This window comes from Triplophysa dalaica, chromosome 21, assembly GCF_015846415.1.
Source record: "Triplophysa dalaica isolate WHDGS20190420 chromosome 21, ASM1584641v1, whole genome shotgun sequence".
Classification (NCBI taxonomy): Eukaryota; Metazoa; Chordata; class Actinopteri; order Cypriniformes; family Nemacheilidae; genus Triplophysa; species Triplophysa dalaica.
In genome coordinates this window covers 17,172,913-17,461,270 of record NC_079562.1, presented here as the reverse complement: position 1 = coordinate 17,461,270, position 288,358 = coordinate 17,172,913, and the positions used below count along the sequence as shown (strand labels likewise).

Genomic DNA, 288,358 nt, shown 5'->3' with positions numbered 1-288,358 from the left:
GTTTGTTAGGTTGGAGGCCAAAGTTGTCTTTGACTTCAGAAGAGATTGAAGTTCAGTCCTCTCATATGCAGGTTTTTTGCAGCCATGTATTCAGACTGAGCAGCTGAGAAAACAACATATGTTCCTCAAGCTTGGAGAGGTCCACTGATGAATGACTGAACTTTCAGCTATTCAAATGTTTCAAAGAGTTCATTAAAATCCCTTTTAAGGAGTTCTGAATGCTCTTTTTCGAAAATATTTTTTCCCCAGATGTATGACAATCAGATTTTCAGAATCATGTTGTGTCAGGAAGTTGGCGAGTTCTATTGTTTACATAGGCCATCATTGCTTGAGGAAAACAGTATGTAAGTGTTGCCCTGCTACTAATGTTTCTGATAATAGAGTCCCACTATGTGTTTCTGCTTTCTGAGCGGAGCGCCATAGTCTGTTTGACACAGACTATTTTTGTGTACACATTTAACTTTTTAGAAAGATTGTGTTCTTATCAGATAAATTATAACGTATTCATTATTTATTCATTGCTTTTGTTCCCATACAATACAATACCAAGTTGATGGGGACCAACGATTTATGGTGGTAACCAACATTCTTCTAAATATCTTCTTTTGTGTACTGCAAAAAGACATACAGATCTACACTGTCAAGAGGGTGAGTAAATGATGACAGAATTTTAGTTTTTGGGTGACCGATCCCTCACCTCATATTAATTCATGTCGGATAAGCTGCACTGCAAAAAAATATTTGTTTTGTCAGCTGCAGCGAATGAAATATACCGTAACATATTGTTCACAGTTAAAATACTGGATAAATGGTTATATTTATTAAAGCGTTTTACATATTTTTCTTGTCAATTTGCTGTATTTTTATCTGTAATTTCTCAGTTTTGGACCCTATTTCCATATTTCCCCCTGTAAAATAATTTGTTCCCCCTGTTTTTATTGTAAATTTGCCCTCTTTTCTGTAATTAAATTTTTCTTCACTTTTCTTCAATCTTCAAAAATACAAAAACAATTTGTAAAAGAAACACTACAATTCTTTTATGTGTAAATATAACGGAAAAATTCTGTGAAATTATAGTTTTTTAACAGTGAGGTTCAATTTGTTGAGAAATAAAGTAACTGACTATTCTCATTGAAGGCACTGTGGTATAAATTCACTGCACACACCTGACTTAAAATACTGTGTCCCACACACCCACACCAGTGTCCCAGACAAACATGATTCTAACTTTCCTGGTATATTCCCATATAATTAATGTTAATATAGTTAAACAAAGAATGAAAAATGCACCAACATGTCATAAATTACAGATTGTTTTATACTTCACAACACATGGCAATGTACATAAATGTATTCTAGTATTTTATCTTTTAATAATCAGGACTAATTCATCAACACACAAGAATGTGGGAGGAGTTTATTTGTAGGAGGAGCAGATCTCTGCCTAAGAGATTTGAACTATAAAATGCATCTCATTCCATCGAGAAAAGTAGAAATTCTAACAGCCTGTAAATCAGACCTAATCCTTAGAAAGTATCATTTGACTTCTGCTGTACATGATGGGCGTCCAACTGTTGGGTGTTGTGCTGATCTTCTTGTCTGTAGGGCTGAATATACAGACAGCAGAGAGTTGCAGTTGTCTCCAACAACACCCTCAACATCAATTCTGTTCTTCTAAAATAGGTAAGTCAAATCTTATATGTTTTCCAATATATTTTTTGTATTAAATTTTGTAAACAGCAGAACACATTAAGATGAAGGAAACGCTGTATTTCAGTTGATTTGTCATTTTTGTATAAAACCATGAGTCATTTTTGAAAACATTTTTTTCATTTAAAATAAAGCAAGTGTAAAAGTACTATTTACAGTATGTGCTGGAAATGTTTATATTAACAATATATTAGTGAGTGTGTGAATAGTCGTATAGTCATGTTCAGGATGTTTATACAAAACAGCATTTCTAACATTTATGCCACTTATTTCTATCAGTGATCTTAGCTGGCGTAACCGGAAAGAGGCTTCCTGTTAAAAATCAAAACCACTTGTTTCGAAATAGAATGACAATAATCCAGGTGAGCTAATCTACTTGCACTTTCAAGCATCCACATTTCTCAACGAATCAAAATCAATTCAATTCAATTTAATGCAAAATAGTGTTAGTCTTTCATCTACAGAATTTTTATCTAGAAAAGGTATCAGAAATTTCAAGTTTGCAGAATACTTACAATAAAATGCTGCAAATGCAAAATATAATGAAAATTCCTTTTCAGGTATTGAAGGGTTCTATAAATGCAAAGCGAATTAGATACATCTACACAGATTCATCATCGTGTGGCATCACACTGGATCCGGGGCGATACATGCTTGCAGGTACACCGCTGCTTCTCAAATTTAATCTAATCTTACCATAAAAAAACTGACAATTTTTATTACCTAATTGTTTATAACTCACCCCACACTGTTTGTTGTAGAGTCGTGAATGCCGTGTCAAATCCACTGGCCTATTAAGGAGAGGCATACTGTTTTAAATAATGTTCATTGGGCTGTTGAAGAAACTTGTTGGTGGTCACATTTGAATTAGCTAGCCGGCAATAAATAGTGATATTCGAATGTGCTACCCACACCCTAGCAATCAGTTACAGGACCCTAGCAACCAGTCCATAGATTTCCATTGACAAGCATGAGGGAATATCACTGAACCAGGCAATAAGTCTTTACATATCACCCTGGTAACTGTCTAGCCATTCCCTAGCAACCATTAAGAGCACCATAGCAACAGTGTAAATATATGAATTAACTTGAATTACAATTATGGCCAGTCCTTGCCGCACCATAGTCTTTCAACAAATTAGAGCATATTAGCAACCACACAAACACATTAATAAGATAAGGCTCTTTTAATTTGGTTGACAAACTAGTTTGTATGTATCACAATTGGTAACCGTTTAAACACGTCCTAGAGCAATATGAAGAAGCCATATCCCAAGTCCACAGCATCTTGAGCACTTTTGAAACTGCACAGTGCACACTAGTTGAAAATCACAGTGTTCATTATGAATTATTTATCTATGTGGGTCATTCTTTTTAATTCATGTGCACAAAAATCTTAAATCAAAATCTGAAAATGCACTTCTGCCCCCAGCTGCTATTCTTCTCTGACATCATTGGCAAAACATCCTCTTTACCTATCAGTCTGCTGCAAGTTCTATTTCAAAATGAAACGACTGCTTTTTTTAGATCCACATTTACATTGGAAAACACAATCCAAGCCCTCTAATGTTCTCATTTGTTGTCCCATTCACTCACTGTGCATAATTTATGTTGTCAAAAGTTGTCAAATGCTGAATTTGTCAAACAGATTTATGATATCAAACATTATAACAAATTTCCCATTTCCACTTTCTTTTTCTTTTCTTAGTAAACCAGTTTAAATATGGGATCGAGGCGATGAAGTGTGGTCTTCTCATTCGATGGGATCGTATCCCCTTAACGGAACAAGAAAACTTCTCAAAAACGTATCTGATGGGCTGTAACTGCACGGTAATGATATATAGCATACAAAACCTTGCAAAATTTTACTTTGATATTCACAATTGTCTACCAAAATGTCATAGTTTCAAGAATCAGCTTTCAGTCTCTTAACTGTACTTTTCACCTCATGGAGCAACATGAGGCTGAAGAAAACATAACTGTGTATATATAGTCTTGGCAAACTATTCCTTAAACAACAATAAACTCACTGTATGTCACCTCAAACTCATGTCAAACTGTCCTCTCCACAGATCTCTACGTGTTCTGGCAGTCCATGTTGTCCCCAATCTGAGAATGAATGTAAGTGGGATGCCAAATCTCCTCATTCTCGGGAGTACGCCTGTCTTAGGGACAATGACGGCTACTGTAGCTGGTACTGGCCAGCTTCAAGAGTTGAAGAAGATGAAATGTGCATGGAATAAAAGACCAGCAGTTTCTTATTCTTAAAGAAGATATTTGGTTGATGTTGAGAATCGTTGTTCTTTCTAATACTGATCAGCTTCAGAGTCCATATTTTAATCAATATAATACTGCCGTTTTAACTCTGAGAGAGTAAAGATCCCATCGTTACCCCTCTGACTTTTTCCATCTGCAAATTAAACACCTTTGTATGCAAAAAAAAAACGTGTTTCCATTTTATTGTAATATGAAAAGTAAACATGATTTGTAAAAACAGGATATTTTCATTACTTTTGACTATAATAAAAATGCATATTGAGCAACATGTCTAAATGCATAATATGAGAAATGACAACATTAAAAAAACATCACAATGTTTAATAAGCTGCTAAGGTATATCATCTACATCTCTTATATTATCATCTACATTTATGAATTCTATGGATGATTTTCCTGCTTTTAACATGCATTTAAGTAACACATTCTTCATCATACTGTTCACTTTGAGAATCATTTAAGCCTTTAGCTCAGGTATCTGTTGATGGCAGAGGAACATTTCTTGAATTTTCGGAAATTGTAACTCACAGTCACTGTTACTTGAGAAAGTGACGTGTTGGGCTAAAAGATACATAATTTTTTTAGAATCAACTTATTTCATAGAGGTTGTACTGCCATGTCGGATCATGACTACAATAAAGGCAACATATTAACAGACCCTGTAACAACTTCAAGGAATGGGAAGGAGGCTTTTTATAAATGTGACCGGCGGGCAGTTTCTTTTAGTGGTTAAAGTAGCCAACTACGCCACCTAGGGACCTTCCCCCAGGACATCAGCACCCAGACCACTAAGGGCGCACAAGTTCACAATGACCCGGAAGGATAAAGATGAGGATGAACGATGAAGTTACTCGCACTCAGTTGTAAGGTGATCAGTATGTAGAGAGCAGAAGAAGCTTGCTCATAGAGGTTAAGGTTAAACCACACTCTCTACAGTGCCTCACCCAACCAAACTAATAATCAGTTTTGCAATAAAATTGAAATAATTAGTAACCAGCTGGTCACTTACAGGCCTCGGCCTTAGACCTACCACATCCTGCTACATAAAGAGTAAGTTCTACTGACACCACAGAATAAACAAAAATCTTTTTGTGATTATCATTTTAAAAAAGAATGAACTGCAGAGTAGGATTGTGTTTTGCATCAAACTAATTTAAATTGACAGTGTACAGATCATTTTTATAAGGTTTACACTACGTTTATTTATTTTATTAAAAGGCTACTGCCGCGGAAAAAAAATAGAAGACCATTTCAAAGGCCATTTTCAGTTTTTCAGATTTTAGGAAGAGTAAACGCACCTATTAAGCTCATGTACCCATTAAGCAAACTTCCATCTTCGTTCATGTGTTCAAACTGTCTGGTGCCCGTTCTGAAAGCTGTGTAAAAACTTTGACCAAATGTTTAGCGCCTTACATGTGCAGTTTTTAGATGTTTCGACTTTTATCTAGAATCACTGTTATGTAGAATCACTGCTTACTGCCAAATTAAAGATTCATGTTTAAACTTTTGCATATTATGATTCTAAATCGTTTTTTTTAAATAGAGAAGATGCTACAAAACTGTCAAGGCTTTCCTTCATTTTTGTGTTTTGTCTTTTGTATTCATAATCCTGTGTCATTAATTGTTATTTATCTCATCACCTGTTTCTGTTTCCCTTGATTACGTATTTAAGCCCTGTTTGTTCCTGTGTTTATCGTCCTGTTAAGTTGTTGCGACTTTTGTTGGATTTTTTTTCTTTCTGATTTAATATAAAAGCTCTTTTGGATATACTCCTCGCTGTTCTATTGTGCACACCATTCACACTAAAACTGGACCTCCATTCATTATGGATTACAACTCTCCAGAGAGAGGTACGTGGAGGACTTTCTGAACATCTGCCATAGAGTGAGTTGGAAAGACCGTTCTATCATTACTTGCTTTATGATTGGATTGGATGTTGTCTCCCAGCGGTTTCTGTCCCAAAAATTCCAGGACAGACCACTGGTTGAGTTTCAGTCTCATCCTGGAAATGAATGGCTCTCGGTACTGTATGAGCAAGGCCCTTGCGGAAGAGACCGCATCTTTGGATCCTATCAGGAAGCATGTTGTGTGCCCAAAATTCACCTCAACACCACGGAGAAGTCCCCCACAATGCCCCACCACCTTAAAAAATGGCTTGGACGCCGGGGCTCACCCAAGCCAGCGCCATGATCCCCCTGCTCAGACAGTTGCTGCGGGAGTTCGATCCTCTGTTTGTTAAAGGAGACCTTTCATGGACTTTTTTTAAGTCGCCAGAGCCTGCTTCCAAGTTTCCAATTGAAACGTTCTTCCTTTCGAGGAAAGTAAATTGTCTATAAATGCTGTATATGTAAATGCTGTTTGAGTCGACAGCTGAGTGTGTTTTGAGTAGTGGTGGGCCGTTAACGGCGTTAACGCCGTTAACGCAGTGAGACTATTAACGCGCGTTAAAAAAAATGTCGCCGTTAATCTATTCTCAAAGTTGGGTTGGGAGCTGGGTCTATACTACGCAAGCTATGATGACTTTCACCTTCATATTTTAGCGCGGATGTATACCAGCTTAACTGCACTGTACGGGGCGAGAACGAGATTTTTCAACTCATTCGCGGAAGCAGAAGCCGCCTCATCATCTCATAAACAGGGGTTCATTCGCGCGATTCGCGCAGCAAGTAGGTCTATTGGCTCTTTGCATTAACACATAAATCACTCGCGCTTGACACGCCATTCGCGTTTGGTCTGAACACAACATAACGTTACTGTGAAATTACTGCATCAAACGTGACGTGCTAACATGGATGCAGCTATGAAGCCGCCGGGTTTGCTTCAGGGAATATTAATTTTTAAGAAGCTTCCCAATAGAAACATCGACAAGACTAAGGTTGTTTGCACCTTGTGCAATGCGGAATTGGTTTAAAAAAAACACTTTCTCTCAACAGGTACTGGTCTAGCTTTAGTTGAAACCAGTAACTTTGTATTGAGATCTAATGTATTATGTCTCCTGTATGACATATCGCTTGTTGCTCCCTCACTCTTTGTAAGTCGCTTTGGATAAAAGCGTCTGCTAAATGACTAAATGTAAATGTACTGTAGGAGCTCTTCCAGTCTCAAGTACCACCTAAACGGAAATCATCCCTTAGCTAATGCGGAAGTAAACACAAGTTCATCTTATTGAACATAATTTAATTTTCATCACCAATTATCATAGTAGAACAGCTTTCTCAAGCAGTTTGTGATGCATTTTGGAAACAGGAGCTGAGCCCCTGGTCTAATGCGCCACCTGGCTTGAGAAACCCGTTCTCAAAGACTTACTTTTAGTCATTATTTGGGGAGCACACATATTCTGAATGCCTTCGGCAGAATTCAAATGAGCCATTTTAATCTAGATTAATCTAGATTAATTTTGGAATTAATCTAGATTAATCTAGATTAAAAAAATTAATCTATGACCACCACTAGTTTTGAGACACAGACACTCCCTCTCTCCTCCCATCTGGATCACCTTTGGAGCACATGGACTAATATCTTGCTGAAGTGTCAATACAATTAATTGCAAGACATTACGAAACTCCTCACCAGAGATCTTTTAATAGATTCAGAGTATCTGTATCTTTGTTTCTTACCCGGTTTAATGTCAAGAAATTAAGCATCACATGCATGTGAAGATCATATGAGTGTCATTGTTTTGATATAGGAAATGGTCAAAAGTTTAAATATAATGTAACCGAGATGTGAAGAGTACAGACTGTGTTTGACACCCAGTCATGATCATTTGTAAACATACATTTATCTATTTGGCAGACTTTGGGATTCTTTTCATTTGTTTCTGACTATGTGAAATCACCATTGAAACCGTGACCGTGGCATTTTCCAGCGCCATGCTCTAAACATTGAGCCACATGTAAGTGTAAAGACTCATCATCAGTCATGTGACCAATTAGAGAAATGTGATGTCATTCCTCTGATAGAGTCTGGAAATGGGTCTTGTGCGTGCATAGTGTTCTGATCAATATTATGCATACATGCCAATAACAAAGTTTGGTAAAATTCACTAAAATAAATCATTGTAATTGTTTTAGGTTAAACTTCATATTTTATTAACATACCCAGTTATTTGATCAGTCAGTGTAGTTTGCTCTTTTCTATATGTACTGCATTACTTGTCATCAAGTGCCATCTGCTGGACTCATGTTGGCTTTACTTTTATGAATGAAGTTTTACATGAGAGGAATGACCTCACTGAGAGGTTAACTTTGATTTTTCACAAAGTACACAAAATATGTCTCTTTTTTTATATATGTGTGTGGGTCATGTTTGTACAATATTTGTTGACTCCCTCAGATTAACCCCTCAAAATATGAGGTGTGGTACAAACATGACAAAGCAAGAAACTCAATTGACAAAATTATTTGGAAGTTGTGTTTTGCTCTTGACTTAACTCATGTGTTATGTGTCGATTCAATTCGTTCTACATTTTCCCAAAGCTGAGATTCACTTACACTCCAAGCAATTATACAAGATAAATACAAAGTTTTTAATTTGTGTTTCACAATATATTTGAATAAAAAGTGAAGATGTGTTTTGTGACGTTAGACATCACTCAGGGCCAGGGTTGTATAGGCCTATAAAACATAACTGTATCCCAGTGCCCAACATTCCTTTTCCTTGAAAACCCACAGCCAGGACAGTGGCCTTTATACTTAATGAACTTGTTGAGGATCAACAAACACAAATGGGTAAAAAAGTTACAAATACATGCATAACAGTATGTGTTGCCACTCAATGTTTCAGCAGGATATACAGATAATGTGCAGTTTGAAAATGAACACAGGACAGATCGTGCTGGCATCAGTGGAATGGTGCGCCACATGTTTATTGACACTTGTACAGAGAAAACAGTTTTCACCGGATCATGCAAAGCAATCTCACTGCACAAAGAAAACACAACATGAACAGTGTGATTCCAGAAATAAACATATATTCAAATGAAACTCCTGAGATGTAAGACACACAATACAATATGATATGTAGAGATACTCCAAACATGGCACTCATGAATATCTTGACATGTCAATAAGTCCTGGACGAAGCTATGAAGCTAAAATACCAGTCATCCCACCACTACATTATAACTGACAAGTCCAAGCAATGATATTATTGGAAACTTGAATAGGAAAGTAGTTTTATAAAGATCCGGTGGTATTGTTGAACTAATGTCTAATTGGCTAATGATTACAACACACCGACTAGATACACACTGACTAGATACACACTACGGGGGTAAACAAGGGAAACTAGTCACAAGTCTCTGGGAAATGAAAACACACAACCATGATACGACTACAACATCGAAGGGTTATGGACAACTTCAGCATACACCGGCCTCCTGTAACTGACCGCTTTAAAACATTCCCCCTTCTCAAATAGATTGCACTGTTTAGGGCAAAGTAACACACCAACGATCACTGTACATCCAGTCTCCACTTGTTAACACTCGGAAAAGAACGGCGAAGTTGTGAGGAGGGGTTAACAGTTTATACAGCTACATGGAATTAACCTCAGACCAGGATGCATAAGGGCTGATCGCGTCCCTGGACACCCATCGTACTGCAGGGGTTTTCACTAGTCAGAGAACAGGCTGGCAAAAGATTTTCGCAAACTCTGGATGGTCTCGGCCTTGGCTTCGTCTTCATTGATGGAACGGAAGGTCTCACCAAGGCATTAAAAGCGTTGGTCAAGGACTGAGATTTACTGCAAAAAATAAGAAAAACTTTCGGTATATCATTTAAATCAAGTTAATGCAATTGTGTTAAGTAACTGTGTAAAGCCACCTTGATCTCACAGAAATTCATAACTATTTTACGAGATGGCTAATTCATATGAATTCATACAATATGAATTGTACAAAAACGTATGATTATTAGCAAAAAGGAATGCAAGAACAAGGTTATGAACCATGAATAATTTTAAAGTTGTTTGGAAGGTTTGAAAGAAATTGGTGACGACTTGTAAGATTTTTTAAAAGGGGAAAAATGATCAAAGTAATTGGGAGGTTGGGGTTTTGGGGGCAGTTCCGTTGGCTTGCCTGGAGTGGTTTCAGGTTCCGCTTGAGCTTGGGGTTTGGGCTGCTGCGTGGTTGGTGGAAGAGTTGGGGTAGGGCCTGCTTTAGGAACTGGTTCCTGGTCAGTGACTGGCTCGGGTGGAGGTTCTTGACCTTTAGGTTGTGGTTCTTGGGGTGGAAAAATGATCAAAGTAATTGGGAGGTTGGGGTTTTGGGGGCAGTTCCGTTGGCTTGCCTGGAGTGGTTTCAGGTTCCGCTTGAGCTTGGGGTTTGGGCTGCTGCGTGGTTGGTGGAAGAGTTGGGGTAGGGCCTGCTTTAGGAACTGGTTCCTGGGCAGGGTCTGGCTCGGGTGGAGGTTCTTGACCTTTAGGTTGTGGTTCTTGGGGTTTCACTGCCCCGCCTAGGTTTAGTACAGAAGAGTTTCATCATAAACATTTTGAAAAGGTGAAAGCTAAGAAGGGTTTTAAATCCAGCACCGGAAACTGATCGATTGTAAAAAATGAGGATGCCCCCCAAGACTGGCCAAAGTAACAGTACAAATCAAAGATAAATCCACAAGACTGTGATCTCTACAAAGCAAAAAAATGTGTTCAATCCGAACAAGGGGAACATTGAGTCAAGGGTAGGATCACAGGTATAAAGATTCATAGTTGTAGGTTCACAACAGAATTGTGCAAACAAAAGAATTAAGACGCAGAGGCTGCATCTCATGGGCTTGATTTTGACATCTTGCCTTGTGTTATTTCCTGTTATACTGTACATTTTTGTTAGTTTTATGCAAATAATAAATTATTAAATAGCAAAGAAAAATACACAAAACTTGTGTGCTTACCAAAACCACAAAGGAACTCTGGGGAACATGCAAGAAAAAGTGTGACATTATGCTCTTTCTTTTGTTTATGTAAGATAATGACCTTCTTAAATAATTGTAAGTGGGACGTCTTTCATTTAACTTTTTGATTTAACTATACTGAAATATATCTATATATGAATAAATACACTGGGTATTGACTCTTAAGAAAGTTTATACACTTGTATACCTTTTGTAAATGGTAGTTCATTCCATTTGTAATGAGAATAATGAAATACCATTCAGTGACACAAAACATATCCAAAAGGTCTGAAAATGGGAGCTTTATTACTTTGGACATGAGGGGGAAAGACTATAGATCATGGATCTATATCAGATAACAATCACAGGTGTCATTAATAACCCAAGTACTGGATTTAAAGAGGCAGTGACATCAGAAAAACCACTTATAGGAGATTTCAATAAAGTTTGGTCATATCAAAGGCAATTTTGTGAGACACACGGATTGTTAATCAAATTAATGATTATTAAGTCACAGAACCACAACACATGTCTGGCTCACTATACTGCTAAAGATCTGACATTATTTTTGATCTTTGATAATTACATTCGGAACTCCTCATATTTTTCAGGCACATACTGTATATATTTTCCATTCTTTGGTAAAGCATGCAGTTTTAACCTTAAGGTTACAGTTCCCATGCAATATAAAGACATATTTCACACTGTGAACATTGATACCTCTTATTACAGATACCATCTTGCAGGTTATCAATAAAATATTTAAAACATCAACATGTACAGACACTACACTGATAAAGCTTCTGTCCTATGTATATTCAGTCTCAGAACCAAAGTGTTTATAACTGGAAAAGCTAGTTGAAACTAATTTAAAGGAATTGCCCACATCAAAAGGAAAAATATATATACTTTTCACCTATTTCTTTAGGATGGGTTGTCAAACAAATATTGCATCATGTAATGTCAATTTCGTATCTCCAGATTAGCATATTTTGTTTATGGAAATCTTTATCTTTATTTATCTTTACATGAAAAAACTGTGTTTTCAGTGTATGGCTAAGGCATGGCACTTCTCAAGCTAATATAAGATGACAGTCGAGGAGTCATGGGAGGATGGAGTCACAGGTGAAAACAAGCTTGCTATTCTGAAATCTCAGATTTGTTTTAGCCATTCGGTTTGATGGCAATCGCTAAAATGTCTTTGGTGAGACCCATTAGCCAGATATCCACTGGATATGTGTTAACAGTTCATCAGGAATAAAGTAAATCATCTTCAAACAATTGTTTTAAAATAATCTAATTCCAACACCTCAACATTCAATCTGCCCTCAGGAATCATGCTGGAAATACTCATAACACACTTCTTATTTATAAAAAATACACATTGTGTTTTTAAAATGTAAACAGGTGGACTTTCTCATCACCACTCATGCAAATCCACAAACTTCACGTTTAAATAAGAACAAAACAACATGACACATAACACACAATGTTCACACATGAAGACCACACGACTGACAAAATCAAACAATGAGAGAAACATGATCGGTACAGACAAACACCACAACACACTCAAGGCAGATTCTGAGGCTCCAGACTACCACATCTTTAACAATCAACCTCGACCAGCCCTAGTTCACTGAGCTTTCTCTTTACTGACGCTTGAACCGTTTATCTGGATTTGTGGTGGTTGAAATCATTTTGCCTGGACTTGTTTGGGTCCAACTACAACTCCATTACAGTCAAGAATGTTCTGTAAACAATCTTGAGGCGGTGGACGCTGACCGGGGGTCTTGTTGAAGTTAGACAGGCTTTCCTTTAAGGCAGTGCTCTGTAGATACATGTAAACATATTTACACACATTTATTCAATCATTCAAATATCAATTCTGAGTGTGTGTCAAATGCTACAGTGCATACACCAGAAGGCGCTTTGTACAAAGACAACAAGATCATAGTATCTTTGTGCATGCTTTTTAGTATTCATATAGTGAATCTCCCTTTTAAATTATTATATATTGTATAATGTTATGTATTTTGTGACAACTCACTGTCACTGATATTGGAGTTCTAAGATTAGTGTTGCCTAGTCAGAACATGATGACATGTCCTTCAATGTCATCTGAGCTTGATGGTCATATATCTGTGCAGGTTGAAGAGTGGGTGGAGGTCTTTGTGGGAAACTGGTTGTTGTCCGGCTTCCTTCTCGATTCATCCAGGCCAGGACTATCGCAGCTATCACCTGTTTGTCCTCGACCTGATGTTCTCCAATGAGTGGCATTTAGGAGCCACAACCTTACACAAAATATCAAATGACACTTACATGTGTTATGCATCACTTTTGAAAAAGTCATAATTTGCTTTTAAAACTCAAAATTTTACAAACTATATTTACACACAAAGAAAGTTAATCTGGTCAAACGGTTAATATTATAAGAACTATTCTATTCTATATTATAAGAACTATTCCAGCTTCCCAGAGTTCTCCGAGCTAACACGGCAGCCTCGACCCTGGAAGGGAGTCTGTCCGCCCCGATCCTGAAAGGGAGCCCGGCAGACTCAACCCAGGAAGGGAGCCCTTTGGCCCCTCCCGCAACGATCCCTCTGTCTGATGGTCCTATTGTGCCTGGTTCATTCTATCATGAACGTGGGTGGTGAGGACAAAGACAGAGGATAACAAGACATTTATTAAAATATAAAACAAACACCCACAAGGGGGTAGCATTACAATACATGGCAAATAACAGGACAAAGGACAAACTAACCTAGACTAGACAATTACACTATCCGTTAACTGCAAAATAACTAAACTAACTGACATTACACAGGAAATCACCACAATGACACAAACAATGAACCAGCACAGGACAGATAACACAAGGGCATTATAAAGGTAACTAATTCAGGAGGGGACAGGTGTGGGACATGGACTCATAACGAGCACTAACAAGGAAACAAGAGGGCAGGAACAATGAAGAGACCAGAGAGAGAGTATGCCTACCCATAAGTGCCAAAATTGTTTCTCTCCAACATAAAACTAGGTATCCTGCTCTGATTCTGCCTCAAGATCAAGAAATACCTGACATGGTGTGGCGGAATCATGACAATATCACAATCAATCTGTGGAATGATTTGGCTAAACCTCATTACAATACATCTGTGGTTTGATATTATACAACAGAAAGAAATACTTGAATCACTTAGGCACAGTCGATAAGACAAGAATTTGTGTCTATGTTTCTAACAACGGATTATGATGTTATAACTGAATTTATCCAACCATCGAGTAACTAATATAAAGACTATACACTTCAATCAAATGTATGGTATCAATGCTACAATTGGTTGTTTTAAGAAAAGTTACTACACTTTAAAAAAACGTGCTTGTTCAAACAAGTTACATGGTTGCCTTAAAATTTTGCTGTAGGTGTGAGTGTACTTACATGTAAGCTTTGTAATCAGATCCAATCTTCTGAACCCTGATGTCATATTTAGCATCAACGAATGGCTCTGTGGTTGTGTACGTCTGAGTAATAGCCACAACACTTGCAATGTCTTGGAAGTCGCTATGATTGTCAACTTTAAACTATCAGGGGAACGAGCATAGTTTCCAAATAAACATCTAAAAGTCAATGGTCCTTCAGTCACTGCCATTGATCAGAAAACAGGAAGACTTGCCCCAACTTCAAAATCAGGGTACGAACCAAGCCGACAAACTACCAAAGATGAAAAGTGGGCTGTAAGGGTTGGCTCAGGTTGACTGCGTATGGGTATAAAGTTGCCCCAAAACATCAAGCCAACTGTCGAAACCCGACAGCCAAGTAGCATGTTCGTTCGGCCCCTGAGGGTGAGGAATTGATTCTCCATACCAGCAGGTGTTGGTAGTCTGTATCTTATACTAAAACAGGGAAACCTAATGAAGGTTGTCATGGCGAACCCTCAGGGACATCAAGGCCCTCTGTGGTCACTTAAACTATTGTGAAAAATAATATAAAAAACTTACAAATATTATATTCAATAAAAGTTGGCCAATATTCCCTATTAGATATGTATATTTGACTTCCTGGATCGGTGTGGACTCTATCCATGTGAGATTTCCAAGTCTCTCAAGATTAATTCAAGATCACAGAGCAGTCACAGTTCTGTAATGTAATACGGTGTCTGCGCAGCCTGCGTGTGCTGCAAGAAGACGAACGCATGCTTCGTTGGGGGGGCCTTCGATGAAGCTACAGCTTGACAGAACAAAAGTAAATCATTGAAAGAGATTAGTTTTGCCAACTGCCATAAACTTCAAAAGAAGAAGAAGAAGAAATGCGTGAATCGTCATTCAAAACAGCATACGGATGAACTTTGTTATAAAGTCTATAAAAAAAGCTGATAAACATCGTTCAATCAAAAAAAAAACAGGAGGAAGACTTTGTTATCAAGTAATTTAATAATCGAAATGTGAGTTATTTATAATTTATTTGGCCTCAATTCATTCTGGTTGCCGATGTGCACAGCTGTTTATGTTGCTTAGCTTAGGCCGTTTCTCAATATGCCCTCTTCAGCGGTCTTGTGTCCTTGTGTTCTCGCTCTACGTCATCAATAACCGCCAAAATCCAGTTCCAATACTCAAGCACACAAGAACAGAGAACGCATGAAAGTACCCAAATGTGTTCTCGGTCTCCACAAGAAGTCTTTTTGGTGATCTTGGAAAAATGTATGCGACACTGGACGGGAAGAGATGGACATTCTGGACATTGCAGAAGCTTATCGAAAAGATGCCACAGCGTATGTGTGCCGTAATCAAAGCTTAATGCGGTCCAACAAAATATAAAAGTTTTTGACTTTTTTTTGAAGGGCAGTGTATTAAGATTTATAGTGTATTGGCTTGTGAATCTTTGATTAATGTCTGCTAGTGTAGTCACCGGTTTTCTGTGCTGAGAGTGCTCCCATGAGATGTTGCTTGTTAAACTGGTATTAGTATTATAGCTTTCCTGTGGCTCAGTGGTAAGAGCATGGCTCAACTCAACTTTATTTATATAGCGCTTTTTACAATTTTCATTGTTACAAAGCAGCTGTACATGAGACACATTGAATACAAGAAAAACAACTAAAAGGCATATACCTGTAAAAACAAGAAAAAGGTGAAAACAACAAAAGACAGACATACAAATGCTCCACTCACACATTATGCATACATACTTACACACATTGACATAGACGCACAAACCCAAACACACTCGCACACACGCACAGTGAAAGCACACATTTGAGATAAAGGAGAGAGAACCACAGGTCAAATATTAAACAGACTATAAATTCTTATATGCAATATTAATTATGTCTAAATTCTAAAGCAGCCCCCCCGGCCAGGCAAATAGTGCAAAACAATATGCAAATGGTGGCGGGGAACCCAAAACTCCCAGGCCCAACCAGGGGATTCCAGTTCCCCTCTGGCAAAAGCTGCTGCCTCTGCACAAGCTCAACAGTGCTTGCACAACAAGGCTAAATAAAAATAAAAACTTACGAATAAGGTAAATTATAGATTTAAGATTTTCATTAACAATCTAATAGCATTTGAAGTGTTGTAGAAAAATCGTGTCAAGTTGCCGCGTGATTTATCCAGCTTTATCATCTCAGCTCTTGTCAGGTCACCGCTTCACATTCTCAGCTCTGCCATCAGGTCTGGGCATGAACTGCATCCTGCGATAACCTTGGAACAAAAAGACAAGACTGGCTGAGAGAGAGTACTGTTCTGCACTCTTTGATGCAACAAGTACATCATTCGTTGTTGGATGTGTTCCTGGTTCCTCTTGATCTAAATACATTTACATTTACATTTAGTCATTTGGCAGATGCTTTTATCCAAAGCGACTTACTTATTACAGGGACAATCCCCCTGGAGCAACATGGAGTAAATGGTATTTATACAAAGAGTAAGATCATTCTAATAAATAATATCTAATTTCTAATTAAATAAATAAATGAATGAATGCAGTCTCCCGGTGAGCAGGCCAACACTGCCCTGCTGTGGTGAGGAACCCAAACTCCAATGATTGATTAATGGAGAAAAAAACCTCGGGAGAAACCAGGCTCAACCGGGAGGGCCAGATCCCCTCTGACGTGTCATAGCTGCACTCAAACTGCTGACATGTGATTTAAGTTTTAGCATATAATACCAAATATTGTAACTTCAGCATTAATAAGACAAATAGTTCGTCTTTTGCTCTTGGTTGGGGATGTAGTGGTCTGAGCTGGGATGGTCCAATGGTCATATTTCTCTTGGCTGGTGGTGGAATAGCCTTAGATGGAGCTGGGATGGTCAGTCAGTCTGCAGCTGTAGCTGGCGTAATCTCAAATTGGGTATGGGCATCTGTCGGACGTCTGGACATGGTGGAACTTCCCGAGGCAGAGGCCGAAAGAGAATAAAGAGAATAATTGGCATAGCTGCTGTTCAATGGGATCGTGAAAGGACTATGAGACAGGAATTGAACTCAGGTCGCCTGATGCTGATCGGATCACTGACCGCAAGTGGTATTTTAGGCACTTTACCAAAAGTAATGGGACAGAATAATAATCATAAATCAAAATTTCACTTTTTAACACTTGGTTGCAGATCCTTTGCAGTCAATTACAGTCTGAAGTCTGGAACGCATAGACATCTGCCAGGCCTCTACTGCAACCGTCTTCAGTTCCTGCTTGTTCTTGGGGCATTTTCCCTTCAGTTTTGTCTTTAGCAAGTGAAATGCATGCTCATTCGGATTCAGGTCAGGTGATTGACTTGGCCATTGCATAACAGTCCACTTCTTTCCCTTCAAAAACTCTTTGGTTGCTTTTGCAGTATGCTTTGGGTCATTGTCCATCTGCACTGTGAAGCGCTGTCCAATGAGTTCTGAAGCATTTGGCTGAATATGAGTGTAACAAATCTCAATAAAATGGAAGGAAGGAGGCGGGAACCGGCAGACATTAAACATTTATTAACAGAAATAAAAACAGCCGGCGGCCCCTCACGGACGACCGCCGGCGAAATAACATAAACATAAATACAAACACAAGTTCGGGCCCGGTCCTCTCTCTTCGACGGTCCGGTCGCTCGTTCCTTTTATGCTCCCATCTCCTACGTGATTCGAGCCCGGTGTGCGCACAGCTGGCGCTAATTCACAATTACTCACCGGACTCGAACCACGGTCTCGCCCCGCCTACTCTACTACAATGAGCAGATAATATTGCCCGAAATACTTTAGAATTTATCCTGCTACTTTTGTCAGCAGTCACATCATCAATAAATACAAGAGAACCAATTCCACTGGCAGCCATACATGCCCACGCCATGACACTACCACCACCATGCTTCACTGATGAGGTGGTATGCTTAGGATCATGAGCAGTTCCTTTCCTTCTCCTTACTCTTCTCTTCTCATCACTCGGGTACAAGTTGATATTGGCCTCATCTGTCCATAGGATGTTGTTCCAGAACTGTGAAGGCTTTTTTAGATGTCGTTTGGCAAACTCTAATCTGGCCTTCCTGTTTTTGAGGCCCCCCAATGGTTTACATCTTGCGGTGAACCCTCTGTATTCACTCTGGTGAAGTCTTCTCTTGATTGTTGACCTTGACACAGATACACCTACCTCCTGGAGATTGTTCTTGATCTGACCAACTGTTGTGAAGGGTGTTTTCTTCACCAGGGAAAGAATTCTTCGGTCATCCACCACAGTTGTTTTCCGTGGTCTTCCGGGTCTTTTGGTGTTGCTGAGCTCACCGGTGCGTTCCTTCTTTTTAAGAATGTTCCAAACAGTTGTTTTGGCCACGCCTAATGTTTTTGCTATCTCTGGTGAGTTTGTTTTGAATTTTCAGCCTAATGATGGCTTGCTTCACTGATAGTGACAGCTCTTTGGATCTCATCTTGATAGTTGACAGCAACAGATTGCAAATGCAAATATCACACTTGAAATGAACTCTGGACCTTTTATCTGCTCAATGTAATTGGGATAGTGAGGGAATAACAAACACCTGGCCATGAAACAGCTGAGAAGCCAATTGTCCCATTACCTTTGGTCCCTTAACAAGTGGGAGGCACATATGCAAACTGTTGTAATTCCTACACCGTTCACCTGATTTGGATGTAAATACCCTCAAATTAAAGCTGACAGTCTGCAGTAAAAGCACATCTTGTTTGTTTCATTTGAAATCCATTGTGGTGGTGTATAGAGCCAACATTTTTAGAATTGTGTCGATGTCCTAATATTTATGGACCTGAGTGTTTATGTATACATATAATCAACCATCACTGAAATGGCGTGAACAAATACACCTCCACTTCTCTCAGTATCGCTAGAGTAACAAGCGGTAGGCCAACAAGCGCAGACAATATTGATGGTAGGCAGGTCTCCCCATCTCATCTGCTAATGCATGGAAGGGCTATTTGATTCACATTTCATGGGAGAATTGCCCATTAACTCTTTCACCGCCAAAGAAAAAACGCTTCCCCACCAAAGACGAGTTATAGCGGCAATCAATGTTTGTATTGTTGGACAGCAGGTGGCGCTATTACATACCTTTGGGAAAAGTACAGAAGCCCAGAACCTAGAACGTATATGATATAGTGGTTTTTAATGATTGTTCTGAGTGTAATCTGGGCGGAATCTTTGACAAAAAACGTTAATTATCTCGCCTGTTTAATCAAAATGATCCCTCTTTAAGAAATCTACCCACATCTACGTAGTGATAAAAAAAGAAGAAATTAAGATAGAATACGGTTTCTTTTGTTTAAAAGCTGAGACTCTGTTCTTTCATTCGACATATTGTTTGTCCATAAATACTTGACCCATTAAAGTTGGGTGAAAATGTTAAAAAAACGCTGGCGTAGGCTGGCAACTTTTTTTTAAAAAGGCTGGCGGCGAATGAGTTAAGGGACATATGAAAAGTTGTTACAAATAGATTTTCATGTTGGAAAAAACTTTATGTAACCTATACAAACACTGGGGGAATAAATCTACTTCATACATCAAACTCGTTTTTTGACAAGTTTACCGTCTCGAAAGACATAAGACAACACGTTAAACATTGTAAGTGAGTCAGAATGTATGGAAAACCATAAAAAAATGACAAAAAGTTTTAATGATTGGGTGTTCAATGTTAGTCAGGCAAGTGAAAAATTGTGGAAAATATCCCATAGGCTTCAATGTTGAATGAAATTTTTGCAGGGATGGACTGGCCATCTATCAATGGGACTTTCACCACACTCTAGCAACCGTACAAACATATGAATAAGCCACCCCCTGGAACCAACTACTTCCAAACTATATAGTAGCCAGAATTCAGAATGATGGTATATTCACATTCGGGTTGGCTCTTTTATTTGGGTTGACAAACCAGTTTGTAAGTATCGCAATGATAACGGTCTTGCAACACCCGAGCATCCATATAGCAATATGAACAAGCCATATCCCAAATTCACAACATCGCGCAGACTTTGTATTCATCTTGAGCACTTCAGCAGCTGCCCAGTGCCGAATTTTGCATTGCAAGCAAACACTCGCATATAAATATACATAAAGAAGAATGTATCATTCTGCTTTTATTTCGTTATAAAGGATATTGGTATAAAATTTGTGTAACCTTATCAAGCGATGGGAGGGTTTCCCCTGAAGGTTGTGTCACAACACAAAGCAATCTGTGAAACACTCCCCCCCAAAAAGAAAGAAACTAGCCTTCCCTGCCTGTCACTGGCTCCTGGAGAAAGAAATAAAATCAAATAACCAATGTAACAGAATGAATCAATTCAAATATAATCAAAACAAACAAAGAAAACAGTTGTGCGGAGGCACAATGTTGAAGCTATCAGCCTCCACGACCCCAAAAACAACGACCCGTAAGCATTACATGCAAAGGTTCATAGGAGAGGGAGTAAAGCTGTCGCAGGCAAAACAGCAGCGGCGTCAGATGCAGAGTCTTCAGCATAAGATCAGTCCAGAGCTAGAGTAGCATTTAGTTTTCACTTTACATTTAACAAAGAAAAAACATATTCAGCTAAATTTACTAACCTTATTAATCAAAAGAAAAAGTACCTTAATCTACCAACCAGTAGTCACACACCTGCTTTTGTTGCCATTACTGAAAGCCATACATAATAAATACAACCACTACAAACAAATAAAAAAGGATGCAAGTGAGCTCCGCCATAATCTTGTCACAATGCCGATGCCGATGCCCACAGCACCACTCAAACTCTAAATAGCCCAAATTAACCTCAAGTCATTCATGGCAACATGTCAAAGATAACCTCTCATCCCACCGTAATATCAAAAGGTACGAAAAGGCAATGCCAGGGATAGACCTCGGGGTCAACTAGACATCACCACGCCTATCCAAATAACTGTGCCTAAATAGTGTGCTGCTTGTCCCTCATTTTTCTGCCAATCTGTATGCTGCTTACACCTCATTGGTCTGCCAATCATAGTGTGCTGATTACACCTCATTGGTCTATCAATCACACCAAACCTTGGACCAGCAGCTGAAAGGTTGTTCAACCAGCCACGCTTTGGTATTCACTCTTATTTTCTACCAAAACTAGCCAACCTTGCCATGCAATTTTTCATTAAAAAGGATGCATATTAATTTGTTAAGACGGATAGTTTTCCCCAAATAACAATTCTGTCATGATTTGGTTTCAAGCTCTTCTAAAACTGTGATGCAGGCTTTGTTATTTGAAACACAAAAGTCAGAATATGACTGTAAAACTATTTATTTATAACATAGGCGAGTCAAACACCTCACACTCATGTCAATGTCAAACCGTACATCAGCCCAAACTCATGTCAAACTGTCCTCTCCACAGATCTCTACGTGTTTTGGTAGTCAATGTTGTCCCCAATCTGAGAAAGAATGTATGTGGAATGACTCTCCTCAGTCTCTGAAGTATGCCTGTCTGGAGGACAGTGACATCTGTAGCTGGTACAGGGCAGGTCCAAAAGCTGATGTAGATGCAATGTGCAAACCCAAATAGTGTAGCATTTTCTCATTCTAAAAGAAGATATTTGGTTGATGCTGAGACTCACTGTTCTTTAAAAGTGCTTATTCAGCTTGAGTCCATTTTTAACTTTTAAATAGGAAATAACCCATTCTTTCCCTAAATGACTTCGAAGTTTCCATAACCAAATTAAACATCTTTGTATTTAAAAATAAACATGTTTGTCTTTTACTTTTATTGGGATACGTAAGCATGCATTCAGCCACCACAAAACGTTGCAAAACGGTATTTTTTACGGAAACTATGAATTTGAACACCCTTTGATGTCGCAAGTGTCGAACTATGGCAGCTGGGAAGGCCATTCTTTGTGTTCTTTTTGAAGAATTTTCGGAGCCTGATTAAATCGGTATAAATACGTGTTGATAATGCAGAAAACATGTCTTCTTATATCTTCAATTGTTGCATATACACATTTGTTCATTACTTTACTTGGACCAGTTGTGCGAGCTGTCTCTTTAATACCGCGTGGGTTATATACATGTTCCTGATGATTGGATTAACATTCTTGATGCTCCACCAAACAAGAGAAAACGTATCTCAAACCCGGTTGAACACACTTGGACACCGTTTCCAGGAAACATGTTGTTCATCCCGGAAACCGTAGCAAAACGTTCTGTTAACTAATGTTTTGCAACGTTTAGTCGGGGCTGAATGCAGCCCAGCACATGACCAGCTAAGGACCAGAACATGAGCAGCTTTAACCAGCATCAAGACATAGCATATGCTGTTTTTTTCAACATGGTGTAGAGATAATGAGAGACATTTTACCTCATTTAAAAGTTCAAGTATCTAGCCAAAAATTAACTTAAGTGAAAGTAAAAAAGTACTACATTAAATTGTACTTTAGTATCAAAACCGTAAAATCAACAGCAAGAATGAAACGATTCTTGTTCAAGCATGTATTCTTCCAATATTAAGTGAAAAAACATTGACTGTGAGACAAAGAATAAAACATTTCATCTTGTAGGAATCCTTACTAACGCAACTAAAGGAAAATAACTCAATAGACTGGTCAACCCTGCTCCTAAGGACCCACTGTCCAGCCAAGGGTACATTTCACTTCAGACTCGCCCTTGCAAACTAACCTTTATTATATTAATCATGTTGAGATAAGGGGGGGGGGCACGGTGGCTTAGTGGTTAGCACGTTCGCCTCACACCTCCAGGATTGGGGGTTCGATTCCCGCTTCCGACTTGTGGAGTTTGCATGTTCTCCCCATGCCTCGGGGGTTTCGGGGGATGCATGGTAGGTTCGTGGGATGAATGGTAGGTTGATTTTCATCTCTGGTAAAAATTGTCCGTAGGGTGTGAGTGCGTGCGTGCGTGCGTGCGTGCGTGCGTGCGTGCGTGCGTGCGTGCGTGCGTGCGTGCGTGCGTGCGTGAGTGTGTGTGTGCCCTGCGATGGGTTGGCACTCCATCCAGGGTGTATCCTGCCTTGATGCCCGATGACTCCTGAGATAGGTGCAGGTTCCAAGTGACCCGAGGTAGTTCGGATAAGCGGTAGAAAATGGAATGGAATGTTGAGATAAAAGCCTCACACCTCCAGGGTTGGGGGTTCGATTCCCGCTTGCGACTTGTGTTTGTGTGGAGTTTGCATCTTCTCCCCGTGCCTCCGGGGTTTATACTAGTTTATACTAAAGTTTATACTATTGAGGTTTTGATTCTGAAATTTTTCTCCAATAGATAATACATATATTTTTTTCCATATTTTCTAAAACAACTGATATGTTTATAGAATGGTGCATAAAACAAATTCATAATTGAATGTGGGTTTATTTAATAATTCAGCTTCAAATTGAATACCAAGTGGTCAAGGGCTTAGTGTGTTCCATTTAAACCTTATTCACAAGTTCAACCAGTAGTGGGCACTCGTGCAATGTTATCAATGATGCACTCACTGAAACAATGTGATTTTCCGGGGATGGGAGTAAACACACCTCTGTGTTTGGTGGGAGAAAGGCAGCAGCAGCACTCACTGTGTTAGCTATCGGTGGAGTTTGTGTGAAAAAGAAGACACTTTTGGTAGTTTGGCCAAATTATTTTTTCCTGTCTTATTTTTTTGGTACCGCTGGGTTTCTTTATATGTTTTTCTTTATATACTTATTCTGCCGCTGGCAATATTTCACTCGCTCTTCTATGTTCTTACCGTTTCTGCCTCCCCTCCGGTCTGCCCTAATTTTTTTCTAACCCTGGGCACTGAGCTGCTGACGTAGGTTAATAACTAATGAATTGTTCCACTGATCCATGACTCCGGGGAGGTAAATTCATGCAGATGTAATAATAACATTACATTTTAATGATTGTAACCCCCTGACCCTACAAAATATGATAGAAAACCAGTATGTTATGCATGCTTTATATAATCGTCTGGGTAATTGTTTGGGACCCTCTGTTATCTGGGGCCCTAAGCGGTCACTTATTGTTTAAGTCCGAAATTTTTGACTCTGTCTAACCCAAATCTGTTCTGAAACCAATTTTCACGTCACAGAAAAATAAGTTAACAGTGTCCAACTGTGTAATGAAAAGTATATTTGAATTTTTTGTATAGGCATTGGAAGTTTATTTACATTCAAAGTGCTTTACATGAAATTATAGAAAAAGGAAAAATATAATACATAATCTTTAAGACATCTTTAAAAAGCAGACAATAAAAACAATAAGTTAGAATTTAAAAGACAATAAAAGTGAAACAAATTTTTGTTTAAAGGTGAATATATATTAAAGAATTAAATCAAAAGAAAATAGAAATATAATTGCAGATGATGTAAACCAGCACAGTGCTCAGGTTGTGAATGCACAGCTAAACAAGTGTGTTTTTAATCTGGACTTAAAAATGGCTACTGTTAGTGAACATCTGATGTCTTCTGGAAGCAGATTCCAGCTGCGGGTGGCGTAATGGCTAAACGCTGACTAAACTTTTGAGTGAATCCTTGTTATTTCTAACTGACTTGATCCTTATGATCTGAGAAGTCTGTTAGGTTTGTATTCAATAAGCATATCTGAAATGTATTTAGGTCCTAAGCCATTGAGTGATTTATAGTCAATCAATAATACTTTAAAATTGATTCTACATGTAACTGGTTACCAGTGTAGAGACCTGAGGATTGGGGGGATATGCTCAGATTTCGGGGTTCTGGTCAGAATCCTGCCAGCAGTGTTCTGTATGAGCTGCAGCTGTCTGATGGTCTTTTTGGGAAGACCTGTAAGGAGTCCATTACAGTAATCCACCCTGCTGGTGATGAACTAGTTCATGCAACTAGTTTATCTAAATCTTGGCTGGAGACAAAACATCTGATTCAGACTATGTTTTTGAGATGGTAGAACGCTGATTTGCTTGGTGCTTTGACTTGACTGCTGAAACAAAGGTCAGACTATAAAATGACACCAAGATTTCTTTCTGTTGATTTCAGCAATGCACTGGTAAAGGGAGTTCATAGGCCTGAAATCATTGGCTGAGAGTAGATCTGAGGTGATCTGTGTCACCTGCATTGCTGTGATAAGCAATTTGATTCTTTTTCTTTATTTGGCCAAGTGGGAGCATGTACAAATTGAACAGGAGCGGCGGGAGAAATTATCTCTTTGGAACACCACATGTCATCGATGTCGACCAGATTCATAGATGCCTATGTTCACATAGTAACCTTCCCTTTAAGGCATGACCTGAATTAAGGAATTAAGAATTTAACCATTTAAGGACCAACTCAGAAAAAACCTTCCCAGTTTTCCAGCCTATGTAGGAGTAAAGTGTGACCTACTGTGTCAAAGAAAGCATTGAGATCTTGTTATACCAGCACTGATATCTTGCCTGAATCAGAATTTAATCGAATATCATTTGATGCTGACGGAAACCAGACTGATAATTGTCCAGGTAGCCATTTGAGTTTAAGAAGTTTGTCAGCTGATTGAAGACAACCTTTCAATGATCTTGCCTATAAAAGAAAGATTAGAAATTAGTCTGTAGTTAGACAGTAAGGGATGGTCTAGATAATTTTTTTTATCAGAGGCTTGACAGCTGCAGTTTTTAGGGACTCTTTAGTTCCTGAGAGCAGTGAGGTTTTTACTATTTTAAGAGATCTGCTTCTAAACAGTTAAACACTCTTTTCAAAAAGGATGTAGGGGTGGTGTCAAGGCTGCATGTTGAGACTTCAAGATGCTGTATTATTTCCTCCAAGGTTTTATTATCAAATTCGGATAAAGCATTCCATGAGAACTTAGAACTTGTAAAGCTGTTTTGGAACAGTGCACATTGTGAAAAGCGCTATGAAAATAAAATGTATTGAACTTGACATCGGGCAGTTGTTATTCGCTCTACAGTAGCAAAAAGAGTGCAGGTGTTGTTTATGTTGCAGGTAAATAATGTGCGAGAACAAAGTCTGTCTAGCTTTGCCTAATTCGACATTGAAGGTATGCAGGCTGTCTTTATAGATGTAATAGTGAACTTCAAGATGTGTTTTGCGCCACATATGCTCAGCTTTTCTGCATGTTCTTTTCATGCTTTGTACTGCTGGTGTGTTTCTCCAGGATGCTTTATGTCTGCCGATAATCGACTTGACCTTTTTGGAGCAATGAGAGTCTGCAGATATACTTGGTGACCAAAACATAGCATTCATAAATAGCTCACTGGTGTTCTCATTTATGAACCTCCTTTTCACAGAGACAAGTCTATCTTCAGTGGCAGGACAGAAATCTTTAGATCTTTGCTAATAATCAGATCCAGAGTGTGTCCACGATTGTGTGTGTGACCGTGCACATGAATCAAATTGTTCAAATTGTTCACATGAGTTCACTTGTAAGTGCTGCTTTTTTGTCTTGTCTACATGAATATTAAAATCTCCGGTAACAACAAAGCAATCAAATTCAGAAGAAATCAGTTGATAGCAGTTCTGAAAGTCATCAACAAACACTGAGGTGTATTTGGGAGGTCTATAAATAATTGTAAAGAGACTGCGTGGGGCGTTAAGACAATACTCAAGAATTCAAAAGATGGGTAATCTCCAAGTTACGATTGCTTGCATTGAAAGGGATCTTTGAATAGAGCAGCTATTCCTCCACCTCTCCTAATAGTGCTGCAGACTTCTATAAAAATTAAGTTTGGGGGCTGATTCACTGAGGATTTTAGCACTACAGCTGTCATCCATCCAAGTTTCATTTAGAAACATGAAGTCCAGGTTGTTACTGAGGATGAGGTCATTAACCAAAGAGGATTTTTCTTTTGTGAACGGATGTTTAAAAGTGCTAATTTAACAGTAACAGTTTCACCCCTTTCATTCTCAGAGTGAAGTATAATAGGCAGTAGATTAGATAGGTTTGCCAGACGACTGGAAAGGGCCTTAGTTTATTCTTTTACATATCAGGACAGATAAAGGGAAAGCTAAAGGAACATTGAGTTACCAGTTGTTCTGTAAACATTTTTGATTGTTGTTGCTATCAAAGCAGGGACCCAATGCATATCAGTTACCAGTCATGTGTTGTTTTCCTCCAGCTGTTGGGGGTTGGTGTGGTCCCTGGTGGTGCATCAGAGGCCGGAGAGCTCTATCAGATAGAGGGGATGGACGAGCGGGACCCAGAGGGTTTGGTTGTTGTGGGGCCCGCCGTTTTTCAGTTGAAACTTGTGGACTCACTACAATAGAGGGAGAGAATGTTGTTCCAGCAAACACTACTTTACGGGCCCATTTAGGGCTAGCCTAAGTGCCCCAAGCAAGACTCCTGAGAATTTGGCAAAACATTGGCCCCTTACTGCTGGTCCTCAGTAAGGGGACCAGCCCTCACCTAGCCCCCACTCTTGATTTGTTGAAATGTTGATCACTTTTTTACCACAAAATCACCTTTATTGTGATTAGTGTTTGCTTTAGTTGAGCTCTTGAATCTTGAATTTTAACATTAAGTTTCTTTTAGTGTTTGAAAATGCATTGGTTATGGCGAAATATGATAAGATTTAATGCGATAAGAGCTTATTGCAATGCTAGTCAAATACTTTTGATTGTGTTGTGGTCTTACTGTGGGTGATGTTGTGTGGCACTGCACTGTGTGATTACAGCAGTTTTATATCTGTTGTATTATTAGAAATTAAATCAATCTATTTAAAAATGCTTCAATGTTAAAGCAATTATAAACGAGGAATCAGTGTACAATGCTGACAATCAACAATAGCTTTCATTAGCTTTCCTGTAGCTCAGTGGTAAGAGCATTGCGTCAACAACGCAAGGCTGTGGGTTTGATCCCAGGGAATTGCAAATACCTATGTAAAATGTATAGGATAAAGCAATGTAAGTCACTTTGGATAAAAGCGTCTGCCAAATGCCTAAATGCAAACAAATGAAAGCTTCATTCTGCAATGCATGCTGGGTAACAACAAAGTACAATACTCCCAGCATCCATTGAAGTTTATCTGAATTAATTTTATGATTGTCACAATTGTTGAGGTCCTCACAATTTTCACCCGTCACAAAAAGCTAAACCTCCACTTTATTTGAAGCAGATTGTTTATTTGATCATAGCCAGCAACCAGCACATATCTTGCGTCAGACTTTATCAATGTAGAAGTGTTTTTATTTTACACCATTACAAGCATGGAATGACAATGAACTTAACCAGAGTCAAGAGCTCAATTAAAGCAAACACTGATCACATTAATGATGGATTGTTGAAACAAAAAAATATATAATAATTAATAACAGATACAAAATTGATAAACATTTCAACAAATCAACAAGAGGGGATGTATGGCCCATGTAGGGCCACCGCTAAGGGACCAACGTTTTGTCAGCAAATTCTTTAGGCCCTGTGTGGACAGCCTGAGGGGGGCCCGTTGAGTGACTGCAAAAGCTTGCTTGCAGGTGTGTTCCTCCATTTTCTCAGAGAAGCTCAGAAGAGGTGATGTTGGAGAGAGGGAGAGAGTGGGTAGAGAGAGGAACTATGATTCTGGTGTTTCTGAAGGCTGAAGTATGTTATCTTGACTGTCCCGGTTGTTATCACATAAACATCCTTGGGTGTTGAGTCTTCATCACAGTCCAACTGATGTAAGGTCACTGTGTAGGGTACAGCTTGAGTGGTGACCGTGAGCAGTGGTTGTTGTGGCTGAGGGGTGTTATCCAAGTGTCGATCCGACTGCTGATGTGAACTACTGTGGTCACTGAGGGCAGGTGTATGTGTGTCATTCAGGAGTGGACTGGCACACTCTACTAATGGTTGATGGATGGAGAAGAGAATATCATCCTTTAGCACTCTTGCACCAAGTTTGTTTGACTTCAGAAGTTCTTTGACTTCAGAAGAGATTGAAGTTCAGTCTTCTCATGTTGCAGGTTTTCTGCAGCCATGTATTCAGACTGAGTAGCAATGAAAACAAGAGCTGTGAGATCTCTTTTTCGAAAATCATTTATCCCCACATGTATGACAAACAGATTTTCAGACTTATGTTGTGTCAGGATGTTGGAGAGTTCAATTGTTTACATAGGTCATCATTGCTTGAGGAAAACAGTATGTAAGTGTTGCCCTGCTACTAATGTTTCTGATAATAGAGTCCAGACTATGTGTTTGGCTCTGCTGCTTTCTGAGCGGAGCGCCATAGTCTGTTTAACACAGAGCATCTGCAGTGTCCCCTTTTGTATACACATTTAACTTTTTTAGAAAGCTTGTGTACTTATCAGATAAATTAAAACGTATTCATAACTTAAATAATTTAAATGGATAGTTCACCCAAAAACAAACATTCTCTCATAATTTTCTCACCCTCTTAACAGTTTAAACCTGTAAGTCTTTCTCTCTTCTGCAGAACACAAAAGAAGATATTTTGAAGAATGTTAACTGCTGGTGCCCAGTGACTTGCACTGGTTTTGTTCCTATACAATATAAGTGGATTGGGACAACAGTTTTTGGTAACCAACATTCTTCAAATTTCTTCTTTTTTGTACTGCAGAAGATAGACATACAGGTTTAAACTGTCAAGAGGGTGAGTAAATCATGACAGAATTTTAGTTTTTGGGTGACCGATCCTTCATATATCAATTTGTCAGAAAAGCTGCACTGTTAAAAAAAATATTTTTGTCAGCTGCAGCGACAGAGATATACAGTTATTATAAAACCTTGTTTAAAAAGTATTTTTGGGGGAATTCAGAAATAAACTGTAATTTAACGATTTCGCCCTGTGAAATTATCTTTTCCCACTGTAATTAAATTTGTGTTAATTAAAACACTGTAATGTAATTTAAACTTGTTAGGTCATCTTCGAATGTCATATAGCTTAGTGGTGGTCACATTTGAATTGGTCGAGCATGCAGGAAATAGTGACATTCGAATGTGCTAGCCTCACCCTAGCAACCATTTAGAGCACCCAAGCAACAGTGTAAATATATGAATTATCTCTGCTTTAGAATAATATTGGCAAGTCCTAGCCGCACCATAGTCTATCAACAGTTTAGAGCACCTTAGCAACCATAAAAACACAAGATATGGTTCTTATAATTTGGTTGACAAACTATTTTGTACGTATCACAATTGGTAACCGCTTAGTTTTAACACGCCCTAGCAACTATTTACAGCACCCTAGCAACCGTATAGCAATGCGAAGAAGCCATATCCCAAGTCCACAACATCTTGAGCACTTTTGCACAGTGCACAGTGCCGACTAGTTGAACATCGCAGTGTTCATTATGAATGATTTATCTATGTGGGTCATTTCTTTTAATTTGTGTGCACAAAACCTTAAATCAAAATCGGAAAATCATTGACATCATTGGCAAAACATCCTCTTTACCTGTCAGTCTGCTGCAAGTTCTATTTCAAAATGAAACGACTGCTTTTTTAGATCCACATTTACATTGGAAAACACAATCCAAGCCCTCTAATGTTCTTATTTGTTGTCCCATTTACTCACTGTGCATAATTTATTTTGTCAAAAGTTGTCAAATGCTGAATTTGTCAAACAGATTTATGAAATCAAACATTATAATGAATTTCCCATTTCCACTTTTTCTTTTTTAGCCATCCAGTTAAATTATGGGATCAAGACGATGAAGTGTGACATTGTCAAGCAATGGGAACATCTCTCCTTAACAGAAAGAGAAAACTACTCACAAACGTATAAACTGGGCGGTAACTGCACGGTAATGATATACAGCATACAAAACCTTGCAAATTTTACTTTGATATTCACAATTTTCTACCAAAATGTCATAGTTTCAAGAATCAGCTTTCAGTCTCTAAACTGTACTTTTCATCACGTGGAGCAACATGAGGATGAATAAAATATAACTGTATATATATAGTCTTGGCAAACTATTCCTTAAACAACACAAAATTCATGTCATTGTCAAACTGTATGTCACCTCAAACTCATGTCAAACTGTCCTCTCCACAGATCTCTACCTGTTCTGACAGTCCATGTTGTCCCCAATCTGAGAATGAATGTAAGTGGGATGCCAATTCTCCTGACGCTCTGGAATACGTCTGTCTGAGGGACAGTGACAACTACTGTAGCTGGTACTGGCCAGCTTCAAGAGTTGAAGAAGATGAAGCGTGCCTGGAATAAAAGACCAGCACTTTCTTAAAGATATTTGGTTGATGTTGAGAATCGTTGTTCTTTCGATTACTAATTCAGATTCTGAGTCAATTTTTTAATCAATATAATACTGCTGTTTTAACTCTGAGAGAGTAAAGATCCCATTGTTACCCCTCTGACTTTTTCCATCTGCAAATTAAACACCTTTGTACGCAAAAAAAACGTGTTTCTATTTTATTGTAATATGAAAAGTAAACATGATTTGTAAAAACAGGATATTTTCAGTACTTTTGACAATAATAAAAATGCATATTGAGCAACATGTCGAAATGCATAATATGAAAAATGACAACATTAAACAACATCACAATGTTTAATAAGCTGCTAAGGTTAATCTCTTATATTATCATCTACAATTATGAATTCTACGGATGATTTTACTGCTTTCTACATGCATTTCAGGTACACATTCTTCATCATACTCTTCACTTTGAGAATCATTTCAGCCTTTAGCTCAGGTATCTGTTGATGGCAGAGGAACATTTCTTGAATTTTCGGAAATTGTAACTCACACTCACAATTCATTTAGAAAGTGACGTGTTGGGCTAAAAGATACATAGCATTTAATAATGCCAAAATGGAATCTTATTTCTATTTAGAATCAACTTATTTCATAGAGGTTGTACTGCCATGTCGGATCATGACTACAATAAAGGCAACATATTAACAGACCCTGTAACAACTTCAAGGAATGGGAAGGAGGCTTTTTATAAATGTGACCGGCGGGCAGTTTCTTTTAGTGGTTAAAGTAGCCAAATATGCCACCTAGGGACCTTCCCCCAGGACATCAGCACCCAGACCACTAAGGGAGCACAAGTTCACAGTGACCCGGAAGGATGAAGACAAATGTATAAGTAAAGTTTAATTTATTCTTCTAAAAGAATTGCCAAAACGGCATAATCATGTAAAAACAACAGATCATATATGTATAATCACGACACACCGAGAGCCAGTTATATCACAGATACCTTTTAGTTACTCACAATCAATTATAAAGCATAATCAGGTCATAGAACACTCAAAGAATTCAATTAGTTACAGGTACCCTTTAGTTACCCCCCTCTCAGATCATATACATATAGTCACGAAACACTCCATTAATTACAGATACCTTTCAGTTACTTGCTGTAATAAATCTCAAGACATGTACAAAATGTTCTGTTACCCGTGATATTTTGTGACCGCAGTAGGCGCTGTTGTCACTGTCGACAATTCTCTACGCAAAGAGCGTAAATTCAGGCGAGGATGCGCTTTGTGCTCGTGCGCAGCTTTTTAATCTTGTGCAATAACGAGCTGTTCTCGTGCACGTTACTGTGAGCGGGCTTTTCGGAAAGTGTGTTATGAGTGCTGACGTGACGTGAGTGTCTGAACACGCAGATTGAACTGTACAAAGCAGGATCATTTAATTCCTCTACTGATTGCGTTTGGCATTATTATGATTGCCATGGTAATTGTTTTATAGCCAACATGTAAGTGTGTGTGTGTGTGTTTGTGTGTATGTATATATGTATATATATATATATATATATGTATATATATATATATATATATATATATATATATATAAAGTGAATACACACACACACACACATATATATATAAAAAGATATGTGTGTGTGAGTGTGTATTCACTTTAAACACAAATAATAGAACAGCCATCATGATAATTCTAAACGTTGTCCATTTAAGAAACATGAACATAAATGAGCTTTGTGTTATACATGCATTATAGGCTATAAAATTTACATAAGAACATAATATTATAAAATATTTTGTTTATAATGTACAGAGTAACCTTGTAGTCCTACAGAAGGTCACCATATTTCACGATGCACAGTAAAGGCCTAAAAAAATCTGTTACCTTCCCTGTTATACACAGAATAACCTTATTGTTCTTCATATTCACTCTTTTGACATCTAATGCCTTCTTTGTCTTATCCTGAAAAGCATTTAGCTGTGATGAGAACAGTGACTGTGGTACAGCAGGTCACCATATCTCACGATGCAGGTAATTTGGACTTTGATTTTAAGTATATTTAAGTGCATTTTCGGGTTTTATTAAACTTAATAAACTTTATTTTTCAAAACAGCAAATGAATATAGAAAAACTATCATGATATACCCAATACAATTTTTACCCTAGCAGGTTTTTTTTTGGCTGTTGTCCTTCCTTGCCCTGCATCCTTCTCCCTACAATAGTGGCAAAGCTCACTGAGGTCATCTGGTCACCAATAAAACAATACAACTTAGTAATGGGCTTCATCTGTTAATCATTGAAATAGTATATGATATTGTGAAAATGACAGAAGTACACCAATAATACCCGTCTCGTTTAGAAGTGTCTTCACCAACTAGCTTCTGTACTCTTCAACTGCAGAATGGTGATTCAAAAATTGAAAAGGCACTTAAGCAAGTATTTTAAGAAAATTGACTATGCTTTATTGTAGTAAAAGTGTAATAGCGATCGATGCTTTTGCTGTCACAGTTGTTTTATGTTTTGTTTGTTTTTTCCTCTCATTATTAGTTAAGTTTTCACTTGTGTTTTGTTATTAGTAAATTGTTCCCTTGCCTGTTTTCACTTGTCTCATAATTAGTTTATCCCCAGCACCTGTTGATCCCTCGTTATATGTTGTATTTAAGTTCTCCCCTAAAGTGTATTCGTTGTCTGCTATTGTTTAATGTCAATGTCTGTTCTTGTTCCTAGTTTCCTGTTAGTTGTAGTTTTTGTTATTAAATCACCTTTTGGATTATACCCGTTATCGTACGCTCTTGTCTGTCTGCAACACCTGTGACATTGGCAGATTTAAAACAACTTAAACACAAATACCATGGTTAACAGTTACTGTAGTACGAATATATTTATAGTGGGGATAATGAATATTTGAAATGCCTAGAGCCATACCCACTAGTGTACTTTTCTCTCAGGTGCTTATTATTACCTACCAATTATACAAAAGTTGTTAGCTATTCTTTTTAAAGTGTAATGCTGCTGTTTATCAGCATCTTTGAGATATTCCCCTTTCAAAAGAAAGTTCTTCTGCTCCAGCTCCATGTTACCATCCATTTTGCACAGATATAACATCAGGTGCTGATCACGTTGATCTGCTTTCCAGTGGGTGCAAACTAGCTACCGGAGCCCCCATGTGATTGGTATGTGCGATATGGGGAGATGGGAAGAATATGAAAAATAAAATAAGACGTGATTAAATCATCACAAAATGAATACTTTATACCTTCAAATGTGAGATTACTAAAAATAAAATTCTGTAATAATTTAGTAATGTAGCATTTGAACGTATAAAGTATTAATTTTGTGATGATTTAATCACATGTCTCAGCCAATAACGTTATGCAAAGCAAAGAGGTAAGAGAGGTCCAGATAGTTTTTTAATGCTCATAAAAAAATACAAAACATACATTAAACTGTTTTCAAGTGTATATACAACATACTGTCATACACTAAATCGAAAACATCTTTAACAATAAATTATTATCAATTACAATGAAGTTAACAAAAGCAAACACAGAACGTTCCCCATATGTTGGTTCCCATTTGGTTATTTTTGGGGAGCAAAAAAAGAATGTTCTAAAAATCTGAAATTGGATACAGGTAAAGCTAAAAAAATTGAATATCATGAAAAAGGTCAATATTTTCTGTCACTCATTTCAGAAAGTGAAACCCATATATAGATTTCAAAAATCAGAAAATTACCTCAAAACACCTGCAAGGTTTTCCAGAGCCTTTAAATGGTCTCTCAGTCTAAATGGTGCTTTTCAGGATAAGACACAGAAGGCATAAGATGTCAAAAGAGTGAATATGAAGAACAATAAGGTTATTCTGTGTATAACAGGGGAAGGTAACAGATTATTTTAGGCCTTTACTGTGCATCGTGAAATATGGTGACCTTCTGTAGGACTACAAGGTTACTCTGTACATTATAAACAAATAATTTTATAATATTCTGTTCTAATGTACATTTTATAGCCTATAATGCATGTATAACACAAAGCTCATTTATGTTCATGTTTCTTAAATGGACAACGTTTAGAATTATCATGATTATTTGTGTTTAAAGTGAATACGCACTCACACACACACACTTACATGTTGGCTATAAAACAATTACCATGGCAATCATAATAATGCCAAACGCAATCAGTAGAGGAATTAAATGATCCTGCTTTGTACAGTTCAATCTGCGTGTTCAGGCACTCACGTCACGTCAGCACTCATAACAGACTTTCCGAAAAGCCCGCTCACAGTAACGTGCACGAGAACAAAGCGCGTTATTGCACAAGATTAAAAAGCTGCGCACGAGCACAAAGCGCATCCGCGCCTGAATTTACGCTCTTTGCGTAGAGAATTGTCGACAGTGACAACAGCGCCTACTGCGGTCACAAAATATCACGGGTAACAGAAAATGTTGTAACACCGGCAAACATTTAAACAAACATTTAATAAAGTAATAATAGCCGGCCCTCACGGCCGACCGCCGGCGAACATAATACAAATACAAATACAAATACAAATACAAATACAAATACAAATACAAATACAAATACAAATACAAATACAAATACAAATACGTTCGGGCCAGGTCCTCCCTCTCCGTACCTTCTGTCAGCTCGTTCTTTTATGCTCGTTCTTAAATGCGGAGCCGGTGTGCGCACAGCTTATAGCCATTATCACTCACGCCACCGGCCCCGCCCCTTTGTCTGACGTCTCTCGCCACGCCTTCCTCGCTACACTTGCACTCAGTTGTAAGGTGATCAATGTTCTCATAGCAAGCACAGTATGTAGAGAGCAGAAGACAACAGCCGAAGAAGGTTGCTCATATAGTTAAGGTAAAACCACACGCTCCACAGCGCCTCACCTAACCAAACTAATAATCACCACGCTGATTGCAATAATTAATAACCAGCTGGTCGCTTACGGGCCTCGGCCTTAGACCACCCATTCGTGCCTCCTAGCGGGAAGTCTCCATAAATGACCAACCACATCCTGCTACAAAAAAAGAATGAACTGCAGAGTAGGATTAAGTGTTTTGCATCAAACTAATTTAAATTGACAGTGTACAGATTATTTTTATAAGGTTTATACTGAATTTATTTATTTTATTAAAAGGCTACAGCCGCGGAAAAAAAAATAGAAGACCATTTCAAAAGGCATTTTCAGTTTTTCAGACTTTAGGAAGAGTAAACGCACCTATTAAGCTCATGTACCCATAAAGCAAACTTCCATCTTCGTTCATGTGTTCAAACTGTCTGGTGCCCGTTCTGAAAGCTGTGTAAAAACTTTGACCAAAAGTTTAGCGCCTTACATGTGCAGTTTTTAGACATTTAGACTTTTATCTAGAATCACTGTTATGTAGAATCACTGCTTACTGCCAAATTAAAGATTCATGTTTAAACTTTTGCATATTATGATTTTAAATCATTTTTTTTTAAATAGAGAAGATGCTACAAAACTGTCAAGGCTTTCCTTCATTTTTGTGTTTTGTCTTTTGTATTCATAATCCTGTGTCATTAATTGTTAATTATCGTCCTTTTAAATTGTTGCGACTTTTGTTGGATTTTTTTTCTTTCTGATTTAATATAAAAGCTCTTTTGGAAATACTCCTAAGCTGTTCTCTTGTACACACCATTCACACTAAAACCGGACCTCCATCCATTCATTATGGATTACAACTCTCCAGAGAGAGGTACGTGGAGGACTTTCTGAACATCTGCCATAGAGTGAGTTGGAAGACCGTTCTATCATTACATGCTTTATGATTGGATTGGATGTTGTCTCCCAGCAGTGTCTGTCCCCAGAATTCCAGGACAGACCACTGGTTGAGTTTCAGTCTCATCCTGGAAATGAATGGCTCTCGGTACTGTATGAGCAAGGCCCTTGCGGAATAGACCGCATCTTTGGATCCTATCAGGAAGCATGTTGTGTGCCCCAAATTAACCAAAACACCACGGGATTTTGGACTGTGAATGACATTCCACCTGGTGTCAACTCCTGAGGAACCACACAAACTTGATTCTGCTAATTTAGTCGGAAAAAACACTTGAAAATTTCAAATGCAGGTAGATATTCAGCATTTTTGCCAACTCCTCCATTAGACATTTTCCTCATTTTCAGGTTCATCACTGATAACTTTATTAAACTTCTTCTCTTCTTTAGTATTTGAATCTTATAATTGGAAATGGTCTTTTACAGTTTTTCAGTTTACTATAGAGTTGAGTTTACTAGCATAAATGCTATGGTATACATCATTTATAATGTTGAAAGAAACCATTTCTAATGGCGTTTTGTTTATACTTAAATGTGTTAAAAATATCCTCACCAGAGATCTTTTAATAGATTCAGAGTATCTGTATCTTTGTTTCTTACCCGGTTTAATGTCAAGAAATGAAGAATCACATGCATGTGAAGATCATATGAGTGTCATTGTTTTTATATAGGAAATGGTCAAAAGTTTAAATATAATGTAACAGAGATGTGAAGAGAACAGCCGGTGTTTGACTTCCAGTCATGATCATTTGTAAACATACATTTATCTATTTGGCAGACTTTGGGACTCTTTTCATTTGTTTCTGACTATGTGAAATCCCCATTGAAACCGTGACCTTGGCATTTTCCAGCGCCATGCTCTAAACATTGAGCCACATGTAAGTGTAAAGACTCATCATCAGTCATGTGACCAATTAGAGAAATGTGATGTCATCCCTCTGACAGAGTCTGGAAATGGGTCTTGTGCGTGCATTAGTGTTCTGAGCAATATTATGTATACATCCCAACAAACTTTGCTAAAATTCACTAAAATAAATCATTGTAATTGTTTTAGGTTAAACTTCATATTTTATTAACATACCATAACATAACCATCTTGCAGGTTATCAATGAAATATTTTAAACATCAACATGTACAGACACTACACTGATAAAACTTCTGTCCTATGTATATTCAGTCTCAGAACCAAAGTCTTTATAACTGGAAAAGCTAGTTTAAACTAATTTAAATGAATTGCTCACCCCAAAAGGAAAAATATATATACTTTTCACCTATTTCTTTAGGATGGGCTTGTCAAACAAATATTGCATCATGTAATGTCAATCTCGTATATCCAGATTAGCATATTTTGTTTATGGAAATCTTTATCTTTATTTATCTTTACATGAAAAAACAGTGTTTTCACTGTATGGCTAAGACATGGCACTTCTCAAGCTAATATAAGGTGACAGTCGAGGAGTCATGGGAGGATGGAGTCACAGGTGAAAACAAGCTTGCTATTCTGAAATCTCAGATTTGTTTTAGCCATTCGGTTTGATGGCAATCGCTAAAATGTCTTTGGTGAGACCCATTAGCCAGATATCCACTGGTTATGTGTTTACAGTTCGTCAGGAATAAAGTAAATCATCTTCAAACAATTGTTTTAAAATAATCTAATTCAAATGCCTCAACATTCAATCTGCCCTCAGGAATCATGCTGGAAATACTCATAACACACATCTTATTTAGAAGAAATACACATTGTGTTTTTAAAATGTAAACACATGGACTTTCTCATTATCACTCATGCAGAACCACAAACTTCATGTTTAAATAAGAACAAAACAACATGACACATAACACACAATGTTCACACATGAAGACCACACGACTGACAAAATCAAACAATGAGAGAAACATGATCGGTACAGACAAACACCACAACACACTCAAGGCAGATTCTGAAGCTCCAGACTACCACATCTTTAACTATATTAACCTCAACCAGCACCAGTTCACTGAGCTTTCTCTTTACTGACGCTTGAACCGTTTATCTGGATTTGTGGTCGTTGAAATCAATTTGCCTGGACTTGTTTGGGTCCAACTGCAACTCCATTACAGTCAAGAATGTACTGTAAACAACCTTGAGGCGGGTGCCGCTGGCCGGGGGTCTTGATGGAGTCAGCTGGGCTTTCCTTTAAGGCAGTGCTCTGTGGATACATGTAAGCATATTTACACACATTTATTCAATCATTCAAATGTTAATTCTGAGTGTGTGTCTTATGCTATATAGGCCGTATAGGGGGGGAAAGTGAGGACAATTCCAAGGGCCCATGACTGACAGGGGACCAAAAAAGGTCAAAACTAATATAAAATTATTAAACCATCATCATTCAGTATATATGTTTATATAATAATAAAATGAATGATCTCTTTGTTTTTGGAGGAAAAAGTTTAAAAAAATCCCCATTGACCAAAAAGTAAACATCCATATTGATCGACCACCTGCATAAAATGGTTTGGTCCTGCCTTAGCGTAAATCGGATGAAATCTCTGTCTATACAACTTAAAGTGAGCTGCTCGAACACGTTGGATTCGCCGTGTTAGGATGCCAATCTAGGTTCGCAAAACCAAGATCAATAGCAACGCAACGTTCGCCATTGCTCATGCCATTGTGCTGGTATGTTTGCCACTTTCAGGTTAGTGTTGCTGGGAAAAATTAGATGTATGTGGTGACGTTACACCCGGCTCTGTATTGGCTCTCTATAGCCTGTAGAAATGCAACCGGTTCTTAAAGGGCTCGCAGGTTGAACCAACTTAGAACTGGCAAAAGCACTCGCTCTGAACTAGCACCTGGTTCCTGCTGGTGGAAAGGGAGTATCAGTGACGGTGTTTAATTTAGATGCGGCAGAACTACACTGATCACAATGTTGCCTAGTAACGTTAAATCAAAAACTGGTTTTCGAAAAGGGAAAGAGAGAAAAGAGAGAGAGGAAAGACAAAGGAAAGGGTGACTTATAATATTGACTTATCACATATGGAGATACTCAGAACCCTGGAGGGAAATTTATTAACAAACGTGTTCCAAGTCAAGGTGCAGATTCCGGGGGTGTCAAAGTGTCATGCTTCCTTGTCTGTGCTCGTGTGATACTTCGGAAATAAGTACTTTAGCCGCTTGACTCTGTTGAATCATAGAGAACGAAACATCAGTCAGGGATAAGTAGCTTGTTGAGCCGGGCTGGTTTCAAAGGCGGCGCTGACTCTGGATCAGTAATCCCGCCACACCCCACCCCAGCATCGTCCTGGTATTCCGATCGCTCCTGTGGGGACATAGGGGAGAAAACGGGTAGGGGGGAGTGTTGCCTGACAGACCTGCCCAACCAGACCACATCCGGGATAACCCGTTGGCAGCTCCGGCGTGATCTTGAAATTGAAATCCTAGAGTGCCAGAAAACTTGTCACCCGCACGTTGGTGTCCTTGGTCTTTGTCATCCATTGCAGCGGCATATGATCGGTGATGCGGGTGCAACTACGGCAGAGCAGGTAATAGTGCAACTCCAGGATTGCCCATTTCACCACCAGATCCTCCTTCTCAACAGCGGCGTACCGGGTTTACGCTGGCATGTGCTTCCAGTTGATGTAGGTTATCAGATGCTCTTTTTCTTCTTGGATTTGGGAGAGGATGGCTCCCAACCGGTCACCTTAGGCATCCGTCTGCAGGACGAAGGGGCAGCTGAAGTTGAAGGCTTGTAGGGCCGGGGACGTAACCCGGGCTTGTTTCAGGGCCTGGAACGGCGCTTCCACCTCGCCATCCAACACACCTTTTCCAGCTGCCCCTTCCTGGTAAGGTCTGTTAGGGGGCTAGCTATTGAGGAGAAATGGGAAATGAAACATTGATAGTTGCCCGCCAGCCCCAGGAATGCTCTTACCTGCTACTTGGCGGTAGGTCAGCCTGGACAGCTTCCATTTTCTTTGGCTGCGGCTTGATTTCAAGGCGAAGCTGACTCTGTACCCCTGCCACACCCCCAATAATCTATAATCAGTCTCTTTCAGTTCCCTGTGTGGCATCGTCCCCATCAGCTTGTTTAGTGTTACAGAATACCTAACCACTAACAACGATTTACAAACTGCAACCGGACCCGAACATCTTTGGGGTGCCAAATGGTGTTGCCTGCATTGGGGAGAATGCATTGGGGAGGTAAGGCGCCTATTGGGGGCTTGACTTCTATGGAAGAGGAAGGTTACTCTTTTTCTGAAAATGTTTGTGTTTTATTAAAGTGCCCGGTATAACAGCGGTGGGTTGTGCGGGTTGTGTTAGAACAGATCCGGTATTCACTTGGTGGAACAAAAACACATTTTTGCCGGCACCCGGAACAGAACGGGGTGCTTGGGCACACACAAGAGCTTTCTTTGAGGGAGAACCCAGCCAAAGCAAAACACGATCCCTTCCTCTTCCTCGCTTCAATCTCAGGATGGTGCCTCAGGAGCCGGGTCCAGCGTGATCTTTGGCCGGGGTCCCTGGCGCTGAGGGTGTGGGAAACGTCTCCCAGAGCGAGAGCGTTGACACGTCTTAGCACCTGTTGCCTTATGCATAGCGGGGGTAGTGGACCTCACTGGCTGCTGAGTCGGCACTGGCTGCTGAGTCAGCGCTGGCTTGGGGTGAGCTGATCTTGGTCTGGATCTGGGTCTCCTTGGTAGGAAGTGCTTCATGGCCTGCAAAGTTTTCTGCGCTGGCGTGAAACATTCTGCAAAGCCTTCGACTGCTGGTCCGAAGAGGCCGCTGGCTGAAATCGGAGCGTCGAGGAAGGGGACCTTGTCCGCCTCTTTAATCACCGGGAGCGTCAGCCATAGATGGTGCTCGAGAACCACAAGACTGCCCATCGACGTGGTGGGGTTTGGCCTGGTCTACCTGGAGTACTGCCATGGAATGCAGAGCGGAACTGAGCCCGATAGCTCCTCCCCGTCTGAAGCCGCTAATGACATGCGATCGTCTTCCTCGAATTTGTGTCCGCCAAACAAGACCACGTAACTGGCGGATGCAGCTCCGCCTGAGAGAAACGAACCAGTGAAATTACTCTTTGTGGAGAAGGCGAGGCACGCCGAGGGGACGTGAGTCCGCACTTCACCGAGCGCTTAGTTCCTCTACCCCGCTGCTTCGTCCCCGCAGGGTGAAGCGGGAGGGATCGAGGAGCGGAATCGCTCTCTGAAAAGAAAGCTATCATGCTCTCACAGTGAGGGCATTCCGTCTCTCTGAGTGCATCTTGAGCGTGGGAAACTCCCAAGCATGAGACGCACTCGCTGTGACCGTCAACGGCGTGGAGGTGGACCCCACACGAGTGACAGGGACGTCGTGGCATTTGGAACAACGCCGCAGGAAATTTGCTCAGAAAATTTGCCATTTAGAGCTCTTTGCCAGATAGCGGCAGGGAAAAGGATACATTACTGCTGAAACAAGAGGAATCGCTGATCAGAAAGGTCCAGTCAGCTGCAAGGCTCTTTCGACGGCGAAGCTATCAGTCTGGGTAACGAGGTAGAAGTCGTCGCTGAAGGAGAAGAGATCTGAGGACCCTACAGCGATGTGTCTGCTTATATAGCCATTAGCCCCGCCCCTTTTTGCGGGCGCCATCGCCATAGGTCCGTGCAGCTTCGCTGCCATTGTCGTAAAGTTTTACTTTACATGCAGCAATGGCCGTGCAGTTTTCACTGCGTTATTGTAAAGCTTCAGTCATCGGAGAAAAAGGAGTTTTCCCCATAGCGTCCTGCTACGCAGTATGAGTGAAGTATCGATAGGGAATCAAAGTTTTATTCGCTAGTAGATCTCTGATTACTGTCTGCTAGTGTAGTCACCGGTTTCCTTTGCTGAGAGTGCTCTCAGGAGGTGTTGCTTATTAAACTGGTATTGTGTATGTAAGTCTGTGTTGGTCTTATGATCAGACTGGGAGTCAGTGTCTGTTATGTGGTCCATTATTCAGTTGAAGAGCACTGTAGAAAAGTTCATTAAAAGGAAGGAAGGAGGCGGGAACCGGCAGACATTTAACAAAGATTTAATATGAATAATAACAGCCGGCGGCCCCTCACGGACGACCACCGGCGAAATAACAAACACATATATAAATATAAATACAAACATATACAGCTACACCTCCTCTGTATTGGACTACATCAATACCACCTTTGATAGTGTCACAACTCAAAAGCAGATCACCATATACCCGAATCAGAAGCCATGGATGAACAAGGAAGTGCGCCTTCTGTTGAAAGCACGCAACACCGCCTTCAGATCAGGTGATGGACAGGCCTATAGTTCTTCCAGGGCAAATCTGAAGAGGGGCATCAAAAAGGCCAAGCACTGCTACAAGTTAAAGCTAGAGGAGCATTTTACCAATTCTGACCCTCGACGCATGTGGCAGGGCATCCAGGCCATTAGTGACTATAAACCCAACCACTCCATCCCCATAAACACAGATGCTGCCTTTCTGAACGAGCTTAATGACTTTTATGCACGCTTTGAGAGAGACAATAAGGAACCCGCCACCAGGCTCACACCTTCCACCGACCACCCAATCATCACACTAAATTCCACAGATGTTTTCACTGCACTAAGCCGGATAAACGTGCGCATGGCTGCTTGTCCTTATGGCATCCCTGGTCGCGTACTCAGGGCATGTGCGGAGCAGCTCGCTGGGGTCTTCACCGACATCTTCAACCTGTCCCTCGCCCAAGCAGTGGTTCCAGCATGTTTCAAATCCACCTCCATTGTGCCCATTCCAAAACATTCCAGCCCGACATGCCTGAACGACTACCGCCCTGTAGCACTCACACCTATTGTTATGAAGTGCTTCGAGCGGCTGGTCCTGTCACACCTAAAAGACTCTCTACCATCCACACTGGACCCATACCAATTTGCCTACCGTAGCAATAGGAGCACAGATGATGCAGTGTCCATGGCGCTGCACTCCGTGCTCACACATCTGGACAATAAGGACACTTATGCACGCATGCTGTTTTTTAGACTTCAGCTCTGCATTCAATACCGTCATCCCTTCCAAGCTAATCATCAAACTTGGAAACCTAGGCATTAACAATTCAACCTGCAACTGGATTATGGATTTCCTGACGAACAGGCCTCAGCTTGTTAGGTTAGGCAACATCTGCTCCACCACAACCACCCTCAACACTGGTGTACCACAGGGCTGCGTACTGAGCCCCTTTCTCTACTCCCTTTTCACACTCGACTGCAGGCCTGTGAATGGAACTAACTCCTTCATCAAGTTTGCAGACGATACAACAGTGATTGGTCTCATCAGCAACAACGATGAGACTGCTTACAGGGAGGAGGTACGGCACCTGGCCACATGGTGCTCAAACAACAACCTGCTCCTTAACACCTCCAAGACAAAGGAGATCATCGTGGACTTCAGGAAAGCGAAAGGAGGCACACACGACCCCATCCACATTAACGGGACGGCTGTTGAACGTGTTTCCAGTTTTAAGTTCCTGGGGACCCACATTTCGGAGGACCTGTCCTGGACCACCAACACCTCATGCCTGGTCAAGAAGGCTCACCAGCATTTCTCTTCTTTCTGAGGACACTGAAGAAGAACCAACTGTCTTCAACTATCCTGGTGAACTTCTATCGCTGCACGATAGAGAGCATCCTGACCAACTGCGTCACAGTCTGGTACGGGAACTGTTCTGTTGCTGAGCGCAAGGCACTGCAGCGGGTGGTGAAAACAGCCCAGCGCATCACAGGAACTACACTCCCTTCCATTGAGGACATCCAGAAGAGACGCTGTCTGCGTCGAGCTCGCAGCATTCTCAAGGACTCCTCTCACCCCGCTCATAGACTGTTTACTCTCCTGCCTTCCGGTAGGCGCTTCAGGTGCCTCCGGACAAGAACCAGCAGACTAGGAAACAGCTTTTTTCCCAGAACTGTTTCATTACTGAACTCTGCTCCCCACTGATTTCACTACCTCTCATAACCTCTAACTTTAATGCTACTATTACAATGTTTACATTGCACTACAGGGCTGCCATGCATGACTGAACTGTACACACCAGTACTTCATGTATCTGCTCTACCGGACTGTTTACACACAATCAGCATCATTTGCACTCTATTCTGCTCACTTGCACACCAGGAATATTACACTGAATGCTCATTTGCACTAATGGACTACTCTCATAACTGCATTAACTCATCTACTGCACTGTAACTTTAATAACGGCATTAACTCATCTACTGCACTGTAACTTTAATAACGGCATTAACTCATCTACTGCACTGTAACTTTAATAACGGCATTAACTCATCTACTGCACTGTAACTTTCATAACTGCATTAACTCATCTACTTCATTGTAACCTTAATGACTGCATTAACTCATCTACTGCACTGTAACTTCAATAACTGCACTAACTCAGCTACTGCACTCTAACTCATCTATTGCATTGCATCTATCGCATTACTAACTGCATCTACTCATCTATTGCACTATAGCTTCAATATCTGCACTAACTCATCTACTGCACTGTAACTGTATATCTGCATCTACTCATGTATTGCACCGTACCTTTAATAACCACATTAACTCATCTACTGCACTGTAACTTTAATAGCTAATGTCTGTAATTAATGCACACTCAAGTCACTTGCACTATTGTACAGTCTATATTGTTATCTGTTCATAACCTCCTGTACACTAATGTTCACAGTATATAGCCTTCTGTATATATTGTTCATAGTACATACCGATTGTCATATTTTTATAGTACATGCCCATCGTAAATTATTTTCCTAATATTGTATTCTGTATTTATTCACACTGTATATCTGCACTTGCTAATTGCACTTCTGGTTAGACCTAAACTACATTTCGTTACACTGTACTTGTAAATGTGTTATGACAATAAAGTTGAATCTAATCTAATCTAATCTAATCTAAAATGTAAAACATGTTCGGGCCCGGTCCTTTCTCTTCGACGGTCCGGTCGCTCGTTCCTTTTATACGCTACCTATCTCCTACGTGATTTTAGCCCGGTGTGTGCACAGCTGGCGCTGATTCACAATTACTCATCGACCCAAACCACGGTCTCGCCCCGCCTACTCTACTACAAGCACATAGACACGGTACTCGGATCATAATACATGCGTGTAATAATGATTTGAATTTGTATTGTGAGTTATTTTGGTGATAACCACTGACCGCAAGCTTGGCAAAAAAAAGTGACCCTATCCTTCTTTAAAACAACAACCAATAGATAGTTTTGACTGTCACTTCTATTGAAAGTATGAGTTTGCTGCTGACAGCCTCACGCAGGGGTGTAGCAAGCATTTCAAAAGCAGTGGAAGCATGTGGTTTGTTTTCTCTGGTGGTATAAATAATGTAACAATTAACTGTTTTTAAACATTAAAATAATATACAACTTTTTGTTCATAGTTCTTCAACAGGTACAATGAAACACAACAGGTGAGTATCCACAGAAGTTTTCAGCGTATCAAAAAAACAATGCTCAAAATATCAATAAACCCACAATTACACTGCTTAACAATGACAATGTGTCCCTTCTCCTCGTCAATTCCCTGCCTTATTCATCACAGTTACTTTATTCATTGCATGCCACAAACATAACCGAATTAGTTGCTGCTGAACAATATCCCAATAAGCATTAATGTAAAACACGAAATATAATACAGAAAACACTGGACATGTCAACAAAACATAAACAGAACATCTTCCCAAACACATTTCAAGCCTATTTAAAAACTTTGGAGGCATAAACACTCATTCAAAGTACCTGGAAATGGGAGATGTTAATAACCATAACCATAAGTTCCGCCTCTTCAGCACGAGCTGACTGATAAATCTAACACTGTAAGGCCTTTGTGCAAAACTTCCGAAAAAGTGCGGGTGTTAAAACACACACACATCCCCCCGAATGTGACGGCCCTGGCCCTCACGGGCAGTGATCCGACATGTAGCACAGTTGCACATCGGGTGACCAGAGTTCGATTCCTGTCTCCTGGTCCTTTCACAATCCCACCCCCTTCTCTTTCCCACTTCACTTCCTGTCCTCTTTCTAACCAAACTGTACAAATAAATGCAAAAATTCCCTAAATTAATCTTAATAAAAGTGTTTGTTTACACTTCGCAGTCGACGGAATCCGTGCATCTCCAAAACCATTATTTTTCAGGAAATAAAAAAAACTGCATATTTTTTTATTTATTAAACATTGCATTGTTGAAGTTGATATTATACTTTATATTGCTATCTTATACTGTTGTCAACCAACATTAACACAACATTTCCCCAAAACCATGTTTAATCAGAGATAAAAGGTTTATGACTTTATAAAAAGGGAGATACGAGATTTCGCTGTCATTGATAAGAATGGTACGGACACAAACGTCGGTGCTGCCAGCAGTGTTCATCAAAGTCTGCGGTCGCGTTGAGCCTTTTGACAAGAGATGAGGATGATTGTGGTTACATACATCTTCCTAAACTCTGCTTTAATCGTTAGAGCTATGAGTGATGCAATACCAGAATGAAGCGATAAACTGACTAAACTGTCTAATATAGTCAGAAATTAATCTGCACACATATAAAGTCGGCGGTCACCACTTTCAATCAGGAGACGTAATGCGGAGTGAAGAAGAGGTGGAGTTACGAGACTACTCAGACAGTTGAATTGTCCAATGGAGTTAAGAGATTTGCTCTCAATCTATTTTCAACACTTTAGATTACAACACATTAGACATGGTTAATAATTTGTAAAAATAGCAGACCCACATGGGGACTGACCATAAGCATCGATTTGTGATAAAAACATGAAATTGACCAAATTTGGACATATAAGGTTTCCGCCCGACAGCGACGATATGTTACGTGTAAACTTTTTACACGCTGCATTACCACCTGCTTTTAAAATATTCAATCTGCAAGATTTCCACAAAAAAAATTGCAATCAACAAAAACACTGTTATACAATTATTGTTATGGAATGACAATATTCACTTTGAGTATTAATGTTAAATACCTTACCCATTCCGGAGTGAACGTGTCCGATCTTCACCACAACTGGATGTGTCATTGAAATCTGGATAGCAGAATAAACAGAACATACAGTTAGTCTTCTTTTATCAGTGTACATGCATATATATGCAATTTGCATACTCTTTTATCCCAAGCGAATACTTTTATCCCTAATTAGGGAATATTAATTAGGCTAATACAGTTAACAGTTTCTATATAGAGAAGTATTACACTTTTACAAAGAAAAAGTGTATTAACATAACAGATAGTATCTCCAGTGTATGATCAATCATCAAATATAATCTACAGCAGCGCTTTACAACCACGGGTTCAGTGCTAGGGTGACCATCGGTCATGTTTTGCTTTGTACCTCAAAGCAATTTTACTCGCTGTCCCGCACGTCGCATATGGAGATAATGTCCAGCAATTTCATCAGTCTGTTGGTATTTAGTTGTCACACAAAGAGACACGCTCGTTGACCAGAAAAGCACGTGAGACTCTTGTTTTTGCCATTGTTTATTTAACTATTTAACAGCGCTGTGTCGAAAGCGGCAACCCGGTACATTCCAGTGTCCAACGAGCTCATACAAACGCAACTATTTTTTAAAGCCTGACTTTTACCCAATGTATGAGAAGGCAGTGATTTCAGTTACCAAGAGGCTGCGACGCCTGTCAGTTGATCGAGTCACGATGCTCTCATGTCAACTTGCCGAATAAAAACCCACCAAAACATTGTTAACTTTGTAACTCTGAACATGTGTTTAGCCTAAAGGTTGTGGTAAGCCTATTCAAATCAAAAATATTTGCATTTCATTAAATGTTTTATTTAACAATTATAAATTTTAAAAGAGAAACTCTTTTTCATTGTTTGTTTGTTCAATATTCCTTTAGTTTTCTCTTTTTGCAATTAAGCATATCTGAGATGTATTTAGGTCCTGAGCCATTGAGTGATTTATAGTCAATCAATAATACTTTAAAATTGATTCTACATGTAACTGGTTACCAGTGTAGAGACCTGAGGATTGGGGTGATATGCTCCGATTTTGGGGTTCTGGTCAGAATCCTGCCAACAGTGTTCTGTATGAGCTGCAGCTGTATGATGGTCTTTCTTGGAAAGACCTGTAAGGAGTCCATTACAGTAATCCACCCTGCTGGTGATGAAAGCATGAACAGGTTTCTCTAAATCTTGGCTGGAGACAAAACATCTGATTCAGACTATGTTTTTGAGATGGTAGTACGCTGGTTTGCTTGTTGCTTTGACTTGACTGCTGAAACTAAGGTCAGACTCTAAAATGACGCCAAGATTTCTTTCTGTTGATTCCAGCAATGCACTGGCAAAGGGAGTTCATAGGCCTGAAATCATTGGCTGAGAGTAGATCTGAGGTGATCTCTGTCACCTGCATTGCTGTGATAAGCAATTTGATTCTTTTTCTTTATTTGGCCAAGTGGGAGCATGTACAAATTGAACAGGAGCGGCGGGAGAAATGAGCTCTTTGGAACACCACGGATGTCCACCAGATTCATAGATGCCTATGTTCACATAGTAACCTTCCCTTTAAGGTATAACCTGAACCTTTTAAGGACCAACTCAGAAAAACCTTCCCAGTTTTCCAGCCTATGTAGGAGTAAAGTGTGACCTACTGTGTCAAAGAAAGCATTGAGATCTTGTTATACCAGCACTGATATCTTGCCTGAATCAGAATTTAATCGAATATCATTTGATGCTGATGGAAACCAGACTGATAATTGTCCAGGTAGCCATTTGAGTTTAAGAAGTTGGTCAGCTGATTGAAGACAACCTTTCAATGATCTTGCCTATAAAAGAAAGATTTGAAATTGGCCTGTAGTTAGACAGTAAGGGATGGTCTAGATTGTTCTTTTTATAGTAGAGATTTGACAGCTGCAGTTTTTATGGACTCTGTAGTTCCTGAGAGCAGTGAGGTTTTTACTATTTTTAAAAGATCTGCTTCTAAACAGTTAAACAATCTTTTGAAAAAGGATGGGGGGGTGGTGTCAAGGCTGCATGTTGAGACTTCAAGATGCTGTATTATTTCCTCCAAGGTTTTGTTATCAATTGTCTGAAATTCAGATAAAGTTGTTACTTTATGAGGTTGTTGTAATGAAGTCAGACTGACCTGAGTGCCAGATGGGGATTTGCTGATTTCCATTCTTATATTATTGATCTTCTCAAGGAGAAAAGATGCAAACTCATTACATTTGCCATCAGACAGCCTTTCCATGGGAACTTAGAACTTGTAAGGCTGTTTTGGAACAGTGCACACTGTGAAAAGCGCTATGAAAATAAAATGTTATTGAACTTGACATCGGGCAGTTGTTATTCCCTCTACAGTAGCAAAAAGAGTGCTGGTGTTGTTTATGTTGCAGGTAAATAATGTGTTAGAAAAATGTCTGTCTAGCTTTGCCTAATTCGACATTGAAGGTATGCAGGCTGTCATTATAGATGTTATAGTGAACTTCAAGATGTGTTTTTGCCACATATGTTCAGCTTTTCTGCATGTTCTTTTCATGCTTTGTACTGCTGGTGTGTTTCTCCAGGGTGCTTTATGTTTGCAGATAATCGTCTTGACCTTTACTGGAGCGATAGCATCGATGGCATTTTTTAATTTTGCATGAAAGCTATCGAGGAGAACATCAATAGAGTCTGCAGATGTACTTGGTGACCAAAACATAGCATCCATAAATAGCTCACTGGTGTTCTCATTTATGAACCTCCTTTTTACAGAGACAAGTCTATCTTCAGTGGCAGGACAGAAATCTTTAGATCTTTGCTAATAATCAGATCCAGAGTGTGTCCACGATTGTGTGTGTGACCGTGCACATGCTGAGTCAAATCTTAAGTATCGAAAACAGTTAAGAGTTCACTTGTCGTGTTGCTTTTTTGTCTTGTCTTCATGAATTTTAAAACCTCCGGTAACAACAACGCAATCAAATTCAGATGAAATAGTTGATACCAGTTCTGAAAGTCATCAACAAAGACTGAGGTGTATAATAGGAAGAAGATTGGATAGGTTTGCCAGACGAATGGAAAGGGCCTTAGTTTTTTCTTTTACATATCAGGACAGATACAGGGACAGCTAAAGGAACATTGAGTTACAAGTTGTTCTGTAAACATTTTTGATTGTTGTTGCTATCAAAGCAGGGACCCAATGCATATCAGTTACCAGTCTTGTGTTGTTCTCCTCCAGCTGATGGGGGTTGGTGTGTTCCCTGGGGGTGCGGCAGAGGCCGGAGAGCTATTTCAGAATGAGGGGGTGGACTGTTTTTTTGTTGAAACTTGTGGACTCACTACAATAGAGTGGGATACTTTTTTCCAGCAAACACTACCCAGCAAGCAAGCTTGTGCTGGAACTTTACGGACCCATTTAGGGCTAGCCTAAGTGCCCCCAGCAGGACCCCTTAGAATTTGCTCAATGGAAAAACGTTGGCCCCTTAGCACTGGTCCTGCACGGGCTGCCCTCACTTAGCACCCACTCTTGATTTGTTGAAATGTTGATCACTTTTGCACCACAAAATCACCTTTATTGTGGGGAAGGTATGGCCCATGTAGGGCCACTGCTAAGGGACCAACATTTTGCCAGCAAATTCTCTAGGCCCTGTGCTGACAGCCTGATTGGGGCCTGTAGAGTGCCTGTGCAAGCTTGCTTGCAGGTTTGTTCCTCCATTTTCTCAGAGAAGCTCAGAAGAGGTGATGTTGGAGAGAGGGAGAGAGTGGGTAGAGAGAGGAACTATGAGTCTGGTGTTCTGAAGGCTGAAGTATGTTATCTTGCCTGTCCCGGTTGTTATTCACAGAAACGTCCTTGGGTGTTGAGTCTTCATCACAGTCCAACTGATGTAAGGTCACTGGGTAGGGTACAGCTTGAGTGGTGACCGTGAGCAGTGGTTGTTGTGGCTGAGGGGTGTTATCCAAGTGTCCATCCGACTGCTGATGTGAACTCCTGTGGTCACTGAGGCCAGGTGTATGTGTGTCATTCAGGAGTGGACTGGCACACTCTACTAATGGTTGATGGATGGAGAAGAGAATATCATCCTTTAGCACTCTTGCACCAAGTTTGTCTGGGTGGAGGCACATCTGTTGTAAAATGTTGTCTTTGACTTCAGAAGAGATTGAAGTTCAGTCCTCTCATGTTGCAGTTTTTTTGCAGCCATGTATTCAGACTGAGTAGCCATGAAAACAAGAGTTTTGAGATCTCTTTTTCGAAATTCATTTATCCCCACATGTATGACAATCAGATTTACAGACTCATGTTGTGTCAGGATGTTGGAGAGTTCAATTGTTTACAAAGGCCATCATTGCTTAAGGAAAACAGTATGTAAGTGTTGCCCTGCTACTAATGTTTCTGATAATAGAGTCCAGACTATGTGTTTGGCTCTACTGCTTTCTGAGCGGAGCACCATAGCCTGTTTAACACAGAGCATCTGCAGTGTCCCCTTTTGTATACACATTTAACTTTTTTAGAAAGCTTGTGTACTTATCAGATAAATTATAACGTATCCATAACTTAAATAATTTAAATGGATAGTTCACCCAAAAACAAACATTCTCTCATAATTTTCTCACCCTCTTAACAGTTTAAACCTGTAAGTCTTTCTCTCTTCTGCAGAACACAAAAGAAGATATTTTGAAGAAAGTTAACTGTTGGTACCCAGTGACTTGCACTGGTTTTGTTCCCATACAATATAAGTGGATTGGGACAACGGTTTTTGGTCACCAACATTCTTCAAAATTTCATTTTTTTTGTACTGCAGAAGATAGACATACAGGTTTAAACTGTCAAGAGGGTGAGTAAATCATGACTGAATTTTAGTTTTTGGGTGACCGATCCTTCATATATCAATTTGTCAGAAAAGCTACACTGTTAAAAAAAATATTTTTGTCAGCTGCAGCGACAGAGATATACAGTTATTATAAAACAATAATGTTTTGGGGACGTCAGAAATAAAATGTAATTTAACGATCTCGACCTGTAAATTTGCGCTCTTCTGTAATTTAATTTTATTGAACAGTTCTTAAAAAATGAACAATTTGTAAAAAAAGCAGTACATTTCTTTTATGCAGAAAATCTGTAAATATAACAGAAAAATTCTGTAAAATTACTGTTTTTTTACAGTGAAGTTCAATTTGATGTGAAATAAAGTAACAGACTATTCTCACTGAGGGCACTGTGGTAGAAATTCACTCCACACACCTGACTTAAAATACTGTGTCCCACACACCCACACCAGTGTCCAAGACAAACATGATTCTAACTTTCTAAAATGTTAATGTTGTTAAACAAAAAATGAAAAATGCAGCAAACTCGTCATTAATTACAGATTGTTTTATCCCTCACAACACATGGCACTATTCATAATTGTATTCTAGTATTTTATCTTTTAATAATCAGGACTAATTCATCAACACACAAGAATGTGGGAGGAGTTTATTTGTAGGAGGAGCAGATCTCTGCCTAAGACATTTGAACTATAAAATACATCTCATTCCATCGAGAAAAGTAGAAATTCTATCACAGCCTGTAAATCAGACCAAATCCTTAGAAAGTATCATTTGACTTCTGCTGTACATGATGGGCGTCCAACTGTTGGGTGTTGTGCTGATCTTCTTGTCTGTTGGGCTGACTCTGCAGACAGGAAAGCACTGCAACTGTGTCAAACGTCACCCTCAAGATGAATACTCCTCTTCTAAAATAGGTAAGTCAAATCTAATATCTTTTCCAATATAATTTTGAATGAAATTTTGTAAATAGCAGAAAACATTTAGTTGAAGGAAACGCTGTGTTTCAGTTGATTTGTCATTTATATATAAAACCATGAGCAAATTTTTTACAATTATTTAATTTCCAATCAAGCAAGTGTAAAAGTACTATTTTGTGCTGGAAATGTTTATGATTTAGAAACAAACAACAATGTCCACAGTTGAATGTTGACAATAATAATGAAATATTTTATACTAACAATATATTAGTGAGTGTGTGAAAACAGTTGTATGTTGTCATTGTATGGTCATGTTCAGGATGTTTATACAAAACAGCATTTCTAACATTTATGCCACTTTATTTCCCATCAGTGATTTTAGCTGACGTAACTGGAAAGAGGCTTCCTGTTAAGAATCAGCACAACTTGGTTCGGTATAAAATCAAAATAATCAAGGTGAGATAATCTTCTTGCACTTCAAGTATCAACATTTCTCAAATGAATCAGAATCAATTCAATTTAATGCAAAATAATGTTAGTCATCTACAGATTATTTATCTTGAAAAAGAAAAAAGAAAGAGTGTCTCAAATTTCCAGTTTGCAGAATATTCACAATAAAATACTACAAACACAAAATATAATGAACATTCCTTTTTCAGGTGTTGAAGGGTTCTATCAACGCACACAAAACTCAATACGTCTTCACAGATTCATCATCTTGTGGCATCAAACTGGCTCATGGGCGATACGTGCTTTCAGGTAAACCTCTGCTTCTCAAATTGAATCTAACCTTCACAATTTTTTTATGAGGAGATACTTGTGAGACAAAGCATATCACTATGAATAATTCTTTGGTGTGTAATTCACCCCACACTGTTTGTCGTAGAGTCGTGAATGCTGTGTCAAATCCACTGGCCTATTTAGGAGAGGCATACTGTTTTAAATAATGTTCATCGGGCGCGTGAAGAAACTTGTTAGGTCATCTCCGAATGTCATAGAGCTTAGTGGTGGTCACATTTGAATTGGTCGAGCATGCAGGAAATAGTGACATTCGAATGTGCTAGCCTCACCCTAGCAACTATTTAGAGCACCCAAGCAACAGTGTAAATATATGAATTATCTCTGCTTTAGAATAATATTGGCAAGTCCTAGCCGCACCATAGTCTATCAACAAATTAGAGCACCTTAGCAACCATAAAAACACAAGATATGGTTCTTTTAATTTGGTTGACAAACTATTTTGTACGTATCACAATTAACACGCCCTAGCAACTATTTACAGCACCCTAGCAACCGTACAGCAATGCGAAGAAGCCATATCCCAAGTCCACAACATCTTGAGCACTTTTGCACAGTGCACAGTGCCGACTAGTTGAACATCGCAGTGTTCATTATGAATGATTTATCTATGTGGGTCATTCTTTTTAATTCATGTGCACAAAAATCTTAAATCAAAATCGGAAAATCATTGACATCATTGGCAAAACATCCTCTTTACCTGTCAGTCTGCTGCAAGTTCTATTTCAAAATGAAACGACTGCTTTTTTAGATCCACATTTACATTGGAAAACACAATCCAAGCCCTCTAATGTTCTTATTTGTTGTCCCATTTACTCACTGTGCATAATTTATTTTGTCAAAAGTTGTCAAATGCTGAATTTGTCAAACAGATTTATGATATCAAACATTATAATGAATTTCCCATTTCCACTTTTTCTTTTTTAGCCATCCAGTTAAATTATGGGATCAAGACGATGAAGTGTGACATTGTCAAGCAATGGGAACATCTCTCCTTAACAGAAAGAGAAAACTACTCACAAACGTATAAGCTGGGCGGTAACTGCACGGTAATGATATATAGCATACAAAACCTTGCAAATTTTACTTTGCTATTCACAATTTTCTACCAAAATGTCATAGTTTCAAGAATCAGCTTTCAGTCTCTAAACTGTACTTTTCATCACGTGGAGCAACATGAGGATGAATAAAACATAACTGTATATATATAGTCTTGGCAAACTATTCCTTAAACAACACAAAAGTCATGTCAATGTCAAACTGTATGTCACCTCAAACTCATGTCAAACTGTCCTCTCCACAGATCTCTACGTGTTCTGACAGTCCATGTTGTCCCCAATCTGAGAATGAATGTAAGTGGGATGCCAATTCTCCTGACGCTCTGGAATACGTCTGTCTGAGGGACAGTGACAACTACTGTAGCTGGTACTGGCCAGCTTCAAGAGTTGAAGAAGATGAAGCGTGCCTGGAATAAAAGACCAGCACTTTCTCATTCTTAAAGATATTTGGTTGATGTTGAGAATCGTTGTTCTTTCGATTACTAATTCAGATTCTGAGTCAATTTTTTAATCAATATAATACTGCTGTTTTAACTCTGAGAGAGTAAAGATCCCATCGTTACCCCTCTGACTTTTTCCATCTGCAAATTAAACACCTTTGTACGCAAAAAAAAAAACGAGTTTCTATTTTATTGTAATATGAAAAGTAAACATGATTTGTAAAAACAGGTTATTTTCAGTACTTTTGACTATAATAAAAATGCATATTGAGCAACATGTCGAAATGCATAATATGAAAAATGACAACATTAAAAAACATCACAATGTTTAATAAGCTGCTAAGGTTAATCTCTTATATTATCATCTACATTTATGAATTCTATGGATGATTTTACTGCTTTCTACATGCATTTCAGGTACACATTCTTCATCATACTCTTCACTTTGAGAATCATTTCAGCCTTTAGCTCAGGTATCTGTTGATGGCAGAGGAACATTTCTTGAATTTTCGGAAATTGTAACTCACACTCACAATTAGTTTAGAAAGTGACGTGTTGGGCTAAAAGATACATAGCATTTAATAATGCCAAAATGGAATCTTATTTCTATTTAGAATCAACTTATTTCATAGAGGTTGTACTGCCATGTCGGATCATGACTACAATAAAGGCAACATATTAACAGACCCTGTAACAACTTCAAGGAATGGGAAGGAGGCTTTTTATAATTGTGACCGGCGGGCAGTTTCTTTTAGTGGTTAAAGTAGCCAAATATGCCACCTAGGGACCTTCCCCCAGGACATCAGCACCCAGACCACTAAGGGAGCACAAGTTCACAATGACCCGGAAGGATGAAGACACATGTAAGTAAAGTTTAATTTATTCTTCTAAAAGAATTGCCAAAACGGCACAATCATGTAAAAACAACAGATCATATATGTATAATCACGCACACCGAGAGCCAGTTATATCACAGATACCTTTTAGTTACTCACAATCAATTATAAAGCATAATCAGGTCATAGAACACTCAAACAATTCAATTAGTTACAGGTACCCTTTAGTTACCCCCCTCTCAGATCATATACATATAGTCACGAAAGACTCTATTAATTACAGATACCTTTCAGTTACTTGCACTCAGTTGTAAGGTGATCAATGTTCTCATAGCAAGCACAGTATGTAGAGAGCAGAAGACAACAGCCGAAGAAGGTTGCTCATATAGTTAAGGTTAAACCACACGCTCCACAGCGCCTCACCTAACCAAACTAATAATCACCACGCTGATTGCAATAATTAAAAACCAGCTGGTCGCTTACGGGCCTCGGCCTTAGACCACCCATTCGTGCCTCCTAGCGGGAAGTCTCCATAAATGACCAACCACATCCTGCTACAAAAAAAGAATGAACTGCAGAGTAGGATTTAGTGTTTTGCATCAAACCAATGTTTGACCAAAAAAACAAAAAAACTTTGACCAAAAGTTTAGCGCCTTACATGTGCAGTTTTTAGACATTTAGACTTTTATCTAGAATCACTGTTATGTAGAATCACTGCTTACTGCCAAATTAAAGATTCATGTTTAAACTTTTGCATATTATGATTTGAAATCATTTTTTTTAAATAGAGAAGATGCTACAGAACTATCACAGCTTTCATCCATTTAAATTTTTTGTGATTTGTCTTTTGTATTCATAATCCTGTGTCATTAATTGTTAATTATCGTCCTTTTAAATTGTTGCGACTTTTGTTGGATTTTTTTTCTTTCTGATTTAATATAAAAGCTCTTTTGGACATACTCCTAACTGTTCTCTTGTACACACCATTCACACTAAAACCGGACCTCCATCCATTCATTATGGATTACAACTCTCCAGAGAGAGGTACGTGGAGGACTTTCTGAACATCTGCCATCGAGTGAGTTGGGATGACCGTTCTATCATTACATGCTTTATGATTGGATTGGATGTTGTCTCCCAGCGGTGTCTGTCCCCAGAATTCCAGGACAGACCACTGGTTGAGTTTCAGTCTCATCCTGGAAATGAATGGCTCTCGGTACTGTATGAGCAAGGCCCTTGCGGATGAGACCGCATCTTTGGATCCTATCAGGAAGCATGTTGTGTGCCCCAAATTAACCTAAACACTACGGAAAAGTCCCCCACAATGCCCCACCACCTTAAAAAATGGCGTGGATGCCGGAGCTCATCCGAGCCAGCGTCATGATCCCCCTGCTCAGACAGTTGCTGCGGGAGTTCGATGCTCTGTGTGGACTTTCATGGACTTTTACAAGCTTCCAAGTTTCCAATTGAAACGTTCATCCTTTCGAGGAAAGTAAATTGTCTATAAATGCTGTATATGTAAATGCTGTTTGAGTAGACAGCTGAGAGTGTTTTGAGACACAGCCGCTCCCTCTCTCCTCCCAACAGGATCACTTTTGGAGCACATGGACTAATATCTTGCTGAAGGGTCAATGCAATGAATGGCAAAACATTAAAAAACTAGTTTACACTATGCATTTTGGACTGTGAATGACACTCCATCGGTTGTCAACTCCTGAGGAACCACACAAACTTGATTCTGCTAATTTAGTCAGAACAACACTTGAAAATTTCAAATGCAGGTAGATATTCAGCATGTATGCCAACTCCTCCTTTAGATGTTTTCCTCATATTAAGGTTCATCACTGATAACTTTATTAAACTTCTTCTCTTCTTTAGTATTTGAATCTTATAATTGGAAATGGTCTTTTACAGTTTTTCAGTTTACTATAGAGTTGAGTTTACTAGCTTAAATGCTATGGTATACATCATTTATAATGTTGAAAGAAACCATTTCTAATGGCGTTTTGTTTATACTAAATGTGTTAAAAATATCCTCACCAGAGATCTTTTAATAGATTCAGAGTATCTGTATCTTTGTTTCTTACCCGGTTTAATGTCAAGAAATGAAGAATCCCATGCATGTGAAGATCAAATGAGTGGCATTGTTTTGATATAGGAAATGGTCAAAAGTTTAAATATAATGTAACAGAGATGTGAAGAGAACAGCCGGTGTTTGACTTCCAGTCATGATCATTTGTAAACATACATTTATCCATTTGGCAGACTTTAGGATTCTTTTCATTTGTTTCTGACTATGTGAAATCACCATTGAAACCGTGACCGTGGCATTTTCCAGCGCCATGCTCTAAACATTGAGCCACATGTAAGTGTAAAGACTCATCATCAGTCATGTGACCAATTAGAGAAATGTGATGTCATTCCTCTGATAGAGTCTGGAAATGGGTCTTGTGCGTGCATAGTGTTCTGATCAATATTATGTATACATCCCAACAAACTTTGCTAAAATTCACTAAAATAAATCATTGTAATTGTTTTAGGTTAAACTTCATATTTTATTAACATACCCAGTTATTTGATCAGTCAGTGTACTTTGCTGTTTTCTATATTTCTGCATTACTTGTCATCAAGTGCCATCTGCTGGACTCATGTTGGCTTTACTTTTTATGAATGAAGTTTTACATGATAGGAATGACCTCACTGAGAGGTTAACTTAGATTTTTCACAAAGTACACAAATATGTCTCTTTTTATATGTGTGTGGGTCATGTTTGTACAATATTTGTTGACTCCCTCAGATTAAACCCTCAAAATATGAGGTGTGGTACAAACATGACAAAGCAAGAAACTCGATTGACAAAATTATTTGGCACAAACTGCAGGAGTTCTACAAGTTGTGTTTTCCTCTTGACTTGACTCGTGTTGTGTGTCGATTCAGTTCGTTCTACATTTTCCCAAAGCTGAGATTCACTTACACTCCAAGCAATTATACAAGATGCATACAAAGGTTTAATATGTGTTTCACAATATATTTGAATAAAAAGTGAAGATGTGTTTTGTGAAGTTAGACATCACTCATGGCCAGGGTTGTATAGTCCTATAAAACATAACTGTATCCCAGTGCCCATCATTTCTTTTCATTGAAAACCCACAGCCAGGACAGTGGCCTTTATACTTAATGAACTTGTTGAGGATCAACAAACACAAATGGGTAAAAAAGTTACAACTACATGCATAACAGTATGTGTTGCCACTCAATGTTTCAGCAGGATATAAAGATAATGTCCAGTCTGAAAATGAACACAGGACAGATCGTGCTGGCATCAGTGGAATGGTGCGCCACATGTTTATTGACACTTGTAGAGAGAAAACAGTTTTCACCGGATCATGCAAAGCAATATTACTGCACAAAGAAAACACAACATGAACAGTGTTATTCCAGAAATAAACATATATTCAAATGAAACTCCTGAGATGTAAGACACACAATACAATATGATATGTAGAGATACTCCAAACATGACACTCATGAATATCTTGACATGTCAATAAGTCCCGGACGAAGCTATGCAGATAAAATACCAGTCATCCCACCACTGCATTATAACTGACCAGTCCAAGCAATGATATTATTGGAAACTTGAATAGGAAAGTGCTTTTCTAAAGATCCGGTGGTTTTATTAAACTAAGGTCTAATTGGCTGATGATTACAACACACCGACTAGATACACACTACGGGGCTAAACAAGGGAAACTAGTCACAAATCTCTAGGTAATGAAAACAAACTACCATGATACGATTACAACATCGAAGGGTTATAGACAACTTCAGCATACACCAGCCTGATGTAACTGCCTTAATAACATTCCCCCTTCTCACATTGATCCCACTGTTTGGACTCTGGATCAGTACACCTGCCACACCTGCATTAATCTATAATCTATAAATATAGTCTCTTTCAGTTCGCTGTGTGGCATCGTCCCCATCAGCTTGTTTAGTGTTACAGAATACCTGACCACTAACAACAGTTTACAAACTGCAACCGGACCCGAACATCTTTGGGGTGCCAAATGGTGTTGCCTGCATTGGGGAGATTGCATTGGGTAGGTAAGGCGCCTATTGGGGGCTTGACTTCCATGGAAAGTGGAAGGTTACTCTTTTTCTGAAAATATTTGTGTTTTATTAAAGTGCCCGCTATAACTGCGGTGGGTTGTGCGGGTTGTGTTAGAACAGATCCGGTTTTCACTTTGTGGAACAAAAACACGTTTTTGCCGGCACCCGGAACAGAACGGGGCGCTTGGGCACACACAAGAGCTTTCTTTGAGGGAGGCCCAGCCAAAGCAAAACACGATCCCTTCCTCTTCCTCGCTTCGGTCTCAGGATGGTGCCTCAGGAGCCGGGTCCAGCGTGATCTTTGACCGGGGTCCCTGGTGCTGAGGGTGTGGGAAACGTCTCCCAGAGCGAGAGCGTTGACACGTCTTAGCACCTGAACCACAAGACTGGCCATCAACCTGGTGGGGTTTGGCCTGGTCTACCTGGAGTACTGCGATGGAATGCAGAGCGGAACTGAGCCCGATAGCTCCTCCCTGTCTGAAGCCGCTAATGACATGCGATCCACTTCCTCGAATTTGTGTCCGCCAAACAAGACCACGTAACTGGCGGATGCCGGTGGAGGCAGCTCCGCCTGAGAGAAACGAACCAGTGAAATTTCTCTTTGTGGAGAAGGCGAGGCACGCCCCTCACCGAGCGCTTAGTTCCTCTACCCCACTGCTTCGTCCCCGCAGGGTGAAGCGGGAGGGATCGAGGAGCGGAATCGCTCTCTGAAAAGAAAGCTATCATGCTCTCAGAGTGAGGGCATTCCGTCTCTCTGAGTGCGTCTTGAGTGAGGGAAACTCCCAAGCATGAGATGCACTCGCCGTGACCGTCAACGGCGTGGTGGTGGACCCCACACGATTGACAGTCGTGGCATTTGCAACAACGCCGCTCAGAAAATTTGCCATTTAGAGCTCTTTGCCGGCAGGGAAAAGGATACAGAACTGCTGAAACAAGAGGAATCGCTGATCAGAAAGGTCCAGTCAGCTGCAAGGCTCTTTCGACTGCGAAGCTATCAGTCTGGGTAACGAGGTAGAAGTCGTCGCTGAAGGAGAAGAGATCTGAGGACCCTACGGCGATGCGTCTGCTTATATAGCCATTAGCCCGCCCCTTTTGGCGGGCGCCATCGCCATAGGTCCGTGCAGCTTTGCTGTCATTGGCGTAAAGTTTTACTTTACATGCAGCAATGGCCGTGCAGTTTTCAATGCGTTATTGTAAAGCTTCAGTCATCGGAGAAAAATGAGTTTTCCCCATAGCGTCCTGCTACGCAGTATGAGTGAAGTATCGATAGGGAATCAAAGTTTTATTCGCTAGTAGATCTCTGATTACTGTCTGCTAGTGTAGTCACCAGTTTCCTTTGCTGAGAGTGCTCTCAGGAGGTGTTGCTTATTAAACTGGTATTGTGTATGTAAGTCTGTGTTGGTCTTATGATCAGACTGTGAGTCAGTGTCTGTTATGTGGTCCATTATTCAGTTGAAGAGCACTGTAGAAAAGTTCATTAAAAGGAAGGAAGGAGGCGGGACCCGGCAGACATTTAACAAAGATTTAATATGAATAATAACAGCCGGCGGCCCCTCACGGACGACCGCCGGCGAAATAACGAACACAAATATAAATATAAATACAAACGTAAAACTTGTTCGGGCCCGGTCCTCTCTCTTCGACGGTCCGGTCGCTGGTTCCTTTTATATGCTCCCTATCTCCTACGTGATTTGAGCCCGGTGTGCGCACAGCTGGCGCTAATTCACAAATACTCACCGGACTCGAACCACGGTCTCGCTCCGCCTACTCTACTACAAGCACATACACACGGTACTCTGATCATAATACATGCGTGTAATAATGATTTGAATTTGTATTGTGAGTTATTTTGGTGATAACCACTGACCGCAAGCTTGGCAAAAAAAAGTGACCCTATCCTTCTTTAAAACAACAACCAATAGATAGTTTTGACTGTCACTTCTATTGAAAGTATGAGTTTGCTGCTGACAGCCTCACGCAGGGGTGTAGCAAGCATTTCAAAAGCGGTGGATGCATGTGGTTTGTTTTCTCTGGTGGTATAAATAATGTAACAATTAACTGTTTTTAAACATTAAAATAATATACAACTTTTTGTTCATAGTTCTTCAACAGGTACAATCAAACACAACAGGTAAATATCCACAGAAGTTTTCAGCTAATCAAAAAAACAATGCTCAAAATATCAATAAACCCACAATTACACTGCTTAACAATGACAATGTGTCCCTTCTCCTCGTCAATTCCCTGCCTTATTCATCACAGTTACTTTATACATTGCATGCCACAAACATAACCGAATTAGTTGCTGCTGAACAATATATCAACTAGCATTAATGTAAAGCACAAAATATAATACAGAAAACACTATACATGTCAACAAAACATAAACAGAACATCTTCCCAAACACATTTCAAGGCTATTTAAAAACTTCGAAGGCATAAACACTCATTCAAAGTACCTGGAAATGGGAGATGTTAATAGCCATAACCATAAGTTCCGCCTCTTCAGCACGAGCTGACTGATAAATCTAACGCACCAAGAGAGGCAGAACAGCCAATCATCACATGGGGACTGACCAAAAGCATAGATTTGTGAAAAAACATGAAATTGACCAAATTTGGACATATAAGGTTTCCCCCCGACAGCGACGATGTGTTATGTGTGAACTTTTTACACGCTGCCTTACCACCTGCTTTTAAAATAAATATGCAAAATTTCCACAAAAAATATTGCAATCTACAAAAACATTGTTATACAATTATTGTTATGGAATGACAATATTCACTTTGAGTATTAATGTTACATACCTTACCCATTCCGGAGTGAACGTGTCCGATCTTCACCACAACTGGAAATGTCGGCATTGAAATCTGGATAGCAGAATAAAAATACATACAGTTAGTCTTCTTTTATCAGTGTACATGTATATATATGCAATTTGCCTACTCTTTTATCCCAAGGGAATACTTTTATCCCTAATTAGGGAATATTAATTAGGCTAATACAGTTAACAGTTTCTATATAGAGAAGTATTACACTTTTACAAAGAAAAAGTGTATTAACATAACAGATAGTATCTCCAGTGTATGATCAATCATCAAATATTATCTACAGCAGCGCTTTACAACCATGGGTTCAGTGCTAGGGTGACCATCGGTCATGTTTTACTTTGTACCTCAAAGCAATTTTACTCGCTGTCCCGCACGTTGCATATGGAGATAATGTCCAGCAATTTCATCAGTCTGTTGGTATTTAGTTGTCACACAAAGAGACACGCTCGTTGACCAGAAAAGCACATGAGACTCTTGTTTTTGCCATTGTTTATTTAACTATTTAACAGCGCTGTGTCGAAAGCAGCAACCCGGTGCATTCCAGTGTCCAACGAGCTCATACAAACGCAACAATTTTTTAAAGCCTGACTTTTACCCAATGTATGAGAAGGCAGTGATTTCAGTTATTAAGAGGCTGCGACGTCTGTCAGTAGATCGAGTGACGATGCTCTCATGTCAACTTGCCGAATAAAAACCCACCAAACTTTGTTAACTTTGTGACTCTGAACATGTGTTTAGCCTAAAGGTTGTGGTAAGCCTATTCAAACCAAAAATATTTGCATTTCATTAAATGTATTATTTAACAATTATAAATTTTAAAAGAGAAACTCTTTTTCATTGTTTGTTTGTTCAATATTACTTTAGTTTTCTCTTTTTGCATTTAAGCATATCTGAGATGTATTTAGGTCCTAAGCCATTGAGTGATTTATAGTCAATAAATAATACTTTAAAATTGATTCTACGTGTAACTGGTTACCAGTGTAGAGACCTGAGGATTGAAGCTATATGCTCAGACTTTTGGGTTCTGGTCAGAATCCTGCCAACAGTGTTCTGTATGAGCTGCAGCTGTCTGATGGTCTTTTTTGGAAAGACCCTTAGAGGAGTCCATTACAGTAATCCACCCTATTGGTGATGAAAGCATGAACATGTTTCTCTAAATCTTTGCTCGAGACAAAACATCTGATTCAGACTATGTTTTTGAGATGGTAGTACGATGATTTGCTTATTGCTTTGACTTGACTGCTGAAACTAAGGTCAGACTATAAAATGACACCAAGATTTCTTTCTGTTGATTTCAGCAATGCACTGGCAAAGGGAGTTCATAGGCCTGAAATCATTGGCTGAGGGTAGATTTGAGTGTCACCTGCATTGATGTGATAAGCAATTTAATTCTTTTGCATTATTTGGGCCAAGTGGGAGTGTAACCGGAACGAACCACACCTGCACCAGGCTGGCTTTGAACCGGGTCGGCTCGGCATGGGAGTCGGGCGCTCTAGCGAGGAGGCTAAAGACCGCAGTCCCTAGTGTCTTTCGCTAGAGAGTACTTGAGGCAGAGGAGTGAGGTTTACTTACTGCACAGCTCTACACTAGCTTGCCTGCGTTACATTCACCCCCCTAAACCTCACTCCCAATCCAGGTCACGGCACCACTGTAACCGGAATGAACCACACCTGCACTTGCACCAGGCGGGCTTTGAACCGGAACGGCTCGGCACGGGAGTCCGGTTCTCTAGCAAGGAGGCTAAAGACCGCAGTCCCTAGCGTCTGTCGCTAGAGTGTCCTTGAGGCAGAGGAGTGAGATTTACTTACTGCACAGCTCTTCACTAGCTTGCCTCCGTTACAGGAGCATGTACAAATTGAACAGGAGCGGTGGAAGAAATGAGCTCTTTGGAACACCACATGTCATGGATGTCCACCAGATTCATAGATGCCTATGTTCACATAGTAACCTTCCCTTTAAGGCATGACCTGAACCCTTTAAGGACCAACTCAGAAAAACCTTCCCAGTTTTCCAGCCTATGTAGGAGTAAATTGTGACTTACTGTGTCAAAGAAAGCATTGAGATCATGTTATACCAGCACTGATATCTTGCCTGAATCAGAATTTAATCAAATATCATTTGATGCTGACGGAAACCAGACTGATAATTGTCCAGGTAGCCATTTGAGTTTAAGAAGTTGGTCATCTGATTGAAGACAACCTTTCAATGATCTTGCCTATAAAAGAAAGATTTGAAATTGGCCTGTAGTTAGACAGTAAGGGATGGTCTAGATTGTTCTTTTTATAGTAGAGATTTGACAGCTGCAGTTTTTAGGGACTACTTAGTTCCTGAGAGCAGTGAGGTTCTTACTATTTTTAGGAGATCTGCTTCTAAACAGTTAAACTCTTTTTTCAAAAAGGATGGGGGGGTGGTGTCAAGGCTGCATGTTGAGACTTCAAGATGCTGTATTATTTCCTCCAAGGTTTTGTTATCAATTGTCTGAAATTCAGATAAAGTTGTTACTTTATGAGGTTGTTGTAATGAAGTCAGACTGACCTGAGTGCCAGATGGGGATTTGCTGATTTCCATTCTTATATTATTGATCTTCTCAAGGAGAAAAGATGCAAACTCATTACATTTGCCATCAGACAGCCTTTCCATGGTTTGGACCTTTGGAACAGTGCACACTGTGAAAAGCGCTATGAAAATAAAACTTAATTGAACTTGACTTCGGTGATTTGTTATTCCCTCTACAGTAGCAAAAAGAGTGCAGGTGTTGTTTATGTTGCAGGTAAATAATGTGTGAGAAAAATGTCTGTCTAGCTTTGCCAAATTCGATATTGAAGGTATGCAGGCTGTCATTATAGATGTAAGAGTGAACTTCAAGAAGTGTTTTTGCCACATGTGCTCAGCTTTTCTGCATGTTCTTTTCATGCTTTGTACTGCTGGTGTGTTTCTCCAGGATGCTTTATGTTTGCAGATAATCGTCTTGACCTTTACTGGAGCAATAGCATCGATAGCATTTTTTACTTTTGCATTAAAGCTATCGAGGAGAACATCAATAGAGTCTGCAGATATACTTGGTGACCAAAACATAGCATCCATAAATAGCTCACTGGTGTTCTCATTTATGAACCTCCTTTTCACAGAGACAAGTCTATCTTCACTGGCAGGAAAGAAATGTTTAGATCTTTGCTAATAATCAGATCCAGAGTGTGTCCACGATTGTAGCTCAGTGGTAGGAGCATTGCGTTAACAACGCAAGGTTGTGGGTTCGATCCCAGGGGATTGCAAATACCTATGTAAAATGTATAGGATAAAGCAATGAAAGTCGCTTTGGATAAAAGCGTCTGCCAAATGCATAAATGTAAATGTAAATGTGTGTGACTGTGCACATGCTGAGTCAAATCGTAAATGTTTAAAACAGTTAGGAGTTCACTTGTAGTGTTGCTTTTTGCCTTGTCTACATGAATTTTAAAACCTCCGGTAACAGCAACGCAATCAAATTCAGATGAAATAGTTGATACCAGTTCTGAAAGTCATCAACAAACACTGAGGTGTATTTGAGAGGTCTATAAATAATTGTAAAGAGAATGCGTGGTGCGTTAAGACAATACTCAAAGGATGGGTAATCTCCAAGTAATTATTGCTTGCATTGAAAGAATTCTTTGAATAGAGCAGCTATTCCTCCACCTCTCCTAATAGTGCCACAGACTTCTATAAAAATTAAGTTTGGGGGATTTTAGCACAACAGCTCTTATCTAACCAAGTTTAATTTAGAAACATGAAGTCCAGGTTGTTACTGGGGATGCGGTCATTAACCAAAGAGGATTTGTTTTTTTTGTGAACTGATGTTTAAAAGTGCATATTTAACAGTAAAAGTTTCACCCCTTTCATTCTCAGACTCTCTACAATAGAGTGGGATACTTTTTTTCCAGCAAACACTACCCAGCAAGCAAGCTTGTGCTGGCACTCTACAGACTGATTTAGGGCTAGCCTAAGTGCCCCGAGCAGGACCCCTGAGAATTTGCTCACTGGCAAAACGTTGGCCCCTTAGCGCTGGTCCTGCACAGGCTGCCCTCAGTTAAACCCCACTCTTGATTTGTTGAAATGTTGATCACTTTTAAAGGAGTCCATTACAGTAATCCACCCAAAAGTTGATCACTTTTGCACCACAAAATCACCTTTATTGTGGGGAGGTATGGCCCATGTAGGGCCACCGCTAAGGGGCCAACATTTTGCCAGCAAATTCTCTAGGCCCTGTGCTGACAGCCTGATTGGGGCCCGTAGAGTGCCTGTGCAAGCTTGCTTTCAGGTTTGTTCCTCCATTTTCTCAGAGAAGCTCAGAAGAGGTGATGTTGGAGAGAGGGAGAGAGTGGGTAGAGAGAGGAACTATGAGTCTGGTGTTTCTGAAGGCTGAAGTATGTTATCTTGCCTGTACCGGTTGTTATTCACAGAAACGTCCTTGGGTGTTGAGTCTTCGTCACAGTCCAACTGATGTAAGGTCACTGGGCAGGGTACAGCTTGAGTGGTGACCGTGAGCAGTGGTTGTTGTGGCTGAGGGGTCTTATCCAAGTGTCCATCCGACTGCTGATGTGAACTCCTGTGGTCACTGAGGCCAGGTGTATGTGTGTCATTCAGGAGTGGACCGGCACACTCTACTAATGGTTGATGGATGGAGAAGAGAATATCGTCCTGCACCAACTTTGTTTGGGTGGAGGCACATCTGTTGTAAAAAGTTGTCTTTGACTTCAGAAGAGATTGAAGTTCAGTCTTCTCATATTGCAGGTTTTTTGCAGCCATGTATTCAGACTGAGTAGCCATGAAAACAAGAGCTGTGAGATCCCTTTTTCGAAATTCATTTATCCCCACATGTATGACAATCAGATTTATAGACTCATGTCGTGTCAGGATGTTGGAGAGTTCAATTGTTTACATCAGCCATCATTGCTTGAGGAAAACAGTATGTAAGTGTTGCCCTGCTACTAATGTTTCTGATAATAGAGTCCAGACTATGTGTTTGGCTCTGCTGCTTTCTGAGCGGAGCGCCATAGTCTGTTTAACACAGAGCATCTGCAGTGTCCCCTTTTGTATACACATTTAACTTTTTTAGAAAGCTTGTGTACTTATCAGATAAATTATAACGTATCATAACTTAAATAATTTAAATGGATAGTTCACCCAAAAACAAACATTCTTTCATAATTTACTCACCCTCTTAACAGTTTAAACCTGTAAGTCTTTCTCTCTTCTGCAGAACACAAAAGAAGATATTTTGAAGAATGTTAACTGTTGGTACCCATTGACTTGCACTGGTTTTGTTCCCATACAATATAAGTGGATTGGGACAACAGTTTTTGGACACCAACATTCTTCAAAATATCTCCTTTTTTGTACTGCAGAAGATAGACATACAGGTTTAAACTGTCAAGAGGCTGAGTAAATCATGACAGAATTTTAGTTTTTGGGTGACCGATCCTTCATATATCAATTTGTCAGAAAAGCTGCACTGTTAAAAAAAATATTTTTGTCAGCTGCAGCGACAGAGATATACAGTTATTATAAAACAATAATGTTTTGGGGACGTCAGAAATAAAATGTAATTTAACGATCTCGCCCTGTAAACTTATTTTTTCCCCTTTTTTATTGTAAATTTACGCTCTTCTGTAATTTAATTTTATTGAACAGTTCTTAAAAAATGAACAATTTGTAAAAAAAGCAGTACATTTCTTTTATGCGGAAAATCTGTAAATATAACAGAAAAATTCTGTAAAATTACTGTTGTTTTACAGTGAAGTTCAATTTGATGTGAAATAAAGTAACAGACTATTCTCATTGAGGGCACTGTGGTAGAAATTCACTCCACAAACCTGACTTAAAATACTGTGTCCCACACACCCACACCAGTGTCCAAGACAAACATGATTCTAACTTTCTAAAATGTTAATGTTGTTAAACAAAGAATGAAAAATGCACCAAACTCTTCATAAGTTACAGATTGTTTTATACTTCACAACACATGGCACTATTCATAATTGTATTCTAGTATTTTAGCTTTTAATAATCAGGACTAATTCATCAACACACAAGAATGTGGGAGGAGTTTATTTGTAGGAGGGGCAGATCCCTGCCTAAGACATTTGAACTATAAAATGCATCTCATTCCATCGAGAAAAGTAGAAATTCTATCACAGCCTGTAAATCAGACCTAATCCTTAGAAAGTATCATTTGACTTCTGCTGTACATGATGGGCGTCCAACTGTTGGGTGTTGTGCTGATCTTCTTGTCTGTAGGTCTGACTCTGCAGACAGGAAAGCACTGCAACTGTATCAAACGTCACCCTCAAGATGAATACTCCTCTTCTAAAATAGGTAAGTCAAATCTAATATCTTTTCCAATATAATTTGAATGAAATTTTGTAAATAGCAGAAAACATTTAGTTGAAGGAAACGCTGTGTTTCAGTTGATTTGTCATTTATATATAAAACCATGAGCAATTTTTTTACAATTATTTAATTTCCAATCAAGCAAGTGTAAAAGTACTATTTACATCATGCGCTGGAAATGTTTTTGATTCAGAAACAAACAACAATGTTCACAGTTGAATGTTGACAATAATTATGAAATATTTTATATTAACAATATTTAAGTGAGTGTTAAAACTCCACAGAGTTGTATAGTCATGTTCAGGATGTTTATACAAACAGCATTTCTAACATTTATGCCACTTTATTTTCCATCAGTGATTTTAGCTGACGTAACTGGAAAGAGGCTTCCTGTTAAGAATCAACACAACTTGGTTCGGTACAAAATCAAAATAATCAAGGTGAGATAATCTACTTGCACTTCAAGTATCAACATTTCTCAAATGAATCAGAATCAAATCAATTTAATGCAAAATAATGTTACTCTTTCATCTACAGAATATTTATCTTAAAAAGAAAGAGTATCAGAAATTTCATGTTTGCAGAATATTCACAATAAAATACTACAAATACAAAATATAATGAAAATTCCTTTTTCAGGTGTTGAAGGGTTCTATCAACGCACACAAAACTCAATACGTCTTCACAGATTCATCATCTTGTGGCATCAAACTGGCTCATGGGCGATACGTGCTTTCAGGTAAACCTCTGCTTCTCAAATTGAATCTAACCTTCACAATTTTTTTATTAGTGATACTTGTGAGACAAAGCATATCACTATGAATAATTCTTTGGTGTGTAATTCACCCCACACTGTTTGTCGTAGAGTAGTGAATGCTATGTGAAATCCACTGACCTATTTAGGAGAGGCATACTGTTTTAAATAATGTTCATCGGGCGGGTGAAGAAACTTGTTAGGTCATCTCCGAATGTCATAGAGCTTAGTGGTGGTCACATTTGAATTGGTCGAGCATGCAGGAAAAAGTGACATTCGAATGTGCTAGCCTCACCCTAGCAACCATTTAGAGCACCCAAGCAACAGTGTAAATATATGAATTATCTCTGCTCTAGAGTAATATTGGCAAGTCCTAGCCGCACCATAGTCTATCAACAGTTTAGAGCACCTTAGCAACCATGAAAACACAATAAGATAAGGCTCTTTTAATTTGGTTTACAAACTATTTTGTACATATCACAATTGGTGAATTGTCATTAATTCACTAAAATCACTAATTTTCTCATTTGATATCCCATTTACTCACTGTGCATAATTTATGTTATCAAAAGTTGTCAAATACTGAATTTGTCAAACAGATTTATGAAATCAAACATTATAATGAATTTCCCATTTCCACTTTTTCTTTTTTAGCCATCCAGTTAAATTATGGGATCAAGACGATGAAGTGTGACATTGTCAAGCAATGGGAACATCTCTCCTTAACAGAAAGAGAAAACTACTCACAAACGTATAATCTGGGCGGTAACTGCACGGTAATGATATACAGCATACAAAACCTTGCAAATTTTACTTTGCTATTCAAATTTTTCTACCAAAATGTCATAGTTTCAAGAATCAGCTTTCAGTCTCTAAACTGTACTTTTCATCACTTGGAGCAACATGAGGATGAATAAAACATAACTGAATATATATAGTCTTGGCAAACTATTCCTTAAACAACACAAAACTCATGTCAATGTCAAACTGTATGTCATCTCAAACTCATGTCAAACTGTCCTCTCCACAGATCTCTACCTGTTCTGACAGTCCATGTTGTCCCCAATCTGTGAATGAATGTAAGTGGGATGCCAATTCTCCTGACGCTCTGGAGTACGTCTGTCTGAGGGACAGTGACAACTACTGTAGCTGGTACTGGCCAGCTTCAAGAGTTGAAGAAGATGAAGCGTGCCTGGAATAAAAGACCAGCATTTTCTCTTTCTTAAAGATATTTGGTTGATGCTTAAAATCGTTGTTCTTTCGATTACTAATTCAGATTCTGAAATTGTTAATCAATATAACACTGCTGTTTTAACTCTGAGAGAGTAAAGATCCCATCGTTACCCCTCTGACTTTTCCCATCTGCAAATTAAACACCTTTGTATGCAAAAAAAAACGTGTTTCTATTTGATTGTAATATGAAAAGTAAACATGATTTGTAAAAACAGGATATTTTCAGTACTTTTGACTATAATAAAAATGCATATTGAGCAACATGTCTAAATGCATAATATGAGAAATGACAACATTAAAAAAACATCACAATGTTTAATAAGCTGCTAAGGTATATCATCTACATCTCTTATATTATCATCTAAATTTATGAATTCTATGGATGATTTTACTGCTTTTAACATGCATTTAAGTAACACATTGTTCATCATACTGTTCACTTTGAGAATCATTTCAGCCTTTAGCTCAGGTATCTGTTGATGGCAGAGGAACATTTCTTGAATTTTCGGAAATTGTAAGTCACACTCACTGTTACTTGAGAAAGTGACGTGTTGGGCTAAAAGATACATCATTTTTTTAGAATCAACTTATTTCATAGAGGTTTTACTGCCATGTCGGATCATGACTACAATAAAGGCAACATATTAACAGACCCTGTAACAACTTCAAGGAATGGGAAGGAGGCTTTTTATAAATGTGACCGGCGGGCAGTTTCTTTTAGTGGTTAAAGTAGCCAACTACGCCACCTAGGGACCTTCCCCCAGGACATCAGCACCCAGACCACTAAGGGCGCACAAGTTCACAATGACCCGGAAGGATAAAGATGAGGATGAACGATGAAGTTACTCGCACTCAGTTGTAAGGTGATCAGTATGTAGAGAGCGGAAGAAGCTTGCTCATAGAGGTTAAGGTTAAACAACACGCTCTACAGTGCCTCACCCAACCAAACTAATAATCAGTTTTGCAATAAAATTGCAATAATTAGTAACCAGCTGGTCACTTACAGGCCTCGGCCTTAGACCAACCACATCCTGCTACATAAAGAGTAAGTTCTACTGACACCACAGAATAAACAAAAATCTTTTTGTGATTATCATTTTAAAAAAGAATGAACTGCAGAGTAGGATTAAGTGTTTTGCATCAAACTACATTTAAATTGACAGTGTACAGATTATTTTTATAAGGTTTATACTACATTTATTTGTTTTATGAAAAGGCTACAGCCGCGGAAAGAAAAAAAAAAGAAGACCATTTCAAAAGGCATTTTCAGTTTTTCTGATTTTAGGAAGAGTAAACGCACCTATTAAGCTCATGTACCCATAAAGCAAACTTCCATCTTCGTTCATGTGTTCAAACTGTCTGGTGCCCGTTCTGAAAGCTGTGTAAAAACTTTGACCAAAAGTTTAGCGCCTTACATGTGCAGTTTTTAGACATTTAGACTTTTATCTAGAATCACTGTTATGTAGAATCACTGCTTACTGCCAAATTAAAGATTCATGTTTAAACTTTTGCATATTATGATTCTAAATCATTTTTTTTAAATAGAGAAGATGCTACAAAACTGTCAAGGCTTTCCTTCCTTTTTGTGTTTTGTCTTTTGTATTCATATCCTTTGTCATTAATTGTTATTTATCTCATCACCTGTTTCTGTTTCCCTTGATTACGTATTTAAGCCCTGTTTGTTCCTGTGTTTATCGTCCTGTTAAGTTGTTGTGACTTTTGTTGGATTTTTTTTCTTTCTGATTTAATATAAAAGCTCTTTTGGACATACTCAAAGCTGTTCTCTTGTACACACCATTCACACTAAAACCGGACCTCCATTCATTATGGATTACAACTCTCCAGAGAGAGGTACGTGGAGGACTTTCTGAACATCTGCCATCGAGTGAGTTGGAAAGACCGTTCTATCATTACTTGCTTTATGATTGGATTGGATATTGTCTCCCAGCGGTGTCTGTCCCCAGAATTCCAGGACAGACCACTGGTTGAGTTTCAGTCTCATCCTGGAAATGAATGGCTCTCGGTACTGTATGAGCAAGGCCCTTGCGGAAGAGACCGCATCTTTGGATCCTATCAGGAAGCATGTTGTGTGCCCCAAATTAACCAAAACACCACGGAGAAGTCCCCCACAATGCCCCACCACCTTAAAAAATGGCATGGACGCCGGGGCTCACCCGAGCCAGCGCCATGATCCCCCTGCTCAGACAGTTGCTGCGGGAGTTCGATCCTCTGTTTGTTAAAGGAGACCTTTCATGGACTTTTTTTAAGTCGCCAGAACCTGCTTCCAAGTTTCCAATTGAAACGTCTTCCTTTCGAGGAAAGTAAATTGTCTATAAATGCTGTATATGTAAATGTTGTTTGAGTAGACAGCTGAGTGTGTTTTGAGACACAGACGCTCCCTCTCTCCTCCCATCTGGATCACCTTTGGAGCACATGGACTAATATCTTGCTGAAGTGTCAATACAATTAATTGTAAGACATTACGAAACTCCTCACCAGAGATCTTTTAATAGATTCAGAGTATCTGTATCTTTGTTTCTTACCCGGTTTAATGTCAAGAAATTAAGCATCACATGCATGTGAAGATCATATGAGTGTCATTGTTTTTATATAGGAAATGGTCAAAAGTTTAATATAATGTAACAGAGATGTGAAGAGAACAGCCGGTGTTTGACTTCCAGTCATGATCATTTGTAAACATACATTTATCTATTTGGCAAACTTTGGGATTCTTTTCATTTGTTTCTGACTATGTGAAATCCCCATTGAAACCGTGACCGTGGCATTTTCCAGCGCCATGCTCTAAACATTGAGCCACATGTAAGTGTAAAGACTCATCATCAGTCATGTGACCAATTAGAGAAATGTGATGTCATTCCTCTGATAGAGTCTGGAAATGGGTCTTGTGCGTGCATTAGTGTTCTGAGCAATATTATGTATACATACCGATAACAAACTTTGGTAAAATTCACTAAAATAAATAATTGTAATTGTTTTAGGTTAAACTTCATATTTTATTAACATACCCAGTTATTTGATCAGTCAGTGTACTTTGCTGTTTTCTATATGTACTGCATTACTTGTCATCAAGTGCCATCTGCTGGACTCATGTTGGCTTTACTTTTTATGAATGAAGTTTTACATGATAGGAATGACCTCACTGAGAGGTTAACTTAGATTTTTCACAAAGTACACAAATATGTCTTTTTTATATGTGTGTGGGTCATGTTTGTACAATATTTGTTGACTCCCTCACATTAAACCCTCAAAATATGAGGTGTGGTACAAACATGACAAAGCAAGAAACTCAATTGACAAAATTATTTGGAAGTTGTGTTTTGCTCTTGACTTAACTCATGTGTTATGTATCGATTCAATTCGTTCTACATTTTCCCAAAGCTGAGATTCACTTACACTCCAAGCAATTATACAAGATAAATACAAAGTTTTTAATGTGTGTTTCACAATATATTTGAATAGAAAGTGAAGATGTGTTTTGTGAAGTTAGACATCAATCATAGCCAGGGTTGTATAGTCCTATAAAACATAACTGTATCCCAGTGCCCATCATTTCTTTTCATTGAAAACCCACAGCCAGGACAGTGGCCTTTATACATAATGAACTTGTTGAGGATCAACAAACACAAATGGGTAAAAAAGTTACAAATACATTCATAACAGTATGTGTTGCCACTCCATGTTTCAGCAGGATATACAGATAATGTCCAGTCTGAAAATGAACACAGGACAGAGCGCGCTGGCATCAGTGGAATGGTGCGCCACATGTTTATTGACACTTGTACAGAGAAAACAGTTTTCACCGGATCATGCAAAGCAATATTACTGCACAAAGAAAACACAACATGAACAGTGTGATTCCAGAAATAAACATATATTCAAATGAATCTTCTGAGATGTAAGACACACAATACAATATGATATGTAGAGATACTCCAAACATGGGACTCATGAATATCTTGACATGTCAATAAGTCCTGGACGAAGCTATGCAGCTAAAATATCAGTCATCCCACCACTGCATTATAACTGACCAGTCCAAGCAATGATATTATTGGAAACTTGAATAGGAAAGTGCTTTTATAAAGATCCGGTGGTTTTGTTGAACTAATGTCTAATTGGCTAATGATTACAACACACCGACTAGATACACACTGACTAGATACACACTACGGGGGTAAACAAGGGAAACTAGTCACAAGTCTTTTGGAAATGAAAACACACTACCATGATACGACTACAACATCGAAGGGTTATGGACAACTTCAGCATACACCAGTCTCCTGTAACTGCCTTAAAAACATTCCCCCTTCTCACATTGATCCCACTGTTTAGGGCAAAGTAACACACCAACGATCACTGTACATCCAGTCTCCACTTGTTAACACTCGGAATAGAACAGCGAAGTTGGGAGGAGGGGTTAACAGTTTATACAGCTACATGGAATTAACCTCAGATCAGGATGCATAAGGGTTGATCGCGTCCCTGGACACCCGTCGTGCTGCAGGGGTTTTCACTAGTCAGAGAACAGGCTGGCAAAAGATTTTCGCAAATTCCGGATGGTCTCAGCCTTGGCTTCGTCTTCATTGCTGGAACGGAAGGTCTCACCAAAGGCATTAAAAGCGTTGGTCAAGGACTGAGATTTACTGCAAAAAATAAGAAAAACTTTGGGTCAATCATTTCAATTTATGAAATGCAATAATGTAAAGTAACTGTGTAAAGCCACCTTGATCTCACAGAAATTCATAACTATTTTACGAGGTGGCTAATTCGTATGAATTCATACAATATGAATTGTACAAAAACGTATGATTATTAGCAAAAAGGAATGCAAGAACAAGGGTATGAACCATGAATAATTTTAAAGTTGTTTGGAAGGTTTGAAAGAAATTGGTGACGACTTGTAAGATTTCTAAAGGGGAAACATGATCAAAGTAATTGTCAAAGTATGTACTATTCCAGTTATTACAGAAATTTGATTCAGCTGACTTCTCCAAAAGTATGATTGGGCATTTATGGTGTAATGAACTGCGGAATTGTTTCCTGCTTCAAAGGACATGTTTTACAGTAGATCTTAATGTCCTCAAGCCAAAGAATCTTACTTTAGGATAGGATGAGTTGACTTCTGCTGAGGTGCAGGCTGGTCCTCCACAGGAGGCTGGGATGGGGTGGGTTTCACCGGGGACGGTTGGGCTTGGGCTGGGCAGGCAACAGGGGAAGGAGCTGCTCTAGTAGGGAGTGAGGATCCTTCAGATGGGTCTTCAGATTTGGGTTGCTCTTTGAGCACAGGTTTCGGCTGGAGCTGAGGTTTGGCTGGTGATTGAGGCTTCAAAGGAACCTTGGCTGGGGACTGGTCTTGTGCAGGGACTGGAACTGCCTGGGTTTGACCAGGATTTCTATCTGTGTCATCAAATTGGGATTTTGGACGGGCCTTGGTAGGAGGTGGGGTTTGGGGCTTTTGTTGGATATGAGGCTTGGAGTTTCTTCGTACCGGAGGCACTGGTTTTGGGGGAAGTGGTTTGGGAGGTTGGGGTTTTTGGGGCAGTTCCGTTGGCTTGCCTGGAGTGGTTTCAGGTTCCGCTTGAGCTTGGGATTTGGGCTGCTGCGTGGTTGGTGGAAGAGTTGGGGTAGGGCCTGCTTTAGGAACTGGTTCCTGGGCAGGGACTGGCTCGGATGGAGGTTCTTGACCTTTAGGTTGTGGTTCTTGGGGTTTCACTGCCCCCCCTAGGTTTAGTACAGAAGAGATTCATCATAAACATTTTGAAAAGGTGAAAGCTAACAAGGGTTTTAAATCCAGCACCGGAAACTGATCGATTGTAAAAAATGAGGATGCCCCCAAGACTGGCCAAAGTAACCGTAAAAAATCAAAGATAAATCCACAAGACTGTGATCTCTACAAAGCAAAAGAAATGTGTTCAATCCAAACAAGCCAAATAAAACAAGGGGAACATTTAGTATGGGGTAGGATCACAGGTGTAAAGATTCATAGTTGTAGGGTCACAACAGAATCGTGCAAACAAAAGAATTAAGACTTGTCTTGTGTTTGTTCCTGTTATACTGTACATTTTTGTTAGTTTTATGCAAATAGTAAATTATTAAATAGCAAAGAAAAATACACAAAACTTGTGTTCTTACCAAAACCACAAAGAACTCTGGGGAACATGCAAGAAAAAGTGTGACATTATGCTCTTTCTTTTGTTTATGTAAGATAATGACCTTCTTAAATAATTGTGAGTGGGACGTCTTTCGTTTAACTTCTTGATTTTACTATACTGAAATATATCTATATATGAATAAATACACTGGGTATTGACTCTTAAGAAAGTTTAGACACTTGTATACCTTTTGTAAATGGTAGTTCATTCCATTTGTAATGAGAATAATGAAATACCATTCAGTGACACAAAACTTATCCAAAAGGTCTGAAAATGGGAGCTTTATTACTTTGGACATGAGGGGGAAAGACTATAGATCATGGATCTATATCAGATAATAATCACATGTGTCATTAATAACCAAAGTACTGGATTTAAAGAGGCAGTGACATCAGCAAAACCACTTATAGGAGATTTCAATAAAGTTTGGTCATATCAAAGGCAATTTTGTGAGACATACAGATTGTTAATCAAATTAATGATTATTAAGTCACAGAACCACCAGAAATTTCCTGGTCACTATACTGCTTAAGATCTGACATTATTTTTGATCTTTGATAATTACATTCATTGATAGATCTCCTCATATTTTTCAGGCACATACTGTATATATTTTCCATCCTTTGGTAAAGCATGCAGTTTTAATCTTAAGGTTACAGTTCCCATGCAATATAAACACATATTTCACACTGTGAACATTGATACCTCTTATTACAGATACCATCTTGCAGGTTATCAATGAAATATTTAAAACATCAACATGTTGTACAGTACAGACGCTACACTGATAATACTTCTGTCCTATGTATATTCAGTCTGAGAACTAAAGTCTTTATAACTGGAAAAGCTAGTTGAAACTAATTTAAAGGAATTGCTCCCCGAAAAGGAAAGTATAAAAATATATACCTATTTCTTTAGGATGGGTTGTCAAACAAATATTGCTTCATGTAATGTCAATTTTGTATCTCCATATTAGCATATTTTGTTTATTGAAATCTTTATCTTTATTTATCTTTACATGAAAAAACAGTGTTTTCACTGTTTGGCTAAGACATGGCACTTCTCAAGCTAATATAAGCTGACAGTCGAGGAGTCATGGGAGGATGGAGTCACAGGTGAAAACAAGCTTGCTATTCTGAAATCTCAGATTTGTTTTAGCCATTCGGTTTGATGGCAATCGCTAAAATGTCTTTGGTGAGACCCATTAGCCAGATATCCACTGGATATGTGTTAACAGTTCATCAGGAATAAAGTAAATCGTCGTCAAACAATTGTTTTAAAATAATCTAATTCCAACACCTCAACATTCAATCTGCCCTCAGGAATCATGCTGGAAATACTCATAACACACTTCTTATTTATAAAAAATACACATTGTGTTTTTAAAATGTAAACACATGGACTTTCTCATCATCACTCATGCAGAACCACAAACTCCACGTTTAAATTAGAACAAAACAACATGACACATTACGCACAATGTTCACACATCCGCAAAAAACAGAGAACATCAATCTGATAAACGATTACGAACTACCCAAACCAGAATAGAAGTTGTCAAAAACACTTTTCATAGTACACATTGACCACACGGGACACTACTGCACAGAAGTTTGCTTATAGGCATAATAAGAATTGTTCTAATAGCCAAGTCCTGAAGACCACACGACTGACAAAATCAAACAATGAGAGAAACATGATCGGTACAGACAAGCACCACAACACACTCAAGGCAGATTCTGAAGCTCCAGACTACTACATCTTTAACTATCTTAACCTCAACCAGCACCAGTTCACTGAGCTTTCTCTTTACTGACGCTTGAACCGTTTATCTGGATTTGTGGTGGTTGAAATCATTTTGCCTGGACTTGTTTGGGTCCAACTGCAACTCCGTTACAGTCAAGAATGTACTGTAAACAACCTTGAGGCGGGTGCCGCTGGCCGGGGGTCTTGTTGGAGTCAGCTGGGCCTTCCTTTAAGGCAGTGCTCTGTAGATACATGTAAACATATTTACACACATTTATTCAATCATTCAAATGTCAATTCTCAGTGTGTGTCTTATGCTCTATACGCCGTATAGGGGGGAAAGTGAGGACAATTCCAAGGGCCCATGACTGACAGGGGACCAAAAAAAGGTCAAAACTAATATAAATTATTAAACCATCATCATTCAGTATATATGTTTATATAATAATAAAATGAATGATCTCTTTGTTTTTGGAGGAAAAAGTTAAAAAAAATCCCCATTGACCAAAAAGTAAACACCTATTTAGTCCGACCACCTGCATAAAATGGTTTGGTCCTGCCTTAGCGTAAATCGGTTGAAATCTCTGTCTATACAACTTAAAGCGAGCTGCTCGAACACGTTGGATTCGCTGTGTTAGGATGCCAATCTAGGTTCGCAAAACCAAGATCAATAGCAAAGCAACGTTCGCCATTGCTCATGCCATTGTGCGGGTATGTTTGCCACTTTCAGGCTAGGTTTGCTGGGAAAAATTTGATGTATTTGGTGAAGTAACACCCGGCTCTGTATTGGCTCTCTAGCCTGTAGAAATGCAACCGGTTCTTAAAGGGCTCGCCAGTCGAACCAACTTAGAACTGGCAAAAGCACTGGCTTTTTTATTTTACAATAAAAATACATTGAGACTGTAAAAGATAGCTTTCACCACATTTGTTATGGTTGCTTTTAATATTGCATCAAATAGTGAACTGTATACTAGACTTGCATGCATGTACAAATCACCAGCAGTACATATTGTGCTAGTATAAATATTGAAATACAAGAAGCAAGACAGTTGCAAGCCTTTAATTAGAGTTATGTAAAGCTTTTGATGGTTCACGGGGCTCAATTAGACTTTTTGTCATGGGCCCAGAATTCCTGGCAGTGCCCCTGCATCCACCATCAGTCTACATCATAGTAACTTTGTGCATGCTTTGTGCAAGTATTCATATAGTGCATGTCCTTTTAAATTCTATTATATTCTATAATGTTATGTTTTTTATTTGTTTTTTTTCTGTCACTGATATTGAAGTTTTTGGATAAGTGTTGCCTAGTCAGAACATGATAACATGTCCTTAAATGTCATCTGAGTTTGATGATCATACCTGAGCAGGTTGAAGAGTGGTTGGAGGTCTTTGGGGGGAACGGGCTGTTGACCGGGTTCCTTCTTGATTCATCCTGGCCAGGACTATAGCAGCTATCAGCTGTTTGTCCTCGACCTGATGTTCCCCAATGAGTGGCATTGAGGAACCCACAACCTTCAACAAAAAGTCAAATGACACTTTTGAAGAAGTCATAATTTGCTTTTCAAACTCAAAATTCACAAACTATATTTACAAACAAAGAAAGTAAATCTGGTCAAACGGTTTATATTATAAGAACTATTCAAATGATATTTTGATTACTAGACCATCTTACATCTTGGATTGTGTGTTTTTTGGGTTTGTTTGCTTGCCGAGTTAGGGAGTTCCAGGATTGTCTTCTCAGTGTTTGACATACTGTTTATTTCATATTGTCGCCGACATTTAAAAAAAATCTCTCCAAATTTGTTGTTTTTCGGAAATGAGACAATCTTATACTTTTAAAAATTTTCAATCCAGTGTTTTCAAAAATCACTTTTTAATACTTTTTATTGATCAGATATTTGCAAATCCTAGTGACAAACATAAAGGGTGACTTATAATAATGATTTATCACATATGGAGATACTTGTAATGGTCATGTCTGTCCCCTTGTGTTCCCCTGCCAGCTTTCCCTCTGTTTTCACCCCATGGACTCACATTCACCAGACCTTTAACACTCCCCATAATCGTGGATGTTACCAGTTGTTTGTGGAAATACTTACCTGTGAATGTTACCAGTTGTTGTTTTTGTATTTACTCACCTGTTTGTATTTACTCACCATGTCTCCGTGTGTTGCATGGTAAGATAGGACACAGACACAAGACAGCTGAAACTCAGAACCCTGGAGGGAAATTTATTAACAAACGTGTTCCAAGTCAAGGTGCAGATTCCCGGGGTGCCGAAGTGTTGTGCTTCCTTGTCTGTGCTTGTGTGATACTTGGGAAATAAGTCCTTTAGCCGCTTGACTCTGTTGAATCAGAGAGAACATAACATCAGTCAGGGATAACAAGCTTGTTGAGCCGCGCCGGTTTCAAAGACTGCGCTGACTCTGGATCAGTACCCCCACCACACCCCCCCAGCATCGTCCTGGTATTCCGATCGCTCCTGTGGGGACATAGGGGAGAAAACGGGTGGGAGGGAAGTGTTGCCTGACAGACCTGCCCTGCCAGACCACATCCGGGATTACCCGTTGGCAGCTCCGGCGTGATCTTGAAAGTGAAATCCTGGAGTGCCAGAAACCATCTCGTCACCCGCGCCTTGGTGTCCTTGGTCTTGGTCATCCATTGCAGCGGCACATGAACGGTGATGAGGGTGAAACTACGGTCAAGCAGGTAATGGCGCAACTCCGGGATTGCCCATTTCACCACCAGATCCTCCTTCTCAACAGCGGCGTACCGGGTTTACGCTGGCATTTGCTTCCGGTTGATGTAGGTTACAGGATGCTCTTCTCCTTCTTGGATTTGGGAGAGGATGGCTCCCAACCCATCACCGCAAGCATCCGTCTGCAGGACGAAGGGGCAGCTGAAGTCTGAGGCGTGTAGGACCGGGGACGTAACCCGGGCTTGTTTCAGGGCCTGGAACAACGCTTCCACTTCAGCCGTCCAACACACCTTTTCCGGCTGCCCCTCCCTGGTAAGGTCTGTTAGGGGAAGCTATTGAGGAGAAATGTGGAATGAAATATTGATAGTAGCCCGCAAGCCCCAGGAATGCTCGTACTTGCGACTTGGCGGTCGGTCAGGCTGGACAGCTTCCATTTTCTTTGGCTGCGGCTTGAATAAACCCCGGCCAATCTGGTAGCCTACGTACTTGGCCTCGGAAAGTCCTAAGTGGCACTTCCTGGGGTTGGCTGTAAGTCCAGCCCTGTGTAACTCGTCCAGCACCCTCCGTAGTCGCACCAGATGGTCCTCCCAACTCTCTGTGTGTATGACGAGATGGTCTAGATAGGCTGCAGCGTAACTTTGATGGGTCCGCAACAGGATATCCATCATCCGTTGGTATGTCACAGGGGCCCATGTAGCCCAAACGGGAGCCGCTTGACTCTAATTCACTGTGTGCTGACAGAGACGACAGTTTCCATAGCAACAAAGCCACGTCATATTTACCTTCTCGTGACAAAGTGGCACAGAGGGAAAACAACGCTTTTAAGCATGGCAGTCTATCATGTGACATATCTGCAAATACACATTTAGCACAACAGTATGGTGTCAGGATATCTTGTAAACAATAAGCACTTGTATAATTTAACCGTTCTGTCACTGTGGCACACCAGTGGGGAGGGACAACAACTGCCACATCTTCCATGCTGTAATTTAAACTCAATTTAAAATCTTTTTTTATCACATTCAGTGGCCACGGCTCCTGTCGCAATCCTTGAAAATCATCTGTCAAAAACATCACTTTTGCTGAAAACTGTGGGATGGTCTGCTTATTAGAAGTGTGAGTCTAATGTGAGGTCAAGAAATATATTTTGATGTATCTCATGTTTACTCTTTTCTGTGAGGTAACCCAGCGGAAAGAAGTCATTCAACTTGTGTGATCTATTCATTCATTCAAACCTGTTTGTCGAAGACGACACTGTGAACATTAGAAATCATGTACATTAAAATACTCTTCACATTTATACTTTTCATCATTATTTCTAAAGTCATTTTTATTATGTCATCGTATTAGTTTTTTTGTGAAGCATCACTAAACTGCTCCCTTTGAGTTTTCAGCCGTATCAGCCATTTAACAATCATTCGTATTTTCACCTGAAATGTTCGACCATACAGGTTTCTTTAAGAATACATGTAATGAGATAATGATATTTTTTATCCCCTCAGCCAACATTAACCCTCAGAAAACTGATTCCATGACAAAGCGGTTGTGTAACTGATAATGTTTAGGCAGCAAAAGACAGAAACACCTAGAAAACCAGAGGAGTGACATTCAGCAATGAATCAGTGTTAATGTGAATCATGTCTGCTGCAGAAAACTTTAATGTGACTTTGTATGTGTAGTCCTACAGTGAGATAAATGTTTTAGAGAAATTTAACTCCACTTGTACATTTACTTAAATTAATTAAATAATTATGTATATACTGTATAATGAAGTAAGTTATGGCAATTTCAAATGCTTTATATGATGAAAGTCTTGAAAGAACTATGCTCATGTCTATCATCAAACAGGTTGACCTCAGTTTGGGTTGAGATAAAAAAGGAAAAAAAGGAAATTTCAGCAGCTTTTTGCAGTTGCTAAATGAATAGCTGAACAGAAAGTCATTTTTGTTAGCACCTCAAGAAGACATCTGTTAAAAAACAAGACAATATCATCTGCTCTCACCTCAGTGATGTAATCCTTTTCATCCTTTCCATGTATGGCTTTAATGGCACAGATGTCCAGACCTCCAAAGACCTCTGCACATGTGTCCACCCACAGCTTATATCTGTGGACACAAGAACACATGCCACGTTCTTTCACATCAGATACTGTCATACTGTATTCACACAATCAGATTTAACTCGTTCTGTCGCTGTCCTTCCCAAATCTTGGGTCTCCAGATTCCCTCTTTTTCAATTAAATACTGTTTTGTCAAAGTTGACAAGCACGTTTTGATACTTTTTAATGGTTAGATATTGGCAAACCCAGTGACTGTCACAGTTATAGTCTGTTTTGGTTTTGTCTTGTGTTCTTTTGCCTGTGTTCATCATGAGTTCATTTGTCTTCATCTCTTTCAGTTTCCCCTGGTTACATTCCTCTCTGTTTTTAAGGCCGATCTGTTCCTTACTTCATCTTCTGCTGTTATTGAATGTTACGTTTGGTTGTGAAGACTCCTGTGTTTACCTGTTCATTCATTAAAGAACTCTATTGGATTACTGTTCTTCATCGTGCGATTGCTTATGTACTTATGTACCCATATCATGTATTTACATGTATATTTACATCATTTCCGTGTGTAGGGATAGCCAGAGCGAGGCTTCGTGAAACAAGGAATCAGTTTAATCAAATGTGCCGTATCGTGTCGATGCTTCGAAACATTCTGACACATTCTGTTGCTCTAAGACACTTATATGACAATGGCTTAGACAATCGCTGACGCATTACAATCTGTATGTTCATGAGAAAGCTTGATTGAGTGTGTGGGGGAGTGTTTAATGTTTCCGACTTGTGTGCTGATGTTGAAAGTACGAATCTTGGTTACAACGTTGTCACATCATTCAAACTAGTGTTTCTTTATTTTTAATATTTTTATTTTGAGTTTTTAATAACAGCAGATGTTCTGGCTACACATATGCCCATCCAATAAATGAAGGTGGTAGGAGTGCATGTGTTTCAACATTGATAAGTTTTATGATTAACCATCGCACCTCCAAGGCTGTTTTCAAAATGGTCCCATAGGCTACAATTCACCTTTGACTTTTTCCTGTACTCATCTTTTATGTTGGATAATTTCGCATTCGACATCACATATAAATAACACAACATTTGACTCTGTTTGTTAGGTAAAATTTGGTTAGATTTCACAATAAGTGATTCTTATCCCGGAGGATAAGTCTATAGATCACTACAAACATGGTTATGTTTTATTTCTTGATTTAAAGAACATCAGTTATAGGCAGACACTGGTTTATGAGTTTACTTTCAGATCAACACACCCTAGTGGCGATATGTTGTCGAGTTTTGAAACATTTCGAAACAGTAATGATGTAACAAAGCCTCTTTGCTAAAAATCACGTGACTTAGCCAGTTTGAAACGCGCTTCGAAGCACTGATTCGATACAAAAGATTCGATATGGGTTTCGACGCTTCATGAAGCCTGTTTCAAAAGTGCCCGTCACTAAGGGGAGTATATGTGATCTGTGTTCAACTGGACATCTCTGTTTGATTTCTTCTGGTCTGTAGAAGTTTAAACTCTGACTGAGTGATTAAAGACTTAAAACCTTGACAATTAATGAGATGTAATGAAGGTTTTTAGAGTACAAACATCCTGGTATTTGGCTCCTGTAGATGTTTGATAAAACAAAAGTCCCCGTGCCTGGGAACTAAACTCAAGACCTTTGAGTTGGTAGAACGAAAAAAATACAATTATATATATTTAATGATTAACAATAACAAACTCTAATAGTGTATAACACAAAATTACTTAGGAAAGTGTACACTGTAAAAATGTTGGCAAACACCTTAAATATTCTGGCCTATATCTTATTATTATAAATTCTTTTTCATTTTCCTATACAAGCCCATGATAAGTTTTGACAAACATTGTTTGTTGAAATATTTTCTGTGAGTACAAGAGGATTTTGTATTTTTTTAATCGCCAGTAGGTTTTATCAAAGATATTCTAAGTTGTGATTGTGATGTGTTATTGCTAGTAAAGTCAGGAGGTGTTTGAAATGGAAACATTCTACAGAGCATTTAATGGACTAAACTTAGATACGCCCCTGTGAACAAGACAGGACTTCAAGTAGGCCTATTTTAATTCCATCTATAATTTGTTAATCTTACGTTTAGTGGGAATAGAAAGGGTGCACATTTTAAAAGGCTAATAAAGTAATTTAGCAATGTTTTTTGCCGTGACTTGCAAACTAAAAGCCATAAATATTATTATACTTTAAACGCTTCTTTATAAAACTCACTTGTCAGTCATAGCCACTTGCTCCAGCATAGCAGAGCCTGTGTTTGACTTCCAGTTGCCAGAGATGGATGTTCTCCTGTGGATTAAAATAATTTCTTATGTCACACACAATATATCGCAATCAATCTGTGGAATGATTTGGCTAAACCTCATTACAATGCATCTGTAGTTTGATATTATACAACACAAAGGAATACTTGAATCACCAAGGCACAGGCGATAAGACAGAATTTGTATCTATATTTATTACAATTAAATGTATCATATCAATGCTAAAATTGGCTTTATTAAGAAAAGTTACTACAGTTTTGTTGGTTCAAACAAGTAACATGTTCGTCTTTAAATTGTGTGTTAATTCAACTTAAAAAAAATATCAACAAGGCAAGTTAACTAATAATTTAAAGTTAAATAACTAAAGTTAAAGTTAAATTACAGTGTAAACATGTGAATGGGTTTTAGCTGTTTTTCTCCTATTCAACCAGCATGCTTCTGTAGGTTTGAGTGTACTTACATGTAAGCTTTGTAATCAGATCCAATCTTCTGGACCCTGATGTCATATTTAGCATCAATGAATGGCTCTGTGGTTGTGTACGTCTGAGTAATAGCCACAACACTTGCAATGTCTTGGAAGTCGCTATGATTGTCAACCTTCACCTATCAGGGGAACAAGCATAGTTTCCAAATAAACATCTTAAAGTTATGGTCCTACAGTCACTGCCATTGGTCGGAAAACAGGAAGACTTGCCCCAACTTCAAAATCAGGGTACGAACCAAGCCGACAAACTACCAAAGATGAAAAGTGGGCTGTAAGGGTCGGCTCAGGTTGACTGTGTCTGGGTACAAAGTTTCCCCATAACTTCAAGCCAACTGTCGAAACCCGACAGCCATGTTCGTTCTGCCCCTAAGAGTGAGGAAATGATTCTCCAAACCAGCAGGTGTTAGTAGTCGGTATCTTATACTAAACTGGGAAACCAGAAGAAGGTAGTGATAGCTAATCCTCAGGGCCATCTAGGCCCTCTGTGATTACTTAAACTATTTTAAAAAATTATATTTAAAAACATACAAATATTATTATTCAATTCACGAGTTCGCCTATGCAGATAATAGAGTAGTTTTAAGGGTATGCGTATTTGGCGTGCTGTCGGGGAGAGGGCTCTGAGCTCGTTCATTCTTCCGAGCCCAGAGCAATCCCCCCTGTCCGGGGGGTGTTCCGAATCCGGCATTAGCCTGAACCCATAACACTCCCCCCAAGAGATGCAACAGGTGCATGACAGCAGCCTCAATATGTACATCCCCCCAAAATTTTGAGGTTTCTTGATGAAGGATGCCAGCTGATCAGAGAGATGAATGAAGCATGGGGCCCTTGTGGGGGTGGTCGCTGAGGCGATACCAGCTTCTAGATGAGTTCAGACTGCTGAGGAAGAGTTTAGATAGAGGCACGGGCCCATGTGGGGTGGTCGCTGATGCGATGTCGGCCTCTAAGTGAGAGATGTCTGCTGATGCAGAATATAGATTGAGGCGCAGGCCCTTGAGGGGCGGTCTCTGCTGCGATGCAGGCCTCTAGGGAGTGATGTCTGCTGCTACAGAACATAGATGGAGGCACGGGATTTTGTGGGGAGGTCGCTGCTGCCATGCTGGCCTCTACGAGAGTGATGTCCAGTGCTGTAGAACATAGATGGAGGTACGGGTCCTTGTGGGGCGGTTGCTGCTGCGATCCTGGTCTCTAACTGAATGATGTCTGCTGCTGCAGAACGTATATGGAGGCACTGGCCCTTGTGGGCGCTGCTGCCATGCTGGCCTCTGAGGTAGTAATGTCTGCTGCTGAGAACGTAGATGGAGGCACGGGCCCTTGAGGGGTGGTCGGCTGTGCGATGCTGGCCTCTAAGGGAGTGATGTCTGCTGCTGTAGGACGTAGATGGAGGCAGGGGCCATTGTTGGGCTGTCGCTGCTGCTATGCTGACCTCTAATTGAATGATGTCTGCTGCTGCAGAACGTAGGTGGAGACACGGGCCCTTGAGGGGCGGTGCTGCTGCGATTCTAGCCTCTAAGTGAAAGATGTCTGCTGCTGCAGAACATAGATGGAGAAACGTGCCCTTGAGGGGTGGACGGCTGTGCGATGCTGGCCTCTAAGGGAGTGATGTCTGCTGCCATTGTGGGGCTGTCGCTGCTGCTATGCTGACCTCTCATTGAATGATGTCTGCTGCTGCAGAACTTAGGTGGAGACACGGCCCTTGATGGGCAGTCGCTGCTGCGTTGCTGGCCTCTAAGGGAGTGATGTCTGCTCCTGCAGAACATAGCTGGAGGCGCGGGCCCTTGTGGGGCGGTCGCTGCTGCGATGCTGGCCTTTAAGGGAGTGATGTATGCTCCTGCAGAACATAGATGGAGGCGCGGGCCCTTGTGGGGCGGTTGCTGCTGCGACGATGGGCCTCTAAGTAAATGATGTCTGCTGCTGCAGAATGTAGGTGGAGGCGCGGGCCCTTGTGTTACACTCTCAGGTCCTGTCAGTTGGTAATACCTAGAACTTCAAAATCGAGTGCAGGTGGTAGATCCTTTTCTTATCTAGCGCCTAAACTTTGGAATATTCTTCCCTGCACGGTCTGGGAGGCAGACACACTCCGTCAGTTTAAATCTAGACTAAAGACTCATCTTTTTAATCTTGCATACACTACACCTCCATAATATTAATCTCAGAGGATTTAGGCTGCATTATTTAGATCAACCGGAACCAGGAACACATCCAACAACAAATGATGTACTTGTTGCATCAAAGAGTGCAGAACAGTACTCTACTCTCAGCTAGTCTTGTCTCTTTGTTCCAAGGTTACCGCAGGATGCAGTTCATGCCCAGACCTGATGGCAGAGCTGAGAATGGGAAACGGTGACCTGAAAAGAGCTAAGAGGATAGAGCTGGATAAAGGACGCGACAACTTTGTTTTTCCTACAAGATTTAAAATGCTATTAGATTGTTAATGATAATATTAAATCCTTATTTTTTTATATTTTATTAAGCCTTGTTGTTCAAGCACTGTTGAGCTTGAGCTGAGGCAGCAGCTTTTGCCAGAGGGGAACTGGAATCCCCTGGTTGGGCCTGGGTTCCCCTGAGGTTTTTTTTCTCGATGGGTGTTTTGGGTTCCTCACCACCGTTTGCATATTGTTTTGCACTATCTGGCTGGCCGGGGGGCTGCTTTCGAATTCATACTTGTATTCAATGTGTCTCATGTACAGCTGCTTTGTAACAATGAAAATTGTAAAAAGCGCTATATAAATAAAGTTGAGTTGAGTTGAAGGGTCCTGAGTGAGACGGCTTGGATTATAGAATTGAATGAAGAGTCTAGGGGTGATTTACGGGAATATCAGTTCCGAATAAGGAGGTACTGGTGTTGGTAGGGGGTCCGCTTCTGGTGTCAGCTGCCTGAATTTCTGGAAGGCAAAACGGGAAAGAGCGTCGACTATTTGGTTTGCAGAACCAGGAACATGTTTAGCAGTAACAATGAACTGATCGCTAGCCGATATCCAGGTCAGGCGTCTAAGGAAAGGCATCAGTGCGGAAGAATGTGAACGGCCTTTATTGATGCAGTGTACTGTCGCTTCGTTCTCGGAATGAATGGTAATGCTTAAAGCAGACCACTCCTTCCCCCACAAAAAAGCAGCGACTACGAGAGGGTACAGCTCAGATAAGGCTGAGGACGATAGTGACTGTGGTAATTCTAGGAGCTGGGGGGGCCACGTGGAGGCGAACCAGCGCCCTTGGTAATATTCTCCGAAACCAACGGAGGGGGCGGCGTCGGTGAACAATTGAATGTTGACGGGGAGAGCGCGCATGTCCTTCTAAAAGAAGGACAAACCGTTCTATTAATTGAGGAATTGTATACATAAACCGAGCTCGTAATGGCATGCGCTGGTTAGGGTTATTAAGTCCTCTAGGGCGTGAGCTGAAGAGCGAGGGAGAGGAGGTGCGAAACGAACAGGCGGCCTTGGGGGATGATACGCATTGCGAAATGGAGGTGGCCGAGAACGGATAATAATTCGCATTTGGAACAATGGGGATTGTTTAGGAGAGTGGAAGCGATAAGAATTGATCTATTGATTTTTTCTTTGGGCAATGATGCCTGAAAGTTCAGCTAGTCCAGACTGATGCCCAAGAATTCGATTGACGTGCTCGGACCCGAGGTTTTATCTTGGGCGAGTGGAATGCCGGGCTTGGCGAAGACTTTTTAGACTGTCGAGAGATGCGTGGCTGGGATTGAGTCTGGGCGCGAGATAACTAGAAAATCATCTAGAATGTGAATGAGGTAAGGAAGGGAGTAATTGATAGAGAGAATCCAACAGATTGCCTCTGACAACCTCTGACAACATGTCGAACATTTTTGGGCTTCTTCTGCAACCGAAAGTGAGGCGAACGGAAAACTAGAATTAATTGCGCCAGCGAATGCCGAACAGATGCCAAAAGTCTGGGTGAATGGGCATGACTTTAAATGCAGAGCTGATATCGACTTTAGCGAGCCAGGTGCCGCGTCCGGCGACTTTGATGAGTTTAATGGCTTGGTCGATGTCGTGGTATAGAAGGGAAAACTCTTCGAGCGGAATGAGGCTGTTAATGGTCGGGAACAGAGAATTATGGGGGGACGACAGATCGAATATGAGTCATTTTTGGCAGAGAATTTTCTGGTAGCTACGCCGATGGGGCTGATGCGGAAGGTTTTAAAGGGGGGAGCAGCGAAGGGGCTGATCATGAAGTTTGAGTCGATTTCTTTTTTAATTAGAAGATCGACCGTTTCGTGTTCGGCAAGCGTGGACTGAAGGTTGGGGCAGACTAGGCTGGCGGAATGTAAACTCTCGATACCGGGGTTGAAGCCGTTTGAGAGACCGGACAGAACGTAATCAGTAAAGTGCGTGTCGGAGTGAAGAGACAATTCAACAGATAAACTTAAACCATTCACGGGAGTTGATAAATACTGTTTACGACATTTATTTGATGCTTTAGAGACTTGACAAACAATGTGGGCGTGCGCGCCACCGCAGAAGCTGCAAACGTGCAGGAAGTGGCACCGCTGGTGTGAGCAAGTGCCGATGTTGAACTTCCTGCATGGTTTGTGGCTAGATGCCTGCCGGCGATCAGAATCGGGCAGAGTTGGGTTGGCGGGATATGATGGGAAGCGTGGGACGTAGCCTGTGGATTTGATGTGAGGTGAGTCCGGGCGGGGGGGGGGTTGAGGATGAGTGAACCAAGGGGCAAGAAGTGGTGCTGTGGGCGACGGATCTGCAGACCGCGCATGAAATATTCTTGCAACCGAGGAAAATTCGGTTGTGAAGCTCCGTGTCCAGTGCCCCCAGTAAGGACACTGGTTCCACTGAGCTACGCGGATGGCACATTTGGCAGAAAATAGATGCCTCCTATGAGGGAATGCCGTGCTGATTACCTCGAGGTATCGTGAAAAGGCTACGGTGAATTCAGGAAATGTTTAGGTGCCTGAACTGCTGTGCGTTGTGTTTCTTAGAGTGAGTGAGAGCTCGCCGTAGGTGAGAGTGGGGATAAAAGAGAGAAGAGGTCTACGTCCGCACCTGCCAGTATCTACGACCTGATGCTTGCTTTCACGGAGGCGGCTCCAGGGCCGGGGCATTGGGCGGGACCGACATCGCTGCTGCCGATGACAGTGAGAAGGAGGGACGAGCGTGTGGGAGAGACATTAGAGCGGGAATAGCAGCTGCTGGGGCTGTTTGCGGGGGCCAGTCTCAAGCTACTGTCGTTGCCTGGGCCAGAGACCGGAGGGAAGGCGGGGAAGTCGTGAGCCTGAGCCTGCGTTGCCAGTGAAGGCAGCGGGCCATTGACTTGAAATGGGATTGGAGATCGCGAGGATGTGTTGGTGAGCTGGGGCCGCTTGGAGCTTGGAGCAGCTGCGGGTTTGTCTGATGTATCCCGGCGTGCACTGATGTGCTGGCCGTCGCTTGGGGACGCCGAAGGACCCGGATCGTCGACGGAGCTTTCAATTGGGGTTGTTTCGTTCTCTGACATCGCAATTTGGATATACCAATTCTTGAGACTGAAGAGAGAGTAAAGGTAAGACACTTGACTATTTATAGAGACTCTCTCTCTCTTTTGAACTGATAGGTCGATTGCTGTGATTGCTGATAGCCGACCAGCAGAGTTTATTATCTGCTCCTGCTCCTCCCGAACTTAGTTAATAAAACATCATTCAAAACAAAAGGAAGAAGACTTTGTTATCAAGTAATTTGATCATCGAATTATAAGTTATCTATGATATATTTGGCCGCCGTGCCTCAATTCATTCTGATTGCCGATGTGCACAGCTGTTTATGTTGCTTAGCTTAGGCTGTTTCTCAATATGCCTTCTTCAGTGGTCTTGTGTCCTTGTGTTCTCGCTCTACATCATCAATAATCGTCAAAGTCCAGTTCCAAAACTCAAGCACACAAGAACAGAGTACGCATGAAAGTACACAGATGTGTTCTCGGTATCAAAGATGCATCGTATGCAGCCTTACACACCTACGGAAACAGCTTGAAGTCCCAGAAGTCACGCGGAGAGTGGCGGCTTCATCCCTGCGCAGTCCGGCTCTTATGGGAGCGGTTCGGGCAGGCACAGGTGGACCTGTTTGCCTCCCGGGACTCCACCCATTGCCCGCTTTGTTTTCCCTGACCGAGGGTCCCCTCGGCACGGATGCCTTATCACACAGCTGACCGCGGGACAAGCGGAAGTACGCCTTCCCCCCAGTGAGCCTCCTTGCACAGGTCCTGTGCAAGTTCAGGGAAGAGGGGCATCAGGTACTGTTGGTTGCGCCCTCGTGGCCCACCCGGACCTGGCTCTCAGACCTCATGGCTCTGACGACTGCCCCCCTTGGCCAATTCCCCTGACGAAGGACCTTCCCCTGGACTCTGGAGGGGACGAGGAGACCTTGAGCGGCTTGCCCCAGGCGGTCCGAGATTTGGACCCATGGAATTGCCAGATCGGGTCCTTGCTGGCCTTTTTACAACATAGACTAGAGAGTAACCTCTCCCCATCCAAGTTGAAAGTGTATGTCGCCGCGATTGCCGCACATCACGACCTTGTAGAGGGTAAGTCTCTGGGTCGGCATGACCTGCTCACCAGGTTCCTCAGGGGCGCAAGAAGGGTGAACCCACCTCGACCGCACTCTGTACCCTCTTGGGACCTCAATGTGGTACGGCCCCTTTCGAGCCCCTCAGAGACGCATCTCTTCCTCTTGTATCGATGAAGACCGCGCTCTTGATGGTGCTTGCCTCAATCAAGAGGGTGGGGGACCTCCAGGTATTTTCCGTGTCCCAGGGTTGCCTAGAATTTGGGCCTGGCGACTCTCACGTGATCCTGAGACCCAGGCCCGGCTACGTGCCCAATGTTCCTACCACTCCCTTCAGGGACCAGGTGGTGAACCTGCAAGCTCTCCCCTCTGGGGAAGAAAACCCAACCTCTGATGTGCTGTGTCCGGTACGCGCATTGCGCCTCTACCTGGACCGCAAACAGGACCTGAGAAGGTCCGAGCAGCTATTTGTTTGTTTTGGGATACAGCACCAGGGGAGGGCTGTCTCCAAACAGAGATTGGCACACTGGATCGTGGACGCCATTTCCATGGCATACCGATCCCAAGATCGCTCGTGCCCGCATGCAGTGAGAGCCCACTCCACACGGAGCACGGCTTCCTCTTGGGCACTGGCCCAGGGTGCCTCTCTGGCAGACATTTGCCAAGCTGCGTGTAGGGCTACGCCCAGCACCTTCGTGAGGTTCTATTACCTCCGAGTGGAACCAGTGTCAGCCCATGTTTTACACCCTACCGTGTAGGACAGGCATCTGGTCTGGGCGTACGCCTGGAAAAGTGCCATCCTGCCTCCCCAGGTAAGGACAGTGCGCTATTTCTTGCCTCCCTACTTCCCCCTCTCTTAGGTGAAGTATAGGCATTCCATCCATCACTAAGTTTGGTAACGGACCGGGCGGATCGGTCTGTTGGAACCAAGTCCAGTCCTGGTAGACTCGCCCCTACTTAGGGGGACCCCTATACTAGGACTATTGCTCCATACGTAGTGACTCCCCCGTTGAGTAGTCACGTATGATGATTTCCTCACTCCTGATTCCCCTTTTGGCGAATCTGTGACCTCCCCTCCGGTGGCACACCCACCTGGGCTGGCCCCCTACGGCCGGCAATTTTTTTCGCATGTTATCTCCTTCGGGAGACCATGTCAGTATTTCCACATGTTACCTCCCGTATGGCAGAATGTGGTCTCCGTAATACACTCTCCTAGGAGAGCAGTATTTTCCCAGTGTGGTGGCTCCGGATGGTGCCTCAATTAAAAGGTGAACGCCCTGTCCATGATGACTGTCAGTACAGGCTTTGCAGTTTGTCCACTACTATTCACTGGAAGGTTACATCTCGCTGCACCGCTCACTTGGGACTCACCAGACTAGTCAGTGTCGCTCAGCTCAAGGTCGTATTACGGCTCAGCGCCGTGGTGTGTTAAGATATATCCCCAGTCTGTTTCTCAACACAACGTTGAGAGACCGACTGAAGGGGAACGTCTTGGTTACGTCTCTAACCTTTGTTCCCTGATGGAGAGAATGAGACGTTTTGTCTTCATGCCACAACTCTTTGCCGATCCGCTGCAAGGAGCACATCTCAGGACCGCAGCCATCTTCCTTTTATATCCGTACGTATGGGGCAGAGACTGGCGTGGGCGGGCCATTCGCCAATCCCCATTGCCGTTTTAGTTTTATCTTGGAGATGATAGGTTCTTAAAATCAAACCCCAGTCTGTATCTCAACACAACGTCTCGTTCCCTCCATCAGGAAACGAAGGTTACAGACGTAACCGAGATGTTATGGAATGACAATATTCACTTTGAGTATTAATGTTACATACCTTTCCCATTCCGGAGTGAGCGTGTCCGATCTTCACCACAACTGGAAATGTCGGCATTGAAATCTGGATAGCAGAATAAACAGAACATACAGTTAGTCTTCTTTTATCAGTGTACATGTATATGTATGCAATTTGCATATTCTTTTATCCCAAGGGAATTACAGTGCAAGTAGTTTATATTGTACTTGTCTTTGACCCGTATTTTCATTTTAGGTAACAATTAGGCTAATATAATAGGTTCTCCACATACAAAGTAAAAGTGTAATACCATAACAGATAGTATCTCCAGTGTATGATCAATCAACAAGTATAATCTAGAGCAGCGCTTTAAACCAAGGGTTCAGGGCTAGACAAGGGCATTTTAACCCATTGTCCCGCACGTTGCATATTTAGAAAATGTCCCGCATTTTCATCAGTCTGTTGGTATTTAGTAGTCACATTAAGAAACACGCTCTTTGACCAGAAAAGCACATGAGACTTTTGTTTGCACCATTGTTTATTTAACAGCGCTGTGTCAAAAGCAGCAACCCGGTGCATTCCAGTGTCCAACGAGCTCATACAAACGCAACAATTTTTTAAAGCCTGACTTTTACCCAATGTATGAAAAGGCAGTGATTTCAGTTACCAAGAGGCTGCGACGTCTGTCAGTAGATCGAGTCGCAATCCTCTCATGTCAACTTGCCGAATAAAAACCCACCAAAAACATTGTTAACTGTGTGACTTTGAACATGTGTTTAGCCTATAGGTTGTGGTAAGTGTATTAAAATAAAAAAAAAAATTGCATTTCATTAAATGTATTATTTAAAAATTATACATTTTAAAAGAGAAACTCTTTTTCATTATTGTTTGTTTTTCCTTCCTTTAGTTTTCTCTTTTTGGGAACATCTTCAAAGTTTACGTTAACGATGGGTTACTTAACGTAAACATGGGTTATTTGATAACAGAGCGAGGTGTTTCACTATGGGAAACGCATGAGACCACATCTGTCACTGACAGTCAGCCTATATCAGTCAGGTCGACCTGTGCCTATTTCATTATAGAGTGATTCCTTAAAGGGTAGGGAAGTGCTGGTGAAACACCTCACTCTCTTATCAAAGAACCCGGGTTTACATTAAATAACCCATCATTCTCTTTCTAACTTCGCTTGGTGTTTCACATTGAGAGATATAGCCCACTCCCGGAATGCACCCATATCCCTGCTATTCCTCAAAGCCTTGCTCGGACACGTCCAGCGTATAGATCCACACGAAATTGTGTTGCATGGCCCAACTCGCCGCTGAGCAAATGGAGGTGATAGGCCACTGAAGACTCTACGCTAGGGTTCCGGCCAACCCAAGCTCCCCCATCCCCTGAATCTCCAACATGGAATGCCCTTTGTTGGGGAGCTTGCTCTTAAAGGGACATTACCTTCATGCAAGGCGGCTTGGCAGGCAAGAGTTGTATTTCTGCCGGCTCGGCAGGCGGACACCTTTTCCCTTCACAAAAGTGAAGTGAAAGTGAAAGTGAAAAATTTGTCAGTTATGGTGACCCATATCCGAGATATACCTCTGCTTTTAACCCATCCAGAGAGTAGTGAACACACGCACAGCAAGTGGTGAACACACATACACCCAGAGCAGTGGGCAGCTATCGCTGCAGCTTCCGGGGAGCAAGTAGGGGTTAGGTGCCTTGCTCAAGGGCACCTCAATCGTTACCCGCCTGACCTGAGGATTGAACCGGCAGCCTTCTGGTCACGAGTCCAACCCTCTAACCATTAGGCCACGACTGCCCCGTGCCTCTCTGTCCATTCGGCATCTTTGGTTGCAGGCCAAGAAGGCCTAGTATAGCTGAGGCTCATTTGCAGACCTCATACAGGTTTCTGTTTATCTGCAAGCCCTACTAGTTCTTTTACAGCAGTTGGGACTGTTGGGCGGGGAAGAAGGAATTTTATTTCTTCCCTTTCGTTGTCTATACCAAAATCGAGGAGGTCAGAGTTAGCATCGCCCTCTGCGTCCTCATCCCCCGGATCAGCTTCCTCCTGCTAGAGCAGACCAGAGCGGACCACCTGCTCGTTGTCGCTTGGGAGATGGTCATTTGCTGTCGATTAAGTGGCATTTCCAGACAGGCATGGGTTCTGCTTGTTGGCCACTCCCACTCTCAATCTTCTTTCCAGAATTTTCACCAGGATTGGCGCACAGTGAGTGCATGTTTGCTGGTCCACTTGCGACGCTTGAGCGTGTTTCGGGCCCATACACATGGGATGAGGGTCCCTACTCGAGATGGTAGCTTCGGTGGCAGGTTCCTATGACGGTCCACCTGTTATCAGCCAACACGGGCGTGCTGAGACAGCTTGTTGCAGTCCTCCACGGGAAGAAAGCGCGAATGACATGGTAGATATCTAGAGATAGACGTAGTGTCAAAGGAGCTACCGCAGTCGGTTACTCCCAAAGTGATAACCATAGTGAAACACCGAGCGAAGTTAGAAAAAGAACCTTAAATTGAAATCACCATTACAATTTTTTAAGTTTTTTCTATGCCTATAATTATATATAATTATGTTGTAGTTGTAATTGACTAAGTAACAAATGATTTTTATAGGCTAAAAAAAGATAAGAATTTTTTTTATTCCGTAGTTAGGCTATATCACAGTTTTGCGCTACCTTTCAATGGTGTCCCACATTGTCCCACACAAACGGACTACCTGTCCCACATTTGGTTTGTTGGTTGGTGATCACCCTATTCAGGGCCAAACAGAAGACCTCAAAATGACTGTAAATGATTTAAAATAAGACAAAAAAAATAAGAATTTCTGTGATGCAAGCTTTGTTGTTTGAAACACAAAAGTCAGAATATGACTGAAAAACTATTTCTATAACATAGGCTAGTCAAACACCTCACACCCATGTCAATGTCAAACCGTACATCAGCTCAAACTCATGTCAAACTGTCCTCTCCACAGGTCTCTATGTGTTTTGGCAGTCCTTGTTGTCCCCAATCTGAGAAAGAATGTATGTGGAATGACTCTCCTCAGTCTCTGGAGTATGCCTGTCTGGAGGACAGTGACATCTGTAGCTGGTACAGGGTAGGTCCAAAAGCTGATGTAGAAGTGGAGCATTTTCTCATTCTAAAAGAAGATATTTGGTTGATGCTGAGACTCACTGTTCTTTATAAGTGCTTATTCAGCTTGAGTCCATTTTTAACTTTTAAAGAGGAAATAACCCATTCTTTCCCTAAATGACTTTTAAGTTTCCATAACCAAATTATACATCTTTGTATGCAACAAATAAACATGTTTGTCTTTTACTTTTATTGGGAAATGTAAGCATGCATAAAACAGGATATTTTTCTGTATCTTTGACTTTAATAAAAAGGCATATGGTGTAACATGTCTAAAAGCACCATGCTGTATGAAAAATGCCTCTCATAACTCTTAATCGAAAAAAACTCACCACAATGTTTAATATGCTGTGAAATTCTAAAATTTGTGGTTATGCAACGAACGGCCGTGTGACTGGGTTGAAAAACACTCCAGTGACTCCATATGCTGGGTTAGCTACAGTATGTTTTGATGCTGGTTTCTACAGTGTAATGTAACAAGAATTGAATTATGGCAGCTGAAAAGGCCATTCTTTATGTTCTTTTTTAAGAATTTTCGGAAAATATGTCTTCTAACATTTTCAATTGTTGCATATACACATTTGTAAATTGCTTCACTTGGACCAGTTGTGCGAACTGTCTCTTTAATTCTCGAGGCACTTTGATGTCATCCGACTATCGGATCTTGCGGCGCTGCATCAAGTCGAACAAGCTAAGACCAGCTAAAACCAGCACATGACCAGCTAAGACCAGCACATGACAAGCTAAGCCCACCACATGACCAGTTAAGGACAAGCTAAGGACCAGCACATGACCAGCACATGACCAGCTAAGGACCAGAAAATGACTAGCTAAGACCAGCACATGACCAGCTAAGACCAGCACATGACCAGCTAAGACCAGAACGTGACCAGCTAAGACCAGCACATGACCAGCTAAGACCAGAACATGACCAGCTTTAACCAGCACAAACCAGCAACAAGACATAGCATATGCTGTTTTTTCAACAGGGTGTACAGATAATGAGAGACATTTTACCTCATTTAAAAGTTCAAGTATCTAGCCAAAAATGTACTTAAGTGAAAGTAAAAAAGTACTACATTAAATTGTACTTAAGTATCAAAACGGTAAAATCAACAGCAAGAATGAAACGATTCTTGTTCAGGCATTTATTCTTCCAATATTAAGTGAATAAACATTGACTGTAAGACAAAGAATAAAACATTTCATCTTGTAGGAATCCTTACTAACGCAACTAAAGGAAAATAACTCAATAGACACGTCAACCCTGCTCCTAGGGACCCACTGTCCAGCCAAGGGTACATTCCACTTCACTTCAGAAGCGCCCTAGCAAACCTCCCTTTGCACCTCCCCGCAAGGAATCCACACCACCATTTTAAAGTGCATTATGAAGTGAATGCGGGAAGTTTATATGGACAGATCCTCGATCTCACGATTTTGACTGAGGGAGCGAGTCTACTTCATATTTACACTTCAAGCAGCTTTATAAGACATAGTCAACTTGACTGTGACGTCACCGCAGAATGCTTGACTGTAGCGTATGGTATATTAATTTTATTTTTGAATAAATGCATAATAGTGTAAATTATATTAATTATGTTGAGAATAAATTGAATATTACTTGTAGTATGTTTACAGACAAAGTTTATACTATTGAGGTTTTGATTCTGAAATTTTTCTCCAATAGATAATACAGATTTTTTTCCCCATATTTTCTACAACAACTGATTTGTTTATAAAATGGTTTATAAAACAAATTCATAAGTGAATGTGGGATTATTTAATAATTCAGCTTCAAATTGAATACCAAGTGGTCAAGGGCTTAGTGTGTTCCATTTAAAACTTATTCACAAGTTCAACCAGTAGTGGGCACTCGTGCAATGTTATCAATGATGCACTCACTGAAACAATGTGATTTTCCGGGGTTGGGAGTAAACACACCTCTGTGTTTGGTGGGAGAAAGGCAGCAGCAGCACTCACTGTGTTAGCTATCGGTGGAGTTTGTGTGAAAAAGAAGACACTTTTGGAAGTTTGGCCAAATTCTTTTTTCTCTCTAATTTTTTTGGTACCGCTGGGTTTCTGTATATGTTTTTCTTTATATACTTATTCTGCCGCTGGCAATTTTTCTCTCGCTCTTCTTAGTTCTAACCATCTCTGCCTCCCCTCCGGTCTGCCCTAATTTTCTGTAACTCTGGCCACTGAGCTGCTGACGTAGGTCAATAACTAATGAATTGTTCCACTGATCCATGATGCTTATTGCTTTGACTTGACTGCTGAAACTAAGGTCAGACTATAAAATGACAACAAGATTTCTTTCTGTTGATTTCAGCAATGCACTGGCAAAGGGAGTTCATAGACCTGAAATCATTGACTGAGAGTAGATCTGAGTGTAACCTGCATTGCTGTGATAAGCAATTTGATTATTTTTCTTTATTTGGCCAAGTGGGAGCATGTACAAATTGAACAGGAGCGGTGGGAGAAATGAGCTGTATGGAACACCACATGTCATGTATGTCCACCAGATTTATGGATGCCGATGTTCACATAGTAACCTTCCCTTTAAGGTATTGTAACATGGTGAGACGGATGAATATGAACGGAGACACAACAGGTACAATCCAAGGTGATTAATAAGGGGAACAGGGGAACAGGGGAACAGGGGAACAGGGGAACAGGGGAACAGGGGAACAGGGGAACAGGGGAACAGGGGAACAGGGGAACAGGGGAACAGGGGAACAGGGGAACAGGGGAACAGGGGAACAGGGGAACAGGGGAACAGGGGAACAGGGGAACAGGGGAACAGGGGCGACACAACCAGGTTTACAATACAATAACCTACAACGAACAAAGGACCAGGGCTTAAATACAAGGGGAAACACTCAGGGAAAACGGAATCAAGTGCGGACTAATTAACAATAACGAGGGACAGGTGGAAACAATGAACAAGGCAAAACACATGGGGAACACAGCCGGGGAACAGGCTGGAGTGTTACAGGTATGACCTGTACCATTAAAGGACCAACTCAGAAAAACCTTCCCAGTTTTCCAGCCTATGTAAGAGTATGGTGTGACCTACTGTGTCAAAGAATGCATGGAGATCTAGTAATACTCAACTGATATCGTGCCTGAATCAGAAATTAATCGAACATCATTTGATGCTGACGGAAACAAGACTGATAATTGTCCAGGTTGCCATTTGAGTTTAAGAAGTTGGTCATCTGATTGAAGACAACCTTTCAATGATCTTGCCTATAAAAGAAAGATTTGAAATTGTCCTGTAGTTAGACAGTTAGGGATGGTCTAGATAGTTCTTTTTATAGTAGAGGCTTGACAGCTGCAGTTTTTATGGACTCTGTAGTTCCTGAGAGCAGAGAGTTTTTTTTACTATTTTAAGAAGAATTGCTTCTAAACAGTTAAACACTCTTTTGAAAAAGGATGTAGGGGTGGTGTCAAGGCTGCATGTTGAGGCTATAAGATGCTGTTTTATCCAAGGTTTTGTTATCAATTGTCTGAAATTCAGATAAAGTTGTTACTTTATGAGGTTGTTGTAATGAAGTCAGACTGACCTGAGTGCCAGATGGGGATTTGCTGATTTCCATTCTGATATTATTGATCTTATCAAGGAAAAGTTGCAAACTCATTGCATTTGCCATCAGACAGCCTTTCCATGGTTACTTTGAACTTGTAAGGCTGTTTTGGAACAGTGCACACTGTAAAAAGCGCTATGTAAATAAAATTTAATTGAACTTGACTTCGGTGATTTGTTATTCCCTCTACAGTAGCAAAAAGAGTGCAGGTGTTGTTTATGTTGCAGGTAAATAATGTGTGAGAAAAATGTCTGTCTAGCTTTGCCTAATTCGATATTGAAGGTATGCAGGCTGTCTTTATAGATGTAATAGTGAACTTCAAGATGTGTTTTTACCACATATGTTCAGCTTTTCTGCATGTTCTTTTCATGCTTTGTACTGCTGGTGTGTTTCTCCAGGGTGCTTTATGTTTGCAGATAATCGTCTTGACCTTTATTGGAGCAATGGGATCAATAGCATTTTTTACTTTTGCATTAAAGCTATCGAGGAGAACATCAATAGAGTCTGCAGATATACTTGGTGACCAAAACATAGCATCCATAAATAGCTCACTGGTGTTCTCATTTATGAACCTCCATTTTGCAGAGACAAGTCTATCTTCACTGGCAGGAAAGAAATGTTTAGATCTTTGCTAATAATCAGATCCAGAGTGTGTCCACGATTGTGTGTGTGACCGTGCACATGCTGAATCACATCATAAGTGTGGAAAACAGTTAAGAGTTCACTTGTCGTGTTGCTTTATGTCTTGTCTACATGAATATTAAAATCTCCGGTAATAAAAAAACATTCAAATTCTTTGATGAAACTTGTGGACTCACTACAATAGAGTGGGAGAGCTTTGTTCCAGCAAACACTACCCAGTAAACAAGCTTGTGCTGGCACTTTACGGACCCATTTAGGGCTAGCCTAAGTGTCCCAAGCAGGGCCTCTGAAAATTTGCTCACTGGTAAATCGTTGGCCTCTTAGCGCTGGTCCTGCACAGGCTGCCCTCACTTAGCCCCCACTCTTGATTTGTTGAAATGTTGATCACTTTTGCACCACAAAATCACCTTTATTGTGATTAGTGTTTGCTTTAGTTGAGCTCTTGAATCTTGAATTTTAACATTAAGTTTTTTTGGTGTGTGAAAATGCATTGGTTATGGCGAAATATGATAAGATTTAATGTGATAAGAGCTTATTGCAATGCTAGTCAAATACTTTTGATTGTGTTGTGGTATTACTGTGGGTGATGTTGTGTGGCACTGCACTGTGAGATTACAGCAGTTTTATATCTGTTGTATTATTAGAAATTCAATCAATCTATTTAAAAATGCTTCACTGTTAAATCAATTATAAATGAAGAATCAGTGTACAATGGTGACAATCAACAAATGAAAGCTTCATCCTGCAATGCATGTTGTGTAACATCAAATTACAAAACTCCCAGTTGCAGTTGATTAATTTATCTGAATTAATTTTATGATTGCCACCATTGTTGAGGTCTGTATCATGAGTGTTGATGTCTAAATGTATAACTAAGATTTTCTGATTACTTTGTCGCAGCTTTAACAAACCTCACAATTTTCACCAGTCGCATAAAGCTAAACCTTCACTTTATTTGAAGCAGATTGTTTATTTGATCACAGCCAGCACCCAGCCACAATTTTACGGGAGTCAAATATATCTTTAATTAGACTTAATCAATGTAGAAGTGTTTTTATTTTACTCCATTACAAGCACAGAAAGACAATGAACTTAACCAGAGTCAAGAGCTCAATTAAAGCAAACACTGATCACATTAATGATGGATTGTTGAAACAAAAAAATATATATATTCATAGCAGGTGCATAAGTGATCAACATTTCAACAAATCAACAAGGGGGTCGAGGTGAGGGCTGCCTGTGTAGGGCCACCGCTAAGGGACCAACCTTTTGCCAGCAAATTCTAGGCTCTGTGCTGACAGCCTGATGGGGGCCTGTAGAGTGCCTGTGCAAGCTTGCTTGGAGGGTAGTTCCTCCATTTTTCTCTGAGAAGCTCAGAAGAGGTGATGTTGGAGGGAGGGAGAAAGAGAGGAACTAGGAGTCTGGTGTTTCTGAAGGCTGAAGTATGTTATCTTGACTGTCCCGGTTGTTATTCACATAAACATCCTTGGGTGTTGAGTCTTCGTCACAGTCCAACTGATGTAAGGTCACTTGGTAGGGTACAGCTTGAGTGGTGACCGTGAGCAGTGGTTGTTGTGGCTGAGGGGTGTTATCCAAGTGTCCATCCGACTGCTGATGTGAACTCCTGTGGTCACTGAGGGCAGGTGTATGTGTGTCATTCAGGAGTGCACCGGCACACTCTACTAATGGTTGATGGATGGAGAAGAAAATATCGTCCTTTAGCACTCTTGCACCAAGTTTGTTTGGGTGGAGGCACATCTGTTGTAAAATGTTGTCTTTGACTCCAGAAGAGATCGAAGTTCAGTCCTCTCATATGCAGGTTTTCTGCAGCCATGTATTCAGACTGAGTAGCCGAGAGAACATATTTGTTCCTCGAGCTTGGAGAGGTCCACTGATGAATGACTGAACTTTCAGCTTTCCAAATGTTTCAAAGAGTTCATTAAAATCCCTTTTAAGGAGTTCTGACTGCTCCTTTCGAAAATCATTTATCCCCACATGTATGACAATCAGATTTACAGACTCATGTTGTGTCAGGATGTTGGAGAGTTCAATTGTTTACATAGGCCATCATTGCTTGAGGAAAACAGTATGTAAGTGTTGCCCTGCTACTAATGTTTCTGATAATAGAGTCCCGACTATGTGTATAGATCTGCTGCTTTCTGAGCGGAGCGCCATAGCCTGTTTAACACAGAGCGTCTGCAGTGTCCACTTCTGTGTCCACATTTAACTTTTTTAGAAAGCTGCAAATTGTACTTAACAAATAAATGATAACGTTTGCATAACTAGAGTAAGTTGTATGGATAGTTCACCAATGACAAACATTCTTCAAAATATCTTCTTTAGTGTTCTGCAGAAGAAAGAAATACATACAGGTTTAAACTGTCAAGACGGTGAGTAAATGATGACAGAATTTAAGTTTTTGTGTGATTGATCCCTCACGCATCAATTCATGTTAGAAAAGCTACACTGTAATAAAAACTGTGAAAAAAATATTTGTTTTGCCAGATGGAACCACATAAATATACCGTTAGATATTTTTTCCGGTAAAATACTGGATATAAGGATATATAGTACTTTGTTTTACCCATTTTTCTTGTAAATTTGCTTTATTTTTCTTTATTTTTCCAGTTTTGGACCTTATTTCAAACAAAACTTTATAAAATAAAACCTATTTGAAAAATAAACTGTAATATAACAATTCCCCCTGTTTTTATTTTAATTTTGCGCTCTTTTCTGTAAAAAAAAATTTTTGGAGCGTTCTTGAAAAAAATACTAAAACAATTTGTAAACAAAGGCAGAACTTTTCTTTTATGTGGAAAATCTGTAAATATAACAGAAAAATTCTGTAAAATGACACTTTTTTTTACAGTGAAGTTCAATTTGAGGTGAAATAAAGTAACAGACTATTCTCACTGAGGGCACTGTGGTAGAAATTCACTCCACACACCTGACATAAAATACTGTGTCCCACACACCCATACCAGTGTCCCAGACAAACATGATTCTAACTTTCCTGGTATATTCCCATATAATTTATGTTAATATAGTTAAACAAAGAATGAAAAAATCACTAACCGTAATATATTACACATTGTTTTATACTTCACAACACATGGCAATGTACATAAATGTATTCTAGTATTTTATCTTTTAATAATCAGGACTTATTCATCAACACACAAGAATGTGGGAGGAGTTTATTTGTAGGAGGGGCAGATCCCTGCCTAAGACATTTTAACTATAAAATGCATCTCATTCCATCGAGAAAAGTAGAAATTCTAACACAGCCTGTAAATCAGACCTAATCCTTAGAAAGTATCATTTGACTTCTGCTGTACATGATGGGCGTCCAACTGATGGGTGTTGTGCTGATCTTCTTGTCTGTAGGGCTGAATATACAGACAGCAGAGAGCTGCAAGTGTATCCAACAACACCCTCAACATCAATTCTCCAATTCTAAAATAGGTAAGTCAAATTTAATACCTTATCCAAGATAATTTTGTATTAAAGTTTGTAAACAGCAGAACATATTTAGCTGAAGGAAACGCCTTGTTTCAGTTGATTTGTCATTTATATATAAAACCATGAGCAATTTTTTATAATTTTAATTGTAACGTTTTATATATGGCTTTTTATAAATGTATTTAATTTCCAATCAGGCAAGTGTAAAAGTATTATTTATAGTGTGTGCTAGAAATGTTTATGATTCAGAAACAAACAACAATGTCACAGTTGAATGTTGTTAGGGGACAATAATAATGAAATATTTTATACTAACAATAAATTAGTGAGTGTGACTATACAACTCCACAGAGTTGTATAGTCATGTTCAAGATGTTTATACAAAACAGCATTTCTAACATTTATGCCACTTTATTTTCCATCAGTGATTTTAGCTGACGTAACTGGAAGAGGCTTCCTGTTAAGAATCAACACAACTTGGTTCGGTACAAAATCAAAATAATCAAGGTGAGCTAATCTACTTGCACTTCAAGTATCAACATTTCTCAAATGAATCAGAATCAATTCAATTTAATGCAAAATAGTGTTAGTCTTTCATCTACAGAATATTTATCTTGAAAAAGAAAAAAGAAAGAGTGTCTCAAATTTCATGTTTGCAGAATATTCGAAATAAAATACTACAAACACAAAATATAATGGAAATTCCTTTTTCAGGTGTTGAAGGGTTCTATCAACGCACACAAAACTCAATACGTCTTCACAGATTCATCATCTTGTGGCATCAAACTGGCTCATGGGCGATACGTGCTTTCAGGTAAACCTCTGCTTCTCAAATTGAATCTAAACTTACAATAAAAAAACTGCCGATTCTTATTTCATTATTTTTATAAAAAAATGTAATCGTGGTACTTATGAGGCAAAGCATATGATTATAAATAATTGCCCCACACTGTTTGTTGTAGAGTCGCGAATGCGGCTTAAAATCCACTGGCCTATTAAGGAGAGACATACTGGTACAAATAATGTTCATCAGGTGGTTGAAGAAACTTGTTGGCGGTCACATTTGAATTATCTAAGCAATCAGGCAATAAATAGTGACATTCGAATGTGCTAGCCACACCCTAGCAACAACTTATAGGACCCTAGCAACCACTTTATAGATTTCCATTGAAAAGCATGAGGGAATATCACTGGACCAAGCAAGAAGTCTTTACATATCACCCTGGTAACTGTCTAGCCATTCCCTAGTAACCATTTAGAGCACCATAGCAACATGTATGAATTATCTCTGCTCTGTCCTAGCCGCACCATAGTCTATCAACAAATTAGAGCACCTTAGCAACTATAAACACACAATAAGATATGGCTCTTTTATTTGGTTGACAAACTATTTTGTACGTATCACAATGGTAACCTTTTAGTTTTAACACGCCCTAGCAACTATTTACAGCACCCTAGCAACCAAACAGCAATGTGAAGAAGCCATATCCCAAGTCCACAACATCTTGAGCACTTTTGAAACTGCACAGTGCCGACTAGTTTAAAATCGCAGTGTTCATTATAAATGATTTATCTATGTGGGTCATTCTTTTTAATTCATGTGCCTGAAAAATATTAAATCAAAATCTGAAAATGCACTTCTGCCCTCCAGTTGCTATTCTTCTCTGACATCATTGGCAAGACATCATCTGTACCTGTCAGTCTGCTGCAAGTTCTATTTCAAAATGAAACGACTGCTTTTTTAGATCCACATTTGCATTGGAAAACACAATCCAAGTCCTCTAATTTTTTTATTTGATGTCCCATTTACTCCATCCATCCATCCATTTTCTACCGCTTATCCGAACTACTTCGGGTCACGGGGAGCCTGCGCCTATCTCAGGAGTCTTCGGGCATCAAGGCAGGATACACCCTGGATGGAGTGCCAACCCATCGCAGGGCACACACACTCACTCATTCACTCACGCACTCACACCCTACGGACAATTTTTCCAGAGATGCCAATCAACCTACCATGCATGTCTTTGGACCAGGGGAGGAAACCGGAGTACCCGGAGGAAACCCCCGAGGCACGGGGAGAACATGCAAACTCCACACACACACAAGTCGGAGTCCCATTTACTCGCTGTGCATAATTTATTTTGTCAAAAGTTGTCAAATGCTGAATTTGTCAAACAGATTTATGATATCAAACATTACAACGAATTTCCCATTTCCACTTTCTTTTTCTTTTCTTAGTAAACCAGTTTAAAAATGGGATCGAGGCGACTAAGTGTGGTATTGTCAAGCAATGGGAACATCTCTCCTTAACAGAAAGAGAAAACTACTCACAAACGTATAAACTGGGCGGTAACTGCACGGTAATGATATACAGCATACAAAACTTTGCAAATTTTACTTTGATATTCACAATTTACTACCAAATGTCATAGTTTCAAGAATCCGCTTTCAGTCTCTAAACTGTACTTTTCACCTATTGGAGCAACATGAGGATGAATAAAACATAACTGTATATATATAGTCTTGGCAAACTATTCCTTAAACAACACAAAACTCATGTCATTGTCAAACTGTATGTCACCTCAAACTCATGTCAAACTGTCCTCTCCACAGATCTCTACCTGTTCTGACAGTCCATGTTGTCCCCAATCTGAGAATGAATGTAAGTGGGATGCCAATTCTCCTGACGCTCTGGAGTACGTCTGTCTGAGGGACAGTGACAACTACTGTAGCTGGTACTGGCCAGCTTCAAGAGTTGAAGAAGATGAAGCGTGCCTGGAATAAAAGACCAGCAGTTTCTTCTTAAAGATATTTGGTTGATGCTGAGAATCGTTGTTCTTTCGAATACTAATTCAGATTCTGAGTCAATTTTTTAATCAATATAACACTGCTGTTTTAACTCTGAGAGAGTAAAGATCTCATCGTTACCCCTCTGACTGTTTCCATCTGCAAATTAAACACCTTTGTACGCAAAAATAAACGTGTTTCTATTTGATAGCAGGGGCGATTCTAGGTTTTCAATATTAGGGGTCTAAGCCTCCAAGGAGGATATATATAAATAGAGACAGAGAGAGACACACTCTAAGCACCAAATATTGTATATATTACTCAAATAAATAGTTAAGAAATAATATGCAGAAAAGCATAAAGACAAGTTATTGTAATTCAAATGAATATCACATTAATCGGTCAATCTGCAACATATATATTTTAAAGTGACAACAACAGCCACAAATCCATAAAATAAATGTCACAATCATTATTTAGTAAGAATAACTTGATATGCTCCTGCCATTCATTCTGATTAGCACAAGCACTGTCACTCCTCTGCATGACTGCATGTTCGTCTATTACCATATGTTCAATTAATAATAAAAATACTGAAGCGTCTGAAAAACAACAAGTAGATTCTAGGTACACTTTTATTTTTCTCGGAACTCAGAACATTGAATAACACTGCCGCACCAGGGTGAACTACAGTAACTCTTATCTGCCCTTCATCTTTCCGGGAATGTTAAAACTACCGTCAACTCTCTATAACTTGGGTGCAGAAAAATCAAACAGCACATCCTCATGAATGACACATTTCTGTGCGCTACAACATCATCATGATCGTTTTCGTCATTGTATGCCGTCATTGGTGTGAAGTGCTTTCATATTGCTGGAGGTAACGTAAACAACTAGTTAACGTGGGGTGAACGCACACAAAACTTTCCAAACAGTGGATGGGAAAGGTCTTGTATCCCTCCCGCAACATATTAAGCTGCATTTATAACAAAGAATGGCAAAAAAAGCGGATGTCATTTTAATGCAAACACCTTGTAACGTTACTCTGCTAGTGATGTTCACTCCAATGTGCTGCTGTGTGAACTGAAGAATAGGCTAAATAAAGCAGCCTAACGTCGTTTTCATAATGAGAGTTTTAAAGGGGACTATAATGCGATATTCTTGTACAGAATACATTATTACTCACAACATTTTAGGGCGGCTAAGGTAGAACTAAACATTGGTTTACAAAAATGTATAACAGCTATAAGGACATTGTTAGTTATTGTTTGGAAGATTGCTTCACCAAAGAATGTATAGTGCCCTCCACTAAAACTGCTACCGTTGGTAAATATGATTAAAGAAGGCTGTGAAAAAAATGTCTTTGGTGTTTAACCTTTAGTTCTTTTGTGCAATTTATTAAGAAAAATCTTTTTGAAAAGCTCTTATTGAAAACAAACAGTTGTAAAAACAACACAGTTTTATAATATATATATATATACATATATATACTTCGTTAAATATAATGTATGTGTGCCACATTTATTCGCACACCAAATGAGTTCATATGTGCAAAATATTTTGTACAGAACATATTTGAATTATAATACCATTGATAATTTGTATTTTCTAGTACACCTGGGTGATCTGGAACAGTAAATTGTTCAACTATGACTGACTTGTATTAATTGCAGAGGTTGTCTGTGATCTTAAACCCGTTTGAATCTCTGTGATTTGGAGGGCTCATATATAATTTTTCAAGGTATCATCCACCGTTTGCGAATAATGGAGGCTGCTTTGAAGTGTTTTTCGTATTATTTCGGAGTCTCCCATTTGTTTATTTAACATGGAAACTCTCGTTACATTTGAGACCAACGATCGCGCTGATCTTTTGTCCAGTTCTGGATCACGGGTCTCAAATGCAGACAGGTACTGTCATATATCATTAAACGCAATACAACTATAGGCTATACTAACTATACGCAAAGCCTTGCCATCATATCCGGGAAATACGTCTGTAAATTTGAGTAAAATCATGCCGTGCAAATGCGTCACATGAAATACTGATGTGGGGAGGTCATTTATAAATCACAGGAGGTCTTCAGATAATAATAATGCCATGCGAAAACTGTGAATGTTGCTAATGTGTGACCTAACGTTACGTCTTGATCCAAATTCACAGAAGGCTCTAATTACGCAAACTGCTATCCAATCAAAGCAGTGGGCGTTTACTAATAAAGTGTCTTCAATGCGGCACGCCCATTAAAACCGAGCGTTTGCAGAGCTGGCCTCAAAACATGGGTAGAAAATAGCCTATAACTTATTGATTTTGATGTTTTTGGATTTATCAGACCATTAACACAAGCTCAACCATGGACAAAACTATTATTTTAACTACCAAATTTACAAATGCTTTCACACTGTTTGTCAGTACATTTAACATAATTTTTCTAAACCTTACTTATAGGCTAGTGTCAAGTGAACAGCTGAACACAAATGTATCACCGGTAGGCCTATTTTATTCCATTGCTGATGAGAAAAAGCAAATATATAAACCAGAGCTGTTGTCTATATTTAAAAAAGTTGCAAAGTAGGCCTAAGGGACAGGACATCAACCTGAGATGAATCTTTAGTGAGGGATCCCTTTCCTAATGTTAAATACATTTTCATCTTTATAGGGTGACCATATGAGCCATTTCTCCCAGACGTCCTTGCCAGGATTTGGGTGCGTCTTCTGGGAGTCACATTTATCAACCGCATACGTCATCGAGGTTCTCACATTTCAGTAAAGAAAAAGCATTATTAAAATAACATTTAACATCGCTTAAGACGTATGATCATTGTAGTTCATTGTCTTTATAAAATAAAACCTGAAATAATTAACCTCGATGACGTATGCGGTCGACAAATGCGACTCCTGTAAGACACATCCCAATCCTGGCAAGGACGCATCCAGGAGAAATGGCTCGTATGGTCACCCTACATCTATACATTTTTAAGTGTAAAGAAACATTTACATTTTATTAGATATTAGTGAATGTGATATCACAGTGTAAAGACAACATATTGTGTTCAAACTTACAAATATTGTTGGTGGTTATATTACCCTGAAGAGACATTTCAATATGTTTTTGTACTGTAATACAAAACTTTCACTTTGAGTGCGAAAAAAAGGAACTAATTACTAGATATATACATATATAAACCATTTTGAAAATGTTGCATGTAGCAAAAAAAGGAAGATAAACACTTAACCTTCTGGAGGCCCCTGGGGGTCCCCGCACCCTAGTTTGAAAACCCCTTTCATAAACCACAGGCATGTCTTGTATATTCACTTCTCTGATTTGAGCTGAACTTACCATGTCCCTGTAGTTTGAGTAGAATGTCTGATCAATAAGAGGGAATTTATCTGGTCCCAGCCTCATATAAGTGTTGATCAGTTGAGAAAACTAGAAAAAACATAAACAAAATTCTGGTGAGCCATGCTGAAAGCCTGTCGCTTTAAATTTTTGCCAGAATCAGGTGTACATTTTATAGCTTTAACGATCACAGTCTCATAGGGTTTAGATTGTGACATTAAATAATGTTTTATTTCAAGTGTCTATTGATGGAAGAAGTGTGTTTGATGTTGCATTCATTTGCCTTGATGCATTGCATTATGACTTGACTCGAAACAAATAAACCCTGCCACCTGAATACAACTTTATATTATACATATGTTAGTAAACATATAGTTTTAATCTGATGCTGAGATGAAAAATGTCCTGCGTGAAGGGCGTACTCACAGCCCATGGTTTATCGCACAGGTTGTAGATGGACTCCAGTGAGTTGACGCTGGGGATCCCAGCATACTGCAGTCCAATGATGATATTTCGGAAGTCTTCATTCTGTGCCATGCTGAACGCATGCTGTCGGACCAAGACAAAGTCAGGCTTGAACGACCTGGGAGATAAACACAACACAACAACATTTTATTTATATCAGGATATCGGATAAATAGGTTATAAACAATGTGACATGCTCAGATGAGACACATGTAGGCCTGCCCTATTAACCAATCTGGGTTGGTTCAGCCATTGTTTGGTGAAATGAACACAATCATAATCATTGGTTTAAATGTACTTTGGAAATATTTTAAACATTTTTTCAGTGTTGTGTTTAATGTTATTCTTTGATATTCCAACCATCACTGAAAAAAGTAATACCATAGACTGTATAAAATATGGATGTAGTTTCCGTGACGTCACCCGGAAGTTTGTGAAGAGTAAAAACGAAGCCTAAAGTAGGCTGAGCCGGCAATCGCCATCTTAGCAGTGCATCACTCCAGGATAATAGAGAATGGGCAATAGGTGGGACGCGACCGGAGCTGAGGTGCCTGTTTGCTGAAACCACTTGTCACTCAAGTGGTCACGCACCTATTATGCAGAATTTCAAGGCTTAATATAATCTAAACATAGTTGTCATGTAGGGCAACATTACCTATATAGACCGAAATACATTTTTGTACCAAGCTGAAAACATGTTTTTTTGTGCTTTACAGTTGCCCATTCTAACATGGGACTCAATGAGATTCTGCTCGGTTTTGGAGCCAACCTCTCGCGACCAGTCGATGAATTGCAGTTTTAGTCATTTCTGTGTTGGTTTCACGAGAGAGACCGGAAGATTGCCCCTTGATTATTCCTGTGTCTGTAACATTGTTACGATCACCAGCTGGAGTGTCCTGCAGATCCACTAGAGGGCACTCCATCCCACACATTTTCTACGAATTCAGGACTTCATTTCCCACAAACCACTACAATAGACTGATTTCTGCCATTACCAAGCTTTTAACTTGTCTTGTGGTTTGCTGTGTTTTGACCTGTGCCTGGATATTCTTTGTTGATTGTTTCCTGCCTGCCCTGAACATTGCCTGAACTGTGTTTCAGATTTTTGGACACATTTCCGATTGAAAAGAAGAAGAATAGTGGGCGTGGCTTGCGTTTTTCACTGCAAATTGATCGGATGTGTAAAAATTGCTGTTATATTAAGATTGATTTTGAAATGAAGCTGTCAGCAGACTGACAGTTAAAGGGGAGGAGTTAACAGAAGCCATCTAATTTAATTCATTTGAGATGGATAGTCATTTCAGGTCGGAAGTGCATTTTCAGTTTTCAACTGAAGATTATACGGGTACATTCATTTTAAAAAGAAAATGACCCACATTGATAAGCTATGTACTATAAATTCTGCAATATTTCATGAAAAAAATAAAAAATTTGATTTTTTATTTAACTGGGACTAGTTGCTTATTAGCATGCCAATTATTAGCATGTTGGCTGTTTATTTACTTTTTATAGTTTATTTACTGTTTATTTGCTGTTTAAGGACATATTCTGCATCACCATATTCTACAGCTCTTATCCTACCCAATACCTAAACCTGACAACTACCTTACTAACTATTAATATGCAACAAATTAGGAGTTTACGGAGGCATAGTTGTAGTTAATGGTTTATTAATACCGATAAGTGGACCTTGAAATAAAGTTTGCTATGTTTGCTATCTAAATAAAGTAGATTATGGGTGTGGTCAGGAAGACGTGACAAGAGCCATGAGGCGGTGGCGTGATTGATAGTTTGAATAGCTGGGTTTCAGTCACGTGATTATGATGACGCTCGAAGGCGGGGCGATTTCAGATGGAGGGCAGGAAGTAAATATGGAGAATACGTCTATGGAGGAAACCGTTGCGGAGAGTGCGTATTGTATGAAATTAGGACCAGTTTCAAGCAAAATATACAAGGAGTTAGTAAACAGATATGTTGGTCGTGACCCGTTACTCGTGAAGATGATTGAGCTTTTATGTCGAACTTGAAGATTTGCCAACAGTGGATGCTGTTGACATCACCAACTATCTATCATTTTGACTATTGTTATAAGTGTGGTCTTTGTAAGTTCTGGCTGTTGTTTAATATAAATGCAAACATTAAATGCCATTGAGAAGACAGAATTATAAATGGTGGTTTATTTACAATATTAGATTTTTCAACAATTGTTATAATAAGAACATGGTGTGCAATAACAGATTAGATTCCATTTCATTACATATAATACATATAGCCAGTACAATTGGACTAGTCACTAGCCCTCGTCACTAGTTTTACACAAGTGTAATACTTTTATCCACTGGTCACTAGTCACGCTGCTTCGGTTCGGAACTTTCTGCTGTCTGTGTCAGATCCTGGCTCTCATCTGTCTGTTGGAGATCCAACACAGCCTCTGCACATTTCGACCGTCTTTGTTGGTCTTCCTTGAGCGTCATCCTCTGCTCTCGTTTGAGAGATGCCTCTGATTTGGGTTTAGTTTTTGGGGACCTTAGGTTGACCGTCGGAGCCCAATCTACCGACTCAACGTCACCCAAAGCGCTAGGGCAGTCAAAAAAGCCCAAATGAACTGCATATTAGACTACCGTTAACTTTATAATAATTACTAAGTAAAGAGCATTTAACGAAAACCGAATGCTATATAAACACAGACACAAAAAACAATTTGGCTATATAACATAACCTCCGACGAAGTGGTCGCTGCACACACGGGCATTAACAGACTCTGCTCCTCCCGACCGCAGAAGTTCGTTAAAAATCCACTTTTTACGGCGTTGTTCTGTGAACTTTTTACATTTCTCACATTTATGAGTGACAATCTTTGGTACTCTGTAAAATCCTTTTCTCTGTTTGAACGATTGGAGCAGCCGTAAACTACACAAAACATTGGCATTTTTTCAGACGGCACTGGCAGATCCTCAACTATTTTACTTCCTGCCCTCCATCTGAATTTCGCGCTCTCACGATGCAGCATCGTGACGTCACGTGAAACCAACCTATTAGCTGTGGGCACACCGGTCCCGAATCTCACGGGGAGATTGGGAGCATAAGAGGATGAGCGACAGGACTGTTGACGAGAGAGGACTGGGCCCGGACATGTTTGTATTTATGTTCTTGTGGCCTGCGGTCGACCGTGAGGTGGCTGCCGACATTTTACTTCCGTGTTTTTGTTTGATTATTTTATTAAAACTTTATTTAAATGTCTGCCGATTCCCGCCTCCTTCCTTCCTTTTAATGAACCTTGTTACAATGTGTTTTCTTATTGTATGTCTGTTACATACATATTTATCATGTTAACATAATGCAACAATCAAACATTTCAATATGCAAAACGTGTATTGTTGATCAATTAAACATGTTATATAACTAACTATTAGGTAAAATTCATCATTCCATTCCATTCCATTTTCTACCGCTTATCCGAACTACCTCGGGTCACGGGGAGCCTGCCAAAATTCATCATAACGCACAAAAATATTTGTCTCATGATTGTTTGCCAAAGTAGGGCCATATTAACAAGAATATTGTCACGGTTGTTCTCTGTTTTGGTTTGTTTTTGCCTTCTGTGTCTAATGTCTTTATTAGTTAATTAGTTCCTCACCTGATTCTGTTTCCCTTGATTGGGTTTTCACCATGTATTTAAGCCCTGTGTGTTCCTCAGTTACTTGTCTGCTATTGTTTATTGTTAATGTGTGTTCAGTGCCTGATTTCTGGTTTCTTTTGGCTTTTTTATTAAAGTACCTTATTTGGATTACCCGTTGGAGTACGCTCTTGTCTGCCAGCACACGTAACATACATGTTTCATTGCATAAGTCAGTGGCGAAAGAACTGGCTTTCTACAACAAATGATACCTGAAATTTTTGGAGAAGTGACGTTTTAAGCTATTTTTTGTAACAACGTTTTGTTGCAAGATGGTTTTTCTGTGGATGCAAGAAGAAAATGTGTTGTTTTCATGTTTTTGCACAATAATGTTTTTTTTGCAGGGATCTTTTATTAGTATATGAAACTTACCGAACCACTTTGGTTCCATTTCGGATCACCTGCATGTCCACACTGCATGTGCCGTTGGCATGTGCCACGAGGTTGATCTCTGAGAATTCAGCCTGAAATTACAAGTGAAAGCTATGAAAAACAATAAATTACAACACATGAAACTAGCATTGCAATGCAGAAAGTGAGGATTTGGTCTGCTGTCTGTTTCCTTCCCAAAACCTTGTTCCCCGTGCCCAGAATGAAAAACCTTGCCATTGCTTTACATTTAGTGTTTGGCCAGTTTAAGCTGCTGAAAGCACCAAACATTTTGCTCCAAAGCTTTAGCTGTAAGACTGTTAATTAAAAAGCTCTATAATAAAGCACAAACAAGTAAACTGTTCCTTTTATTCTTAGCGACAGGCAGCAAGAGAAAAAAGCTCATGAAAACGTGTGTTAAAAATGATCATTAGAAACAACGGCAGTAATGAGGGACTGTTCCATTCCATTCTAATCATTGTGGGCTTGTTAACCTTTATCTATTATGCATTGTGTGAAGTAAAACCCATGCTTTATACAGGGATATACTAAAGCTGGAATGAGCCTGTGGCTTTGAGAAGACAGGATCTGTTGTCTCAAACATTTGATGCTTAATTACTGCACAATGGTCATTCATGCATTATTAATGTCCAATTAAATTGTACAAAACATTCTTAGCTTATTAACTGGAAAGGTTTACTTTACAAACAATTAGCATAAGACGCATTTTAAAGGACGACTTGCTCATTTATAACGACATTTAAGACCCACTTATTATGAATGTGCATACATGCTGTAACTATGACACTTCAAACTGATCTTTTTCGATCTTGAGTGACAGGATTCATTAAAAGAAAAACAATGTAGAAGATGTATGTCTTTTTGTAGTCTATTTTTAAATAACTACACTGTGATATATTGTACAGAGGAGGATGGTTCAGTTGTTCAAACTGGGGTAATTCACAAAAAATTATGGAAATTCTGTCATCAATTTCCAACCCTAGTGACATTTTGCTGGTGTAAACAAACAATGGCACCCATTGACTTTTCAGTGTTTTTGTGTCCATTTAACACATTTACATTTAGCAGACACTTTCATCCAAAGCAATTTACAAAGAGTTTAGGGAGCAACTAGCGATATGTCATACAGGAGCAATAATACAAAAGTTGCCAATAGAAGTCAATATGTGCTACCTTTGTTTGGCTACAAACATTTTTTAAAAATCTTCTTTTGTGTTCTGCAGCACAAAGAAAGCCATTGAAATGAAAAGAGGGTTAAATGTTAACAGTATTTTCATTCTTGGCTAAAGTATTTGAAACTTTTCCAAGGTAAAGGTTAGCAGCGGACTGTGACCAATAGAAAGCTAAAATCTATTAACTCTGTGCTCTTGATCAATACCCACAACCTCAGGGCTCTGTACTAGGGCCATTGAAGACATCCGTCGAATTGACAACATAACCCATATTGACACAACTAAAAACACTCGTTTCCCACCAGCAATAATATGTAAATAAGCCGCATTAAGTGCACAATTTGGAATGTAAGTATTATTTTGTAACTGAAGGCTATCCAAAACAACTGTAAAGGAAGAAGAATAAATGTACTCAATCTGGACATGCAACCAGGGGCGGACTGACAAGTATGTCAAAGTCCAGAACGGGCATCCCACCGACAGCCTACAGCCGTGACCAGGGGCGGACGCGTTATACGTGCATGCAACGCGCAGGCATTAGCGAGTCGGACACTTCTGCATGTAATGTAATGCACACAAATCAATTGGTTTAATTGAATTAAATCAATCATTACACACTGAGGTATACAGAACATTCAAATACTATCACACTTAAGTGTGTATTAGTTGATTCAGCTGTAGACACAAGGCCGTGGTCTGTTTGCTGAGGAAATCAAGAACTAAGAATCAAGCCGTGTTCCCATATACAGTATTCTCTTCTGGAACACTTCTCATCCAATCAGATTAAAGAACCCTTAAAGGTCCATAACATCAACTATGTTCTTATTGACTTGAACACTGAACGTTCATTTGCTTTTTTGTGAACAGAAATGTGCATGTCACATTGTGTTAAACTGTGATTATGTTAAACATTTAATTACAGATAGAATCTGACATGTGCGCACACGGGTAAAGCATAATCCCTGTCGATCATGTTTTCTTCCACAGCTGAATCACTGTGTGTGGGAGATGTGAGGCTTGTTTGAAGTGTAAACAAGCCACAAGCAAAAAGGAGATAAAATCTCTACATATAGCAAGCAGTTAAGGGTTTCACACAGAGCATCAGTATTGTGACTCTCACCAAGAAAAAGCTATTTTTACTTGGAGTAGAAAAACAACAACAAAGATTCCTTTATTTTAATTGAAGTAGATTATGTAGGTGTCTTTTTAAAGATGGGGTAACATGCTATGTCATGAATTCTGACTTCTTTACACTGTTAAACATGCTGGATTCTCAAGCTAAAAATGGTCAACTTATTAAAAACGAGGTCGAAGTTTGACTTAGTATTTCTGTGCTCGATTCACTCCCCCAGCACTCCAACTTGTTTCAGAAAGCTTTTTATAAGTCTGAATCCCTGTTTCGTAAGAGGAATCATATTTCTTTAATTGGCCATTCTCCTGAAAAAGCATGCCCACGTGTCATCCACCTAACGAAAGAGCACGCCCACGCACCAGCGTGAGAGACTGAGCAAACCTACGAGTCAAACAGCCATCGTGAGAAGGGTAGCCCATCAATGCCGCTTCACTCGGTTTACGGAAGTTTAGCTGTGTTTGTTTGTTCACAGCATTTTGGTGATGAATGTTATATAAACGCGGGATATGATGCTAGATTTGGTGATCGTTTGAAAATGATACATGACGCGGTCTCAGTGATAAAAGATTCCAGACATAAACTGCACGGGGTAAGTCAAACTAAGTCATATGTCTGTGTTTTGCTGGCAATCGGCGCATACGTGCATAATGTTAAAAACACAAATGGATAATGAGATGATATAATGTGTGCTCATGCTGTAGTTCTGTCCCCAATGGCCGTCTCCAGGCTCTCGTCTTTTGCCAGAATAATCGTACAGCTGTATCTCTCTTTTATAAATGTGATCATACTAAATACTCTTTGAAAATACGATGTATGCAATACTACTGTATATAAACTCAAGATTAACATGAGATTTGCAGAAACTCTGTGTTACCACATCTTTAAGTATATCCATACAGCTTATGTCATCATTTATTATTTATGAGAGAATTTGAATGAATGAACATTCAACAGTAATGTACTATTGCACAGGCTGTGTTACATAACAAATGGAAATCTAGTAATGTTTTGTTTCTACATACTGCTCATTGGAGAAAAAACGTTAAAAGTGTCTCAGTTGTTTTGTGTTCAAACAATGGAAGTCAATAGGGGTCATATACTCCTGGTTACCAACATTCTTCAAAATATATTCTTTTGTATTCTGCAGAATATATATATATATATATATATCATGAGGTGTGTGCCCTGCGATGGCTTGGCACTACATCCAGGGTGTATCCTGCCTTGATGCCCGATGACTCCTGAGATAGGCGCAGGCTCGCCGTGACCCGAGGTATAAGCGGTAGAAAATGGAATGGAATATATCATGAGGGTGCGTGAAATGATAAAAGTTTTTTTTTAGGTGATCTTTTTAACAGTTCCGGCCACACTAGGAGATCTTAGGTTTGTTAAAGAGATGTTTTGCCATCAACAGACAACATGCAGGATTGTGTGTTGCTTAATGCTAATGCTTAAAATGTCTTACCTGTTCGACTTTAATGTCGTAATCGCCTTGGACCTTCTTCCCACGAAAAATCTTTGCCCTGCAAGACAGACAAGATATTCATACATCATTTCAAGCCTGTGTTTATGCACACACAAATTAACTGACATCATTTATATCCCTACTGCTTTAATGAGTGAAACAAAAAACAAATACATCAACGAACAAATGGTATAATTGCAGAGCCCATGGCCAGGAAACCACAACTATGCAAATAGCTGCTGTTATAATGTGCTGTTCAAATCATTAGGTTTTGTATATTACCACGTCTCGCTTTTATTCCTTTTCACTGCGTAGCTGCCACTGCAGCTTGTGTTTACTGAAAGAGATACAAGAGCCCGAAGAGCCCAGCAGGATACAATTACACCATTAATGAAGCAACATAAAACAAGAATCTAGGGCTCATACCATCTAAAACTATCAGGTGACCTTGCTTGTACATGACTTGTAACACGATGCAATTGTCAGCATAAACATAAGAGGAAAGATTATAAAGCTGATCGTTTGTTTTAATGACAGAATTTTTGTTACAAAATGTTCACAATTTAAGGGGCAAAAAAAGGTTTTGCAGATGAGTTTATCACAGCCCTAGACGCAGACCAGTAGTTTAATCCAATGCTACCATCTGAAGGAAATACAGTGTTATAAGGCACAAAATACAACACCCTGTGCATTTTATCAGTAGACAGACAGATTTATTTGAATTTAGATTTTATATTCATTTAAGTTAAAAAGCATTTCTGTTGGCTCAAAATAGAAAAGCAGTTAACATCTAGAACTAAGTTTGAAGTGAAGCAAGCTGGTAGCACCATTTGGGTGATTTTATTCTTGGCAGCACAGAGGCAAAACAACTGGTGACGTTGATTTGAACAGATTGGAAATGATTTCACAGTTTGGGGTAAACAGGCTTTACAGAGTATAGTCAGTATGTGGATTATACTGTAGGAAAGTCTTAATATGCTACCTAATTCACAGTCACCAAATCATATATCAATGTCATATAAGTCATTGGTGTTTGCTCAAGCATAATCATTTATACTGGTTATTCGGGTTAGTGATCTCATCAAACCTCTATATAACCTAGAGAATTAAACTTGGTTTCATTAACTCATCATGCAAAGCGATCATGTATTCTTGTATATATTATGTATTATGTACCTAATAAAAACAGATGGAGCAGGTCAGGATCCTTCATGCGGTGTCAGTTGTGAAATACTTTAAGTATTTTGTTCATATAAGTGTCATGATCCTGCCTCTCCTCTCATTTTCAGGTCTTGTGGCAGGATCATGACATACCCATGCGTTATATGTGTAAAAAGGGCATGGCATTGTTTTGATTTTATAATACCATGCTATCTTTCCGGTGTCGCGTCCTCTAGTCCCACCCCTTGTGATCCGTTAGCGCCCCATTAGTGTTTCATCCCGTTCACCTGTCCAGCCTGTGCCCATTAGTGTTTTGAGTCCTGTCACCTGGCCGTCACTAACCTCCGTGAAGTTGGCACACCATATAAATAAATTGTAACCAAAACTATGGCATTCGTTTGTGCTGTGTTTGTGCTGATTTGTGCCGCAAAAATGACCGTTTGTGCTGGTTCGGCGTTCAAGATATTAAACATTCTTTTTCTTGGCTGTGGGATGTCACTTTCCACCCCATGTCGTCAAACTCTTATCAAATTGGTGCCATTTGTTTGTGCTCGATTTGTGCCCGTTTGTGCCATTACGACAAACAATGTAACTACTTTCCTTACCGAGATATAACAAGAAGTATTCTGGGCCAGTGACGTCACTTTCCACCCCATGTCGTTTAAATCGCCACTGTATGTTTTTCCCTGGGTTGGAAATAAGACATATTATTTGCGGCAGTGACGTCACTCTCCACCCCATGCCGTCCAAATCGTATCAAACTGGTGCCGTTCTTTTAGTCCATTTGATTACAATTTATTTATATAGGGTGACAACTTCACGGAGGTCCGTCACTAGCCCAGTGTTATTATCCCTTGTTAGTGTTCCCCTATACCTAGTCCCAGTTCCCTTTGTCCCGTGTCGGTTCATTGTGTGATACCTGGATGTATTCTTGTTTGTGTCGCTTGTAAAATACTGTATTCCTGTTAGGAATTTCCCTTATTTGTGTTTTGTTTTATTATTAAGGATCCTTTTTGCCCCATTGTGGGTTTTGTTTAGTGCTTTTGTTAAATAAACTTTTTTTTCATTAACCCCTTGTTGCCTACACTATGGTGTCGTCTTGCTGTGTACTTAAAAAAAACAAATCAACACAAAAAATACAAAGTTGATGCTACTCAAAGGATGTGGAAGTATCATTTGAATGTAGCAGTGAGTGCAGTTGAAGGACCTTGGATATAAAATGCAGCATATACTGCAGATCACCCCTGTTTTCAAAAAATTTGCAATAGTTGCGGTTATGACAAATAATTGTGATAAGACGATTATTTTGTAATTGGGACAGCCCTGACTTCAAGCACACTTTAAATATTGTGTATTTAAAAGACATTTTAGGCTTAATATTAAGAAATTCGCAAAATACAGTATTATTAGATTCTTGTGCTCTTGAATATCTGCCTTCAATTAACTTAATTTAAGTTTATTTTTCTGAACCCACTTGCAGATAGTTTTGCATGTTTTAGGCCCAAATTTTTTTTCTCAAAAACGTGTCATAATATCTTATGTTTTTCTTCTTGCCATCATTTGCACAAGTAATTAAGACTAGACTCTTTTTTAGCAGGGTAGTTGTTGTTTCAGTATTATTATTGTTTAAAACTTTCACAAATTGTGTTTAGAATTACAGCGTTTCGAAAGACAAATGCAGCCTTTAAAGACAAAGATGTTTATGAGCCCAGCAAAAGTCAAACATACAATACAGAAATACAGCCACATGGTCATACAAATAAAAAGCTTTATTTTTTTCTATCACTTCATGCAGCGTATACAACATTCCCATGTGCCCACCCTGGTTCTTAACTATGACTGGAAGAACTTTAAACAGTCTATTTATGTAGTTATCCTCTTAAGGGTGAGACCGCAAGAAGGTGCTTCATTCAATAACCAGAGAACAGTTTGCAAATGCTACACAAATGGTGACATTAAAGGCACTAGAACATATTTTTTTGGCCTTTATGGCTTTTATATTGATAACACTAGAAAGACACACAAGATACAAGATAAGAAAGAGTGGAATAGAAGCTGGGAAAGGACCATGAGCCAGACTAAACTCAGGTCGAAAAGAGCAGAAAATTACATTTCTATAGAAGGCTTTTAGTCACAATTCCTACAGTTAAATTCGTATAACTCCATAGTTTTGATTAGTTGAGTATTCAAAAACATGGATCCTAAACAAAAGTGTAGGCATGTAGTATATAATATGCCGCAAAAGTAACTTTCTTTCACAGTTTATTTGTTGTGTTATGTTCCTCCTGACCACTAGGTGGAGACCTACATTTACATTACATTTTGCAGACGTTTCATCCAAAGCGACTTACAAATGAGGTAAACAATAGAAGCATTTGGTACAACATATGGACAACATAAAGCATAAGTGCAGTAAAAACTGGTCTCATAAAGGCCACCACCAAGAGTAGAAGAGAGATAAAAGTCAGAACTAATCGGTCAGGTGCTGATGGAAGAGATGTGTTTTCAGATGACTCTTAAAGATGGTGACAGAATCTGCTGATCTTGTAGCAGCGGGCAAATCATTCCACAAATATTGAATCAATTCAGAGAATTGATTTTTTTCCGTTTTGGGATGGCACCACAAGACGTTGTTCGTTTCCGGAGCGTAGGGATCTGGCGGCTACTTAAGTTTGTATTAGCGAATGAAGATTTGGGGGTTCCGAACCAATGGTGGTCTTGTAGGCCAAGAGCCTGTCACATAGTGTTGTTTAAAGCAGGAAGTGGTGGAGTGAGTAGTAGGTTTTGTTTGAAACTACCTCGTGGTTGTGTGCAGTTTGCCTCTACAATCCTGAGAAACTTTTTTTCAGGATTTATGGTGTGATGATTATACTGTGCCTTTGGTTTCCATAGGTGTTATCAGACCATTACACCATTTAAAAACAATACATTGTGCTTTACTTGGCTGCAATATTGCAACTGACCAAGAATCCAAGTTCAGATCTACAATCCCATGGAATTGCACATACTTAACATAAAAATGTGTAGCATAATAAATGTAATGCATATGTATAAATGCATAAATTTAAATGTAAAATTGAAACAACTTGAATAGTGCAAAGAAGCTAGGACGGTGAATTATAACGGCATCCAACTATGCACAAAATGTTTGTAAAAACAAAACTAGTCAGCTCTGCTTGGATTTCTTCTTATTAATTGCAGGTGGATGTGTGTGAAAAGTGAAATAGGTGGACATCAAAGAAAACAAAAGGTACCCAATGATCAAACACCTATTTAAATAATATCCCCATCAGTAAAGATAACCTCATGATCTTATGAATAAGAGCTTATTTTTAGGAAACAAAAGGCACACAATCATTTGTGAATGAGCCCATCAAGAATCAAGTCTTTGTCTATAGATGCTGTGTGGAATCCAAGGGGCAATCTTCCGGGTTTCTCTTGAAAGCAACACGGAAATGACTAAAACTGCCATTCATCGACTGGCCGATTGAGGTTAGCTCCAAAACAGAGCAGAATCTCATTGAGTCCAATGTTAGAATGTCCAACTTTACAGCACATAAAAGATGTTTACAGCCTGGTACAAAAAATATTTTGGTCTATATAAGTAATGTTGCCCTTCACGACAACTGTGGGGGGGTGAAGTTTTGTCAAATGCAAATTTTTTTGCAGTTTCAGGTAATTTACCTGAAGAGTAAGCTGTAACCCACTGTAAATGTTTAAATGTCAACAGCCAATACATCGTGGTTGGCGGGCATGGTTTGTTTCAGCAACCAGGCACATCAGCTCCACCCATGTCCTGCCTCTTTGCCCATTTATGATTATCCAGGACTGACACACGATGACATGATGCCAAGATGGCGACGACTGTCTCCGCCTACTTTAGGCTTCATTTTTACTCTCCACAAACCTACGGGTGACGTCACGGAAACTACGTCCATATTTTACACAGTCTATGGTAATATTATTTTATTACACTTGTGTTTACAGATTCTTGGACTAGCGAGACACTTTGCTGTGTAGTTTTGGTTTTCCTTGTGTAGACTATGTTTAATAAGAGCCTGAAACATTACTAATCTGTTAGCAAGTTGTTATTTTTTTTTACAAATTTTGTACTTTGGTTATTTCGGTTACCACACAAGGTAGATTTTTGTTGTAAATGCTGCGTTCTCATTGTTTATGGAGAGCTAGGGAACACAATTACAATTTGTTTGTCTATTTGCAAGGATAAGCGGTTCTTCCCTCAGCTAGTTAGTGTTATTTCTGTTTATTATGTTGCAAACTGGCGTTGTTGTAAAAACACCCTGTAGCAACACACTGGCAACTGCACAGGAATACAAAAAGCACGTAGGAATGACCTGTTATCTATTCAGACCCACAACACTGGAGGACTCGATCACACTGAACACCATCCAGCACCTTAGCAACAACATAGTATAACAGCAACCACTCAGCATAGCCCTATAGACACCCTAGCAACTGCAAAGTGACGTGTTTAAAAGCACTTAACAACTGAATACATTTAAACCCTCACAAGTACTCACAACACCACTCAAGAGACAATATGAATGACTGGTAAAGCAACCAATCCCGTTCGTTTTGTCATGTTTAGGGGTGTGGAAATGTCCCCGCAGTAACAAACCGGTGTACATACACGAACGTGTCAAAAGTTAACAGCAACAACAATGATTATAAGTTTATGCCGTGAACCTCATATACTTTTAAGAATTAACCGTTTAGTCAATCATGATGAATTCTTATAGCAACCGTTGTAAACACAACAGCTTACTTCTTAGATCAGATGGCTGTGAATTGTTTCCAGGAAGACCGTTAAAGGACGTGACACACACGTCTCCTGGAAATCCTGTGAAATTCAACCAATCAGATGTGTTTCTAGAAAAGTGTGCCTTATGCATGGGCGTGACGTTTTGAGGCTAGTGCACTGTAAGAAAAGTACGAAGCATCTTTCATCTAGTGTAGTGTGATGGAAAGCAGTTTTGTAAACTAAACCAAACACACTCTTAAGAGAAATTATTAATTTTGACCAAACAAGATTATGAGTTATAATACACACATTGAAGGCCTGCTCTTATGTAAGCGTCATCTTGCCACGAGTCTTCAGTGCAGGAACTCAGTGATGGTGTACATGACCAGTGAAGCATCATCACTGTAGATCTGTCTCCATTAAACTACAGGATATCTGGATATTGAGCGCAGTGGTCAGGCAAACAGTTCTGCATCATTAACTTTATACATCTTACAAAACAAAACACAAGTTTACCCAGATAGAAAATGATATGCTTACTTGAAACTTCAAAATGACTGGCTGGTGAGATGAAAACGGACGTTTTGGACAATGTGACAGTGTCATGAGTTATGAGTTTGCGTTATGAGTACTGCAAGCATTCTTCCATAGCAACTGTTTGTACTGTGGACAATGACTGTTATTTCAAAACATATGGCCCAAGGAACGGTGTGCTATGACCAGATTTGAACCACTGAGATACTGCACATACTGTAGCACATCTTAGCTATTGTATTCATTCACAAGTCACCCTGAAATAATCACAAACAATATATTTGTAATTTATCGTGGTGTCAGCACAGTAGAAAGAGTTTTCCTGTACAGTAGTGAATGAAGGGGAAGCAGTGAGGTGTATCTCAGGCTGACAGCGATTATTAATCACGCAGGTTACCTCTGCACATGTTGCCGACGCGCTCGCTTGACTTTGATGGCAGACTCAAGGAGTTTCACTGAACGTTTCAAGATTAAGTCATTATTTTCCAGTGTTTTCTGGCTGCCAGAAGAATACCGAGAGAAAAAAAATTGAAAATGAAAGGTTGTCCCGGTCAGTTATCATTTCAGAAGAAGCTGACAGCCCATTTAGATTATTTGTGAGAGTGAGAAAAACTTCTATGCCATCCAGATTACTATGATTATTTATCTCATGATTCATATGATTATTGATATCCACAGCAATTACCTGAAACAATTTATCTCAGGAACCTTTCTCCTATAGCGGTCTTATGTACTGTGAAGATTAGACAGATCAGTCCCTTGACGTAGGACTGCTTGTGATGGCTCCACCCAGTCCAGGAGGGGGGGGTGATGTCGAACAACGATGCACGTCACATAAAACGAAGGATACTTTGCAATTTTTATGCGATAATGCCCAGCTTGTATACCAAACTCGATATTTTGAGGTATACCTTTTTATGCAGATCAATGTTTCCAATTCCGGTTGGATTTCGTCCTCTGCAAAAAACGTAATAAAGCCTGGATCTCGTCGTCAGTCCATCTGTATGTTTTATCCATTTCAAACAGTAAACAGCTGAAACTACTTGCATCGCAACAAAATTTTAAAAATGGTGGTTTGTTTTTACCAGAACACGATGCCGCATGTAGTCAACCAATGAAATAGTGATCTCAACCAATCAGCATATTCGACAACCAAGGACGCCCCACGAATCTTCTGGACCTCTGGAAAAGTACTACCTCATGAGCAGGGACTTTTTTGGGAGAGAATTTTTACCCACAACTTTGTTTTGATTCCGGTTCCTACGGTGGAAACACACCTATTACTGCCCCTAAATTCTGGGGGAAAGTTCCCGCGGTGGATATGCGCCAATAGTCTGGGATACACGGTGCCCTGAACAATGCTAAAATTTTCAAAGCGTTTAACACACCTGCCCAGACATAGTAGGTAATATTACATTTCATACAGTTGAATATTGACAAATATGATGCTGGCAACAAATAATTGTGTGATATAACATACAGCATAATGTCAGAAAGACATTACCTAATATTTGATTTTGTCTCATTTTAATTGAATTATGCAATCACTCAGGCATTGCAGTGCTACTTTTGTCCAGAAAACTATGAGTGAACCTGTCCTGTGGATTTTATACAAGTTAATTCAATAAAAAATACATTTAAAGGTATTTTTTTACAGTATAATGCAATGCTCTTATTTTGTTGTAATAAACAGACGCAATCTTTTTATGCTCCTGGAACGCTAATGACTGTGTCATCCTTGTTAAATTGCAGGAGGTCATAAAAGGCCCATTTTTCCGATCCCGTCTTCTATCTCTGAATGCGGAAAGTGATTTCTGCGTCACCGCAGCTTACCAACAGCAGATGAAAGAGGGATACTAATAAGCGTGGATTCCTTTGATCCTGCTATTTGATAGAGGCAGCTGCCGTCATTGCGAGAAGAGGAAATGTCCCAGTGATCCGCTGAATTCCTCTCTGTCATATCACTGCTGCTATTCAATCATGTCATTGAGTATCAAACCATTTGAGACTGGCATAGGGAGTTTCATGATCATTTAGAAAAACCAACAAAACTGCAACAGTACTGCATCCTATATTTTAGTGCATGAACATGGTTTTATGAAAACAAAACAAGTACGGTATGTACCTACATGTTACTTGCATAATTTTAAAGCACAGTGTTAGCTGAATATAGAGCAATATTACTTTAACCAAAAGAAATGCCATGCTGTGTTAAAACCTCCGAGGAACACACAGCGTGATTTCGTTTCTAAATAAATAAGTTTCTTGAGAGAATCAATCTGGTGAATCAGTGAATCAGTGGCTCATTCATAGAGAGTCACTTACTGCATTCCTGAACGAATTCAGTGAATCTAATGAATTAATGACATTTACCGCCACCTACTGACTATTTCTTCAACAATTTTAACAGTATTAAAAACAAATTTAAATAATAGCAACACCTGGAAATTGGTGATAGTCCCCCCCCCAAAAAATCTCATTTACAATTACTTACTCATATGTTGTTTCAAACTTGGATAACTATTTCTTTGGGGAGAAACGAAACTGTTTTGGTCTTTAATTACAATAGTTCATAATGTATTCACTAAATTATGGGCGTTTTAGCTTCTGAACCTACTTTCTGTATTGTTTTATTATTGCTTTAAATTAAAATTTTGCCGCAAATGTGGTGTGTGATCGCAACATCATGTAATTTATAAGATTGAAAGTTTTAATCGCTTCACAGCCCTTTTTACTCCCGACATGTACATGTTGCCAGGGTGCTGCATCGTAGGGTTTTCTGAGTACGTTTCTGGATGGTTTCATAGATATGTCTGAGGCTATTCCTGTTATGGATCGGGATGAGAGGGGGACAGAGGACCCAGGCGCAGACACCAGGTAAGGGGTTAAAACAATAATGATTCAAATATAACAAAAAACCTGAACATGGTTATAAAACACGACGGGTCAACAGGATATATGAATAACAAAACTAGACAAGACTAAAGACAACACTAGACATAAATAACAAATAACTAAACTAGACCAGAGAATCAAATCAGATGAACAGATGATGGGGATGAAATAATTAACAAGCAATAATAAGGAAACAAGGGGGCGGGGACAAAGACGAGACCAGAGAGAGTGCATGACATGTCAAAACAAACAATGCCATGTCTCTCTCTACATGAAACATAAGGGTCTGTCATGATCCTGCCACTAGACCAAGAAAGACATGTCATGATGAGGTAGAATCATGACAGTTCCTTCAATACTGTAACTCAATACGATAATCTGAGGTATCATTCACATCCAGAGCAAAAATATCACAGGATTTGTGCAGGTTTATTGAGGGGTTTATAATAATGATAAATGCCTCCAAGAGGATTTTTTGTCCTGGGAATCTATTGTACATTTCAACTCAAGAAGAAAAAACACTCTGTAAAAGCAGCTCCAATTTGTTCAGCTGTTTATGTTTTATTCATTTGGATCAATACAGAGAAGTATACAATTGCCCAGATTTGCTGCAGCAGTCTAATGAGTGCCCTAAAAGTACATCCAGTAATGGGCAAGCAATCAATGCTCCTGACAGCCACTATGTCTGCAGCACGACTCACAACAACCAACAGATCTCACATCGAGACCTTCTGGGCTCGTCTAAGCGATCAGACTCAATAAACTTCCCGTCTCTAACTGCCAGAATATCTGATGATGGTTTTAGGCTCTGTAGGTTTAAGGTGAAACATCTGACAGATATGAGTTTGCTCAGCACCAACTGAATCCAATCGTCCTTCCTCCCGTCTGCCTGCGGTTATGACAGGTGTGTGCTAATGAATGTGACACATCATGTGACCGGCTCTGAGCTGCACACGCATCTGAAGCCATGAAACAAGGTTCAGCACGCAGTCACAGGAGGATCAATCACCCATTAAGTTAATGAGATCTCAGAAGCCAAAGCTACTAGACAAGTCTGATTTATACCGCCGCTTGTGCCTTCTAAACTCTGTAGCTCTGCGTCTTTGTGTTTAATGAGATGGTTTACCCAAAGATGAATATTCTGTCATGATTCACTCACCATCCTTTGGTTCTAAACCTTTATGACTTACTTTCTTGTACAGAACGCAAAAGAAGATATTTTGAAGAAAACAACATTGACCCCCATGACTTCCATTGTATGATCAGACAACCACTACATTTTCTAAACAGCTTCTTTTGTGTTCCACTGATATGAAGTGTTATTAGAACTGTTGGAAAATGGTGAACTACACTGTTTATTCACAAATTTTATAATACATGTTTTATTTTTGTCTGTTGACTGTTGCTGTATCCCAGCAACTGGTGGTTGCTAGGGCATTTATCTTCCCCCTCCTAATTCGTATTATAGGGTCTGTCGATGTTTTGCCGAAGAACATAAATGATATTTATCTGATCTGATATGAGAGTCATATGGTATTGCTGAAAAATCTGTGAATTGTCATTCAATGCTTTTTCTCAAGGTACTCTAGTCGAATTCAAGAGATCATTCAAATTGTCCTGGACGGCCTCTGGTAGGTATCACTGTCTCTGTTATGGAGTGAGTTCCCGTGGCTACTGTTTCCATGGTGATTTCTCAATAGTAGGTCTAGATGATAGCCGGCCATCAAGTGCAGAGCTATAAGTGTCTTCCCTACGTGTGTATTACTGTGAGCTTACCCATCCGGTATTGTCAGTGCTTGTTGTTCTGCATACTCGTACTTTATCCTCTGAAATAATAAACAATTCAACATCAAATTTTAAATTGTGCATTCACAGAAATGCTTTTGCAGATAAGATCTATAGTAAAACCCCACAGTTTTTCTAATGGTCTGGATATGTGCTGTATGTCTGCCACAAGTGCAGCTCAGTCATCTTCATTAATGAGCAAAATACATTTAATTGGGTCTCTTAGAGATGGTTTTCTGTGATTTTCTGTGAAATCCATTAACTCATGCTGCGCAATATCTGCAGATTTTTAGCAAGTGTTGTTGACTTGTCCACACTGCACAACGGGGGAAAAGCAAAGGTTATAGGTAATGTGAACCTTAACCACTAAACTTTGCAATACAGAGGAAAGAAACTGATTTGTCACTACAAACAATGGGGAAAACTGTAATCCTAAAACAGAACAACCACCTGCTATGAAGTTTAGTCATGATATGATTCTTTACAAGCCACAAATCAGTGTGAGAACCACAGTACATAGCAACATACAAACAAAAAGAACCAGAAACGAACAAGACAAAAATCCATAAAGAGTGTTGAGGTGCAAAAGGGTAAATTGGATGAAAATGCTTGAGTTCATATTGAATATAGATGTAATATGGACATTTGTGAAATTTCTGGATCTTTTTCTCAGGAGAATTTCATATGTGACATAGCAAAGCCAATTAAGGCATAAGCAAAAGTTTCCCTTTGCTTTTCATTGAATTGCATTGGTGTCTAGGAGAAATATGTTGGGAAATAAAGTCGATTTGTGATTCTTTCTTATTTGATCAACAAACATTGCCGTAAACGTTCAATCTAAATCTATTAACCACTGTCAGTCAATACCCTTTAATTTAACATTGAGCTGGTCTCTTGTCTCCAGCACTGGACCGGACTCAGTCACAGAGACCTGATGATGAAAAACTGGTGGCAGTACAAATGATGCTGGTTGTACCTTTACCTTGTAGTTCTAAATCCTTCCACTATATTCCCTATTCAATAACTGTCCTCCTACATGTCAATATGATTTTAGTGAAGCTCTGCTTCTGATCTTGCCCACATCATAGAACTGAACCTTCACTTCATTCACTAAAGGACACAATGACTCATATTGTTATAAACACTGTGAATAGGACTTAAAAAGCAAAAGAGTAATTCTTAAGATGCAATACTTACAATGCCAGCTGATGTATAACTAAATCAAAGAATCACAGTGCATTGTTTCTTACAATCTAAAGAAATGATTCATGGGATCTGGTAGCATGATTTACATTAATGTATCATTGCAAGTTAGAACTCCTAGTTTATTGCTTTAAATAATACCTTTTATGTTGCACACAAGGTTTTGATGACTAAATCATGGTGAAAACTTTAATACCAATAAGATAATTTGGTAACACTGTACATTTAGGTACCCTTTATGAAGCGTTTATAGACCTGTTCATTTATGATAAGTAAGTAATTTACAAATGCATTATAAAGTAGTCATAACTGCATGAAAAAGAGTAGGATTCCATCAAAATACCTGCCAAATAGTGAGGAGGTATAAGAAAAAAAACATAACAACATACAGTGTCAAGTTTGACAACCTATATTACAAAAAACATCAAACTAATAATGAATCTGCTTTCGAGTCAAATAAATAATGAATAAATAAATACACTTATTAAGCATTTATAACATGTGAGTTAAAAATGACTCACTATTTGGCAGGTATTTCGTTTGCATTCCTCGTTTTATTGATTTTATTTTATTTAATGCATTTGTAAATTACATATTGATAAGGAATAAACACATTTATAAATGCTTTAAAAGGGTACCTTAATGTCAAGTGTTACAGATAATTTTAATAAACCTTATACTCTGTAATACTCTGATGTTTTAGAGTTGGGGCTATGAAGAAGCTTGTTATCGGTACTATTAAACCGGGCAGTGGATCTTAAATGCCCAGAATGCATTGCATGCTGGATAATGAGAGTAAATGTCAAAATATTGTTTCATTAAGATGTCATGTTGGTTTTGGTAATACCGTTTGAAATAAAACAGTGTAGCATGCAACACTAACCCATTAGGACTTTTACACAGTCCTGGACACTTGAATTTGATTGCTCATTTACATTTTTAGATTAAGCTAGTTAGACCTTTGTATTAGAATAAATCCCAGCATTTTTATCACCTCTCTAAGTCATAATGCCGCCATGGAAATTTTGCAATGACTGGACCACTTCAAGCAAAGATGTATAATGAGTTTCTACTCAATTTTAAGAGCACAGTATGGTGCTAAAACGATAAACTTAAGCTGTCATTTATAGATGATTTCAATCAGGTAAGAATTGTATGGTGCTCAGCAACTTGTGATGTTTGCATCTCAGAGAGTGTGGTGTCTCATTCTATTTCAAGCCTGTCTGACTTTCTTTCTCTGCAGAACACAAAACAAGATATTTTGAAAAATGTAAACAAAGACTAACCAAATCCACAAACAACACTGGACCCATTAACGTCCATTGTGTGGACAGAAAACGTACTCGGTTACTAACGTAACCTCGGTTCCCTGAGATACGGGAACGAGTACTGCGTAGCAGGACGCTATGGGGAAAACTCCTTTTCTCCGATGACTGAAGCTTTATAATAACGCAGCGAAAATGCTGCACGGCCATTGGTGCGTGTAAAGTAAAACTTTACGCCAATGGCAGCGAAGCTGCACGGGCCTATGGCGATGGCGCCCGCCAAAAGGGGCGGGGCTTATGGCTATATAAGCAGACACATCGGCGTAGGAACCTCAGGTTATTTCGACTGAAGCGACGACCATATGCAGCTTGTGAGCACGGCCAGGAACGCAGTACTCGTTCCCGTATCTCAGGGAACCGAGGTTACGTTAGTAACCGAGTACGTTCCCTATCGATACTTCACTCGTACTGCGTAGCAGGACGCTATGGGGAACCAGTATAATCCCGCCGTGCCACAAGTAGAACGAAAAACATTATATAATACCGGAGCCGTAGCTCGAGTATTTGTATAATGCAGGGAAGCCCTGTAGAAGACGGAAAAGCCAGGCTAATAGGTGGCTTAATCCAGTTAATCTTCCTAAGAATGTGCCAGATGCCAGTGTAGTTGAGAGCAACCACGGTCCAGCAGTCTAGTCTTAAGCAGAAAGGACCCGGGCCTGTAAGCCCGGAATGTCCAGACTGTAAAATTTGGTAAATGTGGAAGGCGAGGCCCAGCAAGCCGCCGCACAAATATCCGCTATGGAGACTCCGATAGACCATGCCCATGAAGAGGCAACGCCTCTAGTAGAATGGGCCCTTACTCCCGTGGGGCATTGAAGGCCCAAGGAAGAATATGCCAGCGCGATAGCCTCAACTAGCCATTTAGATAGTCTCTGCTTGGTGACCGGGGACCCTTTGGTGCGGTCACCGAAGCAGACAAAAAGCTGTTCCGACTTCCTGAAGGCGGCGGAATGCTCAATATAGATTTTTAGCGCTCTGACTGGGCAGAGCAGATAAAGCTCCGGGTCCTGCTCGGAGGGGGGGAGCGCAGATAATGTCACCACCTGTGCTCTAAACGGAGTAGAAAGCACCTTAGGTACATAACCGTGTCTTGGTTTGAGGACTACCCTAGAGTCATCAGGCCCAAATTCAAGACAGGAGGGGCTCAAAGAGAGTGCCTGTAGATCACCCACACGTTTTACCGATGCTAACGCTAGAAGCAGTGCGGTTTTTAGTGTTAGGGGGCGGAGGTCTACGGACTGTAGAGGCTCGAAGGAAGAACCCTTCAGAGCTCTCAAAACAGTAGGTAGGTAACATATAGGAACGGTGAGGGGGCGAGGGGGACGTAGCCGCCTGGAACCCCTCAAGAAACGAATAATCAAGTCGTTCTTTCTCACTCCTTGGCCCGCTATAGGGGCATGGGAAGCTGAGATTGCTGCGACATATACCTTGAGTGTTGAAGGGGAGCGGCCCTTATCCAACAGCTCTTGCAGGAATGACAGAATTATTGATATATCACAGGATTCTGGGTCTGTGCCGCGAGTTTCACACCAGGCGGAGAAGACAGACCACTTAAGGGTATAGAGTCGTCTCGTAGACGGCGCTCTAGCCTGTGATATTGTGTTCATGACACTCTCTGGGAGAATCGTAGGCCCCCGTCGAGTGCCCAAAGGTGCAGCGCCCAGAGCTCTGGCTGGGGGTGCCAAATGGTGTTGCCTGCCTGAGAGAGGAGGTCCCGTCTCAGGGGAATAGGCCACGGGGCTGCTACGAGCAGCTGAGACAATTCCGCAACCCAAGGCTGGTTCTTCCAGAGTGGGGCTACGAACAGCACTGTGTGCGCTTGTTTCGTGATCCTCCTGATCGTCTGCGGTATAAGAGCGATCGGGGGGAAGGCGTAGAGGAGCCGGTTGGGCCAGTTGTGGGCCAAGGTGTCCTTGTCCTTCGAAAAATAGGTTGGGCAATGAGAGTTGTCTTTTGAGGCAAAAAGGTCGACTTCTGCCCTGCCGAAGACCTCCCAGATTTTCTGTACCGACCTGGGTTGGAGCGTCCATTCCTCTGAAGGGACATTGCTCCGGGATGGCATATCTGCTCCCTGGTTCAGTCTGCCCGGTACGTGAGTTGCTCTCAGTGAGCGCAGATTGCACTGCGCCCATTCCAAGAGGCGAAGTACCAGGGAGAAAAGGCGTTTTGAGGAGAGGCCTCCTTGGTGATTTATGTGGGAGACCACTGTCATGCTGTCTGATCGGATTAAGACATGGCGGTCCCGTAAGACCGGCAGGAAGTAGCGAAGGGCCAGCCATACTGCCTGCATTTCCAGGTAGTTGATGTGCAGCCCCTTCTCCTGAATCGACCAGTGGCCGAAGGCCGGTGCACCGTCGCACAGCGCTCCCCAACCCGTGTTGGAGGCGTCTGTCGTGATCACCTTTCTTCTGCATGATGTGCCCAGGGGCACACCCTGCTCCAACCAAGGAAGATCCTTCCATGGGGCTAGAGCAGTTATGCAGATTTGGTCCACCCGGACGCGTAGGCGTCCATGACGCCAAGCGTGTGGCGGAACTGTTTGTTTCAGCCAGTACTGCAGTGGACGCATCCGAAGAACGCCTAACTGCAGCACTTGAGAAGCGGAGGCCATAAGACCCAGCATCCTCTGAAACGACTTTAGGGGGCGAGATGCTCCCAGTGTGAAAGAAGCCGCGAGCCGCCGTATAGCCAGGGCGCGGTCTGGCGCGATCCTGGCCGTCACACGACTCGAGTCGAAAACTGCCCCCAGGAACGAAATGCGTTGGCTGGGGGACAGAGAGCTCTTGGCAAAGTTGATTCTTAGCCCCAGGCATTCTAGATGGCTGAGAAGAAGGGATCTGTGGGACCTTAGCTCTTCCTCTGACTGCGCTAGAACAAGCCAGTCGTCGAGGTAGTTCAGAATGCGGATTCCCGTCTGCCTGAGAGGGGATAGAGCCGCGTCCATGCACTTCGTGAAAGTGCGAGGAGCTAGAGACAGTCCGAACGGAAGGACCCTGTATTGATATGCAACCCCCTCGTAAGCGAATCTCAAGAATCGTCTGTGATGGGGAGCTATCTGGATGTGGAAGTACGCATCTTTCAGATCCAGGGAGAATAACCAGTCCCCTGGGCATATTTGCGAGAGGATCTGTTTCAGAGTAATCATCCTGAAGCGCCGTTTCATAAGGGCACGGTTCAGATGTCTGAGATCGAGGATGGGGTGGAGACCGCCATCCTTCTTGGGTACGAGGAAGTAACGGCTGTAGAAGCCTGACTCGGTTTGATCTGGGGGAACCAGTTCTATGGCTCCTTTGTCCAGCAAGTTCCTCAGCTCCGTGCGCAGAACGTGTGAATTCGCGTTCTGAACCTGGGTTGGGATGAACCCAGGAACCGCGGAGGTCTGCGAGCGAATTGGAGTGAATATCCTCGAGATATTATCCCCATCACCCACGCCGATACCCCGGGTATGGCCTGCCAGGCCTCGACCCGTATGGCAAGGGGTTGAATGCATTGGGGAGGCAAGCCGCCTTTTGGGGGCTTGACTTCCGCTGAGAGTGGAAGAGGAAGGTTGCTCTTTTTTTGAAAATTTTTGTGTTTAATTAAAGTGTCCGCTATAACAGCGGTAGGTTGTGCGGGCGTTAAAACAGGCCCGGTTACCCTGAACAAACATACATTTATGCCGGCACCCGGAACAGAACGGGGTGCTTGGGCACACAATAGAGCTTTCTTGGGAGGAGGTCCAGCCGGACACGATCTCCTCCTCCTCCTCTTCCTTGCTTCGGTCTCAGGAGGATGCCTGAGGCGCCGGGTCCAGCGTGATCTTAGGCCGGGGTCCCTGGCGCTGAGGGAAGCGTCTCCCTGAGCGAGAGCGTTGACGCGTCTCGGCACCTGATGCCTTCTGAGCAGCCTGGCCGGCTGTTGAGTCGGCTGTGGCTTGGGGTGGGCAGACACTGGTCTGGATCCGGGTCTCTTGGGCAGGAAGTGCTTCATGGCCTGCGAGGACTTCTGCGCTGCCGTGAAGCGTTCCGCAAAGCCCTCGACTGCCGGTCCAAAGAGGCCGTTGGCTGAGATGGGAGCGTCGAGGAAGGGGTCCTTGTCTGCCTCCTTGATCTCCGTGAGCGTCAGCCACAGATGGTGTTCGAGAATCACGAGACTGGCCATCGATCTGCCTATTGCCTGGGCTGTGGCCTTGGTGGCGCGTAGAGCCAGATCCGTCGCACTCCTCAGCTCCTTGAAGGGCGCACTGTCAGTGCCGGACTCGTCCATTCCTTGGAGAAGTTTGGCCTGGTACACCTGCAGTACTGCCATGGAGTGCAGAGCGGAAGCCGCTTGGCCGGCGGACGAGAATGCACGTCCAGCGAGGGCCGATGTGGTCTTACACGGCTTGGAGGGGTGAGACGCTTTTGCCTTCCACCCGATAGCTGAGGGCGGACACAGATGTGCGGCCACAGACTCTTCGAGGTGAGGCAGCTTCTCATAGCCTTTTTCCTCTGCGCCATCAATGGAGGTGAGGGCGGAGGAAGAAGAAGGTCGTAGACGGGCCGAATAGGGGGCCTGCCATGACCTGGTGAGTTTGTCGTGAACTTCTGGGAAGAATGGTGAATTTCGCTGCCGAGGGGCCGTGCGACGCCCCGGCAGAAACCATTCATCCAGACGGCTGCGAGTGGGTTCCTCCGGTGAGGACCACTCTAAGCCCAGCTCTTCCACGGCCTTAGCGAGGACCTAGGCTGGGCGCGTGTCTGCTGTGCTCTACAGACGGAGAGGGGGCGGGGTCAAAAACTGAGCCCGATAGCTCCTCCCCGTCTGAAGCCGCTAACGACATGCTGTCGTCTTCCGGGCGCAGTCCCGCCTGAGAGAAACGAACCGGAGAAGTTTCTCTCTGTGGAGAAGGCGAGGCACGCCGAGGGGACATGAGCTCGCCTTTCCCCGAGCGCTTAGTTCCTCTTCCCCGCTGCTTCGTCCCGGCAGGGTGAAGCGGGAGGGAAGGAGGGGCGGAATCGCTCTCTGAAAAGGAAGCTATCCGCGAGCGCAGAGAGGAGAGACTCATGCTCTCACAATGAGGGCATTCTGTCTCTCCGAGTGCGTCCTGAGCGTGGGAAACCCCCAAGCACGAGACGCACTCGCCGTGCACTCGCCGACGCACGGACCCCGCGCGGCATTTGAAACAACGCCGCAGGAAAATTTGCTCGGAAAATGAGTCTTTTAGCTCTTTGCCGGATAGCGGCAGGGAAAAGGATACGACGCTGCAGGAATCAGCGGAATCGCTGAGCAGAGAGGTCCAGTCCGCTGCAAGGCTTTCTCGACGGCGAAGCTGTCAGTCCGGGTAGCGAAGAGAAGTCGTCGCTCAAGGAGAAGAAATCTGAGGTTCCTACGGCGATGTGTCTGCTTATATAGCCATAAGCCCCGCCCCTTTTGGCGGGCGCCATCGCCATAGGCCCGTGCAGCTTCGCTGCCATTGGCGTAAAGTTTTACTTTACACGCACCAATGGCCGTGCAGCATTTTCGCTGCGTTATTATAAAGCTTCAGTCATCGGAGAAAAGGAGTTTTCCCCATAGCGTCCTGCTACGCAGTACGAGTGAAGTATCGATAGGGAACCACTGACGTGTTTTGTTTCTTTTGTGCTCTCGGTGTTGCCGGTGCCGGCGCACAAATGTGAACCGGGCTGCGCTTTTCCAATCACAAAAAATTCCTGGACCGTTGCCAAGATCCGGGTTCCGAACTGGCCCCGAAACCTTGCTGGTCTCGAACAAGGAAACCTACATCATCATTAGGCGGCTCTTTCTCTGTTTACTGCAGTTTGAAAGGTGCCATTGCGCAGCAACGCTACTAGAGCAGGGCGTTTTACAATGTTCGTCGTATTAGAGTTATTTTGTTACTAAATGTATTTTAAGAATTATTTAGGCAAGAATGTATGTGTTTAAAGTCCAAAACTGTGCTAGGTTTATAAAAGCTTGGGTGTTTTCAGATATGCGATTTCCACGCAACCCGCGAGTGCTCGGCGCTCATGTATCCCGCTGAACGCAGCCTCATCTCGGCAAGTCCTTCTTAAACCCTCCGCTTATCGCATAAACATGATATATAATTCATGTTGGGCATATGTCTAACGGTCAGTTTCAGCCTTATAAATCAGTTATTTGTACCTGGTTAAATCGTTTAGACGGAAGGCAAACGTAAAGTGCATATTGAAAGTAGATTTTTTTAATGAATATATAACTTGTATAAAAAGTACCATATGAAAAGTAAACGCCGGATTTAAAATGTTTTTCAAAATTTAAGGGCGCAAATTTAGCAGAAGAAGTGACCGTTTCTTTGACCTCCTTCAAAAACAGTCTTTTTTTCAACATCGCGCCATTTGACGTCACGAGAGGTAGAAGAGTGCGGTGCCTTGCTTTTGATCACTGCAGAGTTTATTGGTATTCAGTAGGAGCGGTCGTGAGTGAGTCTGTTTTAACTAGTTATTTATTTACATTTTTCATCGTCATGGTAAATGATTGTATTTGTAGAGGTTGCACAAACTCCTTCCTGCCAGGAAATCGTGACCACATGTTTTATCCATTTTGTCCCTGCTTTCTTGTCCGTATAGCAGGCTCATAATTGTACTGCAGTGGTCCGTCATACGAATGTGAGTAAACATTTATAATATTCTCCAAACTCTCATTGTCATCGTGATCCATTGTTTTCCTTTTGTCTAAATCGACCGCATTCCCTCTCTTAACGTCACTTCCGGTTTTGGCGGTTTTCGTATGCGGAAAAGAAAATTCTCTCAAAAACGTCCCCAGAAGCCTAATTAGCGTATTTATGAGTATATTTTATAATGTACATATAAATCCTATGCAATTTTCTAAAAATTTTCTAAAAATTTTCTCTCTGGGGACTCCAACTTGCAATATGCACTTTAAGTTTCATAACTTTATATTTTTGATTTAACTTTGTATTGAAGCGCTTCCTTGTGCTTTTGACTAAATAGGTTGTTTTTTAATTATGTATTGAACACTCATCTTATACGTTCTAATAAGGGATAGTGTTTTATATCGCTAATTTAAGAAAAAAATTGCAATAATCAGAGTAGTCATATGTTGCCTAAATCGCGTATGACTATTTTAAAAAGGGAAATGACAGGAAGTACTGTTGTGTTCATATAACTTTGTTTAAATATAAATTAACATGAAAATAAATATGAACTGGGATTGACGTAGAGGGTTCTGCTCAAGCCAGTGGAAACACAAGCCGGTTCTGAATGGTGCCATCCTCAACCGAGAACCAGTTCCAGCACCAGCTCCAGCCCGGTGGAAAAGCGGTAACAGTGTCATATACAGGTTTGAAAACACATGAGGGAGAATAAATGATGACAGAACTATGGGCGAACAAAGATTTAGAACAAGAGATCACTAGGTCCCTGGACTTTTGAGTCAAGCAACTAGGATGATACGGATAACAAATGGTTCAGGAGTACAGATACCGTAGTGGATTCTGTAATGTGATCAGCACTCTGTTGGCAAAAGTGAAAGATGAAGCATGACTATGAATCTGTCAGGTCGGTGTTATTTGAGGATAGTCTTTCTAATGGCTGGCATTGGTCCCATGACTGTGAACGGTAAAATGAAATTGTGCTATAATACCTAAGTAAAGAGGACAATTATGAAGACAGAAATAAATCTCAGCCACACTCAAATCTAATCACAGCACAGCATATTGAAATCATCCTTGCAATCTGATTGGAGCATGACATATCTGTCTTTTGGATCCGTGAGCTGGAAATGTAAATTCGATTAAGATTCAAACCAGGCTGACTGTCTTAAGACTCTGACTGGCACCTTTGAAAGTCTAAAACATGACAATTACCCCGGGTTACGTCTTGATCTGCCATTTTCCTTTATAATGGTTCAACTACAGAGTAGCTTTGCAAAGACAAGCATTTTGAATTCATGATCAGCATTGACATACGACAACCTGTTCTTTCCCGAGATCTGGATCGATCTGGATCTCTTTGAGTGTATGAAAATATGTTTTCTGATGGTGTTGTGATGACCTATCTGGGCTCCCACTTGTGATCAAACCCCTACTGCCAAAAATGAACAATCCATTAAAAGCCAAAATGAGTATGACATGTTGACAAGCAGTTGTGAATTATGATGGAGGTCTATAATGCCTGGCAGAAATTGAAAAGTTTCAGATCATAACCTCAGCTGTGAAAACATGGCACTGTTTTCATGATCCTGCATCTTCTTGTCATGATTTTCGGGTCTTGTGGCAGGATCGTAACATACCCATGTGTGTTATGTGGAGAAAAACCCTGACAAATGTGACTTATTTTATTAAGGCACAGCAAATGATTTGATGAAAATGCTCATTTCGCAGATATGTGCACAGAAGGTTTGACTTTATGTGAAACCTGTCTTCATAGCTTTGCAAACTATTGATATATTTTAGCTTTTTGACATTATATCATTAGACCACTTATAGGTTGGGCTGTCTTTTCTAACCATGTGACTTGTGGTTTCCTGTAGCATATTCTGAAAAACTCTCTACATTTACAAACCTTCAAACAAAAAAATAAGCTTCAAATTCATAAACGTCCAGGCAGGTAGCAGGCTGTTCGAGTTAAATTTGCCATTCGGTTTCATGCCTCTAATTTGCAAAAAAGAAGATATAAATGTAGACAGTTTCAAAGTGACAACGTAAACGTTAATGCGCATGCACACGTTCGTGGACTGCCCTTAACTTCCGGTACACATCTGCAAGCAATAGAGAGCCTGTAGATTATTTCGGATAACAATCAAAACCGAAAAGCATAGTTACTTGGCTAAACTTGTCTCTTCAATATTTTGAATGTAGACTGCGATACCAAACCCAACCGCTAGATATCAATGCACCATACGGTTTCTTTAAATGCGACAACACTATAGGACCCATTCAACAAAATGAACATACCAAAAAAATTCAACAAATCGTTTATTTTATAAAATTATTCTACAATAAAATAATTATAATGTAAATTAACATTAATGTTACACCCTTTTGCTGGCGCTTCTGATCTCCACCTGAGGGCACCATTTTGCTCTGCTCTGCCAGGGGTGTCACGGTCCTGTCCTTCCTGTCAAGGGGTGCCTCACATGTCCTAAAAAGTGAAGCTATGGGCTCTTTGATCGTGCCCTGGTGGCTGGCTACAGTACAGGTCATAAACCCAGAACTCACCATGTAAACAAATGAGACAGGAGCTTTACAAGAACTATAAAATACAAATAAACTTGTGTTATGTTTTCTGTTATTTTAGTCAGCTTTTATCACGTTGATGTATGTACAAGTGTTCTTTTTTTGAATAAGTATGGTTTTAGTAAGTTATATGATGTTAAAAAAAGGGGGGTGGTAACGTGGTTTCTTGATTTACGATTGAGTTATCAGGGAATATGGGCAGGACCTTGATACCGCGCTCCACTTCGTGCTCACTACTGCGCATGCACAGACGTCAAACTGATGTTTTTGCATAACATGACATTGCCCATCGTCAGACGTTTTACAATTCATTACAAAGGGAAGGAAGCAGCGTCACGCGTTCCATCTTTTGTAGAGTCTATGGTTTCTGCCTATGTTTTAGTTTAGTACGCCTCGTGTATCTTTTGGGATCTTGGATGTTAGTATTACCCTTTCTTACCGGTTTTCTTGTGTGTTATGTTACTCCATTACCTATTTTCCCTTGCCCGCACATAACAATTAACACACATTAAATAAAATGAAACCTTCTATAGGAGCAGTCCTTTTTATATTAAGAATGTAGGCCATCTTTGACAAATATACTCGTTACAAAGTGCAAAGACTCCAATAAAGGCTTTTTTGGGGCTGAAATGTTAAGCTCACATGACCAACCAAATAATGCTTCCTACCTCATCTATTATCCAACAGTTTTGCTCAAATATTTAGGTGCCACAATTTGTCAATATGGCATCAGTATAGACCACTTTGGAAGATGTACACAACGATGGGCCAAAATAACTTCCTGTTTAAGTTTTTCAACACTACGCAAACATTTGAACAAAAATACAACCAACAGAACATTTATAACCAAATCTAAATGTGAAACGAAGATCTTTAAGATTTATTTATATATGTGAGTTAAAACTGAAGCCAGATCTTTTGGACCAGTGTTAACATCTTGCAAAAGTGGTCTGTAAGTCCAAAATTACTTTAAAATGAACAACATAAACAAACAAAATATTGCGTTCCTACTTAAATAGCTAGTTCTACATATTAAAGAAACCAGTGAAATCCAGTTTTGGATTCACGATGCCACTGACACTGCACAACAGCAATATGACTAAGAGGTACAATAATACAATAATGAATGATGTTTCATAACAAAAAGCATCAAATCCTATATTTAGACCTACTAAGTGGTTTTGTAGGATGTTTCTATTTGACTGTGAATACATTAGCCCTGTGCCGGAGAGGATGGGTGGAGAGTACACGGCTTTGAAGTATGTCGACGAGAATTGCCAAAGGGTACTGAAACACGGGCAGTGCTGTCCAATGACTTTGCAGTCCTCTTGAGGACAAGAGTTTGGCTGACAACATTTAAATGGCTGGCAGTCTGGAGACGTGATCTATTTAATACCGGCCCTGTGGAGCTGTTATAGAGCGTGACAGCATGAGCTGGTATTAGCGGCCTTTCCTTGTGTAATATAGTGCAAAACACAAATCAGACGATTACACCTCCCGTCTGTATGAGAGAATGGTTTTACCCTTCAGCAACAGGGACGTGTATGCTATCCAATTAATGCCCTTTACTGACATCAACTCAGTTATTTAATGAAGAACAAAACATCCTACTGTTACAATTCCATCTCACTTGGACTGTGTGTTCCCCTGGAATCAAATGCAAAACTTTTTTAAACCTCAACAATTTTATCTCAATACAATCCTAAAATGGTCTTCTGGATCCATTCAAGATGACGTGGATAAAACCTGATTTGAACATCATAAGAGCTACACGAGAATCACAGAAGAACAAAAGTATAACAATATAACAATGGTTGGTCATTGGTTCTTAAATATTGTATATTTATGTCATTTTCCAGTTTAAACAGAAAGACTGAATGCCAGTTCATTTTTTGTAGTCATCTACATAGAAAGAACTGCATAGGTGCAGCTTTAGGGTCATGGATTTCTTCTCTTTAACCCCCGTCATGTATGGGTTCAAATTGATCATAGAGCAACTTTGACATCTCTGAAAAGTATCAGGGTTGTATTTGTAAACCTTGATAATAGTCAGCTAGAAAATACATTTAATAACTTAATCTTATATATTTCCTTTTTTTTCAGTTGTTTTTATATAGACTAATATCTTTTAGAAATTTCACGAACGCACAATTTTCTATTTCAATATAACCCCACACATTATTTAATTACTTAAATTTGTTTAACTGCTTTATAATAATTATAATAATAATTTGTTACATTTATATAGCGCTTTTCTGGACACTTAAAGCTCTTGGAAGGGGGGGATCTCCTCAACCACCACCAATGTGCAGCATCCACCAGGTTGATGTGACGGTAGTCATGTTGAGGCAGAACGCCCACCACATACCAGCTTTTTGGTGATTAGGAGCTCATGATGTATAGAGGCGAATGGGGACAGAATGCTGGGGTTACACCCGTACTCTTATTTTTAATGACCACAGAGAGTCAGGACCTCGGTTTAACGTCTCATCCCAAGGACGGATATGATATGACTGTATCCTCCATCAGAGGATTCTGCTTACAGTCTTTCAACATTTACCAACAATAACAAATTGTTAGAGAGACAAAAAAAATTATGATAAGGATGATCATGATGAAAATGATCTGAAAAATATTTTACCTTTTTAAAGCTAGAAGTGGGAAACAAATATCTATTTTCAACATCTCCATCTGTTCTAACGGTAACAACATGTTTTAACATGTTTGCCAGGGCATTGCTTTACTGTTGCTTAGATATTCTGGGTGGTTGCTAGGGTTTTCTAAATGTGGTTGCTTACTGGACCAAATCAACACAGTCCATCCCCCAACATCTCCATGTTACTTTGATCAAACAATACGTGGTTTTAGAGCAAATCTAAGATGTTTTTCCCATAATTTTGTTGTCCACTATATAGATTGTATATAAATCAAGAGATAAATCAAAAATCTAAATTCTGTCCAATTCTTCATATCGTTCAAAACTTGTGCGTGGAACACAAAGAAATATATATTTTGAGAAATATCTCAGTTGTTTTCTGTTCGTACAATGGAAGTCAATGGGATGATGTTGTTCAGTGTGCATTTTTACCAGTTCAATACTGAAACACATCCTGGCGGGTGTTTGCGGGTCATTCAGCTCTCACTGACGATGATCAGTGATAAAACAGCTGAGGATACAAACAGTCAAATATTCCACTGAGAAGATGCAGCTCATTTACAAATGCCCCTCACACTGTGAAAACACTTTATCACACGTCATCTTTGTTTCCCTGTGTGGAAGAACTCACGACAAACCAGAGTCGTGACTAAGGGAAGAGCATCATTATAGTAGGTTTGTTTTATGTTTTCTATGTTATGCATTTCATGATTGTAGTTATCATTGGAAAAACAATAATTTGATATTTATTCTCTGTTACCTTTTTTTTCCTTTTAAGGAATAGCTTTTTCCACGTTTTTAAAATCAGCTGTAAAGCAATTAAACAGTCTACACGAGAGTTAAAACACAATACCGAATTTTTAATCATACTTTTTAGTATTTTATCTTACAATCAACTGTAAAATGACAGATTTACACAATGACAGCTCAACTCAACTGTCAAACTTTATTTATATAGCGCTTTTTACAATTTTCATCGTTACAAAGCAGCTGTAAATGAGACACATTGAATACAAGTATGAATTCGAAAGCAGCCCCCCCGGCCAGGCAGATAGTGCAAAACAGTATGCAAACGGTGGTGAGGAACCCAAAACTCCCATCGAGAAAAAAACCCTCAGGGGAACCCGGGACCAACCAGGGGATTCCAGTTCCCCTCTAGCTCACCCTACACTGTATAAAAAATCCCAGTAAAATACTTTAAATTAACGGTAGGCTATGCACCCATATTGTTTTACTTTAAATTATTTTGTCTATGGTTTTATTGTAATTTGCAGTATTTTTCTGTTATTTAACGTTTTTTTACTGTAATTTAAAAATACGTGAAGAATTGGCAAAATTTCTGTAAGAATACTGTTTTTTTAAATCAAACATGAAAAATCTCTAAAAAACAACAAGACAGTTCTGTAAAATAGCATTTTTTTACAGTGTAGTGTAACAACATGCACCAGCAAGTTCTGTAAGTTCCAGAAGTTTTGACTTTAATAGCGAACCATGAAAAAGTTCACCTGACATTTACAACGTGACAACAATTCCCCAGTTTCTCCTATATTGTTTTCTGTTTCTGATATTTCTTGCTGGATGTCTTTCTTTAGAGTTTTGAGACTTGGTAGGATGTCAAATATAAAAGTTTTTAAAGACTTTTCAGCAACTCCATTTTCATTGTCAGATTAATCTCAAAATCAGGATTGGTGTCTCAGAAAGTGACCACAACACAACCCATCCTCGCTGCCCTAGTCTGTCAGGAAACCTAAAAATATTATTTATGAAATAAAAAAATATTGTTTTATATTACTCGCCGTATTAGATCAAGAAAAGTAATTTTTTGGCTCATATCTTTTAATGTACTTTAACCTCTGCACGTATTTTGCACATATGTTAGTAAAATATTTATTTTATTATATGTGTTTATAATTCCTGCTAAGATGCATTTTTTTTTTACTAATTTGGCTTGCAAATTTGAGTGTTATCTTTATATATCCACCTGTAATGGACGCAAAGGAATACCTTGTATCTCCTTGAAATAAAACTCTGTACAGCAGCTAGCCTTGAGAGAAATGAGTGCGCTGTACATTATCAGATCCTTCATAATAATTCTCCGCTGTGAAAGGTTTTCCGTTCCCCAACAGTGTATCTGTCAAGCAGCGCTATGAGTCACATGAGGGTTTGTTTTCTAATGTGAGCATTATCAGAGTACTCTGACACTCGCAATAAAACTGACAATGGATCAAACCAGGTAGCAGAAAGTCATGTAAAGAAATAGAGCTTAAATCATTAGACAAACAGGGCATTTAGGCTTTCTTACGTTACACTGTAAATAACAATATATAGTATCTACACTGTGTAAAGTTACACTTCTCCTTTCTCTATCACTGAGTCTTTGTTACAGGAGTCGTCAGCATGTTCATGATGACATCTTGTGATGTTTACCATAGATGTTGTTCTTCAGAAATGGACAAAACAGAATGAATCTGCACATTTTTCATAAATTCTTCTTGCATAAATACATCCACATTAACTTATCCTCTCCAGACAGACAGAGCGCGACAGACCAGATTTTCACAAATGCCATGTTATTTAGATTTGTCTGGTAATGGATTGGCTCAGACAAATGATTTTTATTCAATATCTCTTTCAACATTCATGAATAATAAATATGCTTAAGAAGAAAAGATAAACAGGCATGGTTCTGCAAAAGCAAATTAAGCTTTATTCGTGGAAGCATAATGCAACCACTGTTGACCGTCCTGAATGATATCTTTTTAACAACATCTTTTGAAAAAAAATAGTTTATTTGCTATGGTGTTCTGAGAGGTGGTCATTATGTTGCTGTGCTGTTGCTGCTGTAAGTTCTTCTGAGTGGTCTTAAATGGTGTTTAGTATGTTGCTATGATGTTGCTATGGTGTTTTGGGTGGTGGTCAGCATGATTCTATGCAGTTCCGACAGATACGTTTTGAAATCCACAACTTATGCATAAACTTTGATATTTAGAGTAGAAAAGTGCTGTTGCCACCAGGCTGAGATGTTTCGTTTACATGAACATTTCCTGCAGCGACACAATCGCTAGATCGCTCAACACCATCACATAACTCCTGTTAACTGCACACATGGAAATGTCACTCATGTTCCAATACTCGTCTAATTATTCTCACCAACACCTGTCACATGTCAAAACTTTCATTATGCCGTAACGTGTTTATAACGATTCTAAAATTAGAAGGGGAGTAGATAAACTTGTCTAAAGCAATGCAGAATTTTGATATTTCAGTGTACCTCTCAGTGTTTCAATGAATTGTTGACACGTCTAATGATGAGTCCATATTGATATGCTTATGAGTAACATAAAGTGGTCTAAAAAATGGCTCAAAGATGATACACATTTGTGCAACGCTGATCTTTAGTTTGCTTTTCACTTTAGTTAGCGAATCAAAATAAGTTACATCAGCTGCAGGTTGATAAACAACATGAAAAAGCAATGACATTCCATATGAGAACAAAAATGAAATTATGAAATGAGATTTACAGTAAGGCATGTACCTTATGCAATTATATAGTGGTGGTTTATTGTTTGCAGTTTGGCAGTATTTTTTCTCTGCTGTCATTCAAACCATTTTGAGTCTTGACCCTGACTTGCAAGTGTCTTAAATAATTCAAATAGTTTTAAATTAAATTAGAATTGAAAGAAAAAAAATCTCAATTAGTTTCCTATTAAATATGCAGTGAAATCTCAAATGTTAATGAAAACATTTCAACACTGACTCGTGAGAAAAATCCCCGTCTAATCCATTGACCTCAACTCATTGAAAAGCAGTCATGAATAAATGAATGCCGAGAGGAGCAGAAGTCAAATAATTACATGTAGTGTAATTGCAGGTTGTAAATCTTTTCTAAAATGTTATTGCTTTAAATCACACAATGGCCAACATAACCATGATGACTTTTCAATTATTGAATTTATTATGAATCTTTGAATAAATGGCTTTAATGGAAATAAAACCAGAATGATTAGATGTTGTGTGTCTTCCACTAAAACACATTTACAAGGTTAATGGTTTGACGTTGGATGTATCCGTACTGTAGCTAAAGCTGTTTTCACACAATTCTTTCATCCAAATCAAAGTTCAGTTCCATCCCTTCCCTTTTGCTTATAAATGTAGAATTAGGGAAAAAAGCACAGTTATTCACCTGTTTGCACAACATTAGTCTGGTAATGTGCCAATCTAGATGAAAAACAAGACTAATGTGTATTCAATTGGCAGTAAAAGAGACAAGCCTAAAAGCCACGAGGAACAGTGTGTCCAAGAGAGTTTAATTCAGTTTAAGCTAAAGGCTTTCATGACAGCTCGTTCATCAAAGATCCCAATGTGGACACACACCTATGAGACACAAAATATAGACACAGTGACCTATCATCAAACACACCTCAAATAATGATATCACATCTTTAGACATGAAGAGGTACATGGATTATTATTTGTTGTCATTTGCAGGATGTTCTGACATGCTGTTGTAGCTTGATCGCACATTTGTTGTCATTTCTGGTGTGTTATTTCTACTGTGACATGTCAACTGAACATACCGGGCTTTATGATATGCATAAATCCTTTAAAAATCCAAAGAATCATTTTATTTGCTGTGATATTAGTTTTTATCATCCTTGGGTTGTGCACTGTGATAAATATGTAATGTGTTTATGACACATAAAAATGCTGGGTGTGTTGGATTCATTTGTTTTTCCTTATGTACTATCATGCTCAAGACTTTACTGGAGTGATAAAAAGGCAATTAAAACTCGCTCAGAGTTTGTAATAATTGCCCTCATTATTCAGCAGATAGTCATCAGAGCTGTAAATTGAAGTCCATAGCGAGTATGCTAAGGCTCGGAAGTGTTGGGGGTGTTTAATATAAATCCAGGTTTAGTGATTATTCCTAGCAGATCTGCATATCCATCACCATCAACAGTTTCATTGAACATTGCATGTTTCCTATATGACAATTGACATGTTTGTTTTGCTGTAATGACTGAACTTTTCTTTTCTAAAGGTTCTGATTCTGATGTCAGCATGATATGATACACTCATCTTTCCAATGTCTATTTTCATTAAAACACTATTAGAGATTTTTATCATAAAATTAACCCAATTTATCACTTTTGCTATTAAATTATTAATGGGGTCATACGACACGGCTAAAACGAATGTAATCGTTTGTTTTAGATGTAATGCAATGTGTAAACACGATTTAAGTAAAAAAACGCTGTATTTTCCATTTACCGTGCATGTTTGTATCGTCTCGGGTTACTTGGCTGTAACCTTGTTTCCTGAAATAGTGGGAACGAGATGCTCTGTTTCAAACTCTATGGGGAAACTGTCACGAAATGTATGGTGAGAGAACCCAAATGCAGGTAGTGAAGGTGTTAACAAAATACTTTAATAAAATGGAACAAAAACACAAAACAAAAACCCACAATGGGGTAAAATACAGGGGATAACAAAGACAGCCAAACAGGAACGAAAAACTCACGGAGGGTAACAAGCTGTAACAAAAATCAAAAAGGATGATAAACAGGAACAGAGTGCTGGAGCAGAACGCTGGGACACAGCGTAGGGATAAATCCTCAATTGAGCAGTTCCAAAGAGCATACAGGTACAACGAGGTACGTTTCGTGACAGAAAAAACGAGCCAAAACTGAACCCAGCAAGCAGCCATGAACACTGGCCGTTGTGGTGTTGCCCGTCGCCTCTGCAGTCTTCGCCAGGGGAGTGAGACTGTGCATGAGTTTGTGGAGAGGTTCCTCGACATCGCCGGACAAGGCGTCTTCGGCGAGGAGGAGCTGGCGGTGCTGTTCAACAACGGTCTCAGAGATCCACTGTCCCGATCGGAGATGAGAGCGATGAGGCCGTTGGACTTCGACGCCGTGTGGTTTGCTGCCGCGGCTCGTGCGGAGTCCGCGACCACATCGCGCACCAGCTACTCATCTCCGCTGGTCACGTTACCAGAGGGTGGGCCTCTACAGATCGAGGTTGTGGGCATCCCCCCCCCTCAGCCTCTCCACAACCTCGCGGCCTCACTGGCAAGCGGGGGAGACGGAAATCCTGGGGGTCCTCGACCGAGACCTTCAATCCCGAGCCACCCACCCCATTAACCTCGTTACTTCAGCCGACCACCTGACGGCTCAGCTGAAGAAGAGGCAATGGAAGGTGGCTCAGACCCAGGGGGTCCCGAGTCCGGAGGTCCCGAGTCCGGCCCAGAAGACAGAGAGCGCTGGCCAGCCGGAAGTCCAGTCAGTGTTCCTGCCGGTCTTCCAGCCGGTGTCAAGCCCCGCCCAGCCGGCCTTCCAGCCGGAAGCCAAGCCTGCCCCCTGTTCCCCACTGGACTTCCCCCGTCAATCCCCCCGGGGCTTCGCGCTCCGGAGCGCCACCCCGGACTATGACTCCCCCTAAGACTGTCCCACCCTATCCATACCCTTTTGGACTGCCCCCTAAGCACTCTTGTTTGGGTTAGTTATTTGTTTGTTATTTTCATTGTCTCACACCAACCCGTTTGTGATTATTTCTTGTATGCCCCTGGTCATGATTTCAATGTTCTGTTGGTTTTTGTCTGTTACCCAGTCTGTCTTGTCTTGTTAGTTACCCCTTGGTGAACACCTGGATGTGTTCATTTAAGGGGGGGCTTATGTCATGATTCCGCTATCATGACATGTTTTTTCTTGTTCTTGCAGTGGAGTAATGGCATAGCCTAGGGTTTTGTGTGAGAAGAACATGGGATGGCTTAGATATTGGCTGTCATGCGCTTTCTCGTGTCTCATCTATGCCCCCAACCATCTCGTTCCTCGTTAGCTTCCCTTCAGTGTTTTATTACCCACACCTGCCTATTGTTAATTATCCTTTGTTCGTCTCCCTATTTAATGTCCTTGTATTCTCTGTCCTGTGCTCGTTTGTTCTTGTACCTCGTTGTACCTGCATGCTCTTTGGAACTGCTCAATTGAGGATTTGTCCCTACGCTGTGTCCCAGCGTTCTGCTCCAGCACTCTGTTCCTGTTTTATCATTCTTTTTGATTTTTTGGTTACAGCTTGTTACCCTCCGTGAGTTTTTCGTTCCTGTTTGGTTTCTCTGTAGTCTCAAGTAACCCGAGACGTTCACTATCAAAAGCTATACTTGATGCTGCGTTTCAAACGCAATGGGAACGAGAATACAAACGCTGGAAGTGACTCCAGGACTCCGGGAATGAAACACTGTCTCCTGCGCCTGAGACAAAAGATCTGTCCTGACTGGTATCGCCCATGGCGAGTCATCGAGGAGGGGCACTAGGTCCGAGAACCATATTCTGGTCGGCAAACGGAGAGCTATCACTAAGAGGCGCAAGCCCTGTTGACGGACCTTCGTCAGGACTCCCGGGAGCAGAGCTATCAGAGGAAATGCGTAACAACAGAGTCTGGGCCACGTATGGGCCATCGTGTCCAGACCCAGGGGAGCTGGATGAGTCAGAGAGAAGCAGAGGGGACATTGTGCTGTCTCCTGCATAGCAAAGTGGTCCACCTTTGCTTCGTAAAATCTTTCCCCGATTTGACTACTTCGGGGTGGAGTTTCCATTCCCCGTTTGTAACAGCTTGTCTGGACAGCAAATCTGCTCCCACATTCATATGCCTCGGGATGTGAATCGCTCTGAGAGACAGGAATTTGCCCTCTGCCCAGGGCAGGATGGTAATTTATGTATGAGACAACTGAAGGGTTGTCCAACCGCACTAGGACATGGTAGCTTCGTAACTTCGTAAAACAGCCATTATTTCGAGGCAATTTATGTGCCAATCGAGAAGATGACATCTCCAGATCCCTAGGGCTGAACGGCCATTTAAGACCGCACCCCAACCCGTGAGGGATGCGTCTGTCATTGGCATCTTGCGATGACAACACGGACCGAGAGTGGGAAGTCAGAAACCGAGGTCTGAACCACATAGAAAGGGTGCGAAGCCCCTGGCACATCACCCTTATATGCCTCTTGGGCTTCGCCCTTGGATGAAACTCCCTGGCTCTGAACAACAACTGAAACGGTCTCATATGCAGGAGGCCCAGAGGTATCAATGTGGAAGCCGCCGCCATGAGACCAAGAACTCATGGTCACTTTCTGGCTTAGCCTGATGCCCCTCAGGGTGCTCTGGATGGATTCTACACGTGACAGTTGTCCCTCCATTGCGATCAAGTCCCATATAACCCCGAGATACATTTTATTCTGCATAGGGGAAAGAACGTTCTTTTTGATGTCGAGTCTCATCCCGAGAGCTTTGAGATGAACTAGGATGACATCCTGATGTCGAAGCGCTAGCTCTGGAGCCTGAGCTAAAATCAGCCAGCCGTCTTTGTATTTCAAAATGTGGATGCCCCGGAGTCGCAGAGGAGCCAGAGCTGCATCCATGCATTTTGTGTGTGCTGGGTGACAAGGCAAGGCCGAATGAAAGAACCAAGTATTGGTAAGCTTCGCCCCCGAATGCGAACCTCAGGAATCTTCTGTGTTGAGGAAACTTGAGCGTCTTCAGGTAGCGGTTCAATCCGCGATGATCTAGAGTTGGACGCAACCCCCCAACCTTCTTGGGAACTAGAAAATACCGGCTGTATTAGCCTGACTCTCTGTCTGATAGGGGAACACGTTCTATGGCCCCTTTGTCCAGCAGAGCTTGTAATTATTGTGCCAACAGATGTGTCCGCTCCGGTTGCACAAAAGTGGAGACCACGCCGTTGAAACAACGAGGGCGATAAGCAAATTGAATACTGTAACCCTTGGCTACAGTCCTTTCTACCCATGCAGAGATACCTGGCAGTAGTTTCCATGCTGCCAGCTTCTCTGAAAGGGGTATCAATGTCGACACTTTGTCTTGTTGGAGGGATGCCAGACATTCTGTGGTATGAGACGACTGAATATTTAGCATTTCTTAGCCCGCTAATCCCCGAAATGCTGGTAGCGGCAGAGATTGCAAAGCGGCCCTGTGAGGGTGCCGAAGAAGAGCCTCCAATTTCTCTTGGAATTTTAAGCACCTGCCTCCTAAGGGTCACATCCCCACAGTCCCGGGCACACATGTCTCCTGAGGCGGCCTAAGGGGTGCGGTGGGCTGGTCCCCTGACTCCGATTCGCCTCTCTGAAATCCGCAGATTTTTAACAAAGCTCATCCCTCTGAAAAGCGAGGTGTGCTATGATTGGCCAGTTGACCAGTGCATAGTGATTGGTGGAATACTGCAAGCGTGTGGTGGAAATGTCTCTTCAGAGCGCATTTGGGCAATTCCGTGAAAATGTCAACCTTACAGTTTTTACCAGCAGTTTTCACTATGGTAACATCACAGAGTTTAACATTTGCTGGTTCAAATACCCATTTGAGATCTCACTTCAAATTTGTAAAGCATTTGTTTTATTTTTAGTACATGTTTTTCATAGCCAGGCAAGTGGCATTTTCAGGATTGACACATCCATATTCCTCATAAATGGACACATGAAAATGAATATAAAGTAACAATTTTTTGTTCTATAAAGAGGCATCCCTTCATCATTTATTGGGTACTATTGCTTCAGGATTGTCCATTTTATTTTACAGCGTCCTTTTTTGTCACATCCAATAACACATGTTTATTTCCCTTTTTTTGAAATGGACATTTTTTCATAGATTGGCATTTTTGGATGTTTAGACTCTATCAACAAGGGTTCAGTAAAATATAATGCAAAATGTCACGTATATAACTTTGGAATTCCCCATCTCCTTTTGCCAAGTATCTTAGTCTTAGTCCTGTTTAGCCACCGTAGTTTCGAAAGGGAGGGGTGGAGAGAGCTGAAGAAAACAATCAAATATGTATATATTTCATAACTAAAAGATAAATACAATGCTATGGGTAGTATATAAACTTTAATGTTAATAATTCAGGCACAACTACTAAACCCATGTTCTCATAAAGTTAGAAAACACAGCGAATGGTTAATGGTTTGTCTCCTCAGAATACTAAAGCACCAATTAGCCAACCCAACTGTCGTACCCACATGGCAAAGATTAGATTAAGTTTGTTTTGGCTCTGTTTAATACACGAGATACTACCTAACACAAATTTTGTACCTATTAGGTAAATTGTATTGCTATTAAAAGGCTTGAAACACAGTTTGGCTCTGTTGGTGTAACAGCTGACCCATTTGTTACAGAAGCTAAACTGAAGAGAGCTGGGTTGTGAGGCACATGGTGATTGAGTTTGGACCCAATTCAATAAAACCACAGAATGGACATGATGAAATTACACTACAGGTAATATCCATGTGTTGAAGGACACGTGCTCCACAGCCACATCTGCTCTCTGAACAACAGAGAGTCTGTACATTCTGCACACATACAGTAACCATACAATTCATAAAAGACTGGTTACTTGGCGTCACCCCCTATTGACATGAAAATATCCTCAAATGTTAAATAAAAGCTTTCACAATCTTTAAAATAAAACCCTTTAAGTTATTCTGATTCTACTGTATTGATTTCAAACAATAACTTTAGTGTCTATTCTCTAGAAATATATTGACCTTTTTTGGATAACTTAAACCAGCAGTTGGGGTTGTCCATAGTTGACAGAACCATATGTTATGTAAGGGATAATGTACAAGCAGTCGGTTGTTATTGCAGAAATAAGCCCTGACAGTGTGATCAGGACCTGACCTTAAGTGGATGTACAAGCCGGCTGCTTGTACATTATCCTGCTTATAACACGGCTACTTGCCACATGAGAAAAAACTGGACATGGAATATGATTTTCAAATATTTAATTACTAGTTTTAACCGAATGCAGATCTTCCGTGAGTAAAAGCCGTTTACTTTCAGTTTTAAGGTATGATCAACGTTCAGTTGTCATGAACAGGCAATTTGGTTTAATCATTTCCAAATATAATTTCATATATGTTATTTAAAGACATATTTATATTTAATTTGCCAAAAAAGCTGTAAAATATGATTTGCTGTATCTGGGTTACCATGTGTAATTAGTTTTGAGAGGTTGTTATCTGGGTTAATGAAAATTCATGTCGCATCTGGCCAATCAGAAATAAGCATTTCAACCGTGTAATAAAGAGTAAATATTACAATGTCCTTAAAATCTCATTTCATGCCGTGTGTAAGGTTGCCGTGTTTGAAAGTAAGCAGTCTGCCAAGTTGAAAAGTTGAAAAGTTATTGTCTTGGGAAAAAGGAGTCGACTCTGAATCACGCGAACAAGTTGTATTGTCTTTCTAATTTCAGTTCCAGGTCGATTTGCGTCTCTCAGGGTAATGCCCGCCTACGATCCATTTTCGACATCGCATGCGGTAGACCAATCCCAGCAGACTAGACCATCGGACCAATCAGATCAGTGTGGGCTGACAGAAATGAGGGGATTAGACAGATGACTCACCGAACGAATCATTTGAGGGACAGTGAAGAAGTAAGGTAACAATAACTGCCTATTATTTGAAAATAAAAGTGTTTCAACACCTTGTATGAACGTAAACTTGTTGTTGGACACTCTAAAAACCAAAGTAGGACCTTAAAAATCACAAAATATTTACTCTTTAAAACGATCACTGTGTCGAATTTCTTGTTCCACCCAGAAATCTAACAACAGTGGGTTATGTGTAAAGGACGACACAAAACAATTTGCCAATGGGCTATAGGAAACGAATGAACAAAATAAGTATTCAAGGTTTTTTTAAATAATTTGTTTTACATTTATAATAATTTTAAATAATAAAAACAATATATTTTTTAACTCTTAAAATTAAAGATGCTTCATGATGCCATGGAAGAACCTTTTAAATGGTTCCATGAAGAACCTTAAACATCTGAAGAACCTTTCTGTTTCAAAAAGGTTTTGTTATGGTGAATATAAAAGCATAAGAAAGGGACGGTTCTTTAAAGAAATTTTGACTTTATTTTTAAGACTGCATTTTGTAATATGCAAATAAATACATGAACAGTACACACATATGTATAAGTATATGTAAACTATACATAAAAAAATGAATACAAACGAAGTACAGAGGAAATATATCTTGCTAAACGCTATAGTAGAGCTCTAATAGTATCCTGACACATACACACACAGTGAGCGCACAGATGCAAGCCTGAGGCTGACTCTGCTGATTCATCATGTCCCTCTTCATTATTGCAACACATGACTGGATTTCAACTGCGCTCTGTGCATCTAGAGGAGACTGTGAAGGGCAGAGCCTGTATTCCCTCAGTCAATTCTCATGACCCACGGGGATTCTTTACTCTAGAGGGGTAAAGCAATATTTAGCAGACTACTGGGCTCTGGACTTCAAAACCTGACCGAGTGATGCTGAATGACGTAAAAGTGTTACGTATAAGACACCCAGGAAGAACGCATGACATCACCAATGCTATTAATGCGTGTGTCCCTGTAACTCAATTGGTTGTGTTCCCATGTGAAAAATACTCTAGTAAACAGTACTTTAGTATTCCCTATAGTGAAGTAAAGTGAAATCTTAGATGTTTTTGAACCTAACTATAGTAAATATTAAAAAATACTACTACAGGATTTATTACAGCTTGTCAATTCACTGTAATTCATTGTTGAACAGTCTCAGTAAATCTTCATCATTCATCTGCATCCTTCACGTCCTGAAGCACTCAGTACCCCCCAGCAAGATGGAGAATTGCTCTGTGCAAACAACGCTATCAGCAGACACAAATTAGTCGGGAATTTCTCCCAAAACCCTGTGGGAAATAAATAAGGAAGCTATTTCTTTCAGACTGGCAAACATTGCATGGGTGATGGAAGCCGGCGGTTACGTAAGACTCATCTACACTCAAGATGGTTTCCAAAACAAATGAATATCACCATTATCTCTAAATGCTGAGAGTCACCTGAAATATACTTCAAGTTTAATGGTCGTGCGTGTCATTAAGTGAACACAAATAGAACTCAGACAGGAAGCTCTGTCGAAAGAAAGAGAGTGAAGCTGACGTCCGTGTCTTTATTCAACGCCACACATTCACAATTCACTGCGCATCTCCTGGCACATGTCACAAGACGCACTCCCACTGAGACTGTGCCTTGCATGTGGCGTCGACTATGAGACGGGATAAAATCACCTAGGCAGTCATCGTATTTGGTTTGATTTCTTCTTCTCAACCTAAATGCGATGCCTCCACCCTGGAGGTCTTTTTTTCACTTTGTAAACAACAGTTAATGTGCGTCATCGACGCGTGGACCACATTGTGTACTCACCACGGCTGTTAACAAGTTTAGCTAGGTAACTACTGAGGCGAGGATGCCAGCTTCAGTGTATTAGTTTTGCTCATTTGCTCTTACGGATAAAACATTACATACAAAGAATGATGCCTTTGACTTTTTGGACAAGACATGTAATGACTGCAAGTAGCTGGAATGCAAAAGAGGCAAACAACAATGACACATTTATATTAAAGTAGAATAGGCCAGTATCATCCAAACTGATCTTACAGGATTTCGTATGACCCTTACCCTTCTAGCAACACACAGACTGATACAAAAGTTACCTTAGCCATACACCGTAAGTTACTTTATATCAAAGTGCCTTCCAAAAGCATAAATGCTACATGTGATTCTATGAATTTGTACAATGTAGACTATATGCATACGGGGTAAAATCTCAGCCAGCTAAGCCACTTCCGCTGTAATAGCGCTGAGGTAATTTGTCACCAAGCGATGATTATATGTTTAGTTCAAATATCAGTACAAATGTGTACCTCGTTTTTTTATCATATTTTATGGATGTAGCTTGAAACGTATAGCTTGAAGCCTTTAGCCTTTCGGGCTGTCGATGTATGATGTAGTGTTTGGATAATAAGACTCACGTCGTTCATCGTAATGCTATAGGTGCATCTTGAAGCGATGGATTGAAAATAGTCACTGATCCCTATGGACGCTATGTGCGCCGGATGTAACTGAGCACCCTTATACAAAATGCGGAAGTGATCGTGCATAGTGTCTATTGCACACAGAATATAGGCCTACAACAATAATGAAACCCCACACCCAAACCATCACTGGAGTGAAAGAAGATCAAACGAAAACCTGGAAATGAAATAGTTCATACGAATCATCCTCCTTGTAAAATACTTATGTCTTGCCATGAGATTGTGCTATATCTTTAAATTATCAAAAATGTTTCACTTCTGGATGGTATTCAAATCAATTCCAACCAAGACCAGAGTTCACATGAGTCGTATCGGGCACACTTGGGTAAAAAAAGCATGAACAACTTTTAGCTTTACGATCACTCATTTAAGTAATATATTAGACATTTAAAGGACATCTGTGAGTGTTTCTTCAAATAATCAGGCTATTGTGCATAAAGCAATGCACTAGCTTCTTAAGTCAGTATTTATGTGCCCGAGGGTCTCCTCCTGTAAAGGAAAATCAATAGCGTTCAACCACTGCTGGCTTCACCTTCTTAGACAGAGAGTATGCTGGTTATCCACGAGGAACACTGAAATATTCATGCTTGTAGTTAGCAGAAGAAAGGTGCGATTCCTCAGCTCAGCACTTCTCTTGGTTTATTATTATGCAAAGCTTGTGATCTAAGCTTATTAATATAGTTTAGACTGAACATTCATCTGGTTCAGCTGGGTAGGGTTTTTTCCAACCAATCAAAGAACTGTTTTGGAGTATAGCAACTGGGGTTGACTGATCAACATTGTAGACGACACAGGAATTGCAGAAATGATCATGCACACGGGAATGTAACCGCACTCAAAGCGGTTAAACCTTTTATCGTGTGTATTCATGGATGCTAGTCATTGCGGGTCAAACAAACATTTGGCAATTATTCATCTGGATTTGCTGAGCTCATGGCGTGACAGTAATACTCTCCTCTTTTCAACCATTAGGAAGACAAGCTGCACAAAAGGTTGAAACTGTACTGTAAAGTGAAGCTTTGGGTGGTCAATCTTGTTTATTGGCAGCATTGCCGAAAAACAAGTCTGCTTGCATGAAGCCATCTGCTTAAGAGCCATAAGAATGATGGAGCTGCTCAAGGGACCAATCGAACTCAGGCGTCTGGGGATTTCACAAGAGGTCCATTTTGGAACAAAACAAGAGGCTGAGATTGAAGTGGACTGTGCGGCTCTTATGCACTAGAATAAACGAACAAGATGCACCTTGTAGAAGCTACAAGTTGTTCTTGTATCAAGTTCTACAACTGACACTACTATCACATCAAATTCAGCATTTGTTGTAATCTGTTACAGTCCGGCACTTAAACTTACCAATCATGCAGCGATTCATCGATCACCAGGAGGATCTTGAACTTCCGTGACACCACCACTGGACTCTGCTCTACAAGTCCTGCCGAAGCCGCCGTTTGCTTCACCGCGTTGGTGATGGAGCTGAAGAAGCCTGTTCCGGTAGATTGTGCAGGCTGCGGCCGTCGCTCAGGTGCGGGAGAAGCGGTCGGGGACATGGCCGCAGCGGGGGGCACAATCGGGGCAGGAGTCTGTCCGGAGGCAGGGGTCTTGGTGCTTGAGGTTGGAGGAGGCGGTGGAGGTTGGTCGGGCCTCTGGAGGTCTGACATGTAGCCGTTGGGCAGGTTGGCGATGAAGCTGCTGTCAGAAAGGCGACGGCGTAGGAAGTTCATGGCTGTGGCTGGAGAAGTCTAAAGTCTAGAATGCACGATGTGGGAAACTCTTGGATCTATAAAGGTGGTGTTCCAGTGCTTCAAGCTCCAAGGTCGGCGATCTCCAAGACTTGTGCTGCTTCTTAAGAATGTGATGATGATGTTGCTCTTGTATTTTTCCTCTCTGCTCTCTCTCTCCGTTCTCCTGCACTGACAGCCAGAATGCCAGGAAGAGATGCTCACGCTCTGCCTGTGTCTCCACTCCCTCCCTCTCGTACTCTCTCTATTTCTCACACACTCGCTTACCCCCTCCCCCCGTCCCTCACGATCTCCTACATCATCGCTTACGTGGCTGTACTACGTTGTTCTGCAGCTGCTGAATGGGTTTTCCACTGAATATGTATGTAGGAAGGGGAGATCCTACAGCAACCCCCCTCGTCCGTGTTTCTCTCCTCCTCTGGTCCCCTCCCTCTACCCCTCTGAATGACCCGCAAACCCTGATCTGGTCATACTGAGACTGTAGGAAGGCTGAAGGATGGAGTGATATGTCTGCAAATGGTGGAGGCACGTGTCAGCTTGGCCCTCTGGGGTCTGTGAGTATCTTCCAGCCATTGATTCTGTGGCATCGTGGAGTCAATGAGACTTTTCCAGATACGTAAGCTGAATGTGAAATATAAGGGTTGAGCGATTTCTGTGCCCTACAGGTTATACAAATAAAAGAGAGGAAACAGTGATTTTTCTGTCTTTTCTTGCTAGAGGCTTCCTTTGCTTTCAATTAAAATGATACTTTGTCCTTTAGATTCTCTAGACCAGAACAGTTTAGACTAGCCTACAGAGACACAAAGGTTTTGATTCTGTTCCAGTGCTAGCGAGTTGTCCTGCTGTCTTCTATTTACATCGACCACTGCTCTTTCATGCATCCTAACTCAAATGAAATCTCACCAGTGACTTGGCAACACCATATGTCATGCAGATATCTCAGAGGAAAGTTTTTAGTTTTTATGTAGATTGTAGAGGTAAATATTCTGGATTTGGAAAAATGTGATGAAATGTTATTGAAATCTTCAATGTTATTGAAATCTTCAATGTTATTGAAATCTTCAATGTTATTGAGATTTGATTGGCGGCTTGTCAAATCTGATCGTAGTTTGAGCTCAAACTAATTCTCACATTGTTGATATCTCTTATGAAACTCATAGAGACAATTGTGAGATTTCTTGGATGCAGATGAGCAAAAGTTTCCTTTTTCTCTTTAATCTCTTTGATGTCTTTGAGAAATAATTGAGATATTAAAGATCTATGATTTTTCTTTCTTATGTGTGGCATTTATTGTGCGAAGCACATCATGGGACACTCGATACACAATGAATACATTTGAAGCTTTCATTAAAAGACTACAAAGCACAAATAAATACTTAAACAAATTCACTTTTGGAATTAAATGAATTGGATTAATTTCTATACACTTGCCCGCCATCTTAAATAAATTCTTCAATACCTGCAAATGCCAACACATTTAACAGTCAAATGCAGTTAAAATATGTACGTACATTTAAGAATGATAGTTGTAGGAACTGATGTCCAGTAGTGAATTGAGCCTGAGATCATAGACAGGCCTTTCCTGCCACTGTTCATTATAACTGACCCTAAACATTTTGATATGAATGAATTAATGAGACATTATATAGCACTTTGTTTTATATTGCTGTACACCCAAAGCGCTTTACAATCCTATAAGGGGGTCTCTCCTCACTCATCACCAGTGTGAAGCAACCACCTGGATAATGATCCTTTATTCATCTTATGAACCTTATTTCAAGAAATCAAGGTGATGACATGATTTATCACTGGTGTAAGCACCTTTAAGAGGGTGGTCTTTTTGACCTGCATCAACTTAGCAACCACCTACACTTTCTGGGTTAATTTAACCTAATTCCTGTGTTCGTCCTTTTTTGACCCAACATTGGGTTGCAAAACAACACAAATTGGGTTCAATTTAACCCAACGCTTTTTAGAATGTACTGAAGTCCTGAAAACCCAAACAAACATCTAGCACCACCCAAAACACCCTAACAACTGCATAGCAACGCAGAATTAACATTCAGGACCCTTTTTTTACTGCATAGCAATCCACCCACAACATCCTAGAGTGATGGCAGTGACATAAATGCAGAAAAGGATTATTTTGACTGTATAAATCAGTCAATCTGAACTCCAGTCACACTCACATTTAAAACATCATCAGCATGTTGATTTCTACACTGAACCGAGTGCATCCGATAAGAGAGTCAAAGAAAATGTGCAGTGGACTGGAGTTGGCAACCTTTAGTATGAATGATTAGGCTATGAAAGGGTTAAATTGATATTTACTTATTAAATGGCAGGACTGTCTCAGGCTAAATTAGATCAACATTTTCATTTCAAAGCCCAGCAGAGACAACAGTGCGCTGATGGCAAACAGGAAGGAAAAATGATAACGAAAAGGAACATAACAATATTAAGTCTTATTAAATTTTGTGATAGGAATCCAAATAAGATGTTAGAGTCTGCTGTTTGTTTGATAAAACATGCTTTGTACTGTGTTACAAGAACAAACACGCATTAACACACGGATTGTATAAATTCTGGAGGGTCATTGCTGATTTCTGAGGCAGAAGTCTGAAGTCACGACACGTTTGCAGTAGACGCAGTATAGTGCTGCGGGTGCGAACGGTACTCGGTCAGGCGCGGGCGGAGCACGTCGTGAGACGCAGCTGCAACCCTGCTGACATGCTAAGCTCATTCTGACCTCGATTTTTCATGGCTGGGAAAAAATAGCACTACATCATGCGGTGCCCGGCCACACAGAAACACAGACTTCCGATTAGCTTATCATTGGTGATGTGCCGCAGAGAAAAATAATATATATACATTTTATTATGATTAAAAGATCAAAACCATCATCAGATGAATCAGTAATCACGTCAGCTCATCATTTTATGAGACCGTGGCATCATTTCTTCTTTAAGCGCATGAGAAGAGATTTGAGATAAAGCATCCAAGCATCAACCTGAGGGATTTCGGCTGACATTGTGATCTTCATACGCTTGTTGAGTTCTGCCTGGGGCTGACTTGTAAATGAAGATTTTCCAAAGCCAGCAAAATTTAAGCATGACAGTTTTAGGAGACTCAGAAATGAAATTTGCAGTGTACAGACAGCTAAATGAATGAAGACCAAACCACCATTTTGTACGCAAATAAGACAATCACATCGTGCTTGTCAGTTTTCAAATCTCAAACATTTTATGCTTCCTATATTTCAGTCCACTTTAACTGTATTTACGTTCAGATTATATTTTGAATTTAATCCCATAGTTATTTACTACACAGTGTGTGTACACACTGTAGTTTGTGTTAAACAAACTGAGAAAGTCAATCGTGTGTTGCCAGACTAAACTACAAGTACATTTATGCATTTGGAAGATGCTTTTATCCAAGGCGACTTACATTGCATTATACAACACAGTTGTTTCTAAGTATGTGCAATGTGGGATCGTACCCATGACTTTGGCGTTGCAAACGCAATGCTCTAATCACTGAGCTACAGGAAAGCTAAATCATTAATTAATTAATTAAAAAAACTAAATATTAATGTTATGAAATGGTAAAAACGCAATTAGTTTATCCTATAAAAGGTGATTATATTTTCTGGAATAACTCCATCCGCTCTATCAAAAATAGCATTGGGTTGTGAACATATGGGTGTTAAAAAAGGTGTTGCACTACTCCTCACAGCATCTTTACTGCAGTGATAAATCAACTTTATTTTCACAGTGAAACGGTGCATAGCTACAATACATGTCATCTTTAAACCTGTTTCGCTTTCCAACCTAAGCATTGCTTGAATTATTAAACATTAAACAATGTACTATATTATAATCCGCAAGTGTGTGCTTTGTGAGCCAGTTGTGTTCATCCTAAATGACATCAGGGACGCAACGTGTCCGTTTTAACCGCAGGCAAAGACATGGCAGTCCTTAGATGTCTCTCTCTCACAGGATGCTTTAAACGTAGAAAATCTGAAATAAGCAGTGAATGCATCTCCATGGCAACTGTCTGTAAAGAGTGAGATTGTGTTGGGTATTGTGGTGCTTGAGAAAAGAGCTCAGGTCCAGATGCTCCTCTATGCTCACAATCACCAGTCCTTGGGCGCTATTATCACAGGCTGCAGCAAGCAATTTCCTCTCAAATAAGCCCTCATTGAGTTGCAAGGCAGACGACACTGTACAACATAATTGTTCTGAAAACACCACAGACTTTTAGAACGTGGAAGACCGTGATGGTGGTATTTAATGTTGATTTTTCCTCACACATTAGGGGTCTCATATTAATAGCGTTCTCTGGAATTGGTAGTTGTGAAGTCACTCTGATGGGGGCCAGATTACATTTTGCTTTAGAAAACTCCTAAAGCAACCTGACATTTCTTTTATTCATTATTTTAGTAATCATTATATTTGGAATACTCAGATTTGGAGAGCTCAAGGGTCACATCTCTGTTATATTCACAAGGTGTCACATCACATAACGATGCATACCATGGTGTCCAAAAGTGCTATATAGTTATGCCTTCCCCCATATATTATCCAAAAGAAAGGCATTATCTCAAGTAAATTGGCTTTGAATTATATTGGACCTTTTTTGAATTTTAAGATCTAATCAATATTTGAAGACATCTGTTAAATGCTGTATTCATGCAGCAAACATGATGTACGTGACAGCTGTCTATGTCTACACCAAATGTGTTAAAACCAAATCACTCCCATAATAGAAAATGCGGTTTACATTTGAAGTGCTTATTTGTGACCACATCAAACAAGGCCACACACAACATAAAACATCTCGAGGTCATTACTGACCTGCACGTCTCATGTTGAATTGCACTGCAGTGTGTATTGAAAACTGTGGAATTAGTTGAAGAGAGCAGTTTGTTTCTGTATGTCCATTAATTCTATTTATTAAAACTGGAAGTTGTGGCATGATCTTTTTCTGTGTACAGACTGGCATTCAGCACATTTTTATGCATTCTGATGAGATGTGTAGTATCTTGACCTGAATTCAGATAGTCAGTCTACATACTGAACTTTAAAATCAGCTTCCAGGTATTTGCAGCCCTGTTTCATGTGAATAAATAGTCATTGTTGAATGGTATGTAAAAAAATGTAAAACCTTTATATAATGGTTGACAAATTAAAAAATATTGTTTTGTCAGCACAGTTCCATACAGGGGCGTTGCTAGGATTGGAAGGGATGGGGGGTCAGCCCCCTGAAAACAACTTTTAACACCCAACACATAAACAAATACATCTGCTTACTCAATAATGACTCTTGCATTACAAAAAAGTCATTACAATGCAAAAAAAATCTGACCTAAAAAAGCGTTTTGAAATTTTCCTAAATACATGTATATATGACTGTTGTATTGCTTGAAAGTGAATCTGAACTTGTTTTCTTTGCAGTATTTGAGTTCTAAAAAAACACAGAGCATATTTTCTGTTATGTGGACCTGTTTCTTCAGTTTTCATTCTGCACATAAATGCAAATAGAAACAATATTTTTTTGTTTGACATCTGTGAGAATTATTGTTAGTAGTTTGCACATCAAGAGCTTACTTTTCGAAGGAAGTAGAGCATATGGATGATTACTTTAGAATAAAACGCAAGGGTTGGTGCGCTCTGGTAATGTTCCTCCAGACCGCGAGGTGGCGTCCGTCAATCCCTGACGCTACCGACACAAACACTTTACAACCCGACGAGAAAATTGTCATTCAAATCCAGCTACAGCAAAGAGGGGCGTCTTCAATTTACCACAATGTTCCATTATCTTCATTCAATTACACATTAACCGTGAATATATTCGTTTAATAGCAGTAAGTTTAATGCAGAATATCGCCGTCTCGTTGGAATAGCTTCGATGTCGGACAACTGAGAGAAATGTAAACATGTTCACGTGCTGATCAGTCACACACATGTGACGTTAGTTTTCATTATGACTGTTCCAGCGTTACAGAACAGCAGTGTTTTCTACAGAAGGATCCTCAGTCTCTTCCCACAGGACATCAGTCTGGCATTTGCTTATGGATCTGCTGTCTTCAGACAGACTGGAACCTCTCAGGGTCAGGTGGGGGTAAGAAACGTTATAAAGTCATCACATGACGTCTTTTGGACTGTTGTCTTTCTCTGACAAGAGATGAGGTCCGGTAATGGTACCACATTGTTAGAACATGGTACAGAGTTATTGACAAGGGAAACATGGTTGAACTATGAAAAAACAATCTGAGCACATTAGTTGTATAACACAAGCATACAATACATATGTGCAAAGAAAACGTAATTACAACAGCTGTCGTTGTAGAATAAGCTTAATCTCCACAAATAAATATGGCAAAATCCCATACTTTGCTGTAGTAAAGCAGTAGTCAATCAATTTTCTTTCAAGTGTTTGACTTTGAAGTCTGCATGCCTGGTGTGCATTTAATGTTTCATTGTTGTGTTTTTGTTTTGTGTGTTTCAGAAGAACATGCTGGACTTTATTTTCGCTGTGGATGATCCGGTCACATGGCACACCAAGAACCTCATTGAGAACAGAAAACACTACTCTCTCCTCAAGTATCTGGGCCCTAAACAGATCAGCAACATCCAGAATGACCACGGAGCTGGAATCTACTTCAACACACTGGTACCGGCCGATAATCGGGTAAAAAAAAAAATAATCGGGTAAAAATACATGACTACTGCTATCATATGTAAACTTATTTGACACTTTGAGTATTTCAAATTGTGAAACGGTTGCTCTACATAAACCAGAAGTGTGTCCACTGGTTTAAAAATATATAATTTTGTTTTTATTGGTTGGTTGTTTTGTGGAAGTTTACATTCTACAACCACTTGTCTGTGCAGGTTATAAAGTATGGTGTGATGAGTACGGATACACTGATGGATGATTTATTTAATTGGAAAACCCTCTATGTGGCAGGCAGGCTACACAAACCTGTGAGTATTGATGTCTAGAATGAGTGACTTCCTTTCAACAGTTACAAATAGAGACCAATAGATGGCAGCACCAAAGCAATAAAGCCTTGAATATTGTACCTATTAAAAAATGTGCTTTAAATGTCATTGAAGTTGAGATCTGCACATCTTTTCCAAGTCTATAATGTTGACACATAATGCGTACATAGAGAAAGTGTTTAAGTTATGTTACTTGTGACTTACTTTTTCAATTTTCACTTTTTATAATCTCTATTTAGCACCTTTATCTATTACATTTAAATAGTTATGGAATGTTTCAATTCTTTTTTAAACATACAAATATTCTGTGTAATCACAATGAGGCATAAAAGCTGCATAAAATGAGCTGTTTGATACATTTATATGATGTGTAGAATGTCACATCACATGTTAACTTCCTAAATGTATTTCATGTGAAATAAGCAGCATTTGAAAATTTTATTTTGTTTGATATTTTATACAGTACAAGATACAGTCAAATAAAAATGGACCAATATTTTTTTTTAAGGTTCGTATTCTGCTTCAGAATGACAGCGGAAAACTTCGGGCCGCTCTCGTGGGAAACCTAAAAAGTGCCGTGATCGCGTCCTTTCTGATGCTACCTGAAAGTTTTTCAGAGGAGGACCTTTTTCTCCAGATCGCGGGACTGTCCTACTCTGGTGAATCTAGCAAAATCAGTTTTCAGCATTTGTATTTGATCCCATAATTAAGAAATATTTTTAATAATGGGCTTAAGTAATAATTGTAGTCAGAATTAAATTAAAATAACTTGTAGTATTGTGCTTAGAAAGAATGAATTGTAATGAATTGTTTCCAAATGTAGGGGATTTTAGGATGGTGATCGGCGAGGATAAATCAAAGGTCTCCAACATCGTAAAGGACAACATGCCACATTTTCGGAAGTTATATAACAATATTCTTCAAGATTGCCCACATGTGGTGTACAAGCCTCAACAGGGCCGACTGGAGGTGAGAGGTGTCATGTACTGGCTCACGTTCACCTCATTCAAAGTATATTTGATATGCATGCTTCATATGTCTTTTCAACTGGCATTCTAGAGTTCAGCCGTTGTGAGTTGTTACTATGATTTTCGCTGAAATGACACAAAATGCTTGCAGCTATACTCGTATTGTGAAATATCATATTTAGGAAATGTTAGCTGAGGGTGTGGCTCCACGTTGTGTTTTTAAAAACTAAACTTTGTTGACAAAGCAAGTCTCCTCGGGCAGAAACACATCTCTGTTCCATTGATCGGATTGAATCTTTTTATTGTCTTTATACAGTATCTCCTGCGCTGGTGATAATATTTATACTAGTCACATAAGCAGCATGGCACATCAGTGCATATTGCAAGGAATCTGTAGTAAGACACCATGATAACATCTGTAGTTTTGGCCTATCTGATTCTTATTTTGTTGATGTTTTTCGCCCGAACAAACACATACACATGTTTATTTTCATACATGGGGAGGCTTTACATAGACGTAATGATTTTTTTACAAATATATATATTGTTTGGAACCCTACAGACGTGTAAAAAATTAAGAGACCATTCCTAATTCTCATTTTTAATCAGCATTTCTAGATGTATTGTGGACATTCCAGTCCAGTGTTTGTTAAATTTCAACGATATCAAACTTCACAACAGCAATGTGAAAGACCGACAGCAGGACAAGATTTTACTTTTCCTAAATACAATATTACTGTTGTATTGCTTAAAAGCTAATCGAGGTCTGAACAAGTACAGAGCATATTTTCTGTTATTTTCACCTGTTTCTCCAGTTTTCATTTTCATTTGGGAGAAATGTTGTTAGTAGTTTACAGAATGAAACAAAAAAGGATCCTTTTAGCTAAACACAATAACACATACCTACTGTATAAAAGGTAAAAAATGTAATATGAAAACCTGTAACTGAAATGTCTCTTAATTTTTTACGTGGCTGCATACAAACACACACACAAACACAGTTTCCATGTTTTATGGGGACGTCCATAGACACCCTTACACAAACCTCACTGCATTTTTACTTTTTCCAAATAAAAAATTTAGGTTGATTCATAAGCTATTTTTAAGTCCACACAATCTTTTTTTACTATCTTTATTACTATCTTTGAGGGAAAACATACATTTGCTTGTCTACATTGAGTAGACTTCTGTTGTTGTTATACACAGGTGGTCATAAAACCTATAACCTAACCCAACCCTAAAATAGATTATTTAACATTTTTGAAAAGCTTACTATATGGGGACATCCCCAAAGAGAGGTTCTGGTCAGATTTGTCAGGTTTTGCTCACTTTTGGATTTACATTTTTCCCCTAAAATATAATTAATTGGGCACACACATACACAAACGCAATCACATCATCATCTATATGTGATCTGAAACCTTTTCTGATGTTTGGAAATGTGATTCACTGTGCACAGGCACGTCATTCAGGATGTCACATGACTTACACATCACACACAAAGCACAGCAGTGTCTACAGCATTCTGAAATCACTTATTCATGCTGATCTTTAGGATGATGAATGAACAAACAAGTGGGTTTAGACATGGCAAACATTCATGAATGTGTAAACACAGTCATCCTTTTCTTGTTCCTGCTCTTTATAATTTTTTATTGTGTTTAAATCGCACGAGGAGGCAGTCACACAACAGCATTGGTGGAATGCAAAATATTTTTTATTCATCTAAATAAAAAATCATTTGTCCCCGTGTGAATAGACCTCAACTCCACCCTACATGCTAATGTTCCAGGCCACGTTCTTCCATCATAAGTAACTGTGAAGTATTTTCTGTTGAGAGCACATTTGTTTTCTATTGACCAGGTTGACAAGAGTCCGGAGGGTCAGTTCACGCAGCTCATGGCTCTTCCACGGACTCTACAACAGCAGATCACACGTCTGGTGGATCCACCCGGGAAGAACAGAGATGTGGAGGAGATCCTGCTCCAGGTGGCACAGGACCCAGACTGCGGATCAGTCGTACAGCATGGTAAAACCAATCTTTATCAATGCACGCGATGAATGGAACTGCGAAATCGACTTGAGATGGGATGCTCACAAACAGAGAAATCTAGACAAAAGACGTGGCTTTACTGTAGCTGTCTCTGTATATTCAACTTCTACAGGAGGAAATGTTTTAACATGAAAAATGATTACACTTCGCCTTCAGATGTGTCTGACTCCGAGCGTAATCTCATTTAAAAAGCATCGCCAGAAGTATTTACACTTCACCGAAGAATAAACCGACAGTTCTCATGAAGGACATGTCTGCAGGACTCACCAAACTGGCTGGATGAGTTGTTTGGTGTTGAGTTTCTCCAGTGGCCTCACCCACCTGTCTCATTGTCATAATAACCGTCACCTCGCTTCACACAAACACCTGTGTGTGTTTACCCAAATTATCAAAGCACTGATGCATATGCTACAGTTTACATTTATTTCACGCTCTCATAGGATTTCCATGATAAATATGAATCACTGATCATCTCAGATATGTACTAATCACTTTAGTTTTTATGATGGATCGCATCATTTCTCAGTTTGGTTATGTGATGAGGAAACAAAGAATATACATATTTAGTAGTAACCAAAGCATGAACTATTGGATGAGTCAAATTATCAATTCATGTATCGTATTATGCTTTTTATTTCTTTAGGAATCTCATCAATAGTGAAAACCTCCAGCATAACACAAAGTGTCAAGGGAATTGCCACAGCCGGTAAGGGACTGTATAGATTTTATCTTACGTAGCCTAGAATTATTGTTAGATGAACTGCTGTTATAGAGAATACAGTGAATTTGTATTAGATGTGTTTCTATGTTGTTCTCCATTATGATTAGATGCTTGGCAAGTGTATTAAACAGTATGACATGACTGATGTACACATACTTTGATGTTTCTGCAGGTCTTGTCAAAACGGTGTCATACAGTGTAAAAAAGCTGCAGAAAATGTGGCGAGGTTGGCGCAGAAAACCATCACAATCCTGACATCACCATAGGCCATATGACTGTGTTATTTACAAATATTTATAAAAAACACTGTACTTTGTAACAAACCTTTGTATGTGTGAATTAATGACTGATGAGGACATTAAAGTACATTATTCACACAAAAATTAATCATTTACAATGCACAATATTTCTAATAAATCATTTTAATTAAACAGTACAGTAGTGTTTGTTTGTGTGCTCACGTTGTACCTGTTGCAAGGATGTGACGTCACTTGCTCATTAACATAATGTGTGCTGATCTCACTCCGTTGACTCTGACCAATGAGAGTCCTTCACACTCATCACCGGAAGAGAATTCCATCATTCCAAGCATTCTTCCCGCAGCTCGCGCACTGCCTCTTCTCAAGCGCTTCAGTCTTGGATTACCGCCTTAAACTCTGGACGTTTTTCAGCGGATTTAACATTTTCTGGGTCTTTTGCTTGACACCTCTTGTAAACTTTGTGATCCAGCAGATTCCAAAGTGGCGCTTCAAGGTAGTATAGTTTACACGTCTTTAAACTGACTCTGAATGTACATAGTAGCGGAGTCCTTATATGGATTTCATAATATTATGAAAGTCAAACAAAGCTGTGACTGTTTAATTTAACAAGAAAGTCGAGAAAAACGAACACTTACAGTTACATTTCCTTTGAGAGTAAGTTAGTTCGCAACGCTCGAATGAATGCACTATGTGAACGCATTAATAAGTAACTGAATATCTAAACACTCGATGACTTCCTCATGTGTAACACGCGGCAAGTGACGCGACGCTACACAACTCGTTATCAACGCTCCCATATAATCAAAGAACATGTAGCGAATGTTTTTGAACGCAACACAACGCTCGCATGCGCGCTGTTTGATTGGAATGAACGCGTTGCGTCGAGAGACGCGTTTAAAAAGCGTGAATTCCCCCAAGTTACAATGTGAGACCAAACTTCAGTTATATTAAAACAAGTTTAAATGTGAATGTTTGAATGAAAGATAAGAAGTCGCGCTGAGCGGCGCTGAACTGCGCAGATCTGACTGGAATGGTATCTGTGGAATGTTGAGTGTGGGAAGTGGGACGCTGCAAACCTCACATGTTTGTAATGTTTATTCCGGGAATTCTTGAGAAAACATGACACGATATAAGCGAAAAAACAGATTCACCAGACGTGTAGTGAGAAGGCAACAGTTACACTCACAACACTTATGAAAGAGAAATGAAGACAATAAGTCGAGCCTGTGTTTTTGATTTTAAAATCTGTGGTTTTTCCATGATCAGGATCTTGCCCAGAATGGAAACGCCTTTGGATGTGTTGTCACGAGCAGCATCTTTAGTGCACCAAGATGATGAAAAACGTGAGTTTAAAGAATTTGGTTTTTGCGCCAAGAACATTATTATATAAACATGCAAACTAAGTCTCATTTTAAAGTCTTTATTAATTTGTATGCATAAAATACACATGTTTTGTATTTATTTTGTTATTTAATTTCTTAGACACAATAGTAACTTAATCATTAGACTTTTTTTGAAGAAAAGTTCAAAAGTATATTTAAAAGTTAAATTTATATGGATAGATAGATTTTATCATGTTTTTATTGTTAGTTAGTATCTCCAAATATATCTATATCTATGTTTATATATATCTATATCTATGTGTATATCTATGTGTATAATATAAATATATATATTTATATTATATTTTATATATATGCAAGTTGTATTCAATATTTGGTTAATAATTTAGTTACAAAAAATCACAGTTGCAAATGTATTTTCATCTTTGTTCAAGGCTGTTGAAACGTAAAATGCAAAGTGTTTCTGGATGAATGAACGGCATTGTTTCATGCTTAACACACAGGTGGTGATATAGTGTTGTTCGGTTCTTAAAAGGCCCACCAAATTCTTTCCTTCACTGCTTGACAACATTAACACAGGTGTGGTTGTCCTTATTTAAGTGCTTTCAGTTGCATGGTTTAATACAAAACATTACGCCTAAAAAAAAAAATTACATTCAATTACATTATGCCTACAGTATCTTCCAAAACAAGACGTGAAAATAATTATATCGTGAAAGAGACATTTAACAAAGTGAGCAAAAATCTGAATCCTGACGTGACCTTCAGAATACCACGAAGAGAGTTACTGTTTTTCAATAAATAAGGATTGTGGCATTTGTCTGTGTTTGTATTGAGTTTGATGATTTTACATATCAAATTTCCTCACATAATGGCCTCGTCTATTCACAAAAACCCTTTGGCACAAGCAAGAACATTCGGTCTTATGCTTAGATGAAATAATTTTACGAGGCTCCTGTATTCTTTACGATGTCATTTAAACCATCTTTCCTCGGTTTCCATCACACCTTTGTGCTTCAGCCAAAAGGCGCACAATCATTTCATGAGAGCTCTGCAGTGTTTTTAATCCGAAATTCCTTCCTAGATCAAGTATGAACAAATCCTGCTTAGATTGCATTTAGTTCACTTGAAATTCATTGTGCAACATCGACATGTTGAATGTTCTCCTCAATAGTGGCCTGATGGCAGGAAAGCATCTGGTCAGGAGTTTTAGTGGTTTGGAAATAATTCTGGTTAAATCTTGTCTTTAACTGACTGGGTTTGGTGTTCTTAAGCACTTTCCCATAATGCATTTCCATCTCATAGTGACTCCAAACTGTAATAGTCAGGTATGGAAATTGGGTCATCGCATCAAAGCTGCAAATTCTCGTATAGTCTTAGGAAGCTTGAAGCTTGGGTTGTGTAGCGTTTCTTTCTCCCCCCTACTGTGTTTTTGTTTTGCGAAGGGCTGATGTCACTCCTGTTGCGGTTGTGTATGTGCCTTTGTTCTCGCACAATGCGTCTGACCTGTTTTCACAATGGTGTGGGCCCTGCGAGCTCCTCCTGCGTATTGCCAGACGTTTAGAAATGTTCTCACTTGCAAGAACGCTTCAAGGGAGAGGCGTTGAGTCACTCTCTGGTACACATTTGACCAAAACCCACTGGTTCATAGGCTACTGCAAAGGAACGTCTTCCATTCAGTGAAGGGGAATGTGCAATTAGATGGAAGGTGGGGTTGTCTTTGTTTCAGACGGTCAGGTGATGGCTTGTGTTCGGTTGCTTGAGGGCAAAAAAGGGCCAATTACATAAGGTCCTATAACATCATTAGAGAAACATCACACAGTTACAGTGTCTACGCTTTAATCTCTCTTAAAGCAACAAGCGTTTCTCAATCCAACAAGTCTGAGCATTTGAAATCAATAAAATTCAATTCAGTTTGATTTAAAAAGCGCGTTTCACAATTTTGCATTGGTGCGAAGCATCTTTACATACATTCAGGCAGTGGTAACTGTAGTAAAGGGGAAAAAATACACAATATATGCAATAATAATAATTATAATATTGCAATTTTTCTCTATATGATGTACATTGAAGAAACATATCTGAAATAACTACTATGTTGGATTGTCAACTAAAAGCTATTGATTGTTTAAAGGTACAGTTCACCCAAAAAGGACAATTCTGTCATCATTATTCACTCTCATGTCATTTTAAACCTGTATGGCGTTCTTTTTCCTGCAGAACCCAAATTAAGATATTTCGGAGAATGATGGTTACTGAACAACGGCAGTACCCATTCATTTCCATTGTATGGACAAAAAAACCAATGCAAGTCAATGGGTGCAAGTTAAAGGCCCTCTCTGCTTCATATAATGGGAGTATATGGGGTCCGAAGTTCCTAAAGCACATAATTCCAAAAGGCGGCTCTGGCGACATGTTGACCTTTCGTAAAGTGACCTGCTCAATATTTTCATAAATTTGAACTTCGATTTTTTTATAATATTAGCCATACTGTACAGCCTCAACACTCCCTTTCTGCAGGTGGTGCTAAACGTACCGGAGGCTGGTATGCCATCCGCCACCAAATACTACAAGAAGAAGATTGCGATTCTGTGCAGAGGTTGCACATTATATCTAATATTATTAAAAATGGCGTTCAGTCTTAAAAAATCAAACGATTCGCTTCACGAAACATCAACATGTTGCCAGGAGTCGCTTTTTGGAATTATGTGCTTTAGGAACTCTAAGAAAGGTGGAACCCATATACTCCAATTTTATGAAGCAGAGAGCGCTGCGGATACACCAACAATCTTCTTTATGGTTCTACTCAAGAAAAAATGTCACCTACATCTCGGATTGCCTGAGGGTGATTAAATAAACGGCAAAAACAGCCTTTAAACGGCCTTTAAAGGGATACTTCACCCAAAAATGAAAAGTCTGTCATCATTTACTCGCCTTCGAGTTGGTCCAAATCGTGTCTTTGTTCTGATGAACACAGAAAGGGCTATTTGGAAGAATACTTATAACTAGACACATTTGGTCTCCCATTGACTTCCATATTAGGAAAAAATACAATGGTGGTCAAAAGTGTCCTAGAACTGTTTGCTGTCCTACATTCTTCAAAATGTCATCTTTTGTGTTCCACCTGGACAAAACAAATTTTTTTTAACTGTCAGATATGTACTTGGTGAGGTATATGTATTGTGGATTATTCTTAGGCAATGAGATTTGAACAAGACCTTAAATGTATTGAATGTCAGCGCAAGATGGGTGAAAAAAACCTTTCTAGCTTTTTGGTGGAAGGACTCGATATAGGCTGCCTAGGGTACCCTAGCAACCTCATGACAATGCACTGACAACCACACACAACTCTGCATAGCAAATCCTTGGCAACCAAGACAAATACGCTAGTAATGGCACGTGCATATGCTTACCTGAAATACATTTTTGTAAAAACAGACCTCATACTCATTGAGAAAATGTATTTCGCCTTTACTGGTTTCTGTATTTTGCAGATTTGTGTGTTATATAACGCCATTTCCCTGTTAAGAGTTTCATGTCTCTTTGGAGTCTGAGAGTATATGGCTTGTGTTTAAATAGAGTGAGCAGTTCATCTATATGTCAATGAACCTGTCACTTCCCCTTTGTGCTTTGCCCGGCCTGTTCAGCTGCTTTATATGTGTGCAGCAGCTCCTACGAGTGGCCACGTGTTTGCATGCTGGCCAGGGAACAAAAACGTCTCTTCATTCATATTGTTTGTGTCCCCTTGCATTGTGTGTGGTTATTAACGGCTCTCACGTTTAGTAAAGTTGAAAGCCCAGAGAAACAACACAATTGTGTATAAATTCATGTATAGTAGCTGCCTTATAAGCTGTACCGATCGCATAAAACATGACACATTTGGTTAAAATGTTATTTCCTAATTATAAAAACACATGATCCAGAGTAAGAACACGTCTGCTTGATGCCTCTACAGGTCACTGGGAGCACACACACACAACCCTGAGGGGGTCAGAGGTCAGGGGTTACAAAAGTAGGGCACACGCAATTAGTTAAGCTGCTGTCTTGATCAATTTCAGAAGTTTAGTACATTTTGTTTACTTTGTCTACAAAGTTGAGACGCTCTTCTTTAACTTTAATGATAAAACAGATGAAGAAATCCCACATATAGAAGGAAATTCTTCGGCTGTATTTAGAGTGGGTCTTTTCTTTTGGACCAGTAAGTGAATGCCTACCAATAGAATCTTACAGAGACCTGCTGGGAAGGTTTATAGGTCACCTCCCTTCATGATGGGGAAATTTGTTGGCAAGAGACACGCATGCTTTTAAGAGATATGCTGTTATGTACTTATTATTTCTGGGATGGTTGGAGACATGAGGTGGCTGATGGAAAATCTTCCTTTAACTTACTTGTTTTCATCTTTATTAAAAATAGCCTCAGCAACAAGTTCTTGGCTCTGAAACGTTTGAAAGATTGTGCACGGATATATTTTTAATAGATTACTAGTTAACCAGTAGCCATGCGTTTCACCAAAGATTTATTTCTCCTGCTGTCATCACATTAATGGTTAAAAAGTTGGTTGTTGTTCTACTTTTACCATGTCTACTTTTACCATGTCTTTACCATTGTACACAATCTAGATTTACACTGAGAGAAAAACAAATGAATTGGGATTGTATTTTTGGGGAATTAAACACATTTGAGTTGAAAAGAAATTCTTTGCAATTAGTGTACAATAAATCAGACCTAAAAGAGTGTATTTAAGAATGTATTACGTGAGAAGTTTCAACATTGTGTACCGAGCATCTGACTCTTGTTTGATTTATTTATTAGTGACCCTGCAAACATGGATTATGTTGTGATGTTCAAACATGTTTATTAACTGGAGTATTACCTACAAAATCCTTGCTTGTCATTTTACTTGCTATTTTGTGTAACGAAAATGGGATTTTTGGGTTTGTGTGTTTAAGCATTTTGCAGAGCTTTGTATTGAAGTATATATCAAGGTTTTGCCTCATAGGAACACACACATCACTCCTTGAATTAATCGTGTTGAGGTGGAAAAGTCAACAATACTGTTGCCAGTCTTGAACAATAATATATAATAAAGTGATTTATGGATGTAACGTAAGCTTGCTAAAATACGTGATATAGTATAACCGGTGATTTGTCTTATACCAGCTTCACAATATTCATAGTTTCTCGTGGATGATGATCGGCCTTGAAATGTTTTCATCTGGCCAAAGAGCCTTTTACAAATGTATGTGCATGTTGCCTCATTTCTAGCATGTTTCTTCATTTTTACTTTTGGCACAAATTTATTTACATATTTCCAAAGTGAAAACCAGCTGGAGTTTTGTCGAGTGTAAACAAGTTGCAAGATTTTTTTACATAATGGTCAAAAGTAGTAAAAAGAAGAGACTGTTTTGTACATTCTTGCTGTACTGTAATGTGATTTAACACAGTTTGAATCCCACCTAATTCCCTGAATCCCAGAACACATAAACATCCAGTACTCATCCAGTACTCATATCCAGTGTGTAAGCCAGATGAGAAATGAAAAGGCCCTGAGTGCGGTAAAGGTCACAGGTCTGCGACACAGCTGTCTCACTGGATCGTGGAGACAAGGAGCTGTGCTGCACATGAATTGTCAGGAATGCAGTATGGCTGTGTGTGTGTGTGTGTGTGTGTGCATGCATGTGTGAATTGCAGAACTGCAGGAAACTCGATTTAAAATAAAAATGTCTTTGTAAACTGACCGTCTGAAACATACTGACTGGACTCTATAGGTCACACTGATAAACCATATAGATGACACAGACTCTTTTTCATACTCAGTTGTGTGGGTAATTTAAATTGAGTTGTGTTATTAGTCAAGTGCACTATTTCTGTTTCTAAACATTTATGTTCATTTTATTTGCGATCTGTAACTTTTATTTATCGCCACTTCTGATTGGAAGGTCAGATTGCTGTTGCACTTGTCTTTAGGTTTGTTGAAGTCAGACTGACATTTATTTTTTACGAAACCATACCTGAAACTTATCAATCATCATACGTAAGGAGTTTTTTTGTTAATGGTTATTAGGTAAAGAGACTCTTTTCAACACTGTTTTTGATGTACATGTTCAATAAGTGAATAAGTGGTCAGGTGCTGTTATTGATATTTATTTAAATGGTTTGATGTGACTGCAGAAACTGTATTCATGATGAAATGTTGCATATTTATATGCAGTTTTGATGTTGTAGGCGTAGGGTGATTAACTCTATATTGTATTACTCAGTCTGTACACGTAAGGGCTTAATGTTTTATGATTCTGAGGAAGTGATGTCAGTGTTGCGTCCTTACTTATAGAGGGCTCTTTTTTCTACACACCCTTCTTACGTCTGGAATCCTGAATATAATCCATGACGCACAAATCTTGTCATCCACACATGGGACAGGTTTCATTGAGATACATGCTTCATACATGATATTTGCCTTCAGAAAGCGTCCACATTCCCTCGCCGCATGTCTTTGTAATTTCTCAGATTGATAATTCTGGAATTCTGCAATATTTCTGACATTCCTTCTCCTAGGACATTTCTTCATGTTTCGGCTATGTGCTTTTGGTCATTGTACTCCTGGAAGAGCAATATTCGATCGAAATGGGTTCATCTCAGGGATTTATCTATAATTTGGTGTCGTCCTTAAAGCCATAAGTGTCTGTCAACATATTTTTGCTGAAAGCACCTCCAGGCAAATGCTGTCAACGGGACACTTCAGGGTGCGGTGTGATTGCTGTTCAATTCTGTTTGGGTTTGCGTCAGACAAAGTGCTTTGCTTCCAATCTAAAACTTTTATTCAAAAAAATCTGTAGGTTTGGTTACAGGGCTGCCGTGTCTTTTCTTCCTTCCGGAGAGTGATCTGTTAAGATGATGATGTGAGTATGAGGTCTGAAAATGTCCTGAGATTTCAAACTGGCTTTTTATGGTAATGCCTTTCGCCATATGTGACATTTTTCGAGATGGAGATTTTTACATCACCTGAAATATAAATGCTTTGTTTGTTAGGGCAATATCTGGCAGAGATACAACAGTTTGAAACTCGAATCTGAGGTGCAAAAAATAAAAAAAATGAAAGTTGTTAATCAGAGCCAATGTATCAGACCATCCACTCACAAACATAACATTTTGATATATTAGGGTAGGAAATGTACATATATCTTCATGGAACATGATCTTTACTTATAATCTTAATGATTTTGGCATAAAATAATAATCGATAAATACATTTTTGGCTTTTCCTAAAAATGTTCCTGTGCTACTTAAGACTGGTTTTGTGATCCAGGATCACATATTTCTTAGTTGGTTGTTTTGACTGTACATCTTATAATATTGTTGAAGTTTCACATAAAAAATGGATTCGCCAAACAGTCTGAAAATGCTGTTTTATGTATGTCAGGCCAGTAGGTGGCGATGTCACTTTGTAATAAAACACTATGCACTTTGTATTATCTGTGGAATTTGACTTCACATCTCTATTCCTGATCAACGCCTCTAAATCTTTATAGAAGTATGGAGGCTTCTGCCATACATCGTCACTGTAAACGCTTACTCCTGTCCTCAGAGGTGGACCGGTCCCGTGGGTCCGTTTCCTCTGCTAGAGTGATATCTGACAGCCCTCCCCAACAGCAGTGAGATCCTGTTTCTTTTCCAAAACAAGATGAACAATACAGTACCCCATAGTAACAGCAATGTCAAATGTGCTTGTCTCACCTGTGGAAACTATCACCTGTCAGGCCTCGTGCTTACGAACAACATTTTAATCCTCCATGGTACGAGCCAACAAATATGTCCTGACGCATCAATTTAAGACCCAGTTTTTACCTCGTTTCAGTCCTAGTATGATATGATCCACTAGTCCAGTTTGGTTCCTCTATGCATGGCACTTTGGATAAAGTGCCATATTGTGAAAATTGAGCCCTAAATAATAACCATAACTCAAATGAGTGTGTTTTTATATGTCCAGGTTCAATTGTTATACGTTGTCTGTATCAGGAATGGAAAATCTATATAGAAAAGATTTTACTTCTGTATGACATTTACCTGCATTGATCCGAGTTAATATCTGATTACATCACCTCTTTCATGAACTCAGATTATAGCCTTTGGTTATAATTAAAGTTTTATCGGATCAGATCAATGTCATAAAAATGGCTTCATGAATCAATTTGATAATCTTAAAGCAGATTATGCAATTTAACATCTTCAAACTTTAATCTGATGCTACAGACAGATAGGCTGCAAATGCCGTCATTACGTCTCAACAAATCTGATTATGATATACTTAATAAAGTTCAAAGAGGAAAGATTTGAGGGAGTGGTTTGACCATAACACCTCTGGAGTTAACATGAATCACATTTAGCCAAAGCCGCGTTATGAGAAAATCACAGATCAATTGTGTTCGGATGAATCATGATGGGCCATTTAAAGGTCCAGGGTGCCTTTTCTTTGGGGGGGGGGTGATCTATTGAGAGAAATGCAATCTAATATATATAACTATTCAGTGGTGTAAAATATTGGAGTAAATGTAATTAGTTACTTTACTTAAGTATCTTTTTAGTATACTTGGTAGTTGTACTGAGCATTAAAGAGTACATAACTAGTGATTTTTAAGGTCATACTTTGGTTTGGTCCAACAACAAGTTCAGGTACACAGAATGTGTAAAAACACTATTTCATTATAATAGGCAGTTATTCTTACCTTACTTCCTGACTGACTCTCAAATGATTAGTTCTGTGATTCATCTGTCAAATCCCCTCCTTTCCGCTAGCCTGTTCGGATATGATTGGTCTGATGGTCTAGTCTACTGTGATTGGTCCACCATGAATGAGGCTCACGAGTGATAGTGTTTTGGAAGTGAAGTTTTAGCGGGCAGTCCTACCAAAAAGAAGACTGGGACCATATCTGTCTCATTCCTGAATCGGTCTAGGGGCGACTCCTTTGTATCACGCAGAGTCGACTCCCTTTTTCCAAGCCAATAACTTTGTTATTCATTCACCTACAGATTTAGAATTTGGCAGACTGCTTACTTTCAAACATGGCAACATAACACACTGCATGAAATGTCATTTTTATGATGTCATGTTATTTACTCTTTAAAGATATTTGCAACTTTTACTCTCCACTTGACTACATTTTTTAACAAGTAGATGTACTCTTGTCTTTACTCCACTACATTTGTAATGACTAATGCAATTACACATTACATTCTGCGTGGCACCTATCTTTTTTGCAGCAGTTTATTTTTGCTGCAGAATAATACATATTATCATTCACAGGGCATTAAAGGTACTTTAATCTTGTGGATTTTGCCCTAATTTACTAAAACTGATCAACATGGCTTTCTTTTGTGAATACGAGGGCAGTATCAAGTATGTCAATTGCTGGTGGTTTATATGTGATTGTTGCTGACCGTGAGGCCAAAACCAGCATGTCCAGTGCAAAAGGCTTTCACTTATTAATTTGACTTAACATTATTTTATTTATCCGTCATATTGAAGAGTCCTTTTTGAAGGAGTTTGGTTTACTTATGAATTGGGTGTTTGAAATAGACGTAGGTTATGGTGTTGACCATTATTTATATCAATTTTGAGGTGTTCAGTCTTATTATGATTTAAGAAAATAAATGCGATTGCTCTCCTCACGAATCAACTGTTTCTTGTTTTTCCACTGACTTGTCTCTTTAGTGTTGAGGACTAGTGCTGCTTTGAGCCTACATTCAGTACGAGTAAAATACTCAATTACTGTTAAAATCAGATTCTCTAAGACTTTTAATGAAGGGCAATTCCAGCGTTATGGACGTGACATTTTGCGTTATGGACGTGACATAAAAATGCTCAAAGAATTAATTTGTCACGATTTTATTGAACCATCTGTTTATATTTTACTGAACCCTTGTTGATAATCTAAATATAAAAATAGTCAGCCTGTGAAAAAAAATGAAAAAACGGACATAAACATGTGTTATGGATGTGACAAAAAAAGAATGCGTTTTTTGGTAGACAATTAACTTTGTAGGATTTCTGTAAAACAAAATTCACAATCCTGAAGCAATTAAACCCAATGAATGATGAAGGGATGCGTCTTTATAGAACATAAAATAGTTACTTTATATTAATTTTCATGTGTCCATTTATGAGGAATATGTAGCGTTATGGATGTGACAAGCTTGAAAATGGCACTTAACTGACTATGAAATATCATGCGTTAAAAATAAAACATATGCTTTACAAATTTGAAGAGAGATCATACATGGGTATTTGAACCACCAAATGTTAAAATCTGTGCTGTTATCATAATAAAAACATTAAGGTTGACATATTCATGGAATTGCCCTGAAGCCGTTTTGGAATTGGTCACTTGTAATGGAGTAATTTTCGCTGCAAGGTATCTGTACTTTACTTCAGTATAGTTTTTGGTACTCTTTAAACCTAAACTACATCTTCAGGGGTGTATAAAGTCCTTACATGATGAAGCGTTATGTTTTTATTATCTTTGAATAAGTTTTCTCTATCTGTATACACCACTGGCCCTCTTACCACGAATTCATCATGTTGTTTCTGACGGAAGCCCTAAACTGACAAAGTGTATAAATGCGTAATCTCAAAAGGTTTTGTCTAGTTGCTAAAATTTAATTCTCTGCTTGCTTGTATGTGTTTATAGATCAGTCTTGGTCTCCTTAATATAGCAGCGGCATTGATGTACAATTCGGCAGTCAGTGCAGCGTCTGTGTTTGTTACGGGGGAAACATAAAGTGAACTACAGAGAACAATAGGTAGAACATTTTTATAAAACAAAAAGGCTGAAGTATCACGCATGCAGTGTCATTTCTCTGCACGGTTTACAAACATTCAAGGACCCGGTAAAAAACTAGAGACCAGGGTCACTGAATAACAATCATGCAGCCATTTGAAACACCCTAGCAACCGGCAGCCACCCAAAGCACCTTGGTAACCAACCATAGCAACCCTGGTAACCTTTTCCTCAGAAAACACCTTTTTACGGCCTGTTTACCTAGTGCTCGGAGTCGGTCCCATACAGAATTGATTCTTTGTCTTTCGTGTTATTAGGAATGAGGAGTCGATTCCAGAGTCTAGGTGTGACATGACAACACTGTGTTTATTACCTCAATAAACGTCTGCACATCCCAGAAGAGCTTCAACAGCTAGCAGTGAGGAACATTTTGATCAGGTGCCCAAAAATCGCCATTTCATTAAACCAAATTTACTTTTATGCATTTGATGGATGCTTTTATCCAAAGCAACGCAGTATATTTAAGCTTTACATTTTTTTGGTCAGCATGGGAGTTGAACCAATGACCTTTGTGCTGCTTACACACTCGTCAAACTGCAGGAATAGGATCAAATTGGCACCTTAATCAAATAAATCATCTTAAAACGTCATTATCATTACTAAAACAAATGGATTATTTTCTGACTGAAATTTCTGATGGATTTTCATCTCTTTTCATAAACGACATCTTTCTCAATTAACCGTTTTTGCTGTTTATGTGGCTCAAATATCTCAGCATGCTTGGTTCTAAATGGTGTCTCTGTTCCGCTTCGGAAAGGCCCTTATGTCGGGAGTGTGAAATATGGTACCATGCCTCCTTAAATCTCTCTGAAAATAATCATTTTCTTGCGGTATTGACGGAGTCTGAGGAAAAGACTTGTGAAGTATAGTTAGAAAGGGCTGGAGAGCGAGGGGAAAAGACATTTAATCCCTGCAGCCATTGAGAGGTGATAAGAGAGGACGCTGTGATCGCCCAGATGAGAGAGGTCAATAGAAATGAATAGCACAGTCTTGAATAAATGCATTCTGCTTTTTAAGATGAATTAAGGTTAGGAAAAACGAAGTCTGTTAAAGGTTAACCGGCCGTAAAGATTCAAGTTTGCTACCACACTACTGATCTACTGAAAGTTAGTTCCTGCTTCATAGGTCATAAAATGATTTGGACAGAAATCACCACTAGTGTAGGGGTTATCTGTGATGAATGTCTGTTTATGAGTCTGTAATACTGGAAAATATTTACTGAAGGATTAAGGGCAAGCATTTGGCAATTCGTATTTGGCAAAGAATGCTTATTTTGTCAGTATTTTATAACATCATAATATATATATAATTATCAGGCATGTTGTTGTATCTTTACAGAAATATAAAAAAAATTCACACAACATTATCAGTAAAACGGTCTACTGATGGTGGGTAAACCATTGATAAGTAATGCATATGAAACATTCATTTTTTTTTTTAATATAGACTTAAATATTGAAAAAAAATATTGATTTTGTCTGAGTAAAGTCATATTTGTATATTCTACATTGTCTGAGCAAATGTTTGACTCGTGTGTGATTTTGTACATAACTGTGCTAGTGTCGTGTCTCTCTTAATATTCCATGCTTTTTCTTTAAAAAAAAACAAATTTGTTTGTGTGAAATTTTATCAACTCATTATTTCATGTCCATTTAGTGATTCATGTAGGTGTGTACTAAGTGGGATAATGTTAATTTGTCCTGTCATTCTTGCAAAACAAACACTGACACTGTGATCCAGATGCAGTTTGGTCTTTCTTGGACATTTTACAGAATAGTTTCTCTCTTAACTACCAAGAGTTTCTGTATGAACTGCTTATTCTATAAAACCGTTTCCTGCAGGACTGTTGTCTAATTTAAACGGAGACTCGCCTGTATGAAATATAACTAATAAGCCTTTTAATAGCTGTTAATTTAGGAAAGAGATTGTGATTGTTCCACCCAAATTAAGCTGATTCAGAGGGCTGTTGCACATTTTGACTGTTGTGCTGGGGAACAGGTTTAAATATAATATATAAATATGACATCAATTGGAAAGGTCTTGTAGTATCAGAACTTAGAAAGATGGGTTTCGTTTCTATCGCACCCTGCTTTGTGTCCTGAATTATCAGAAATACTTTGCATGATTCACAAATCTACGATCTACTAAACAGTATCCTAATTTTATAACACTTTTAAGCTGATTATTGTGAAGGAAATTACTTGATGTATGTTTTTGGCGAATGAATACACACTGATCATTTTCTCTTTTAGAGCTTGTGAATCATCCTATAAGGGCTAATGAAAAGGCACGTGCAGGCCTAAACAAATTCTGTTAATTTTAGAGCAATCGGCCACTAGAGGGCGTCAGAGTGTAACTTGTATTTGGATTGTGGCGGTTTACGTGCTGATATCGGTTGTTTTGTCGACGGAATAAAGAAAGATCAGTGCATAGTTTAAAAAATTACAAATATACAGTAGGTCATTAGATTTTTTTTTTCTTTAATAAATTACCAAAACACTTTGTAATCTAAATCTATTCTTTGTTCTCATGGTTCATTTTATGATCTAATGCTGTACAAAAGCGTCTCAACATTTGTTTGAAGATGCATGAATACTGTTTAAAATCATTTTTATAACAATAGTAACTGAATTCTTACTAGTAACAATTGTTTGTTTACATAGGTTTTAAAAAATAGCAAAAACGAAATATGTTAAAGATTTTTTTAACCGATGTTTATGGTGTAATTAAACGCAAAGCTGCATGAAATTAAACGTTACTGTGTTTATTTATAAAGGATATCTAAAAAAGGATAGAAACTAGAAACAAAACGTTGTCGATTAAGCCAAGAATTCTCTTTTTGCTTGTTTGAACATATTTTCGTATTTTTCTTTGCTTTTCTCCCACTACACCCCTCCCTGTCCCGTGAGTTAAGGGAGGGTGAAAGTCTCGCGTGACTTGGCGATGACGTACACGGAGGAGGCGCGCGCATAGAGGATCTCGAGAGCGCGCAGTAGAGCCAAAGTAATCACAAGCTCCGTGTCAGTGCAGTCGACTTACAGCGGGCTGTGAGGAGAACTGGCGCGACCCCTTTGTCCATAAATACAACTTTGCAATCGCTTAAACTTTTCAAAGTTTCTTTAAAGTCGCGTTAGAGTTTTTATACTCGTCAGGTACTCGAGTAGATCGTGTTAAATTTCTTATTTTGGCTTTGTGTTAAGTTAAAGGCTGGGCCTTTCACGCGCTCCGGACGAGAGAAAGAGAAGCGGGTCTTTTTGCGATTAAAAGTCCATAAATGCTTTTTACCAAAATGGACCTGTTGAACTACCCGTACTTGGACAAAATGAACAACAACATTGGCATTCTGTGCTACGAAGGTAAAGCGAAGCGTTTACTCTTTTCTTTACACTTTTGCTTGATTATGTTCAGTGTTTATCAGAGAAAATAACGGGCGGTCGTGACGTCACTGAGACGCTACACACACCGTGTTTTAGTATGTTACAAAATACATTTTATTTTATATCCATGTCTTTAAAAACGTACTTTTTCGTCTGATACGTGCAAATACATTAACTTGCAGTAGAGATGAGTTTGTTTACGTCAATGTTTTTAACCAATAAAGTTGTTCTGGACTTTACAGTAGTATAGAATTGACGAATGTGTTTTTGACTTAATCATTTTGTGTCTTTTGGGTTTGGTTAATATATATTTTTAAGTTTGAAGCCTATAAAAAAATGCCTTAATGCATTTGAAGCAGCTCGAGCTCTGCTGGTTGCGCATGCGCTGTGAGGGGCTCACCTCGTGAAAAATGTGTAGCATGCAGATTCCTCTGGTTCAGTAATCCACAGAGTTTACAACATTCCGCACCACTACTGTTGTTGAAGGCAGTTAGGACATAAACCGCACAGTCATGCTTCTAGAGGTTTTGTCACTATTAAGCATTAAGTTTAAGATCATTTTGGTAAATTATTGTGGATGATTTAGGAAGAATGTTTCTTGTTAAAAATGTGTCTGTGTTGCTGGGGGCAGTGGGGGTGATCCTGCGCCAGGCTGTACCAGCCTCCTGTTGTTGGCCAACATATGTCAAGAAACCTGACATGAATGCATGCTCTGCTGTTAATGACTCTCTTTTCAGACTTTCAACATTTATTTATTTTTACTGCATGTAATTTTAATTTAATTTTAAGTGCAATTTTTATCTGTATGGTGCATCCAGTTTGTTATCTGGCAAATTATTACAACTCTTACAAAGACTTGAGAAATTCACACAAAAACTTCACTTAAGTGGACACTGACTCCATTAGCAATCATGTTTAAAGTATTAAACAAGTGGTCACACTGTGAAGTTGAGAAATTGTGCATGTCACACCTTCCTTGCCCGTGACTCTTCCTTGTTTCCAGATAACTCTCCCAATCTTTCAATGGAAAAAAAACTCCAGCAACAACGTGTGGCCGGATGGTTGACATGACTGGCATATCTCTACATAGGCCTCTGTTGTGACAGTCTTGTTGCTCTGAGCGGATGTTGGGCAAATGGAGTGCTGCTTGCCTTTGACATGCTGGAATGCTCTCCTCTCTGGCAGCTGGTCACATGACCTGGTGACAGTGTATGGAAATACATAATCACAGCCATTTTTGCTCGCTGTTGCACGGCTACCACTTCTGCTATTTTTAATGTGTGCCAGAGAATTTCCTGAGCACATGGCTAATCTATTACAGCTCCTGCAAGCAGAGCATCATCTCTTAAAATAGATCACTTTCTGCATCACTTTGTTTCTGTGCTCGTGTGGACGCACAGATTACAGATTACAGATACAGCTTTGCTGAACTTTGCCTTGTGCTTTATCGGGAATTATATGCATGTATGAATGCAGGATTTTGAAGGTCACTTATCTTTATGATCATTGTTCTTCACACCAAGTTAGATTTTAGGGACTCTTTTACCATGTTTACAAAGTTTAAAAACAAGGATGTCATGTTTGTGTTATCAGGGAACTTTGCTGTTTGTTAGAGAAAAGTCATAAAATATGCCAAAGCTAGATCACATCCTATTGTCATTTTGATGCCTTGTGTTGCTCATGTTTATTTTTTGCGGTTTTGTATAATTCTTCTTGACACTATGGCCTTTGTTTATCCATTGACAACGCTGTCTGTAGCTTTTCTAATCCATCAAGAGAATGCTTACATTTCTGTTCATCTGTCACGCAGATACAGTTGTTAGCTAAAGCCGATCGTTTCAAATGTCAAGTAATAATTGTTATTTGGGTTTATCTCTTATAGGGTGTCATGATTTAAGATCCCCTGACCTCTACCTGAGGAAGTTATCAAACACATTATTAACAAAGTGTCGCTTCGCATTTATCCACGTGATGATTCCAGGTATCCGTCATGTTCATAAAGAAAAAGGTGATTTTATCCTCGCTTGCTCGCACAGTTTGAATTGGTGGCGTGCTGTGCGCTGCTGTGGATGTGTGTTAGCCATCAGGGTTTAAATTAAAGCCGACTCTGCAGTCGGAGTTAAATGCTGACTGTCACTTCCCTTCTGAACGGGCTATAAAGAGCTGCCGGCCATGGAAAGATAAAACCCCCTGCTAAATCCATACCTGTTGAACAGTTGCTTCTGTGTCTTCAATAACTCTTTCTCTTTTAAAGAAAGCCTAGGATGCAGTTTTATGAATGGGTTACGTGTTGTCTGCTAGTCAGAGAAGGTCAGATTTCGGACACTGTAAAGCAAGGAGATTGTACTGTGATCTAGAATGATTTTGACTTTGTGTGCATTTGAAGCATTTTTATTCTGCCTACACTCACGAAAATATATATGTTTTGCTTTCTAAAGCTCCCGGTCACTGTGTGAAGAAGGAAAGGGGGTTGACACACATCTGTAATACAATCTCATTCTGTCTTGACGTTTGAAGTCTCTAGTAGTAGGGCCAGACTTTGATCAGTTGTGCTCGTAATGACCGTCTTTCAATAGATCAAACATTGGCTACATCCCCTCTTAACGCAGTCTTTTATGGCTCCTGCAGTTCCTAACAAAAGTTGCTCTTAGGTTTTGCATGGTTTGGAATTCACAGAAAGCAGATACACTGAAGTGTGAAATTCAACAGGTGTGTTAAAGACGCTTCTTTCTCCTGATGTCTTGTCTTCAGGGCTTTGCATGTGAAAGGCATCTACATGTTGTTACACGCTTCGAAGCTCTGCAGTGATATAGAGACATCATCATTACGTTCAAATAGAACGGTTTCTTTCTCTAAATTTTGTCAGTCTTGCGTTACATTTTCATTACCTAAAGTACAAGCAAGAGGGGTCCAACCAATTCTGTTGGGCTAAATCTAACCTCCTCAAGAAACTTAGTGTTTGGATATGGAGATCTGTGTTTGTTGTAACAACCTTTTTTATTCTTGCCTTTTGTCCTGTACCTCAGTTTAAGCTTTTTTATTGTGTGATCTCATTACGTTTTAATGGTCATGGCATTTAAGGAATTCTTAACCAGTCTGATGAAGAGACTTTGAACTTTCTTCAAATTTTCTCATAGTCTTTGTGGTTATGTTTGCAATTTTATAAATAGAGACAATATAGGATTGCACCACAGTGAAATTGAAGTTTGTGTTTCTTTACGTTGCAGCCTGTTACACACTTCTTTGGTGCCTCTTGGCAGTAAAAGGTGTCTTCTGAGCGTTTGAGTTCAGATTTCAAGGACAGGATCCAGGGCTCTAGACTAACATTTGTCAGAGATTGCTCTGGTACTATCAAGTAGGGCTGCCCCCGTCGAATTTTCCTAGTTGACTAGTAGTCCTTAATAAAGAAATAAGAAAAGCTTGTAATCTGATGGTGTGGATGTGGAGGAGGGGATACAGTGCAGGCGCTTAGCTGATTTAGCAAGCTTTCGATATCTTTATTTTTTTGCCACCATGTCAACGGTCCCGAATCAACCATTGTTTTATCCACTGTGTACATCTTTATTTCATTCTTCTCATTGCATGCTCCGCCTCATAAATGGCCATCAGCATGGATATCTCGGCCTGATGTTTCTTTTTTGGTGCGGGCTTACCGTCCTCTGTACACTGTAGTACTAATGCTGTAATGATTCCTATATTGCGTAGCTTGTGTAGATAAACTTTCTGCCTGTCTATTCCCATATCTTGTCAATTTCTTCTGCGAGTCGAATCTTCAGTGCTTTTGTAGTCAGGCTGTCATAATGGCGCAGCACCAAATGGCGTCTTTTCATATTTATAAACGTAGGCACTGTTCACGTTGGTCTTGCTTTTTCTATTGATGTCATACACTGACCAAGCTGCGCAGCGCCGTGAAGTTTACGTGCATACTGACTGCGTGAAGTCACATGAGAATTTTTTATTTTCGCGACTAACCGACCAATGATAATGTATTTGATAAAGCCTCCTTCACATCGACTAACGTTTAGTCGACTATTCGGGGGCAGCCCTACTACCAGGTAGGCAATTAAAGAAAAAATTATATTCAATATTCGCTGGGAATTATTTCAGAAATCGCATCCCTCCAACGCATGCACATTTATAGACTGCGCGCATATATAGGCTACACACACATAAACAGAGGGAGAGAGAGAGAGACCATCCACGCTTTCCATCTGTATGATGACAAATTGTTTAATTCATTAGGGAATAAGCTATCTTACATCTCAAGCCATATAGTCATTTTAGGATGATGTGCTGAAACATATTAATATAATAAACATAACCAAATGACAGAACATATTGCGATCAGTCTGAATGATTGCACTTACAGTATCAGCTGATTGGAGGCATATCTTTAGCAATCACCCTAGTGATGAGTGCTGTTGTTTGCTGTGCCCTTCAAGCATTCAACTCAGTTGATCTGATCACGAAACTGTCCGATTGCCGCTGACCTGTGGATGCTTCGCCCTCAAATGAATGCTCATCCTAGTGGTTGACCTATGATAAGCAATCTTCACATGGCAGAGTTTGCACTGCGAGTGTGAGACTTGTGTTGACAGCTTTTATTTGCGTTCTAGCAGCGCCACCCTCTGGTTGAGTTTGTCATGTGTACATTTGCATATAGAATACATTATGCCTTTTTTAGGAATATGTTCGCTTAATGTGGCCCTTCCTTTCACGTTTATTGTTTGTAAGCACAGGCTCACAGTCCTGGCTGCGCGTTCTGCTGAAATGGTGGGGAAGACTAGCGGCCCATAGTTATGTATATTATATTTCATTTCTGTCAGTAGATCCTCCAAAAATCTACACAGGCCTTTAAGGTTGCACATAACCAGCACATTTTAAAACTCTTGTTATAGTAGAGTAATTATCATTGGGTGGTCTTATTGTATCTCAGACACATCGATATATGGCTAAGTTTATAAAAAATAATTCTGTCAATACAGTTTGGATTACTTCCTTCTCGTTTATTTTCTTGTTAAGGGGTGAAATTTGAGCTGATTTTTCCCTTTAAAAAAAGTGTAAAACCTGTGGCTTTGTTTTGCTTTCAAAACATTGCATTTGTTTTAGCATTCCAACCAGCATAACGACTTTTTCAGAAAAGCTTTTTGCAGATCTGTTTGCTTAGAAAAGACACGATTCAGCGTTAAAGACTAGGCGTATGTTAAAAGACTTCTTTATCGTTCTTTAGAAGTAATAAATTAATAGACAGTATCTTTACAATAGCCGGTATCTGACTGGCAATTAAAGGGGCTTTCAGAAGACAAACAACGATAAGCTATCATGTGTCAGGGACTGTGTGGACATTTACTGCAGACTTGTCTGAAGCAGCACAGCCTTTTCACTATTAACACCCCCTGCCAAAAACACTGATGTCATCACCGTTGCCATGGAGCACGGACAGACGAGCCGAAACACGACAGTCAGGAAAATAGGCCGCTTGTTTTGGGAAGTACCTCACAAGCTCGTATATCCAAGCAGTATCATTTGTTCAATTGATAAGGAAGTCAAGTGAATGTTTTGTGTGAATGTATGCATGATTTATTTAGAAGGGTTCAGTGTAGGAGCAGACACCTGGTGTGGCTGTGTTTTGTACTATTTCCATTTATCATTTTACCCTGTAAATAATTACTTGAGCGGAGTGCAGTGACATCCAGGTCTGGTTGAAAAAATGATGTTATAAAAATAAAGTTTCTCAGGCTTAGTTAACCTCATGGAAAAGTCCCATTGGCGAGAGCATGCCTGTTGTAATTTTCCGCCTTCACTCCTACACACAGTGCCTGTAAATGTACCAGGGACTGGAGAAATCTTACAGAACAGCATTTCAATGATGTTATGTGAAGCATATTTCTGATAGTTTTGCAGTACGTCTTTATCTGTCGATCACTTTTAAAATCCCTGCTGATGTAATGAACACTTGGACAATATTAACGGTGTAAATGAAGTTTAGAGTTGTATCAACAAGACACTTGAAATGTTAAACAAGGAAATGCTATCTCATCTGCATTAGTGCACCAGCACAATGACGTGGCACGAACTACTGAATGTGATGAGAGATGTTTCAGTCTGTATTTAGATACAACAATCGCACATTTGACATTTTTACAATGTACTGCATTAGTCACTTGTCTGTCCAATACTACTCCGGCATTCTCAATAAAGGAAGGACATGAAATGGAGGATTATTGAGAGAATTGACTCTACTATGATAATTCTGCTATTTTGTGCTGAAGAAGCGTCTCATCTGATGATCTACAAACCAACATCAAAGGTTTTGCCAAGGATATAATATAATGTTCTGATCAAGTGATATGCTGCCTGAGATAGTGGTATCAGCCATAACAAGTTTGCTGGAAATTTAGCACATGAATTGGACGGTATAGACATAATATATTTGTCGTTGGTGAAATGGACCTTTTCAGTAAATGAATCTCTTCAGAACACATGCTAAATTATGAATGTAACTTCATATGGTTTTATGTTATTGAATCTCTCTTGTGTTTTGTGTAGGTGAAGCTGCTCTTAGAGGGGAGTCCAGAATGCAGGCCATGTCACTGACCTCTGCAGTCAGCAGTCACAGGACGGGTCCTCCTCCCATCAGCCCCAGCAAGAGGAAACACAGCGGGGACCAAACGGACGACGACATCGACTGCAACAGTGAGCATGGGGCCAAGATGAGCCGGCTGTTTGCCGTACAGTTGTAAGTGGAACCAATTAATATCCCATCTCTTTATAGGCACATCTGACATGCTGACAGGCATTCACATCTTGTGTCTTCTTCACCAGAGTGGAAATCTGAAAGCTGTAGCTAATTTTCCACAAGTATGCAAGCCACTTTAGTCACACATTTGCTGATCTGGTTGGCAGTCGTTTAAAAAAAAAAAAAGCACTTACTCGGTTGAAACAAGGCCCATACAGGCAGAAGTTCTTGTATGTGCGGAATACAAAGGCCTGTGATTCTTGTCATTCCAACCCTCAGAGTCGAGCACATGGGCTGTTTGTAATGCCTGGCCGTGCCCTCATGGCAGAGCTGTGGATCATTCCTAACATACCAGCCCTGTTTGGAAGAGCCGTGTTCAGACATGGGACACAAGACGTGCTATTCAGCAGTGAATATGCACACTGGTGCTAGGCAGAACAGCTGAGGCTCATTTAAGACCGATTCAATTTGTCCTGCAAATTAAGACCCAACAGCGACTACCAACAACAGTTTGATATCGCAACATAACAATATTCATTTGAGTTGAGCAGGTTTGAATAGATTACAATCTTCATTCTGCACTTCACAGGATATTCTGCTGCTGTTTTTCAGTTAGAAAGTAGGAAATAAAACAGATTTGATTTTGGATAATAGCACATAAAGAATCACAAGTAAGACTATGAGTAGATTGATGCTTATTTTCGGTTTAAAGTTGGCTGTCTTGTCTCTCTTATCTCATATGTGAACACATATGTGGGTCGTGTATTTAGCACTTATCATATCTCTGGGATAGAGGTGAATGAACCGCTCCTGATTGTTTTCATTGGGAGTATTTTGGCTGACACCAGACACCACTGGCGGAGGCAACGGTAAAGCTAGCTCAGGTTTCCATGATGGTGTTTTGCTCTGGAAGGGCGAAGCCTGTCGCTCAGGGAATGAACCAGTGGGGGTTGGGAAATCCAGTCTTCCTGTCTCTCTTCTCACTATAATCTTTTGTCCCGGGCCGGAAAAAGTTATTTCAAACATTTCTGGCCCTTTGCTGCTTTTCTTCTTACTGTAAATCTTTCATTTGTTTGCTTTGATTAGTTTTTTTAAGATTTCCTTCACTTATTCATTTGGTTGTTTCAGTGTTTTCTTCTCTTTTTTTGGCAACACGGGCAGAAATATATGATTTAAAGCAAAGATAATTACATAAGAGTTAGTTGGCGGCAGCGAGAGAGCTCAGTGCGAGCTCTCACAGGGTTAATAAAACTGGAAACTCAGGGACATATTGTTGTCGAGTGGGCTTCGTGTCAGGGTGGGGGCCTTTTTCTCGCTTTCACCAGCGCCATGAAAACAAAGGGCCTCTTATCCGGTCAGCCCACTGTGTTCTGGAAACTTGCTCGGGCCTGTCCCACTAGAGACGCCCCACTGTAGGAAAAGTCACACGATTCCTGCCCTGGTCCCTGTCGACGTGTACAACAAAATAAGAGTCCTTCACACACTCACGAGTCTATATAGATAATGGCAAAACAAATTTACGCTACTTGATCCTTACGGGTGTAGTTATTAGACTTAACTCTGCGTAATACAGAGGGCTTTGGTTTACTGTGTGTTACTGTAAGTAGTAAGTAAAGAAAGCCAGCTGTTTTCAGAGGTTCTCCTGTAGTTGGGAATAATCCATGTCAGCCTCTGTGTTCCCGCTGGGAACTTGGAGACTTTCTCTTTCTCAGGCATCCATATCCAGCCAAATGGAGAGTCAGGAGAAAGCAGTGCCAGCATGGTTAGGGTTTATGAAATCATGTTTTTCTGCTAACTTTTATACGTAAACACACACACAACTAAACTTGATGTGCTTCTTAGTGTTTTGGTCATAATTTGTCAAAGCAGTCGAGTTCTAAAAGTTAACCAAACGTTTTAATCTGATTAGACATGCTGTGGGATGGGTCCAGACGCTGAGACCATTCACCTTTTTGGCTGCTTGTGTTAAAACCTGAGCCAAAGTAATTCATGCGCAAAAATGCTTGTTACAACTCACGACTAGCCATATTTTACCATTCAAGAGATTATGTTAATGGATATAAAAAGAACACAAATTAAATGCTGGTCTTAAAATGTTAAAGGGATATTTCACAGGCAAAACAACATTTCCCCATCCTTTACTCACCCTCAAGAAATCCTGACTGAATATGACATCCTAAAGGATAATAAAACCATGTATCATATCACGGCTGCGCGTGAACCAGATGCTTGTTTTTCCGGCAAATGACAATGATGACAATGATGCGGTCATCACCGGAACTTATGCCTGGGGCATTTGCTGTAAAAACAAGCCTCTGGTTCATGTGCAGCCGAGGGATAACGAAAGCTAGACATCAACATTAATACCGTTGTCAATATGGATATATCTCATAACATAAACATATGCATTGATTGGAATCACAAGACCTTTAAGATTACGGAGCCATGTCAAACAGTTCTGTGATCGCTGGATAGTGCATTTGAAAAGCATCAAAAAGTTGACGCCCATTCTACCACTGGGATGTAAAATGAAACGTGGAACCTTCGACTGCATTATTCTACAAGAGGAAAGTCATATTCAGTCAGGATGCCTTGAGGGCGAGTAAAACAAGGGGAAATATTGTTTTGAATGTGAAATATCCCTTTAACTTTGTCTAATTATTAACAGTGAAAGTGAACGTTCTATTCTTGCAGTTAATAGTCAACGGTGTGTTTGGGGCAACCCACATAAAGTATGACTTTCAAGCAACTTCTTGTATCCCGTGGTCCTGCCGGCTTTCTCGCCTTGATTTCTCCCAGATGTTTCCTGTATCTTTGTGGGCAAGGTTCCAGTGACTTAAAGGAGAATTAAGAGAAATGTTTTGCTGCCAAGATTTGTGGTAGTATCATGAGGTTTTGCGCACGGCTATGAAACAATTATGAGAAAAGGTCCCTAGTTTTATTGCCCTGCATCTGTGATTAAAGGCAGTCTAGCAGAGTTACACATCACTTCTATAAAGTAGAAAGTAGACTGGCTACCACACTCATCCTAGATATTCCAGCTATTGCACATGGATTTTTTTTCATTTTAGGCTGTTAGACAAGAGTCATAAAAAAGCATGGATTGTAAAGGATATATTAAATGGGCTATGGTGAAGATTTATGTTTATAGTAGCAGGATTGCTTTATTGTTTTGCAGTGTGGTCTTGCTTTGATTCTGAATATTAATAGATTTTTGTGTGTTGCTAGTTTAAGATCCCACAGTTCATTCCGCTAATTGTATGCTTTACAAAACCCAAAACTTGGAAAGGCAGGCAGACTGCATCTATTCATGGGTCAGTGGCCTTAATGCAAGCCCTTCCAATATTTTACCATTTTAAGGTCAATTTATGCCAAGTTTGATGTAAACACTGAGCTCGGTGCCATAAAATGTGTCCGCCTGAGGCTTTATACGAAACTCCATAAACACACATGCTTTTAACATTTATTAATGCACTGTTTGTTGTAATCTCGGCATTGCTACAGGGGTGCTCTAGTGAGCTTTAGTGTAACGTTAACTACTTTATGTTTAATGCTTCTTTTAACCAAATATCTTTCTGATCCTCTTAGTTAAACTAGAATAACACATCTGGTTTAATAGCACAGACATTTGAGAGAGCTTTTACAATGGGCCCTTGTATTGGCCAAGCGTTTTTTTGCCTCACTTGCGTAGAGCTGTGTGGGGGGGACCTGGGCCCTTTCTAATTGTGAAGATTGTGTTTCACCAACATCCATGCCAAGGTTGCGGAGGCCCAAGGCTGTGTTGTGGGAGGATATTGCTGGGTTGTGTTCATTCACGTTCGGCTAGAAGTTCATCAAAACACACGACCGTTTCATGTGAAACAGATTCAGATTTCTCAGAACCTCGTGTTTGGTATCCAACAACTGCAGAATTACTCCATTTTTTAATAACCCAAAATGAATGAAAAAGTGCTCGCCGCCTCGAGCAAGCATCTTGAAAGCACTCATGGAATGATGCCAGAGCGTTTAGATCACATCAGACATGTAGAGAAGAGAAAGAGTCTTTATGCTGTTTGTTTTCAAAGGATCTTTGATGAAAAGACTTTCGTCAGTTTCCTTTAAAATCTGAAAATTTCATCTGATGTTGGTAATGTGATGCGATTGCGTTATTCCAGAAAGCTTAATTTCCTCAAATGCTATGGTACAAGGATGGTACCAATAGTTGTATTTGTACCCTGACATTTTTTTGGGCGATTCACTGAAATCTGACAAAAAAAAGAAAAATATAGGTGTATGTGTGAAGCTGAAACATTCAAGTAGCCTTTTTGTTTGAAAATAATGTTCAATACAGTGCATGTTTGTCTTGGGGTTGTGAGTTTTCTTTTTTCTCTCTATGGCTTTCAGTTTGTTATTGTCAACGCTGCGATTTCCGGTGAACATGAAAGTTAACTAGCAGATGCTTTGGTTGCTTAGCAACAGAGTATTTTAAGTATCACCGCACTCACAGCTGAGTCTCAACAAAATCTGTGCCCTAGTCACAAAGCAGATCTTCCATCCGAAAATTTCATCGGCAGCGTGAGATTTGGGTGACGCACTTGATTCTGTCCAGAGATGGACCACGATCACCCAGTTGAGGTTGGGTTACAAATACCTCTGGCTGTTTCCGCGCTGTTGTTGGCCTCTCCTGTGTGCCCATTGAATGGTATTAGGTTCTCTTCCTGTGAAGCACAGTTGAAGTCTTTTGAATGGTGCACTTGGCCCCTCGCTGGGCCTCCGCACTGCTGGCAACGGGAGACCGATCGTTCCGGAAGGGTGGAATAACGCTTCTGGGCTTTGCTGCATGTGTGTCTATTCTTTCAGGGGGAGAAGAAAAACAGGAAAGGATGTTTGATCGTTGGGATCGGGCCTTTTGTATGAAGCGATTTGAGCCGAGGGAAGTAACTAGGAAGACCGTTTTGATGGAATGGAACAAGACTTTCTTCAGAGAAAGTAGATAAAGGAATGGTTGAACGCAAGTAGTGTTGACTCCTCCGTATCAAGTCACGGTGACTTTTTGAGGGAGTTCCAGAGCTCTTGCCAGGCCCTGCTTAATGCAGCATTAACAGCTCTCGTCTGTTTGTCGCGCGACGTGGGCCCCAGTACAATCCCTTCTTTGTTTCTTTTGCAGAGGCAAGCCTGCCAATGGGGACTACCGCAAGGACCCCCGGGATCGCAGCCGCAGTCCCATCATTGCCGCCCCCACCATGAGCCTCGTCGGTGGTCAGATTTATGCCCACATGCCCAGCCTGGCCATGGACCAGCCCCTCGCACTGACCAAAAACACGGACGCTTGCCGCACCGTCACCATCTCCCCAAACGTCAGCCCTGTTGAGCGCCAGCAGGTAACCTTCCACAGCACGACACAACTGTTTACCGCTTCACTACACAATAGTGTTTCTCACTCTTGGAATGGTTAACCCCCAGGGTCATTCTTGAAACTTAATCTTGGTTCATTGTGTTTCATACCATTCATACCTTACCATGAATTAATAATTAATACTAGGCTGGCTATTCAGGTTCCATGAAAGTAAAAAAGCAAACATGCTTTCTGCAGACTTAAGGAATATTCTACCCTGTTTTTAAAATACATTTAGAAATTATACTTTGGGATTTATATCTTTCTTCTCATTTTAGAATCAAAGCTCAAATTTATTTTGTATGTATCAAAGCTACCGTCTCTTGCTGGGCCAAATATGCACTGGAAGTACTTTGTGTACATTTCAATTTCCAGGAAAGAGCTTAGCTTTCCTCTGACAGTGAACAGAAGGCTTTTTATTATTCAGTTCTAAACTCGATGCGTCTGTAGATACTGAATATTTTAAAGTACTGGAGACACATTTAGATGATTTGAGTTTTGTTTTTCTTGCATAAAATATGCTGGTTTGCTTTTTGTTTTATGTGCAGAATCGTCCCTCTGTGATCACTTGTGCCCCAGCGAACAATCGTAACTGCAACCTCTCCCACTGCACCGTGTCTCACAACGGCTGCTCACCCAGCCTGACTTCAAACTACCGCAGATCCACCAACTGTAAGTAGAAGCAAACGTCAGCCTGGATCAAACCTCTGCCACTTTTCATTAAAAAAAATGTTTTTATTCAAATGACTCATGACTTTTTTACTTGTATGTACTTGGTTTTGCTACCAAAATAATTTCAAACATTTAGCAACTTCATATCAAATACAAGGAGCCTACAACTCTATCTACATTGTTGTTTAACTTCCGTTATCCATCGGCTGAACCTGAGGCTTTTTTTAATATCCCTTTAAGGCCCTGTCCACATGAACACGTGTATTTTTAAAACCGCAGCTTTTTCTATGCGGTTTAGCCGTTCATCCACACGCAAACATAGTACCCAGTCACTGAAAACTAACTTTTTAGAAACTCCGGTTTCAGTGTTGTCGTGTAGATTTGGTGTATGTTGTTGGACGTCAGATTCCAGGCTCCTGATTCCCCAACATGGCTTTATGGTTAGGATTATATCGCAACTGTTGGTTTGGCATGCTTTTGACAGCGCTTTATATGGTGTTGCATTTTCGTGTGGACGCAGGGTTTTTTGAATGAAGAAGGTTTTTAAAAATACCAATGTACATGTGGACAACGCTTGCAAACATTTTAGAAAGCATACGATTGTAAATGCTGTTTTACCCTATTCAAGGAAAGTGCCAAAAAGCTGTATAAAATGTGTTAGAATTAGTATTAAAACCTGCATACTCTGTACCAATCCCTCGTTCCTTCTTTCTCAGCTAACACAGTCTGCGACCCTGTTATCGAGGAGCATTTTCGTCGCAGTCTGGGAAAGAACTACAAGGAGCCTGAGCCGGTATCAAACTCTGTGTCCATCACGGGCTCAGTGGACGACCACTTCGCCAAGGCGCTGGGCGAGACGTGGCTGCAGATCAAGGCCAAGGGCAGCTCGTCCGGGAGCCCGGACTCATCCCCGAACAGCCACATGGTCAACCACAATCACTCCCCTTCTCTCGTGTCTTGAAAAGAGGACCAGCTGACCCCAGTCCCAGCCTCTTCCAGCTGCCTCGCTCTCAAAGCATCCATGCATGTTTTAGCAGTGCTGATGTATAGCTATGTACATAAGAACGCACGGCGAGGATGTACTCGTTCATTTTCCTAGTTTTGTGCTTTTGTTTGCTTTTATTTGCCTTTTCTTTTAAGTATACTAGTGTACGTTTAGCTTGGTCGTTACATAATGGGATGCCCATACACATCATCAATGAGCAGGAAGCATTTTGGTTTTTTGATTAACCATCATCCGACTGTCTAACCATCTGCCTCAGATACCAAAGAAACCTCTGATGCAAACCATTTACCCAGAAGCCATTCTCGCATTTCAGCCAGCTCATTTCTTAAAAGGTTTTCCTCTCCGGTTGTCCCACACTGCGTCTTCTATCCCGGGTTGTGCTTTGAATCTGTATGTGTATATTTGAAACTGAAAGCCTGGACTGATTTTGCACTATTGATGGATTGAGGCCGTATCAGTTTAGTGTTGGATACACATCCTAGGATGTTCAAAACAGGAGGACAGGAGTGCGAACTGCTGACGCAGGTGGGAAGTGATGTCATCCTCATCACTTTGGCAGGAAGGGAGGGAACTTTCTATCTTGCTTCAGACGATTCTCTCTATGGTGCTGACAACTGGACTGCGGCAAACATGGGCATTTTTTTGTCGTTTTGGGTTCGTTTCGATCCCAGGCACTGTGGTTTTTGTAGAGTAGATGAGGTTTTAAGGGTTAACTAGTGCTTATAGGTGCATGTTTTTAAAATAGCTGGTATCTATTATTGTGTAGACATTTCATTTGTAATTCTTTTAGCCTTTCTTTCAGATTTTATTTTTGTCAGTAACAGTCCTAGATAAACTTACTGCTGGTACAGTTGTACTCCATATTATAATTTTCTATTCAATATTCATGGTGGTAGCTGCCAGATACAAAATAAGTAAAACAGCCTCCGGACAGGCCATCTATATATTAACGGTTGGATTTATGTTATTAATTTTGTGGTACAGGACGCTATCGCTCTTCGCATGACTGAATAAGAGATAAGCAGCTACAGACAGGTCAACTTTAGCGTTGACAATTTGCCGGGAACGCCAAGCTTATTGTTGTTGTTTTTCATCTTGCTCTCAATTCTGCGTTGTTTGGCTGCGGCTGTCAAAATGGACTTGGTTTTCAAACCTGTGCCGTAACATTCCTCCGATAGGGAACTTCGTACAGGTGTTGTACTTTTCTGACATTTTCAGTGAAGTTAATAACTCGAAGCTTTGACATGAGGTTGCAGATGCAGGAGATACTTAGATCTTAAGCTTGTCCTTACATTCCATCAGCTCAGTTTCATCGCAGGTTTGGATATTGTGACATTTGAAAACGGGAAATGCTGCCAGACAGCCATCTCTATAACTCACCCTGTGCTCTTATTGTATGTAGTTGCCACGATGTTGTCGTATAACCTACAGGGGGCTTTTCTCCCCGTGTGTCAATACTGGGGCAGGGTTTAGGAAGGAATGTCCAGTCTGTCATTTACACATTTCACTACCAATTTACTAGGTAGGGCACTCACGTTCAGCTTGACACACAATACCCTACACGCTGTAGGTATCTCACTTAATTAAAAACGAACAAAAAAGTTTTTATATAGGAAACTATAAGACCATCATTACGCTGTGCGTAACGAATGTACAGAGAAGAAAAATCGTAGGTATTTTTTGAGGAACAATTAATTTGTTAATGATATGTAGCTATTTAATTTTTCCCTTGTCTTTTATTGTAGTCATGCTTTTTTCGTTGAAAAAGTTGATCTTTTTTGTTTGTAGGTTTTGTTTAAGGTTAAAGTGCAGGAACACAGTTATTCTATGAAAACACTGCGTAAGTGTAATAGCCACTCGTGTATTACTTCTAAAGGCTACTGAGCAGTCTCGATACACTTCTGAACAGAGACTCTTTCAACTGTCTCTGGAGACATTTGAACAAAAGTACTCATCTCATTGACCCAGAGTCTGAGAGAGATACTTCACTCCAATATCAGCTGGGAGTTAAGCAACATGTTTTTATCATATGATGTGCGCTTCCAGGAGAACGACGACAAGAAACAAATGTTGAAAAAAACATAAATTCTGCACCTCGAGTGTACTTAATTTGTAAATCTGTATTATACCCTCATTTCATGGCCTTGTCTCTCCTTGGAATAAAACAAAGTTTTGGCAGGCCATTGTTTTGTACTTAAGTAGCCTCAATGAACAATAAAGTGCTCTTAAACCACACTCCACTTGACTCTGTCTGTAAATAATGAATATTATAAATTGTACTTACATTGTCACAGTCTTTGTAATGAAATACTTTAAACCAGCGTGCATATAATTGACAAGAATCTCATTTTGTAATGACACATGAAGATTGCAACAGTGACTATTTCATGTGACCACAACCCCTGAACGTTTCACAATATTCTTTATTGTTAACAGAGCAACAGGACATTTTATGAAACCTGAAATTGGTAACAAATGAATAATACATTACAGACATTCATCCCAACAGAAAAACACAATCATATTCAAATAGCAGAGAGAAGCTGTACCTTACTCCAGAGTCGATTTGTAACACATCTGGCCATGGTCTGCAGTTTGACATTACATAATATAGACATCAAACCCCTAATATGAAGATCCACCCAAACAAACAGTTTCAAGCAGATTAGAGCAAAAATGGACTTCAGTGTAGACAACAATTTTATGTGAATAAAAACTAGGCTGAGTGAAACTAGGGCTGTCTGAGATGTTGCAGAAATACTGCAATTACACTTCTTTCAGCTACATTTCCATTTACTCAATGATGTCTACCCTGAGGTCCATAGACACGTCCTGACAAAAATAACAGGACAAAACAAATGTTTCTATAGATACAACAAGAAAGTCCATTTGGAATTAAGACATCTTTTTCCACCGTTACATTTGCAGGAAGTCAGTAAATGAGTACTGAAGAACCAATGAGTTGCCATGTGAATCACGGTCAAATAAAGGAACTTCATGTGTTCAGTGCTGGTCCTGAAGCCTTCAGATACTTTCATCATCACTCATGTCCCAGATCTGTCGAATAAGACAATCATGTTATTAAACAGTCAAAATCCTTTAAAAGCACATTCAGTGTTGTTTCCAATGACAAAAAAAATTAGCTTAGTTTTAAAAGGCAGAGACAAAAAACATCACAATCTGCTTTTACTTAGATAAATCCATAAGACTTAGATAAGTCACTTTGTATTTTTTAATTCCTATAGGAAGTTGCAATCGGTCACGTTTGGGGTTAAAAATAATTGTCAGCATTAGTTTCCAATCCACTTCATTACATCTTAACACAGTATCTATAGATAGTAAAATTATTTTAATTACATACTTATACAGTAAAGACTATGAAATCGCTGTTAAATAAATATTTCAGTTTTGTGTCTTTTAGTAAGAGTGTGTTCGCCTTAAGGTTACCTCTATAAGCTACGGTGATACAAATACATTTATTTAGAAGATTAAAACATACAAGCTCTCACAAAAGAAGAAATAAACTGTAACACTTAAAACATGATCAATTCATTATAAAAGTAGTTTTAATGTATTAATTGTGCCTTGTCATGCACCTTATAATGCATTGTAATGTCTCATTATAACACAAATCAATTCATTGTTACACTTTGCATTTTAAATTTGGTTATAAATATTTAAAACAACATTCAATGCATTACAACACACATTGTGAACTATTAATGCATCAACCCATTTAATAACCCTTAATAATGCATAATGCATAAGGGCTTTAAGTAATGTGTTACCAAAAAAACTCTTAGTTAATTTTCTGGTCCATCAAATACTTTTTAAAATGAATCTTAAGCGTCACATCCCCTATTTTATAGACTGTTTCATCGGACACAGGCGCTGGCCTGAAATTAGTTTCCGGTCGAGGTTTGGTTATAATATAACATTTTATTTTAGATTTAATTTATATACATATATAAATATGAATTGTATTAAATTCGATTAAAACAACTCCGCAGTTGTTGATTCTTTGCAGCGGTCAAGCAGAAGTAAAGTTTGGGCCATATAATGTTTGTTTTAGGGATGCACCGATATGTAAATGTTGGTCGATAAAGATAACCCATAATTCTTGAATATTGGATAGCTGATATATTGGCCGATATATAGTACCTTAATATTAATGTTACATTTTCTTAGACTGACCATTCTATTTTTCCCTTCAAAACTATGTACCGAGCCTATTTGACACTAACTTTTCTGGTACAATGTTTATTTAATAAACAAATGAAAGATTGTTCTCACAGAGCAACCCAGAAGAGTTCTCAATAGCCACAAGTCTAACAGGTCTCAAGATTCAGTCAGACAGCAATCGGCTTCAAACAATGTGCTTTTGTTCTTATAATTTACACATTCATAAATACTGTACATACCACATCAACAATGTTTTACTAATAGCGGTGTGTGAATGATCACGACAGAAAGGAAATGATTCAGAATTTATCGGCTATAATACATCGTCCTAAATTTTTATTTGATGCAGATAATTTAGCGTGAATACCTAGTTTGTTTATGTTGTTGCCGCAAAACAGTCCCCAGTTCAGGACCCCTGAAATAAGTCACCTGATCATACATGTACTATTTCCTATATGATAAATGGCACATAGTGCACTAGTTAGTGGACAGGGAATGATTCAGACAGTGTAAATATGAAGTCTTATGGGGAGAAGGAAATGCGGTTAATAAATAAAATTATTTTTAACATGTGGTCATTATGAACTACCAAGGTATAGAGAAACATTCCAGAGAAACAGGTGCAGGTAAAAGTACACACACTTGAGTAAATATTGACAAAATGTTCAACTTCAGGTAAACTATGCATTTACTATAGAGCAACCTAGAGATCTGCAGGTGTAGCGTCATCTGAAGAGCATTCAACACCAGGTGAGCATCTGAACATGTACAGATCTTTACAAACACGCTAATTCTACACACAACACACGCATGTTTGAAGAGTCAACTGTATTTACGCTGCATGCAAAACTGAGACGGGACACAAGAGTGAAGGCAAACAGCCACATTGATGTCCTTTTGAAGACAGAAGGACCAGACGCGAGTGCGTGTGTTATTTTGGATTAAGTATGTGACTGATGTGTGCCACCGTCAGCTCTTTCTTCTACTGCACACCTGCTTGTCAAAAGCTGTGTCATTGACATGCTAATAAAAGCCGAACAAAAACAACTTCAGCGGCCTCTCCACTTTGAAGTCTATGCCAAGTCAAAAAGAATAACAACCTGAGAGATAAGAGGTGAAGAGAGTGATCAAACAGAAACAAACTGGGAGACATGGAGGGTGTGAACTGTGCCTGACTGTCTGTGCTCCTTCACAAACTCTCCTGGCTCACTGTGCTTCATACAAACACAAAGCCTCCTCCAGCACAACCCTGTAACACTATACATCACAATCCATCTGAACACAACACAACACAACTCCGTTAACAACTGGAATAACACACATCACCAGTGAGTAAAGTTTGTGTTTACATAATATATGTCTGTGTACAGTGCATTTTCAACGCATACGCGTTTATAAAATATTTACATGCATTTCTTTATATTAACGAATAATTGAAATTGTATATAAATGTTAATTAATTTGTATTTTATATTTTCCTTAAATATAGGCACGTTTGTGTTTTTTATAAATATGAAATTAATATGCACAATACACAGACACAATTATGTGACACAAACTTTTATGCGGGATGTGATTAATCATTGTTATTAAGTTCGCCCTAGTTGTAAATATTGTAACCTTTTGTTATGGTTACTTGAGTAACGCTTGAAAACTAATTTTCTATTTAAAAGTTATAGAGATTGTGTAATATATTTTACAAATCTCACTAAACAGCAACAAAATGTTATGGAGCACAAAAATAGATTTTTATGTTCAACTTAAAGTCATATATAGTGGATTTTAATCTTGTGCACAGGTTTGTTTTAGCAAATACTGCTGTTTCATATAAATAAAAAAATGTAATGCTACATTATGTGACTACTTCATTAAAAATTATTCAATATTAAGGTCCTTAAATGACGTGCATGATACGTTAAATCTTCTATATAACACCACACATTAAGGCCTATTTACAACGAAAGCAAAGTTTTTTCAAGTTTTAAAACTTTAAATGACATTAAGAGGTTTTGATAAATAAGAACCTAAGGGCAGCACCTTCTCAGAGGTTCAGTGTCGATGTAAAAGGCCTTTTGAAGTGTGATAAATATTACTATGCTCCTCAATGGTTATAAGAAAAGGTTTTAGACTCAGATAAATGTACAGCTGCTGTGGCTCACAAAATGTGGTTTAGAGATCTGGATTTCATGTTTGGAGACTATAATTATGAATCACCTGAATTACAATGTAGCGCTGCTATCATTCTGTTATATCAGTGTTGTCAAGCAGGTTGTTATTGCATTTATCTTTTATTACATCATCCACATAAAGTGATCATTTTCCTTCCATTCTCCTATAGTACGTGTATACATATATAGCATCTGTTTATATTATATGGACACATATTACTGCATGTATGTTTCTGGGAGAAGTTTTGGGTGTAAGAGCCGGAATAAAACTGACCGATTTTCAACAAAATGAGAACACACCATTATATGTACGCATTACGTAAGCGGATCAATCTGTTTGTTCATTTTGAGGTAATTACTGAGGCCAGAAATGACATGCACATAGTCCAAGAGATTACTGACGCTCTTCATTTCCCACTGTAACCTGATGACAGACACAGTCGCACACAAGACAACATTATTATTAAAGCTGTCATTACACAACAACAATTTCAAATGAATCATTCAACAATGTTCTTCTCAAAGTACACAACCATCACCAACGTGGCAAAACTGCTAACGTGAACAACACAATACTAATAGTTTCTTTAACTATGTAATTTGATAAAGTTTTAATATACAAATAAACTTTATGAAATATTTAAAGAGTACATTTAAATGATTGTTATTATTACTATTATTGACATGTACACAGTTCCCAATCTATGTACCACAAACTCCTAATAACTGCCAGAGGATTTCATTATCTACCACCATCAACGGCATCGACCTCAAAGATCCAAGTTATGATTTTTTCTATATTTTTTTCAGCCTTGTTTTTTTATCAAGTTTCCTGATGTTTTTCTATAGTTGTACAGAGTTTGTGATTTGTGGTTGTGTATTGACACTTCAGTTGTTTTCCAGTAATAAGTCAAAGGGTTTGCCTACTAAAAGTCAAGACCTTGACCAAACCAGTTCATCTCCAAAATGTGTGCCAAAAAAACAGACATGTTTCATTATCCCAGAAAACACAATCATCTGATTGAGGAAGACTGGGAATGGAAGATCTCAAGTGGCACAATTCATGAGGGACGGGTTACCTACAACAATGATGCATTGCTCTTTTACAACATACTTAATAAATCAAACCAAATCATTTTACGATCAACACAGAGTGGGTATTATGGTTCTTAGGCTACTAGAGATGTATTTGTGTTGGACTGTCGTCCTGCTGGAGGGCAAACAAACCCTTTGCTTGAAATATGAAAGCTTCCAGTAGATGAACTAAAGGCAAACACAGTGAGAGACATGTCTGGTCAGGATACAGGTGTTTGAATTACAACATACAGCTGGCTGCTTTACAACATTCAACACTAGAGAGAGAGAGAGAGAGAATTGTGTTTCTCTCAAGAGGTTCTATATTTATATTCAATTCAATAAAAATATTATTTCCAACAACAGTCTATGAATGTCAGTAAATATTTCTTAATGTGATTTGTTAAGAAATTTGTTATATTTATCTTGTCCTGGCCAGACTGGACTACTGCAATGCACTACTGGGTGGACTTCCAGCTTGCACAACCAAACCTCTACAGATGATCCAGAATCCTGCGGCAAGAGTTATCTTTAATGAACCGAAGAGAGCACACGTCACTCCTCTATTCATTAAGATACATTGGCTCCCTATAGTCGCTCGCATCAAATTCAAGACTCTGCTCCTGGCCTACAAGACCACCAGTGGTTCGGCACCCCCTTATCTTCACTCCCTAATACAGACATATGTACCCGCCAGATCCCTACGCTCTGCAAACGAACGGCGTCTTGTGGTGCCATCCCATAAAGGTAAAAAATCTCTCTCTTCTCCGGATCTGTTCCACCTATGTGGAATGATCTGCCCACTGCTACAAGATCTGCAGATTCTGTAGCCATCTTTAAGAAACGCCTGAAAACACATCTCTTCCGCCAACATCTGACTGATCTGTTCTGACTCTATTCTTCTCTAAAAAAAAAAAAAAAAAATGGATGAATGAATGGTTCTGTATACTGTGTTAGGCTATATGAGACCAGTCTTCTTTCTGATTGCACTTATGCTTTTATTGTACTTGTGCTGTCCCAATTGCTTCCATTATCTACCCCACTTGTAAGTCGCTTTGGATAAAAGCGTCTGCTAAATGACTAAATGTAATGTAATGTCTGCTCTGCCAAATAAAAAGTGGGTTTAATAAGCCAGGGCACGTGTGGCTTTTGTCCATCAGACAAACCCTAAACTTTCTGACAACTGGCATGTGGACAGAATGGATCCATTTTTGTGTAATAAAGCAGTCCCATAATTGTGACTTCTATTTATTGTCTTCAATTATAGACTTAAATACAACACAACCAACCAATGATCAATGTTATAAAGTAATTATTATTATTATATATGATCATTGTTTATTTATTATAATTTCAGCTGTCAGGTACGACAAAGAGGCGAAAGTTGCAGCTTTAAATATGAAGTGAGCTGTTACGGCCAAACAAATATAATAAATTGATTAAAATATAAGCTGGATGAAACATCACATGTAAATGTCTTGTGAATTTAATAACTCAATTTAATGATTACATTTTTGGACTAAAACATTGTATACACAATCATGTGATAATCATTGCTTGTTTAGCTACAGCTCAAAGACCTTCAAACATAAGTCTCTTCACAAAGGTCAACCAGCTATCTGATAATATCTATAAGTGGAGAGAAATGCATCTAATGGTGATGAACATTTGGGAAAACTACATCAAAGTTGTCACAGGAGGCCAGCTTTGAGGTTTGGTGAAAGATCTATTGACAGATGAGGCCATATTTGTTCATGCCAAGATGGAAGTAGAGGAACAAATCTAGGAATTACTATGTGTCAACATATCCATTGGCTCGGTTGGGGATGAAGTTCTCGTTCGGTTGTCTTTATGTCTCAGGAAGGAACACGCAGAGCTTAGATAAGAATGTGTCAGTGTTTCAGAGCCCACATAACCAGGACAGATGAGACGCAGAGCAAACGGATACCAGAGGTCATTTTGTCAGTTCTTGCAAACCAACAAACACTCACAGGCACAAACAACACCGCCTCAACAACACTCGCCTCACCAGATGTGTTTTCTATCAAGCATTGAGGTTGACAAGATATCTGGCACGATCCATCAAAATAGTAGAAGATTTGTTTTTCTTTTTTAGCCAACGCTGCTTGGGTGATTCTGACGAAATCTTGGTTTCAAGATGTCAAACGAGATTTTCTTGAACACTCGCATCAACAAATTTACTTTTTGATTCATTAAATCAATGTATGACTTGTTTTAAAGCATTCATTGAAAAAATTTTACTGACTGACATTTTTAAAAAAACATTTGCTCAAACTTTATTTTAAGGTCCAATTCTTGGTATTAATAAACCATAACCTATAACTTTTGCCTCAGTAAACTCCTAATGTGTTGCTTATTAATAGTTAGTAAAGTAGTTGTTAGTTTTAGGGAGGATTAAGGAAGTAGAATATGGTCAATATGTGCTTTAGAAGTAATAATTAACAGCCAATGTGCTAATAATAGGCATCTTATAAGCAACTAGTTAATAGTGAGAATTGGTCCCTTTACTAAAGTGTTGCCAAATTTTTATAAAAAGGCCTTAAAAATTCTCATTACCGTAACCATTTCAAACGGTCAATCCCACAGCATGTTTTGCAAAAACATTCTCAGAAAGTATTTATTAATCATTCGTAGGCCTAATAAGACATTAATAAAGTCCTTTTTAATAGAAAATTACAGATGTACGATTTTATTAATTGTGACGATCTGTGTCGGTAATGAGAATATAAAAAGTTGTGTACACAGCGTGACAAGAGAATTTTCAGCTCTTAACTAGAAAAATCCAAAGTAATGTGTTAATCTGTTAGCCATTTGAAAGGTTCTGCAGACGTGTTTCTTCACACAAAATCGAACTTAATGTAAATATCTTTGTGTGTGTTTAAACATACTTTTCTAAATGTTACATAGGATGAGAATATCAGTCATGGATACTTCTTTCTTCCTCTAATCCTTCAATTTCATTATGAATTTTCTGTCAGTCATTTTTTGTCATTTGAGAGCATCTCTTCAGAATATTTTAATTCGAATCAATTACAAAATATAATGCATTTAGACAAAAAGGGACACGTTACGGTAATGAGAATATCAGTAGAAAATGTAATACAATAGATAACTCATTCCCATATCAAAATAATGCTTACGTAGACGTGAAAATCTAAATATATTCTCAGGTGATCTTAATATCTCCATCCAATCCAAACCTACTGACAACATCGAGGGACGTCAGAATTCGTTTTATATTGCGAAGTTTCTCTCAGAAACTCGAGTCCCTACATTACTCCAAAAGAGTAATAATACGATCCATTTTCTAGGAAAGTGATGGTGAGTGACCTCTGTATCACATCAAAAGTATTAATATTACTGCAGAGCACTTCTGTGCACCAGCTTGTAGATGACCAGAGATTGACTAGAAACACCAGATGGGACTTGTAGCTCAAAGCGAGAGGTTACAGTCTTCACAGGCAGTCACCAGGGGCCCACTGGCCTACGTGGAAGGGGAAATTTCACAAACTGTTTGGAGTAGACGGCCTGGGTTTTTCCCTTCACATCTCCGCAGTCCCCTGATCTGTTAACATCTTAAACTCCTCCCCCTGCTGTCAAGACGCGGGTCGCCCTCCCCTCACCAAACTCCAAAACTCATTTCACTCAGTGCACTCCCTCAGGAGAATGACTCACTCTCTCTCCCCCAACACACGGCCATAAACAACACACACGTTGTAAAAACTTGGTTCTAATAAAAGAGAAACTTCACAGGTCTTTGTGGAAACTCAAACGCATATTTACAACACGCACCAAAGACGGCCGTGCTGGAGCGACCTGACTGGACTGAAAACTACAGAAGAAACTACGGAAACTAAATATCGTAAAACTAAGGGGAGAGTTGCATGAATCAAGTCTTTCTCAGCCTCTTTGTCTGCGCTCACAGAGCCGAGCGGATTCACATAAATACCAGCTAGCAAAACAAAGCACGGCCCTCTCTAGGGTGTGGTGGCGTAGTGAGCTACAGCTGTGGTTTGTTGTTGCTCAGGATAGATGTTGGGCCCCCGCTTGACTCCGCTCCATCCTGGCCCTATCTCCCTGTGTGACACATTTCCTGTCCCACATCTCAAGGAAAAGGCAAATGTAGGGTCTCGGGCACCTTCCGGAGTCAGTATACTTCCCAGCAGAGAGAAAAAGACGCTTTGCCTTGGGCGTTTTTAACACCTTCTTAATAGAAAAAAAACAAGTAAAACATAAAAACGGATGCCATTTTGGAGCTCTGTGGAGAAATCTAATAAGATGTCAATGAGGGGTTGCTTAATGGGACCATAAATGTAGAACTGATCTTAAAGGGATAGTTCACCCAAAAATGAAAATTCATTATTTATTCACACTTAAGTCACTCCAAACCTGTTGACTTTCTTTCTTCTGCAGAACACAAAAGAAGATATTTTATAGATAATTTATAAGCAACATTGACCCCCTTTTTATGAACACAAAACCACGGAGACATTTCTTGCATGTCTTCTTTCGTATTTCGTATCGAGTCCATGTTTTGCACCACGTGAGGGTGAATGAATGACAGATTTATTTTTGTTTTGGCTGAACTGTGCCTTTGCTTATTTTGTCTGCTAAGATACGTGTTTTGGCTAAAGCAGCTAGTTCGGTTACGCCTACACCAAATAAAGAAATTCCACCCAAGTCTGTTTTTTTAATAAAAGTCTCTTCTCCATAATTCTTTGTGCACACCAAAAACAAAGTATCACATTCCCCGCTATAAATGACTGGCTCTACATTTTTTGTGTCACTTGCGCAAATGACAACATCTGATGGCATGGACTGTTTATATGCATCAATGAGCCTTTTGTGAGAATTTACAACTTGTGCGGAAGACGCAAATGTAGCCATTGTCGGCCAATTTGCGTCATTCACGCGGACCAGTACGAATTTGCATCAATTTGCATCTTTGCTTTGCATGCGATCTCCACACAAATAAAGATATAAATGATTAAATTCACCCGTTTCGACATCTGCCAATCAAAAATAAATAATATAAAATAACAAAATTACAATTTGACATCATTGATAATTATATGGATATTACTGTCCATAACACAAACAATATGCAACAAGTATCGATACTGAATTTAAATATTACAAGCATTACAATTTTTGTTGGGTTTTAAAAAGAAATTGGATTCACAATAGTAAGGTTATAAAAATGATTTAAGTTGTTGTGTATGACATGTTTGTTAGACAAAGTAATCTGACTTGGACAAGTAACCTGCAATTTGATGGTTCAAACACAGACGACAATAGGGCGGTAAAAGTTACAGATTGCAGCTTTAAATGTTTCCCTGTTAAATATAAATACAAAGTACAAAGTACAAAAACCAATACTGTTTAGGAAATCTGGGTCAGTGTAGCGCCTGCTCTGTGAAAAATGTTGCAATAACTGAGTGGGAATGTACCGGTGGATGGAGGTCAGGCAGGTGTTTTTTCAGAACAGGTCAGAACACGTACACGTGCGATATATGTCCACACATGTCAGTTTGCCAGGTGTACGAGTAAAAGCGTGGAGTTCCTAACAGCATCTTTGAGAACACGGACCATTGGGTTACAATACCATTGTAGGTGTTGATAAAAAAAGTTACGAGGCAGAAAGCAAACACACAGGGCGTGTGCGTGTAGAAACCTGCCCCGTTTAATGATGAGTGTCAGGAGAAGTGCGCTTGATCTCACACACAAACCCCAGACCTCCTTAAAGCTAGGATTTAAGAGAAAGATCTTTTAATGAGAACCACTGGAAGCGTTTCAAAGACGAGGGCAGATCAGTTGAAACCAGAGAGGAGCTTAGCCCAGATCAAACACAGCCTCTTATTCCAGAGAATAAACGCTAACCACAGAATGAGAGGTGATCCTAGACTCTTCTGCACGGTTATGATCTTTGTTTGGGGGGTTGGAACACAATATGAAGCTCTGAAGGCTTGAGTTGCTTTGAGTGTCTCAAAAGAGAGTTTGGCTGAGCATGTGTATGCATTGTGAGATTAGTCCACATATCTTATTTTGGTTCTGTTGAACACAAAGTGAGAGATTCGGAAGAATTTAGGAACAAAAACAGTTCTGGGGCACCTTTGACTTCCATTTATTTTTTCCTACAATGGCAGTCACAGAATTGAAAATTGCTATTCTTCCAAATATCTCTCTCTGTGTTCATCAGAACAAATTGATTTATACTGGTATGAAATAACAGGGTGAGCAAATGATGAGAGAATTTTCATGTTTGGGTGAACTACCCCTTTAAATGCCGTCGGACAAATCTCACTCTACACAAAAGTACATTAAACACTACAAAAATTGGTTCAGTGATAACATTTGTTATTATGAACATGGAGACAGAAAGATTGACAATCTTGTCAATTGTATTATCCTAAATGGTAAAAATGTATTCATAAACATTGAATGTCTACATCCTTAAAAGTATTCTCAAACAAACCAAAAAAACGTGAAAATCTAAAAGTTAGGTCTACTGTAAATGCCTGTGAGTCTATATTTGGCGTATTGTGAATGTTTTTTTTTGTGTGTTCTACTTCATCTTTGGAGCTTCTATTATTAATGTCTAATGTTTTTTGGCTTGTTAATCTACACTTTTTGTAAGGTGTATGTTAAACATTAAACATGAAACATCTTCTGGTCGTGGGGCTTTTTTACTTGTTGCTTAGTCTGGTAAGTGCACTGTGTAATACTTCATGTTTAAATCCCTCGTGTGTGAGCAACAGTAACCAAACCCCACTAATGACAGTGTGCACTAAATCACACTTCAGGAAAATCACACATATTCAACTCTTACACGTATGAGCAGCTAGTTAGTTGTGACGCCTTATTTTAAATAGGATTGTTGGCGGACGACCCTACACTACGACATTATGCCATTTTAATTCGTAGTAGGTGGAGAAACCATCAACTCTGTCTCTAACCAGCTTTAAAACAGTGGGAAAGCCGACCGTGGGGACGATCCTATCTTGTTCTCCCATGTGTTGGTTAAACCAGCGAGTAAAGATAAGGACCTGTGATGTGGGCTCCAGAGAAGATTATGACACCATATGTCGTCCACTGCCAGCATCAGTCCTGGCCCATCTGGACCCGTGAGAATTGATCTGAACACTTTCTCCCAGCCAACCTCTGTCCCAGAACACCGCTCCATCGATACAAGCTTATCCGGCAACGGCAGCTATACGTGCTGTCCTCTGGAACGTTCATAAATTACAGTTGCCATGTTTGGAGGCCACGTGAATTTAGTTTTGTGTCCTGATGTTTAGAGATGCATTTCATTTCAGTCATGAGTCAGGGGTGGACTAGGATGCAAAATCCGCCCCTGGTCACGGCCCTTAGGCCATCAGTGAGACGGGTGTTCTGGACTTTGACAGGATGTCCTACCGGTCAGTCCGCCCCGGGTCATGAGACTATACATTTTGACAGATCGATGAGTCAAATACAGATTCAACTGCACAGAAATGAAGTGAAGTGGTCAGGTATGATGTCCAACTCTTCTCTTCTTCAATTAGAGGCTACAAGAACAGCACGCTTTATTTGAGCTCATTCTAAATATGTTACAGGTCTGGACGCGACGTACATCTTTCCCTAGTTTCAGCTGCGAGCCTACTTGTGAACATGATCAAGCATTAAATGCTCTCTCAATCTGGAGATCACCTTGGATAAAAGTGTAAGTTTCAGTTTTCACAGTTGTGTAACTACTAACCAGATCTCTGACTGTGGATTTGTTGGCCCATAGGAAGCTTAAATGTAGCTGGTGGTGAGAGAAGCTAATAAAATATACATTAGATCCATATGATTCATTCATTCATCAATCTATCTATCGTCAAACATAGTTTCAGTCATCATTCAGTCATCTATTGTCCCTAAAACCATCTTTGTAAAATTGTATAAACTTTCCTCTTTATTTAAAGGGATAGTTCACTCAAAACATAAATGCCATGAATTACTCAACCGCAAGTTGTTCCAAATCTGTATAGATTTATTTGTCCTGTTAGGATATTTGGATGAATGTTAGCAAATGACATTTCTGGGGCACCATTGACCACCATGGTAGGAAAATGTAATTGGTAGTGAAAGGTGCCAAAGAACTGTTCATTTTCCAAAATTCTTTCAAATTTCTTCTTTTGTGTTCAACAGAACAACTAATTATACAATATTTGTGTCTACAATGGTTGTCAATGGTGCCCCAAGAATCTCATTTGCCAACGTTCTTCTAAATATCTTTTTGTTCAACAGGACCAAGACATTTCTACTTGTTTGGAACAACTCGAGAGTGAATAAACAATGACCGAATTTTCCTTTTTGGGTGAAGTATCTCTTTAAGTATATTATATTATTCAAAATGAGATATGTGATGTGCTTCTCTGCTGTTTTATCAGCTTAGCTCATTTCAATGCACACAATGCTGAGCTTCTCCAAATCAGACATCTTGGAAGGCCTCCCTGCACATACTTCACACATCTGGAGCACACCTAGAGTTTGAAGTCTTGAGATGCGGCCTATGCTCACTAGGTTTCTGGAACAGAAGAACGGTGTCTAGACAAAGAATCATTCAAATAAAAATAATAGCTCTCTTTAGATTACAATGATGAATGGATCTCTCAACAGCTCTGACGTGACATCAATCCTCATGTGAGTCCATAAACAACTGAATTAAAATGATATTGAGAGCGCAAACCCGTACCCTCACACACACAAATAAGTGTGCTTCAAACAAAAGCTAAATGTAATCGTGTGAAGAAGTCAATGTTTCCTGGAATTGAGAGCGTTTGACAAGTTCACGTGGGGCAGCATAATGCCGACAGAAGAACTGTATCATTTCATAGGAAATGTGACACAATGGCATCTTTCTTATGATGATGATGGAAGGGAAGTGAATGTGAATGAGTTTGAGCACACAGAGCTCTATTGTCTATGTTGTGTTGGAAGAACTTTAGTGGGCCCAACATTAACATGTCCAACCGCAGATAACGGCATCATTTACCAAACATAAAGGAGGACGACAGGCCTCACTGATGGGAAACAGACGTATCAACATGCTGGAAAACATCTAACGTTTAAGACTTTTGTAGACCACACTCATTTCCGCTACACTAATTTGATTGGCCGTGTGATGTTGATATTTGACATTCAAAATAACAGCGCTGAGATGTTTGTATACACCTCATGTTCTGTGTTCATGACATGAGGGAGAGAAACTCAAGTCCTCCACTCACACCTCATACTGAGGAAATAAATACACAAACTATACGCAGCCAACTTTTATGTTCAATTTAAAGGGGTCATGTGGTAAACGTGTATTTCGGTGTCTTTGGTGTGTTATAAGTTTGCCATGCATGTATTATACACGTTAAAATAAAAGTGTGGGAACAAAAGTTTAATTCTATCTTAAAGGGAATGCTCACCCAGACCTGCCTGAAACGCCTCGTGCAACCACACCCCCACAAATCTACGTCAGTTAGTGGTCTGATTTGACTAAGACCGCCCAAATGTATACTCAAGTAAGGTGGTGTACCTGTCAGTACAATTGAAGAGGAACCTGATGTTCCAAATATGGTCAGAGGCGTTACATTTCCATCACACGCTTGTATTCCACCAATCACTACGCTCTGGTTAACTGGCCAATCATAGCACACCTCGCTTTTCAGAGCGATGAGCTTTGAAAAAAATCTGCACGTTTCAGAGAGGCGGAGCAAAGAAGAGATACAAACACGCACAGTATGTGGAAAATACAGCGTTTTTTAACCTTAAATCCTATATAAACATTGCATTACATCAAAAACAAAACATAATTTTGTTTTAGCCGTGTCATATCACCCCTTTAAGTTACATGATTATAAGTTACGTTTATAAATCAAGTTATTTGACAACCGCCATGTATTGACTTTCAGCACAGCTGTGATCCATAGCTCTTCTTTACTCAGTGCTGTCAAAAACTTTCTGAGCAATCATGTAAAACGCTAGATTTTGTGAGTGAGTTTGCAGTCGCTTGTTGACACCCATTGGCTGAATTTAAATCGACCAGTTGAAAAATTACTTTATTTTTGAGCAAATAATGACATTATTAAGAAAGACTATGAAGAAACTTTTTGTGCCCACTGGATGCGTTTTAAAAATGGCTCATATGTGCTCACAAGTTTCATTCATCACAGATCAAACCTGTGTGTGGATGTTTTGGACCACCCATGATAAGAGCGGATCACAGGTATTCCTATGAGATCGCAGGTGAAATGAGCATATTATCCAGCTAAGATCTACACCCTGAGGCAGAACTAAACTGATAACACTCCTATTAAACGAACAGCCTCACTCTCAGAGATCTGACTCGGATGCTCCACTGGCCATTCCCTAGAGTTCAATTGGGTTAACAACTTAAAACATCAACCCAACACCTGAATTATAACCAGAACGGAAAAGCATTTCTTCCATGATTCTTCCATTCTTCAAGCATGATTTCAAAGAACAAAACTCCTTCAGTAGTGACCAGAGCACATTCTATAATATGTTCTCCTCAATTTATAAGACTAGTCTAAGTTTACACACACTCTTCAGGCCAGTGTCCCGTTCCGCCCTACAGACAAACCACACAGGGCCTAAAATGAGAAAGCCATGTGTAGGCTGCAACGCACTCCCTGTCCAGCGAGTTAAATTATGGTTTCCTTCATATCATCCACATGCACATGCTCAGTCCCACCCACGGACCTCAGCACACATTCCCCCATTGCCTGAGTGGGTGATGGTAAATAAGACCCCCAAAGCCGCTTCCCTACCCACGGCTTACACATAAAGACGGCCTGTCTAACTCAAAGTGTCCAAATATTATGACGGAACTCTCTACATCCTTAACCACGTGCCTGAAAGCCTATAAATACATATCAATGTATTTTGGAGGGTGTATCAACAATCAATATTATTACTCAAACCAACCTTCCAAACATCTCACTTTCAGCGTACTAAACATTAAAGGGATACTTCAACCAAAATGAAAATGTATTTGTTCTGATGAACACAGAGAAAGATATTTGGAAGAATGCTTACAACCAGACAGATCTTGCCCCCCACTGACTCCCATTGTTGTTGTCCTACATTCTTCAAAATGTCTATGTTTGTGTTCAACAGAAAAAAATAATAATAAAGTGATTTTCTTACTATGGGAGTCAATGGGTGTTGAGATCTGCTTAGTTAAAATGAATCTTCCAAATATCTTTCTCCATGTTCATCAGAACAAAGAAATTGAAACACATTTGGAACAACTCGAAGGCGAGTGAAATATGACAGAATTTTCAGCTCTGGGCGGAGAATCCCTGTAATGAAGTGGTGGAATAAAATGACCTTAAAGGGACAGTTTCCCAATAAGACAATAAAATCTGTGATCATTTATTCAACCTCATGGGGTTGTAAACATCGATATGTATTGTGTATGTGGAACACAAAAGAAGACATTTTGAGAAATGTCTCCTCCTGCATGCAGACCTGAAATGTTGATCTTATTTACACATTATATTCCCTATAGGACACTTAGCAACACTTGGTGTCCCGCTGTGCTGGTCATTTCAGCAGATTTCAGCTTTGCGACAAGCTTGGCAATTAGTCAGGATCAAAGAGAAATGAATCAGTCCTGTAAGCAAGAGAATCACCACAGGACACTCTTCTGTGAAACGACAGACGGTACAGAGAGCTATTACTGTGAGAAGGTGTGATGATAGAGCAATTTAAGCCTATTCTGACATGACAACCTCCAAACCATGGCAACCATTTCATTTTCTTTTAATGTCTTTAATAATGCTGTCATTTTCCGAAATCTGTCCTGTGAAAAGTGTTTCTTCCCATCTTATACTGTAATATTCATAAAGCACTGATGTTCACTGAAAAGTCACTTTATCACAGTTCATTCAAACTGCCATAATGTCACATGGACAGTGTTTTCCAAACATAAGTTGCAAGGAGAACGAGTTACTGAGTCGATATATTCAACTTTAAATAAGCGATGAATGAACATGGAAATATTGAATCGAAATGGGGTTTGAATCTGCCCTAAACACAGTTTACATCTCATCTGCCCTACTGAATGTGAAATGAAGATTATTATTATTTAAATGGAAATAGTTGTCACAATTTTGTGTGATGTCATTTCTTATTTATTCTAACAATGCAGGCTTTTATTAAAGCTAAAAGCTTCACCCAATGCTGGCGCAATACAACAAGCATTTTATATGTTGACAATGTTTTTTTGATTTTAGTCATATATATGTATATATATATATTCACTCACCTAAAGGATTATTAGGAACACCTGTTCAATTTCTCATTAATGCAATTATAGTGGTGGTGTAATGATGTGGGGGATGTTTTCTTGGCACACTTTAGACCCCTTAGTGCCAATAGGGCATCGTTTAAATGCCACGGCCTACCTGAACATTGTTTCTGACCATGTCCATCCCTTTATGACCACCATGTACCCATCATCTGATGGCTACTTCCAGCAGGATAATGCACCATGTTACAAAGCTCGAATCATTTCAAAAGGGTTTCTTGAACATGAAAATGAGTTCACTGTACTAAAATGACCCCCACAGTCAACAGATCTCAACCTAATAGAGCATCTTTGGGATGTGGTGGAACGGGAGCTTCGTGCATCCCACAAATCTCCATCAACTGTAAGACGCTATCCACTCAATATGGGCCATCATTTCTAAAGAATGCTTTCAGCACCTTGTTGAATCAATGCCACGTAGAATTAAGGCAGTTCTGAAGGCGAAAGGGGGTCAAACACAGTATTAGTATGGTGTTCATAATAATCCTTTAGGTGAATGTATATGTGTTAAGAGTTTGGCTCAAAAATGTTTAATACATTAAAAAAAAATCTAAAATCAGAATTTTTAATTATGAAATCATGTTTTTCTTTGTTAGTTAGCTGTATTTTTTTTGAGTAATTATGGCTTAAATTTAAACAAACCAACTGCAGTTTGATTGATTTTATTTGGAATGCACAATAAAAAACATTGATTTTTTAAAAAATATTTGGAACCAAATTCTTCATATATATATATATTTTGCAATAAATGCTGCTTCGAGTCCTCTGGAGACTACATCCTCTGCAAAGAATTGTGGACTATCTCTAGCAATGAAGAGCACACCTCATACACCCTTTGAATACCTGTAAAAGATCATTGCATTTGAACGTCACATTCAGAGTGTCCTACATGCTTTTCTAAAATGAGAGACAGTTATATAAGAGACAGTCATATAAAACCTCAAATGTATCTAATCAACAGAAAAGTTTCCTAAACTCAAATAGAAGCTTTTAGTCAATTCACCTGCCTTTTCAGCCCACAATAGCCAACTGAATTCACCGGCTTGACAAAATTTGCTATGCTCATTCACATCCTGCGTTCTCTTATGTTTCACTTTAATTGAATCACTGTTCTCTTATATTTGCAAGTGACTCAATAGTTTCAACTGTTCAAACGAATTGATTCAATGGAGTCATTAGTTTGCAAATCGTTCTGATCACGATTTGCATTTATACCGAGGGGCAACCTTACGATCTCTCTAGTGAAGCCAACATGGAAGTGACTTTAATTTCAATTTATCGACTTCCCGCTAGAGATTGGCTCCAAAACAGAGCAGAATCTCATTGAGATCCATGTTAAAATGGGCAACTTCACATCACAAAAAAACACGTTTACAGCCTGGTACAAAACATATTTTGGTATAGACATCCAATTTTACCTTTCGTGACAACTGGGGAGGGTGAATTATTTTATAACTCAACCGTTTAACTTATAGTTCTGTAAAGTAGGTGCGTGCCCACTTGAGTCACAGGTGGTTTCAGCAAACCAGGCGCATCAGCTCTAACCACGTCCCGCCTTTTTGCCCGGGAGTGACTCCGAAGGATGCAGCCTTCCAAAATGAGAGACAGCTCAATATGGTATTATAAAATGGTTAGTTTCCGGTCCTTCATCCTGATTGGTCAACAGCTGTGCTTTATCTGCAATGAAACATGGCTATGACCACTTCACCTAACAATTCTTTGCATTAGTACGCACCTTTGGCAAAGTGAGCTAAACATTCTGTCTGGGATTATTTTTCTGCATGAGGAAGACTTCATGAACGCTGGATTGATACATATGTTGTGGCTTTTTATTTCTATTGTGTTGTAACCGTTTTATAAAAGCCAGTTTAAGTTGTGCCTAACAACGCCCTTCAGCTGTGATTTATTCACAATAAAGCACAGCCTCTTGTATCTTATTGCTTACTTCAAATACATGGTATAAAAATAAGTTTTTCTCCATGCAGTGTACATTGATGAAACTTAAATGGAATGAATCCTATGTTTGAATTGTCTGAAAAATGTCCAAATTTCAAACGTTTGCAGATTTCAGTCCAAATGTTTGGTTCGCAACCATTTGACATCGCAGATTTTGATGTAGAAAAATGGCGGCCTCAGACTAAAAATGTTGTTCAAAGTTTATGAATATTGTGACAGTTACACTGTTTTTTAATTTCACCTTTATAAAGTCAATGCCATTGTTAAAATATTAAGTCATGCATCTCTATACCAAAAGATCATTTTAAAAGCAAAAAACTGACGGACTAGCATAAGGTATGCACAGTGAGTATTGGTAGACGCTTGGAAAGATGCTCTCTTCCAGACATTTTCACAACAAAAATATGTACCAGGCTGGGCGTAGTAACAATCTTCTGATCTGCTAAACTTTTTCAAGACTTGTCTTGATCGGACTTTAAATATAAACCTACTGTTTTAGGCCCTTTGTGCTGGTTTCAAGGCTAGCCATGTTCTAAACACAGGAGACAGACGCAGCAAACCACGTCCAAACCCAGCCTGAGCAATACGCCAGCCAAGTGAACAGAGTCAAGCAGTTCACAGGTAATGTGTCTTTACAAGCTAAAAGTGGTACATTTCCATTCATTTCACAGCTTCACATCGAGTTGGAGGAATCAGGAACACGGTCGAGTTAAAAATACACAACTGCAGCCTGGGAATAAAAAGTGGCTGAAAGATCCAAATAAAATGAATGCAAGGGCCTCGGACAATACGCGCGGGCAACTGCAAGAGCACACATCCTCTCATTTTGGCTTGGACCGCCTTTACGCTGGAAACCGCTATGGAGGGGAGCGGACTGCTGATGTGGGACTTTCCCACAGTTTCGTTCTTCATACTGGCCTTGTTAGTCACTGAAGAACTGGTGAGTCCCCCTGCGGGACCGTTCCCAGAACCGAAATGCTGTTCCGGGGTAAGGATTGTTTTTTGGGTTCAAGTGACAGATATCTGTGCAAGCTGAAGAAAAGCTGATCGTGGATCGGCGGCATGGCAAGATATTTTGGGTATATGTGATCTGGTTCTCTACAACGAGAAGTTAATAAGAGCCAGGAACGGCAATAAGAAAAGCTGCATTGTGGGTAATTTTGTTACTTCTGTGAAGGGAAGAGGATAAGTGAAAGACGTGAGGAACTAGAAGCACAGGATATCCAACGTTTATTTAACCGATATCAAGGAGATCCAGGTTGATCTCTGTAGTCCGGATGTGGCTGTTACAGAATATCATGTGCATCAAAAACTACTGAAAGGAACAAAACCTTGCAATCAATCAATATAACAATAAAACATTAAGATGTTCTATACACCACTATAGGCCACGGGAATAGGTTTGGCCTCATGCATGCTTGTGTACTGATGTGAAACAGATACACAAGATACACACTTAGAAACAAATGTGTAGAATAATGCAATGTAAGCTGCTTTGAATAAAAGCGTCTACTAAATGTAAATGTAAGATGAACAGTCTAACCTCAGCTGCCTGTGTCTCCTGATGGAGTAACGTCAAACCAGTCAGATCCTCCAGGAAGGAATGGGATGAGTTGAACACATTTGCTAGGAACTGGAACCCCTCCCTCTCATAATGGTCAAGAACCTGTCAAAAAAAGCAAATTCACTCATGATTCATGGGAGTTTTTCTATTTGTAACAACAGCGACTCGGATGTGTAAGCCGGAGCTCACTGGAATCTTGACCTTGTGGTCTTGGTGTTGAGAATTTCGAGACCTGGTAAAACTGGGACTTACAGGAGTATTTAGAGAGTCTGTTATCGGTCTGGGTTGTGGAGACTCTGGTATTAGTCGGCATTTTAAGAAGTCTCATTGTAGTTTAGGCCAGAGGTTCTGCTGTCTTCCAAGGGGGCCTCAAGATGATCAATATATTTATATAAAGATACTGATTATTATTTGGCCATTTTTCTTATACATTAATTTTTCCAGTTAATGTCGAGCACTCAAATATTTGATTAGGTAGAAATTTTGGTTTTGTGAGTGGGAGGGGGGCCATCAAATATTGTTGTAAAGTGAGGGGGCCTTGGAGTCAAAATGGTTGAGAACCCCTGGTTTAGGCTTATGTTATGAGGTCCTGTATACTGTAACAACTTGCATGCGTGACATTGAACAAAATGCATATTGCTAATATAAGTTCACACAGAAACTTGAAAATCGTGCACATTTGAAATCGGAGAAGCCCTCATCTCAAACACAGGTTGGCTTCTTGACCAGTACACATCCAAACGCAGCGATAACACAATCTCAAACTGCCATAACATGGCACTGGTCCCCGTGCACAAAAGGAGGCCGGGCAGGAGAGGCAGACATCTGGCACCACTGTCCGTTGGGCTGAGAGCTCTCGAGCAGCATCTCATCGACAGACAGCTCTCCACAATCACACTGGCTCCTTTCACAGAGTTGATTCTCAGAAGAGATTGAGTTTCTGCCGGGGGCTGATGAATGGGCGGCAGTGTTGAGCTGCAGGGGACACTGACGTCTGCTTTCAATGAAGCACACATGGATGACTTGAGCGACGGAGGGGGTACGGTGAAAAATAGAGCACACCAGAACTCTACTGTCCAAACTCAATGAACTCGGACGGTTCTGTCTGTACTTTAATGATCGACACGAGCGCATCTCGTATAACCAGCTATTTTTAATACTTGAAAACTGAGGGTTCTTCTTATAGCCCAACTGACAGACCATGGGTTTATATTCCAGGCAACACAAATGAATAAGTAAATACATCTTCGGCCAAAAATTTAAAAGTTTATTTACCAAAAAGTCTTCATATGTAAAATGTTTACACACAAAAACAGAAACTATGAAACTTTTAACAGTTACTATTGCTTATAGCATATATTGAATCGCAAACACTGTATAACTTGAATTGCTTATAGCATATATTGTGCATAATATAGCATATATTGCAGCCATAGATCATATAACCTATAGCACATACTGTGTATATATCACATATTCCACATAGCACATTTTCGGTATATAAATACAGTACACTATATACAGTCTCTGCTATGTTATATATGTGCAATAACATACATTGTATATATGCACACAAGCACATAGCGTATATACAGCCGTGGAAAAAATCAAGAGACCATTTTAATTTTCTGTTTTTTCTGAATTTACCGTTTATAGGTATGTGTTTAACAAAATTAAATATTTTTTAATTCTGTGAATTTCTAATAATATTTCTCCAAATTTTCAAATAAAATATTTATATTTATTTATTTATTTATTTATCTCTTAATTTTTTCCATGGCTGTATACGGTATATCGTACTTGGGTTGTGTGGACTGTATAAAATATATTGCAAATAGAGATGGTGTATATATGGCATATAATGCATATAGTACACCGAATGTCCAAAAAAATGTCACAATCTAATATTTGGTTGGACTGCCTTTAGCTTTGATTAAGGTACGCATTCGCTGTGGCATCATTTTGATAAGCCTCTGATATGTCCAGAATGCTACATTTTTCCCATCCAGTGTTGCTTTCATTTTTCGACAAGATCTTATTTTGATGACGGGAGAGACGGACCGCTGCGCAAAGTCTTCTCCAGCACATCCCAAAGATTCTCAATGGGGTCAAGGTCTGGACTCTGTGAGGGCCAATCCAGGCTCGCCTGTTTTTGCCAAGTGGGTGATATCCTTAGGACAACATCATGTTGACCCAGGGACAAAATCAACCAATCAGATTTCAGAAATAAGTTTACAGTTTATTTTAAGTTTAATCTTACAAACAGGATAAGGTGCTTCTAGACCATTGTTTTTCACTTATCATTTCCCTCAGATTTTAGGCATAAGTTATGGTGATGGTTGGGGTGGGTTCAGGTTTTATTTATAAAAATGTTGTCCTAAGGTCAACAAAATATCTTGTCCTGAGGACAACAACCACTTGGCAAAATCAGGTCGAGCACCAATCCATGTGTGAAAATGATGTCTCATGCATCCTGAACCACTCTTTCCCAATTTGAGCCTGATGAATCCTGGCATTAACATCTTGGAATATGCTCTTGCATAAGGGAAGAAAAAAACTCAATGGAATAACCTTGTCATTCAGTATATTTAGGTAGTCAGCTGACCTCATTCTTTGAGCACAAAACGTTGCTGGACCTTGACCTCCAATCCAATGGGAGATTCTCACCTATTTGCTTAGTTAAATCCAGTTGTTAACTTTTTTTTAGACGGTGTATGTAATGTAGGGTGTACTGGTACTGGTGTAACTCAAATGTGTATATCAAACAGCTAGGCTTAAAACACATGAAGTGAGCAAGTGTAAATTCACTCAATGTAAAAATGTCTAGTTGCCATAGGTATGACAATAAGACCCTGAGCTCATTAACCTTTGACCCCCCACATTTACCTAACAGCAATCTTGGGATCTTTTGAGGTCTAGGTCATAATGGCAGTTCAAGCGGTTACCCTGATAAGTTTCAGTTTAGTTTGATCATGCTCTTTTTATCATTGTTCATCACCATGGCAACCTACGCATTAGATGCTGGTGGAGTGTTTGTCGGAGACCTGTCACTTTGCTCATAAGTGGTGTATCGCTCTAAAAAACGTGTTTAAATTGAGACCTACAAAATTGTGTGTTAGGTTGGTTAGAATACTTACAAACACTGATATTTTGATGGCACAACAGTGTTCAAAAATGATCTTTCGTACTTGAAGTAATGTTCAAAATAGTTTTGAAAGAAAGCATTTTAGACACTGTATAATACATCATGTTTCCTTCTATTGGTCAATGAGCAGGTGAAAATTGCACATGATGTGTAAATGACTAAATCTTTCTTTTAGTACAAATACTAACACAGGGAAAATAGGGACTCTGCTCAGAAAATAGCTGGACTGTAAAGCACACACCATGACTGTAATCTTACATCTGGTGTCATAGGGATAGTTCTCCTGAAAATGAATATTCGGTCATCATTTATTCACCCTCAGATTGTTCCAAACCTGCATACATGTCTTTGCTCTGATGATCCCAGAGGAATATATTTGTAAGAATACCAGTTACCAAACAGATCTCATCCCCCATTGACTCCTGTAGTATTTATTTTCCCAACCAGCTCAGTAGGTCTACTTGTTACCTAATGTGATTTGATTACTGACATTCTTCCAAATATCTACTTTTGTGTTCAGCAACACAAAGACATGTTTACATGTTTGGAACAACTTGAGGGTGAGTAAATGATGACAGAATGTAAATTTTTGGGCGAACTTCACCTTTAATTGTAAAGTCACATCACTATCAACAGACGAGGAAAGACTGTATACCAACAAACTGTAAAGCATCTTTATCTTAAGCTCATCCATCCATCCATTTTCTACCGCTTATCCGAACTACCTCGGGTCACGGGGAGCCTGTGCCTATCTCAGGATTCATCGGGCATCAAGGCAGGATACACCCCGGATGGAGTGCCAACCCATCGCAGGGATCTTAAGCTCATATTGTATGTAAATCAGATTGTGACTGTGCACTTTCATAAGTCAAGAGCAACTAAACTTGATTCTTTTTTCCATGGGGTGGACCTCCTCGACTCTGAGACTTATGAAGCCCATTAAACCATTGACGCAGTGTGTGTGCGTGTGTGTGTGCGTGTGTGTGCGTGCGTACGTGTGTGAGTTTTGGAGGGTGAACAGCACATCTGGTTTGCATACAGCCCCGCTCTCAAAGCGACTCCTCCCAGCTTCCCCTGTAATTGTTCGAGATGCTGGAAGTTCTCGCTCCACGCAGATAAAAACCTCAGATGGGTTTAACGCCAAGTGCAGCCGCCATGTCTGCTGTTCCTCATGTGAGGTCACAGCTGGCTAAAAAAAGGTTTTCAGTTTAATACCCAGCTATATGGAACATTACACAGAAAAGCTATGATTCCTCCACTGGTTGAATATAGGGCTCTAGTAAAAGACCTCGAGTGTCCATTTAGGAAATTGTTTTTTGTGTGATATCTGAAGTGCAGAGGGATATGTTGTCCTTTGATTTATATATGAGGGGCCAAACACAGACTGTACAAAGCCCCTTCTGTTTTATAAGCTGCTTTCTTCATATTACTTTTTCTCTGTCGCTGGAGTCTATAGCAGCCCAGTTCTCTTAGACACAGTTCTTGACTTTTCTTTTATCTTTTCATCTTTATTATTAAAAATGAGTATAGATCATATAATATAATCGACAACAGAGAGATCAAACTATAGCTTCGCCATTAACATATTTTTAAGCATTATGTAATGTTATAATGCATGATAGATATATTTCATATTTATATTGCATGATATATATTTATCTGAATTTTTAAGGCTTTACAATTTCCTTTTAATTTTATGATTACATTTTAGCCATACTAAAATGCTTTTTTATATTTTGAAATGCTATTGACGTGATAGTTCGCCAAAAAATGAAAATTCTGTCATCATTTACTCACCCTCTTGTCATGTCAAACCCGTATGAGTTTCTTTCATCCGCAGAACACAAAATAAGATATTTTGAAGAATGTTGTTGACCGAACACCGGAGGCAGCCATTCACTTGCATTGGTTTTGTTTTCATACTATAGAAGTAAATAGCTCCCACTGCTGCTCGGTTATCAACATTCTTCAGAATATCTTCTTTTGTGTTCTCCGGAAGAAAGAAAGTACGACAGGTTTGAAGTGACAAGATGAGAAAAATGGTGAGAAAATGATGACAGAATTGTCATTTTTGGGGTGAACTATCCCTTTTATACAATTTAAAGAAAAAGGTTTCTTAAAGTTTTATTAACTTGTTAATGACTTTTTGAGCTGGGTCCCAAAGCGTCTCTGTCCCTGAACTTGGGTTTCAAAGCATGTTATGGAGATGTAAGGTGCATCACATGCTCTAGTCTTTCATTTCAAAGAGACATAATTTTGGCCTATCGTCTGTGTAGAGAAGAAACAAAGTCGCAACATTTACAAGCGTTTGTCTGCCGACGGCTCGAGTGTTTTGTTTCCATGGTTTCCTGGTTGCACACAGCTGATGGAGGCCAACATCACTAATACACAACTGGTAGATGGAGGCCAGATCAGAGATCCCAGCGTTCCACACGGCAATCCGTGATTAACATCCATCAACACTAGCGTCACTACGACTCGATCCACATCACAACTTAAAACACATTCAGACTTTCCATTCGTCTGTGCTGATTCAAGACCTCTACAATAAACCAACACGTTAGGTACACGCCAATAAACTGTTTCTTGGAACTTGAAGGTGTGTCTTAAACATTATCACTGCACGGCAAAAAATGACTTTCTAATTTATTAATTTTGTCTTGCTTTCCAGTACAAATATCAAAAAATTCTTGAATCAAGATGTATTTTCTTGATGAGCAAAATGACCTAAGAATTTAAGTCAGTGAAATATGAAATTTCAGTAAATTTGTGCTAAAAATTAGCCAAAAAATCCAAAAGCCAATGGGTTAAGAAAATAATCTTGAATTCAGTGACTAAGAAAAATTTAAACCTTAATTCAAGATTATTTTTCTTGCCCCATTTTCAGATTGTTTTGCTTGTTTTAAGAGCAAATTCACTGAGATGTCATATTTTTGCCTAAAAACAAGACTTATTTTCTTAGGTCATTTTGCGTATCAAGAAAATGCATCTTGATTCAAGAGTTTTTACACATTTGGACTGGAAAACAAGACAAAAATACTAAGTGAGAAAGTCATCTTTTGCTGTGTGATCACATGATCATGACCATTTTTTCGTCATTCTGCGCACAGGCGTACTCCCAACACGTGTTTTCCGTCAACTAAACTCCCATTTAAAACAAACAGCAACCAAATAAACAAAAATTGGCAGTGTTTAACAAACACCTCTGGTGATGTTTTTGCAAACCTTTGTTTGTAGAGAATGGCTCAAAGTTTTGAATGAGGTTATTCGAGGCTGCCGGACGGAGTTTCCTCTGAACTTTCTCAGGAATAGTTTATATTCGCTGGCGCTGATAGGCTTCTGATAGGCTTCTGATAGGCTTCCCTGGAACCTGCGGCGTTGTGTGTCTTTCTTACAGCAGAAAGACAACAGTCACATTGTCATCTACCAGTCACCATGACCGCATATAACAAATGCATCTGCAACTGCTTTATAATGCGGTTTAAACACATTACATCAAAGTAAACTGAAACTAATGCTTAAAATGACAAATGTTCAATGTAGGTCTTTATATATTTATGTCTTTCAGTAACTGGTTTGGCTGTTTACCCAAAAACCAGCCAAGTAACAGATCTTTATCTGTCAAGCTTTGAAAAGTAGCCTGAAGTATCCAATAGTCTTCCATTTCAACCCAATTCACTATTCAATGAGAAAACTCATTTGCAGGACATTGCAGGTCACTGGTGAGTGTGTCCCACACCAACACTACGTGAGATCAAACAAGCAGAATGGAGAAGGAAATTGGAGAAATGTAGCAAGGGTTAAAAAATCACTTACATTTTGGACCGTTCACTGTATAAAGACTTCAAAGACTTGATAAACAATGCACAGATTTGATATGGATTCAGTTTATGATTTTTTGCTTGTGTTTGTTTTTGATCATAAACACTACAAACTGGCGAGTACGGAAACTTGCTGCCACAAGAATCTTAAAAACAATCAGTACAAACTTTTCTGTAAACTATTCCTTTACACAGGAAAACGGGCATATGTAATACCTCACACAGTTTCCTAAATGTCTCGCATCAAAGCTCAAAGATCTGAAACATTTTATGACCTTTTAATGTGTTTACAGCAGGAAGAAAAAGAGAGAGAGAGAGACAGTAGTAATCACTTGCAGAAGAGGGGGAAGGGAACACTTCAAACTTTTTACTCTTGAGCTTTTACACTCGCTGTATTCACTTACATGTGTGTGTGTGTGTGTGTATGAGGCAGGGAGGGAGGAACAGGATGGAGTGGCTACTGAACCATTAAAAGAGTGAGTTAAAAAAAGTGCTATATGCACACATGCACAAGAGGTTGAGCTGTGGTGATGTATGAGATGTAAACTCATCAACAGCAGCATGTCTCAGGGGATAAAACACTTCAGTTCAACCATTATAACTCACAGACGTCTGTGACATCAACAACACTCACTCACGGGCATCAAACTTCACACACGTTTTCCGGGCAAAAGAATGATATTAAAACCAAATTATTCTTCATGTGTCCTTTACTTGTATCAATTTGATTACTTGCTGAATATTAATTACAATATGAGATATATCATTTAGGTTTCCAAGGTAATACAATTTTAATCAGTAGAATAACAGTTCTATTCTATTCTATTCAAAAACTAAAAAGGTGACTTACTATTAATGAGCATGCGGTGCATTTGTCAAAGGCCAAACTTGCAGGGAGGACATTGTCAAATCTCGACAGGAATCCTCGAATCTGGAAAGAAAACAGAATTGTGTTATTGTTACTATGATTAAGCTACATTAGAAGATCATCAGAAATCTGCATTAATCTATACTGCCACCTGGTGTGAGAGTACAGACTGCGCACCCTCTTTGAACTTGAAATGACAATATTTATAAATATCACATTTTTGTTGTTTCTCTACTTTAAAAAATATACTTTAATTGATTGGTTTTTGGTGAATAATACACACATACTATTGATCTATTTTTAACAGTTTTTATTTTTATAATTATGAATTAAGCTTATTTCTCCGACACAATAACAACACAATCATAATATTAAATCCTAACACAGTTTAAATCGTCATGGCAGTATTTGCAGTTCTACATTATGTTGATTTTATATAAACTGAACAATGTGCCCCAACATGACTCCATTGTGCACTCTTATCCAAAACATACAGTAAGCATTTTTTAAACCAAAATACAGCCAGATGTCATCATGAGGTTCATTCTGACATAAAAAAAGTGTATGAAGCACCAGCCGCACTCTTCAATTATACTGTGGTGGTATTACAGTCCTGTCTGGCCTGTATTTCTTGCCCAGCATGATCCACAAGCTTCTGCGCTCATGTTTGGCAGCTGATCTTAATTGAAAGGAAATTAAAGAAAGAGCCCAAGGGAAAGATAAGAGGGGCTGAGGCTTCTGCATGAAGATTATGAGGAATTTACAGGCGACTGATGCATTACGGGACATCCACGTGCCAGAGCTTAAGACACTTTGATGTAAAGTTCAACCATCACAGCGTCGAATCCTCCAAATATGAGAGATTTATAATTAGGAAGTCGTCATATTTTATTTTATTAATTTTGAATCTAGCATAAGTAAGATGAGTGATGTGATCCTTTAGTGTCAGAATGATAACAGTTGATAAAAAGCATATATGTGTACACACTGAAGAATATTACTTGTAGAATTTACTGAATAAAATCCTCGTAACAATTTGAACGAATATTTTTTAAGTAAAATGTGCTGCTATTATTCAAGTACAACCTACTAAGCAGAATAAAGTAAATTCTACTCATAAAGTAAATATGACTTAAAGAAAACAAAAAAAGATTATTTTGAACAAAAACATATGTCTAACTCAAAATTCCCGGTTCACTGACTTTTATATTGAAATATAATTTTGTTTTACAACATAGATTGTCGAGTGAGAAGAGAATGTTGGTCTCTGTACTGGCATTAGCACAGTTACTGCTCGATAAGTATTAAAACACACTTCATGACTAATATCGTTCCTCCCTCAGCTAAGGCACAAGCACCACTTAAAAATAATAACAAAACTCTCCTAAATCTCAAAGATAAATCAACACAAAACATGAACACGAAGTCTTTCTTTTTACTGAACTACACTTAAAATGACAGTTAATCTGGAAAAGGAATCTCCTAATGCAGTCAGATACAAAGCAAGCAGGGAACTACAGATCAAGGTAGTTATATCTACAAAAATGATCAACACAAAATAAATAAGTAAACAATTTGACTAATTTAAATGAGTTTAACATAATAAAATTGAGTTGGATTTACTTAATAATTTGTTCATTTAAAATTACTCAAACTACATAATTAAAATCTTAACTAACAAAATAATTAAAATCTTAACCAAAATTACTAGATTTTATTCCCAAAATGTTTGAAATCTTTGTTAAAAACAGGAACATAATTCTCTTAAGTATATTTTAATAATTTACTATTATAAAATCTGCTACTTCTTCCATGTAGCTATGTATATTTGTATGTTTGGTGATGTGGTGTGGCGTGGTGGTTATAGATCTAGATCTGTAATTGAAGGGTTGTAGGTTTGAATCTCAGGAGGTTTGATGAACCACGACCTAGAGCAAGACACTACACCTTCAGACACTGGAAAAATGTAAAGGCCACATAAACATTCATAGGTGTTATATGTCATTTTATATCATTACTTTTTCATAGCCTTTTCGAAATGTATTAAAGGTAAAGGTATCACAGCCAAAGGAAACAATTTACTAAGCTTAATGTATCTTCTGCTTGTTAATTCTCGAGCACAGCGATCAAAACCAGCCGCACACTGATTGTCATGACAACAGCACAAAGCTATTACTAACAACCACACATCTTGACAGAGGAACTATTACGGCTCGCAAAAGCTGATCAATTAAATATGTAACTGCCAATTTTAATCATATTTCTATCTACTGGTGGAATGTATTCTACCACACATAAATTTTTAGTCGGCTTATCAAACATTTGTGTGATATTAATTCAATATAATATACATAACTATGTGTTCAAAGGTGTATAAAGACCTTACATAAAGAAGCGTTAGGTTTTTATTATCTTAGAATGAGCTATTTCTATCTACTTACACCACGGGTCCCTTTATATTGAATGTAGCCTTTACAAGTACTTCCGACTTGAAATCGAAGGGCTCACTATGTTCCGGTTATATGTATTTACATATATTTATGGGGCATGGCTCCCTGTGAAACCAAAATGGTTAAAAATAAGATTTTTACGCACATTCAGCGACATAAGAAGAAATATTCTAAACATCACTAGGTACATAATCTTCAAAAGATCTGAGAAAGCCAGTGCTGGTGAACGATGGCATTTCACTTTTCTCCTCACACACAGCTCCAACAGACATTTAACCACCAAAGGCAAATCACTGAAGGAGACTAACAGAGAATCATAGCAGCACCGTTTTATTAGTAAGGTGGTGTACCTGTCAGTACAATTGAAGAGGAACATGATGTTCCAAATATGATCAGAGGCGTTACATTTCTTTCACACACTTGCAGTATTCCACCAATCACTACGCACTGGTTAACTGGCCAATCATAGCACACCTCGCTTTTCAGAGAGATGAGCTTTGATAAAAATCTGCATGTTACAGAGAGACGGAGTAAAGAGGAGATACAAACATACACAGTATGTGGAAAATACAGCGTTTTTGAACCTTAATCTTGTATACAAATTGCATTACATCTAAAACAAACCATAATATTCGTTTTAGCCATGTCACATGACCTCTTTAGAAAGCTACAGACTTCAAATACTGCAGGGTTTCATGTGTGTGAGAGCACGGACCTGACCAACACAAGCAACACACTTTTATTAAATGTTTGGATCACTATGTTGTGTTGTTTTTTGGTGACAAATGTAATGCTCTCAATAAGTTAATGCATTTTCTTGTCAATTGGTCTCTGGAAAAAGTGTAGTTATAATGTTTAATGATAAATACCATATATTTTTGCTCAGTAATTGTATCTTAAAATCTGCTCTATCTGCACATTTCTATTTTTAAATACTTTGAAATGTGAATGAACGTCTAATTAATTGAAAATCCACACAGAACATTTAACAATCATTGTATGGTGTCATTTTATTGCCGTTAAAATGTATGAAATATATGAATGAGTGAAATATATTCATGAGACTAACACCGTTTAGGAAAGCAATGGACTGCTGAAGGGTGCATACAACAGCTTTACTATTCAGGAGATGAGTCTACGTTTATAAAATGTATTAGGAGCTGAAAAACCCACATTAAAGAATTTTAACATCACAAGCAAGATTTATTGTTTTTAATTAAGTGACCGCATTAAAAATAGAAAAAGTCATTTCTAAATGCGGAGATCATGGGAGATTGAGCCGCAACGAGGAGAACGCAGAAGACTATGGCTGCGTCCGAAATCAACTACTTCCATACTATATATTATGCGAAAATGAGTATGAGTCATGAGAAGTATGTCTGAACCTAAGTATGTAAAAAAGAGTTGGCGAGAAATACCCGGATGGTCTACCACTTCCGCCGAGATTTGTGAGTGAGGATGGACACTTCTCTGTCCCATGAAGCCATAGCGGAGCTGAGCAACGGACAATTTTCAAAAGTAAATCAAATAAATATAGCGAAAGGCAGACATCTGTTTTTAACGGAAGTGCCAATAAATGAATATCTTGAGACTAAATTATGTTTCTATCAACGCTCACGTGTCAGTTGTTGTTAATACATCAGAGGTCAAAGAGCATATGGGTCACGCGACCATAAAACATGTCGGACGCAGTATGTCCCAAATGTATTTATACTACACCCAGTCATACTATAGGTAGGTACTCATTCAAATTCAGTATGTGCGATTTTAGACGCTGCATACGTGCAAGTAGTCTATTCTCCATGTTGTTTCTATAGTAGCCCTAAACAGACAAACTGCTCTACAGAACGCCATTCGTAAATACATTTTCTCCATCGGAAAAGAAGCGAAATGTGATGACATCTTAGTCCTGTGACAGCCTCCATAAAGCTTCGAAAGGGAGGGGTGGAGTGAGCCATTGGTTGCAATGCACAACCTCACCACTAGATGCTGCTAAATTTCATACACTGGACCTTTAAGTCATTGCTCATAAATCTGGGTCAGTTTATTTCAGCTTTCATACCAGTATAGGAGCAATAATGAATCATTTGAGGTTTTATTAACCTAATTTCTTAACCTGCAAAAAACATTTTCTCTTTTCTTGATCAACAGTTGTCATGGTATTTGTTATGGTAAAGCTAAGTTGTGAGTATCACAAAAAGCACAGAGGCACAGGTATAAATATATAGCATTCCTGGGCTCAGTGGTTAGACTATGGCACTAGCAATGCCAAGGTCATAGGATCGAACCCAGGGGATAGCACATAGTCAGAAACAAATGTATAATACAATACAAGATAAGTCGGTTTGGATGAAAGCAGCTGACAAATCCATCAATGTAAATGTAATGTGTTTTTGTACTAAGTGCTAGATTTATAGTAGACTTACGTGAAAAACAATCAAAGCTGAGCAAAATTTATCTTTCATGTTACGCTGAAATATTGCTGCAAAATGAAGCTAAGTAAAATATTATTCAACATTGTCATTGCTGACTAGGCTAGCATGGATCTTTGAGGAATGTATGTAATTTTTTAACCTAGCCAATTCCCGGTTGTTCCTGTTTATTTCAGCAGGGGGCAGTGTTTAATAATTAGAGATCTTCCCTTTGAATTCTGGGTCCAGAAAAAAAACAATCGTCGGTGTCAGTGCTGTGTCTTCATATGAAGTCAATGAAACATTAATGCAAAAGCCTTTCACACAGTCAGGAACATTAAAACCTGTCAAATGAATGAATGGGGTCAGAGGCTTATAATGATGCTTGCTATGGCACGTGTCCTGTATGCCAGCATCTGGTATTGTGTTGCTTGGTGTTGCAGTCCTGAGAAGACTGCTTTTCTGATTAATAGCATGAAGCGTAAAGACTTGCATACACACGATGATGGGTTCATAAGGAGAAGAATATAGTTTGTGAAGGGGCATATGTATGCTGCGTGCTGGTGTGGTTAATAACCCAGATAGATGCTCTTTGACGTCTGTGGCTGCGTCATTAGCCCCCTGTGTGTGCGTCTGAGGTTTAATGCGTGCGGGGGGCTCTTGCTAAACCGCAATACTAAGCTTCAGCATGCACACAGGCAGGGGGTCCCGCTGCATGTGCCACTTTACGAATTACAGCAATACTCTGAGAGGTAAAACTGCAACAAACTGCAGCATAAGCAGAAACATATATTGTATGTCGTATATACTATATATATTCTCCCAAAAGAAAAAACTAATTATTTTCAGAAAATGAAAATTGGAGAGACAGGTGAAAATAACAGAAAAGATGCTCTGCATTTTTTCAAGAGGTCAAATACGGCAAAGAAAATAAGTTTGTATTCACTTTAAGCAATACAACAGTAATATTTCTAGGTGTATTTACATTTATGCATTTGGCAGATGCCTTTATCCAAAGCGGCTTACATGGCATGATACTATACATTTGTATCGGAGTACATGCAATCCCTGGGAATGAACCCATGACCTTTGTGTTTCTAGCGTTGAAAGCTACTAAGCCATTTAGGAAAAGCTCATATTTTTTTGTGATAACCTTAATTTTTATCAGTTGTCATGTGTCTTCACATTGATGTTGGATGACTTTATCCTAATTCAACAGACATTGGACTGGAATAAGCACAATACATCTACAAATGGTCTCTTAATTTTAGGTTTTAGGAAACTTTTGGGTTTTTCCAGTTTATTACAAATATATATTAAAATATCACATTATTATGTAGTAGAAAACTGTTGGGAATCTTACTTGGAAAATTTCAAGAAACACTTGGAACTTGAACAATTTTTGTCGAATGGTAACGTAAGGCATGGGGCGAATACCGGTTTCAAGGTATATTGAGCTCTGAAAGAGTCAAGGTTTCAAAACCACAAAAATGTACTGTGATACCGTTTCTAAGGTATGAGCTGTGTTTACACAAAAACACATAATTAAGTAGTTTTGAAGCAGGTTTGCCAGTAACTTACTGTAGATTTAATTTACAATTTTGTTTTAAATGTAAACGTAACTAGTTCTTGTATTTCATTCGTAAAACAAAACTAAACATCTTAGGTTTCTTTTCTTGTTATACAAAATGTCTTAAATTACGATTACATTCACATATTTTTTACTAGAAAACAAAACATAAATGCTTACGATGAAAATATCTTTTTTTGCAGTGCATGCCAGTAATGAGACCAGTTTTCTGTAAAGAATATATGGACAAACAATATGTTAAATGAAAGAACAGAGTCTCAGCTTTTAAAGAGTAGGTAGCATGAGATCATGAAAATGACATTGCATCCAGTCTGATATGTTGCCGTGTTTGAAAGTAAGTTGTCTGCCAAGTTGTAAGTCCGAAGGTGAATAAATAAAGTTATTTGCTTGTTAAAATGGGAGTCGACTCTGAATCACACAAACGAGACGTGGAATAGTTCACCTGCGTATCTACGTCACTAGACATAGTCCCCGCCTACGTTTTGCTGAGACTGACGCGAAAACGTATTTCTCCTCCCACAAACACTGTCGCTCGTTCTCAAGTTCATCATTTCATTAAAGAGTCTCCTAAAACATATTCCAATTACTGTACATAAATGCAGCACAAAAAAACTTTTTAATAATCCAAAATTGTGTTTCTGCACAAACAGCTACATGGCTCATCCCAATTATGTATAGGATAAAAGAATGCCCAGGACTGTACATGCTACAAAAAAAAAATGTCTAAATGCTAAATGTAATAGTGTAGCACGCGGAAGGGGCATTAGACAGAGCTGCTTGTTTGTGTGAAGTGCGTTTGCCGTTGTGCTTGTTCATGTGTGAGGTTATCTAATGGCGCACCGCTCTTTATTTTCGTAATTTTGTGGCAATTAAAACTTGTTTCCGGCTGCAGCGAGTCCACTGATCTAGAGCTGTATGATCTGCACGTGGGAAAACATGGAAGGAATCACGACCGAGGAATTCTACGATTTAAATGTGTCCCCTGTATGTTCTGCATGTCTAAGAGTGAATGAGTGGATTTGTCTGTATCTTACTATACAAGGACATGAACACTTGAACTTCATCCACAGAGCTGTTTCAAGCTCAAGTGTCTTCATGAACACCCTCCAAAATAAAAGTCTTCTTTATTTCAACCAGATGAAAAAATATTAACTTGCATTTCATAAACTGTAGTAAACACTGTAGTAAACATTCGTATGATTGTCCCTTACTATAGTAAATATTATAGTACACAAGAATCTTACTGCAGTTTAATGTAGTAAATAGTTACTATCGTATACCTACAGTATTTTTATGGATAAATGTGACCTTGAACAACAAAACCAGTCTTATGGGTCAATTTTTTCAAAATTAAGATTTTTTACATATGACAAAATCTGACTGAGATTCAACCATTTAAAACTCTGGAATCTGAGAGTGCAATAAAATCTAAATATTGAGAAAATCGCCTTTTACGTTGTTAATCAGGGGCACTGTGGCAAGACATCCACTCACAAATCCATCTACTCATCTTCATGGTATATCTTAATTTAATATTCTACAGATTTTTGGCATACAATAAAAATCTATAATTTTGACCCATACCATGTATTTTTGTCTTTTACTAAAAATGTTCCCATTCTACTTAAGACTGGTTTTGTGGTCCAGGGTCACAAATGTATTTACTACTTTACAGTTAAGCATAAAAAAATATAGAAATTTGAACATTTTACCAACAAAAAATGATTTGGGATGTATGCTGCTTATTTATCCATTTGTATAAAGTTAATGTCCTTTTTCAGTTACTGCGTGTGTCTATTTATGTGATGACCTGCACTTGTGTTTTTTAAATGATGATAACAGACATATAATCGTGCTAAAACTGTTTGGCCTGTGCTACAGAACTTTAAACCCCTGTGGCACCGGTGCTATGTGCAAAAAAAGGTAACGTACATGCCTGAAAATATCTGACATAAATCACTACTGAAAAAGCCGTTTTCACCTCTTTGTCAAACCAAGAGCCAACTACTTCTATGTAACCACCGCTCCACAGTTTGAGAGCTTAAGATTGTGACAAGCCATTGAAAAGCGTCTCAATGTTAAGACGAAAGACTGCGATTTCCACTGCTCTAAAGTGCTGTAATGACACACCATCATGAGCGGTGTTTAGAGCAGCTGATGTTAGAGTGAAGTCATGAGTGAATTCATGAGAGATTTGAGGGGAAAATCTTGACTGACATTTCAGGACAAGAAGGAATTTAGGCCTGCTTTTACTGAAGCATAAACAAACTGAACAAGACCACATGGAAAAAATATAGACTGGGGATGTGGATGATCCGGTTTATCAAAAAATCAGTCAACAATTGATATAGGTTCTGTTATTATGGTACATCTCTTAGATAAGTTTTTGTAAAAAAGCCATAAAGTAAACAAATACATTTAAATAAAACTGAAGATATGACATAAAAATAATTTACTCATGAAAATATATGAATAAGAAAAATATATAAAACTGGACCCAAATTCTATTAATTAAATTAAAGTATTGCTGCCAATAGATTAAAATCACACTTTATATGTGTGACAAGCAACGGGGGAGGAGTAAATGGATGCTCCGCCCAAGCCGTCTAACATAACATTATTTAATATGGATATCCACTAGAGGGCGGAAGCGCATGTTCAGAATTTAACTGAAGATAATGAGGACCTACACATTTTTAAAAGAGAATGACATTGATAAACTATTTACAATATATAATGCAATATTTCATGAAAAAAGGGACATTGTACATTTTTATTTCACTGGGACTTTAACACGAGCAGGATTCTGAATGAATTAATGTTTTAAATATCCACCATTAAGGTCCGCGCTGCAGCTGGTTACTCTTCCGATAGTGAAGTTGAGGTGTGTATGTTTGTTCACAGCATTTCAGTGATGGATGTTGTATAAACGGTGGATATAACGCTGGATTTGGAGATGGTTTGAAACTGATAGATGGCACGTTCCCAGTGCTAAAAGATGCCGGACATGAAGTCAGACTAAGTCATACGTCTGTGTTTTGCTGGCAATTGGCGTGTAGGTGCATAATGTACAAAACACGAAGTGATTGCTGTGATGAGGTGTTGCTTGCTCGTGCTGTAGTTTCGTCCCACTCTCCCCAATAGTCCCACCTCTAGCAGCTCGTGTTTTTCCGGAAATTATCTTACAGCTGTTTCTCTCTTTTGTAAATTTGATCAAACTTAATACTCTTTGAAGATACGACGTATGCAAAACTACTGTATAGGCACTCAAGATTAATATGAGATTGGCAGAAACTGGTTGTGATACAGAATCTTTAAGGTCGCTCGATATCAAAGTCACCACCAACAAGCTTCTGACAAATCTTTCAAACTTTATTAGAATGTGTTCCCTGGTAAGTAATTACTCTGTGAATGAATCTAGATCTACGTTTTAAGAGATCTGTGCCCATGTTGCATTATTTGTGAGCTTTATTTGCACAATTACGTCTAATGTCCCGGCCCAAGGAAGTGGTCACTTTTAGCATCTTGTTAGCAACCGCCATTTTTAAGACACAATAAGTGGGTTATAATTGTAGTGTTTTATGTCATAGAATAAAATATGTTAACATTTCAAGGTTTTGTTTACCACAGACCTTATTTCGGACGATTTTCTTAAAATCCGTTCAAAACACCCAATTGACTTTGGAGCGAAGGAAGCGGGGTTTGCATACAAATAAAAGTCATCTCTGAGCCTCCCTATTCGGGAACAGCAATTGCTTGAAATATTGGTGGGTTCAATATCTTTCTTAATAAAAACACACAAAACTATAAAAAAGTACAATGACATTTGCTTATAATAAACACAGACCTTATAAAACGAACAGTTACCGCACACATCAAGCCAAAAAAAAAAAAATTTAGGTAAGACAAGTTGCCTATATTAACAAAACGAGTGATCACAACACATTGTGCAACATATAAATAATAATAAACGAATAAGAAGGAAATACAATTTTTTTTTTTTAATGTAAATAAGAACTGAATAAGAATGGAATACGAAACTAAAAATGTTATGTTCACAACCTGACCACTGTGCTGGTTTACATCAACTGCACTTATATTTCTTATTTATTTTTGTTTTGCTCTTTTCATATATACAGTACACTCACATTTGTAATCAATTTTATTGCAGTTTTATTGTTTCTTAAAATCTAAAGTATTTGTGATCTTAAATCATTTGGATTTTAAAGATACGTCTTATTTCTCTCTGTCAATCATTTCAGTATGTTGAATTGCCCTTGTGTATGAAATGTGGTTTATAAATAAACTTGCCTTGCTTATGTTTAAATAGCACCGGCTTTTAAAAATTAGAACAAAAAGAAAAAATGAAACTTCAACGGCTTTTCATAATAGTGCTTAAATATATATATATAAATACCTCATGGTCTTTGCCAGAAATGCCTGTGCCAAGTGATGTAATCAGTATGCGAGTGGACACCATGTATAACCGGTGACACAGACTATTGCAACAAGCCCATTGCACAATTTATATTTAAATTCAATATTAAGGACAGAAGTTTAATATACAAGCACCACAATTCGAATGAACATATCCATATACTATATGTAGTTTACTGACCTGATGTGGCACGAGACCCAGTGAAGTTGGCGGTTCGTTCATGCGGTCGTCGCTGCTACTGGCCATAGCATAACCTCTGACAGAGATAAAACACAAAGTAAAATTACTATTATCAATTTCATACGCTTTTGAGGTCCATAGATTAATTTCTATTCATACCTTTCAAAACTGATATCCCTCAAAAATACAATTTTGTGTTTCACAAGAAAGTAAGTAATGTGAGTTAGGACAACATAAAGGTGAAAAAATAACAGAAAATAACTGCTGCACAACTGCTCATATGATTGATGAGGATTTTATAAAAACATTCCACACATTCCTTTAAAAGAAGTATGAGTTTTAGTCAATTCAGCTGTGTGTGTGTGCTGTTGAGAAATGCTCGGAGCAGCTTTTGGATTTTGTCAGTTTTAGTCACAAATCCTGAGGCCGTAAGTATGTGATTCAAATGTCAAAGTGTCATTTATAGTTTGAGAGGAATTCATTAAGCACTTTAGCATTTGCAAGTTATGTCTGTTTTCTTACTAATGCATCCTGTGTGTCTGTAAGTGTTTCTACATGAAGAACTCCATTATTACATCGTCCAATTACGTTTCAGACCTTAAAGGTAAAGCGTATCATTTCACATGGGCATGAACCACATTTTCACATCTTAAGAATTTTTTGTGATCAGCACCATAAAGTACTAACTAAAGGTCTTTGCACATACAGTCTGATATTTTCGTAAACGTTTTTTTCATATTCAATGTCCTTAAAATCAGTGACGGACGGAAACCTACTCCCATAATAGGAAAAAATTAGTGGTGGGCAGTGAGACTCTTATCGCGCGATAAAAAAAATGTCGCCGTTAATCTATTCTCAAAGTTGGGTTGGGAGCTGGGTCTATACTACGCAAGCTATGATGACTTTCACCTTGATATTTTAGCGCGGATGTATACCAGCTTAACTGCACTGTACGGGGCGAGAACGAGGAGCTCTTCCAGTCTCAAGTACCACCTAAACGCAAATCATACCTTAGCTAATGCGGAAGTAAACACAAGTTCATCTTATTGAACATAATTTAATTTTCATCACCAATTATCATAGTAGAACAGCTTTCTCAAGCAGTTTGTGATGCATTTTGGAAACAGGAGATGAGCCCCTGGTCTAATGCGCCACCTGGCTTGAGAAACCCGTTCTCAAAGACTTACTTTTAGTCATTATTTGGGGAGCACACATATTCTGAATGCCTTCGGCAGAATTCAAATGAGCCATTTTAATCTAGATTAATCTATGCCCACCACTACACTTCAAAATGTCTTTTGTGTTCAACAGAACAAAAAAAAGATGATGAAGAATGTAGGACAACAAACACTTTTGACCACCATTGTATTTTTCCTACTATGGGAGTCAATGGGGGGCAAAATGTGTCTAGTTAAAAGCATTCTTTCAAATATATTTCTCTGTGTTGATCAGAACAAATAAATTTATACAGATTTGGAACAACTCCAATGAGAGTAAATGATGACAAAATTTTCATCTTTGTGTGAAGTATCCCTTTAAGATCTCAAATAAATCCAACAACATAATAATTGGTGACCCATTCATCAAATTCAGGATGGTTGACTTTGACATGAATGTGCATTCTGAATTTCACCCGCTGCATTTGTGGGTCTCTTCTCAAAAGAGCGTCAGTCTTTTGTGGCCTATCTGAAGGCTTTTATCCGAGCTTCCAGAGGAGACATCAGTGCTCCATAACAGCTTAATGCATCTGAAGAGAGACTATTGGGTGGATGCCAGCGCTATCTTAGACATTCAGTGTCCTTCACTTTCTAAAATGGTCTTTGAAAGATAAACACGGATGAAAGCCTTCTATAGTCTCTCATACAGCCTAGAAATACATTATACAACACAACACAGGAATATGCACTTTAGTCGTGACGTTATAGCCCAATTTCCTGATCCAGAGACTTAAACAGAGAGCTCAGAGCAAACCAAAACAAGCGGCTATGAGCTATTTTTTTTACAGATTAAATAAATACGTATGATTGGAGAGTAAAACTTAAGTATGCATGACATATATGGAAAATAAACGTTGGTTTACCCCAAACTAAGCAATTTTACAGTAACATTATTTGTGATGGGTGCAATTTTTGTAAGCATTCATGACAGCCCTTAAGATTATAGCAAGACAGTAATTGCTGATAGATAACAATCTATTTGCATAGGAATAATTTAATAATAATATATTTTTAATAATATATTTAACCGTTTTGAAAACACGAGTGAACACACAACTATTTTTTAACATACTATAATTACGGATGCAAAAATCCTGTATAGCAAAGATCCTTAATGAACAAGGATTTAGATGTTCGGGTTTATAGGATGTTTATCTAAATGATGAAGCACATACCCCTCTGGATGCTGGAGTATAGACACCATCAGTTCAACAGCCAGGGCTCCAGCGATCATGGCCAGACCAGGACGACTCACCGTGCACTGCTGGTCTAGAGTTCTGTCTCTGGTAGACTAACAGAAATATAGAGTTAACCCGAATGCTTTCAAGAAACTACATAAAAAATAAAAATCTATTAATATCGCTGCGTTCCTTCTGAAACCTTGTATCACTCTGAATTTCTTGATATTTATTTTTGCCATAAATCATTTTTAGTAGTCACCTTTTATGTTTGTCACTGGGCTATGCAAATATCTTAACACTTAAAAGTTTTAAAAAGAGCTTGTCGACTTATTTAACACAGTATTTAATCATCATTTAATCAAAAGTACAGTGTTTCTTTTCCATTTCCTGAATTACATTGAATTTGGACATCTGAGGTTTTGATAAGACGTTTACCTAAAAATCCCAAGATTTTACATTACTTAATTAAACATAAATAACTTTGCTCTGAAAGACACCAAGAAAAATATGCATAATATCTTAATGATAATGTTGATAACCAAACAGTTCTTCGACCCCATTGACTCCCATAGTACGAAAAACTACTTTATAATTTGTTTTGTACTGTTGAACACAAAAGAAGATATTTGGAAGAATGTAGGACAGCAAACAGTTCTGGGGCACTTCTGACTGCCAATTACATTTTTCCTACTATGGGAGTCAATATCCGTAGCTTTGAACCGCCAGCCTGAGAAGCGGGTCTGTGAACGGTGCCGTAATGGCACTGAACCGGATGGCTGCTTGCCGGAGCTGGATTATTTTACCCTGTCTGGTCTATGGTGTATTATGTGTATCTGTTTTTCTCACCACTTTCCTCATGTTATGCTGTATTTTTTTTCTTAAATCCATTTTGTTACACTGTACTTGTATATGTGTAATGACAATAAATTGAATCCAATCCAATCCAATGGGGTTCGAGATCGGTTTGGTTACAAGCATTCGTCTAGATATCTTTCGACAAAACAAAGAAATTTATACAGGTTTGGAACAACTCGAGGGCGAGTAATTCATTACAGAATTTTTTTTGGGGGGTGTACTATCCCTTAAGAGTGACCACAGGCTTGACTCTTAGGCATAGGTATAAGCAAAGCATCAATCTTATGAGGTCATCCTTTGAAATATTGCATGCATCTTAAGGTATTCCAACACTTCCATACAGCGTTTGAAAGCTTTGTTGGTGTACTCACATCTCCAGGAGCGACCACATCATTACAAAAGTAGCAGCCGAGACTGTGTCCAGGTATATTGGAGAACAAAGATGCTCCTGAGAACAGCAAAAAGTCATGCTTACGTTAACATACATAAAGAGCTCTGTCTGTCACAGCGCACTGCTTTAAAGTCAATGTGAATCGTTGTCCGTACCATGGGAAATCATTAAATTCATCTTGAATTAACTGTCTTCATTCTGAGCTATCAGGATGAGAGGAAGTAAAATAACTTTGGATAAACTGGAGTTTTACCTGGTGTTGTAGTGACCGCTGGTGTAGAGCAAGAGGAGGAGTTGGAGGAAGACATGGGGCTGGAATCTTCAGATCGGCACTCTTTGGGTTTCTTCAGACCGTGTCTCATCACCACAAATGTGTCAAACCCCAGAGCGGCATTAACTATCAACTGAAAATATAGAGACGTTGAACTCCCAACACTCCAAAAACTTGAACACTGACCTTAATGTGGATATGATTTAAGCATACTTAAGGCATAAAACACTATTTAAAATGTTAGATGCAATACTTAAACAAGACACGTTTTGGGCATCAATCTTACAAAATGTAGTGAGTTTAAGGCTTGAAAAAAAAATGTAATTACAAATTGATCTACATGTGTCTGTTTGTATGCCATTGTATACTACTGTAAGAGTTGAAGTGTTACCGATACATTTAGCAGCTCAAAAGTATAGACTGATGTCACTTTGGTCTCCTGTGTGTCTGGTAAAAGGTTTGTAAAGCAAATATAAAAGAGAAGCCCTATGTGGCTCTTAGCAACTACAGTGGTGATAACCAGCAAAAGGATTAAAGCCATAGTGGGAAATGACTAAATAAAAGATGAAAGATTGGAGGGTGGAGACTACCTTTCTTTTGCTGGCAGCGATGACTGTAGGAAGCCAGCGGCTCTCGCGAGTGTCCATCAACAGGAAGACCACGTCGTGTTCAGAGATAAGCTTCTCCAGCTGTTCTACATCCTGCTGAGCTTGAGCCATCGTAGTCTCGGAAAAGTTCACCGGATGGCCAGGCATCGGTATGCTCATGTTATAACCTTCAGCATTCTGAAATGTCACATATTCACAGGCTTAACTCATGGGTGTGATTCTAAAGAAATACACAAACTGATGTTGAATCTTAAATGCAGTACAAGTCAGACTGGGTAAATACATTTACAGCAATATAATTATAGACATATTTTAGTTCACAGAAACAGGATTTTGAGGGACTGTGGCGCTGGATGACATCACACGCTAATTAACATGTGTGACATCATTGCGTGTTGACACTTCAGATCCATTTGCATCTGCTCTCTTAACATTCTGTGTTTTAATACAGCTGACTGTGAATGAAAGAGACATTGCCTAAACAATGCCATTAAACCAGATTAGACTATTAAATTACGAGAAGTTTAAAACATTTCCGGATCATTTTGAAACCATGACTGGACAAATTAGATTGTGGTGGGCAAAAGTAATGAATGGGAAACACTAAATCTCAGATGAAAAGATATCCTTAAAGGATCTCTTTTATCCTAAATGTGAAGAGATATCAGTAAAATTAACAGTGGTTTTAACATTTTGGATGTATATTCCGTAATGTCTAACGTAGTAGAGTAGGCAGGGCGAGACCGTGGTTCGAGTCCAGTGAGTAATTGTGTATTAGCGCCAGCTGTGCACACACCGGGCTCGAATCACGTAGGAGATTGGGAGCATATAAAAGGAACGAGCGACCGGACCGTCGAAGAGAGAGGACCGGGCCCGAACATATGTTAAGTTTGTATTTGTATTTGTATTTATATTTTGTTCGCCGGCGGTCGTCCGTGAGGGGCCTCCGGCTGTTATTATTTATATTAAAACTTGTTTAAAACATTTAACTTGTTTAAATGTTTTTAAATCTTCCATATCTTGAATTTTATTACATCTAACAAGCCAGTGATGAAGCTGTTTACAGAGTTGTGCTCTTTGGAAGCAGTGAACATAAACAGTTATGTATCATCTGTGTAGCAATAAGAATCTACCCTATGCTTCCTGATTACATTACCTAAAGGTCACATACACAGAAAGAGCAGCGGTCCTAAAACGAAGCTCTGTGGGACTTCACACAAGAGGCTAAGTCACAAACCATTCAAAAAACAATTTTTCCTTTTAAAACGTAATATTAAAATCAATTTCGTCATATACATTTCTGAAGTAAAATTGGGTGAAAGCAATATTTAAAAATGTAAAGTAACGTAAACTTACTTACGAAGTAAGACAACGTCAATGCTATAAAACTAGTGTGGTTCCCTGAATGATTATTACTAGACCGTAACATATAAAATAAAGAAATAATCACAACTGAATACAATGAGGTTTCATAAAGAAAGAAAAAATATAAAATAGTTTGATGATAAGTTGAAAATCAACAGGGTGGTTGGAGGTAAGGCAATCCCTTCATTTGCTGAAGAAAAAAAGCTACATTTTTAAGCCAATGTTCATTATGTTATTACTTTTATTACAAAAAGATAAATAATCAAGAAACTAATAATAAATTGCAACTAGAGTACAGAGGCGTATAGCAAAAGCCAAAAGGGTAGTCAACTCAACCATGATTCAATCAACTGAAGGTGTTTGTTCTGTGAGGAATACGATACACACTTAAATTCTGTAAAGATGAGCACTGAATCCGAAAACATGTCATTTCATCCCACTATCTGAGCGAAAGAGGACGTATGGTGTGTGTGTGTTTGTGAGTGAATAGTAATAACTTCAGGAATATCCGGCTCATCTAATTGGCCCGGCACACAGAGGGGTTCTGTGAAAATAAAACTATGTTGTAATTAGCTGACCGGGGGAGTCGATCGATACAGGATGAGAAAATGAATAAATGATGACCAGAGAGTCAACACAGCAGACAGATAATTTCATTTCAGTGACCAGATGGGCATCTGCCAACACAAGACGTTAGAAGAGTAATGATTATTTAGCCAGGTGTACAAAAACCTTCCTTGGACCTTCAGTAAACACACACATGCACACATACAAGAGCCCAACTGTCAGATGGCGTGTGGCTTACGTAAGGATATCGCCCTCGCTCTTGTTTTAGCACCTCCGTTCTTTGCACTCGGAAAAATAACATTTGGAGAAATGCAGAAGTTGGCATAAGACAGACTTTAATAATGAGCCCGTCTGAGGTGTGATCAGATAATAACTTGACCAACAAGAGTGCGATCCGAAAGCCAACATCTTTCCATTAGTCTTACCATGTGGAAACATTAAAGCTTTAGTGACCCGTGAATTAACAAAAAGTGAGGACAGGGGGGTCAATCCACCCCCCCAAAAAAATATTCATATTCAATGATTTTCTTCTGTGAAAAGCTAAAGGCCCAATTTAAAAAACTGTGCTTGTCATTTCTAATATGCAATTTTGTTTAATAAAAACTGGACACATCAGCCATCTAGAGAGTTTATGTGGATTAATGTTTTCTTTAATTTATACACCATTATCTTAAATGATTTGAATAAACTCTCTTTCGGCACCGCAAGCGAGCATAAATGATGTCAATGATGGGATTTTTTTTCATTTGGCATGGAAACAGCCATGGAAAGTTCCCTGGACATTTGCTGGAAAAAAGGCCCCAAACGATAATGATTTGAATAATAAAGAAAATATGTAAAATAAGAGGTTTTAATTACTGCAGATGAATAAATCATTTAGCAAGTATTACAAAAACTAATCTTAAGTGCTATAATTGGGCCCCGAGTGCATCTAGCAACCCAGAAAACGTGAAAAATAACAACCCAGTAAGTTTGTTTTGGTGTGCATTTCCTTCCAAGCATGAGAAATCGAGCCGTTCAGATTTCACTCCTGTTGTGATGTCCAAAGCAGATTTTATTATAATATTACCGCCCCTTAATCTACACAGTTCGACCCACCGTGCTCCGCCATTGTTGTTTTCACAAGCGACAGTGGTGTATGTGACGCCATGGCTAAAGTTTGTGAAAAACATGCAATGTAGTCGCTGCACAGAGTCCAAACCAAGGAGGAGACCAGCAGTGGAATTATTTTATTTTTAGAGGAAATCCCTCAGAGTAAAAACCTGCTTGTTTGCGCGAATCACTTCAAACAGGAGTGCTTTTTCAACCTAGGACAGTACAAGCAGGATTAGCTTCAAAGTTGTTCCTCAAAAGTGATCGAGACCGACTGAACGAGACAAAACTGCCGATGTGATTAATATTTATCAACAGTCTGAATTGACGTAATTGTACCGTATACATAGGAGGATTACATATGATAGCGAAGGGAGCTAAGTCAGTCACTGGCTAACATTCAGAACATTCAAAGCAAGTGTTAAACTAAGTGAAGATGAAAACTTGGAGTTTAGTTGTATGAATATTAATACGTGCGCTTATATGTTTAGCCGCGGCAAGCTGTTTATTTTGCTAATGAACAGGGGCGAACACTGCAGGTTAGTTTAGTTTTAAACGAAAGTTGTGTGTGTAACATTATAAAATGTGAACGACAAGCGATCAGTTAAATCCACGTTATTCCGCTGAGATCTGCAGGTGAAGCCATGGATTTAAGGCAAGAATACACGCACAACGTGAGCGCTGTTTGCTATGACAGATTTTTTGTCTCCGGATGAATGATTTGAGACATTTAAGATGAAACTAACCGCAGAGGAATTCAGGAAACATAATTTAGCAAAACCATTGCCATGGTAGTACTACACATGTGTTGAAAAGCCGGACGGAAGGGGGGTGGGATGCGCTGTAAGCCATTATCATTTTAAGAAACATGCACTAAAACGGTTGCTGTGAGCCGAGCTGTTTTTGACGAGGCAAGAAGGGTTTTGTTTACACAGCCATTGAGTGTTTTTAAGCAAAATATGTTCCAGACATTTCATGAAGACCCTAATAAATCATACCAACTTGTTAAAAGTGGTCGTATGAGGAGACATTTAAGAAGTCAATGTATTGAACAAGTTTTTCATTTCAATAATACTGACAATCCACAGAAATTCATTCTGCATTAAATTTGATAATCTGGAGCCCCCTGCACTCTTTTTCATTCGCTTGTGCACTTCCAGCTGTTTTTAAATGTGTCCGGTGAAATGAGCTACTGACTCATTCTGTACCACCTGCTCTCAGTCACTGAAGGTCAGTGGAGCATCTATACAGGGGCAGCAGCTTCACCTGTAATGGATGCAAACATTCAAAAACGAAGACGGCGCTTCAAACCTGAGTAAGCTTTACATACATTGGGGAGAAATCACTTATTTCAGAAATCACACAATAAAAGCAGCATAAAATAACGTTGTAATAATGTCAAGCGTCAATTAACTGTCAAGTCAAGTCAAAGAATTTGATGAATTTAGATTTAAACTATATTAAAAGCTTTGTCTTTATTGTATGAATCTGGGGGGTTTTGGAAGGGCATTTGTTGAGTTTGAAGAATCATGGGAAGTAAAGGGGATATGCTATGATGGAACCACAGATGGAGTCAGAGGTGCAACGGAGTACAGAATCAAGGGCTTGATATGTCGGTCTTGTGTATATTTAAACGACCGACAACATTCCCACGCGAGGCATGAATATGAAGTTAAATGTCTGAGTCACATGAGTCTGATGTTAGCCTACACTCACACTGCTCATAAGCCTTAAACACTTTTTATCTATTTAAGGTTTTATTTAGAACAATATATAATGCATGTAAAAATGCTTTACAATGTTTAAGGTATAAAATGTAAGATGTTGTTAGAAGTGGAGATTTTAATGATTATTAAATCAGAGAGGTAACTAATGATCTGTATATGGGTCAATGACATATAAGGACCACGTATGCGGTGCGACCAATAAAATCAATAATTGTATTAAAATTAAATTAAATACATTATTTTTTTGGGGATGAAATATGAATCTCAGATACAGTATGCTTAAGCTAATGGTATTTAAAAAAGCATTCATATCAGTTGCATGCGACTTTCAGGAACAATAAGTTAATTTTGTTTATTTAAGAAGCCAAAATTATAAAACAAAAAACGAGATGATTACTTACCTAAACTCAAAGAAAAACATTCACGATTTGTTCTGACGTTGCAAAAGCTCACCGGTAAAGCCTTACGTTTCAGTGCGCTAGCTTCTAAATGCAGATCTTTTAATATTATAGGCTATTTTGTACTTGTTCCCCACTTAATAAAACATGACGAAACTTAATAAATAAAAATGTTTCACAATTTGGCTGTGTCACTGAGGGGCTGTGTTTGTAAGTCCGCTATGATAAAGCGTCTGCTGCATTAGGCTAATAAATATATTGACGTTACTCTAAAGTCATAGGCCATCACAAACAAACTCGACACATTTTTCTGTTGTTTCATTTATTAGTGCACATGACACTTTCAATTGACTTGTTGTAAATGTCAGGGAAGTTTGATCTGTACACACATGACGCGTTCGATCTTAAGTAACGTTAAGCTACTGTAGAGATCCACCTGCCGCTACATAGCCCGCTACCATCGACTCTTTTGCAGGAGTCACGCCATTCTCCCACAAACATGGCTGTAGCTCTGATTTTTTTCATTAAAGACGTCATTTGATGCCGACGTCAAATTTCACACGACTTTTATTCATCACATAATAGTCGACCTCAAAAAATCTGAAGTTGTTCAAAAACTTCTCTAAAATGGTCCAGTGCAGTACATCTCGTACCCTTTTAAAATATTTAAAAGTTGGCAAAGCCTTCTGACAATGTTCTGCATAATGAAGATAAGGTGAGAAATCTCCTGGAATAACTCTATGAACCAGATCAATTTAAATGAAGACGATGGAAATACCAGTGAATCCAGTCTACTTCACATATTGATATAAAAGGGCTTCACAAATCTGCGGTCTTCCTGGAAAATCTTGTGTAATATAAAGGCATAAGAGCCACTCCACTCGCTCAGATGTGCTCAATGATGCATGAGATCATTGTTGAGTAAATGAATACAAAAGAAGGCCACATTTCATATGAACCATGAGTCATAATGGAGTGGGATTCCACGAGACATATTTGAAAAGGTGAGGGACATTGTATGCTAAGCATTTCATTTGCAGACAACCAAAACAATGTCTACCATGTCTACCAATTTTATTAAAGGTGGGATTTAACAGTGTTTCATTCATTCTGACTTCTTTACAATGTTAAATGTGCTGGCTTCTCATGCTTAAAGGAGTCATGAATTAAGACATCAATTTTAACCAGAGTTTTTGTTATATAAAAGGGAATGTATTCAAGCGAACATCGTGTAGCCTAAGTGTCAGAACTGAAAACGCCCTTGTTACTGAAATTACACTGTTATTGTATTTTTTTGTGCTATTATAAAAAAAACGTCCTCACCACACCAGGAAAGATCTTCTTCAATCTATCCACTGAAGCAAGAGCTTTAAATTTGCCTCCGTTGAGACAGTCTTCAAACTCATAGAGAGGCTGACGCACTGGGTTGGAGTAGGAGATCTTTGCGTTGTCCACAATAGTGATGTGTCGCACACCCCACCCCTAAAAAAACCAATAGAAAGCATTTAACTCTCGAGTCTTCCTTAAAAGAAACTGGATGCAAAAATATGCATATTAATGTGTGTTTACAACAGCAATCTGCATCTTTCATGAATTTCCCACTAATAGATTGATTCTGTCCTCCTCCCAACATATTTATCTTCATATTTGATGTATAAACTCATTTCGCAAGCGCATCTGCTGACATGAATGAGGTCTTATTTCTTCAATTAATGCTCTGGGCTCATAATTATACCAAAATATCCCCAACCAGTCATTATAGTAAACGCAGGTGAGCAATTAAATCATATAAACCAAGCCAAGTAATCCATATTAAGTGCTTTTTTTTGTCAGGATATTTTCTGTAAACCGTTGGCAGGCATTCAAATGTAAATGGCTCTTACCATTAATGTTCGGGCCACATTGCAGCCCAGCGTTCCGGCCCCCAGTAACAAACACCTGGTCGACACCACCTTATCCAAATCCAGAGAGGGTACCAACCTCCATCGCATCAGCTTCAGATTGAGATCCACTGAAGACTCGGCAAGCCTTAAATAAACAAATCAGACAGGAAACTGAGGATTTTCAATGTTCTCAAAGGTACTGATAAAGCTTGGTTTTGTTGTGCCGCCACTTGATTAATACCTTTTAGGGTCCATACATTCACTGAGATTGACGCTTCTAGGTCCCATGGCACCCTTAGGGTTCTTCTCCCATCCTACACTCTTGGGACAAACTGGAAAAAGTCCAACAAATAAATATATTAAAGGTTTAATCGGTTCAGTTAAAAACATGTCTAAATTGAATGCGTTTTACTGTAGCTTAAAAGTTTGTTCGAATAATGACAGAAAAAATTAATGAAATCAAAACGTGCAAAAGAGAAAATTAAAAAATGGACAGCAGTGGTCTCAGACCTTTGGACCCCAGTGTATGTGAGTTAAATTGTTGGTGGATTCCTCACATAACACTATACAGCTCATCAGGGTGAACCACACAAAACTGTCAAGGACATGGACCACACATTCAAGGTCAGTGATGTACAAAACAGGTGGCTTGAATGAAAGATGTTGTAAACGTGAAAATAGAAATGCCAGATTCTGAATGGCAGCGGGGGGTATCTCTGCCACTTATCAGCTTCCTGTTATGGCGTCTTTTCATCACAACCTCAGAGGATTCACACAATCAATGCAGCCAATCCCAGAGGAATACACTGACGCTGTGATGTGGGATGAGATTCAGTTCCTGTCATCTCAACAAAGACATCAAAACTGATGAAACCACTTAAGTGGATGAAATCTGTCCAGTGGAACTAAAATGCAGACCTCAACGACTGAAAACCTACTCATCCATACAGAATTTACAAAAAATTAAAATAAAAGTAGATATTTGTTTTCTTTGTGCTATAACAAGGTGTAAAATAGGAGTGTCACAATGCACCGCTACCAACAATAACCGTGATATTAAAATCCATAATTATTCATATTGTGTTAATTCTACACATTATATCGTAAATAATTCAGCGCGTGTTTAAAGTCATGCCTTAAAGCGGAGGTAACATACTATTTCATGCATTCTGAATAACATATAAACGGTGGATATAACACTGGATTGGAAGGTCGTTTGAAAGGAGGCTAAAATATGCCGGACATGAAATGCAATCGGTAAATCATTTGTCTGTGTTTTGTTGTTAATCGGCACATACGTGCATAATGTAAACAACATAAATTTATAGTGAATCAATGCGATGATGTGTTGTGTGCTCGTGCTGTAGTTACACCCCCCTGCCCGCCTTGAGGTGCTCATCTTTTTCCGAAAATAATCGTACAGCTGTATTTGTCTTTTATAAATGTGATCAAACTAAATAGATACTCAAGGTTAGTATGAGATTTGAAAAAACTGTGTGTAATCTCATCTTAAAATGGTTATAAACTCTACGATCGAAATGTAGATGGTTTGTTGGTCAGAAATGGAGAAAACGCTAAATAAACAAAATTAAAGATGAATTTTTTTAAGATAATTTGATAATATCGGCATAGTCAAGGTATTTTGACCATGATAAGCGAGAAGTGAAAATACCGTGATATCGCGACGGCTCTAGTTTAGATTACTATCAAAATGGTCTCTTAAACCAAGAAACAGGTTGTAATTCAATAAAGTACGTATATAAATTCTGAAGCCATACAATACATTCCCCTGAGCAAACTAAATGCATGTCCTTAATACATCAAACACATTATGATGATTTATGAGTGCCACAAAAAACTATTTGCCGTCTAATCTGATGTTTAAAATGTGAACGAGATCCACAAGCTTCAGTGAAGGGGAAAATATCAGTGAACATGTATTTGGTCTGTTCCTTACACATTACAGTGACTTGAAATCATAAAGACTGTCATTTTTTTGGTACCTCAATGGTGAGATTCTGAATATTTTCTTTATTTGTTTATTCAATCGGAACAGAATGGCCGATTTTAAAAAAAAACTTTTTGAAACTAAAAGATTTTTTCATTTAGGTAGCATGAAAAAATTCATACAAGACACCATGAGCCCAAGTATTAAAAATTGAGATATTGTTTTATTTCAAGTAAAGAATTACCTTGTTTAAAGCAACACTTTGTAGAGTTTCGACCTTAAAATAATTAAATAAAATACATTTACATGCACCATCATAATGCGATTTTAATAGGATTTTGGCAATACTGCGATAACACTGTACCTCATGTAAACTCAGTCATTCGATTTTAATAATATGATTAAGCTCATAATTGCAGTAAGCATAATCGTAGCAACATAATCGCAAAATGAAGGCATGTAAACACCTAAATTGCCTGTATGCTCCTCTGAACAATGTGCGCATGTGCTTCTGTCACACACCATAAGCGCAAAGGGAAAACTTATACAGCGATAAAAAAACTGTTGTTCTGAAGTGCTGGGCAGAAGATGATAAATTACCTGTGCAGGTCGACAGATCCGGGAGCTTGACCTGAAAAACAATGCTGTGCCGAATGGAGCGGCTCCCTTGTAGAGTTCTGTCTCTGAAGCACAGGATCTCCACCACATCCATCTGTGAACCCCTGGTATTCACAGAGACAAACACACATTGACCTTAAATATACCACTACAAAGAGATGGCCAGAGGAGTGAGCACAGATGAAGCATCTTGAAATTTAAACAGTTGAACAGTACTGCACATCTCCCTCAAGTCATCCATTTACTTCATCTATTATATTACTGTAGTATTTTGCATTTGGTAAGATTGTAATAGCATCATTTAACATTTTAGCACATGGAAACATGTATATGTATGACCAAAGTAATTTTTTGGGACAACAAGTTTTGTGTGCACATTAAACTTAATCAATGTAGTAAATAAAAAGAAAAGCCATAAATAAATTCTCGTTTGAATTTAGCGTTTAGCGGGGAAGCCTGAAAGTCCAACGACTAAAGCTGTCATAAGATTATTGATCCCATGTCCGATTACACTTTTTTTTTATTTACTCCCTCTGCTGGGAGATCTACTACTAGAGAATCTATAACCGGTCGAAACATGACAAAACATCCAATTTAAACACCTAAAAGCAACAGCCAAGTTCACTATCAAAGAAAATCAATTCCCCAAATAAACAATAATACTTTACAACAGTAATTATTAATTAAATACTTCGCATTTTAGATTTGTACTGTGCGACAGACTACAATAAGACAAGGAAATGTTCAGGAAGACTTCAGTTTTGGATTAAGTTAATTTAACATTTAAAACCTTTTTTATATCCGTGTTCAACACATTTCCACTATTCTCGCACAGACACACCAAAGAAATTGCATTTGAGACCTAACAACAATGGACCCCCGCTGAATACTCCTGCTCTATTAGCAGATGGCTGGAAATAATATTCTCACATTCTTGACGCTTCACAACAACTTTCTCTGTTGTAGAAAGTAAATGACATACCGGAACACTTAGAGGAAATATAACATGACACCAGTGGGATGTGTGTTTGACAAGCTCATTACACACGTACCATTTTTTTGCCAGTAGGATGAGAAGGTTTCTGAGAGGCCAGCCGGGATGTTGATGGAGCGTGCAGGGGTCATACACACCCACCGTAATCTAAAACAAATCAACACATCACTTCACATGCGCTCCAACTGCAAAAATCAAAAGCTGCTGCAGTTACTGTAACAGTCAAACGAATGTTCCGGGTTGAGCGTCGGGAAAGCTCTATTTAGAACGTCTGTCATATGCCCATCCATATGGGTTTGCAACTATTTAAGGATGTGTACAATAAAAATGGGTGAATTTTAGGAACGTTCCCTTTAGGAATAGGCCCTTTTAGCAAAGACATAACTTAACTTCCGCCTTTTCACAGTGTATCATAACATCCGTCATGCAACAAACAAAAAGAAGAAGAAGAAATTCCGTTTTGCCATCGCGCTGGAATTTAACAACAGTGAAAGAACAAGTTTTCAAGTAATATCCAAGCATCTTTCCTAACACCAAAAGTTAACGAAACACTTACCTTCATAATTAAACAGGTTCTGTTCAACGAAGAATTTGTATTCTTTATCTAGCTTTGATCTTGTCGTAAGTGAAAATTTGTCTGCAATATGTTGTACACCATCTAGCCGTATTTGTTCCACCTGTTAAACTCCATTTCGAGGTGCTTCCGGAAGTTACGATACACTGCTTTGCGGCAGAACCAAAGATGCATGACGTCATGTGAAAAGGGCCTATAATGGTTATTTCTCTTAAAAGCTTTATAGTCACACAATATGAAGTCAAAATGCCCCCATAAGATTTCACTGCATTGCATTACTGTACAAGTTCAAGAACAAGAACTTAAATTAACTTCTTGCTATAAAATATTTTTTAGGACATGTAAATAAAGTTGACACGTCCAAACAAATGACATGCTATATACCTTTTAATGTGAAAAGGACTGATATCAAACACCTTTCCTGAACATGTCCGCTAGTTTACACTGGTCCAACAAAGAGACCCCATTTATAAGTTCAATTCCTAATAATAGCTTAACAGTGAAAATGACCTTCTTAAGATCCTTGACGAAGCTGTTGAAATCCTTTAGAGGAGCCACGTGAACACTTTCATCTGTGTATTTGAGCAGAAAATGTGGGACTGCTGTGGAGCCCGTCGAGGAGCAAAGATTATCATACGCCATCTGCAAGCTGGAGATCTGTGAACAAATCAATCCAAAACAATCAGCACGTCTCCCCAACAAATAGCAGGCTATTAAACAAAACGCCTTAAAAGGTTTATTGATGGTGGAATAATATTCAGTTGTTGACATAAATGTACTTCGATATCTGTATTGTCTAATTGTATGAGGTGGTTCCAAATGTATTTGGACACTTAAGCCAGACTCAGAAATGTCAGAATATCACCTTACTTCATATATCACAGCAGGTGGCATTTGCAAAAGAAACATAAATATTGACTAGAAAACCAAAGCTGCAATAAAGTGTTCAGACAGCAATTCTTGTTTATTTCACATTGCGGAAAAGTCACAGGTACACATGTAGCATTGGGCTTTATCTATAGACCGTTTCATCACATGTCCGGGCTGCTTTTGATCTTAAAACCACTGTTGACAATGGAGCTACGATCAAGGTAAGCTAACAATGCTTTCGGAAAACGCAGCCCTGGCTAGTGTCTAATAATATAACTTTTTTATTTTTTATTTATGTACAGTATCTCACAGAAGTGAGTACACCCCTCATATTTGGTGAATACTTTATTATATCTTTTCATGTGACAACACCGAAGAAATGAAACTTTGCTACAACGTAAACTAGTTAGTGTACAGCTTGTATAACAGTGTAAATTTGCTCAACACACAGCCATTAATGTCTAAACCACTGGCAACAAAAGTGAGTACACCACTAAGTAAAAATGTCCAAATTGGGCCCAATTACCCATTTTCCCTCGCCGGTGTCATGTGTTTCTTTAGTGTTACAAGGTCTCAGGTGTGAATGGGGAGCAGTGGTGTTACATTTGATGTTATCGCTCTCACTCTCTCATAGTGGTCACTGGAAGTTCAACATGGCACCTAATGGTAAAGAACTCTCTGAGGATCTGAAAATTTGCTCTAGATAAAGATGGCCTAGGCTATAACAAGATTGCCAAGAGCCTGAAATTGAGCTGCAGCATGCTGGCCAAGAACATACAGCGGTTTAACAGGACAGGTTCCACTCAAAACAGCCCTCGCCAAGGTTAACCATAGAAATTGAGCGTCATAACCAGAGGTTGTCTTTGGGAAATAGACCTATGAGTGCTACCAGCATTGCTGCAGAGATTGAAGGGGTGGGGGGTTAGCCTGTCAGTGCTCACTCCATACGCTGCGCACTGCATCAAATTGGTCTGCATGGCTGTCGTCCCAGCAGGAAGCCTCTTCTAAAGATGATGCACAAGAAAGCCAGCAAAGAGTTTGCTGAAGACAAGTAGACTAAGAACATGGATTACTGGAACCATTTCCTGTGGTCTGATGAGACCAAGATAAACTTATTTGGTTTTAGATGGTGTCAAGCGTGTATGGTAGCAACAAGGTCAGGAGTACAAAGAAAAGTGTGTCTTGCCTGCAGTCAAGAATGGTGGTGGGAGTGTCATGGTCTAGGGCACTGGGGAGCTACAGGGAACCATGAATGCCAACATGTACTGTGACATACCGAAGCAGAGCATCATCCCTCAATTTGGAGACTGGGCCGCAGGACAGTATTCCAACATGATAACGACCCCAAAAGAAGCTGATGGTAAAGTTGATGGACTGGCCAAGCATATATCCAGACCTAAACCCTATTGAGCATCTGTGGGGCATCCTCAAACGGAAGGTGGAGGAGTCAAAGATCTCTAACATTCACCAGCTCCGTGAGGTCGTCATGTGATCTCCATGCCCAAGAGGGTTAAGGCAGCGCTGGAAAATAATGGTAGCAACACAAAATATTGACACTTTGGACACAATTTGGACATTCCCACTTAGGGGTGTACTCACTTTTGTTCCCAGCGGAATTAGACATTAATGGCTGAGTTGAGTTATTTTGAGGGGACACAAAATTGACCTGGAACCATGATTATAAGCATTCTTCCAAATATCTTTCTCTGTGTTCATCAGAACAACAGGAACAATTTGGAAAAACTCGATGGGGAGTAAATGATGACAGAATTTTCATTTTAGGGTGAATTATCCCTTTAAGGGCATGCACAGTAACGTTTGTTTATGTTGTTGATTTGAAACCGTCTAAATTAATTCAACATCTGCAAGTCTGTCAAATATATAACTATATATTATATATATAATTCACCTAAATTTTTGTGTGTGACACAAAGTTGTTTGTGTTCACCTTTTCAAGTCTAACAAACTTCTATTTAAATCAGTCATAAATTTTTAACGCTATGGAGCATGGTCATAAATTTTGCATTCAAGCGTTATTAATTAAAAAATAAACAGGAAATGATTTCCATAATGCAATGTGTAATGGCTCATCATCCCTCCCAGAGAATTAACACAAAAGGTCTTTATCAGGAGCGAGTTATGAACGTGGGCACCTGTTTGGCAGTGAATCTCTGCTCTAATGACAGCGGCTCCTTCACCAGCTGCACTCCCTCCACAAAGCAAAGGGCAGGAAAGCAGAACCAATAATAGAAATTATATTTCTTCAGATCCTGGATGAACAAAAGGACCGGTCAGAAACAAAAGAATTGAAAGACATAAGATTTTTAAATTGAATAAAATGAAGGCATACAAACCGCAAATGTCAATAGGATGAATCTGTTCAGGACCGAGGAGTCTTCCACTGCGGCCCCGGACTGAATTGTGTTCCAAATCTGTTAAAAATAACAAGCAACCAGAATTAATTAACCTGATCTTACTAGAACACCATTCATTAGGGCTGGAACAACTCATTGATAAAATCAATGATGACTGACAATGTACCTTTGTCTGAAATTGTAATACAATATGGGAATACATTCGTCGTACAATTAATATTTTAAGAGAAATGCATATGCTTTCCCGAAGTATATTTGACCATTTTTGTATTTATGATTTTACTCGCCCTTATGTATGACTCTCTTCTGCAGAACACAAATGAAGATTGTTTGGTGATTGTTGGCAACCAAAGATTGGCTCCCATTGAATTCCATTGTATGAACTCAAAACCAGTGTTGGGTGTAACTAGTTACTAAGTAATTAGTTACTGTAATTTAATTGCTTTTCCCTTGAAAAAGTAAAGTAAGGGATTACTCATATGTTTTCTGTAATTTAATTACAGTTACTTTTGATGTACTTAAACTAAATACTTTGCGATATATGCGTGTGCAATAGTGTTATTGACATCAAAAAGTCTTACTTTAAAATCTGTGCTTTAATGTATAATTCTCACATTTGTAATACTTTGGTCAGCTAATAATATTATTTGAATGAATTCAATAAGCCGTTTCTTTTTTTTTATATTCTTGAATCACTTAACTAATCAAGGTCGATGTAGGATATAGAAAGTAATTAGTAATGAGTAAGTAAATACTTTTTGGACAGAGTAATTTGGACAGTAATCTAATTACACTATTGAATATGTAATGAGTAACTAGTAATTAATTACTTTTTCGGAGTAACTTACCCAACACTGCTCAAAACCCATGAGACATTCCTTAAAAAAACTTCTTTTGTCTTTCGGAGAAGAAAAAATCATATACTGGTTTTAAGGGGAAATGGTACTTTTGGTGAACTATCCCTTTCAGAGGGCTGTGAGAGGGCTGAAATATAGCAAAGCCTATAAACCTCATCGGCCGCTTTATCAAGAAGAGCTTTCTTGTCTGTAGATTTGAAGGCTTCTAATGTGTTGGTGTTGTACAGAGTTCCGGAGACTGGACAACAGTGAGCAGGTGTGGGTCCATCACTGGAGAAATAAAAATAAAGATTAAACCTCTACAGATATTAAACAAGTTATCAGGTTTTTATTGGCAAAAATCAATTGAAAATGAAAGCTATGATACTCGGGCAATAATCCAAAGCTTAAAGAAAGCTTTAACTCCACATCGGCACTAAATGCTATTCAATTAATCATGGTACCACAACCTGTCTTTAAAAAATATTAAATACATATTTGAATATGTAAACATTAAATAACAGTGAAAGATACATTTATAACTTATAAAAATTATTTAAATACTTTTTATTTATAACAGGGATCGCTTATGGTAATATTTTCCATAAAATTTTTGGAAAATGTTTTGAACATGAGCTCTTCAACATTTTCAACTGCGCTTCCCGATTTGCGTCATTGGCATCCCCTGTCACGAGTTTGCTTCTATTCGTGTCTTTGCATTGAGTTTGTAAGTAATTTATTCGCATTGTTGTGAATCCAGCATTAGTCCAAGTGCTTCTGACGTTGCTGTTCATTTTCAATTAATTCTAGAGCTAGTGATAATGCATGAGCCTTCGCTGTGAATAAATGAACTTTGTTCATTAATAATCACGCCAAAACATTTTTGTCCAGTGACAACTGCAGCAGATTTGATCGCTTGATTTTGATCCGTCCATATACACATTGGTATAAAGTGGAATGCTGCCTCTTATATTACTTTGTAATATTTAAACACGGGTCAATAAGAACTCCCAATTCATTATTTTATTCTATTAGTATTATTTTCTAAATCTTACACATATAATAAGTGGTTCTTCTGGACCAGCTTTTTGTCACCCGAATTGGTCTAAATAAAAAAATCTTGTTTGTTAACGTTTGGATGATTAATTATCTTCTTCTGTTGTGTAAAGTCCTTCATGATCTTTAGCTTTCTCACATTCCAAAAAAGCATAGGGCACAGATGTAATGATGTTAAGATTTTTTTCTTCATATTCTTCAAATGCGGATTTAAACGAAGTAAAAAAGGTTTAATGTCAAAAACACATACATGAACCATTTTTTACTGACAAATTATCATTGTGTGCTCGTAATTTGTACAAAACTTACGCATCAAATGCGCTGAACTCCAGGGTCAAGCGTGTCGGTAAACCCTCAGGATCACCTTCAGTATAAAATGTATTACTAACACTTTCATACACATCATTTTTACTCTGCACAGTTTATTGAAAACACATGAAATTTCACAAGACAATGCTAGTAATATATTCCAAATTATCAGTTTTGCTAAGAATAAAACATAATTATACTATTGAATACAAATTGACTTATGTTGTATTTTTTGGTTTTGTTTTACTTGTACAGCTGCTTTGATGCAATGCAAATTGCAAAAGCGCTATAAAAATAACATTATAAAACAGTCAGTTCTGGTCCTTGATTCTGATTGGCTGAGCAGAGTTCGAAGCCGTTATAAAATATCGATATATAACCTATATTTAGGCTACACATAGCCTAAATATCATTTTTTTACTTTATTTTATGAAACCTTGCTAAGCATATGGAGTAACCGTTTTATAAAAGCAATAAGCCATATATTTTATAAAAGCTTCGGGTTTATTTAACCCTCTACTTCTTGGGGCTTATTGCTTTATTGAAAGTCGTTTGCAAATCTTGATATTTCAATTGAATTTTTTCAATGTACAGTATACACAGCAAATGTAAAACTAGTATGGTACTTCTTTTTCCAGATATAGCCAAATAATGGGGCGGTTTCCCAGACACGGATTAGTTTAAATAAGGATTGGGCCTTAGTTAAATCAGGATATTAAAGTCATATTATAATAACATACTTTACTGTCTGCATCTTGAGACAAAACAATTGCACTGATATATTAAGATATTGATCAAGACACTTCTAACATTTATGTTAGTCTGGGACTGCGTTAAAGCCCTGTCTGGGAAACCGGCCCAATAAGTTACAAATAAGACTTGAAATTCCTTTCACTCCAAAACATGCTTCAAATTGAGCAAAAGCTATTCAATGACCGAAAACCCTCGAGCGATAAACAGACTACTGGTGTCAACAATCATTGTTAATTACTCACCATTACAGTAATAGGCTTTGATGTTTCTTGGACTTTCATCTAAGCGGTAGTCGTTGAGTTTCTTCTGGGTGAGCTGATGCCAGAAGCCTGCCTCCAGGGCACTGCAGAATGGGGCAAACTGCAGCTTTGGGGCAGCTGCACCTTCCTCCTTCTTCAACTCTGCCATTAATACCAAGCGCTTAGATTCCTCACACACACTGTCAGAATGAAAAAAAACATAAATTACTATTGATATTATTATAGGTAAAATTATTTCATTAACTTCCTTAACCTGCTAATACTACATTGCTAAAGGAAATTTTTAAATAGTAATACATTGTTATTTAATGTGGTCAATAATTCTAACATTATTTAACGTTACTCAGACCGATTTATTTTCTTTTATTTGAGGAGCACACAAGGCATTTATAAATGTATGACAGAACATCCAACAATCATTTTTTACATCAAATTAAACTGACCACAGCTGTCAATCAAGGTTTTCAGAGCAAGGTATTTTTGTAAATAAGGACTTTGACTTCAGCCTGTTCCTCACACAAAGCTGTCATTTGTCTATTGTCTTTATACTACTTGAACTGCATTGCACGAGTCACGTGTACAACATTTATAATAGATTTCAACTGATTTGTGTTTATTTTAACCCTTTTCTGACCATATACACTTTCTCATTGATGAAAGTGAACTGCTCTTCTCTGGGTGATCTGAACTTCTTCTTCAATGCTCATTCATGTATCTACAACAGGACTCTTCAAACAGGATATAATAAACAATAAGTAGTAAACAGTGATCGGTAAAAGTCTTCCTAAAATAGGTTATAAATGTGGACAGCCTGTTGTTATAATTGTTAATAAGGTGAAAGAGGATATGCTTGAGGTTTGTGGAAGTGAGTTTAATTTAGGGAACACTTAAAGGACGAATCTGACTTTGGAAGCGTTGAGTGTCTAGATAAAAATTTAAATGAATCATCTAGTACACCGATACACTGTCTACACAACTAAAAGTATAAGCCGTAAACAAATACAATGTGGAAACTGTCAGCTGTAGTACTGTGATGTCTCGTTGAAATCATGACATAGGAGTTATCTGGCACGTTTGTTAGAAACACAACATTAAAAAAGCACCACATCGATGACGACAATAATCTGAGCATTTTACACTTATTCGCTGGCTCATTTTAATAGTGAACACAACGTCAGAACAGCGTTATAAACATTGGAGAAGAGTGTAAAATGCGAACATCTCTTACCAGAATAGGACTTCCTGGTTGAGCTCATGTGACAACTGTCGTCACAGCACATGCGCAGTCGGTTTGTTTTGGTCTCACTTCAGACCTAGCGCTTCTCGGTGAATTTATAACTAATTAAATGAACCAATAAATTTCAACAGAACGAAATATGCAATAGTTTCGCTATTATACCAAAAATTCACAGTTTTGAAGAAAACTTTTGTTAACAGAAGATATCGGTATTTTGTTTGTCCTTTGCTGTAGAAGTGTTAGCAAATGCGCTTTATGCTAACTTTAAATGATTTAAAGTTCCTAATTATACTTCAGAATAAATTTGCAATAATAACGAAATGCAAACGTAGGTAAATAACGTAAACCAGTGTCTTAAGTGGACCAGATGCGTCTGTTTGTCGAATCAGCATTCGTTGTCCTCATGAAAGCCAGCAATGTATCTCTTTGTTTTTATGGTGCCAAAACCATCGAATAAAAGGCAAACATCCAAAACAACAGGAAAACGCAGACGATTAAACAGGAAAATACTGAGAGAAACTTGTATAAGCCGTTCCTTTTCATGTTGAGCCCCGTGAAGTGGAATCAGTTCATTTTGCCGTCAGTGCAAAGCAGATGGGCGTTAGACAACTAGCCAGAAAATCCAGACAGTTGCCTGTGATAGATGACACATTACTAGGTCTTCAGATGAGCAGCATCCCTTCATCTTCTTCTGTCCTGGGTTAACTTGTATGCAGAATCAAGGTCAAACAGTCTTTCAACATAGAGCCATCTGCTCTTTTATTAGGTTTGATATAGATACATAGTTATAGTCAATCTTTTAAATAATACCATGATTAAGGTATCAAAAACAATGTTTGCTTGATGTCAGCGCTATACTACTAGAAAGGGATGTCACATGCTAATGTGAATTCTTATTAACTAAAGTTTGTCTTAAAATGTGCTCCTTGAGGCCCCCTTTCCTGTGAAGTATTTCTGGTCTAATACACCTGTCTGTGATTTGTGATTCAGAAGACCTCGATTAGACGGTTCAGGTGTGTTTAATTAGGTTTGGAGCTGAACTTTGCAGGAAAGTGTGCCTGGCATTTGCCAACCTCTATAAAACATACAAAGAAGTGTGCCTAGCAGGGTTGAAGACACAAGCATATTTTTGTAGCACACCAGATTTTTGTTTGTAACCCAGAATACGGAATAAAACCTTTTTCGATTAGTAAATTGACAACATATTATATTAAGATGGAAAACAATAATTTGTAGATCACCTTTGATGTTTATACAGTGAAAAGAATACAACAGTATGGTTTTGCACCAAATCATTACTACATAGCTTGCTGTTGGGATCAGCTGTTTCATATCACACCATTATTAAAAGCGATTTATCATACTGCTAAATTTCCTTTCGTTATAATTATTATCATTACTTTATTTTGTTTAAGTTTAAAGAGTAAATCATCACTTTGGAATCACCATCTGTCTGCATTCTGAGCAGTTTTGAAATATTGAGCTTTCGAATTCCATTTGACTTAAATTGTCTCAAATTCTTTTAGTTTTCTAAACATAAACTTAATGTAAATAAAAAACATCACATAATAAAAATATGTTATACAAAATAAGAATATGTGAATAACACAATTACACAAAATGTCAGATTGAGCCTTGAAATATGAAATATCTCAAATTTAAACTGTGATGAAACGTAAATCAAAGAAAATGTACATATCAATTTCTTTATTCATTTGTGACTGCCATAGTGGCCAAACTCAACCGTACCACTTGTTTTATATAATCTAGAACATTCTCCAAGACACACTTACCAGTTTACTACAAAGAATCATTTTATTAACTCTGGGTTTAGCAAAATTGAGTTATTTGTTGAATCAATCACGTACGTAGCGTTATAATGAGTGACAGGCACTAACTGAAGGCTGACAATGCCTTCATTGTTCCAAGCAAAATTGAAATGGAGACTTCACTGCATTTACTATTATACATAATTATATAATTGATTTTTCACAACATTAGTCCTTTGTATGGACTTTCTTTCTTTATCAATTCAGTGTCGCAACAGTGTGTGGGAAATATGCAAAACCAAATGCTGTATGTGACAGAATAGAATAGTTTTCTTCTGCGTTCCATATAGGATCTAACACAGTGCGCTCTGTATAATATTTTTTTATAATATTTTGGTATTCCATGTATACAGATTATTTGCTAAAGTATAAATGGCTCTTCAATATAACTACCAAAAGTAATGAAATTGCTCTCACGCAGTGGTTAGCAGCACCAAGGTCATGGGTTTAATCCCAGGGATTGCACATACTCAGAAACAAAAAATGTGTAGTATAATGCAGTGTAATCCAAAGTGTCTGCTAAATGCCTTGATTAGAATTGTTTCAAGGATGGACTTAAAATGGCTTATTTAATTAATTAAATTTAACTACATAAATCGTTCTTATTAACTGACCAAAGTATTACAAATGTGAGAAAGATACATGAAAGCATACATTTTCGAGTTAGACTTATATTCAATGGTGGAAATGACATCAAAATTATATTACACAGTATTTAGTTCAATTACATCAGAAGTAACTGTAATTAAATTACAGAAAAATAAGAGTAATCCTTTACTTTACTTTTCAAGGGGAAAGTAATTAAATTACAGTAACTGATTACTTAGTAACTAGTTACACAATGTTTTTTAAATCTAAAAGCTTCATTTTACAGTAGCCGTATAGGTGTTTAAATACACCCAGTTTTAAAACACTCTGGATTGGACACAATTTTGCGATAGATAAATTATATAATCTGATGCAGATTGCAGGTGTGTCAATGATAAATAACAACATTTCTTTACACTTACAAGGTCACTGATGCCGAAAATGAGAACAGATGAACACCAGCGTGGTTACTAACAAATCTCTCACAACATCACAAGAAACACTGTTCAAAGCACATTTTTACACTGTTCAAGTAGTCTCCTACAGTATAAGCGTTCAATCAATTAAGATGAAAAATCTTTTTAAACACTCTTTTGAAGTTTTCATTGCACAGTGGGTATATGAAGGGATTCAGAGTGGAGTTGATGTACCCCAGCCAAATTGTAAACATGTGAAGGTCATGATGAACACAAGTTTCACACAAAGCCGTCACCATGAAGGTGATAAAATATGGGATCCAGCACACCATGAAGACGCCAATGATGAAGCCGAGTTGCCTAGCAGCTTTCCTCTCCTTACGGATGCGCATGCTGTGGACGCTCTGTTTAGATTGTTCGCAGAGCTTCTGCCATGTTTGCTTTACAGGCAGTGAATTGGTGGCATCCAGCGGAGGGCTGTTTTCCGCCCATGGGGAGGGTGGCGACGGCGGCGCTCCGTGATTGCAGAAAACAGCGGTGTAATTGGGAATATCCTCTGTAGGCACAATCTCACAAATGTTGCCAACGGAATTTGGCACTAACACATTGCAATCGTTCACATTTACGAATGTTTTAGGCTGTATGTTATTGTCCGACTGCATAAAGCCCAGAGATAAGGAGGGCTGTCTGAGGGGGTCTCCAGCAACAGTTTCTCCATCATCGCTCTGGGAGGAAATTTCGTTGGACTCTTTTATGCTCTTTCTCATGCGTTTCGAAAGACCGAAAATGGATTTCTTCCTGCAACAGCTCTTCTTCTTCACCTCAGAAAAGGAATCTGTGTTTCCCTCAGGGTTTTCCTTTAAATTGTAAGGCTGTTCCAAGCTGTACTGATCCAACAGGCCCTCTTTTTGAGAATATGTATGTAAGCCCAAACTATCTCTATCTGATGATTTGGTTATCTGCAACTGCATTCCATTTTGTAATGTATCATCTGCTTCTGTTTTCACCATTGGACCAGCAAAGTTCTCCCACTCTTTGTAATGTTCTCGCACAGCGATGAAAATCTGCGAGTAGAACACCAGCATCAGGAAAGATGGGATATAGAAGTTGAGGATGGCTGTCAGAACCTTGAACCACATCACGAACCGGAAGTCTGTGTCACACTTGTCCTCCAGCTCCGGTTTCCTGTCAACTTTGGCAAACATCCGCCATCCTAGAATGGGAATCGTCCACATCATGGACAGAAGCCACGCACTACAAATAAACAATGTAGCTCTTCCTCGCGTCCTGTATTTTAAATACCGTAAAGGGTGTCGGACAGAGCGATACCTGTCCAGGCATAGAATGAACAAACTAAAAATGGAAGCTGTGCTTGCCACGTAGTCCATAACCAGCCAGAACTGGCAAACGACATGGCCCAACTTCCATTCATCCTCAAGCAGGTAGACTAGATTCAAGGGCATCACCGTGGCCCCGACTATGAGGTCAGCTATCGAGAGGCTTACTATGTAGAGGTTGCCAACTGTGTGTAAAGTCCTTTCTTTTCTGACGGCAAAAAGGACCAGCAGGTTCATGATAACCGTCAGAAGGGACATTGTCCCAAGTAGTATCCCCAACACTGCATTGTTCATGTGATGGTGGAAAGGGGCCGACACATTCAAGATGGTTGTGACATTGGGTTCAAGATGTTCAAGAATTCTCTTGACCTGGTTATTTAGCTTGATGTGTATTGTAGTGGTCTCCATTGGATAGTCCAACATGTCACATGTTGTCAAAATTGTGAGAAAGCACGCAGTTGAACTGGGTGTTAAAATTCATAGCCAAATAATGGAATTCCTGTAAAACAAAACAAAAGAGAGCACATTAAACTGCAACAGCACATTCAATATTTGAACATTTACTTCTTCAGAACACAAAGGAAGACATTTTGAATTTATCCATGCTTATTTTAAGAGAATTACCATGATTGGGGGCCAAAGCCCAAAAGAACCAAAAAACTACACTAATAGTGGTTCACAAATCCTCTGAAGCCACATGAAAAACAGAAGTCAAACAGACCCAAATATAAATTTTTGTGAATTAGCTCCTACTTCATAACGCTTCAAGCTTTTTTTTTATGTGTCATTGTCAACTTTTTCTTGTCAAAAAAGAAATCAAATGTGAACACAGCCTTACCCGTTGTTTTTATCTGTGGCACTTTATTCTTTCTTTAGCCTCGATAACCAACACAATCTTATACATTATCGAACTTTAATCTATTCATTTGTGTTTACTGACACAAATTTCCCCTTTTTTTGTGTCACCCAGCACGAATTCCTTTTTTCTACAATCTCGTTGGTATGTTTTGACTTTCTCCCCTGTGAAGTGAGGTTTAGGGGCGGGGTTATGGGAAGGCATTTATCACTGCTTTGCCACCTCCTGATACTCGCTTTTTTTTCAAAATAAGCCTTTGCAGCTTTGATTTCCGGGTTTAGGGTGAAGTAAGGTGTTAATTAGCCACATCTTAAAATATGTACCACTTCTTTTGAAATATATAAATGTAAATACACATGTGGTCTGTGTATTGAAAGACATGCTGAGTGATATTAAAAAAAGGTTGTGCTCACTGACACGAAATAATGTGGATATTCGTGTCCATGGACACAAGTAAATAGATTCCAAATTTCATGTCAATGCCACGAACTGCAATAACATGCAGAACTGCAAGTTTTCAAAGAAGATTTGGTTCCTTAGAAACTTCTACATATAAATTCCATTTCTCTTATCATTAACTCCATGACAGACATCAAAAACACTGCTCAGATCATGAACACAGCTCACTCCCACAGGTCTACATCCGCTCTCACCATAGATCTATGCACCACATTGCTCTGTCACAAATCACTTGTGAAAACTTTACCCATTCTGTTCTGCTCTGGTGGCATAAGCTACCAGCCTCCACCCGTGTCCATTTGAACACAAGAGACAACTGTAAACACACTTTTTAGCATTTACCTCACTGACTGTCAACCTGTAGTCTCAGCCTCAGACGTGGACTGGACTGTTGGCTAAACATCTGATGCATATGGCACACTTAACTGGACATGCTACAGCAGATACGAAGTCTACTTCTGATTGGTTATATTCAACAGGATTTCAAGTGCATGTCGCATTCTTTAACGGTCTGCCTGAAAACAACATGAAGCTGTCTAATCGATGAAGTAAGCTGACATGTTTACATCTGTTACAATGAATATTCATAATTGTAGTAGAGTAGGCGGGGCGAGACCGTGGTTCAAGTCCGATGAGTAATTGTGATTTAGCGCCAGCTGTGCGAACACCGGCCTCGAATCACGTAGGAGATGGGAGCATATAAAAGGAACGAGCGACCGGACCATCGAAGAGAGAGGACCGGGCCCGAACATATGTTATGTATGGCTAAAGGCATTAGCCAAATAAATCAATGTAAATGTCATCCTTGCATTTTTTACATTTTAGAATGCCACTCTTATATGACGGTCCTGTAGGTCGGCTTGCGACACTTCATAGTTCCTAGTTTAAATGTTGCCAGGAAAATATCCCTTGAGAAAATTTCATTTTAGGGGACTGCCCTAGTGGCTATTTTCTGTAATGACTTGAACACTAAAAAAAAAAAAAATTTGCTGCTTGTTCAATTTACTTGACTTCCTTAAGTTAAATCAACACAACTTTTGGAAAATTTGGTCACAATATGATTTATTTATGTTTATTCATATAACTGAATCCATTCATGTTGAGTTTTGTGGTTACCATTGTTCAGGAAAGCGTTGCCTTTGGTTAGATTGTGGGCAGTTACGATCCATTATTTGCAATACTGTTGAGTTCTATTAATTCAATATCTTCTTATTGAAGTTAAATGAAGAATCGTCTAATTATTGTTAATAATGTATAAAATAATAAATATTCTTGAGTGCTTTTATTAAATAAACTAATCGATAAAATTGGGTTTTTATATTGGTTTTATGTCAAATATGCATGTGACATAAATTAATTGAATCAAGACTACTAAAAAATTAGGTTCATACAACATGATTATAAGGAGCTGTTTCAAACAAATTAGATTTTGTTGGAGATATGTAATTCAATTTCATGGAAACGTTATCCTTAATTTTATTAAGTTTGTTCAACAACTTATTTTGAGTGTACAAGACTTTTAAAATCTGAAGAGATTTTTTTAAAACTAGACATCATAAACTTGCAGACTTTTTGTCAGTTTCAGATATAAATAGACTAACTGATCACATCTGCAGACTGGCACAGACTTTCTGCAACAAGTCCAGACTGAAAATCTGGGCAAAATCTAAGCAAAAGACTTGTAGTGTATTTTAGCCTTAACTGTCGGTGTGAAAGCCCCGTTATTGAATACAGACCATGACTAACAGCTCAATGACTCATTTTGCAGGCACTAGATAATGGAATAGTTCACCCAAAAAGGAAACTTCTGTCACCATTGCTAATCTTGGATATGTTCTAAATCAAACAATTTCTTTCTTCTATGTAGGGAGCGAGACAGCTCTGGGGCACCATTCACTTAAAAACATTTTTCAAAATATATTTTTTGTGTTCAACACACAAAAACATACATTCATACAGGCTTGGAACAGCTAAATGATGACAGAATTGTCCGGCAAATTTGGTTAGACTAGAAGTTACAACTGGTAGCTTTGATTTTGGTCTTATTCCCACACAATGATATTGTGCCAATTTTATTATATTTTTTGTCCCTTTTTAAACCTTGAAAGCTGTATGTACTTATACTGTAACTGCTTGAGAAATAAAGACAAACACAGTCTTAAGAATTTCTTCAGTCAAAGGACTTTGAAATGTCATGTGGGTGGATAAATAATGATTGAATATTCATTTTGGGCCAAACTATTCACTGAACAGGGGTGAGTCACTAAAATGAACTCAAAACCTTCAATGTTTGTACTACGTATTTCCGATGCTGTCATCTAGTTAATAATTTGTATAATCCACATATTTTCATTGTCTCAGGCATCCAAAAGCACAGACAGAAGGTTCATTAAGCGCCAGTCACCGGGATCAATCCATGGATGTTTTTAAAATATGTGAGACAGCTGTAGACATCTTGTTGCTAAGAGAAATGCTTTCTATCCAAGCATCACCATCTCTTGGCTTCTCTAGCCTCTTATTACATGCCTGATCTCATGTCTGTCTCTTTGGAAGTTATGCCTGTTTATCTAAGAAGAACGTTGAGTTTTCATGTTCAAGAGTCTTCATGACAATTTCATTTTCAAGAACAAAGAATACAGAGTGCATGTTTCCTTGCACAGCTGTTTAGACGCTGCTCCAATTCAGTATTATCATATTTTATATAAATGAACAGGGGACGGTCTGCACAAAGCTTCTCAAGGTTTCCGGTATCTTCAAGTATCCTTCAGTGTCATTTGTATATGGCATCTCATTGGATTTTTTATATGCCAAATTTGATCATAGTGTAATCATACCTGTACAATATGTGATACATCAGATAATGTGACTAATGAGCAGTGTTGGGTGTAACTAGTTACTAAATAATTAGTTACTGTATTTTAATTACTTTTCCCTTGAAAAAGTAAAGTAAGGGATTACTCATATGTTTTCTGTAATTTAATTACAGTTACTTTTGATGTAATTAAACTAAATACTTTGTGAAATATATGCGTGTGCAATAGTGTATTTGACATCAAAATTCAAAGTCTTACTTTAAAATCTGTGCTCACATTTGTAATACTTTGGTCAGTTAATAATATTATTTATTTGAATGAATTAAATAAGCTGTTTCATGTCTATGCTTGAATCACTTAACTAATCAAGGTCGATGTAGGATATAGAAAGTAATTAGTAATGAGTAACTAAATACTTTTTGGACAGAGTAATTTGGACAGTAATCTAATTACTCTATTGAACATGTAATGAGTAACTAGTAATTAGTTACTTTTTCAGAGGAACTTACCCAACACTGCTAATGAGTCACATTTAACTAACGAGTTAGTTTCCTAAATGAATTTTAAAGTTTCCTAAATGAATTTAAGTATGTATGTTTTCACACATTTTATAGAAAAACGCAGAAGGAATTTAGCAGAATGTCAAATGGTGCTGCATTTCTAAATTTTTCTGTAAAATTAAGTTTTTTTTCATGCAGATCTTGTTCTAACCAAGTGATGCCTGTATATAAAAGTATATCATATGACCTTTGTGCTATACATTTTTGGACAGCACACAAAAGCGGCGTAGGAAAAATTCAAGGTGTCATTTACTCATGATTATCTTTCACATCCAGTGAAGAATGTAATTCACATCATATAAAAAAATACATTCAAGAGCCACACACCACCATTCATGGCAGATGCTTGAGTCATTCATGTCAAATGACATCATTCATGACAAATGCTGTAGGGTTTTACATGTGTCCTAACCAAATGCAAAGCAAAGCAAAAATATAAAGCCTGATGTGAAATGACAATCGACAATTGCAGCAGAGGAAATATTTTCAGTATAATATACATTATTCATATACAATAAATGTTATGCCATCTCCTTACACAAAGTTGGCATCACTTCAGACATGGTGAGAGTCAACTATCACTGCGGAAAAGAGCTGTATGAATTTTGTTTTTATAAAATATCAAATTCCTTCAAGTTCACTGAAAAAGCAGCATATGTGAGTCAACAAGCAGAGTTTTTATTTTAGAGTGCAAAATGCCAATTGACCAGTCATACAGTTATGTGTGGTATTTAAAACACACATCATGATACCAAACTTGATGAGTTATCACATATCGTGAAATATCAAGCAAGAATATTTATTCAGTCACAAATTATGAGATAAAATAATAAACAAAAATACTATTTTAACGCAGTGAAGCCACACATCATCAAATATTTATGCATTTCTGTAAACTTGAGAGCCCAAAGGTTCACATCATTACACGGACTGTTTGTGAAACCTCAAAACATTAAGGATTTCTCAAAGCGTCCTCCAAAGAAAATGTGAGCCAGTGAATGTGTTTCAGACTTATGCGCTACGTGTAAAACTTAACGCGCAAATGCTTTTTAACAGGTGTGCCAAAAAAATTGAGCATTTCAGCCTTTCAATCGCATTTGATCCAGAAACTGCCGATTTGCATACGTAAAGAAAAACGTCTGATCGTAAAACGACCATCAATCGTAGAGAAGAGCCAGCAGCCTAGCAGTAACACCTGTGGAATGTCTTTAATGTTTGCGCACAGTCTAGTAATAGTTCAAATAATGAAGTTTACGATGTCTAGCCGATCATTACTAAACATCAGCTATCAGTCGATCTTTTTTATTTTGTTTGCTGTTTTTTTACGATAACATTTATTTACTTTAACAAGCAGAAAAGGAGAAAAAGCTTACCGTTTTGACTCGAGGGTAATTTCCGGACATGGATAATATTATCTCCATATATTTGATGCTTGTGCTGGACGCTGACTGGTGCTTTACTGCTCTCAAGTGTCTCATGTCTCATGGATGGACCGGTAAGACAGACGCGCGCGCGCACACGCATGCACACACTCATGCACACACGCACACACGCAGAACCAGTTCTATTCTTCCTTCACACATGTCTGTAACCACAGTGCTCGAAAAACATTATCATATATGATCGTTTGTATTAACTTTAAATTGACAAACATTATAACAAAATGAACGTATCCAAATAGATAGATTGGACATCATATTACTTTCATGTATATGAAAAATGCAATGTCGCAACCGAATGCTTGTGAGGTGAAGGAGGGTTGTTATTTATTACGTATACTTATATTATATTATAATATAATATACTGTTATACCATCGTCATCATTACTGTAACATATGATGTATACATAAGACATGCAAACAAAAGCATTCTATAAAGTACTCACTCCCACAATGATATTTACACCAGATAGCAACTGAAATTCAAAAGGTTTCGTTACTGTAATAAGCTTTATTCTCTTTGCCTTGAAACATGAGACATGTTTTTGTGAGACACATCTATAAAGTGTTTCTGTAATGACCTGTCTGGCGTGTGTTGTATATAATAAAGTGGCTTTGCTGTTGTTATTTACTAATGAGAAGTGCTGAAGGTCTCTGGGGGGATTTCTTTAATGGTGAAACAGGGGAAAGAACAGATGATGGAGGCGACTTCTCACACTTTTCAAGCTCTCTCACTCCTCCTGCCCATTAATTTGTTGTTGTAGCACAGCTTGTGTTACATAGCAGGAGCATCAAGGCTAATGAACTAGGACGTGTCTCTTGAATTGAAATGCCTGATCTGTCAAGCATGCTTGTGTGTTGATTGTACGACCTGCAGTCGGCACATTCGAACAACCTCTTATCACAATACAGATTTCAATTGAACACATTTTGAATGGGAAAAATATGAATAACATTGTATTATCAATTAATAGTATGCATAGCCCCGCTGATGAACTTTGATGCCTCCAAGCAAACTGTGATATTTTCAAACTTATTGTAATATCAAAAAAAAAGCTGTCTACACTTTGCTGGTCTTGTTGTCATAAAAACTCTTTGACTTTTGCTGCTCCCCCTACAACCACCTGCACCCATGCTGCTAAACAGTGGCCTTTTTAACAAATAAAATTGAGTTCTGCATAGTTTTAGCATTGGATTAGTTTTATTTTAAATGATAACATATGGCCGGTTTCACAGACAAGGCTTAGATTAAGCCAGGACTACGATTTAGTTAAAGTAAGACATTTAGGCTCGGTTTCACAGACAAGGCTTCAGACTAGTCGCAGACTGTTAAATGAATGTGTGAGTGTGACCTGTCTTATCTGAATATAACTTGTCCAGAAGTATCTTAAAATATATCCGTGCCATAGTTTTGTGTCAAAATGCACACCAGTAATGTATTCTTCTAAGGTATTTTTATAAAAGTGAGATAAATATCTTAATATAACTAAGGCATAGTCCTGGCTGAAGCTCAGCTATGTCTATGAAACCGGGCCTTAAAGGAAGCCAACAATGAAAATTCGGTTACCATTGACAGAACCTCAAGTTTTTCCCAACCTTTATAAATGTCTTTCTTTTGTTAAACACAAAGGAAGATATTTGGAAGATTGTGAGTAATTTTCAGTTCTGGTTTTTTGTTCTGTTCAACACAAAATGAGATATTTTGAAGCATTTAATAAAGCAAACAGTCCTATGGCACCTCTGACTACCAATTCATTTTTTTTCTACTAGTCAATGATGTCCAACAACAGAAAATTGCCAATATTCTTCCAAATATCTTATTTTGAAGAACAAAGTAATTTATAAAGGTTTGGAACAACTTGATGGTGAGTAAAAGATGACAAAACCCTTTAAGTCAGTTTCCATCCATCCATTTTCTACCGCTTATCCGAACTACCTTGGGTCACGGGGAGCCTGCGCCTATCTCAGGAGTCATCGGGCATCAAGGCCCTTTAAGTCAGTTTGATAAAAAAAATTAGCAAAACATTACTTATGTGCATCTTGAGACAAAACAAAGGCCCTTACATGTTTTAAATATTATTTTCAGTTAACACTGCTCAAACTTTCATTTTAGTCTGGACTAGCCAGTCATTCTGTCATCATTACCACACATTCGAGTTGTTCCAAAATTGTATACGTTTCTTTGTTCTGATGAACACACAGAAAGATATTTGGAAGAATGTTTATAACCAGATAGATTTTGCCCCCCAATGACTCCCATAGTAGGAAAAAATACAATGGTGGTCAAAAGTGCCATAGAACTGTTTGCTGTCCTACATTCTTCAAAATATCTTCTTTTGTGTTAAATTATAAAGTAATTTTTCCTACAATGGGAGTCAATGGGGGGCAAGATCTGTTTGGTTATAAGCATTCTTCCAAATATCTTTCTCTGTGTTCATCAGAACAATACATTTATACAGATTAGGGAACAATTTTTTGTTTTTTGGGTGAAGTATCCCTTTAAGCCTTGTCTGTAAAACATGGTTATAAAGTAAATTAAATGAAATCTAAATAAACAAAATTATCTTTCTAGCATGTTAAAACCACACATTGCTTTATGAAAATGAAATGTCATAGTGATACAATGCTTGTAGAAACTTGATAAATCAATTTGACATCAGAATAGATTTCCCACAGGAGGTAAAACATTCTTCCATCATGATAACAAAATGCAAGAAATGCAATTAAATGAAGTCATTATGTGAATGTATGCATGTGTGCCATGTGGGGTGTGTCATAATTGGTACAGTCTGTCATAGATAAAGGTCACTGCTAAAAAATATGTTTAGCAGATTGAGGGACACAAAACAGATTTATTAAGGATTAGATTTCTCTGATGTGTGTGTAATTGGCACATACATTTTAGAAATAGTTCACTCAAAATTGTAATTATTTTCTTACCCTGCATGCTTCAAATCATCAATTCAATACAAATCATTTTTGTGAAAAATTGTTATTAGCTGTTATAATAATGCTTCTGTGATCATTTCCAAAATATTTTTTTGTTTAGAGGTTGCTCTGAGGAAATAAAAATGGAAACACAAAGTTCACCCACAAATAAAAATTCTGTCATCCTTCCCTCACCTTCGAGTTGTTCCAAATCTGTATAAACGTCTTTGGTTATAATCATTCTTCCAAATATATTTCTCTGTGATCATCAGAACAAACAGATCTTGTCACTTTTGACCACCATTTTCATTTTTTCCTACTATGGGAGTCAATGGGGTCCAAGAACTGTTTGGTTATAAGCATTCCTCCGAATATTTTTCTTGGCGTTCAACAAAAAAATATTTATGCAGGGTCGGAACAACAAGAGAATGAGTAAATCATGACAAAATTTAATTTTTGGGGTGAACTATCTCTTTAGAAAAAGAGACACTAATGAGACACTAATGAGTTCATTTAATTTTCTCTCGATTTAATCTCATCCCTGTTGAAAAAACAGCATATGTAGTGTTAGGAAAATTTGATGCTGGTTTGACCAGCTTAAACCAGCTATGGACCAGCACATGACCAGCTAAGGACCAGCATTTATTCATTTGCCAGACGCTTTTTTCCAAACGTTAACCTACTTTAAAGCGACATGCAAAACAATCTGCGCAAGCAGCCACACATTAAGTTGAGTGCGTCTGTTCTTGAAGTCGCTGACTAGCTTCTTCATGTGTTTGATCAGAGTTGGGGCTAAGCTTGGCAGGAAAATGGATCTCACGGGCCAGAGTTGAGAACCACTGGTCTTGGAGGATGTTGAAGTCGCATAGCATTACCAGTGCCAGCACATGACCAGCTTAAACCAGCACATGACCAGAGCAAACCAGCATATGCTGTTTTTTTCAAAAGGGTGATGTCTGGAATAAATAACTGAGATATCAAAGAGACCTCAGATACACTTTACAATAAGGTGATATTTGTTGACAATTAGTTAATGCATTACCTAAAATGAACAATACTAAAGGTCTTTTCACAAACAGTCTGAATATTTCGTATGCGTTTTCTCGTATTTGGTGCTCATTTGTACGGTGTTTCTGAATGGTCAAAACGCCACTCAATATGACCAGTCCGAATTCTTTTTTGCTGGACGCAAATATTGGAGGCAGAGTGTAAATGTGATTGACACAACGTGAGGTTGTATATATTTTTTTTAACGTACGGATATTTCGGACGCAAATTTCGGACTCAATGTGCAATGGCCTTGCATCATGTTAATTTCAGCATTTACTACTACATTAATAAAATCATATGTTGTCACTGTTCAAGTCCCTCTGAAATCTGAATCGTTTTTATTTCCATATACTGACATACTGTCACATTTCCGAGTGAAAAGGAATTTCAAAGGAGAAAATGAGTGGGCGTGGCTTGAGTTTTTCACTGCGTATTGACCGGATGTGTAAAAACAGCTGTTTTATTAAATTTGAAATGAAGCTAGCTGCAGAATGACAGTTGAAGGGGATGCGTTTAAGGATGCTCCGCCCAAGCCGTCTAATTTACGTCATTTGAGATGGATTGTCATTTCAGAAGTGCATTTTCAGATATAAGCTGAAGAATATGAGGGTACATGTATTTTAAAAAGAAAATGACCGACCTTGATAAACTATTTCTTAAACGCTGCAATATTTTATGAAAAAAGATGAATAGTCATTTTTTATTTCACTTTAGCATAAATTAATGCACCATGAATTACTGTAATGACATGAACATGAAGAGGGATTAATAAATACTGAAAAACGAAATTGTTCATTGTAAACTGATTTTTGCTAATGCATTTTCTACTGTTAACAAATAGCACCTTATTGTAAAGTGTTACGGAGATCTAGTTCTTCTGCTTTATGGATTGGCAAATGTCTCTTAAAGTCTCACCCCTAAATCCAACATCACTGAGGCTAGATTGCAGACTGCTTGGACATGATTTAGACATATTGGAAAAATATACATCGTTTGAGCAATAAAACATTTCAGAGTGGCATCAGACAAGCTGTGCATTGTGTCTGTGATACGGAATCAACACCGGCGGAATACTTTGAGGATGTTATTATCTCTGAAAATGACAATCATTCATATAACAAAGACACAGTGTTTATACCACTGGTCTTGTCAACTGGCTTTTATTTTCAGGCTGTCATCTAACCACACAGAACAATCATTAGGCCCAGTGAATCATGAGACATAGGACGATATCGCCACACATGAAGTTTCGCAGCTGACCACAGACAATATGTTCTGCAGCTTTCCAATGGATGAATTTAAATGAAAATATGTCCAAAAGGACATGTGACACCAGTCAACAGACTATACTATTCCTGATATATTTAGGGCTTTCTGACATCAGTTATGCATCCTTGCATCAGAGACAAGATGTTTGGTCATAATCTCCTATAAATACCTGCTTTGGTATACCTGTCATTTCATGTACACATCTGAACAATTGGCAGCTGATTGTTACGCTGCTCTTCTTAGACTTGACAGTATTTCTGAAACTTCAGCCATGTGGCTTTACAGCTTGACGTAATGAATTAACTTTATGTTTTATTGTATTGTAAAAAAATGCACTGAAAAACTAATTGACAACCCAGGCTTTGCACATGTGTTGTTTTTCTTTTTTGCCATGCCTCCTTAAAGGGATAGATCACCCAAAAATGAAAATTCTGTCACATTTACTCACCTGTATACATTTTATTGTCTGGAAGATTGTCAAATCTCACCCCCATTGATTCCCATAGTATTTGTTTTCTCTACTATTGCAGTAAATGGTGGGTTAACTATATTAACAAAACATTTTTAAAACACCTTTAATAATATTTGGATAAAGAGCAAAGACGTCACTTTTCTATATAGCTGGACACTTTTTTGGCCATGACTGTACAGGAATATGCGTAATAGGCAAGATTTAGTAAAAAAACATTGATTTCTTCCGGTCCACATGTTGGTCTAATCGAGGTTTTAAAACGTCTTGGTTACGTCTGTAAACTCAGTTCCCTGATGGAGGGAACGAGACGTTGTGTCGAGAACGACAGATGGGGTTCGCCCTTGAGAACCTATCAACTCTGACTACTATAGAAAAGGCCAATGAAATTTGGCGAATGAAATTTGCATGCTGGGCTCCGCCCCCGGATATCCGGTATAAAAGGAAGCCGGCGTGCAGCATTCATTACCTCTTGTTCTGAAGAGCCTGAGAGCCTCTCACAACTGCAACAGAAACGATACGGGTTTGTGGCATAAGGGACACAACGTCTCGTTCCCTCCATCAGGGAACTGAGGTTACAGACGTAACCAAGACGTTCCCTTTCTGTCGGTCTCTCGATGTTGTGTCGAGAACGACAGATGGGGTTATCTATGGAAAACGCCACAAACGCTGTATCGCGTCACAATCTCAGCGAAGCGACGGTAACAAGCCTGGGCGTGTCAGCTCGAAGCTATCGTGAAACTTGTAACCTTCCAGTGTGGTGGTCGGGGGGTTCCAGAGCTTTCCGGAGAAAGATGGGTACAGCCCTGACCGGTAACCCATCACGGACGGGGCCTTAGCTCTCCACAGGCAAGAGGCCGTCCGGCTCGGTTTACACCGGGAAAGCGCAACTCTTAGAAGCGAGAAGCGCTGCAGAGGCCACCTCCTACCCGTGGGGAGGAATATGGTGGGGATATATGTATGGTCTCGTCCTTGGAGGAGAACGCATGGAACCTGCGGACTGGATAGTTAACCGCGAGGTGGAGGTCCACCTGGGGAAGCTCATGGGTTACCAAGTGTGGGAACCATAGTCATGAGGGTATGGCAGACGGAACAGCCCTCGGTGGGGGTGTTACTGCGTCTGATAGCACAGGTCCGGTTAGAACTATGTGTGATAGGTCATAAGGTATCCCGGCCTAAGGGGGAAGGCTGCTCTGCCCAGCCAACCCCCAGGAGGTGCTTGCTTAGTGATGGAAGGAATGCCTGTTCTTAACCAGTGTCTGGGTAAGAAGGAAGGCTGGTGAGGTACCAATTTTCTTAGCCATGTGATTGGGTAAGAAGAAAAGGATGTAGATAGCACACTGACCCAACCTCAGTGAGGGTGGGAAGGTGCTTTCGCAGGCATACGCCCTCCCGGATGCCAATCCTACATGTCGCCACGTAGGACGTGGGCTGATACCGGGTTTACGCGAAGATTGTAAAACCTTGCGAAGGTGGTGGCCGTAGCCCAACCCGCAGCTCTACAAATGTCTGCCAGAGACGCGCCTCTGGCCAGTGCCCATGAGGTGGCTATACCCCGAGTGGAGTGAGCCGTGACCGTCAATGGACATGACAGACTCTTTGATCGGTATGCAGTAGTAGCGGCATCCACGACCCAGTGCCCTAATCTCTGTTTGGAGACAGCCTTCCCCGTCTGCTGCCCTCCGAAACAGACAAAGAGCTGAACAGAACTGCGGAAGCTCTGTGTGCGGTCTAAGTAGAGGCGCAGTGCGCGCACTGGACACAACACGGACCGGGTCTCATCACAGTCGTGATGAGAGGCAATTGCGGCTACATACACTTTCAGTGTGGAAGGGGAGATGTTGGTCTCCAGTCTCTGTTGTAGAAAGGACAGCATGATCCCGACCGAGCATCTCTGTGGGTCTTCTCCTTGGGAGAGACACCAGGATGAGAAGAGGCGCCATTTATAGGCGTTTTACCGCCTAGTGGATGGCGCCCTGGCCTGTATGATGGTTTCAGCCACAGCGGGGTGTAACCTACTCAGGATCTCCTCGTCCCGTCCAGAGAGAGACAGAGTCTGTGCAAGGAGGCTCACTGGGGGGAAGGCGTACTTCCGCTTGTCTTGTGGCCAGCTGTGCGCCAGGGCATCCATGCCGAGGGGGGCCTAGGTCAGGGCGTACCAAAGCGGACAATGGGTGGTGTCACGGGAGGCAAAGAGGTCTATCTGTGCTTGTCTGAACCGCACCCAAATAAGCTGGACTGCACGAGGGTCGAGTCGCCACTCTCCGCAGGGTGTGTACTGGCGAGAGAGCGCGTCGGCTGTCTCGTTCAATACGCCTGGGATGTAGGTGGCCCGCAGGGAACGGATCACCTGCTGACTCCACAGGAGGAGGCGTCGGGCAAGTTGTGATAGTCGTCGTGAGCGCACGCCACCCTGGCGATTGATGTACGCTACGGCCGTGGTACTGTCCAGGCGAACCAGTACGTGCTGACCTTGCACTAGAGGCCGGAGCCTTCTCAGTGCAAGCAGTACAGTCCACAACTCTAGGCAATTGATGTGCCAGCGCAGCCGGGGGCCCGTCCAGCGCCCCGCTACTGCGTGCCCGTTGCACACTGCGCCCCACCCTTGCAGCGAAGCGTCCGTTGTCACCACAACGTGCCTCGTAGCTTGTCCGAGGGGAACTCCCGCTCGGAGAAAGGTCTTGGAAGACCAAGGGGTTAGGGTGCATCGGCAAACAGGAGTTACCACCATACGCCTGCTGCCGGTGTGCCACGCCGTCCTCGGAACTCGACTCTGTAGCCAGTGTTGAAGCGGTCTCATGTGCATCAATCCGAGGGGTGTTATAGCCGCAAAAGATGCCATGTGTCCCAGGAGCCTCTGAAATAGCTTAAGGGGGACCGCTGACTGCTTGAAATGGTCCAGGCAATCCAATACTGACTGGGCGCGTGCTGCGGACAGCTGCGCCATCATGGTGACAGAGTTGAGTTCCATACCGAGAAAGAGGATTCTCTTGCTCTTTTCTCGGTTGACCTGAAGACCCAATCGATCTAGCTACCGGAGCACCATGTCCCTCTGTGTACACAACAGATCTCGCGAGTGTGCCAAGATAAGCCAGTCGTCGAGATAGTTGAGTATTCGCACACCTCCCTCCCAGAGAGGAGAGAGGGCGGCCTCCACGATCTTCATGAAGACTCGTGGAGACAGGGACAGACCGAAGGGGAGGACTCTGTACTGATATGCCCGACCCTCGAAAGCGAACCGTAGGAACGGTCGGTGTCGAGGAAGAATCGAGACATGAAAGTAAGCGTCCTTCAGGTCGATTGCCACGAACCAATCCTGACACCTGATAGATGTCAGGATGCGCCTCTGGGTTAGCATCTTGAAAGGCAGCTTGTGGAGGTGCCTGTTCAGGGTACGTAAGTCCAGAATGGGGCGCAACCCTCCGTCTTTCTTTGGAACGATGAAGACCGGGCTGTAAAACCCGCTGAACATCTCGGCTTGTGGGACGGGCTCGATCGCCTGTTTCGCCAGGAGGGTGGAGACCTCTGCCCGAAGCACGGAGGCGTCTCTGCCTCTGAGAGAGGGGGAGATGATGCCCCGAAACTTGGGAGGGGCCCTGGCGAACTGGATCGAGTAGCCGAGACGGACCGTCCGCATTAGCCACCGAGACAGTGTGGGCAACTTCTGCCAGCTCCCAGGGACTGTGACAGGGGGACCAAGGGGACGGCCTGTTTCACCATTCCCACGGAGGGTGGTTCGTTGGCGGGTGGAGCCAACCGAGTGTCGCCGGGATTCCCCGGAGGGATGGTTGGCTCCACCTTTTTGCCTGCCTGGCGGGACAACGGCACGCACTGTCGG

General features: G+C 39.2%; 6 protein-coding genes across 9 annotated transcripts; 3 read left to right on the top strand and 3 right to left on the bottom strand.

Annotated features, from left to right (window-relative positions):
* The first annotated feature begins 53,824 nt into the window (after window positions 1-53,824).
* Window positions 53,825-56,223, top strand: LOC130410706 (metalloproteinase inhibitor 3-like). Its single transcript, XM_056735532.1, has 5 exons — window positions 53,825-53,948; window positions 54,325-54,407; window positions 54,611-54,710; window positions 55,677-55,798; window positions 56,053-56,223. Exons 1-5 carry the CDS (start codon window positions 53,825-53,827, stop codon window positions 56,221-56,223), a joined length of 600 nt encoding a protein of 199 aa, XP_056591510.1.
* A 19,922-nt stretch (window positions 56,224-76,145) lies between these two features.
* On the bottom strand, window positions 76,146-162,778 carry syn2b (synapsin IIb). 2 transcript variants are annotated; one of them, XM_056734995.1, is made up of 13 exons: window positions 162,162-162,774; window positions 121,389-121,446; window positions 117,602-117,693; window positions 113,515-113,671; window positions 113,089-113,178; window positions 96,177-96,239; window positions 87,805-87,947; window positions 87,295-87,369; window positions 85,001-85,103; window positions 81,660-81,812; window positions 80,476-80,542; window positions 77,502-78,123; window positions 76,146-77,045 (listed from the first exon to the last, which is right to left on the bottom strand). In XM_056734995.1, exons 1-13 carry the CDS (start codon window positions 162,527-162,529, stop codon window positions 76,916-76,918), a joined length of 2,121 nt encoding a protein of 706 aa, XP_056590973.1. In that variant the 5' UTR covers window positions 162,530-162,774; the 3' UTR covers window positions 76,146-76,915. The 2 variants fall into 2 exon arrangements, with proteins under 2 accessions (XP_056590973.1, XP_056590974.1); XM_056734996.1 differs by lacking the exon at window positions 76,146-77,045 and having other exon boundaries at window positions 78,002-80,542; window positions 162,162-162,778.
* Window positions 162,779-168,305: 5,527 nt separating this feature from the next.
* Window positions 168,306-173,722, top strand: tamm41 (TAM41 mitochondrial translocator assembly and maintenance homolog). Of its 2 annotated transcripts, none has more exons than XM_056734889.1 (8): window positions 168,306-168,664; window positions 169,058-169,240; window positions 169,444-169,536; window positions 170,063-170,213; window positions 170,378-170,523; window positions 172,386-172,551; window positions 173,219-173,281; window positions 173,469-173,722. In XM_056734889.1, the coding sequence occupies exons 1-8, from the start codon at window positions 168,533-168,535 to the stop codon at window positions 173,549-173,551; spliced, it is 1,017 nt and encodes a 338-aa protein (XP_056590867.1). In that variant the 5' UTR covers window positions 168,306-168,532; the 3' UTR covers window positions 173,552-173,722. The 2 variants fall into 2 exon arrangements, with proteins under 2 accessions (XP_056590867.1, XP_056590866.1); XM_056734888.1 differs by having other exon boundaries at window positions 168,306-168,670.
* A 168-nt stretch (window positions 173,723-173,890) lies between these two features.
* On the top strand, window positions 173,891-205,138 carry vgll4b (vestigial-like family member 4b). Of its 2 annotated transcripts, XM_056734744.1 has the most exons (6): window positions 173,891-174,049; window positions 174,823-174,899; window positions 195,662-195,851; window positions 200,998-201,211; window positions 201,774-201,897; window positions 202,614-205,138. In XM_056734744.1, the coding sequence occupies exons 2-6, from the start codon at window positions 174,836-174,838 to the stop codon at window positions 202,856-202,858; spliced, it is 837 nt and encodes a 278-aa protein (XP_056590722.1). In that variant the 5' UTR covers window positions 173,891-174,049; window positions 174,823-174,835; the 3' UTR covers window positions 202,859-205,138. The 2 variants fall into 2 exon arrangements, with proteins under 2 accessions (XP_056590722.1, XP_056590721.1); XM_056734743.1 differs by lacking the exons at window positions 173,891-174,049; window positions 174,823-174,899 and adding an exon at window positions 188,727-189,091.
* A 170-nt stretch (window positions 205,139-205,308) lies between these two features.
* Window positions 205,309-269,916, bottom strand: atg7 (ATG7 autophagy related 7 homolog (S. cerevisiae)). The gene is made up of 20 exons (XM_056735374.1): window positions 268,498-269,916; window positions 267,252-267,448; window positions 266,257-266,311; window positions 265,065-265,182; window positions 264,035-264,112; window positions 263,834-263,950; window positions 261,321-261,467; window positions 260,295-260,383; window positions 259,225-259,346; window positions 256,918-257,008; window positions 256,677-256,821; window positions 256,117-256,275; window positions 249,627-249,821; window positions 249,019-249,169; window positions 248,746-248,822; window positions 247,514-247,629; window positions 245,122-245,197; window positions 234,034-234,114; window positions 226,197-226,319; window positions 205,309-205,960 (listed from the first exon to the last, which is right to left on the bottom strand). The coding sequence occupies exons 2-20, from the start codon at window positions 267,415-267,417 to the stop codon at window positions 205,928-205,930; spliced, it is 2,139 nt and encodes a 712-aa protein (XP_056591352.1). The 5' UTR covers window positions 267,418-267,448; window positions 268,498-269,916; the 3' UTR covers window positions 205,309-205,927.
* Window positions 269,917-271,064: 1,148 nt separating this feature from the next.
* hrh1 (histamine receptor H1) lies at window positions 271,065-278,807 on the bottom strand. The gene is made up of 2 exons (XM_056735153.1): window positions 278,738-278,807; window positions 271,065-273,175 (listed from the first exon to the last, which is right to left on the bottom strand). Exon 2 carries the CDS (start codon window positions 273,097-273,099, stop codon window positions 271,483-271,485), a length of 1,617 nt encoding a protein of 538 aa, XP_056591131.1. The 5' UTR covers window positions 273,100-273,175; window positions 278,738-278,807; the 3' UTR covers window positions 271,065-271,482.
* Between the last annotated feature and the right edge of the window lie 9,551 nt (window positions 278,808-288,358).

Bases quoted from the DNA above. Each gene is read 5' to 3' on its own strand.
- vgll4b (XM_056734743.1), top strand. From the start codon at position 189,010: ATGCTTTTTACCAAAATGGACCTGTTGAACTACCCGTACTTGGACAAA. The intron at 195,852-200,997 runs GTAAGTGGAACC...TTTCTTTTGCAG, and splicing joins CGGCTGTTTGCCGTACAGTT to AGGCAAGCCTGCCAATGGGG. The intron at 201,898-202,613 runs GTAAGTAGAAGC...CTTCTTTCTCAG, and splicing joins CTACCGCAGATCCACCAACT to CTAACACAGTCTGCGACCCT.
- syn2b (XM_056734995.1), bottom strand. From the start codon at position 162,529: ATGAACTTCCTACGCCGTCGCCTTTCTGACAGCAGCTTCATCGCCAAC. The intron at 87,370-87,804 runs GTAAGTACACTC...TTTAATCCACAG, and splicing joins TCTGATTACAAAGCTTACAT to GAGAACATCCATCTCTGGCA. The intron at 80,543-81,659 runs GTATGATCATCA...ATGTATCTACAG, and splicing joins CCACTCTTCAACCTGCTCAG to AGCACTGCCTTAAAGGAAGG.
- tamm41 (XM_056734888.1), top strand. From the start codon at position 168,533: ATGACTGTTCCAGCGTTACAGAACAGCAGTGTTTTCTACAGAAGGATC. The intron at 170,214-170,377 runs GTGAATCTAGCA...TTCCAAATGTAG, and splicing joins CGCGGGACTGTCCTACTCTG to GGGATTTTAGGATGGTGATC. The intron at 172,552-173,218 runs GTAAAACCAATC...TTATTTCTTTAG, and splicing joins CGGATCAGTCGTACAGCATG to GAATCTCATCAATAGTGAAA.
- atg7 (XM_056735374.1), bottom strand. From the start codon at position 267,417: ATGGCAGAGTTGAAGAAGGAGGAAGGTGCAGCTGCCCCAAAGCTGCAG. The intron at 263,951-264,034 runs GTTTGTATGCCT...TTGTTCATCCAG, and splicing joins TCATCCTATTGACATTTGCG to GATCTGAAGAAATATAATTT. The intron at 247,630-248,745 runs GTGAGTACACCA...TATTTCTGTTAG, and splicing joins ATGTGGTCGCTCCTGGAGAT to TCTACCAGAGACAGAACTCT.
- hrh1 (XM_056735153.1), bottom strand. From the start codon at position 273,099: ATGTTGGACTATCCAATGGAGACCACTACAATACACATCAAGCTAAAT.
- LOC130410706 (XM_056735532.1), top strand. From the start codon at position 53,825: ATGGGCGTCCAACTGTTGGGTGTTGTGCTGATCTTCTTGTCTGTTGGG. The intron at 53,949-54,324 runs GTAAGTCAAATC...ATTTCCCATCAG, and splicing joins ATACTCCTCTTCTAAAATAG to TGATTTTAGCTGACGTAACT. The intron at 54,711-55,676 runs GTAAACCTCTGC...TTTCTTTTTTAG, and splicing joins TGGGCGATACGTGCTTTCAG to CCATCCAGTTAAATTATGGG.